Source organism: Rhynchophorus ferrugineus, unplaced genomic scaffold (assembly GCF_030347505.1).
Source record: "Rhynchophorus ferrugineus isolate W39M unplaced genomic scaffold, kcgeb_rfMv2 rfM3, whole genome shotgun sequence".
Lineage (NCBI taxonomy): Eukaryota > Metazoa > Arthropoda > Insecta > Coleoptera > Curculionidae > Rhynchophorus > Rhynchophorus ferrugineus.
Genome location: NW_027472582.1, coordinates 28,714,790 through 28,961,932, shown reverse-complemented (window position 1 = coordinate 28,961,932; position 247,143 = coordinate 28,714,790). Strand labels below are relative to the sequence as shown.

The 247,143-nt window shown below is 29.9% G+C and overlaps 7 protein-coding genes and 1 non-coding gene across 8 annotated transcripts; 6 read left to right on the top strand and 2 right to left on the bottom strand.

Annotated features, from left to right (window-relative positions):
• Nucleotides 1-4,810: 4,810 nt before the first annotated feature.
• LOC143193894 (putative ATP-dependent RNA helicase DDX23) lies at nucleotides 4,811-8,145 on the top strand. Its single transcript, XM_076400326.1, has 12 exons — nucleotides 4,811-5,167; nucleotides 5,244-5,423; nucleotides 5,490-5,734; nucleotides 5,793-5,919; nucleotides 5,982-6,243; nucleotides 6,299-6,463; nucleotides 6,530-6,730; nucleotides 6,788-6,946; nucleotides 7,081-7,249; nucleotides 7,305-7,507; nucleotides 7,583-7,774; nucleotides 7,865-8,145. Exons 1-12 carry the CDS (start codon nucleotides 4,910-4,912, stop codon nucleotides 8,080-8,082), a joined length of 2,379 nt encoding a protein of 792 aa, XP_076256441.1. The 5' UTR covers nucleotides 4,811-4,909; the 3' UTR covers nucleotides 8,083-8,145.
• Nucleotides 8,146-11,602: 3,457 nt separating this feature from the next.
• On the bottom strand, nucleotides 11,603-15,817 carry LOC143192715 (golgin subfamily A member 2). Its single transcript, XM_076398212.1, has 7 exons — nucleotides 15,577-15,817; nucleotides 14,702-15,428; nucleotides 13,917-14,644; nucleotides 13,652-13,865; nucleotides 13,205-13,455; nucleotides 12,891-13,112; nucleotides 11,603-12,819 (listed from the first exon to the last, which is right to left on the bottom strand). Exons 1-7 carry the CDS (start codon nucleotides 15,628-15,630, stop codon nucleotides 11,743-11,745), a joined length of 3,273 nt encoding a protein of 1,090 aa, XP_076254327.1. The 5' UTR covers nucleotides 15,631-15,817; the 3' UTR covers nucleotides 11,603-11,742.
• An 867-nt stretch (nucleotides 15,818-16,684) lies between these two features.
• On the top strand, nucleotides 16,685-24,856 carry IntS4 (integrator complex subunit 4). Its single transcript, XM_076400313.1, has 15 exons — nucleotides 16,685-17,193; nucleotides 17,249-17,448; nucleotides 17,497-17,749; nucleotides 17,801-18,096; nucleotides 18,152-18,350; nucleotides 18,406-18,574; nucleotides 18,630-18,824; nucleotides 18,937-19,090; nucleotides 19,145-19,260; nucleotides 19,331-19,574; nucleotides 19,628-19,775; nucleotides 21,215-21,395; nucleotides 21,451-21,674; nucleotides 21,734-21,956; nucleotides 24,602-24,856. Exons 1-15 carry the CDS (start codon nucleotides 17,137-17,139, stop codon nucleotides 24,820-24,822), a joined length of 2,880 nt encoding a protein of 959 aa, XP_076256428.1. The 5' UTR covers nucleotides 16,685-17,136; the 3' UTR covers nucleotides 24,823-24,856.
• A 1,624-nt stretch (nucleotides 24,857-26,480) lies between these two features.
• On the top strand, nucleotides 26,481-29,065 carry LOC143194166 (uncharacterized). Its single transcript, XM_076400754.1, has 3 exons — nucleotides 26,481-26,641; nucleotides 28,267-28,507; nucleotides 28,563-29,065. Exons 1-3 carry the CDS (start codon nucleotides 26,591-26,593, stop codon nucleotides 28,985-28,987), a joined length of 717 nt encoding a protein of 238 aa, XP_076256869.1. The 5' UTR covers nucleotides 26,481-26,590; the 3' UTR covers nucleotides 28,988-29,065.
• A 5,933-nt stretch (nucleotides 29,066-34,998) lies between these two features.
• LOC143193553 (uncharacterized) lies at nucleotides 34,999-37,882 on the top strand. Its single transcript, XM_076399822.1, has 3 exons — nucleotides 34,999-35,126; nucleotides 37,098-37,338; nucleotides 37,396-37,882. The coding sequence occupies exons 1-3, from the start codon at nucleotides 35,076-35,078 to the stop codon at nucleotides 37,818-37,820; spliced, it is 717 nt and encodes a 238-aa protein (XP_076255937.1). The 5' UTR covers nucleotides 34,999-35,075; the 3' UTR covers nucleotides 37,821-37,882.
• Nucleotides 37,883-39,271: 1,389 nt separating this feature from the next.
• Nucleotides 39,272-215,333, bottom strand: LOC143192714 (uncharacterized). Its single transcript, XM_076398210.1, has 3 exons — nucleotides 214,914-215,333; nucleotides 87,084-87,163; nucleotides 39,272-43,525 (listed from the first exon to the last, which is right to left on the bottom strand). The coding sequence occupies exon 3, from the start codon at nucleotides 43,454-43,456 to the stop codon at nucleotides 41,804-41,806; it is 1,653 nt and encodes a 550-aa protein (XP_076254325.1). The 5' UTR covers nucleotides 43,457-43,525; nucleotides 87,084-87,163; nucleotides 214,914-215,333; the 3' UTR covers nucleotides 39,272-41,803.
• Nucleotides 208,290-212,318, top strand: LOC143193645 (uncharacterized). Its single transcript, XM_076399972.1, has 3 exons — nucleotides 208,290-208,422; nucleotides 208,707-209,202; nucleotides 209,305-212,318. The coding sequence occupies exons 1-3, from the start codon at nucleotides 208,366-208,368 to the stop codon at nucleotides 211,245-211,247; spliced, it is 2,496 nt and encodes an 831-aa protein (XP_076256087.1). The 5' UTR covers nucleotides 208,290-208,365; the 3' UTR covers nucleotides 211,248-212,318.
• Nucleotides 215,334-216,378: 1,045 nt separating the features above from the next.
• On the top strand, nucleotides 216,379-216,451 carry TRNAT-UGU (transfer RNA threonine (anticodon UGU)). The gene has a single exon. It is a non-coding gene; the product is annotated as a tRNA-Thr (tRNA).
• The last annotated feature ends 30,692 nt before the right edge of the window (nucleotides 216,452-247,143 follow it).

Sequence of the window (247,143 nt, the reverse complement as noted above, 5' to 3'; positions counted from 1 at the left end):
AATGCATAACTTTAATCATTTTATAGAAAGAGAAATGCCATTGGAAATAATTTCTTATTTGTGGAAACTCACGATGAACAACCTAGTTCCAAGGGTAAACAAGCTTTTAAAAAATATTCTTTAGAATGTTTGTGATATAACATATTACAAACATTATTATTGAATGAAGATTTAAATAAAATAAAACAAACAAATTGTCGACATAATTGTTAAATATCGTTTGAGAAACAATGCTATAGGTTAATAGCGAAAGTGACTGATTAAAAAATATTCAAAATTAAACGAAAATGTTACTTATCATCTCAAATCCTTGTTAAAGTCAAGAACTGGAAAGGCGCATTCGTTTACATTAGAAGCAATAATTCTTATACAACGTTGCCAGATATTTATTTAATTAAACAATCTAAAACACAAATACAATATCAACAGGCAATTCACCCCTAACGCCCATGTACATTCTAAAAAATTACATAAATATCTATGTACATAAATATTTAATATTTTACAATATGATTTTCTACACCTATTCTATATTAATTATATATTCATTTTCAGATGTTTGTAATGTAATCACTCTGTTCACTCCGTTCACTATCAGAATCATTGTTGAAGTCAATTACCAAATTGTTAGTTCTTAATCTATCGAACATTTATTAACTATTCCACCATCTATAAATTTCTTTTTCTACGTGTCTGATGGAGTTTATCAAAAACGAAGGTGTTATTGTATCTTTTGTGTATCGTCTTCAGGCTTGTTTCTAAAAAAACTAAATTAGGTGAAACACAAACATTAACACACTAACTCAGATCCACGAATAAAGTGATGTCTATTTCTACCACGAACAATAAAATATTTGCAATGAATTATTAAAAAAAAAAAGATATAAATAAGTTTGCAGACATATGCAGACGGTATCTACCAGTACCCACACAAATCTAATCTTATAGACAGATTCGGTCAAATGTTCGATCACATCAGACTTCATTCTGTATCTTTTTAACTAGAGTAATGCTAATTAGTAAAATGAGATGGAAAAATCCGAACGAATTTTACATTTTTACAAACTGAATATGGCAAAACATTCGACGACAATGATGACGTGCATTGGCCGTCTTATTGGAAGGACCATATATATAATTTCTGAATCACGTCATGTTTAATTAACGTTCGTGAAGTTATAATTCACATTATAACCTATAAGACAGACAAGTTTGTTCTTATGTTAAATATGTTCTAACTAAATCCCAGCAAGTTGTAAGTACAAATGTCTTCAAAATGCATAAATTTTACACTTTAATGGAAAGAGAAATGCCATTGATAATCATTTCATAATTTTTAAAACTTACGATGAAAAAAACTAGAATACTTTATAATTCTTATATTCTTATATATTCTTATTGGATAAAAATCTAAATAAAATAAAACAAAAACAATTTGCAAACAAAATTATTAAATACCAGTCGAAACTATATACTATAGAATAAGAACGAGAATGACTGATTCAAAAATATAACTCAACAAGTTGAAAGACATATTCGATTAGATTAGTGGCAATAAATGTTATAAAATGTTGTCAGATATTTATTTAATTAAAATATCTGAAAACACAAACAATATTTTCTAAAAACATATGAATTTTTAGAAAAGGAGAATCATACAACATTATATTATGATAATTGACATGGTGTGAAACCAATCGGTGTATGTCATTTTTTTTTTGGAGATGGAATTAATTGAAATTTCAACAACAAACAAGATTATCCATCATTCCTCTAATTTTTTTACACCATTATTTGTAGAATTATTTTTATAATAGACTTCGACAATCACTTCTTTATTTGAGCTAACCTCATTCGCTGTAACATCACACTAAATTCTGCTTTATTCAGTGTATTAAGAATAACAAGTTATTTTACGGAAACCACTGTAACTTAAAAAGTTACGCTCGAATGCTCGATTGTCACAAAATTAGGGTTAGGAAAACTAGGTTAGATTTAGGAAGGTTAGGAGGTAGCATGATTTATTTGTCATGATAATACTATCCGACGACAGAACGGCTATAGCTGATCGTCAACAGTGGCGAGATTTTGTGAAGAATATCCAAGCAGAGCTAACAGTGAATACTGTCAAACTGTCTATCGATTGATGATGATAATGATGACTTTTACTTAAAAAGACAAACATTTTATATATATTATGCCATGAAAGCTAAAATTAATTCTCAACTTTTTGACAGATTTTCTTGCAATGGTTCTTTAACTAACTGGTGTTGACTAAGGTCGTTGCTGTTGCTTATAGTCATTGCTACCTGTTGATAATATTCTCTTTGATCGTCTTACATTTACTGTGGCTGTGACGCTAAAGTTTTCATAATAAATAAGTTAAGGAATATATAGCCCGTCCAATAAAATAGCCAATTCGCGTCATAGATGAAAGAAATTAAAAAAATATAGAATTCGTTCTAAACTCGGAACAGATTTTTCATTTTCGTTTTGTCCTAGTTAAAAATAGATAGAATACTTTCCCATGCATTCTAAAATGTAACTGAATCTGTAAAAAATCTGTAAAATTCTTTAATATATTAGTGACAATAATTAGAATTTATAATCCAATATATGTTAAGTTCAACTTGATGCGGCAAAATTGTGACGTGCATTGATTGTTTTATAAGACGGGCTATACTTAAAAGATTAAAAACTCCAATATGTATATATTATTTATTTTTAAAACCTTCAATATTGAAATAATGTACGGACCAAAATTCCAATTATTCTAATAAAGTACAGATTAGAGATTTTCGAAAAACTCAATGTTATGAAAATTCTATAATTTAAATTTTTTTGATTATTACTTTATATCAATATTGATTGAATATACTTTTATAATATATACATTTACCATCAAGAGCAGTTTAACAGTAGATTTGCCATGAAATATTTTTAAATGATCTATATTCTAGATAGAAATTCTGTGTTTCTTAAAACTGTATAACTAAGCAGAATTGGAAACATTTGTGGATTATTAAATATCGCTGTGATATATGCAAACATTTTTCAGATAAGCACTCTTGATTATTTCTATTGAGCAATATATTATTTAATTTAGTTATTTTATTTTAAGTGAAATATACCAAATCGGCCTCAGACGGCAATTTATATTTGCCACCTTTCAAAAATTATTTAATCATTATTATTTTTTGTAAATTGTGATACTACATCAACTATCGACCAATTGCGACGGTTAGAATTTGCAAAAGTGCCAGTTGACAGCTAATAAAATTAATAAGAATTAGAAGAATTAAGAAATCGTAATTTTTATTTGTTTGACAGGATCTGCATTTTCTAGAAGGAGCGGTAGTTACTTTATTTAGCTGAATATTCTCATAATATAACATGTTAATTCATACTATTAAAATAGTGCTTGTTCAGCTGTGTAATTTAAAAGACATTTACACCATTATAAAGGGCCTCCTATTATAATGTTACAATACAGTTATATTCCAATACTGTAACTTAGTGTTGTAGTATTAAATTAAGTAAGTATATAATATTACTTTAATTATAAATTCAGTGACTTCTTCTTCTTGTTTAATAATTTAAGCAAACATAAATATAAAATAAACAAACCAAATAATAGTTTACTGAACACAGTCAATTTATATTCATATTCATTCAATATTCCTAGAATTAAATAAATATATGAGTTGGGACCTTCTATGATAATTATTATAAAAATTATTATTAAAGTAAATATTATATTGATTCTAAAGAGGAAATTATATCAACCAAATATATATTTTCAAATTGAGTTATCAAATCGATAAATATGGATAATATGAATAAAGCATCATTCAAGAACAGAAAAGAAGCTCTAATCCCAAAATCAACTGTTCTTAGAGAAAATCTGTTCACAAATTTTGGTAAATTATTTTGATGACATTATTCATTATTTACATTATTCATTGATGATTAAATTATTGTGATACATCCGAAAAACAATTTAATCTACTAAATGATTTTTATTTTATTTAGTATAATTTTTCAAGAAGAATACGAGAAATTCATATTCAGTATACCATAAAATCTATCAACAACTATCAAGAATGGAAAATAGTGAATCTGCTTCATCTTATCAAAAAATTACTTGATCATAAAAGCTGTTCTAATAACTAAAACCCATCTCTCCTAAATATATGATTTCCTATAATCTAAATATATAATAATCAATAAATATAATGTTTATCGGATCGGGTTTTTCGTTGAACTTTAAATAAACAGGTTCTATAAAACACGTCTAAAACGTATTTAACGCGTATTTACCACACTGGCTACCACAACATTTTCACATTACATTACTGAAACCGATGAACTGCAAATTTTCACCCTCAAATTACTCCAAGTGGTATTCGCTTCTAACCGCCTTTAAAGGAAAGACCAAAATATAATATATATACTGAATATTTTTTAAATAAAAGTGATTTTTTTTAATCATAGTTAAAAATGACTAATTTAATTTATAATTAACTACTTCACATTGTCATATAATTTATTCCCAATATAGAAGTAATTGTATTAAAAGACTATCTTTATCATATTAATAAAAATTATTGAAAAAAATTAAGGTTTCTATTTAGTTTCTTATGCAACTAACAATACTGCAGAATATTAAATTTTAATTAAATGTATATTATGTAATATAAATTAATATATACATCAGTTTTCTACAGGTTTAGTTAAATTTGTGTTTAATTACGAATTTTAAATCCATATACAAGTTCATTTTATAGACTTGTCGAATATAAAATGAATAGTCAATTTGAAGAAGAAGATCATATTTAAGGTTATATTTGTATTCATGCCTATAATTAGTTTGTATTCTGTTATTTATTTACCTTAAGAAATATATACTATGGGAAATGACAAAAAACGTCGCTCGAGAAGTAAAGATCGTTTTGACAAGGAAAGGGATAAAAGAGTTCGAAGGTCTCGCTCGAAAAGCCCAGAAAGATCTCGTAAACGGCACAGGTCACGTTCAAGGGAAAGATATGAAAGGCGAGACCTCAAAGAAGAAAGATTAGATAGAAGAGAAGAGAAATCCGATAGAAAAGATGACAAACATGACAGCAAGTCTGAGAAAGATAAATATAAAACTGATCGAGACCGAAAGGTAATTGGTTTTTTTTCTGTTTTCAGAAAGTAAATCATATTAAATTATATGTATACAAACTTATTCTTCATTTAAGGATGATCGAGATCGTAGAGATGAAAAAGAGAAGAAAGCTAAAGATGAGAAGGCTTTACAAATAGAAGAAGATGTAAAAACTGATATAAAAGCTGGTGTTAAAGAAGAAATTAAAAAAGAACCTCTATCATTAGAAGAAATACTAGCTAAGAAGAAAGCAGAAGATATTGCAAAGAGTAAAGTAAGTTCTGAAACTAAAAAAATTAGAAAGCAAGAATGAATTTAAGTTATTGTTTCCAATATTTAGCCTGTGTTCTTGACAAAAGAACAGAGAGTAGCTGAAGCTTTAAAACGACGTCAAGAGGAAATTAGTAAGCAAAGGAAAATACAAGATGAAGAACGAAAAATTGTTCAGTCAATGCAAGTAGCAAGAACACAAGATGATAGAAAGGATGATAGGGATAGAGATAGAAGAGGAAGAGATAGAGAAAGAGATGAAGAAAAACAAAAGGACAAGGATAAAGAGAAAGAACAAGATGCCATTAAAGAAAGGTAAAATAAAATATTAGAACAGCTCTAGTTAATAATGATGATTATCTAAATTTTTTAGATATTTGGGTCTTATCAAAAAGAAAAGAAGAGTAAGAAGATTAAATGATAGAAAATTTGTGTTTGATTGGGATGCTGGTGAAGACACTTCATTAGATTATAATCCACTGTATAAAGAAAAACATCAGGTATTATCATAAGATTTTTTCATATTATGAGTATAATAAATAAAGGTAATAATTTTTATTAGGTACAATTTTTTGGACGTGGTAATTTAGCTGGAATAGATATAAAAGCCCAGAAGAGAGATCAAAGTAAATTTTATGGAGAACTTCTGGAAAAGAGAAGAACCGAGGCTGAGAAAGCTCAAGAAAAAGTAAGACTTAAAAAGGTCAGAAGAAAAGAGGAGAAGCAATTATGGGATGATAGGCACTGGTCCGAAAAAGAAAAAGAGGAAATGACTGAAAGAGATTGGCGAATATTTAGGGAAGATTATAATATAACTATTAAAGGTAATTAAAAGTAAATAGGATTTACTCTAACTCCATACATCATTCTTTACCGTAGGAGGAAAAATTCCTGAACCAATTCGTAATTGGAAAGAATCTGGTATTCAAAAAGAACTTTTGGAAATTGTTGATAAAATTGGTTATAAAGAACCAACTCCTATTCAGAGACAAGCTATTCCAATTGGCATGCAAAATCGTGACATCATTGGCGTTGCTGAAACAGGTATATATAGTTTTATAATTGATCTCTCAGAAATGAATTTGAGATAACTGCATTTAAAAATTTTAGGATCTGGTAAAACACTTGCTTTTCTTATTCCATTACTCTCCTGGATTCAGTCATTGCCTAAAATTGAAAGAAATGAAGTTGCTGATCAAGGACCTTATGCAATTATCTTGGCTCCTACCCGTGAGTTGGCTCAACAGATTGAAGAAGAAAGTGTGAAATTTGGACAACCGTTGGGTATTAGAACTGTTGTTGTTGTAGGAGGTAAATTAAATTATTAACATATTTCTAAGGTAAATATGCTTACAATATTTTTTTTAGGTTTGAGCAGAGAAGAACAAGGTTTTAGATTAAGAATGGGATGTGAGATTGTTATTGCTACTCCTGGTCGTCTCATTGATGTTTTAGAGAATAGATATCTAGTTCTGAATCAGTGTACTTATATTGTATTGGATGAAGCTGACAGAATGATAGATTTAGGTAAATTTATGTTTCTTTAAATATTTCAATACTGAGAACTGAGAAACATGAAAATAGTTCCATACTTTTATTAAAACTATGTCAATGCTAGAAATGAAAATTATCTTAGTAATTTTATATAATTTTCTCAATAGGTTTTGAGCCAGATGTACAAAAAATCTTGGAATATATGCCGGTCACAAATTTAAAGCCTGATAGTGAAGAAGCTGAAGATAGCAAAATTTTATTGGCTAACTATAATAGTAAAAAGAAATATAGGCAGACTGTGATGTTTACAGCTACTATGCCTCCAGCAGTTGAAAGGTAAATTTTTGTGCAATTGTGTTATACAGATCTTAAGATGATGAAATATTTACAGATTAGCAAGAACTTACTTAAGGCGCCCTGCGGTGGTTTATATTGGTTCAATTGGTAAACCAACTGAACGAGTAGAACAGATCGTTCATATTGTTGGTGAAAATGACAAAAGGCGTAAACTTATGGAATATCTGTCTAAGGGTATCGATCCTCCAATTATTATATTTGTTAATCAAAAGAAAGGGGCGGATGTCCTTGCTAAAGGTAAAAACACAGAATAACTTGTTAGTTTCAGTTTTTTAACAAGATCTAAGTTCTGTATTTCTAATATTATTTCAGGATTGGAAAAACTTGGTTATAATGCTTGTACACTTCATGGAGGTAAAGGACAAGAACAGAGAGAATATGCTTTGGCCAGCTTAAAATCTGGTGCAAAAGATATATTGGTTGCTACAGATGTTGCTGGAAGGGGTATCGACATTAAAGATGTCTCGGTGGTTATTAATTATGACATGGCTAAAACAATTGAAGGTAAACGCAATAATTGTATCATATCTAAATTTTTTAATGATAAACTCATACTGAAATCTCTTCAAATAATTATTTTTTTGTGTGTTTTAGATTATACCCATCGTATCGGTCGTACTGGTCGTGCCGGTAAAACTGGTATTGCTGTTAGTTTCTGCACAAATGAAGATTCCGCTTTGTTCTATGATTTGAAACAGATGTTACTGTCGTCGCCTGTATCAACTTGCCCACCAGAACTCATGAATCATCCTGAATGTCAATCTAAACCAAATCAACCCAAGCGTCGTAGGGACGAAATGATATTTGCTTAATGTAAAAAATGCATTGTATTTGCACATCAAATACTTTAAATATAGAAATATTTCTAAATAAAATTACTTATACTAATTCTACAATCAAACACCACTGGAGCCACTTGAGGACTTAAAATATCAATAATAATTAGAAACAGTAAGAGTTCAATGATATTGAAGAAATAGGAAAATGAAGGCTTAAAAGGAATAGACTTATTTTGTTAGTTTTATTTTATTTAACTTTCTAAGAGTGGGGCTCTTGTTACAGTTTAAAGTATTTTAAAAATTCTACATTCTAATTAGAGATTCTACAAGCTGTGTACAGTTGAGGAACAAATAAATCCAGGTACATAGATTACAATTATTTGAAGTTGTCAAATAATCAAGTCATTAATACACAAGTAAGGCGAGTACGGGATTAATACACCACACTTTCGAGGTCATCCTGCAGCGCTGCGTTAGTTATGTAGCGATAAGCATTGGCAATTAATCGTAGAACTTTGTTTTGGGTATGTGGGATTATTAGTTGGTTTAATGTTTTCATAAAACCCCATATGTCCAAATTAGCTTTTTCTCTTATTGATTGTTTGATAAACCAATCTGTTTAATTCTAGGTCAAGAGTATCCTCTGACTAACCAGTACAGTTACTTGACTTTGAGTCTAATCTGCTCTGTTTTTTGTCTAACATGATGCTTCCAATTTACCCTACCATTGAGATGTGCGTAGAAGGGTATGTCCACCAGTGAATATCAATCATTGTCAACTCCCCCAAGCAGAGCAAGTTAAATACCTTGGTATGCACTTAGATCGACAACTAACCTGGAAGAAGCTCATACTCTCTAAACGAAAACAACTTCGACTTAAAAAGTTGTATAAAAATTATATCAAATATATTGGCCCATCGGGCGCAAATCCAAGTTATCATTAGAGCTATCAAGCTGTTGCTGTGTGAGTCTATACTCAAGCCTATTTGGTCATATGGAATCCAACTATGGGGTACCGCTAGCAGATCTAATATATCCATCATTCAACGCTTCCGAAATAAATTGTTGCGTGCCATTGTTGATGCTCCATACTATATTTCAAATAAAGTGATACAACGCGATATAAGATAATATTTTATACAGGAGATCGCTTAATGAAGTAATTTTCTGCATGCCTTATATACATAACATAGACATAAGAAATAGGTACAGATTGTGGAATCACAAAGAGTAAAAAATTAAGCTGTTTTCCAGTGTCTGGTCCATTTGTAGATCTTGTTGACCGCTACCTCCACTTTTTTTACAGCCTTAGACAGACATATAATATCTTTTGCTATTATAATTGTGTCGTCAGCAAATGTTCCAAATATTGTTTCCTTTGTTGTTGGTATATAGAGCAGAGACTCAATCAAAAACATATAATTCCAGCAGTTGACAGTAATTCCGCTGTAGCAATCGCTCATTTTGTAGATTAGTCCCAAATGCCATACCGGGTCAAAAGCTTGTGAGACGTTTAGGAATATTGAGAGCAGTATTTCTTTTCTTCGAACGCCTTTTCAACAACCGCTGTTACTCTGTGCACTTGGTCGATTGTTAAGTGGTGATTTCGAAATCCAAACTGGAAATCTGGCATTTCTATAAATGGTTTAACAGGTTTTAATAGCAGTTTCTCAAATAATTTTAATATCACAGGTAGCAGCGAAATAGTCCTGTAAGATCCAACTTGTTCTATTGATTTGTTAGGTTCTTTAAGCATAATTTTTCGAGCAACCTTAAGACATTCCGGAACATGTTTCACTCTCAAACAGACATTCAATATATATGTCATCATGATTATTGCTTTTCGTTGTAGCTATTTCTATAACCCAGGTGAAATATCAATTCCATGAACCTTTTTAGGATTGAGGTTGTTGTCAATTTCCGTGGCAACTTCCAGAAAAATCATATTTACAGATACATCAGTCTGATAAACAGGATTTATATCTATTGTATCTTATAAAGATTCTATATTCATTTGGTTGAAATACGGTAACTAAATGGTCTGCAAATAATTAAGAGTTTTCATACTTGCTACGAACCTATACATCTCGATTATTTTTAATAGGCGGTATATACATTAATCATATAATATAAATAGTCTTTTAAATGTCCAAGTTGCTTTCCATAGTGAGTAATCTTTGTCCGCTTCCGAGCCTAATTCACTTACATATTTTTCTGGCAACTCTGTTTATATTCTTTAATCTCTTGATTTGCCTGATTACGAATTCTATTAAATATTGGTTTGTTTACAGCATCTCTGGTTCGGCGTCATACTATTCTAGCTTTTGCCCTTTCTTAGTGGTGGGTAATTTAACTCATATTCTGATTTCTCTCGTATGTAGGGATAGATTATTTTACAGCAGACTGAATTTGTTTAATTATGTTTCAGGTTTGCTGCTCAAGACTGTCTATAATTTTGAGTCTTACGTTTAAACTGATTTTATCCTGCATTATAAGTCTAAACGTGTCCCAGTTAGTAAGATTAGATTTAACTATAGTGGAGTGTGATCACATGATATTTCGCACAAGCTCTCGATTTGCTTTTGATTTGATGAGATGTCTTTCGAAATGTAAAAATCTAGTAGGTCTGGTACTTTATCACTGTCAGTGGGCCAGTAAGTGATGAGTTCATGCCCTGAACGATAGTTACAATTTATAATACTAATTGCTGCAAGTAAATAGTTTCCTTTTCCAGGTGTTAGTAATCGTGAACCCTAAGCTATGTGTTTAACATTAAAGTCCCCTCCAATAATAAACCTTGGGCCTAATTTTAAAAATAAGTATCTGTATTGTTGTGTTATTTTGTATCTTGGCGGACAGTATATAGCTCCTATACTTATTTCAGGGCAGTTCTTTTTTAAAACCATCGTAGCTTGTACTTCTTTTTTTTTATCTGGTATAGTTGGAAATACTGTATATTTTGTTTTATAATTAGAGCTATTCAGTTACTGTCCAGATGCATCATAACCCCGTATTTTAATGTAATTTTTTTAGGATAATGAGTCTCCGATATGAGATCTAAACATAGTTATAATAATGATTCTCAGAAATATTTATAGTTCCCGAACACGCTGATTTGACCCATTTGCTGACTGAAGTTGTGTCGCATTTCAGTCTAAAATTCACTGAATAATTTTAAAATGTCGACGATAATTGCCTCGGTTACAGTTTCCTGCTTTGTTATTTTGATTTGTTTATCGCTAAATTTTTTGCCGTGTCTTTAAGTTTTTTATTTTCAATGGCAGAAGGCTTTGCCGAGTTGTCTTAATAGTTGCAAGATATGAAGAATATTCTGTCGTGCGGGTTATACACGCTCCAATGGCCGATCTCGCGTTTAGGTAGTAAATGTTGAATAATCGGCAATCACGGCAATGAAGTAAAATAAGATAGTACATACGTTGCACTCTGTACTGAGAAGCACATCAATCCTACATATCATTATATACATCTGTAAACCCATTGTGTACATAAAATGGGTAAATAAATAGGGGAAATTTGTTATGAATTAATCACATGAAGTTAAAAAGTATATATTTTTTATTAAAAGTTTACAAGTTGCAATTTTACATAAAATACTTTAACAAGTCCAATTATTAACAAGGTATAACCCAGTACAAAATTCATTAATAAGAAACTGATCACATTTCACCAAATTTAAACTGTTATTAACTGACCAGAACACCATGGACAGTGATGGAAGCTATCAGGCTGTACCAAATTACTACTCTTAATTTCTGACAACAAAGAAATTATTTCATCTGCAGTCTGATTAGTAGTATCCTGATTTGTTGAAGTACTAATTTGTGTTTGAGCAATTTTATTTATCTCATTATTTATTAAAGTATGTTCCTCACACAAATTATCTACATGGTCTTTCATGCTCTCTTGGTGTTCAAGTAATTCTGTTGGCACTGTACCTTTTTCTACAATGAGTTTTTTAATAAGTTGATTTAATCTATCAAGCTTATTTTTAACATGTTCTCTATCAGTTTCTAACTGTTTCAATTGATGATCTTTTTCTAATGTCTTTTGTTTTAAAACCATTCTTTGATGCTGATAAAGTGCAACATATTCACCAATAGTTTCAGTTTCAGATTGAAGCTGAAGGACAATATGTTCAAGTCTTTGTTTTTCTTCAGTTAAATCAGCTATCTCTTGCATGGTTTTCTTGACTTTTTCTTCAAGGCATTTCATAGCATTTTCTTTGTCTAATATATTTTTATTATTATCACAATCTTCTTTCTCTTGGAGAGGTTTAGGGAGAGATTCTTCTTCAGTAAAACCTTTACTAACATCTTTATCACCATTCATTCGAAGCATATTAACATCATTATTTAAATGTATTATCTTTTGCTTTGCGTCTTGAAGCTCTTGATGCAACTTTTGCTCATTAGTGTTTCTAGTTCTCTCTTTTATAATTAATTCATTTAAATCTGATGTAAGCTGTGTAATTTTGTCTTGAGATTTTTGTAACTCATGTTGTAAAATATGAGCTGAATTATCATGTGCCTCATAATGCCTGAGTCTATCTTCCAATTGTTCTTGTTGCATTGTTTGTCTACTCATCTCCACTGTTGATTCTCTTAAATGTGTTAACTCTTGATCTTTTATTTCTATAGCGTTTGCTAATGACTGCAAAGACAGTTCTGTTTTTTGCAATTTTTCAAGTAAATCTCTATTAGTTTGCTGTTGTGCATTTAGATTTTCCGTAAGTTCTACTTTATCATCATCCTAAAAATTACACACAAATGATAAACAGAACAGTAAAACAGAAAATGTAATATAATTTATTTAAAACTCACCATTTTTTTAAAAACTTCGTGCATACTTTCTAATTTCTGTTTCAATTCTTTGTTTTGTTGGATTGCTCTTGAGGCAGCCACTTTATCACTTTCCATTGCTGCCAACAGCTTCACACTATCAGGTTGATTACCTCTCAACTGCTCTACCATACATTCCAATTGAGAAATAGAATCAGTTTTTGCTTGTAGTTCTTTTAGTAATAATTCCTTTTCATTGCTAACCTAAATAAAAAGTGATGAGAACCATAATATAAAAATAAAATATGTAGTACATAATGAAATTTTACTGAACTTATACATGCATATCAATTTACCTTAGTATAGTTTTCTTCTGAAGATACTTTTTCTACTTGCAATTGAACACACATTTCTCTAGTTTTCTCAAGTTCTTGGCGTAATTCATTGGTATTGGAAGTCGTAGAATAAGAAACACGTTCGTTTTGCAAATTCTGTAACTGTCTTTCAAGTTCTCCAATATGCTTTATACGATTTTGTTCCTGAAGGAGTAAAGTATCCTTTTCTTGTTGTAACTGCTCCAATTTGTTTGATAAATTAGTTAATTGGGCTAGAATTTATTTTGTTATTATATAATGTACTATTGAGCTGGAATTGATTTATACATGGATAATAAAAAATGGGATCAAATTATTTTATGACATAAAATATTTGGTCTTATCTTTATGATACAAGATTATTGTTGGCATAAACAATTTATGCAATATAATTTATATTGAAACAAATTTATATATAAAAAATCTAACCATTTAATTCATGCGCATAATGTTGATATTGTGTGGAGGATTCATCACGTTCCTTAAGGACTGATTTTAACATTTGATTCAAGTTTGTGATTTCATTTTCAAGTGCAAACTTCTCTTGGGTCAATTTATCTATTTGACTGTCAACATTTAAAGAGCCTAAAGATGTCAACTGTTGTATTTTTATATCGGCTAAAGATAATTTTCCTGTCAATTCCTAAAATATTTTTATGTAAAAAGAAAATTAGTTATATTCAATGAGATATACCTTATTTTCTTGCTGCAATTCTATATTTTTATCCGATATACACTTTAATTTTTCCCTAACTTCAAGCACATCCTGTGCTAATTCATCTTTTTGGTCCTTTAAGGCTTTATATTCTTTTTTAAAGCTTTCTAATGTTGCAATATATTGTTCTTCTGTATTATCAACTTTGTTTTTTTCAACCTTCAAATTATGAAGTTCTTTTTCTAATTCTGCCACCCTTGCCCTAGATGCTTTTAATCTTCCTTGAAGATCTTCACACTCGGAATTTTTTTGTTTATGACTTAATTCATATTGAGTTAAACTTGAAGAAAGCTCAGTTTTTTCAGCCACTAATAAACCAATTGTTTGTAGATGAGTTTGTAAATCACTTTTTAATTTGCCTATTTCTTGTGCACCCTGCATATTTATGTCACTTTGATTTTGTACTAATTGGGTTTCTAAATTTGATATTCTATTTTGCAGTTCAATGTTCATAACCCTTAATTGCTCAGAATTAATTTTTTCTTTCTCTAAACAAGCTGCTAATTCAATGTTTCGTTTTTCTAGGTCAGTTATGGAACTAGATGATGAATATTCATAACTTGGCTCAATCATTTGTGCTAACTGATCTGACAACTGTCTTAAACTCTCAACATTGGAATGCTGTATTTCCTTTTTTGTCAAATTTGTTGAATTATCAATTTCTTGATTAATATTAATATCTGTGTTTTCATTATTGGCTGGTGCACCTAAAATAACATAAGCATTATGAAATATTAATACCTTTAAAAATTAAATATACATACCTAAATAGTCTGCCAGCTTTTCTGTATAACTTGGTGAAAAACATTTTTCCAAACGATTTTGATAATATTGTGACGTAGGTTCTGAGTCAAACACCAGATTTTCAATACTTTTTCTTATCATCTCACTAATTTCATTCTGTTTTATTTCTGGATCATCCAAACTTACTGCATCCTCAGTTTTTGGATCATTTCTTTCATTACTATAGGCACCAGTTTCAGTTTCTTGTGGAAACAATTCATAATCTTGTTGGCCTTGTGTCGGAGTAAAACTGTCCCAAACATGAGAATTATGCCGGCTGTTATCAAAATATTTTGCCTTTCCTATATTTTCTACATTATCATTACACTCTTTAGGATCACTAAAGTATGATAGAAGTGAAGGATTGTTAGAATCTGTTTCTGTTTCCTTTTCTGGTGTATAATTTTCGAAAAATCCACTAGTAGATGGATAATTAGTTGTGTCAAAATAATCTGCAGCATGTGCTGAGATTAACTCATCATTTATTGTTTTAGTTAAATCATTTTCACTTTCAACAATTTTACTAGATTCATTAGAGTCTATATTTAAACTCAAGTTATCTTTAGGGGTAGATAGTTCACTATTTTCAATTAATGAACTTTTAAAAATTAATTCTTTATTTTCAGTAACATTTGTTTCAGCTGATGATGCAACTTTAACAGATTGACACTCTTCCCTTTTTCGTTTTAATTCTTGCAATTCCTTAAACTAAAAATTATATTATATATACATTTGTGACAGATGAATGATGATGTGGCCATTAATAATTATTTATGAAAAATCTATTATCACTAATATGTCATATCCAATAACATCAATTAATTAATATAGTAATATATATAGGCAGAATATTTACCCTTTTTCTCGAGTTTGCTAATTTCAACTTTTGTTCTTTTGCAGCATCAGCCATGGCTTTGTTTTGATTTATAAAATTGACACAAGACACAATGACAATTCTTCCTCTAAAGAAATATTACTTAGTGAAGCAAATGAAGTTGATATTCTTATTTTAATTTGAAGGCAAGGAAAGAAGAAACGACTATACATTAGGGGTAGGGGTGTTGCACCGCGAATAAATATCGATATTTCGTTATATCGATATTTAAAAAAAATTCGATATATCGTTTTTGATATTTATAAAAATATCGATATATCGTTATATCGGAGAAAAAAAAATATGGGTATATATTTTCCAACAAATATAAAAAATATCAATATTTTTAAGAAAATATAAAAATAGTGAAATATTAGCCTAAAAAAGAAATACTTATATTTTTGACGAACTTAATTTTTAAAGTTCACTAAATCTTTGAAATTAAGCAATAATTTTAAAGGTTTATTAAAAATATATTTAATTTATTTTTAAAACATATCGAAAAAAATGGACTAAAAAAATCGTTATATCGACCAAAAATATCGATATTTTTTGGGAAAATGACAATATAAGGTAATTTTGGTATTTTTCGTCATATATAATTAGTGGTGTTGACCGGCCAGAAAAATATATCGATACCGAAATACTCGACATTTTCTTTACCCTAATTGCAATAGTTTGAATAATCCTTTATAATGTAGTACCATTTATAACGTTTTTTATAATATTTAATATATATATATTTAATATAATTAATTTAATATAATTTATAATTTAATATATATATAATACAGATCAAAAAAATTTCAATATTTATTGAAAAATATCTATATATGGTTTTCGATTTTTTAAAAATATATCGCTATATTGGAGAAAAAATTATCGATATATTTTTGTATCAACTACGCAAAATAAAAAAATAGATATATGTATGTATCAAATTTTTTTAATTTTTAGATATATGGATTTCGATATTTTTTGAATAATATTGATATATCGGAGAAAAATATAAATTTTTTTGGAACACAAGGCTCTTATAAAAAAATACCTATATATATAAATAAGTGTTGATATATATGTTTCAAAAAGTAGTGATTTTAATTTTAAAGGTAAAAAATTAAGGTAAAAAAATATTGGCAAAAAATACCCATACTTTTTGGCATTCCTACTAAACCCTCTAACTAATATTGGGCATAATAAAAAAATCAATATTAATTCGATATAATCGATTTATTTAGGAATAATATTGAGAATATCGGTAAATTTCCATCCAATTAATATCTGTATAATATACATTTCATTCAAGAAGTCCTAGAACTTTTGAAATTGAAAGATAATAGTCGAGAAATATCGATAATAAAAGTAATAATCGAACAAAACTAACCTAACATTTTTTATGAACCTGACTTAACAGCTATCGGTTGTTTGTAAGCAGTTATTTTTTAATTTTGTGATGAAGTCACGAAATATGGAAATTACTACTTAATGTATTACTTATTCGGTGGATGCAATCGGGAATAAAGTTATCGTAAAACTTGAAAAATGGCTGCAGTTTTAAAGAAAAGGGCATTAGCTGAATATAGTCAAATAATCACGCAGGTCACTTAAATCTTAAATATAAGTAAACCCATATTATTTGCCAATTATATTTTAGGAGGCACCAACACAAGTACCAATTAAAAAATTAAAATTAGTAAAGAAACCTTTAACGGGTATAACAAATTCATTGGTTACAATAGTTGGTCATCTAGAAGATTGTAAGACCAGCAATGAAGCATTAAAACTTTTACTTGGAATATCTGAAAAAATTGAAATAGATGCAGCTGATATTTCAGAAGTTATCAAAAAATTAAGGTGTTAAATTAAATACATTATTTTAAATCTGCTAACAGTAATTTGTAGTGATTATTTTAAAAATGAATCTGAGTCTGCTGTAAGAGTTAAGATTTTAATGGTATTATCTGATATTGGTCAAGAACATTCATTAGAAAGTTCAAATATAATTGATGAGACTATCATATTATTAAAAAATGATCATTCCCATAAGGTTATTTCACAAGGGATGAAAACTATTTTAAAGTTAGGCAGATTTGTTTTTGATAATACAACAGTTTTCCATCAGAAGTTAGTTGAAGTTGCTAAACATTATTTGAAGGTAATTTTTAAAGGTAATGTTTCTTTTTAAGTTTGTAAATGAATATTTTAGGATGCAAATCATGCTGTTAAATGCCGTTGCCTAGAGATTATTGGATCTTATGTACCTTTATGTGCTGGTCAAGATGCTGAGGCATTATTCCATCTTATTAGTTCATACTTTAATAATGATGATGCTCGTGTAAGAAGTCAGGCATTTCAAACTGTAATTTTACTGTATGACAGAGGGTTTAAAGTTAACCCAAATATATATGTCTATGTATCTGATGCTTTAAAGGATGACTATGAAATTGTTAGAAGTGTTGCATTAAAACTTATATGGATATTAGGGAATACTTATTCAGAAAAGTATTAGTTATGGAGTATATGAATAACTATTGAAATTTTATTAACTTGTTTTTAGTGAAATTATAGTACCTGGAAGTGACCATGAAATTAGACTTATTGATGATGCATTTGGAAAAATTTGCAATGGTGTAACTGATTTATCAATGCATGTAAGAACTTTAGCAGCCAAATTATTGGGTACTATGAAACTTGTGAGTCCAAAATTCTTAAATCAAACATTGGATAAAAAGTTAATGTCAAATATGAGAAGGAAGGTAATTTATAGAAATATTTTACTTTACAATATATATTTAGCATATGTTATTATAGAGAACTGCACATGAATTGGCTTGGGAAAATGTAACTAGTGGGGAATGGGCCAGCGGTAAAAAATGGGCAGATGATGCACCAAAGGAAGTTTTAGATGCTGATAGTATTAGTTTAATGAGTAGTGGTGCATGTGGAGCATTTGTTCATGGTTTAGAAGATGAATTTTTAGGTAATATTATAATTAACACATATATCATATAATAAAATAATGCCTTGATGTGCAGAAGTGAGATCAGCTGCTGTAGAATCATTGTGTCAATTATCTATAAGTAATCCACAGTTTGCTAATATGGCTCTAGATTTTATGGTTGATATGTTTAATGATGAAATTGAAGATGTAAGGTTAAAAGCAATTGATAGTTTAAGATTGATATCTGAACATATTATTTTAAGAGATGATCAACTGGAAACTATATTAGGTAAGTTTATAACTTAGGTATTATATTTTAAGTAGATTTTATTTTATATTATAAAACTTAAGAGTATTTAAGTGTATATTTATATTTCAAAATTATTTCATTATTTCTTTAGGTGCATTGGAAGACTTTTCTAAAGATGTTAGAGAAGGATTACATAAGATGTTGGCTTCTTGTAAAATGTCCACTACAGCTGGTTTAAAAATGTGTGTAGAAAAATTACTAGACAATTTGAAGAAATACCCTCAAGATAAGAGGTCAACATATAGGTAGTATTTATATATTATTGTTAAGATAAAATTAACAAATATATTTATTTCAAGATGCCTACAGAGTGTAGGGGCTAAACACCCTGAACTTGTATTACCATTAGTGCCACATTTCTTAAATATACATCCATTTTTAGATACTGCTGAGCCTGATGTTGAAAATCCACATTGTATCCTTTTAAATTTACTTTTATTTTTTTATTATTTGAACTTATTATATACTTTCCTTAGAATATTTAGATATTTGTCTTTTAATTTTGATACTGAATGCTGCAAGATATTCTCTTAGTATAATACCACTTTTGGAACCACACACTTTAAGGCATTACTCTTATTTAAGAGATACTATGCCTCAATTTGTATCAGATTTAAGTTTACCAGATTCTACAGGAAACATGATATCTAGACCATTGTCAGTGCCTGAAAGTTTAGCTTTTTTAAATAATGTTATTGCTAATTTGGATATGGCAGAAAATATGTCAAGGTTTGTCTTATGATGAAATATTTTAAATAAAAATTAATTGATATTCATTTTAGAGTTCATATTTCTCTTCTACAAACTGCAAAAGAACATTTGATTAGTTTAAGTGACATGGATTCAACTGTGTCTGGTACAGCTCAGTTTACAGCACTTTATATTGGTGCTCAAATTCAAATTTTGCAAATATTGGACAAAGGATTTTGGGTATGTAATTTTATCAGTCGTTAGTTGCATTAAAATCTTGAATAATTCTTAAAACGAAATACGCGTCATTTTTTTGGTCAGTATATACAGTTGTATAAGCAAGTTTCAAGATCCTGTCAATCGTTTCATCTGCACATAATTTTCGTTACCATTTATATTGTATGTGTCACAAAATAGAGTTTACTTTTAGATAACATGTTTATTACTTATTGAAATACACATAAAAAATATTCTCCGAATATAAATCCTCCGCGGAACTCATTTCATTAAACAGTAAACTTTCTTATAGCGAATTAGCAACTAAACTGTGATAACTGCCATTTGCTGGTATTTTTTTTTTCAATTGGGCAATTAAAGTCGATTTATGCCAAAGTTAGTATACTATGTTTGATATACGTCTTACAGAAATTAATTGGAGGTCAATTTCAATATTATATAGGACGACAAAAGATATATAGGACGGGTGTAACATTGTTCTGTCGTGCTAAAACCAGGTTCTTTGATTATATGTAAAAAGAATTAGGCAAAATGAAGTCTAATATATCTACGTAGCACTCTGGATACATGCAATTCATTGTAATTGTACATTTTCCTTCATTTCCAAAAGTGAAGCTGATTGTTCCTCGTGTCTGTCTAAGTCGAAGCACATAAGGTCATTACAGTGTATATGTAATAGATTATATGCTCCATCTGAAAATAAAATTCCAAGGTCCACTTTTTTTGTGCAAAATGTGTGTAATGATAATCTGTGTACAATTAAAGCGCTTTGCTTCAGAATTGAATGGTTCTGATGGAATGACTGAATGGTAGACTTTGCTTATTTTCTACCATTTCTTCATCACCTAAATTTTGGTTTATCAAGTGTTGTAGTGGTCTTTCCGTACGTTTTGGTATATTTTCAAGTTAGAGAAATGCCTAGCGCATCATTTAGGTAGTGAAAACCTCGAATATTACGGAATCTTCTATTTGTTGCAGTAGCCCTATCATTGTTTTTTTTCATCAAATTCTTGGACGCACAACTAAACGCAAAAAGAGTCAGGCTACCGATTAACTATGGATCACGTTCACTTCAGAAAGTTCCTTTTTTATTATGTCGATTTCGTCTTAAAATTATTATTGTAATGTTGAAAGACGAATATCTCAAACTCTTGCATTAAATTCATACATTTAACATGGGTATTGAAGGAACGAAGATTTACAAGCAGAAACACGACAAAGTGATTCGTGAGAACTTACAGATATCTAAATGGGAAGTCGTACCTAATCTGTTTCTGTATTTACTAGCTAATATCTTATTAATGCTTAAGATACCCGAAAACAGGTTTATGGTTCGAAGCGTTAACGATATTTCAATGTTTGTTGTAACTTTTTTTAAAAATAAAAATAGCGAAACCATATTCAAGGCCCTAATATCAAACACTGATGTTTTTTTGTGTTAGGTCAATCCGGCGACATTAGCAACTCAACAATTAAATAATTTAAAAACCAATATTCACAATCTCCTAGAACATTGTCTTAAGCTGCAATTCTTTTTTGTTGGATTAAGTCCTGCAGAACAATGTGCAGTAAAGCAATTTCGATTACGAGCTTTAGCTTTGAACTTGGTATATATAGTTAAAGGTAATTGTTTATTTAATTTTTATTAAATATTAATCATAGTTTTATTTAATTTAAGGAAGTAATTCATCTGCGTTAGCACCATGTCATCATTTTTTAACAGCTGTAGAAGGCATGCAGAAAGATTTAGCTCACAGTAATCTTCAACCAGATAGTTTTACAGCTTTGGTTTTTAAAGAATTATCACAGCTAGAGGAACCAAAACCAGGAACAGTAGCGAGAATTTTAATTCCAATTTTATTAGAATCGAAACTAGGGCACATACCTACACCAAATATTAACGTAAGATATTAAATATCATGCATTTCATTGTATATAACATTTTTTTATACATATTTTAGATTCGAATGAGCTCTGCTACAATTATTGAACCTACCGGTCAAACAGACACTTCTCTTAAATTTACAGCTGGATTGATTATGTCAGTTCCATTTGAAGCTGAATTAAGATATCTGTTGGATCCAAGTAGAATTAGATTGAAAATTAAGTATCCCGATCAAAAGATGCATGTTATTTTACCGAAGTTTCAACATTTGAAACCTCTTTATTATGACAGCAATGAAGGTAATAATTTTTTCTTTAATTTATTAGGTGTGTTATTGTGTAATTATGTTTTGGTAAATTTTTACAGCCTTGAAGATAAAAGTATTTGTGTCAGCTACTTGAAACTTATTGTTTTAAATCCGGTCCTAAATAGAATCTTACTTCAATTATGTTACGTACTTGCATGTATTCTGAAAATTTTTCACATTAGAAAGAAAACATTGGCACTATATACATAAAAAATATTGCATCATCATTTTCTACAACTTTTACCATCTTCCTGTAAACATGGCGATACTACTATATCGAAAAAACGATGTTGGCTTGACAGCTATTCGATTATTGATGCATTTTCGCCTTTCTTCGACATTTTGAAACCGTTTGAAGCTATGCTACACGATCTGAACAAAGGGTTGTCATTGCCTTTTAACTTTTTTAGTCCTCTCCGTTCTTTGACATTGATATGAAATTACCACTTTCAAATCGCCGAAACCAAAATGATATTGGGGATATGACAGAGTAGCATCACCATAAGTTTCAGAAAATGTTTAGTGGGCTTCAATATCAGGTTTGTTCCAATTAAACGCCAAAAGTAATAAACGTCGATAATGCAATTTTAAGCATTCCATGATTGGTATGTGTATAGACTAAATAAGGTTGGATTGCGCTGTTTACATTGATTATTCGCATTATCACTAATAGATACCTCTAATCAAAATACATGCAATCATCTAATAACAAAAGTTTACTTTAAATTGTGACTGGTGGTAATTTTAAATGGTCTCAAATTGACATTAACTGCAAAAGTTAGGTTATTATGTTGGAATTGACGATGCATTTTGTAATATGAGCTTTTCAAATCTTAATGTTTGGACAGTCGAATAATAGAAATTAGCATTAAACCGAAAAATGTCCAAATATGCATCAAGAACACAACACTTCAAGCTGTGCAAAGTTTCAATCAATTTGTTTAGATGGTCTATCCTACCAGCTGTATTCACAAAACATTGGTTCTGTCGACTATAGCTTTGGTATAACCAATCTACACAATATTTAAAGTCCTATTATGATAACGAGGGTTATTTCTAAGATGTAAGATGTAAATTAAATAAATAAATAAATGTAAATCAATAAATAATGGCAATAAATGCCAAGTCCAATCCATCTGACTACAGGCCCATCAGCTTGATAGTTCACTCTCCAAACTTACTGAACAATTCTGTTTCCGTGCCAAAAATTCATGCCTCCATCAAGCTGCCCGCGTCGCAGCAACAATCCATCAGGAACTAATAAAAGGTCAAAAAACTGGAGCCATCTTTTTAGATGTCCCCAAAGCTTTCGATCAAGTATGGCACCATGAACTAATATTCAAAGCGAAACAGCTTGGTCTACCGAATGACCTTATATCCCTGCTAGATTCATACTTGGACGGTAGGTCCTTTCAAGTGAGGATCGGTGACGCAGTCTCCTCTCATAAACAGATTTCCGCAGGAGTCCCGCAAGGTGCTCCACTAGCCTCAGCCCTATTCAATCTTTATATGGCTGATTTCTCACTCCACAAACTTTCCCACACAGCATTTTATGCAGGTGATACCGCTTTTTTCACAACCGGTTATTGTCCCGACGCTATTTGTAACAGACTCCAAGTCCAGCTGAACCAAGCGATCGCGTGGTACAAATTCTGGTGGCTACAGATAAGCCCAAGCGAAACTCACGCTATTCTGTTCCACCGCAAGAAGGAGTTCCGCGCCTCCCTATCCCCTGGCTCCAGAAAGTTTCAGACCGCAGATTCCAATGGTCAGCCCAAATACAGCATGCTATTTGAAAATGAAATGGTGTGTACAGCCTACTATTTCCACTCAGAAAAAGTAAACTGCCAATCCCCCAGACAGCGACACTGTATAAAATGCTAGTCCGTCCAGTCTGCCCCAATGGAGCACAAGTGTGGTGCAGGTATGTCGCTGAGAGACAACTTGAACTACTACAAGTGTTCCAATCCAAAAAAGTCCGCGCGTTACTCAATGCCCCATGGTTTATGAGGAACGTCAACACTCACCCGTTTGTGAAGAATTTCATGAACATGCTCAGTGTAAGGTTCTCCATAGGCGCCTTAGAACACGACAACACCTTGATTAAATCCCTACCCATCCACAAACCTCGGTAGTAAACCAACTCCGACAATCCCAGTCGTAACCCAGGGTCTCTGTCGCCCGCAAAACATTCATACCCCGAAGCGAAATCAGCAGAAGACCATTTGGTTCTAGCTGGTCATCATGGAAAGAGAAAAAAAAAAGAAAACAATATTCAAAGCCGTGTTAGCCGCGCAATATAACACCTCTTACTTGAAGAACCGACTAAAGTGATATGGTCGCTTACATAGATTTGAGTTGTAAAACACTTGTGTGTGTATTAATTATACCTTTGTCCGCTAGTTTGTCTTTTATGATCTTCTGCCAACTTAATATTAAACATTGCAAGGATGTGATGATTTATAAGGATGTAACTTGTATCTGCTATTGTCTTATAGTTTATGCAATATTTTTGTCGGTATGATGTTATCAAAATTGAATTATAAGATGGTTTTATGATAAATTCTATTTTTATTATTGATTTATATTATTATATTTATATTGTTGATTTATTTTGTAATAATAAATTAATTTTAGAATCCCAGATTGGACATAATATAAGGCTCTTAAGTTCTGTTCTAATATCGCACCAAGTTTGGTCTGAAGCATGCAATGTGGAAATCAATGTTGCACTATATGTCCCTGAAGCAGACATTGGCAAGAGAAAAACCAACTTAGATGCAAATCCTACGCTTTTAGATCTTTGTCCGCCTGTAAAAGTCAGTGTAGCACCCAAGCCCATCAAAAAGGCTTTGTAAATTTTAATAGTATTAAAGATATATGTTTATTTAACCTTTGTGTTTTGTTTACATTATTCCTGTACCATCGTTCAGTTAATTAAAGGTATCTGTATGTTAGCAGTTGCGTTTTTAAAATAATAATATAGTATAATATAGTATAAAATGTTTTTGTTGATGAATGTTATAAAATGGTGCTATACTTAAACACCATTTTAAAATATTGTTAAATTAATAAAATAAATTCTAACGTTTTTTAAATAATATATATTTTATTTAGTTGTATTTTTTAAATCTTGTTCTTCTTTCAGCTCTACCTGGATATATACTTTTTGTTTCAAACATGCCGAAATTCGGATGTTCATTGCATTTGAATCAGTTCTATATCTAATCAGTTCTTTTGGAGCATAATTATCAATATCGATAAACATGTTATCCCAAGAATCAAATTTTTAGTAGCTTTAGATTTTAGACGTATCTTAAAAACGCATCAGATTGCAGAAACTATTAAGTATTAACAGTACAAAGGGTTTTTCAAGGTCTTATGTTATCATTTTTATGTTGCTTTGGCGGTTTAATTTTGTTTAATGATTTTAATTAATTTATTAGTCGGTTATAAATGTCAAGTTACACTTTCAAGTAGCACGTCCAAATGATTATTTGGATGTCAATTTTGACCTAGTAACCTTAATTTTAATCTTAATCAAGGTGTAAATGGTAACGTAATGCCAATGGTAAGGTGTAAATACGTCCTCAAAAAGTTACCTCTTTGGTTTGAATTATGGTCCTGTTGCTTTATTGGTTCAAAATTTTTCACTCCGTCAACGACGAACAGTACAGACCAATGAAACGATGAATATAGTTTGGGCCAAATGAGATATACCAAATTGAACGATATTAAATGTGATTTCAGAAATAGTCGACGCCACAAGGGATATTCTGCATCGCCAACTTGAAGGTTGCAACCTCTCGCAAATACTGTGAATTTGAGTGCTCTAGATTTCTTTTGTTTTTCTGAATTTGTAGGTCACTGACAATATGGGCCTATACAGTTGAATTTAACATAAATGTGTAATTGCGTGCAGAAGTGGGTCGTTGCTCAAATTTATCTGGCTTTTAGCTATGAGTCCTTGAAAGTTCAAGTATCTGTACCACCATGAGAAACATGTACATGTATCCGTAGAGATTACCGTATGCATAAACCTTTTAAATAAAAGTAGTTTAAGTGTAGTTGTAATGGCTTAAGGAACTGTACTAATTATGTTAATGTATATTTAATCTGATATTTCTATAATAGAAGAATAAGAATACAAACATAAAATTATACATATATATATATATATATATATATATATATATATATATATATATATATATATATATATATGTGTTCAGTATTGAGATCGATATTAATATTAGTTATTAAATATTTTACTCTCGTAGGGGGTCCAATATTCACACAAACAAAAGTGTTCAGTATATGGAAAGAAAGTCAAAGATAAAATCGCTATTATTAAATCTTAATTATAACTTAATTTTATAAATCAAAGTCAAAATATTTGTTTTACTAATTGGTACTTGAATCAAGTGGTTTAGCAAAATATTTTGTTTATTAAAATTTTAGAGTGTTATGGAAATTTGAACAACAGTTGTTTACCTGTCTGTTTCTATGAACGATATGTAGTGATAAAAGACTATTTTAAAAATAAAGTATTATCAGTATTATATAAATAAGGGTTTGTTAGTGTTGGTGTATTATTTTCTGTTAGAGCTTCGAATTATCAACAATATGTATAAGTTATATTTTTCAATATTTGCTTGTGCTTTGTTAATGCATCAGGTGAGTTAATTTTATTGTAAATGTAAAAACAATTATGAAATACAAAATTAAAAATTATACAAATATAAAGTGTTTTATTAACTGAATATATGTCACAATAAATTAGTTTGAACTTTTTCTATTAACTTTATTATTAATATTTTATTATTAACTAATTTCACTTTAACTATTTAACCAACTTTAATTCGCTTTAACTATTTCTTCACTTGGCTGGGAATTCCTGTTCTACGTTCCGTTTTCACCATACTTGACTGTCACTCGTTTTCATCGATACATTTGTATTTATTTTTCATGAAACACTTGAAAAGTTATAAATATGTCAAAAAATAGTTTTGATTATAACAGGTCAATTGACAGGTATCCGGCCTACCATAGTAAAACAAATTTTTTGGGCAAAATTAGTTTTTTTTTGTTCAACATAATTCATTTCAAGGGTGATAGTCTCTGGCTGGCCAGATCTGGAGAATACGGTGGATGAGGAAGCAATTCGAAGCCCCATTCATGGATTTTTGCCATTGTTTTAACTGATTTGTGACACGGGGCATTGTCTTGATGAAGCAGCTTCTTTTTCTTCAAATGCGGCCTTTTGTCAGCGATTTCGTCCAATAAAACAAACGGTCTCATAATGCTATGTAATAGTCGTTGTTGATGGTCCTTCCTTTTTCAAGATAGTCAATGAAAATTATTCTATGCGCATCCCAGAATATAAACACCATAACCTTGCCAGCCAGCCGTTGCGTTTTCCTACGCTTTGGAGCGGGTTGGTCGTGTGCACTCGGATGAATGTCGATTGGACTTCGGAGTGAAATGATGGAGCCATGATTCATCCACTGTTACATATCGACGAAAAAACTCAGGTTTATTACGCTTGATCATCTTCAAACACTTCTCCGAATCATCAACTTGTCGTTGTTTTTGGTCAAAAGTGAGCTTACGCGACACCCTCTTTGCACCGAGGTTTCTCATACCCAAATATTCATGAATGATATGATGTACACGTTCAGTTGATATCTTTAGAGTGTCTGCTATTTCATTCAATTTCAATTTACGGTCATTGAAAATCATTTTGTGGATTTTTTAAATGTTTTCGTCGGTAACAACCTCTTTTGAGCGTCCACTGCGTTCACCGCCTTCGGTGATCATTTCACCACGTCTAAACTTAGCATACCAATCCTTGATGGTTGATTTTCCTGGGGCAGTGTCCGGAAACTCGGCATCAAGCCAAGTTTTTGCTTCTACTGTATTTTTCCCTTCAAAAAGCAATATTTTATCAACTCGCGAAATTCATTTTTTTCACAATAACAAAAGTTGCTTCACTCAAAATGCTATAATTCACAAACTAATGATCCGACAAATTTATACACGCAACTTTTGAGGGTTAGGCCTAACTAAAAAACATATTTATTTAATTATAGTAGTCCCATCTCTGCGTCAGGCTGGGGACTATTCAATTGACCTGTTACCTCAAAAAATATAGAAAAATATAGAAGTTTTTCTGATTGTGTCAAAATGTTTGTATTGATTGTTTAAAATAGCTTCACTACACATTATTAACATTATTTTAATCATATAAAATTAAGAACCACTACAAATTTTATTTATGGTATTCTTTTTATTTAACATAGAGCCTTGCAACTGAGGGAGAGTTACAATCCAGCAAAGATGAGGCCAAAAAGGCTTTCCATAAGCTGATGGAGGCAATCGATAAAGCTCTCACAGAAGCAGAAGCTGCACTGGATAAAGCAATGGAAGAGGTACAAGCTAAGGCTACAGAATTAGAAGGAAAAGCTGTAGCTGAGTTGGATAAAACATTGGATCCTCTACGAGAAAAGCTGAACAACCTTATTGCAGAAGCTACCGAGAAAGGTATGTAAATTGCATATTAATTTTCGCTCTCCATGAATTATTTCAATAATTGTAGGTGTTGATATGTCGAAATGTCAAAGTTACGTGGATCAGTTTACAAACACTCCCGATCAACTTGTCGTTGACTTGATTGAGTGTATCAATACGCAAGTACAAAAAGCCCAAAGTTATGTTGATGATGCTTTGAATAATGCTAAAAAGATAGAAGAAGATATGAATTCTATTGACTCGGATATTGATAATTGCGATGGAAACAAATGGCATGAAATTAAATGTTATGCGGAGATTGTTGAAAAAATTGCCAAAGATACCAAAGAAGCTCCCCAACATATTGCGGAAGATGTTGCTAAAGCTACAGCATTAGTTACAGAGATTATACCAATTCTCGAAGATTGTTTCACATCTAAAATTAAAAAAGCCGGTGAGGATGCTTTAAAAGATGTGAAGGATTTTGCTGTTTGTGTTGCAATTCCATTTTAATGGTTACTTAATATACGAGTTGTCCTGAGATATATGTATACAGTTTAAGTATTATTTTAATAAAATAGATTAAGTTGCCTTTGTTTTTATTTTCTAATACAACAATTATCCTTTATAATAAAAATAATTTCAAGTTGTTTTTCGAAATAGAACGTTGTTAATTCCTATGTATTATAGAAATCAATTTCCACTCAAAAAGATAAGAAATATACTTATAACAAATACATAATAGATACAATGTGAACATATTCAGGATGTTGACATTTAAAGAATAGTACTCTACGCTAAGGAGCAATTGTTTATAGCTATATATTTATAAGTGACCTAATTAAGTCAATGAAAGTAATTCTTTGTATCAGGTTATTCAGTCCTGAACTCGATACGATGGAGATGGAGAATGCCATTCACTGAAGAAAGCATTATAATATTACTTTTTTTATATTTTTCTTTTAAATAGGAACAAACGGAAATTAAAATTAAAAACAAAACTCGTTGAACTGACGTTTTATTTTATATAAGATATTATTAAATTGGCAAAAAGTATTTACGGTACAACTTTGTAAATGACAATTAAGGGTAATTTTTAATAGAACTTCGATATTTATAATAACAAAAAGTATTCTGTTTTAGAATATTCCTTCGAATTGTTTTTGGTATACTTGATTGTTTCTGCTTCAATGCTTAGTTTAATACAATGAATTAATTATTGTTTATATGTTATTATTGACCATCGGTTGCAATATTATATTTAAATAGTTTATAAAATAAAATATTTTTAAAAGAAAAATTGAATCAATTTCAAAAAATAGATAAAGAACTCATTAAGAAGTAAAAAATAATCAAGCTTACATTTTTAATACAAAAAAAGTTTTAAAATAAAATATTTACATAATAATCGTTGTAATAATTAAATAAAAATAAACAAAAACTTTATTTAACTTATCTACTACACGTATTTTATATTCTACTATATACACACAATTTAGATCAATACCTACTTAAACCTATTTATCTATTTACAATACTATTTTAAATACTACCAACTGATCACTCTGAAGTCGGCTTTTACACTGAACTATTTCCGATTTTTCATCAGATCAGTTCAACAATAACATTATACCCAAATATCTGAATATTTTAGATAAAAAATATCTGAAAAAATGGTACGTAACTTTATGTGATACGAAATTTGTGGTTTTCCCTCAATTTCCCCCCATCAGATCGTGACTTGGTTCCTATCGAACTACCTCGGAAGTGCATTCTTTTCAATAAAAAAATAATTTTGAAAATCGGTCCTTTATTGACGGAGAAATCGGCGAACATTCATTAAAAAATATACAGTTGAACATAGAACCTCCTCCTTTTTTGAAGTCGGTTAACAAAAGATACTGTTATATATCTGGAAAAGAAATTTATAAGATACGACAATTCAATCTTTGGTGAGATATGCTGTATAAATCTTATAATGGATATGTTATTTTTCCATATAATTTTATATATTTAGGTATCAGATCATTCAGAAACGATTTCATCACCGGTCAAAATTTGGTGTAAGTATCGTTTTCTTTTTTGTCTCTGGAGAAATACAGGAAATGGGCAAAATAATATGAATATTATGTTATATCCTATGAAAGTAAAAAAGTATGCCCAGCTTCTTAGATGTAGTACAAGTCTTCGATAAGGTTTGGCATGAAGGCCTTGTTCATAGACTACAGAATTGCTACCAAAACAACACACCGAATCGTTAAATCATTAAAATTGTACATTGTTAAAATCATTAAAATCGTACATTACAACCAGAATGTTTAGAGTCAAACAAGAAGAAGCTTACTCTACAATAAAAGAAGCTAAAGCAGGTGTACCACAAGGAAGTGTACTGGGACCAATGCTTTATCTACTCTACACTTGTGATATACCACAAATGGAGAATATTACGATGGCTACATTTGCAAATGATACTGCGATTATAGCTGTCGGAGACAATAATGAAGAAGCCTCACGAAAATTACAACAGGCAAGTGACAATATAAATAATTGGGTACAAGCTTGGAAAATAAGAATTAATGAAAGTAAATCTGTACATGTGCAGTTCACCTATAAACAGACCGTACAAGCATCAATAACATTAAATAATACTATCATTCCATATAGCAACAGCGTTAAATATCTCGGAATGAATCTTGATGCAAAACTTCGCTGGAAGGAACATATAAAGAAGTAAAGAAAAGAACTGGAAGTAAAATATAGGAAAATATACTGGCTAATTGGAAGAAAATCACAATTATCAGTACATAATAAATTGCTATTATATAAGCAAATACTGAAACTGCAAAGAGTAGCATAAATAAAATACATATATTTCAGAACAAAGTTCTGAACAAAAGAGGTAGTGTGGGCGCACCCAAATACTATAGAAATCAAGAGAATTGCAAGGGGACATGAGGAAAGACTCCATTCTCGTGAGAATATTGAAATATTGCAGCTTTTGGATACCACCATAACAGGACACAGACTCAAAATAATCACACCATCTGATCTTGTGTAATCTTGTGTAGTGAGGTGCATATAATAAAAGATTCAGCAGTGACATGTATAAACATTATTTCACCAGAGACATAGTTAGGGCCGATGAGTCCTCCTAGTTATATACCTAGATTTAAGTTATCATAAAGACAAATTGTAGGTTAGACGGAAACGACTAGTAACAATGTAATAATTAAATAATAAAAAAAAAATATAGTACATCTTGTTGCATGTTATCGATACTGCTTTGTTGTTAATAATATCATGCATACGCTTACATACGTATTGCTCACTTTACATTAAGCTTAGGCTAAGCTGTGATCATAAAACCTGTGTATTTGAGGGTTGGAACGATGTGGTATGATTCACAACGATTGAGTGTTCTACAAATGACCAGGTTTTTGTATGGTGAATCCCAAAAAAACCCTATGATCCGGACTGTTTGCTTCCTACAGTCAAGCATAGGGGAGGTACCGTTATGATTTTGCTGGCAATATCGTGGAACCCAACAGATCCTCCCATTCACATCATTCGCCACATTAATATGAGGGAATATGTCAGCATACTAAATCATTGAAGTAATTGGCGGATGTTTAGGTATAAGGATGGGACAACATTCCAGTGGAAAATATTCAGATACTATTCCGTGAAGAATTGCAGTTGTTTAAAAGCAGATGATAGCTAAACACTTTATTAATACATAAATATTTTGTATATGCCAGGTCAGTTGTTCATATTATTTTTTTCATGTTGGAATGATCGATATATCTAATGTAATACATTATTAATTTCAATTATTTAATATTGTTTTATTTGTTATTTGTTTCTATTCTAAACGGGCTAACATATTGGGTTTACATCACTATTTTAATTAAAAAAATGTTTTCAAAAGTATTAACCAGCAGATAATTCATTCCTTTATAAAGTGAAACGCAGTGATAGGGATGTTTTTATTTGTTTCAGCTGCTACTTTGAGTAGTTAGAAAATATTGGGCCAGTTTATACCCAGGTCAATTTATAGAACAATTTATTTTACAAACAATTTATAGAACATTTTAGGTATAAAGGCATAAAAAGGTATAAAAAGTAGTGCGCTTTAGAGATAAATGTTTCAGAATTTGTCATATTTTAATTTTTTATCTCCTAAAATGGAAAAATGCGGAGTAGGCTTATTGAAAATGGTGTATTCTTTTATGGTGATAAGTCGTTTGTGGCGAAATTGGTTTGCCCATTCTCATTTCAGAAATTTGGAAGTTAAAACTGAATCGCATCCATGACGGTCAGTCTTTGAAAAAGGAAATGGAACGGAATTAAATGTCGACCGTACTGCTTGTATTGAACTATTTACATGGACCTGGATAACAAATGATTGTGGGGTGAAAAGTGGATTACGTACATGTGCAATGGTGTAAAGCTGGTTTTAAAAGAGGATTGTGAAAATCTATCTTTCACTCAGAAATCTCAGAGGTTAATAAAATTAGTTTGATATATCGTCTTAATCCGAATTAAAATAATTTAATAAAATATTGGATACTAAACAGGACGGGATAATAATATATTCAAATAATTTAGAGATTTTTAAATAAAGCATTGCCAAGGCCTTATGGAAATAGTATAAAACAGTTTCTACTGTAAAAGTAATTTTGCGAAGATTTGACATCGTCGTGTTAACTCCGTGGCTATCTTTGGATATATAGTCTATCCAAAGTTATTTTGTACGTACGTCATCAATATGTTTAATATATTGCCTGTCATATTTTACAAATTTCTTTTTAAAATCAGACAATATTTTCCTTTTCATTTTATTCTACCTAAAAAGAGATACAACGCTGTCTGATAAGTATGAACGTGTAATCGAACTAGTCGGCCAAAGTCGTACGGATGTCAAACGTATGCAAAATTCTTCAAAACAATAATGATAAGAGGTTATATACCGGCAAACATTTTAATGCTGTGCTTGTTTTGATAAATTTCACATCACTGCTTATTATTACTCTGATTGAAAGACAGTGAGTAGTTTTTTAATACAATTATTTCAAAGGAATCTGTTAGTCTGAAAAGCATGGAAGAGGTCTAATATGACCTCCGTATATTGCTTCTAAAAGAATACAATTTTTAAAATCATATAATAAAATGGAAGACTTATTAATTCAATTTATATATTTAGACAAGACATGGATATTTCAGAATGGGACCAATATATCCAATGGTCACTCATGGCAAGATGGTTAATAACCTTCGGTTAGGATGAACTCGATCATGCACATTGAAGAAATAATTGACAAATGATGGAATTGTGAATGAATGTTAGATAGATTGGAAATTAACAGCTTAGTTATTCATTTGAATGAAACTTTCTGAATATGATACGATTCAATGCTGCCAATTTCGAAGACAGGGTGATGAGAGTGGAATCAAGGAAAGGTGAGTATATAATTAATATATCATAACTGTTGGAAATGTTATTGTAGAGTGTAAAAGATTTATGTGCACATATATGAGTGTAATTGTTCAGAATTACATGAGCATTTGGTTAAAATGTGCAGGAGATAAAGAATAGTTTTAGAGAAATTCAGTGATTAAATCTTAGTTCTATCAAGAAATATGTATGCAGGTATCAACAGAACAAATTAAGAAGAAATATAATGATATCAAAAGGTCTTACATACGAAACACTGTACCGAAGAACACACAAGAACTAAGTGTATAATTTAAATATGCTCTCTAATGAAAGTAAAATATATTGCTTGGATATACCATTGTTAATTAGGTGGATTAGGACTCCAGGGGATACTACTACATAAAAAAACGCGCCTAGAACTCTAACTCATAGGTAGTATGGAAAAGAGTTCAATGTAAATATAATCAAATACAACCCTAACTTACAAATTATTATAACTATGTACTTAATTGTATTTTTAAGTTAAAAAGTTAGTTATGTTAAAATAAATGATATTTGATAACAGTATTTTTGTATTACAGTATTTAAATTAGAATTTTTTATATATTAAAGCCAAACTGAACTAAAACTCAGAGTTGATACAGCAACATTGCGAGGTTTTGACGACATAAATTTAGATGACGTATGGATAAAATAACTTTGGATAGATTATAGGTAGGGTTTGGGAATATAATAAATTACTAAAAATCCAACTAAAGTATGACAAACTAATAATTTTAAACTGATAAATATTAACTTTAATTTAATGAAAGAAATTAAATATCAACTTTGATTATACTTTATAACAATCAGCCTTTGATCATAAGCTATTTAGTTGCTAATCTGCATTAGGGTGTTTCCTTTTCTATAAAAATAGTACCTTTCAAGTAGTTCAAGTAAATATATTTATTGACTCTGAATGAAAATATATCAAAATTGGTAAATAGTTTATTTACAGAGAACAATATCGTTGTTGTTTTTTTGCTCCTATTATTAAGAACAATGTAAACTGATAAATGATTAACAGTCATACTAAGACTATTTATATAAACTGGATGTGTGATCTAAGCAGCAGATCAGACACAAAATACAATCTTAATTAATCAGGCTTTGTAAATCGATACAATGTTGAAATTATACCTTTTCACAATAGTTTGTATTTTACTAGTTCAGAAGGTAAGTTTTAAACGGTGATTGTTATTATATTAGAATGTATTTAATTTATTGCCATTTTTGCATAATGTATTTAGTCGGTTTTATTCCTAAAATTAACTCTTCGTTAACGTTAAGTTGAATAATGATATGCATTCTGTTGAAGAGCTCCATATATATATATAGATCTTCTCGTCTTTTGTATATGTACACATATTTTAATTGCATTTACTTTATGTACTATATTACTCCATCTCTAAAAAGAAGCTGATATTTCATAACGGGTTAATTGAAAAATCCCCGGCTTGCCACAGTAAACATCAATTTTTTTATTCAACATAATTCCCTTCAAGGGTGATATACTGATTATAGCGACCCTTCAACTTTTCGATACCATTTTTGTAGTACGATATGTCCTTTGCTTTAAAATAGGCCTCAGTTTCGTCGATTACCTCTTTATTCGACGAACATTTCTTCCCAGCGAGCATTCTTTTGAGATCTGAGACCAGAAAATAATCGCTGGGGGCCAGATCTGGAGAATACGGTGGATGAGGAAACAATTCGATGCCCAATTCATAGATGTTTGACACGGTGCATTGTCTTTGTGAAGTAGCACTTTCTTCATATGCGGCCGTTTTTCGGCTATTTCGTCCTTCAGACGGTTTTATAACGCTATGTAATGGTTGATGTTGATGGTCCATCCTTTTTCAAGGTAGTCATTGAAAATTATTCCATGCCCATCCCAAAATACAGACGCCATGACCTTGCCAGCCGACTGTTGCGTTTTCCCACGTTTTGGAGCGGGTTTATCGTGTGCAGTTCACTCGGATGACTGTCGATTGGACTTTGGAGTGAAATGATGGAGCCATGTTTCATCCATTGTTACATATCGATGCAAAAACTCTGGTTTATTACGCTTGATCATCTTCAAACATTGCTCCGAATTATCAACTCGTCGTTGCTTTTGGTAAAAAGTGAGCTCGCGCGGCACCCACTTTTCACAAAGCTTTCTCATACCCAAATATTCGGAATGATATTAGGTACACGTTTAGTTGATATCTTTAGAGTGTCTGCTATTTTATTCAGTTTCAATTTATGGCCATTCTAAATCATTTTGCGGATTTTTTTATTGTTTTCGTCGGTAACAACCTCTTTTGGGCGTCCACTGCGTTCACTGTCTCCGGTGCTCATTTCACCACGTCTAAACTTAGCATACCAATCCTTGATGGTTGATTTTCCTGGAGCAGTGTCCAGAAACTCGGCATCAAGCTAAGTTTTTGCTTCAACTGTATTTTTTCCCTTCAAAAAGCAATATTTTATCAACACGCGAAATTCCTTTTTATCTATTTTTTCACAATAACAAAGGTTGCTTTGCAAAACACACTCAAAATGCTGTAGTTCACAAACTAATGATCCGATAGCTGTCAAATTTATATACGCATCTTTTGAGGGTTAGGGCTAACTAAAAAACATATGGATTTAATTCTAGTACCTATTTGTCAGACCCGGGACTTTTTGTCAGACTCAATTGACCTGTTATATTATATATCTTTCTCTTTATCTCTCTGTCCTAAAATGTAACGAGAATATCGAAAAACAGGAGGCACTTTTTCCTACTTCTTCTTTAGATATTTCCTTTTTGCATTTGCATATTGCATATTGAGTCCATGTTACAAACAGACAAGTGTGGAATTAGTTAAATTGCTGAATAAAATGTATATTTTTATTTATAGGTATATAAAAATCAAGAATATAACCAGACCGATGGTCCTTTTTCATTATTTTAGTTGTTACGCGATAAAGCGATTTTTCCCACTTTATCAGAACCTGGATCTTTGAAGAAAAACATAAATATGACGCTTATTTTTATAAGATTAAATGAGCCTATTCATCGTTTATTAAGTTCAAAAATAATAAAAATAATTTAATAAATAATTTCAGTTAGTAAATATTTTTTATTAGCTTTATTTATTTTGTTAAGTTTATTATTCCCAGAATGCAGCTGATGACACCGAATTGACAGCAAGTAAAGATGAAGCCAAAAAAGCTTTTCATCATTTGATGGAAGCAATTGATAAAGCCCTTACAGAAGCACAGACAGCTTTAAATAAAGCAATGGATAAAGTACACGAAAAGGCAACTGAATTGGAAGGTAAGGCAAATGTAGAAATAGACAAGGTATTAAGCCCCTTACGCAAGAAACTGGACGATCTTGTTTCTAAAGCAAAACAAAAAGGTATGTACAATGTTCAAGTGTAAGTGCTATTCGATATACTATAACACTGCATTTTAGGCTTCGATGTAACCAAATGTCAGAGTTATGTTAATCATTTTTCGAACACTCCAGATCAACTTGCTCATGATTTAATCGAATGCATCAATAGTCAAGTACAGAAAGCGCAAGACAATATTAACGATGCTCTGAATAATGCTAAAAAGATTGAAGAGGACATGAATTCTATTGACGCAGAGATCGATAATTGTGGGGGAAATAAGTGGAAAAAGATTAAATGTTATGCAAAAATTATTGAGAAAATAGCGAAAGATACAAAAGATGCACCCGAAAAAATTATGGCAGATGTAACTAATACGACATTATTGGTTGCTAATATAATTCCAATTTTGGAAGATTGTTTCACGAAGAAAATAAAAGAAGCCGGAGACAATGCCCTAAAAGACGTGAAAGATTTTGCCGTTTGTGTTGCAATACCATTTTAGTCTAAATATCGAGACATCAATCTTTATTACTTTTATTAATTTCTAATATGTAAGTTTTATTAATAAACTTATGCATGTTATAAAACTCTATTATTTCAAATAAAATAATCTTGCAAAAATATAGATAAATATTAATTTGATCTTTTTAATTTGGTATATCATTCGTATCTGTGTAAATTAGCTTTTAAGGGAGATTTTTTGGGAGTATGTATGAAAGAAGCTTTGCATTCCATAAAGTATATATTACATCTAAAAGTGGTGGTGGTTTCTATTTACAGAAAGCACCAACCAGTTACTTATTTGTTTACATCTATTTCGTCCTATTATCTGGTCTAGGTGTTTTAGATCATAATTCTGAGTAGGATAGAAAACAAAATATTGATGTCTCAAGAGTCTTAATTGGTTATTAAAGCAGTAACACTTATTAAAGCTTATTATTAGCATTTCAGTTAAGAGAGTTACTCTAGATTTTCTAGAAGCAGTAGACATTCGCAGTTCACAACGGTCACTTCGAGCTTTAGTAGACGTTAAACGTCTAACATTAAATGTATTTGGATACAGTGCATGTATGTTAATTTTTTTTAGTTTTCGAAACAGTTGTTGAATTCTGAAAGGTCCTTTCCAAAAATGTGTATTACATCATTTATTAGAAAAGTATGATTTAAACTTAAAAGTCAATCTAATAATTCCTAATAAAATCCAAAAATGTATACAACATGTGGGAAAATTCAACATCAAAATATATTTCGACTGGAAGAGAGGTAATGTTTTCACTAATCAACAAGGAAATACTTCTTGGAACATTTCTTGGTGATACAATTATTATGGCCAATGATATATCTCTCTATCCAGAGCTACACTATAACTACTAAGTGGCAGTCAACAAAATCCACAAATGGATTAGTCCCTTTAGATGAATGTCTTTTTCAGTTTTGTATAGAGACAAAAACACAAGAACCTAATCATATTCTTGTGGGAAGAAAAATTCGTCAGCAGAATCACCGAAATACTTCGGCATGTCTCTTGATGACAGATGTTAGACAAAAATCTGAGTAGATTTACTAAAACTAAATTAAAAGTTTCAAACTTGAAGTACCATTTTGGTGAGTCAGAAGACACTTCTGACTTGACCTAAGATCAAGAAGATTATTTTGTCAGTTCATAATCAAGTCATTTTGGACTTATGGTGTGCAAAGATGTTATATTTTTAAAAAATATGTGAGAAAAAGACAACGGGTAAATAATATTTCACTCTAGGAACCCTTCACTTAGGATGCCTTCCTTCGCAATAGGTGGCATTTTTTGGTAATGGGGTATTTTTTTACTATTGTTATATTTGATAATGTTTGCTAATGTTAACTGAGGAATTTTTCTATTTCTTTTGATTTCAATCAGGACTGATAGGTCAGTTTATAATAGGGGTTTAGTGGGAAATAAAACAAGAACCAATATTTATATTAAATAATTGTATACGTTTATAAAACATTACATAATAAAAAAGTTACAAAATATAATAATGATTCTAGTGTATAAAAATACTTCGATAAAATCAATAATAAAATAAAAGACACATATAAAATCTGAAATATCTATACATAACGTTTACGGTGTAAAAAACATGTACTATGGCGGTAAAAATGGAAAAGAGTATATATTGGTAATGCTATAAAAATTATTAATCAAAATAAATGCCAAAGGGAATTTTTAGAAATAAAAATTTTTTGTTCGTAACAAAATCATAGACGCCATGGTGCTTTATTTTGATTAATAATTATATCGTTGAAAAATATTATTTTTCGGTTATAGCAAAGAGGACAATACCATTAAGCACAACTTTTTGATCTTAATATTACGTCTTTAAAAAGAACACAGTAAATGTAAGTTGGCAGTTACGCAAGAGATATTAAGCAAAACGAACTAGTAAACAAGTTATATGAGATCCAAAAAAAGAATAAAAAATCCCTATACACCCATGGCAATCTGTCATTTATAAAAATAAAATAGCCTACATTATTTTAAATAGACAAACAAAATAATCAACAAAAATACTGTTCCGTATTTCGAAATTATACATCTAGTGTCAAGATTTAACTAGAGACTAACACAATTATGAAGATTAAACAAATATAATCTAAAAATAAGTTGTTTGGTAGTGAATAAAAGAAAAAAAAATAATGGAAGACACGAAAGCTAATATAGTTCCTGTCAAGTTTCTTTCATTCATTTTCGGCTTTCACAAATGCGTTAGCGGGTTAGATTTTTTCTTACCGAGGTGCCCGATTTAATTTTATAGATTAATATTGGTATTCACGTGTAGAAGTAATGAAACTCTTAAAACAAACATTATAAATATCTATAAAATAAACAACAAATCAAGGCGATAAAATCTAATAAAACTAATCAAAAATTTTAACAATTTTTGCAAGCGATTTACGGCTTTTTGTACTCACCCTGTAACACTACAAACGAATTAAGTTTATCTATATAAAATTACAAATACGTCGTTACAATATACCAATAGTGAGTATTTCAAGGTAAAAGGTTACATTTATATTAAATCTACATTATGGTAAACTGTTGTCTTCTACATCAATATACAAAACTCGTTAAAATATAATATAAATAATAGCTACAGAACTATTTTACAGCTATATATCTAAATAGACAAGACAGCATAAATATGTATGTATAAGAAATATTGTCATTTCGTTGTTCTATACGTTGTATTTTATACAATTAAAACTAAAAAAATATAATATAATACAGGGCAGTATAATACTTTATATTAGGAAGTAGGTAAACTTAAAAATTAAAACCAAAATTATTAATAATTAATCTACCCTGTACTCAACAAACTTTATCTTAATATATGCTTTAACGAAAATAAATAAATGTAACTAAAATATATGCAAATAATAATACAGAAATGGCAAGAAAAATTTAGGCAGATTTTCACTAACTTATGTCTCTTTTTAAATTAATTTCACATTTCATAATCACAGCACATTATTTATTAAAATAATATAACAAAACAAAAGTAGCTTGTACCTGTAGGAACCAGAAAAAATTTATATTATATATAGTGTATATGTGTGTGTGTGTATGTGAATAACGGTGATTTGGAGCAAACTACACAGCAATACATTAAAGTCAAATCAATTATGGTTGAAGAATTTTGGCGTTTAGTCAGGGTGTGTTGATAAAACCTTGAAATACGCATTTTTACGAACTTGTTTTATCCAATTAATTATTATATAACAAATATTCAGTTGCATATATATATATATATATATATATATATATATATATATATATATATATATATATATATATATATATATAACAATGTTTAAATATTCGATTAAACTTGCTACATTAAAATGCCAAAATCAAGTTAGATTTACTGTGTAGAGTATTTCATCAAATAACAGAATAATCAAATGAACATTAACAAGAAAAGTTTTTGTGAAATAAATTAAATTTATCACATTTACATTTACATAAAATAAATTTTGACAATGTTCGTTGTATTATAGTAGGTAAAATTTAGATTCTGTTACTTATATATATAAAACTTATTTCATGTATTATTATTAAGATATCCTTGTCCATAGGACAAAACTGATTCATCATACCTAGAACAGTAGGTACATCTTTTTAGAACATATGAGAAACGTGTTCTGGATCTGCCATTAGAGTATTGTGATTATGGAAGCTAGAAAATATCAATGTAGTGACTCAATGCATGTTTGACAACATGAAATACCTTATCAGTGTTTAATATATTGTTTGTTATTAAATAATAGATTTTAAAAATTTTGTTAATAACTAGATCAATTTCGAAATGTTGATTTCTCTCTATCTTTGGTATTCAATATATGTTTTGGTACTGTAATATTTGACCAATGATTTCAATATATAAAAGTTGTACAAACATGCCTTGTTAAAACGTTGTATCTCTAGCTCGAATACTTGTTATCAAGCTACCTTGTTTTGGCTTTCGTTGAAGAAACATTACCAGCGGAAGCTGCGTTCTTTTGTGCTATGTGTGTTTGATAGTGTTTAGCCAGATGGGCTTTCTGCCTAAATGTTTTCCCACATAAACTACATGCAAACGGTTTCTCTCCTGTATGCGTCCTAATGTGAACATTAACCGAATATTTATCCTTGAAGCCCTTCGAGCAGATGCTACAGTAATGAAGCGATCTCTCCTTACGTACACCGTTACTTGTCGATGTTGCGTTCTGCAAATTGGCCTGGGACTTATTTCCACTATTTGATCGTTTGTATTTCTTGGTCGGTTTTGTGCTGGTCACCACCGGAGTTGTAATTTGAATGGGAGAACTGATATTGTATAAGATTCTTATCTGCTCCGAGTTTATGTTACTTTGTACAGTATTTTCCGTCGACGATGTGTCTAGACAATATTGATTCACCGATTCAGCCACCTCGTTCTCTATTCGTTTCAACTTCTCGAAATCCTCCGAGTACGGATTATCTAGTTGGCTTAGTAAAATATCATCTACGCTATGGGTACTTGTTGGATTGTCGGTATTTTCTATCGGCCGGTTTTGGATCTGTTCCTCGAACACCACCTTGCCATTGGCGTCGATACCAGCCACGATGGTTGGTATATGCTCGGTTTCATCTTTCGTGATGTATATGGTTTCCGTTTTGGTCGGTGACGCCGAAAGACAGCGCCTAAGTTCCACGTTGTTATCAGCTAATTTGGGCGTTTTCACTTCTCTATTGTAACGTACAAAAGCCTTACCTTGTAAGGCATTACGTAACAACGAATCCGAAGAACCGTTCTGTTGGGTGTTGTTGTTCATTAACTTCCAGTCATTGTTGTTGTTGTTAAAACTATCGTGGGCTTCCAGCAACGGGGTGTCTATGATCAGCGAATTTGCCAGTTCTTCTTTGTTATCGGCAAATCCACTGTCTTCATAGGTATACGTTTCCGATTTGATTAAACCATCCGTGTTAGGACTCATCGTTCCATCATTGTAAGTACTGTTAAAGGTATTGATATGTCCGGGCATGATACTTAAGATCGATTCGATGTCTAATCCAGCTTGGAGATGCTCCATTGATCCCGGACTAGACATCGAGACGTCTTCTTCTTTTATTGATATGGGCGGACGATACCAAGTGGGTGCTTGGTCTAAACCGTTCAGTACCGTGAGAGTGGTGTAGATTTGGCCGTCTGTACTACTGTTATTATTGTTATTATTATTACTGCTACTACTACTTGATTCTTGTTTTATTTGTAACACTCCGTTAGCGTCATCGTTGGCCCAGTACTTGTTCAAATCTTCCAAGATTGCCGTTTCTATTCGGACAGTATCTTTCTCGCTCCACAGGGTAGTGTCAAAGTTTGTTAAAGTGTCTGAGGTAGTAGTTGGTATTTCAGTAATTATCATGTTGTTGTTGTTCGTTTCTCTGTTTTCGTCTGTCACGCCGTTACCTAGGAATGCGTTCACGTTGCGCATTTGTTTCGTGAATTGTTGAATGGATTGTGTGTCGTTTGCGTCGGGGCTCACAACGAAATCGAAAAAATCCGTTTTGGTCATATCTTGTCCACTAGGTCGGAAAGATTCAGATACATCCATTATCACAGGTTCTTTAAGCTCCATAAATTTTGTAAATTTGTCCAGGTTAATATTGCATTATAGTTGTCTCAGGAAAATGCAGTAAACACTTATCTGAAAACAAAAAAAAAACAAAATATTAATCATGATATAGTGAATTAGTTAGAGAAATTATCGATATAAATAATTCTTAAATTATTTTATTAATTTGATCTGTAATTTTGGTCGACTTCATATGCAAGGACGCTCGTTAATGTAAACTTATTAAATCAAATTATAGTGTAGTTTACACTATCGAGCGTCATTTACGATTTAATGAAAGTTTTATTAAAATAAGCGATTAATACATATACATATATTTCTTAACAAGTTAAACAAATACTTCCACAGTGATAATTGTTTTTTAGTTAGAAGATAAACAATCTGAAATGTTACCGGAGTATTTTCATTTTTGATGAAGTTGAGGTGTTATAATACAAGAATTATATTTTTTAATGTGTGAGTTACAGATGGTTATCATACAATCAAGGGGAGTACTATGGCAAGCACGTACTTAGCTAATGGATCTCCGTTAATGAAGCTATTGGATTGAAAATGGTACTTTAAAGTATAGTTTCTCCTATAATTAATTGATTATTAAACAAGGATGGTGAATTAACTTTGACGGTTTGTTGTAAACTAAAATTTAAAAATAACTGTGATTTTCTGAAACCACTTCAGATATTTGGTAAAAGGGAAGTTTTAACCGATTTTATGGTCAGAATATGGGGCATTGAATGGACAAGTGAAAATCAGAAGCGGCTGGTGGGCCTTAAAGCCTTTGCACGTTACTTGTATGAAGCTGTTCAATGCTGAATTTTGAAAAATAATTTACAAATGCAATTAATAGCGATTTCCTATGATAGTTTTATTTTTTTACGCTTTTATTTCTTCAAGTTCCAGGTTTTTCAATTAATTAAGACGTATTTTGTTAATTGAAAACGCCATTTAAACTTATATCATATTTTTATTCTTTTTACGTATAAAAGTTTATAAAATTATAAACGTACTCATTGTAATAATAAGCATCTTATAAAGAAGGTAGATGAAAATACTTGGGTTCCAAATCAGTTAATAGTGAAAATTTTGATGGATCCAGTTTCGATTTATGACAATGCTGATGAAACAATTGATTACAGCCGATAACAATGCTTGAAAAAGATCGTAATCGACGGTCTTCACTCCTTCACAAACAGTCGCAAAGCCTGTATTGACGCCAAGGTAGAAATTATGTACCTTTGAGTGGCTTGTACTTGCATAAACCATTAATTCGAATCTATAATTTTAATTAGTATTACGTCTAATGCAGGATGTTAAAAGAAATGCCAGAACTGATTATTTGGAAAAGTGTTGTTTCCCCATCTAATAACAATTTGTCCCAGGATATACAAAATTCCCTTAATGGTATAAAGTTTGCTTCAAAAAAAAGTTTATGAAAATTACCTCCATCAGTTTTGTGCAGAAGTCTTAGAAGTTCCATAGTGGCGGATTAATAGTTTATCAGAAAAGTAGCGTAATACAATTGATCAAAATAACACATATATCATTGATTATTATTTGAAATTTTTATGAAGAAAAATGTTATTTGCGTACAGGTGAATTCATTTCATACATTGGGAACGAGTGTTTCAAGCAAATATCTTACTTGTTATCCCATAAAATTTATTTCAACACCAGTATTAAACTTGATTCCATTAGAGAGACAGTGCGTTGAAATTGGAAGGGATAAAAACGATCAAACCGCCTGGGGCATTAGAAAGCGACCGGTGCTCTATTATCGCAATAATGTTCGAACTGAAAATTAAATTTTTTATCTAATATCGTCAATACCGAACCCAAAGCAATGCCGTTAAAGTTGTCGGCCTTATTCCGTTGAAAATTTCAATGTCTTTGCTAAACCCATTGTTCATTGACGTCGCTTTTAATAAATAAACATTCCAATTAAAATCCATTCAGCGCAACTACTTAGCGGTTTTTCTAGGCCACAATACCGAAAATGAGATGGCCAATTAATTTGGCCTAACTAAATGGAAATTTCTTGTATAAAAATACATTGTATCTGAAGTTCCATTTCCCATCTTCCTTGAATGGGATTTTATCGCGAAGAAAAAAACCTACGGTGCAAATTGTTTTCGTTGAAACGAAATTTTCATATTTTAAGATAGGCTAAGAGTGATTATTTTTGCTGCTGTTGTTGATTGCTTGTTAAGATTTAAAGCGGATGAAATAAAAGATAATTAAGATTGTAAAAGCGGTAAATATAAACGGTTTTTCTTTTATAATATATACGTTTAAATTTGAATGTTATAGATTTTTATTTATACATTAAATAATACTTACTATTTATATTAATTGCTTTTCGGATAGGAAATGAAATTTCTTTGTTATCGGATTATAGTTATAATAGAAATAATTTGATTCGTACAATTTCATACGTTGTTCGTTGTTCTTAATAACAATTACCTTTATGAATATACTTTAATTGCAGTATATAACAGTTATTCTAGAGTATATACATGATTTTAATATTTCTATTTTGAACCATGAATTGGGACTAACAATGACAATAAATTTTAATTGATGTTTCCAAGCAACTAAAGAAGGTTATTAGTAATATTTCATACTAAATAATAATATTGAATTAACCAAAAGCTGAAATGTGTAAAATAAACAACTTTAAGCTTAACAAAACAGCTACGTCTTTTTTTAATTTCAAATTGATGTTTCAACTGATATTCCGAAGCAATTAAAGAAAAGTATTAGCAATATTTGACACTAAATAATGATATTGGATTAACTAAATTCTAAAATGAATCTCCTATACCATGTGTAAGGGAGAATATTACATTCATGCGACACCTGACGTGTTGCTTTTGAAAGTTGGTTCAAGTTATTTCGTTTACGTTCTACAGAATTACGATCACAATTTGTCACCTCTTATTCTGAAAACAATTTAATTCCAGTAATTTAAAAGTGCATGCTCATTTATATATAAATAACACTAATGTATGTTACTTTTCATCCTAACATCGTATAATTCATTTGGTGAAATACATTACTTTAAAATTATATTTTCACACATTTTAGCATGTTAAATAAAAGTGTCTATATTATTTTCACGTCCTATTATGGCATTTCTAGCAAAATATAATTAAAATTGTAATAGTAGTTTATAATTAATTATTTCACATAATTTTACTAAGTGGTTTCAACATTTCGTTAAAGCCACGCTGTGTTCAGCTATGCAAAATAATTAGAAAATAACTTGGATAAATATATTCATCTATTTAATTCTAAAAATAATTCTTCCGTGATTGTCAGGGCGACTAAACATACAGTAATAAAACTATTACCTTGTTTTTTTCGCAACAAAACTGTTTTATTTTTATGCTCCAAATAAATGAAAAGTTCAATTAAGGTTAATATCATACGTATGCAAAATAATTTGTTTCTTGTGTTTACTTTCTCTGATTTGTACTATAGATCATTTACTTCAAATAATATGGCAGGAAAGTTTATATTATTATCTACTGTTTTATTTTTTAAATTAGTAAACATGATAATAGTAACTTTAGGCCTTGTGAAGGTTAAGTAATGCCTAAGACCTAATGTCATTTAATTTTTATTTCTATCATGGTATATTCAAAATATTATTTATTAAATTTATGATCAGAATTAAAACCAAAAATCAGATAAATTTACGGGAAAACTTAGCAGCCATATCAATATCGAAATTACCAATATTTTATTTTATTTAGCTAGTTTTATTTCAATAGTAGGGGCTAATTTTCATCTCGGTCGGCATTCGGTAAACATCGGCAGATTCCGCCTAATTTTGCGACGTTGCCATTTACAAGCGATTAGGAGGTAGAATCCAACGAACTACGGCAGTCACTTTTGTTTTGACCTTATAGGAACTCTAGGATCACTTAATTGTTGGTATCGAGTATACGATGTTATTATATTGTATATATTATTATATTATACTTATTATCATGTTATATTTATATATTATACAATTTAATATCAAGTTAGCTCAAGTAATATATTGTTATGTAAGTAAGGAAAATACTTTTGTTGTTTATACTCTATTAAACATTAAAATTAAAAAACAACATTAAAATTGAACAAGAAGACTCATTTGAAGATTTTGAGGCGTGGAAAGATGTTATTGAAAGAACAGCTAAATCCTCTTTTATTACAATTGTGGGTTCCTATTTTGATAATAACATTTATGACTTCTAAATTCGAGTGTATTCAGGAATTTATAAGATTATCAAAGGAGGACAGCTATTTAAAACTCTACGGAAGTATTACAATAAATTCATATTGTTGAGCTGGTATACAACTGACACAAAAGAGAAATGAATGTGAGATATAATGCATTAAAATACATTTGGGGATGAAAATGACTTCACTAAGTTAATTCTATTAAAATCAGATAGAAATATGACTGCAGCCCAACTAGCAGTTAAAATTCCAATGAATGTTATGTCAGATGATATCGGAGATAATTAGTGTAGTGGCAATTTTGCAAGATTAGACTTATTGATTCGTAAAGATATTCAGCAAACAAATTGTTTGAATATTATTGTGAAAGGTACAAAGTATAAAAGTGAAGATACAAGTGTTGAAGCATGGGTAAATGAGGTCAAAAAGAAAATGAATGAGTTTTGACGGGGATAGGATTGCATTTTGATAGTTAACACTGTAAAGCATTCTTTTAATATGTTGTGTTTGAGTTGTGTGTAATTATATAGACATTCTATTGTGTGATTATAAAGATAAATTGATGACTAATTGATGAGCTTGAGTTTGGCAGAACATATTATGTATGTTTTTTTTGTTTTTTTGAACAAATTTTCTTTGTTCCTTTCAAAATTATTTTAAAATTAAATTGTTTTATAAAAAGTTCTTCATATTACATATCAGTGGAGATCAAAAATTGTACCAAAAATGGTTTCAAGAGAATTTTTACTTGTGAATTAAAGATAATTTATTCCATTTATATTACTGAAGAAAAATCAAACATATGTATAATTTGGAAGGACTGGCAACATCACAAATTTAAATTTTTCCTCCCATGCAAGGTTCCTCTAAGATTAGACTTTTGTTATAAAAATACTTCAAGAATTATCTAAAAATTTTGGGAGATGATCATCAACAGGTAGATCAATAGTAGGCAAATGCCAAAAAGCCTTGAAAACAATAAACGTATATTGAATACGCTATCATGCTTCCAACGCTTGTATACTATTGTACATGTAAAGCTTTAAAATATTTATGTTTTTAATCTCTTATTGACTTTTGTTTGTTTTTGTATTGGTTTGTGAATACTTATACAAACTAAGAAATACAACTTTTCGTTAAATATTACGTTTTTATGCGGCAAATTATTATGATCGTAAACCAAGATGACATTTTGAATACATTTGCATACCGTAAAGCTGCCAGAAAAGTTTAAGTTAGGCAGGGCCGAATTTTTAAAACCGTGCACTAATAATGCATCGAGCCGGACAAGTTTTTTAGAGAATAAATTCACCGTAAAAAATAAATAACGTTTTTCTGTATCGATATTTTAAATATTAATGGATATTAAATTTTTTTAGCTATTAGTGATTGACAGGGCCTAGTAGCGAATTATTATCTAACATAAATTATAATTGTATACGCTTTATTTTTGATTGATTCTAATACTCAGTGGTGTGTCATAACTAAATAGATGTATGGATACCGAGAGAATATTGATATTGGGGTTTAAAATAATTAAAATACATAAAAAATAAATTAATATTCACAGCGCCCAAGTGATAGCTTTTTATATTATTGAGTTTTTATCTTTTTTAATTTTTAGTTTCATTGTAATCGTATGATATTAAGAATTAAATGCTTGAAATTAGCAGTCCATCTATTATATAGTTTAGTATAAAATATTTTTATACAGGATAGTTAAAAATAACAGGGTACGTTTTCTATATCCGGTGTAAAAGAATAGTTAAAAAAATGGACATCGTTACAAATGTAATTCAAAAGATACCATTCGCATATTTTCAAAAGACTAACATTATTTATGATTCTTCATTTCCTTTCTGGTATAATAAATAGTATAATAGTCAAGATTTTTTTGCGAACGATTTTAGAGTAACACAACATGAGTAATATATCATCATGTCGAGTGAAGTTGGCACTTCTAAGTGATGGCATTTTGAAGAACCAAATTCAAATGAAAATAAAAAATTAACTCCTTTAATGTTACTCCTGTCATTGCCATTAATTTTCTTAATTTTTTTCCTTAATTTTTTAAGTCTGAGTTTTAAAATATAAACTCCCATATTTTAACTTGAATATGAACATGTATATCAATTTCATACATTGAGAATGACTATTTCAAGCAAATATCATACTTGTTATTTCATTAAATTTATTAAAAAAAAAAATTAAAGACAGTATGTTGAAATTGGAATGGTAAAAACAATCAAAGCGCCTGAAGATATTTAGAGTATCACAATATAAGAAATAGATAATGTCGAGGGAATAGAGTGTAATTATCAAAGGAGTTTTATTCTACTATGTTAAATAATTGTTATTTTGTCAATTATTTATAACACCAAATTTTTTTTAAAACAAATTGTTGAAAAATGTATTATATTACTGTAAAAGCAGTTAATTTTCAAGTATATTGTTAAATCTAATTACTGAAATAAGCACATTCAATTTCATAATGTTTATATTTAATAATAAAATATATTAGTAATGTATTTTAATTGTTATTTTTGCTCTGGAACGACAAAACTTATTAAACAACCTAGAATTATAATAGGGTAATTGAAAAAGGTCATTTGCTACGAAACCGTTAAATAATTTTAATCATTTGCCTATCAAGATCGAATTTGAATAAACTGCATAATTTCCCACATACAGTGTAAGTAACTTTTTTGTTGGTAATTTGGAGAAAGATATAAACTGGTTAAGAGAAACTACTTTTACCATTACGAGACCTTATAAATCTTTGTGTCAAGTTTGATATATTAGAGGGCTTTGCATTTTCTAATCTACTCTTCTTAATGCTTGTTAATCCGGAGAAATACATAAGGATTTCGTTGGAATATTTCTTGTTTAGATTAGGTCTGTCGTGTCGAACTTGATTTAGTTCAAACACCTTTACCGTTTTTTTTGGAAATATTTATTTATTGTTTTTTCCGAATTAACATGCATACGTTCTAAATTCACATAAAACATAAATAAGGTTAATATCAATTGAAATAACTAACAGTATTAGTTTTATCTTATTATGTTTTAGTGTGGCCTTACAATTCCTCAAGGTCAATATTCCGATGTGATATGTACAGTTTTGTAAGATTAAGATTAATATTTTGATTAATTCGTTATTCAACATTATCTCGTCACATTCACATCAACGTGATCTGATAAGAAAATCTCCGCGATACCTTGTATTTTAGTTAGCTTTATCATTGGAGTATCAGATTTGGGTCAAATAAATTTATGTTTATGGTCAGACTAAATATTTATTAATATCACGTATAGTTTTATGTTAATTAGATGCTTGCATGTATTCTAATCATTTTTCATCTTCATTTAAATAAAAAAGCATTTACGGAGAAAAATCGGAATCGGAAAAATCAGTACATATAGATATCCCCGATCACGTTAAATTTAAATGTTTAAATGAAATGTTAAGCTTAAGCATTTAATATTTTAATGACTATGTTTACCTTACTATTTTCTATGTAATTTGAGATTTTTTATCAGGATAAATATTCACAATCATCAATACGTCGTGGCATTGCAGTGATTATGGGTAAACTCTTAAAATACTTAACCTTTTCTTTCATCTGTTTTGAGCTGCCATTTTCCGATTTTCGAATTGTTTTATTTTCACATAGCGATTTTTATCAGCTCTATGGAAATTTCCATTTCTTAATCATCAAAGTCAATATTCGCAAAGTTTTAAAAATGCATCATGTTCATAGTAAATTTCTAATAGCACATTCATTATTTTGTATATATGATACAAAATTGTATTATTATTTTTGTATTGTTTGGGTTCGGCACCGACTTCAAATTGATCAGTTGGTAATAGTTAAGATAATATTGTAAATAGATAAATGGGTTTAGGTCAGTATTAAACTAAATTGTGTGTATATAACATAAAATACGTGTAGTATACAGGTTCAATAAGGTTTTGGTTTATTTTGATTCAGTTATTACAACGATTATTAGGTACATAAATTATTTTAAAACGTTTTTGTTTTGTGTTAAAAATGTAAGTTTAATTATTTTTTACTTTTAGTGATTTCTTTTTTGAGATATTTTTTTTAAATATTTTATTTTTATGTTTTTAGCGTTAGATATATACTCAATAAATGACTTAATTATTTTATTAAGTATTAGAATGAGTAGGCCAAGTAAAGGTGCAGCCCGTATGAGAAAAAATAAGAATAAAGAAACAACGATTGAAAATAAAAAACGCTTCAGGCCCCGGGGTCCGCTTTCTAGCTTAGGTGATTTGACAAATGTTCTAACCAAACTAGAGGAACAACAAAAGGTCGCTGCCTCTGCCTCGAATCGAACCCGCGACCCCTGCGTGTTAGCTGAACGCTCCAACTACTACTCCTTAGAGGCAGTTGTCTGTAATATTCCTACGGCTTCTCATTTGATATTGTTAGTGCTTCAAAAATACTAAAAAATATACATACAGTCGAGCATAGAATCTGCTCCTTTTTTGAAGTTGGTGAAAGGTAACATTTGGTTCTGTTGGTTTCTAAAACTCAATAAATCTCTGATCTAGCACACTAACAACAGTGTGTTTTTACTGTTGAAAAATACCTTATAATTAATATATTTAATAATATTTAATAAATTTTAAATAAACTCAAAAACATGTCACGAATTAAATACCTAATATTCCTTAGTCCTTAAGCCACCTTTTTCTGTATTTTGTTTTACATTTTCAACGATAATCTATTTTAAAATGTGTAATTTAACTTATACGATGTTTTAGAAGCGTCTTTCTTATATATTACATATTTGGTATATTCCTATTTAAATTTGTTAAATGCCATCATTAGTGAGATAATATCTATAGTGACACCATAAGCAAGAACTCGTTAAGGCAATGGCCTGTAAATAACCAATTGATGTTAAAATGAAGTGTTTTTCTCAGTTTTCTACCGAACATACGTAACCTGTTTGCGATTGTCACTGAAACTGGAAGCTCGAGAATGCAATAATAAATATATCAACACCAGGAAAGCTGAACGGCAATTATTCGTCAGGGAAACTTGCTGCGTATTGTAAATTAATAATTTTAATAACCGTTTTCCATTTTTCATCTGTTGAGTCAAACGGGTATTTTTCTTCGCTTCAGGAAAGTGATAACATTTGTTCTTTTAGCTTTCACTGTGGTATTGCTCGATTAATATATACCAATACATTAATAGTGAAATTATATCTAATCTAATTATAGTATTAGAATATATACAGTAGCGTTAAAACCCTTGGAAAAACCCTATCATTTGTTGATATAAACAAATACTGCAATAAATCTTTAAATATATTTTTTTACAACTATAATTATAACAGTAATCAACAAAAGTACTAGTTTCCTATCAATTGTTCCATATTTTGAAAAAAGGTCAAAAGGTTACTACACTTAGTTGTTTTGTTATTGTCATATTGAACAGACAAAACTTTTAAACATTGGTTTACAATTTCGAAACTATTAACCAAAATACAAATACATTAAAAGTCTTTTACTGTCTGCTAGCCTGTGAGGATACATAGTCGCGAAAAAACCGAAACGAACTAGTACTGATAAGAGAAATATAGTATGTAAATGCCCTATGAACGGATTAATCTAAATTTTACAGTTTTGGATAGAATTGTTATGTTTTCATGCCCCATCAAAAGGCGAACGGGCTTCAGAAACATGTACTGTATAGATGGTTAAGCATGATGGAGGTAGCGTGATGGTTTCGGTATGCTTCGGTAATAATAAGTCCAGCCATATGAGTAATATTTATGGGAAATTTAATAAAGAAGGCTATCTGAAAATATTTCAGGAAAATTTGATTGCTTTTGAAATGAATCTTATTGAGCCAAGTTTTGGTTTGTAACGTTAGTTAATAGAATATTTTGGACTTCGAATATTTAACAAGTTAATTAAAATAATAAAACTCGTGAAGCGGTAATTAAAAATAAAAGGGCAATTTCGATGAGGCCAACGTTTAACGAAAAATGTATTCACTTGTTTTATTTGTGTTAAATATACGAGTATAGCTTCAACTAATTGTTAGTATGAGGTTTGGCTAAGCTTTTAGTGTCCTAAAGCATAGGTTATCGTTTTTTTTGTCGTTTTTTTAATTACCTTATTATTTTTAAATTCTTCCACGTACTTGCAGTGTTATGAATCTATTCGTTTGTTTCGTAATTTAATATATGAGATCACTTTTAAAAGCCAAACCAAACTGATTATTTTTACGTTATAAATTTAAATGAATTAGATATAAAAATTGGAAAATTAGTTCCTTAGAGAAAGTATCCGTGTAAAAAAATAGAATCACACTTCACGCGTAGAATGCATATAATCAAAGGTCTGGCATCTGCTATACAGTTAGGAAATCGGTTTTCTTTGTATTATAAATGCTACTTTAGTTTCAATAAAACATGGTAATGAAATTGCCGCATCATTAAAACTTGAATTAACAGCCAGGTTATGACTTTAAGCCTGCAGAGGCTTTTAAAAAACACAGTAACTGGCTTAAGTAATGTGATTATTTTATATCGATTAGAATTAGAAAGCACCCAAATTATATTGTATGTTACATTCAAGTCCTCTTTTATTTGTAGCAAATCATTATCTTTTCAAATAAATACTGTATTTTATTTTAGTGGGATTACCTACCGCTCCGTATCTCTGTTCTCTTTTCTTGTCGACTATTTTGTTATGAAACTTGTACACAATAAACCTATTTTAGCAGTATGGCTGTAGTTTATGGATATTCGTACAAACCAACAACACAGTCTTCTTACAAATTTTAAAATTAGGATTAATTTAATAAATTAATTTTATAGGAAATCCTTCAGAAAAAAAAACTTTTGTTTATTTTAAGATTTAAATTCGTTATACCTAATGGAATCTAACAATAGGGTACTTTTAGCAAAACTAATATAGTCGTAATTTAACGGTTCTAAAACAAAGTGTTGCATGTTATAGCTAAATAGGAAGCATTCCTACTATGTTTCAACACAAATACAATTATAAATCATTAGTGTTAAGTACCTCGAAAGAGTGTCATTGCACCCCATTGGATATGCTAACCATCTCAATATGAGTGATAACAATGTGCGTAGACTAAAACGTTTACTGTTAATATTAAACCACTAACAGCAATGAAGAAAAATCATATGTTATCAGTATATAGGTAGAAAACAATGAAGTTGGGCATAAAAGCATCAAAATAATTTATTTTGAGTGCAAACACATGGGCTGAAATGTCCCTGGCGTAACACAGAAAACGCGTTTTTTTTAAATTGGCTTTATTCATCAATGTAATGTCCATCAAGAGCCACACAGTTATTCCAGCACCGCTCTAATATTTATAACATATACCAGTTTTCTAGAACGATTTATCTTTTGTCTCAAAATAGGCCTCTCTCCAGTTGCTGTCTACTCAGATGACGATCGTCTTGATTCCTGAGAAGCGATGTATTGTTAATTGTCATATATCGTCGCAAAAATTCTGGTTTGTTACGTTTAAACATGGCCAAACACTGCTCAGAATCATCAACACGTTCTTGCTTTTGGTTCACAGTGAGCAAACGTGGCACCCACTTTGAACAAAGTTTTCTCATAGTTAAATGCTCATGCAGTACGATTTTGGAGATTTTTTATGTTTTCTGATGTTACCACCTCATTTGGACGCCCACTGCGTTCTGTATCAGTGGTGTCTCGAATACCACTGTTGAAGTCAGCAAACCAACGTTTTATTGTTGTTTCTGATGGAGCGGAGTTTTATAATACTTTTCAAGCCATTGCTTCGCTTGAACCGTATTTTTTCCCTTCAAGAAGCAGTGTAAAATTAAAACACGAAATTGTTTTTGTTCCATCATTTTGAAAATAACAAAAGTAGTGTCCTCTTAGCATAACAACTCACAAACGTATGAATAGAATATCATGAAATTTTAACAGCTTTCTTTTGAAGGTTAATACACAGGACTCTTCAGCCCATGTGTTAGTTGTGTGTGTGGTCCTGTACAAATGCAGATATAAAAATTAAACGATCAAGAAAACCAAAAATTGTCGAACTTCGTACATCTTATTGCAAAATGTGTTTATATCAATAAAAAACGATAAAAAAAACTTTATGGTCTTGGTAAGCTGCCGTATGAAGAATATCATTATATCATTAATAATTCTATAATCAACAAAACTATATATATTTCATTTTATACATATAAATATTCTATCAGGAATTGGTTATATTAATTATTTAAAACGACCTTTACCATATATAAACCTCTAGATTATTTTAGAAACATCAGTTGACATTATAGCTTAATATCTACAGCGAGTTTATTTACATAAATAAAAACTGGTTTTTAAATATCATAAAATAACACTTTTGCTTCCTATGATCTCTTTATCTTCATTTTGATCACACGGGAGTTCTATATTTTATGAATTTTTGTTCGGTATTATTTAGTTTTAAGTGTTAGCTACGCCTTTTCATAAGATCTTCGTCATTATCGTATAGCATACATCTTCATACGAGTAATGTGTCTAAATATCACATCTATTTTTATACATTACGTAAATCGCTATTCTTTCTCTATTTTTTTTTAAACTAATAGTCGTTATTTATAGTTCCATCAGTTCCTCATAGTTATTGTACTGTTTTCTTTTCTTTTCCTTTTCTAATGGGCAAATGAAATTAAGATGTGGCGGAGAGGACAATTGAGGTGTAGGTATTTAATTAACTATTATATAGTTTGTCTAGATCATGTTTAAGTATTTTATGTTATGTATTTTTATTGACCGTGTTATGTTATACAAGGCTATACTTACTATGTTGAATTGAGAGTTTTACAATAAACATTTATTATTTATAATAAAAATGTTAAATGTTCAATGATGACATTTTATCTCTAAAAGTTGAAATAATCCATTATTGAACTGTTAATGAAGTGATAACCATAGAGGTCATAAAAATAATAATGATGGCTTAGAGGCGTACTCAAGAGGTAGGTAGATGGATTGTAAGCATCTAAATGATAGTTTTTACAACTTGTTAAGCATTTTGGAAGGAAAAGGCTTGAGAGGAAATATACTATATCTGATTTATTTCAATGGAAGGACAAGACCAACTGTCAATGCTAGATATCAACTAGATATTGGCTCAGAAAAATCAAACACTGATGAATATTCTCTTTGGGGCAATGAAAATATAACTAAAGTTTTTATTAGTCACTGAAAAACCCGTTTCTTCTATGGAACTTAATCTAAAATAAATTGAAGTTGTTTTATTAAAGTACGATTTCTTCGGGATATTTAAATGAACACATAAAAAGTCTCACAAAAATCAAAATAACGTCACATTAATTAATTTATGATGGAAAAAATATCTGATAATTAATACCCTGCCCTTTTGAAAAGTTAAAAATAACAAACAATATTTTTCCTGATGATGCTGGTAGCTTTGTCGGCAACATTTTATATCAAAACTGGTTAAACCGCCGATATTTCTGATCTTAAACTACCACATGCAAATATAAATGTTAAATTTGATTATTAGACCTTAGAACTGCTACGGTTATAGTCCGGTATTTCATAACTCATAATTGATTTATATGCACGGATCGATTTTTTTCTTTGTTGCTGCTAATGACAGGTGTTCTTGTTACTCAACTTTTGTATGGTAAATAGATTCAATTAGATAGAGAATAATATGTTTCCTTCAACCAAATATTAATCAATATTGCGTAAGTTGTCAATAACTACAATGAGCGATTCCGTGGCAATACACATTTGAGTTTTCGAATGGAGATATTAGGGCTGTCAAACTATTTCGCACCAGCAATCTATAAAAACCGTTCCCATAAACTGTATCTTATCGATGGTGACAGCGAATGTCGATACTGAAAATATAATGTTCATTACATAGACAGTTTGAAGCGGTTAAATATAATTTTTAATGCATAGAAGATAAAGTTATCAAATAACACTGTGCCTAATGTGTATGCGAACTGTGAAAACAACTGCTTTTACTTGAAGAACAGCAGGTTCGTCAATTTGATGTTGGCAAATAAACTAAGAGATGACACGTGATATTTTTAGAATCAAATTTTATATCAAAGTTATAATTTATAGTAAAATTAATAAGATAACGTTCTGATTACATTTTTTCGAAACTGTACATTTGTATCGTTGCTTTGTTTAATTAGTTAAAATGCCAGAATAATGTGAAAATACTAATATAATTGAGAGGAGCTTTATAGTCAAGTTTTTGAATATAATATTAAGGACAAATATATACAATTATCTTATAAGTTTTGGCACAGTGACTTAATTGTAGACATCTTAAAATATCCCCAATTTATGTAAGATTTCAATTATTAATCATAGAAAATAATAAATACGCAATAAAAAGGTAAAATAACTCTCTGTGGCTGTGGCTCACCGTGTATGTTATGAGTTTTTGATATTGAGATGACCAAATGGCGAGTGAGTAACTTAACTGGTCAACTGAAAAGTCTCCGGCCTAACACATAGATGGCGCTACTAGAATTAAATCCATATGTTTTTAGTGAGCCCTAAATTTGACAGCTGTCGGATCATTAGTTTGTGAATTATAGCATTTTGAGTGAAGCAACTTTTGTTATTGTGAAAAAAAATGGATAAAAATGAATTTCGCCTGTTGATAAAATATTGCTTTTTGAAGGGCAAAAATACAGTTGAAGCAAAATCTTGGGGGCTTGGTGCCGAGTTTCAGGACACTGCCCCAAGAAAATCAACCATCAAGGATTGGTAAAGTGGGTGTTGCGCGAGCTCACTTTTGACCAAAACAACGACGAGTTGATAATTCGGAGCAGTGTTTGAAGATGATCAAGCGTAATAAACCCGAGTTTTTGCATCAATATGTGACAATGGATGAAACATGTCTTTATCATTTCACTCCGAAATCCAATTGACAGTCATCCGAGTGGATTGCACACATGAAACCGCGATGTGCGACATGATAGCGTCTGTATTTTGGAATGGCATAGAATAATTTTCAGTGACTATCTTGAAAAAGGAAGGACCATTAACAACGACTATTCCATAGCATTATTAGACCGAAAAACGGCCGCATTTGAAGTAAAAGAAAGTGCTGCTTCATCAAGACAATGCACCGTGTCACAAGCCAGTGAAAACGATGGCAAAATTCATTAATTGGGCTTCGAATTGCTTCCTCATCCACCGTATTCTCCAGATCTGACTCCCAGCGATTATTTCCTATTCTCAGATCTCAAAAGAATGCCCCCTGGGAAGAAATTTTCGCCGAATGGAGTTGAAGGGTCGCTATAATCAGTGTAACATCCTTGAAGGGAATTATGTTGAATAAAAAAAACTAATTTTGGCAAAAAATGTGTTTATGGTAGGCCGGGGACTTATCAATTGACCTGTTACATACATAAATCAAAACCATAAATTATATCCATGGTATGGCGATATTGTAATACGTGATACTTACGGCAGTAGGATTGAAAGTGTAGTTTATTGAAAATAACAGTGAACTCACGTCATCATAATGTCGAATTTATGGCCTGTCGCAATTTGTAAATTCCTTTTAGAACTAGACAATATTTTCCTTCTCATTGTGTTCTAGTTAAAAATAGATACAATGCTTTCTGATAGGTTCAAACATGTAACCGAATCAACCTGCATATTTCCTCTGGTTGTCAAACGTCCGATAATTCTTCAAAAAATTGATGATAGTAATTATAGGTTATAAACTGGCAAGCAAGCAATCGCTGCTTATTGTTACTCTGATTGAAAATACTGAAGCTATTAAGATAGTCAGAGTCAGAAACAGATTGCATCTTTAACGAGTTACTTCGAACAGGAACGAGATAATATTTGCATTAGATGTACTATATAATGCAATTATATATAACATTACTTTTGTATTATTTCATTATTTTGTTATATGTCGAAGGCAAAATGTACTAAAACTCAAAGTTGATGCGGCAACATTACGATGTTTTGACGTCATAAATGTAGATAAGGTAAGATAAAACTGCGAAAACCATTCCATACAGGGTATATCATGGAAATTTGAGTAGAAATAGTGCTATTTAGAAGATCTAGAATGGCAAACTGGCGGACTAAGGCGCAGGCGATACTCGATACTAAAAATATTTTTACTGCAGCTATAAACTATCCGGACTGAAATTTTTTTTTATATTAACCTAGAAATATAAATAGCAACTTTGGTAGCGATATAATCCAATTTATAGAAGAACACCGTTGAAGATTAATATATATTCTAGTTTTAAAGATAGTATCTTTCATAATACACAGCCGATTCGTGAAATATACATATTCAGGCCTTCAAACTATTTCGCACCAATAATCTATAAAGATCATTCCTCAGATCTATGTATATATTATCAATGGTGACAGCGATTGTCGATATTAAAAATATAACGTCCATTACATAAACAGTTTGAAACTATTAAATATCGTTTCACATTGAAAAATCGATTTTTAAACGTCAGCAAACATTATTCGATCATTAAGACTAATCATTTTTCTGGTTTGAACTTTAGGGATTTGTCGAAATCTCTCTGAATCATACTCATTTGAATAGCGTAAAGACGTCCGAGTTCTTACTGTTTACGAAGATATGATGATTAATTATGCGATTAACTTTTAGACGAGAACCTTGAGCCGTAACCAACTATAACTTGTAGTCATTTTAAAGGTTGTGAGACTAATTTTTTAAAATAATTATCATGACATTTTCTATTGACTGATATTTTGTGTAGTACAATGTAATCATCAAAAACCGTTTGTAAAATTGATTTTAATAGAAAACTTTAATTAAATGCTTCGGCGATTAATTGTCTAATTTTCGGCAGTAGGTTTGTTTCTATGTTTAATAAACAATTTAACTAAAATTGGGCAATTCTGTTCAATGATTATTTAGATGTTTTACTTGTGTTTTTATAAAATATTTTTACAAAAAAAAAATTAATTGACTTCAAACCATAAATAAGGAACTCACTAAAATGTAAAAAATTATATAACTTAGATTATTAACACAAAAAAACCGTTTTAAAATAAAATATGTACGTAATAATCGTTGTAATAACTAAATAAAAATCAGTTTGAAGTCGGTACCGTGCCCAAACAGTTATATTAAATTGGATTTGTTTTGTTCCTTTTTAATTTTGTGTATATGACATGAAATTATATTATTATTTTTGTATTGTTTGAGGTAGTAGTAGTAATTAAGTTAAGTAAGTTAATTAATAATTAATAAAAATTAAGTTAATTGTATTCCAGCCCAAAGATGATCAAAAAAAAACTAAATATAATTAAAACTAAACTTAATATTTATAATCAGGCTTTTGGAATTTCGATGATCACATATTATAATAGAAGGAATCTATTAACAAATTTTAAAAACGGGTTATAGCTAAAGATGATATACAGAATTTCGTCATTTTGAAGCTCGGAGATACATGCACCGAAAATGCGATACAATTTGCGGATATTTCGACAACCCCTTCTCGATTGATTAATGCTTGTTTTTTATCGATTAACGATTAGTTGGCGACAATAAAGATCCAAATCAATCGTTTGACTGGGTGGCAGCAACACGTAATGGACAATTCCCTTTCTATCCCACCTAACAATCAGCACTATTTTATTTGACGTCAATCCGGGCCTTGTAATTGTTTGTGATCATTTACATTGTTTGGATCACGATATTTTTTTTTGAATAATATTATATCTTCATACTGAAACGATATTTCATAACGCTAATGAGTAGTTAGTGATGTCTTGACGTGATAAAGTGATTTTACAGAACATATGTTGTATGTTAGATTATTTAAAATAAGTGTGGAGTTAGATATGCAATTATAGGGTTCCAGGAATAAATATAATATTGACATAATCGAGCCTTACCAAAACAAAGTCCTCCGCAGCATTGTTAACGTCCGATTGTACATTAGAAATGAGAACACTCACAAAGATCTCTTAATAGGTTTGCGAAATAGTGATATTGCATGAGTAGTACAAGTATTACAACTGCTCGGCAACAGTGGACTTATCTGGAGGTTACTCTTTAACCTTTAATACAAACTCTTTGGACTAATATATTTTTGTGTGAAAACAGTGCCATGTTTTGAAACTATATGAAGCGTACTGGTAGGAGAATATTCATCAAATGTTTATTTACTTTACTTATTAAATTTTAGGTCTTGAAATATTTTAAGCTTAAACTTTAGGTCTTAAATCTGAGTTTTAAAAATAATGTGAAATAAAAACCATTAGATAGTTGCAGTTAAGGTAGTATGTGTGTTCTGTGCTTTTAAATTAAGTTAAGAATTAGATTAAGAATCATTAAAGTTAGTTAAGAAAATTGGGTACATCAAAACTCAAAAACTCATTACATATAGATAAGTAAATTTTCTTATAAACAATGCAATTCAGATCATCAATGGCAAACTGGTGGGCGAAGGTATATGTCAATTTATATACGTCAATTGAAATAAATTAAAAGTTGTTTTAAACCCAACACATTTGAAAACTTAAGCTGTTTTTCTTCGATTAAAATACATTTATATAATGATCACGAAAATAGTTAGTTTTAATAAAAGTGATTTAAAATCGAATACCCATTACAGTTTGTAGGTAAATGAAAAAAACTCGTTAATGTTCCCAAGTGCTTCTTCTCGCTATATTTAATTTACTTTTTGATTGATTGTAGGTCAGTAGGTAAATCAAGAATTAGTAATTTTAGAGAACTTAGTTTCACTCTCATAGTTCATAATTAGTCTATTACGCTGCATTCATATTAATCTGCAACAATATGAAATAATTAACATCAGCGTTAACCTAAATATCAGAGGCCGTAATTTACCAGCACTTATTGAATTTCTTAATGACACAAGAAAGATTTTGTAACTCACGTATATCCAGACGTAAAATTCAATACAGAATTGGTTTATTTACTGTTGGGCTTTGGCTCAGTTGACAAGATTTTCAATTTAAAAAAGCCGTGTTGCTGTATTTATAGGAGCAGAACAAAAGCCTAATATATTTTCGAGTGCATACAAATAGGTTTATTTATTAAACCAGGTCTTTAGGCCAGCTACAAATGAGATAATAAAACGTTAATCTCTTAAACTATTATATAAGAAATGCGCCTATTAGGTTTACCTATAAATGGAATAGTAGTCGATGTAAATGACCATGTTCAGAACGTAAAACGCCCGAAAAAACAAGCTCTGGTTGCTCGAATTTCACACTAAATACAGACAGAACCTGCTTATTGATAAGATCGTTTAATTTCAATTTTACACGTCTGGGTTTCGGGTTTATTGTTTCGCCTAGACAACGATAATAAACTTAACTCGCACCGACTAAGAATGTTCGAATTGACACTTTTAGAGATCATTAGACTTTAAAAGGTTTCCCAAGAAGGTATCGGCATGGATTTGAACAAGTGAAATTTTGTTATTTTATTTATTTATATTATCGTAACGAGCGGAGGTGTATAATCGATTTAAATTTACATACAAAAAAAAACACTACCGTTTCAAACACATTTAAAGGTCGAATATTTATATTCCATTTTGACGAATAATTTATAAATGTCATATATTTTGTTTTAAAGGCCATTGATTGGTCGTATAATTTTTATTGAGAATTGTTTTGACATCGACACTACCCACCGTTCAATTTATTTTTATCTGTAAAATCAAAAGGCTACTTTCTTGAATCATTAACATTTTAGTATATAATATATACTATTGTGTTCAAAAAATAGTAAGACTTAAAATTCTGGTGTTTCTCATTATGAATTCTTTCTACGGGACTAAATTTTTAATAAAAATATATTATATCAGCGTTTTTTATGTGAAGCTGTTGGTTTCCAGAAATCGTAGTTCTGGGTCTATGATTGACTTCCTCATCAAGATCTTGATATCCATAATATTCATCAATAATTAAACTCATATTATGCCACAACAGTTCTATTTACCTGATTTAATTCTGTCAGACTTCTAGTTATTTCCCTAACCTTTATTATCCTAGTGATCTGCTGTACAAAATTATAATCTAAATCTTATTTTGATAGTGGTATAACTTATCATAAAGCCTATCCTAATTTATTCTAAAGACTATTCTAACTTATTCTAGAGATTATTATATTTTACTCTACTATTAATCAGTTCGAATGCGTTTGAGCCTACGCACTTCACTGTCATTGCGCACATTTAACTGTTTGCCGAGTGCACTGGGATGCATTGACAGTCTTTCAGAGTATTTTGCACTAACACTTTGGAAGCTCTAAAGGATAGCTATGTTTTATTTGCTAGTAGTACCCCACAGTTCAACACCATAGGTCCAAATGGGCCTAAATATTGACTGATACTAACAGCCAATACATTTGGTTTAGTTTAAGCCTAAGCTATTTGCGTTTTGTCACTATATTTATTTTCCATGTTAAGCGTCGATCAAAATGCATTTATAGATATGTAACATTGTCTGCTTACGGGAGCTCTTAATTATTTATTTTTACTGGGGGAGAAGTCCTTCTACAAAGGGTGAATGTCACATGGTTAGATTTTGTCTCATTTGCTTTGATTACATTATGTTTTCAACCATAATTCATGATTTCAGTAGTTGAAAGTGCGTGTGGGGCAAAATATTTATGCAATTTTCCTACATATTTACATTATTTGAACAATAATCATTCAAACTATTTTACATATATTTTAATAATTTTAACAGTTTATATTTATTGATTTAAAAAATGTTTTAAAACTCAATAAACGCAGTTTCTGATCTATTTATCTACATAGGGCCAACAAGATATCATTCCAGTCTATCTGTTACCGTTTTATTCTATAACTAGTAGATTTGTTTTCAGAGCCTACCTTAATCTTAGTTTTAATATATTCAATATTACTTGCGTTGGGCACTTTCGACTGAAATTGACTTTGTACTATCGACTGTCTCAGTCGCTCTTTTCAGTTCGACTGATTTTATTACTATTTACTATCAACTGTTTCAGTCGTGTACTTTTAGTTACTATTTTCGGTTCTACTAGTTTCATTAGACTGATTTTTAAATATTTGGCTGTGTAGTCCTAGGCGTGACCTTGAAAATAATGCGCCGAATTTATGCTTACATAGATTTATATGTAATATACATGCTATTATGTTTTTTTTTATAGTTTGTTTGTAAATAACAATAGTAAATAATATAGCAGCATTTTGGAACGCTATTTTTCGAGAGAAAAAATCAAATAAAATAAAACAGTAATTTAAAAATATTTCAGTCCAAAAATTAACAAAACTGTTATTTAAAAAGGGTCCTGGCCCAGGGTAAAAAATTATTGTGCGATCATTTTTAGTTATGACATTGATTAAATTTTTCGATGATTAGATATACGTTTAGTTTTTATTTATTATTTATGGTTATTAAACATATTTAGTTTTGTACATACAGAGACTGTATTATATAATTCAAATATAAAAGTAATTCTACTTCCGTTAAAATGATATTATTCATTACATGTTATAGTAATCAGTAATTATTTTTTTCCTTTTCTTTTTAAAGTTAGTATGTGAAATAATTCCTACATCCTCGACTAACATCACGAATGAAAAAAAAACAGTCGAACCTTGCATTGACTGAAAATAGTAATTATTATTTTCAGTCGCTATTTTTTTGACTATCGACTGTTTCGACTGTTTTACGACTATCGATTGTTTTCAGTCGATAGTTCCCAACGTTATATATTACCATATTGGCTATTTTTTAATATGTATGGTGAATATTTTATGACGCGTACTTCTTCCTTCTCAGGAATGCAAACGATAATGTTTCGAATTTTAAGAAATTATAATTAATTTGTTACCAATTTGTTTCAAAGCACTGTAATAATGTTAAATAGACAGTTAGCATCTATTTTCTAAATATTATATATATATATATATATATATATATATATATATATATATATGTATATAGATTCCGTTATATAAATTGATATAGTAAAATAGCAGAGTTAGTTATGTGGCAAATGACGGAACCGACCAACTAAACGAGATAAAAAAACGTTGTTTATACGCCATGAATTATTTATTTGAAAATCATCATCGATCAGTTTGTTTTCTTTCTGGGCTGTATAATTTCCTTTTCATAAATTAGTTGGTATCAGTGGTGTAGAATAAATTTATTTTGTATAAAACACATTTACAATTTTCGTTATAAAAATCAATACGAAAATGGAAAGTTGTGATCTTATAACTAGTTTCCTCTGCGAACACATTACATTAGATTAAATAGTGATTAATTTTTCCCGACAGGATGTTGAATTTTGTGCTTTCCTTTTAGTCTATAGTACATATATTTTCTGAATTGAAATTTAGAAACCTCATATAATACCAAATATCCATTCGATTCTTTTAACTAATATTCGTTTTATTAATGCTTATTAATATGTAGTCAATAATTATTTAAAAAATTAAAATAATATATTGACTGTTAACTTAAAAAACATTTTTTTAACATATTTTAGTCTCTTTTTTACCACCGAAGGTCTATCTGAATTGGACCTACTGTTTAACGTGGGCTCTGAACAACGGTCGGTTTTACTTAACCTGCCTGTTTACTGGCGTGACTGGGATGGTTATTCCTTGTCAGATTTTCCACAGTTGCCTATAAAAACATTTACAATTTAGAACAATCAACATAAAGTACATCTATGCTCCAGAAGGATTCGAACCCGCGATTGTCGCAGCAGTACGAGAATCGTTCTGTCGCCTTAACCAGTACTCCACCAATCCGGCTTAAGAAACTTAAAATTTATGTATAAAGACGAAGGAAGATAAAATACAAGAATGAAACCCCTTGGATCAATGAATATCCATCTAGAAATTAAATGTTGATATGGAATTAATATTGATTTAGTTAGATGAATATTATATCAAGGTAGATATGTCACGTTAATTATTGTTAATCACTTTAATACTATATGGATATTTTTTTGGATTTTTTAGGTATATTTGGAGATTCGTAAATGGAGAAAATTGCTTTTAGTTTTTAAATAGCTTTTGTTCTTTAATTTTAATAGTTTATTTCATAATTGTACGAATTGATGTAAATGTACCGTTGGATTTTTTAATTTATATCAATATTAAAAGGCTTCAACAATTTAAAAACTTAGCAATCATTAAATCTGTATCGTAGACTTGTGATTATTCACTAATACACGTGAGTTACACGAGTAAACATAGGGGCCTGGTGAAACGATGGTATCAAAGTTATAACAAAATTTAACTACAACTAATTATGATGGAAAATGGGATCGAGTGAACTTTCCAATAAAAATAAAATTTAAAATATTTCACAATATGGTTGTTAATAAGTTCATGGTTCGCTACATAATGTGAATATTACTTCTTTTTGCTACTTCAAATTGAATTATATTACAGCAAGACTTTTGGATGTTACTGTTGGAGGTGCTTCCACTTTTCCCAATCCAGACCCAATCAGGACCATTGTGTTCAGATTATAAGCTCAACTCTCCACTAGTTGAGTACAAAATATGGGAAATTACCTTGAATGCGTTAAAATGTGTTAGTCAAGTATTATATTCTGCAATCAAGTGCAAAAAAGTTAAATTTAAATGTTTATTATATGTTGTACTTTAAAAAAATATAAAAATAATATATATTTTGGCCAATATATGGATATTTCTTAACTCCGACCACCCTATTAATTTATATTATAGTTAATCTATTCATACTTTATTTTATTTTTAATAAATATTTACAAAAACTATTATATAACTTCTTTGTTATGTAATAGAGTTCGTTAAATATTAGATAGTGAGTATCTGGTGTCAATCTGCAATAAGGCGACAAATTTATTAAATAAGCCTTTCCAATTCCTTTATTTTTTAACTTAATTTTTAAAGCTTGACGCTTGAAAAAGATCGTTTTGGTGGGAATATAGAATGATCCTTCAACACCTCCTTCAGACCTTGATTTAAGGAGAGATGTTTTATTAATTTTTGAAAATTTTTCAGCCTATATATTCGGTGGCACGAATATAATGTCATAAAAAGTTAATGAAATGTTACAAATCCGAATATATGTTCTAGTAAACTTGATATTTAATATTTGTTAATGACGGTAAACTATTTCAATATTGCCGTCAAATTGTGAAAATTATTTGAGCAATATTGAAATTGGTTCGTGTGGCATTGGTGCTCTTTATGCGAATGCCATTTAGATAGTGTCGGTGTGCGTTAAAATTGTATTTACCAACAGTGCTATAGCAAAAGTCGCTGCCTACATGCGGTTCACCGCGATATATATTCTACGGTGGGCGTTTGATGTCAATTAAATTTCACTCCTTATTTAGGCGAATTCTAAAACATTCTGATTATGTCTAAGAATGTGTAACAAGCTCTTGTACATGCCAGATAGTTCGTACACGCGCTCCTATTATGCTTTCCTGGATGTTTCTGGTCTGTAAGTTAATGGACGACGACTCGAATAACTTCGAATTATTTAAGAATGCGAACGCGAAACGACAGGTGTTACTATTACGCAATATCCTAATGATTTAAATATACAGTGCTGGCGCGCTGACTGGTAATTGCATTTATTTTAAGCTAAATCGCGCTGGGATAGTTAATTCTGATTAGCTAAATTGCAGCACCATTTTTTAAATGTCAATTCTATGCTGTATGGACTGTCCCAGAAATAAAACACACACCTATTCCTTAGTAAAGTAACGGTACTATAGAAAAAAACTTTAAGAAATGCATAAAAAAAGTAAAAAGGCATTTACATTTTTCACCTTATTGGCCGTTTCTCGGTCTGATCTTAAACTTTAGCTATATGTGGGTTTATTTTAATTCTGAACTTTAGACAAGAAAAAGTACGCATATACCAATTTCTATGTAGTTTTTGTAAGTATCGATTTTAGTAGTTAATGAGTTTAAAGAACGTTATGCAACACTTACACTTTTCACCTTATTAGCTGACTATTGGTCTAATTTTAAATTTTAGTAGATTGAAGTTTTATATTTATTTAACTATTGAATGATTGAAGTGAAATGAAATAATTAACACCACATTATTATTCCTTTTCCTTTTCTTCATTATTATGCCTTTTTGTGGATGTATATTATTATTAACGTTAATTATTGTTATCTTTATTCTCGTCTTTTCTATATTTATGCACATTATTCATAACATTTCGATAATGTCCTCCTGCTAAATTGTGAAATTATAACCTAATTCATATTTCTGTTCTTTCAGTTATAATTTTAAACAATTCGTTTCATTATTTGTTTATTCTTTAACTGATTTATTCTGTTCCATTTGCAGCAGACTTTATTCTCTGCCCTCCTACAGAATATTTATTGAAATGTAATGTACAATTATAAAATATAAAATTTTAGTTATTATTTATGCTTTAAGTACTTTTTTTATATATTTTTATTAATTACATCTTACATTAAATCTGCTTAATACAATCTTAATTCGCAAATTAATTACTAGTGTTCTGTTGTACTTGCATTAATACACAAGCAAGCAATACATTAATATGTATTTCCCAAATAAAAATTAAATTAAACTACTTAAGCTAAAGTTAAGAATACACTTATACACTAAACAATTTCGTGTGGTTTAGTGCGCTTCAATCTTCTGATTTGTATTGCCTCTACGTTGCTGTGAGTTAGCAACCTTACTTCATGTTTTAACGCGAAATCTTGGATTACTTCAGTCATCGTGCAACTCTTTGTTAGTTACGTAGCGATAAGCACTGGTAATTAATCGTAGAACTTTGTTTTGGGTGCGTTGGATTATTAGTTGGTTTAATGACAAATTGACTGACAAACCAATCTCCTTGATTTTAGGTCAAGTTGAGAGTGTCTTCCGACTAACCCGTACGGTAGGTTAAGTTTGAGTCTGATATGCTCTGTTTTTTGACCAAGATGATGTTTCCAATTTAACCTACCATCGAGATATATTCCGAGGTAGTTAGCTGATTCTGCTTGATATAATTAGGTCCCTCCCATTTCGTAGAAACGCAAAATTAACCTGGACAGAGAGCCTGGACCTTGGAGCTATTAAGCTGTATTTTACAGTCTCTAGTCCATTTGTAAATCTTGCTGATATATGTGTATAAATAGTACATATACCAAAAAATTTTTTTTATTAATAAAAACATTTTAAAATTTATATTAGTACATTATATGTAACTTTATTTATCACTTGTCTTGGTGGCCCTAGCATGATCTTTTTACAAACTACTTCCATTTTTTTGAAGTTACAAGAGATGAAAAGTTCTGATGTGGTTGAAGATAGAATTAAAAAGCCTCCGCTAAAGTTTTTACGTTGACCTAGATGTTAAAATCATTTCAATAGAAGTTAGCTGCAGCGGAAATATTTGAATATGACGTCTTCATCATGCTCATATATTATTGCCATATAATAATAATATTCAATAGCCTCAGTACTCTTCTGAAAAAATGACCTAATTTTACATTCTAATTTTTAATTGCTGTAAATATTACCTTTATAGAAACTTCTTAGAAATCTGGTATTTTTCAAATGAATTATATACCGTTAGAATATTAAGCTTTATTCATAACATCGTGCTATAAAAGTTAGCGATCGGTACAATATAATAAATAGAAGCTTAATCTCTTGATGCAAAAAAACGTAGACAAGAATGTAGTCCGAATATAAGGTTAAGCCACGACCAATTAATATCGATGAATGCGCCTGGGGTGAAATAAATAACAGATGAAGTTTTGTAATTAATAATATCAATTATTATATATACGCGCTTCATATTCTTTATGTTATGTTTTTCAGTATTTTTTCAACAAGAAATAAATTTATTATATTTATAATAGGTTGCTTTAGGAAATTCTATCTTGCGATGTAAATGTTCAATAGGGTTATACTAGATAGCACTAGAAGTCTTAATGAGAAGAGAGTCATGCCTTAATGACGTTTAGTTTTAATTTACACTTTTTTTCGATAAAAGAGAATCGTGATTATTATAGTTCTGATACTATAACAACCAATTAAGCGCAGTTTTGGCTTCGTCGATTTTGTTTCAGTAATTTCTATGTCATGGATATAACGTTTTCTGGAAGGGTGGAAAGGGTCGAGTCCGACCACCTTATAAGCACTGTTTCTATTTGCTCATACATTTCACAGAAAAAAAAACTGTTTGGAAGAATTTGGAAATAGTTGTATACAAAACGAAGCTGCTTGTTTGGGTTACATTTCTGAAAGAGATGAAGACCGGCGATCAAGGTTAAAGTGAGATGAGTTGGCGCAAACGATGATCAAGTCATTACTGACGGCCAGGAAAATGATCCTTTCTTTTTATAAAATGAAATTTTCATTTTCAAATAGTGTCATTAAGTAACTTTGTAAAATTGAGACAGTTTGCATACCCCTGTATCCCACTAGGACATCAGTAATAGTCTCATAGGTGAAAAAATGTTTTCATAAAGAAACCTTGTCTGATAGTGTCTTTAAGTATGATATAGATAATTCGCATACTCTTGCATACCACGAAGATATAAGTAATGAAGATTATAAAAGTCTAGTATGAAGTTTTGAAGCAAAAATTATAGAGCCTATAGTTATGATTAAACCTTTTTGGGGCAGTTGTGTTGTACTGAAAAAATTGAGAGACGCCTCATATTAAGAATTATCCACTGCATGATGAACCATGGGTTTATACTGAAGGATGAGATCGTTAAATACTTAGGATTAGTAACGGTTTCTTAAAAAAAACATTCATACAAGAATATTAATTTTTCACACTCATCTAGTATACGAAGAATTTAGATCACATGGCGTTTGTGTGTATTAAATCGAGTAAATTTGTAACCATCTACATGTCGAAGCCTTATTGACAGAAATTCGTTGCGTTGAAAATGTCTGAATTTGTAGCGAGTGAATCGCATTTCAAGGAAGTTTTACTTCTTATTTCAATTTAAAGAAAAAGGCGGCTGAAGATCATCGAATGCTGTGGGAAGCTTATGTCAATTAAGCTCGATCGATTTAAACATGTGAAAACTGGGTTCGACGTTTTAAAAGTCCTTAATTTGATTTAGAAGACAAATAGTGTTCTGGCCACTTGGTCTGGAGGTCTTGCTCGATGAAACCATCCATGGGGATCGCTATCAATTATAATTGGTGCGTTTGAACCGTGTAGTTCGTGAAATACTACCACAACAATGTTATTCTTCAGCATGACAACGCTCGATAACATGTTGTAAAATCGGTGAAAAAATACCAGCAAACGTTAAAATGGGATGTGCTACACTACCCACCGTATTCTTCAGATCTCGCTCCGTCTGATAACTATTTGTATCGACATATGGGTCGAGACCTCTCTGAGCAGTCTTTCATTCCCTATGAAGATACCAAAAAATGGTCGATTCGTAAATAGCCTCAGAACGTACATAGTTTTTTTGAGATGGAATTGGTAAATTGCTTGAAAGATGGGAAAAAGTAGCGGCTATTGACGCATAATACTTTTTAACCGACTTTGAAAAAGGAGAAGGTGCTATGTTCGGATATATATATATATATATATATATATATATATATATATATATATATATATATATATATATATATATATATATTTTATGTTGTATATATTTTCGTCGATTTCTCCGTCAATTGTGGGCCGATTTTCAAAATTATTTTTTTATTCGAAAGTGTGCACTTCCGAGTTGGTGATTGAAACCCAATCACGTTATGGAAAGGGGGGGAACCGAGGGAAATGCTTTATGATGTAGTATATAAGACCTAGTAGAAATATTATTGAAAGCTGCTTCTATGGGGTTATGGTTAAAGAGCTTAGCTTACAACTGGTGGTAGCGTGTTCGATTCCCGGCAGGGACAATAACCTTTTGTTGTTGTATAGTTAGAGCATTTGTCAAATCATCTAGGACCCCGGGGCCTGAAGAGTTCCTTATTTGCATTCATTATATCTTTATTCCTATTTTTCCTTATACCCGGCACCTTTATCTGACCCACCCATTGTAATATTAAATAAAATAGCTGCGTAATTTATTGAGTAAATATCTAACACTAAAAAGAAAAAATAAAATATTTTTAACAAAACAATTGAACCAACTTAAAAAATTAATAAGGAACTCCCTAAAATTAAAAAATTATCAAACTTAGATTTTTAAAACGAAATAAAAAAAATGTACATAATAATCTTTGTAGTAACTAAATAACAATAAACAAAAACCTTATTTAACCTATCTAGTTCACGTATTTTATATTCTATTATATACACACAATTTAGCTTAATACCTATCTAAGTTTGATTATTTTTTAACTTTTAGTTAGTTCCTTATTTATTTTTTGAAGTCATATACGTTTATAAGGTGTTATATATCTCGAGAATATTTATCAAAAATATTCTACATAAATGAACCTATCTGAAAAGGAATGTGTTGTCATTATTCTTCGTTCGGTAGATTAAACAAGAAGAAATCCGATCGAAACGCACCGAACTCTGTTCGCATTATTATAGTTTATGGTTTGGAAAATCTATCGGTACTCCTACATAGCGACTGCGAAAAAGCCTTGGTAACAGTACAATTAAACTGCTTATCGTCTATCTTCCCATTATGGTTCACTTCCAGGAATGACGGTGCACCGAACGCCAGAAAAAAAAGTGTGGGTTGTGTGAACTAGGGCGTGTCCAGGTGATGAAGATGAATCTCGCCGAAGAAACCTTTTTACATCTTCCGAAATCTCTACGTTTCGGAACAAATCACTTTTTTCCAGTTGGTTTCTTTGAATTTAAATCGTCCGTTTTTCTGAGTCTCGGTTCGACACCATTAGAACACAATGAATATTCAAAAAATCCGCTTGAAGAAAGCCAACACGTAAATCGAGAGAAGACGGCAACAAAATTGGTTTTAAATAAATATTTTCTTTTTTGTTAGCAATACGGTAATCAAGTACACCGTAAAATGTATTTTTGTAATTCTATAGTACTTGTTTCTGTACTAGTGCTCAAGAAATTTTGATAATAAAATGTTATCTTACTTTCATTTGAATAATCAACATAATTGTTTTGTGAAGAGGACCTTATTATATTAATATTTATCTGATTAATTATTGAAATAGTTTCTAATCTTGATATATTTTGATACTAATTATATATGAATATGTAAAAAGGTAAATAAACACATTAATTTTGATTTTAAATAGTATACGAAACGGTATAATTATTTTTTATTAACAACGGAATCGTTGCTAAGGCTAACGCAAAATCAAAACAGGTTTTAAAATAATTATAATATAAATCGTTTTAATTGGATAATTAATTGCATATTTTAGGATGGTTAGTTAATTTTTAAACCAAAAATCTAGTATTGAGTACTTGAATGATAATAAGATGCTTTTATGACCGAAATAGAATTAGTTATAAACAACTATTTACATCATTGTTATTACAATTAGGTTTTCCTGAATCTCACTAAATAAATAACTCATTATATTAAGGTTATCTCAGTGATGTGTGTAAAATCAAATACATGAATTTCAAATTAAATTTTCAATATAAGTTGCTTGAAGACTAGTTAGTAATGCTAATTATTTAGAAAAATAATGGTTTACATTAGCCTTTATGGCATTTGAATAACAAGAATTGTTTGAAGAAAAAGCTAAGTAAGTTATTATGAAGGGCTTAAATAAAATAAAAGCATCATGTGAGATTCTTATTGAGAAATAGATTTATTCAGAAAAACTAACTAGCCAACGCATTTAAGGAGAAATTTAATTAAATATGTTAATATATTATCACGTAAAATTATTAAACGGATACGAAATTAATCAGATTTAGATTTCAATTCGAATAGTTAAATGATCAATAACTTGTCTAAATTCTTGACATTGTAGTAACCATCCCCATAAAAAAGCCCATCTTGAGCATACTTTAAAAATCTCTAGGTCATTCAATAGTTTTATATTTATTCTATATTTCAATTTAACAGATTATTGAACGTTCAGATACTAAATTGGTTTTTACCAAAAAAATTTCGAAAATAGAACTGAACTTTCTCTTATCTTTTTCGTTCCATTTATCTGTTATTCGGTTGAGGAGAATTTTAAGAATAAAAATAGCTTTTACTGTTGATTTGATTTTGTTTTTGATTACCTAAACCATATGGTGTATGAACTGATAAATTAAAAAAACGCATTGTAATTCTGCAGTAATTTTATCATGAACAATAGAACTGCTATGTTCCTTAATAATAACAAATGTATTAGCATTATTTCAGTATTAAATATTATCGAAAATAGACGATGGAACACCTGGGCGCACTGTTTATTTTCTTTCATATTATTTAGCTTAATGACGACCTAATGGTCCAGGTATAATTGTTAACTGTAATATTGCTTATAATTGTCTTTCGTCTTAAATTGTTATTAATGAAAATCGTTTAAAATACGAAGAATAATTTCATAGCTTGCTTTGATTACAAATTAATAATAACAGACTTTATAATGTTTCATTCTATTCCCTTAAAATTACATTGGAAATAGTTTTTGCCTAACAATATATCGACTTTTTAACAATTATTAAGTATTTAACAACAGGGTGTCAACAATAACACATTAATTGAAAAGTCCCCGGCCTGACACATAGATGGCGCTACTAGAATTAAATCCATATATTTTTTAGTTAGCCCTAACCTTCGAAGTAACTTTTGTTTTTGTGAAAAAATGGATAAAAAGGAATTTCGCGTTTTGATAAAATATCGCTTTTTGAAAGGAAAAAATACAGTTGAAATAAAAACTTGGCATGATGTCGAGTTTCCGGACACTGCCACAGGAAAACCGGCTATTAAGGATTGGCATGCTAAGTTTAGACGTAGTAAATGAGCACCGAAGACGGTGAACGCAGTGGACGCCCAAAAGAGGTTGTTACAGACGAAAACATTTAAAAGATTCGCAAAATGATTTTTATTGTCCAAAAATTGAAACTGAATGAAATAGCAGACACTCTAAAGATATCAACGGAACGTGTACATCATATCATTCACGAATATCTGGGTATGAGAAAGCTCTGTGCAAAGTGGTTGGCGCGCGAGCTTACTTTTGACCAAAAACGCGACGAGTTGAAGATTTGGAGCAGTGTTTGAAGATGAGCAAGCGTAATAAACCCGATTTTTTTAGTCGATATGTGACAATGAATGAAACATGGCCCCATCATTTCACTTCGAAGTTCAATCGACAGTCATCCGAGTGCACTGCACAAGATGAATCCGTTCCAAAGTGCGGTAAAACGCAACAGTCGGCCGGCAAGTTTATGGCGTTTATATTTTGGGATGTGCATGGAATAACTTTCATTGACTACCTTGAAAAAGGAAGGACCATCAACAGCGACTATGCGCAACAGCGCTGGAAAGAAATTTTCGTCGAATGAAGGAGGTGATCGACGAAACTGAAGCCTATTTTGAAGCAAAGGACAAATCGTACAACAAAAATTGTATCAAAAAGTTGGAGGGTCGTTATAATCAGTATATCACCCTTGAAGTGAATTATGTTGAATAAAAAAAACAAATTTTGCCAAAAAAATGTGTTTTAATATGGTAGGCCGGGAACTTTTCAATTGACCTGTTATATGTGATGATACAGCACCAAAAATTATTACAAAAACTTAAAGGCTTAGACACCAAAAAAAAAAAAAAAACAAAATAATATAATTATTAGATGTAAATTAACTATCTCAACCCTCTAAATATTTCAACAAGATAATCAAGATATCTACCTGCATGAATTTAGTTAAATTTAAAATGAAGAAAATGATGTTTTATTAGGACACATTAATTATCGTGAACTATAGATCAAATTGTGCAAGTTTTTGATTAATTATGATAGATTGGAAGGATTTAATCACCTAAAATAAATTAGTATGAAGTAACTTGTATTAATATGTTAGATGAATCGACAAAACTTTATGTAAATATACTTACTTTAGTCTATTTTAAGTTAGGATATATGTTTAATTAATTGTATTATGGCTTTGATTCAGTTAAAACTAGCACAATCAATGAATTAACGCAAATATTTTTGTTTCAACCGGAACCGGAAGCTAGAAAAAAGGATTTTCTTAATTAGAATTACATGATTAGGCCTTCTAATAGCTGAGTCTAATTTTACTGAATAAACAGGATTAATAAGGATATTATTATTATTGTTAAAGCAAGAAAATAGAAATTAAATTTAATTTATTAAGAAAACGTCAATAATATTTGAAATTAAGTTGCAAGATTTCCATGATATTATTTATATACAAGGATATATGCACATTTTAGAATATATGTATGTACATATTAGTACTTGTGTACTGATATATTCTAAAATTGTTATTGATATTAGTAAATTCTTTCGCGAATAATATAAAAATATACCAGGTGATCGTTTACTAGACTTTGAAGGTCTGCATTAACAACGTAATTTGAAATTTAACAGACGTGAAATAAACGTTACAATGTTACACAAAGAATTAAAGAAAAAAAAACTCCAATGGCCTTGATATTGATATTACAAATTCCACCAAAGCAAGACTAATTAGGAAATGGTTTTATTCAAGGCAAAGAAACCAAGTAAAATAATTACAATGTCAATGAAATTTACCGCAATTTTACAAAAACCGCTTAAATAAAAATTTGTAGGATTTTATAATGAAGTTCTTTAAAACAAATACCGTTTTAATTTATATGAACTGCGTAATCTTAATCTAACCGTTCGCTATTTAAACAATTAATTTATAGTCAATTAATTAACAAATTTTTAAGGTTTCTGTTATTGAGCACAGTCGTTATACATTTTATAGTAAATTCATACGGTTAATTAGTATATAATTCAAAAGTAAAAGCTATTGTTTTAGTATCAACTATTACGCAAATAGATTAGATCATATGATTTTTATTGACAATTTGATTAGAAGTATTAATAGAATTTCGTGTAAATATAGTTGATGTCTATTTACTTGTTATAATTAATTTAAAATAATATAATTCTAACTTGTTAATTAAAAAAAACACTAAACTATTTTCTATTAACCTATTTCTGTATGTTATAGTGATTTTTTAATATTAAACCCTCGTTGGTAAAAAGTATATATATATATATATATATATATATATATATATATATATATATATATATATATATATATTTACTTCTATAAACATAACGTATATCTTACTATCTTACTAAGAAATATAATAATTGGGAAAAGTAATATTAAATAATGATAATATAATATAATACAATATAATAATGTAGGAAATCAGTTTAGTCGTAAGACTCAAAAGTATAGTAATTGATTGTATAGTATTGAATTGCTAATTGTGTAATAATTGAAAAAATTCGGTCAGCTGAAAAAGAAGTTACCCCAACATCAAGAGACAAATCAGAATATGCTGTAAATTACCCCTACCAAATTAAGGAACCGATAAAAGAAAAAAATCTGTAGATAAAACCATATTTAAGAGAATTGGTAATTCGACAAATCAAAAGATGAAAGAATATAAACAGAACTACTTCGAGAAATATGTAATTGAATTAATTCCAGAAGAATTGTTAGTCTAGAAAGTTGAGAGATGTAGAACATCCGTTCATACATTGTTGGATAATATAGGATTTAAGTGATGTAAAGATAACCCACGAAATTCCAGAGATTGCTTTTAAAAGAATACAATATTTAAAAACATATAACAAAATCAAGGAAGAAATATTTCAACTTATATATTTAAATGAGACATGAATATTTCAGAATGATACATTGGGTTGCTCATGGCAAGATGATAATAAATATTTTAAAGACAATGAAAGCTGATGGAAAAAGGTAAATGTTTAAATAACTATCGATTAGGTTTGATTATTCATAACATTTATTCATTGCAGACATGCTTCATGCTGTTACTCGGTAAATATAAATGAAATATTTAATTGTATTTTATGTAGTTTACTTTTTTAGAAATAAGCCCGAGAAAAGATACATAGTAGATTAGATTACTGAATGTTATGGCCACAGATTATTACGTCTTCCTTCCTATCACTGCATTTTTAATTTAATTGAGTTAATATGGGGTATTGCAAAGAATTATTACAATAGATATTCAGGTCGAAGAGGATATTCAAACCAGAACTGTTTGGATTTATGGAAAAAGGCATTGTTGAAAATAACTTCTTCGGTTGGTGTGAACTCAATCAGACACATTGACGAAGTAATTGACAAATGGTAGAATCTTGAGCAAATTTTTGATAGATTGGAAATAAACAGCTTAGTTATTCACTTGATTAGTGTTTCTGAAACTAAGAGTGATTGAATAAAACCTTATGATTGTTGGTTTATGGTTCAATGCTGACGATTACCAAGACAGGTTGATCAAAGAGTTACCTTACATTGTTACCACCTTATATTGTTAATAAATATCCAGTTTGGCGGTAGTAAAATCAGACAATTTTACATTACTTTACTAGTGATGCCCTCTTTTGATAAACGTTAGAAGTTTATTTGTGTACCTAATAATATTACAATAAATAAATTAAGAAACCATTTCTCAAGCGGTCATTGCAATCAGAGCGATTCGTGATCTAAGATTCGAGTTACTTGACCATATTTTGTATTTTCTAGATCTGATATCACGACCATAATAATTCTTCGTCATTTTACGGAAAAAAAGCATCAGAAATATTGCGAATGTTTGCCAGGCTTCGGAGCAGATTAATATCTAAATAAATGTATGGAACACTTTCTATTTTTTGCGTTGCTCATTTCGAATCAAAGGAAATTTATCAAATATCTATTGGAACCGTAAAAAAAAACTTCTGCACGGTCATAAATCTGTAACACGACCTAACCTTTAAATCAAACGTTTTGAATTTTCTGATCAGAATCTCTGTTGGTAAAAGTAAGAAATAGCCATTATTGCATTGTTGTTTTTTTCTCTAAGCTAATACTCATTTTAAATTCAATTAAAAAAACAATACTATAAATTTATAATTGGCATAATTAAGTTCAGCTTGTAGAATTAATTATATTAAAATAATCCTAACGAGGGTCATTTGTTTTGTTCGCTAACAAAAAATATCTTATATATCGTGTGACTCACTGTTTTAAGCGTGCATTTTTTTGGTATTGTATTTTGTCGAGTGTTGGTGCAATAATTAAAGTACTTTTATATAATTATGTGTTTTTTATTGTTTTGAACATTGAATTCAAATTATTCGACTTTGTTCACAGCGAAGCTTCTGGTTCGATAATATTTTGAAGAGCTTTTATTTACATTAATTGAAAAATAGACACCACTGTTGAAACGGAGGCTTTCAAATAATATTTGTTCCAGATACTTGAATTATTAAAATTTGGATATGCAACAACATTTTTTCAACAATAAATTTAATAAAAATGATTATTTGAATTGTTGAAGGCCAAGGCTGCTTGGTTGAAACCGCGAAGATAAGTTCATATAATATCATATTCATATTATGTATCGTTATAATAACACGTACACTGATTCTGAATTCTAATTGTAATTTTTATTTTTGTATTTATTTTAAAAAAGTATTGAGGAATACATATTGATGTACTTAACGTTACTCGTCTTGCTTGGGAATTAATCCAAGTACAAAGAAAAATGGTAATAAATTAATTTATAATTAAGTTTGTGCTAAGCATATCTAAAAAAGATGTTATCAAAAAAAATAAAAAATAAAAAAATTCCTACAACATATGATCCAAGTGTATAAGTAATTTTCTATTATAGGTTTGTTATATTTTGGAGTCTCCTTTTTACTAACTAGGATTCATCTGTACTGGAAAACAAAACTGCAGCTACAAACTGTAAACTACAAAGTATGGTTTTTCGGTATTAAGTTTACTCTTTTTGTTCACGAGTTTAGAAACTACCCCCGGAGATATTTGGTCTTACAGAATCTGGTCACTAACGTAAAGTCAGGAGAGGGTTAATACTGGAATTTGGATCTCGCTCGTAAACTCTGATTATTGAAGCAGGAGGGTTGTGCTGTAGTCTTGACACTGCTGCTCTTAATCCGCTATATCAGTATTAAAACTATGCTTAAATATATTGCATTACTAAAAGTACAAAGAAAAATATCTAACACGTAGATATAAAATGTTTTTTGTAAACGTTGATTGTTGGAGAGAAAACAATGTGCAAGTTAATGCACGAAGACCAGTTTGTTTATTTAAATGAAGAATATTAAAAATATATAAAATAAAAGATGTTAAATCGATAAGTAATGGTGAAAAGGGTTTTGAATTGGATGGAAATGACTTACTAATCGTCAGTTTGGTTTGACAGATTACGTCATGGCAATGAAAGGATGATTTCGACATATATGAATTCTATAGTTCTGATCATCTTTATCCTCTTACTTGAGTGTTTTTGATTATTTTCTTCTTACTCTTGACATTAGCCTGTTTTTGCTCTCGACACTTCTGAATTTTCTTGATTCTCGATTTTTACTCTTCCTCTTTTGTTCTGTTTATCACTCACAGACTAATTCTTCATTCGTACTGTTCTGCTTCTTTTACTCCTTACTTGCACGATCTCGGGCCTTCTGGAGTTTAATAGTTATTGCCACAAATAGGGATTTTCCTCAAAGGTCTCTCTTAGGTCAAATATCTTACACCTATCGTTTACCTCTGGTTCGCAACCCATTATCCGAAGCACCCGACAACGAGCCGATGTGACATGCTGTTTGTTAGTCATGTTTACGTGTTCCGCGGTACTTTTCAATAGTACCTACAATTACTTGGCCTAATATTGTATACAGTCTCAAATCATAATTCTTTACCCATGTCGTCAATATTACGAAAAACAGTTAATTGGTCTAATAAATCAGACCCCTAAATTATACAAACATAAAAGACATTATATTTTCGCTATACTTAAAACTAAACAATTTTCTTAAATATAAATAAATATAATATGTCGCAACATTGATAATTTGAAGGAATAATATTAAATTTCCTCTAAATTGAATTACTTGTGCATTATGTTGTTGTAAGAGTATGTTATTACCCAGTTAAAAGATCTCAGTAGGCTCAACTTTCACAAGAAACAATTCAGAATCATGCGATGTTTTTCAGGGGTTCATAATTCTCTGGAGTACATCTAGATAGAAAGGTTGCGTTGAGAGTAGCACTATACTGATACAATAAAATGGTCTAACTTCCGGTCTATGAAAGAAAGAAAAGGAAAAGATCAAAGGAAGAACCTAACCTAATTATTAAATTCGTTGTAACTGTTAAAGCAGTTTTCCATTTGGTCTTATTGAGCTATTCAGTGTATACAGACGCTAATTATAGAACTATTATGACAATCATACTTTATTGTTCAACTTGAAGAAATCTACTGCCGAAGCCTATAAAACATTTAGAAAATTATGATGATTTTGCTTTGTAGTATTTCAATTGTTATATTTGATTTCAATTATTTAAAATTGGTACATTTGATGATATTAACCTAGGCGCGGAAGGCAAACATCTTTCAAAGATAATAAGTTGCAAGATTTATTGGACGGAAACCCAGTGAAAACTCGATTGAAACGACGATTGAATTAGCTTAGCAGTTAACGTTATCTGTTTTTGTGTGAAATGTGAAAGATCTAAAGGGATAGAATTAACGAAAATGCCCATCACGAACCACGAATTGTCCACGATTTCGAACCATTTCAACAAAGGGTTTGATTGCTTGTCCAGTAAAAAGAGTTTCCTGGGATGTATTGAGTTTGGCGTTAAAGAAAAAGATTACTAAGATAATACCAAGCGCATAAAGTCCTGAGTCATCTCAGGAGAGCCGTTTATATTGACAACGTAGAGGAATAGTCACAGCCGTTATAAGTTTCATAACAAATTCATTCCATTAATTAGTATATAATTCAAAAGCAAGAAATTGTTTTAGTATTAATTATTACTCAAAATTAAAATCATGTGATTTTAATCGACAATCTGATTAGAAGTATATTAAAATAGGATTTCTTTAAATGATGACTAAATATATATGAAAAAGTAGCTTGTTTTCTATTATAAAATAATTCTAACTTAGTTAATAAATAAAATAGTGACCTATTCTCTATAAAGTGTAATTGTATAAATATAATTAAAGTTTTGAGATTTTTTTTATATTTGAAAGTTTTATTCAGATAAATTGATACAATGTATTTTATTCAACATATTCAGCGTTAGCTATCTCTCACAGATATCATATTGCATTGAAATCATTGCCCGATTTTTGAGGCTGAAGTAAGTTCGGCCAGACCAGACCAGGTCATAGAATGAAACAAATAATAGTCGGATGGAATGTATGGTGATTGCTAACCCCAAAAAAAAGTTTTTTGTAACGTACTGACTGGTGAAGCCTGGGTGCCACTGGAGCCCCATCCATATCGATATAGAATCGGAATAGTCATGGCCATAAAGTCTTACTGTGTATATGGCATAGTGGCATCAGCAAGTTATTACAAGCCGCCAATGTCAAATGAAATTATAACTGCAGATGTATACCTACCAAAAAGACCAGAAATAGTGAGTGATACAAAGTCAAGAGGACGACTTACATGTATGATAATACTCGACCACACATTGTAGAAGCTCTGAAGAATCCTTAGGATACATGTGAAGTTAGGAGAAAATTATGGAAAATATTTTCATTAATATATTTTGTATCAATTTTTCAATAAATTTGAATAAACGTTTTTTCAAAGTGAATAAATAATCACAATATATGCAGGTACCTAACATCTAGAGTGCGAAGTAGAAAAGATATGTATTATATGCTTCAGTAGATTTTCTCTGATTATTATCAGTTTAGCAAATGTTGCATATTAGACTACAAAAGATGCGAAGCTATAAAAATTCAGATCAATACAAACTCACTCATCGATTTCATGGTAATTTTGAAAATACGTATAATCACTGTTACAACATCGCTCGATCTATCATTATCTTCTAAATAAGCAAAATGTAATAGCCGTTCATTCTAATTCTCAAACCATCACAAACACCACTGAACACAACGGCTGGCTACTTTCTTTGTTATTAACAAAACCGGTAATTATAATGATTAGAAGATCTGTTCAGAGCTATCTGCTTGGTGTTATCTAGTAGTCACGTATTGTCTTACAAAATTGGTTCAGCGTTTTTCTTCGGTGGTTGTTTCAGCGCGATAAGGATTATTAAAAGATTTAATAAGAAGATTTCACGACGCCCGTAACACTTGCTATTCTATTATATCTATCGGAGATAGATGAGTAATGTGTGTTATATTTTTCAACCTACTTGCATTACATCGTTAATATCGTTAAAGCTCGCTTATTTGCGATGGAAATGAAAGACCTTATTGTTTGAAATTCTATGTTTTTCGCAACTAGTTTGCTAAACCTATTATTCATATATACGTATTCCGTGAGTAAATAGTATATGATTTGAATATAAAATGTTAACAAGAATATTAACAATGGAGTTCTCTTTAACTATAATTTTAATTTAAATATTTTATACTATATTTTCAGTGGAATTTTAGATAAGACATAGATAAGCATTCGTTAAACTAATATCAGGTTATACAGTTCCAGAATATATTGAGCTATTTATTTGCATTATTATGCATATTTGCAGTATTGTCATTTTAGTCTAGAGTTTATTTAATATTTTAAAGAATTCCCAGCGTTTTGTAAATGATGGCGTCAGAAATTCCTAACAGCATTTCGTAAAATAGTTATTAAGCGTTTATATCAGTACTTTTTATTTGGTTAAATGATTATGCGCGAATTACACTAATTTATATATTTTTGAGTAAATGTTTATATCAACTAACGATAGAAAAATAACCAAAAAGAAAACCAAACTCTGAAAACTATACGGAAGGAAATAAATCCATGAACATTGAAATGTGTTTTGATTTGTTACCTACTGACTTAACAACAGAAATAAGGAAAGGGTTTCTATAGTTTGTTTAGAGTTATTTTGTACACACGTCATCTAAATTTGTGACATCAAAACGTCGCAATGTTGCCGCATCAACTCTGTTTTATTTCAGTTTTGTTTCGACATACAACAAAATTCTAATCTAAATAAAATAACTGAACAAAAATGTTATCAAATATAATTTATATCTAATATATAATAATAAATGTATATAGTATAACATTATAGTACATCTAAAAACTACAGTTAATTTTACAGCTACAATAGTTTATAGGTTAGAGTTATAATCTCTTATCTCTATTGCTATCAAGAATTTTGCATGCGTCTGACAACCGGGCGACTTTGACCGGCTAATTCTTTTACGTCTTCCAACTAATCAGACAACATTGTGTCTCTTTTTAACTAGAATAAAATGAGAAGGAAAATATAGTCTGATTCTAAAACGAATTTACAAATAGCGACAGGCAACACAAACGTCTTGATGAGGTATGTACAAAAAAACTTTGAATGGACTATATATAGATTTACTTTGTATTATGTTTAAAGACTACTTTGCTTCTTAAAGGCTACTTTAAAAAATACGCTTTTGCTTTATATTTAAACAGTTATTATTATTTTTATTGGCCTGATGCTTTTTGATCAGTGACGTTGAAATTGCGAATTATTAATATATTAAACTGTTAGATAACCTAACTAAACTGTTAAATTCGATGCTTTTTGACATTTCTTTACGAAAAATACTAGTTTTTACTATTGGATTATTTGGTTGTTCGGTATATACAGATGCTAGAGGTGGAACGTTTAAACGCCAAAGCGCATACAACACTTAGAACTTTATGTTGATGCTACTCCTTGACTGGTCACATCCCAATTATGTGTTTTGGTTTTAAAGAATTTAAAAGTGGCAATTTTGATATTATTAACAAAGAACAGCCTGACAGGGATTACCAAAAAAGTTCCTAGAGTTTGGCTTGAATGATATTTATTTTGAAATATTTTGTTTAATATCGAACAAATGATTAGAATACATGCAAGCACCTAATATTTGGGGAGTTAGAATAAAGATATTTGTATATATAAAGACATTTTGTATTTTATTTAATTTCATATTTTCAAAAAGTATAAAATGTTGCGCTTTTCATGTCAAATACATAGTTATATTTCTTTCAGGCCAAGAGAAAGAAGATATTAATAGAGCATCAAGACACTTTGTTCTTGCCCTATCAGATTTGTAGCTATTATAAAACATTATATTTCTTATAGAGATTATAATATGTAGATTATAGATATATACCGACATAAATATGTAATTATACATTTTTACAATAACAGTGGGATATTTGGTTTTTAGGTTCAAAGCTCTAAGAGGTTAATCAATATAACACAATGAAATGGTTTTAACAGGATTAAAATATCTGTCACACATCCAGCGTCAGTATAGATGTCATTGGAAAATCTTTTCTAAAAAAGTGATTTCGAGAAGAGTTGACATTGAATGGTCGTCAGTATGGATCTGGGACCTCCACCTACTTTGACATTTGTCAAAAAGTGATAGTGATTTCCCGAGCAATTTGCAGGCTTGCGTACAATATCTAACGTTAATTAAATTATTTTTTGTTAACGACAAACAAAAATAATTATTGGGCTCTATTAAAACTATTTGATTTAATAGCAAATATTGTTAAAAGTTTTAGTTTTTTACCTCAATTTGAACCATTTTCCATTTATTTCAACATGTGAATACTAGTTTCACGTTTCAAAAGTGGTGATTTTGATACCGAAGACAATGGGTGTTCTGGATAGCCGAAAAAAAAACAAGGAACACGAGGATTTAAAAGAATTACTCGATGAAACCATCAATGGGGTTCGCTATAGACTACAATTAACGCGTTTGGACCGAACACTGCTTAAAAAACAGCCGGAATAAGAGCAAAGACAGGACAATGTTATTCAGCATGACACTGATTGATCACATTGAAAATTGGCTAAAATATACTTGGAAACATTAAAATGAGAAATTCTACCACAAGCGACGTATTATCAGGACTTTGACTTTTCTGATTATTACTTGCTCCCCCTGATATGACCCCTCTGAGCAGCGTTTCACTTCTCATGAAGATACCGAAAAATGGATCGATTCGTCCATAGCCTGAATAGATACACCGTTATTTCGAGATGGAATCCGCAAATTGCCTGAAAGATATGTTACCGATGAACAGTATTTTGAATAAAAACATTGTACCGATTTTTTACAATAACACTTAAATTATAAAAATCCTTTAAAATTAATTTATAGCCCTATATATTTAATAATAAAATTACGCCTAAGGTACTTACGTAATGATTTTAGAGACATCTATGTATAACCTGCAGAAACTATTCCATCTATGTATATCGGATTCTGACAGAGCTAAATTCTGAAACAAAATAAAATATTATAATAATGTAATTAATTTAGACCGAAATAATTGATAAATTTTGTGAAGTGAACCGAACGAGAGCATTATATTTCGTAATATACACTAATTAATTTAGAATATCGTGTATAAATTGATTGGGAATTTTCACTTTCTGTTTTTTTTTTGTTTAGTGAAACCGCCACACAATAAGCAGTGGCGGCGGCAACAGCGGCGTCAAACAAAAAAAAAATTGGTTTCGTGTCTCGTGCTTTCCCGCCGGCAAAGAACCGTGGGAGTCGTGACAGGCGTAACCGATATTTTCTGCATGTTTGTTGCCATTGTGACTGTTTTTGCTGCGCTCTTGTTAATTTATGGTTGGCAAACTGTATCTAAACGTTTTATCTCATCACATTTAGATTTTTTCTTCGAATCGACTTTTTTTCATTAATTGCTGAATTTCAGGTCGAAACATTTATCGACTGGCATGAACTGACTTTTTTCTTGCGAGCCGATACAAGAAAGTTCGCATATTTTAGTGCAGATATAAAAAGTTGATACATTTGCCGTGTTAGTGCTTCTAATTAAGTATTCGTTCACGTTTTTGCAATAAATAATGTATTATAAAGGTATTTAACATGTCTTTAATCTTCGTTACACGATCAGAGCTTCTTGAAAAACAATATAAATGAATTGACATAAAAAAGTATATATCTGTTCTCTTTGAATATAACTATCCAAGTCGACTGTTGCAAAAAAAAGTTATATGAAAATAAGAAAAATATCTAAGCATTTTTAATTTATTTAATTCATTTTTTAATTTACCTCGGAACTATTAAAGAAACATGAAGGGAAATTCTCAACACTTAAATCTATTTCGGCTTTAGTTCCACAGGGTGGTGTCTTGGGACCACACCTGTGTCTGCTATATCCTGCTAATATTCCAACAATTAAGGAAACAGTATTTAAAACATTTGCCGATTACACAGTTATCACGACAAAAGATGTATCATGTATGTAATACATCTTGATGGTAGATTAAATTGGAAATATTATGTTAGATGAAAGGCAGAGCAGATTAGACTCAAAGTCAAGCAACTATACTGGTTAGTGGGAAGACACTCCCAACTTGACCTAAAATTAAACAGATTGGTTTATTAGTTAGTCATAAAGCCGATTTGGACCTATTGGGTGTAAATATGGGGTTGCACGAAGACATAAAACCAACTAGTAGTTCCATGCACCCAAAACAAAATTCTACGATAAATTACCAATGCTTATTGCTACGTAACCAATGAAGGGCTGCACGATGACCTCGAAATCAAATGGATACACGAACTGATCCAAGATTTCGCATTAAAACATGAAATAAAGCTGCTAAATCAGAGCAACGTGGAAACATTACAGCTACTGGACAACACGCAGGTAGTCAGAAGATTGAAGCGAATCAAACCACTTGAAGTTGTTTAATGTAAAAGTCTATACTTAACGATAGCAAACGGAATATTTATGTCCATAGAGGCTTGCTATGGAAATGGTGGTATTACTAAGGTGTAAAATTCAATCAAAGTGTTACTGCAGAAAACTATCGATGTGTTACAGTTCTGAATGTCGTATTCGCCATACATATCCAGACGCAGTCCTCTGATTACCACTTCATTATGGTTATAAAACGTAGAAGAAGTACAAAAATGGACTTATGATTGCTTTCAAACCAACGTCGTTTTTCAATAAGGTATCGCTATGTGGTCAAAAAAATATAAGGGAAAATAATCTAGAAAATTATGGAATATAATTTGACATATGTATCAATTGTATCATTCTATCAATGCATCAATTGTTCTCAATAAATGTCTATTGCAAGTGAAATGTGGTGAGAATGTAGATAAGCATATAAGAATTCTTGCCATTGTTGGCATGAATGAATATTATATTTGTTATACCAACGTTTATGTATAATATCTATCTTAAATAATAATGTCAGTAAAACTATATACACCGTGTATTATTTATCTATGTAGTATTAATATTTATAATTATTAAGCATCACTTATTAGATTTTATGTTATTCAAGTTGTACATAATATTTACTTCACTTTAATTATATACTCATTTATATTATTTTACTATGTTTTAATTATATTTAATATAACAAAATACTAAACTTAATTAACAAATAGTTTATATTGTACCTGAGCGAGATCTAATTAATTTGCGTTTATGGTTTATCGGATAATCTAAAGGGAACATTCCTACCGCGGATAACAGAAACCATACTGTTAGATGCACTTAACATAGAACGCTTTTTCTAGCAGGTAACTTTAACCGTTAGATCAATTTATATTCTTAACGGTGGCATATTTGATTCTCTATGAAAATATCATTAGGACGAATATCCGAAAGAATTTAAATAATGATGAAGAATTAATTTGAATCGAAATTTTTAACGTTCTTAAAATTAAGGATATTCTTGAAATTATGTATGTTAAATAGAGTTTTTTATATATTTTTTAAAGTCCCCTTTTTACCAACTAGGGTTTATCTGGGCTGCATCTTCTGTTTAACGTGGTCTCCGAACAACAGTCCTTGGCACTAAGCCTACCGACTGTCGAGTGACCAACTTGGAAATCATCCCAGAAGACAACCGGCCTTACCCAGCCTGGTTACTGGTGTGACTGGTATCATTTTTCTTGTCGGATTTTACACTATTGCCTAGGATAATCACAAATATTAAACAATCACAAACATAAATTTACCACCATGCCTCAGCAGGATTCGAATCCGCGATTATCGTAACAGTACGGCGTTAAATAGAGTTATTTTTGGTTGTCTAACATATTTTATCTTGAAAAATTGTGCTTCCGAAATGTTTTGTTTGCCTTAAGAACTAGTAACGGGTTTGTAAAAACTAAAAGGCTTTCCTATTTTTTTATTATATTTATTATCGAGTTAACAGAAACTAAACAGTAGTTCGTGATATTTTGAAAGCAAAATACATACAGTAACGTATAAAATAATTGAATGGGGGGGTTTCTATTGACTGGTCCAGCCGAAAGGTCAGACAGTTCATTCATTTATTGAGATTTCTCTCGAGTTAATGGGTCCTTCCTCATCAATTTGTGCGCTAATGCACATGCTTGATCAATTATTTTAAAAATACATGTGATTCCGAAAATCCACTGTGATTTTATTAAGTTAACATAATTTTTATTAATTTAACTTGGATTAAAGTTAATTAAAATCATAAATAGAAAAACAAGAATAAAAAAACTTTGATAGACCCTGTACATATATTTGGGCAATTGTTCTGTTACCTAGTTTTTATGCATAATATATTAATTTATTTAAATTGTGCCTTGGCAATTTTGAGTTATATAATCATTATTTCTAATATGACAATGATTAATCGTTAATATATAATATTTTAAATAATTATGCGTGTAATACAAATACCTCAATCCATTGACATCGGGCAACATTGAAAACCAATAACTATTACTAACCTTTCCCATACATTTGCATTTTAAAATCTGATATTTAGTATTGGATACTTGAGTAATGTAATGTTTCAAAATCGTCCGAGCTAATATGTGATGTTATAAAATAAATGCATTATCACAGGTACAAACCAATTTATTTCCTTGACATTTGGGGTTATTTACCTTTTCATAATGTTTGCCTTTTAATAACGCTGGTCATCAAAATCATTGCCACCGAAAGCAGTTGCGTCGAGGTTAGGTAGCTCATGAAATAAGACAGAGAAAAAGCTGACCTCACTCTAATAATGGACTGAAATTTCGGTACATCCTGGTTAGCCGAAGATGCATTCGCCTTGTATAAGTCAGAATGATTAATGGCATAGAAGATAAAAGTTTTAGTAATATTTGTTGTATATATTATATATATTCTTGATAGATTATAAGTGTTCATTAAGTTCGGGTAAATTAAATCGATATTTTTGGAATCAAAAATATAAATAGTAAACCGTCAAAATTGCTTTATTTTTAACCGACCTCAAAAAAGGAGGAGGTTCTATGTTCAAGTCTATATTATATATATATATATATATATATATATATATATATATATATATATATATATATATATTCACCGATTTCTCCGTTAATTATGGACCGATTTTCAAAAGAGTGCACTTCCGATGTGGTCCCATTGGAGCCAAGTCAGAATCTGATTGTGAAATCCGGGGAAATCAATGCAAACCCTCAAATTCCAAAGGCACGTACAAAGTTTTCACATATTTTTTTATCTAAAATAATCAGATATTTGGTTATAATGTTATTTCTGAACTGATGTGACGGAAGACAGGAAGTCGGTCGATGTAAAAGCCGTTCAGTTTGTTTTTAAGCACTAATCATATCATATGTGAAACCATAGAAATATTGCATGCAACTACTACTATGGTATAGTGGCTACAGCGTTCAGCTCACGGGCGGGTTCGATTCCCGACCCGAACGACTTTTTGTTGTTGTCCTAGTTTGGTTAGAACATTTGTCAAATCACCTAGGCCTGAAGCGTTCCTTATTTTCTAACATTGTTTCTTTATTCCTATTTTTCCTCATATGGGTTGCACCTTTACTTGGCCTACCCATTCTAATACATAATAAAATAACTGCGTAATATATTGAGTAAATATCTAACACTAAAAAGAGAAAAATAAAATATTTTTAACAAAAAAATTGAACCGACTTCAAAAAATAAATAAGGAACTCTCTAAAAAGTAAAAAATAATCAAACTTAGATTTTTAACACAAAAGAAAAACGTTTTAAAACAAAATATGAACATAATAATCGTTGTAATAACTAAAGAAACATAAAAAAAATCCTTATTTAACCTATCTCCAAAACATATTTTATATTCTACTATATTCACATAATTTAGCTTAATACCTACCTAAACCTATTCAACTAATCAGTTTGAAGTTGGAGGCGAGTCCAAACAATACAAAAATAATAATATAAGTTTGGGATATGCCGGCTTGGTGTCGCAGTGTGAATGTTCTAGACAAGAGTGTAAAATCCAACAAGGAAAATGATCCCAGTCACGCCAGTAACCAGGCTGGGTAAGACCGGATGTCTTCTGGGATGATTTCTAAAGTTAGTCACTCGCCAATCGGTAGGCTTAATGCTGAGGATCGTGGTTCGGAGCCCACGCTAAATTTTAGGCCCAGTCCATATAAACCCATAGTTGGTAAAAGGAGATAATTTCGAAGTGGGAGTAGATGTGTTACTTTTATTGAAATTTGATTTTATTTTAAAATCTTATATTATAATAAATAATTTTTTCATCCATATTCCTGTCCAATTTTCGATTCAAATTTCGTTCAAAATTGACCCGAAATGTTAATGACAATTTTTAAATGACGATAATAATTATTTTTACATTGAAACAATTTCAAACATTTTGTTTTCTGGCTATTTCTGGACGCCAACTCGGTTTGAAATCAAAGAGTCGGGTTTTTACCATTTATTCTATTATTATATCCTGTTCTTGTTCTAATTCAGGATCATGGTGGTCCAAACCAACCAAACCTCATTCATAGCGAATAAATAAAAAAAACATTTAATGTGTTGGCCTATTATTACTTATGCGGCAGTTGTTGTGCTGACATATATTTTGCTGTGTAACATTTAAAACTAAATTTAAATTAATCATCGAATTCTAATTATGTTCTTAGGAAAGACGAAATATCGAAATAGCGACAAACTTTCGATACTACGCGGACTTATTGAACGACTTAGTACGTATTTTATATCTGGTATTGCGATCAATAAAAAATGTCGTATATTTATAGTAAGTATTTTTAAATAAACTGGTTTTTGGTTTGCAGAACACCTGCGGTTTCATATATTGTGGAATTACTGAGAATTTAAGTCATTCATGATATTAATAAGTGAAATTTTAAATGTAATATATATTTGCAATTGTTTTGCAACTCAGTGAACTCTTGATGCATATAATCCTGAAATCCAATAGGTGTTGAATTTAAGAAATAATTGTTATTGTGTCTTTACTTTTTATGAAGATATTGTGAAGAAATCCTGTAAGTTAAAACCATCAAAAATTAATTTTTTTCTTTATTTTGTTTCCCGTATTTCGGCATACAGAAGATTAATACCTTTTTTGGTCAAAAGAAGGATAATTATGATATTAAAACTATTTTGTTTCTCAAGGTAATTATAACATATTTCCCCAATACACTTTCGGGTTGATAACAAGACATTACAAATTTTTTGTTGACCTTGTGTGAAATTGTTGCAGTGGTATTTTTTAAATCTCATTCCTTTCGGATTATTATTATGTCAAAATAATAGATATAATTCCTGATAACTCATATGGTGCCAAATAGCTGAGAGGGGCTTAGTAAGTCTCAAAAAATGATTAATGTGTTTTTTACCATACAATCAACTTTAAAGTATTACATCGAATTGCAATGTAGGGACATAAAAAATTCTGTATAATAACGTTGTACGACAGTCTTTTCATAAATCCTTTGCGTGCAAGACCATCTATTATATACGTAGTATTTTGTTGACTTGACCTCGCAATTTATCATACTCCATCTTTAACATTTCACACGATGAGGAAAAAAATTGGTCACGGTCACAAAGAGAGAAAAAAAAACACACATATATATATTTACGTTTATTGGAACATCAATAATAATCATCTATAAGATAGGTGGAGATAACATGCTGCTCTTTCCATCATAAACGAGATAATTTGTTATAAATTCGACTGTTAACATCAGTATATCGCCCGGTTATTCTTCGCCATGCTGCCTTGAGAAAATCTAAAGAATTTATCGAGTCAAAAAACACGCTTCAAAGGTCGTAACATTAACTGGTATTTTTGGAGTTAAATTTTGATGTGGTTTTTTGTTTTTGTTGGAATTTGGACTTATCTAAAGGATATGTGAAATATTGTTGTCGTAGGACGGATAGAAATTAAAATGTCAAATGAATATATAAGAAATTTGTCTCTGGGCGATACAAGATGTTATTGATTTGTAAATTTCAGATATTTATAGCTAATTTATACAATTTAATATGCACTTCACGATAGCTTTCTGAATGTTTAAGTCATAAACTTTTAAATTTATTATTTAAAATTCGATAGACTTTTATTAGAAAACATTTGTAAGTATTATTATATGTTTTAAATTTTTATTGTGAATATTTTATATTGTTTTATATTATTTGTCATAATTGTAGTTATAAAGTTTACTAATATAGTTGCGATGATGTGTTTTATAGTAATATAATTCAATTTGAAAACTGTTTTGAACAATTATTAAAGGTGTTTATATTTTAGTAAATATGTTTAACAATATAACTGAATAAACACGTTTTATATCATTACTTGTTTTCAAATATTTGTGAACTAACTAGAACAAAAAACAGTCTATTTTTTGCAGCTGGTTTTATGCTGTTTTAATTTTTGTTTTCAATAAGACAATCAGTTTTCTTTGTTTAATAGATTGTTATTTTTGAACACATATACACAAACACAGTATTTGAGTAAAGTTTTTTGGTCTTATTATTTTTTTTGTGTTCAATATAATATACAGGCACACAAAGTGTAAAAGTGTAAGATGTATTGTATATTTTACCAGTAGTTAGTATGCTTAAGAAAATGTTAATGCAAATGAAAGACTACATTGTTAAATGTTTGTTGTACAATTTATTCTATCACTTTGTTTTATTTTTAAATATTTGCGACAATTTATGACGTGTTACATTAATCTCTCAGTACTACTGTACTGTGCTCAAAATATTGATCAATATAAGATATATAATAGCATGCGATGCTTACTATGAATTCTTTTGAACTAGCCAAACTATCAGTAATATTTTCTCCTAGTTCATTAATAGTTTATTACGTATTTTTCATCAAAAATTCAATTCATAATAGTTTACAATTGACCTATTTGCTTAATTAGGCCCACTGTACCTTTGTTTATTATTTGAACTCAAGAACTTGCTTCAGTGATTTCGTGGATATGGGAAATTAAACGAAAAAGTTTTTAAATGTTAGAAATTCGTTTTGACACTTGTTTCGAAGACTGGAAATATGTTGTTATAAATAGAATTTGAAAAATGAAAAACACGTTTGAGTTTTATTAAAGATTTTATTATTTTTATTTATAAAAGTGTACACTAAATTTTATTATGAATATGAAAAGATTTATATGAGAATTTTATTTTTTTTATAAATTATTACTGTTAAAGTTGCAGCATGTTGTAAGTTATTTTTTGATTTCATCACTTCTTCTGATAAGGATTTTCTTATGTTGGTGTTATCACAGTTTACAACACTAAAGTGTACATCTTTTGTAGTCTTTTGTTGTCAAAAAGATAAGAATGAAACTATTAGAATATTTGTGATGGGTAATTTTTAAACGTTTTATTTTTATTCGACTCTGTTAAAATAATTAGTGATTTCTTCTTCTCATTTACTTTGTTGTGGCAAACCAAAATAAATAATTTACTGACCTCGCTATATTAAAATGCAGAACCTGTCCAAAAATTGGAATAATCAAACTCTTTTAGTACATTCACCTTGAATGTTAAGAAACTTTGTATTGGAGGCTGAAGTGCAAAATCGTTTTCCCATGACCAAGAAATAAGCATTAGAATTTATTAATTTACATAAAACACACTTAAAATACGGGTTTGCCGTAATACTTGTTTTGAAGACATCTATTTTGTTGAAAAAATACATTTTATTAATGGCAGGTGGGATTATGATTTTAATGAAATTCTGAGGAAAAATTAATTAATTGTTGTTTTAATTACTATTATATGATAATCATTGCATACTAACATTTTAACTATGGACTATATGAACTCTTCCTGCACCTTGAGTGGCCTTGAGCTGTCATTACCATTTGGAATTTGATAAAATTTTTCTTAATTATGTTAATTTAAATAAGTTGGTTAGGCTCATAAGAATGCATTTTGAAAAATTAGCCTTGAAAAACCTTTATATTTTGTTGACTAATATTTATTGTCATCTATTCAACTCAAACTCTAATATAAATAATACTGTTAGAACTTGTTTTTATTTAAATATTTTGTTTTTACCTATAGTAAATATGTTTCTTAACTTATGGCTTGACAGTATGATATCTTGAATAGTAATACTCGTTTTTTATTTATATTTAATTTTACATTACAACTGGTTTCCTAGATAAAAAGTATAAATAGTAAATATATTTCTAGATTAATTTATGAATTTTTAGTTATTATGAATTATAGTTCATCCAGATCTTATTTTACACCCGTATTGGTTGCAATATGTGTTTGCACTAAACATTAAACCAAATAGTAATCCAATGCCTAAAAATCCTAGAACTTTGGATGAATTACCAATGCTTATTACTACGTAACCAATGAAGAGATGCACCATGACCTAGAAGTCAATAGGATATACGAAGTGATCGAAGATTTCACCTTAAAAATGAATCACATCAACGTGGAAGCAATACAGGTACTGGACACGAAGGAAATCAGAAGTTTGAATCGAACCAAACCGCACGAACATGTTTAGTGTATAAGTGTATTCTTAACTTTAGCTTAAGCAGTTTAATTTAATGCTTAATGCAAGTACAACAAAATAGTAATAAGATGTAATTCATTAAAAAAAATCTTGTTCTGGAATATTTTAATATTCCTTATATTGTTATCCGGGTTGCATCCCAACTATATTTCATATATTGGTCTTAGAGCTTGGCTGTAAATTATATCGTATCAGTCGTTAATTAGTAATATTCTCGAGGTTATTCCAAGAAGGTAATTATTTTCAGCTCGGCAAATTTCTTTTTAACATACTTCTTTTATTTGAACTTAATATCTAATTCCATATCTAAAAATATATTTTCAAACGGTAAGACTGTCATATTTAAGTTAAAGGTTGGTGGTTGTTTAGTATTTTCGTGGTAAAATTAATAGGTTTGCTTCCGTTAAGTTTTTTATACATATTTTCATGTTTCCTTTTTATCACGAGCTTTTATTGGTTTAATGTGGGTTTCGAACCACGGTCCTCGGCATTAGGCGTACCAACTGACAATTGACCAACTCAGAGACCATCCCAGAAAACATCCGGTCTTACCCAGCCTAGTTACTGGCGTGATTGGGATGGTTATTCCTTAACGGATTTTACGCTGCTGTCCATAAAGACATTTACATTTACAATCACAAACATAAAGTATATCTGAGCTCCAGCAGGATTCGAAACCGCGACTATCGCAACATTAGGAGGACCGTGCTGTCGCATTGACTACTGCGCTAACCATGCCGGCTCGTTTGGTTTTATTCGCCATTGTTGGTCTAATCTATTATTTTACTGCTATATATTAATATCATCCGCGAATACATAAGGAATGATTCTCAGGACGCACGATTCTGGGGCACTTATGTGCGCATTTGCTTCAATTTAGAATATTGACTCCCTTTTTTAACTTTGTTGTGTTTTGTGATAACAATATTATGTTATATGATGCTGATTGTGATATGATATCACTGATGAAAAACTTGTTAAATAGTTTTTTGTGCTATTACTTAAAACAACAATTTTTACGATACATATTTTTAAATATTTATATAAATAATTTAATATATTTATGATAATTATGATTACGGCATGAAAGTCTTGTTCATAGACTACAAATGGTACCAAAACAACACACCGAACTATTAAAATCGTACATTATAGCCAGAATGCTTAGTGTTAAAGACGAAGAAGCTTACTCTATAATAAAAGAAGCTAAAGCAGGTGTACTACGAGCCTAAGTGTACTGGGGCCAATGTTTTATCTACTCTAAACTTGTGACATACCACATATGGAGAATATTACGATGGCTACATTTGCTGATGATACTGCGATTATAGCTGTCGGAAACAATAGTGAAGAAGCCACACGAAAATTACAACAGGCAAGTGACAATATAAATAATTGGACACAAGCTTGGAAAATAAAAATTAATGAAAGTAAATCTGTGCATGTGCAGTTTACCTACAATCAGACCGTACAAGTACCAATAACATTATATAATAATATAATTCCATATAGCAACAACGCTAAATATCTCGGAATGAATCTTGATGCAAAACTTCGCTGGAAGGAACATATAAAGAAGAAAATAATAAAATTGAATTGATATTGACAATATATATATATATTGATGATATTCGATTGATAAAATGGAATTGTAATATAGGAAAATGTATTGGCTAATTGAAAGGAAATCACAATTATCAGTACATAATAAATTGTTATTATATTAGTAAATATTGAAAGCTATATGGACATACGGAGTTCAATTATGGGGATGCTCTGCAAAGAGTAACATAAACAAAATACAAATTTTTCAGAACAAAGTCCTGGGAGGTATTGTGGGCGCACCCAAATACTACAGGACTGACTGACTCCATTCTCATGAGAATATTGAAGTATTGTAACTTTTAGATACCACCAGAGCAGGACACAGACTCAAAATAATCAAACCATCAGATCTTGTGTAGTGTTGTGTATTGGGGTGCATATAATAAAAATACAGCAGTGGCATGTATAAACATTATTTCACCAGAGACTGAGATAGAGCTGATGTGTCGTCCTAGTTATATACCTAGATTTAAGTTATCTTATCATAAAGACAAATTGTAGGTTGGTCGGAAACGACTGGTAACAATGTAATAGTTAAATAGTAAAAAAAATCTACCCTTTTTATCTTATCAACAATAAGATATATCTGTAGATATTGAGCACTTTTGGTACAACACTGGTAAACTTGAAAAACATCTCCGGAATTGCGTACGTAGATCGACCAACCCACCACGTTTGCCCACTTATTAACGCTATAGTAATGCAGCAACAATTCTTTAATAATCAATAAATTGAATATCAATCATGCACTTCACCTCCAACTGTCACACGGAATAAAGGATGGTTGTATTTCTCTGTCGCTATCCGATTATGGTTTTTTTCTTTTCCGTTTGTCGTCGTTTTTTTCTCCTATCATCGGGAGCGGCTTGACGAAATAAAACGCAAAAAGGTCGAGGAGCTGCTATTTGGTGCGTGTTGCCTTAACGAAAATGGCATTACCTTTGCCGAGTCTAATAACCACGTCTGCCTTTATATAGAAGACATGTGATATGTTAATTTTGAAACGGCAACTTGAGAGATGGTAAGGCATTTGACATTTTACAAAATCGCAATCGTAAACGGCTGGACGGACAACATAAATATTTATATTTCAGTATATAAAACTAATAATTGCCCTAATTATATCTATTTTTAGAACACGAAATCGATATGTCATATATAATATATTCCTTTAGATATGAGGTATAATTTTCATAGAGTGATTTTTTGTTGTTACATTGCATTATTATATAAATCGAAATATTTAAATTAAATCGCAAATTTATGTTATCATAATTAATAAGACATAATTATCATAATCATAATTTGCTTAAGGATACTTAAAGATATGTTTATTAAGTTATTTAAAGATTTCAGAAATATTTAATCAAAATTCAACTAGAGTTGGCTAGGAATTTGACAAATAGCAGGTCAATTGAAAAATAAGTTCCCGGCCTACCATAGTAAAACACATTTTTTGGTAAAATTAGTTTTTTTTATTCAACATAATTCCCTTCAAGGGTGATACACTATTTATATCAATCCTCCAACTTTTCGATACCATTTTTGTAGTACGATTTGTCCTTTGCGTCAAAATGGCTTCAATTTCAGCGATCATCGTCATCCCAGCGGGCATTCTTTTGAGATCTGAGAGCAGGAAATAGTCGCTGGGGGCCAGATCTGGATGATACGGTGGATGAGGAAGCAATTTGAAGCCCAATTTACGGATTTTTGCAATCGTTTTCACTAACTTGTGACACGGTGCATTATCTTGGTGAAGCAGCACTTTCTTTTTCTTCAAATACGGCCGTTTTTCGGCGATTTAGCTCTTCCAAAGGTCGGATAACTCTATGTAATAGTGGCTGTTGATGGTCCTTCCTTTTTCAAGGTAGTCAATGAAAATTATTCCATGCGCCTCCCAAAATACAGACACCAAAAACTTGCCACCCGATTGTTGCGTTTTCCCACGCTTTGGAACGGGTTCACCCTGTGCAGTCTACTCGGAAGACTTTCGATCGAACTTCGGAGAGAAATGATGGAGCCATGTTTCATCCAATGTCACATATCGGCGCAAAAATTCGGGTTTATTACGCTTGATCATCTTCAAACACTTCTTCGAATCATCAACTCGTCGTTGTTTTTGGTCAAAAGTGAGCTCGCGCGGCATCCACTTTGCACAGAGCTTTCTCATGCCCAAATATTCGTGAATGATATGATGTACGCATTCAGTTGATATCTTTAGAGTGTCTTCATTCAATTTCAATTTATGGGCATTCAAAATCATTTTGTGGATTTTGTGTAACAACCTCTTTTGGGCGTCAACTGCGTTCACCGTCTTCGGTGCTCTGCTCATTTCACCACGTCTATACTTAGCATAGGAATCCTTGATGGTTGATTTTCCTGGGGTAGTGTCCGGAAACTCGGCATCAAGCCAAGTTTTTTCTTAAACTGTACGTTTTCCCTTCAAAATGAAATATTTTATCAAACGCGAAATTCCTTTTTATCCATTTTTTCACCTTAACAAAAGTTGTTTCACTCAAAATGTTATAATTCATAAACTAATGATCCGACAGTTGTCAAATTTATGCGCGCATCTTTTGAGGGTTAGGGCTAACTAAAAAATAAATGGATTTAATTCTAGTGGCGCCATCTATGTGCCAAGCCAGGGACTTTTCAATTGAACTGTTATTTATATTGATAACAGTACATATTTTAATTATTTCTTGAAAATATGATAGGTTAGGGAAAATTTAATTTTTCCATGTTCTAAAAGCTTATGTATTCATATAAATATCAAGCACTAATCAATAATATATGTGCCTTATTGAACGGTCATCAATTGTTTTTGTGAAGCACTTTTGATACTTTTATGTGAAAAACTGAACCAACCAAATTTTCACAAGCTTCTTTTTGAACCACCTTTACATAATTGTGATATTTTGGCAGAAACTGTCTCTAATGAAAGTTGAATGGATCAAGGTCCGGGTTGTGCATCAGAACGTCCTAACTAATTTCTCTTAAACTTTATCGGTTCACTAAATACATTTGGCGATTTGGTATTACTCTTAGCTAATCCGGCTGACATAGAGGTTGAATCAATTTTTTAATTCTGAGTTCATAATTTCATTGAACACTCCTTGCTGTCCATGTGGTTTTCACAGCCGTTTATGAGATCTCTTCGGGCTTTGACTACAGCTATTTTTACATTTTATTATCGTACTTATCGTAATCATTCGTTTCAAACTCAATTTTTATAAGGAATTCAGCGTGATCCTCATACATCATTTATTTGTTAACTCTTGGCCTATTTGGCGCGAATCTAGCATCATTAACATCAATATATACAACATAAGAGTGAACCAAATCAATTTTGCGCATTTACCGGCACACACGTAAGTACTCATGACTATAACTATCATACCATTTTCGAGTAGGTAAATACGCAAAATATGTTGAAAACTCTTAGCTTTTCAATATCCGACCATGATGTAAGTGAGTTACCTGGATTCAGTGATTTGTTACGTTTCTGGTGCGGTAAAATGTGGCTTCATTGAGTAATTATTACTAGAGTTATGCGATTCTAAAAGCAGTTATTAGGAAAAACTTAAATTACTTTTTCACCAAGCCTATATTAAAACACAAAATATGTTTATTAATATCATACTTGTGCTTATTCAATATTAGTACTGATATATTTATTATTATCAAAAATGAGCCATAATCAAAATCATTTTTGGTAATGATTTATTTCTGTATTTAATCTCTGAAACTTTTTTATAATATATATAACTTGTAGCAGCAAGAATTTTAATATTTTATTTTGTTAATATAACAATTAACAACTTCGTTCTAACTAAGAAAAGGTGGTGTAGTACTGGTGAATATTTCGATATCGAAGTGACGACATGAAGCTTCAACCGAAACTTATGCCTGCTGAAATTTTTCTGCAAAATTGTAACATACTGCATATATATTTAAGGCGTCATATAATTCCTGCTAATTTTAATGTTCTTCAAAAACAATACTATGTTTTTTTAAATATCCTATACCAATTACAGATTTTGAGCGATGAGAGCATTCAGTTTGAACTATTTTACTTTTTACGATTATGTTGAATCAGCGTATTTGTCGATAATAGTTGGTTGTAGTACTGCGTATACGTTTTTTATCAATTTTATTAAAAGTGTCCGTCCAAGCTAATATTTTATAATAATTTGTAAAATTGTTTTACTAAAACGATTATAATTTAAGCTGTTAAATAATAGTTGGAAAATATAAACTATATAAAATGTTTTTTGTTTCAATTAAACTTTTATATCTTATATTTAAAAAAATCAAGTGTAACTTGAAATAAACCGTCATATAACAAAATATACAAAATTACTATGTGTGAATACGGAAAATGCTAGCTTAATATATAGATATATTCCAGTAAGTAATTTAACAAAAACATGTTCTTGGCTGTTGTTATTTGAAATACATATGTTCGCCAGACTAATAAATTATGATTTTTAAAAACATGAATGTTAGAGGTGTATATAGCAGTTAGATAATAGAAACCTTGGAATTAGTTTCAATATTTCTGCTATATTTAGAAAACCGGAAAAGTTAAATAACAAGCACTTAATTATTAACCAGAGGGTTTCTGGTAGCCCGAATATTAGGTGGCAGCGGAGGTAATCTGACATTTCAAATGATCATTTTCCAAATTGGTTTTTGACCTTTGAAATATTTATATATTTTTTTGTGATATATTAATTGAAAAGAAGATAATCAATACATTTCAATAATAACAATTTTTAATGTTATCAAATATGGGGTTCTAGAATAAGTTTTTACATTTTGCCAATATATCATAGTCAGAGTTGCTGTAATTGTAATGTATTTAGTAAAAAGTTGTATACATAATGACTTATTTGTATAGTGTTAAATATTCTCAGTTCTGAAAACGAATAAATTCTACTGCACTATTTTATTAAAACAATTACCATGACTGATTATAAAATAAACATAATACAAATTTATAATTCTAATAATTTGATATTATGAAGAATATTATTGAAGAACAATGCCTATAGTTGCAGGTACTGATCGTTTGACAAAGAAAGTAAAACACACTTATAACATTTATGCACAATTTACTCATTATGCTCAATATTTAAACCTATTTTGGCTGGTGTCTCGCATAGAGTATCTTGGGTACACTCGTATATCTACTCCATACTGTTGATATGTCAACAGCAAAACAAACAGTACTTGGGACATTTGCCGACGGTACTGTCATTATGGAAAAATACACGTCTCGATTTAGGCAGAGCTGTTCAACAACTTTCATAAATGGACTGGGGTCTGGAATATATAGCTTAATAGTCCGAAAGTTATTCATGGATTTAGAATTGGGGTGAAAAGATAAAACCATAATTATATCACTCAAGGGATGCCCAATTCCTCAAGCAAAATCAGAAATAATTAAATTGGAAACATCAGGAAGTTGAGCAGATCAGAATCAAATTTAAATAATGGTACTGGTTAGTCGTAAAAATTTCCCAAATTTGAGCTAAGATCAAAAATTTGTAAAATTTGTAAAAAATCAGTAAATAATAAATCCTATTTGGACTTGTTGAAACCAAATATGGCGATGCATTAAAATATCAAACGTACTAGTAGTCCATCGTTAATTACATTAGTTACATTAATTATAAATGCATATAGTTAAAAAACAATGAAGGACTGCATAATGAGCTTGAAATCAAGTGGAACATATAAGACGGTTCCTAAATCACATTAATGTGGGAGCAATACAGATGCTGGACATATTGGTTGGAGAAAACAACGGGCATCCCAAAAAGACAAATCAAGATCCTAGACAACGATCTGAATAATCAAATGTTCACAGTGTTCAATGCTATCTCTTCTCGAAGGCCGGCTAAGCATTCACGAAACTCTTGAAAAACGACTCAGGAAGGCTTAACCTACCAATTATATTCATCAAATGTTACGAAAAATAATTGTTCCATTAATTGGACTATGATTTGTGTTTGTATAATAACCAAACATTATCTTGAACATTTATCATATTTATGTTTTCTTCATACCTCATAATTGCCACATCAATAGTATCAATTCCTTAATAAGGTGTGTAACATTTTAAATATTTCTTCTGTTGTATAAGGAGTTGCACCTGTTCATAATGTCATCTGTTTAAAATTAAATATTCATATTTGCCGTTGAAAACCACTACTAAATATATTTTATTTAAGAAATTAATGGGCATTTTAAAATGCTAATTTGACAGTATGACATTCGAGTTAAATTCGAGTTATTTTTGTTTTATAACTTTTATATGAAATTATGTAAACTTCATTAAAAATGACATGATTTTCTCCTGAACTAAATTTGAAACAGTCGGTTTATTTTAAAACGGAAATATATTTAGACAAGAAATTGTTTTAATTGTACTCTTGTGTCCTGACACATATCTGACACTCAGCCAAAGTTCTATAACGGATATAAATCGTTTGTAACATGTAATACTTCCCCAGCTAATTGTTTGTCGGCACACTGACTGCGCTAAAATGCTCGATGACCTATGCGGTCAAAAGAAAAAAGCGAAAGAATGAAAACTTAATAGTTTTTGACAGTGATCACTGCCAATCAATTATTTTCTTTCGACTTTCTAATGGAACATTGTAACTAACAATTTCTGTCCGTTCAAAATTGTCTTAAATTGCCGGGAACACATGTAGGCACAGGCGACTTGTTTTGTACCATTATCTAAATCTGGTATTTTTCTAGGCCACTGATAACCAGACCGTCAAATATTTTATGCAAATTCATCTAATTAACGTCTTGGCCTACACCAATCAACTCGGAGGAAAATAACAGAATCGACTAATTATAATGGTAATATATGTAAAAATTCTGGTATTTTTAAACATTATTCATGTCCAATCATACAGAAATAATTTCATCTCTGTAAATATATAAAAAAGTTAATATAGGATATAACGTATCATATGATAATTTCGATTAAATTCCAGAATCTATATTAATGAGTCATTAATATTTCGGCTGCTTTATTTCGCTTCGGTTCTAATTAATTTATTTGACTTGTAAAATAAGTTGTGTTTTTGTTTTATTTAATTATTACATTGTTACAAGTCGTTTCCGACTAACCTACCATTTGTCTTTATGTTAACTTAAATCTAGGTATATAACTAGGAGGACCCATCGGTCCTATCTCAGTCTCTGGTGAAATAATGTTTATACATGTCACTGCTGTATTTTTTATCATATGCACCTCACTACACAATACTACACATGATCAGATGGTTTAATTCTTATGGGTCTGTGTCCTGCTATGGCGGTATTACAGTAAGTTGCATTACATCAATATTCTCATGAGAATGGAGTCTTTCCTCATGCCTCATGAATGAAGGTCTCGATGTAAGTAGTCAGTCATGTAGTATTTGGGTGCATCCACAATATTTCTCAGCATTTGGTTCTGAAAAATTTGTATTTTGTTTATGTGACTCTTTGCAGAACATCCTCATAGTTAAACTCCGTATGTATGTCCATATAGGTTTTAATATTTGCTTATATAATAGCAATTTATTGTGTTCTGGTGATTTTTTTCCAATTAGCCATTACATTTTCTCATATTCAATTCAGTAATATAAAATAGTTTTTCTGTAATATTAAGCAGGATTTAATATTATTTAATGTGGCATACACACATATCTAGGTATTTTAGACAACTTTAGAATTGTTATTATTAGATGGTGGTGTGTATCTTGATTAGTGATATATATTGGTGTAAACGCAAAGTATCAATCTAAACAACTAATAAATAATCTAACCTGACCGTTAAATTCGATGATTTTGAATCAGTTGTCTGAAAATTACATTTCAAATTGCTGTAGCATTACTATTTCATTGCTTGTCAGGCTCAAAGTCGAAAAGTCGATTTACTACAACCTCAAGCGCAAAAGGTTAAGAATTAGTCCAGGAGGACCATCTATGTCGTCACCGAGGCGGAATATTCATGGTTTGTATATAGCAGGTCTAGTAGTATTAGCAAGGTGTAATGATGCATATATCTACCGATCGGTATGATATCGCCCTGTTCCCATAAATATTGCGAAAGGCTGAAGAAAATAATTTGGTCAGTAGATATTACACTAATTTGTTATCAATAATTAATTCCCCTTTTAATGTGAAAATATGATCAGAGTACATACAAGTATATTATGTATATAAGTACATTTTAGTCTCAGTAATTTCGTTTAAAAATTATTTTTATTTTTGCTTCATTAAATAGTGGTACTTTTTTATCTCTGAAATAATAATTATTGCAAAATTTAAAAGATATTACGTTTTATTATATTCCGTATTATTCGCTTCGTTAAGTTAATTTGACAATCCTATAAGTTTAATTCTATATAAATTTGTTGCAGAGTATTTCAATATAATTATATAAATTTATAGAAACAATAAAATATTTAAGTGAAATGTGAAGGCAATATCATCAAAAATGTTTATAGCAAAGTCATAGAATTGAATAGATTCTTTTCCAGGCACCTCTTTTCAAAGAAGTAATTTTTGTAATCTTGGCCTTTGCCTTTGCCTGAGTCAAGATTCTCAGAAATAAATAACATAATAGTACTTGGAAACCGGTTTAAGATTAATATATTTAATCATATTTATAGTGCTATAATTATAATTAAGTATTAATCTATAAAAGTCTGGTAATATTAATATAATCTATAAAAGTGTAGTAGAATAAGTAGAAGCCTGCTGCTTTTACTAGTATATATTTAGCTATTCACATTATCATTCGTCTTTTTATTATCTTTGATAGCGTTTATTATTATATGTCTATATCCAGAACTACACTGTGGGAATTAGAAATATTTTTTATAGAATTGGAAATTTATTTTCGTTTAGTTGGATGGAAGCGACGGACATTTTTTTTCATTAATTTTTTTAAGGTATTTGTCAATTTATAATTTTCGTTTATTAACATTTGCAACTAACGTATGCGTGTTTATATGGAATTTCTGTTATGCAATTACCTAGCCAATTTCAGCTCGTGCTAATAAAAATGTTTTAAGAAACCCTAAGGCTGACATATACAGAATGTTAGTCAAACGAATATTACTTTTAATATATGTCAAAACAAGTTTTAATTATGCTTGGGTGACTTTATTTACTTCACTTAGTTGCCAGCTACATATTATCGTCCTAGTTACTAATTAATAACTAGTTAAGAATGCGATCCTTTTAACATCATAACCATATAAGATTTCTCGATCTTGATTGATATATTGACAATAGTAAAGCGATATAAAAGCTAATCAGTTCTGAAAAAGGCGGATACAGTATCACACTTTAATGATAGCAGATGTTGACATACTCCCACTATTAACTAGCCAACTTGTTAACCGTAACCCCATTTTAAAATAAACTTAAAGCCTTGGCCCTCAAATCTTCCACCAAATTATCTTGTCTGAAAATTGATTTTCTCAAGAAAATTATATGATCGTGTAATATTTAAGGTGATTCTATAATTACATCTACATGTATTTTATGTCGGGATGTATGTCGTAAAAAGTAAAAATCATAAAAGCATGTTTTTGACTGCTATTGTAATATGATTGACATTGATTTTAAGTGCAAAATTTATAAACATGTTTTATTTATAATTCAAAATTGTTCATTAGAATAAATTAGTTAGAGCTGATTAACTATTTTAATAAAAAACAGTTAGCAAATTATTATAATAGAAGTTTCAAAAGTTAAAAGTTAAATGTGCTATTTTGAATGATAATATACGATAATTTAATTAATATTCTATATATTCAATATAAAATAATTGTTTATGGAAGATAAACATTAGTTAGTGCCAGATTAAGACTACTTAGAGCTTTTATAACTTGGCGATTTTAGTACAGCCTAGGGCATAAATTTGAGCACTCATTCCTGAATAAGCTGAAAGGTAAGGTATTACCTTTTGTATGATAATGCTTGGACATGCCTTGAACATTTTGTTAGAGATCCAAGAAACATTTTCGCTAGGATATGGCTCTTTACTCATTATATTCCTTAGACATCTGATGTTTCTTATCTAACCAAAGTTCTGATTCTTATAAAGAAGGTTAAGATCGAGGGCCTAAGTCTGTTACTCAGTTATTTTCCCCCATAACTTGGTACTTAAATATACCACCAGATTATTATGATAAAAATTCATGTATAAAGGTAAAGCAACATTAATTAATATGTTAATTTATATCTAGAGAGAAATTTTATATTATGGTTTTATAGTTATTTAGAATTTGTATGTCTATTACTTTTGACTGATTTTATTTCATGTCATTAGTTCAAAAATGTAGTAATGAGAGCTTGATATTTAATATTGCAGTTATTTATATCGAATTTTGGTGGTGGTACTAACAGTATGAAAGATATTTTGATCTGATTTTAATAACATTTTAGATTAGCAAAGCATTACATTGCAATTTGTTAACATAAATAACTCATTTATAATAACCTTGACTATTTCTTGTTATTTAAGATGTGTAATTTTTATAACGATAAATAATCAGCTGATTGTTATTTCGATGACCTAATTCGGTTAATAACGATATTGGAATTGATCTAAACAACTAAATAGCACCAGGTGAGGAATTACGAAACACCCCGACTGATACAAGGGTTGTGTGATAAGTAGATGAGAATACTTCCAAAATTTTAAAAAGCTCAAAAATCAATCATTATGATGATGATATAGTGGAAAATTTAAATTATGGTGACCAATGAACAATTTTATTAAACTAATATGGGAGTTTTTCGAATACAATTTATCATTATGTTAAATATTTTGTTTTGTGACTGAAAAAGTGCACAATTTTATGGTGCGACAGTATTATTAAGAAATTTTATATTTACATGACATTTAATATTTTCAAAGTTAGCGGCCCCATTACTTTTCTAATGCAGGTACTTATAATCATACAGCTCTTATAAGAGTCATATAAATAATAACGTGTACAAATCTTAGGCGTGTGATTCGATACGATGTTATTGCGGGATTATAATTTTACATACTCGCGTTACATTTTAAATTGAAAAAAATCTTGATTTCAAATCAAGCAAACAGAATGCAAATAGTCTCAATTATTCATATCTTAATTAATCTACATGTAACGTAACAAAGAAATACACAAACTATTAGTAATAATGTAATGAGTTGAGACACTGCTGTTGGTGCTACAGGACTTTGAATACTCTTCTCCCAATGGCTAGCCGTAGCTGTTCTGGCCTTGGACATGCTTTCCTATGTTTCAGATTGCTTTCTATGATCTTGATTCATATTTTTCTTTCGAATCTGTTCGCTGTCTCCTCCATACAAAGGATCGATTTCACTACAGAAGTCTGTGGGAGATTCGTTCACCTTTAGTTCGACAAGAATGTTCGAAACCATTTTAATCTGCGCCTATGAGTTTGTCCCTCAATTGTGCACTGATGTATCTTAAACGGATACCTTAATTTATAATAGCATCTCGGAAAGCAGCATGTACAATTTGCCTTGATTAAATTTGTATTTGAAATATTTGCAGATGTTAGACTGTAACAGTCTCCAGTCTAGGAACCACATAGAATGATTGGTAAGGTAGGCTTCTAAAAGAGACGGCTTTTAGTTGTAATTGTAAAATTCCTCTCTTTTACTCGCACCATCTTAGAAAAGACAAGCTCCTGTTCGATTTGAAGTAGATGCCATTTTCTTCCTGATCTGATTGTATCTTACTATATTCTACTCTTTCTCTACTCTTTCTCTACTCTTACTCTACGAAATCCGTTGAGATTTACAATAGTAAACGGTTCGTTGGTTGTCAATACTTTTTTTTGAAATATTAGATGTACAATTAGGTCTCCTAAGTTGTAAGTGTGGATATTTGTTAATACTTAAGCTTCAAGTACTGGCATTTTCTATCAGCGTCACATATTTTTGTATGTGAAAACATTGTATCCACAAATCATATTATAAGAATTGCTAGGGAATAATGAGTTTATACTTCATTATTTATTGATATTTTTTTATTTATAAATGTCCGTATAGTAGAGCCTTAAAAATTATTGTTACATATTCCTTCTAAATTAGTTTTTAGGCTGATTAATATAAATAATATTGATCGATTTTAATATCAAGAGCTCACCAGCAATATTCAGCAGTGTGTTGTATTTTTTAAAGTAGTTAAAACATTCTGAAACGAGACAAAGGGAATTCTATTTTTCTATGTAGAAAGTATCAGTAGTGTGGAACCTCGAAAATTTAAATTGTAAAATTTAAAAAGTAAAATTTGAATCTGAGTGATTGTTGTAAAATGCTGCAGTTTCAACAATGTTAAGTCATTAGTAACGCATTAAAAATATAGTTTGCATCTAATAGAAAGTAGCATTAAATAGAACATTTTAAATAGAATAAATAATAATACAAAACTCATTATTTCAAATTTACTTTTTTCTTTTCAAAGTACTCTCTCTCTCTCTCTCTCGGATACAGTTTGTTTCAGTCTCCAAAGTAGTTGATTGCAAATATTAGATGTACAATTAAGTCTGTGATGTTGTAAGATTGGATATTTGTTAACAACATAACCTTAAGTATTGGTATTTTCATCAGCGTCATATACTTTTTATTTTTTTTACTTGACTTTTAAGTTTTACATTATTAGAAGAAATATGTAAATGATACATATCGGTAGCTTCTAGTAGCGTATGGAAATGTTGAGAGATATTGAAGAAATGTGGATGTTGTAGAAATATAGATGCGATCAAGATATTTTATAACATGAAAACGCATTTAAAAAATCCTACATAAATTTGAACATTCTCACAACCCGTAGAAAATCCCGTATCCTGCGATGGAATGATATTGTGATTTTGATTATGAAATTGAGAAAGATTATTATTGCATAAATATTTATCGAACCTTAGCGCAAATCTCTTTAATGTTCATTTGAAAGCTACTTACATAAAAATTATAAATGACACTTTCCTGGTTTCTGTACCACATACAAATTAATTCATCTTGGAACCATAATTTCAGTGATTTAACTACACTTCGCACTCTTTCAGTGACCTTAATAGTTTTTAAATTGCATATAAACTGCTATTTTGACAGATATAACTGTTGTTAAGCCGTTTATGTTTTTTTTTCTTCTTCGAGATAAGAATTTTTGAGGTCGGCAAACGCTTTTTTAAATAATTATACGGTAATTTAAATTTGTACAGGAAAATATACGGGAAATAACTTTAAGTAATGTTGTTACATCATGTTGATACCTTCGGGTATGAAAAATGTATCTATAATTGGTAGATGAGAACAGAAACGTAACTTAATAATAGCTGGATCTATTGTAGATGTTAATGCCTATTTTTAATGGCTGTATTGTATTTTCGCTGTCATGGTGGTTATTCAGGGCAATATCTTCCTGCGCTATCTAAAAAAAATAACGCAGAGGTGTGGCTTGGCTTGGCGAATCAAAATGTGGCAATGGATTATGATTTAAAAAGAGGTCATCAACCATAGGCGTGCAAAGTGTTGCGCATAAAAATGCTAATATCCTATATCCGTTTATGCTTATAGAATTTCTGGGGTGAGGAACTTAAGTTTACAGTCCTCAATAATGCAGCAAACTGATAATTTATAAAGTTGCTTTTTTATTATTAACATAATAGGTATTTACATACAGGAAAATATAATTATTTTAAGTTACATTACTGAATGCTAGACATCTCATTAATCAGTGGTAGCAGTACTTCGGGTCTGGGGTTGTGTTCTCAAAATTTTAGATATAACATAATTTGAGTATTTTAGATATTAGTTTTAGTTGAATCACTATCGATGAGACTCGTTTTTATCACAGTGAATTGGAACCAAAAAAGAGCCTTTAAAGTGGTGTGATTGCCGTACTTTAGCTCCGAAGTGAGTTAGGTTTCCGAGATTTCTTTTTTGGAGTTCAAAATGTATACTTTTTTATGAATTAACTTACAAAATAATAAAGCAATTAATATAAAATGTTTTCTAAACATTGTTTGGATTTATTATATACAAATATTGAGGGAAGGTCTGTTATACAGAGGAACAAACAAGCATTTTTTTGATAAATCATGATTTACTAATCTGAATATTATGGGAAGGTATGATGATTTAACTTTCAACTAGGTACTAATAGTTGTAAATTTTTATTGCCATTAATTTAATGATATTGTTTAATTATTTAATATAATATATGATAGTTTAATTAAGTTTAGAAATTACAAATATTTCTAAAAATGGTAATCTGTATGTGAAAAAAATTGGATCCACAAATCCTATTATAAGAATTGCTCTACAATAATCAATTTATACTTCGTTATTTATTTATATTGATGCCGGGTGTATCGGAAAGTTATTACCGGTTTTTATAACAGATGTCGCTAAGGTATGTTATTATTTGACACATATGCCATTTTGTTCTATTGACATCAAACTTCATAGATTTATGATAGATACATAGCTCTTTGAACATGTTAAGTTTCGTGTCTGAAAATGTGCATTTGCGACACGCATTACTTTTCTTATATATTCTAAAGAAGAGTAAGTCATTGTTTGTTTGTGGAAACTTACATGGAAACTTTAGGTAAAAGGAAAATTGAAAAAGTAATTTCTGCATTGAATAGCGACGAGTGATGAAAAGCGGATTTATTTTGAAAACCCTAAGTGCAAAAAATCATGGTTATCACCTGGCGACGCCGGCCGATCGGCTCCAAAGCCAAATCGTCTTGGTCTCAAGACAATGCTTTGTGTTTGGTCGGACCAGAGTGGCGTGGTGTATTACGAACTGTTTAAACTTGGTGAAACATTTAATAGTGATTGTTACCGACAACAAGTAATCAATTGCATTAATCGAAGATCTTCCAGATTGGACCCGTTAAAGTGACTTTTCCTTTCCTTTCATATCAATGGGACATGCGCTTGCAGTGTAGAGCAGCACTTCGCCAATTTGGAAGAAGTTAGAAAATGGCTCAATAAATGGTTTTGCTCAAAGGACAAATAATTTTTGATTTGGGATGATATCTACAAATTGCCTGAAAGATACTTTGAATAAATAAAATTTTCAATTTTCTTGAAAAATTTTACGCTACTCCTGGTATATCTTCTCAACTAGTATTTAGGCTGATTGATATAAATAATAAATAAATGATTTTGATCGGATTTAATAACAAGAGCTCGCCAGCAATCTTTGTCATTTGTTTAGCAGTGTTCTTTGTATTTTTTGGGTATTTAAAACATTCTAAAACAAAACAAAATATCTTTTTTTATATAAAAATAATTAGTAGTTAACAACCTCAATCACATGAAAATTTAAATTTTAAAATGTCCGGACAATTCGGATTGTTTTAAATTGCTACAGTTTCAACAATATTTAGCCATTAGTCACGCATAAAAAATATGGTTTGTATTTAATATAAAGTTGTATTAAATAGAACATATTAAAATGAAAGAATAAGATTAGAAAAATTATTATTTCAAATGTATTTTCTTCTTTACAAAGTAACCATTATAATGCATTTATGTATGTCCACTTTGTTCTAGTCTTCGAAGCAGTTGATGAAAATATTAAATTTTAGTTTTGATTAACAAGTCGCCAAAAACTAAAACTAATGAACTACCTTAATAAATCAAGTCATAATTATAAACTAGGTTGATATTGTGATAGTGTGATTGAAGGAATTTATATTGAACAAGACCACGATTTTTACGTCTCACTATTTTTTGATTATATAAATGACAATAAGACCAGAATAAGAAAAATAAAAGCTTACGAAAAGCACTTGGAAAATCAATTACGCACCACCCATAAATTGCACTCTAGCTTATTGTAATATAATATCGCTATTAATATCATTAAAATAATTATAACAATTTCGAATTACATTTTAAAACTAATCTATTAGTAATATTATTTAAAAGCGAATTATTAAAATTAAAGTATTTTTGTGTGTATTAGTAACTCAAGAACAACGTTAATTGAACCGTTTCCTTGATATTACGATCGAACCCATTTCAGAACATTTATCTTAGTTGAAATGTTTAAAATTTCCTGAATCGTTTGGAAACACTGTAATTATTTAAATTTTCGAGCCGATTTCGCCTTATAATTAATGTTTGGAATTATACATGAACTACGTCATCTACGAAACCGAAATTGTACGTTGCACCAAAGGCGCCGTTTCATTTAAATTCATACGCGATTTAATTAACGTGCGGTAACCAAGGAGTTAGAACAAGACGTATGGAAATGCGTAATTTCGCTTGTAATCGAAAAACGCCGCACAAAAATTACTATTTTGTACATTCCCGTTAAGAGTTTATATCTATTTGGATTATTTATTGGCTTAAATTACGCTACAATATTTTTGGACTCATAATCAATAGCCTCCGTATATGGATAGTGCAACTTTAGGGATTATAAATTTTGCGGGTTTGTCGAGAGCCAGGAACACAGAATCCGCTGTAAAAAACTGAAATGATTTGATCGACTTTATATAACAAATTTTGAACGTAAATAGGAAGAAAAATGTTTGACTGACGTGGACTTTTTCTGCATTTGGTATTATGACAAGTTCTTTATCTATAGTCTATTCAAAACAGTAATGACGCACGTTATCAATATGTGCCTGTCGAAACTTGCAAATTTGTTTTACAGTCAGACAACATTTTTTTTCTCATTTTATTCTATAAACGAGATAAAATGCTGCTTGAGAAGTTTGAACATGTAACCGAATGAGTAAAAGTTGTCCGTTTGTCAAACGTCTGTAAAATTATTCAAAATATTATCATTTCGGGTTATAAACCGGAAAACGTTGTTTTTTCGGCGCTAAAATATCTCAAAAAATAACAAACAATATAATTTTAAATTCACCAAGAAGAATCCGTTCACCAAATACAAGCCTGCTACGAATTACAGTTGTGGAATATTTGCCTCATTCTGGTCGACAATCAATGTTTTCAACTGGAATTAAAAAGTCCCAATTCCTTGACTATAAAATGTTACAAACTAAGGTCAAATTCAGCAAGCTACTTCGAAATTTTGGGACGCATCGAGTGCACTGTTTCCTCACCTGTGTTGATTAAGTAAACTCTCAATTAAAATCCTTATACATATCGCTATGATACGTTCTGTTCTTTTATATAGTTCTCAAATATAATCTCATTTTTTCAATCCTATGTAGATAAAAGAAACTGTAAGTGCTTCAAAATAAGTCGTTGACAATTCTGAATGTTTATTATCTGAGTTCACAAACCTAAGTTCACCAGAGAGTTTGAGACAAAAGTTCATAAATGGAACTTCCGGAATCATTCCATTGGGCTTTTCGTTGTGTCATACCGATTAGTAATTAACCATCCTTAAGAAATTATCCGTCCTTAAGAAATTAAACACTATATCAATTCCAACCATTAAATTACATACTGCAAACAAATGGATCCAACATTCACTGAAAAGGTGATATTTGTATAAAGAAAACTTTTGGATTTCAATCACAATGGACCATCCTGCAAGATTATTATTGGGAACGAATTTTTAGGTAATTCAGTAAATAATATAGAATAATATAGAATAATATAGAAGTACAGTATTCATCTAATATAGCAGGTCGACTTTTTTCCCTTTTACAGCATCAATTTTCAGCCGAAGGAAGACGAAATAAGGTTATCCGTAAAAATTGACGTAGATTCCGGAAAATGTATTAAAAGATTTTTAAAAATTGAATTATTCCCTAGGTAGAACGTATATTGTTTTTATTATATACTTCGGCTAAAGTGAATATACTTATACACTAAATAGGTTCGTGTATTTTGGTTTCTAGTAGTTGTACATTGATGTGATTTAGTAACCTTCTTTCATGTTTTAAGGCGCTTGATTTCGAGGTTATCGTGAATAAGTTATGTAGCAATAATCATTGATAATTAATCGAAGAATTCTGTTTTTGCAGCGTTGGATGATTTGTTTAGCTTTTTATCTAACATGATGTTCTACCATCGAGATAGATCCCAATATATTTCGTTGATACAGTTTGATGTATAATATATCTCTTTAGTGCTATAATTAGGCTTTTGTATATTCACCTTAGCACAAGATTGAGATAGATATATTTCGAGCAATGCACATTATTGATTATTACTTGTATTTTTCTTATAGCTCTAGGGGAGATATATCTTTTACTATAATGGCTATGGCGTCAGCAAGTCGCAATGTTGCTGCACTAACGTAGGATTTTGCAACGAAGTATCAGACCGCATTCTGTATCTTTTTAACTAAACTATATTTGGAGGTATATTCGACGTCATTTATGACGTGTATTGGAAGGTCTATAGAGAATATATAGGAGTGGTCACCATTATACTGACGAACTTGAAACTAATTATAATAGATATTGAAGAATATTAAAAAAATAAGAAGATAAAATATTAATATGCCCTGTGAGCCGTTTTTAGTACATCGGAAATGATTTTTGAATAAAATTTAGTTAGAGGAAAACGGCCGGTATAGAATGCACGTCGTGGGTTTAAAGTTCAAAGTTGTACGATGGATCGTTTTAGAGTAAATTTAATAAACATGTCAGGTTTAGTAATATAATCTTTATTTCATGAAAGTATTTGATATGGCAAAGCATTGAAGCAATAAAAACTAAATATTTCGAATCGAGATATTTGTGGAAAACAACTTTAGAATAAATTATGTATTTAATATTTCTCATAATGCAACGTTACGACCAAGTTATGAATAATAATATAAGTCATATATCTTTTCAACAGCCATGTATTATGTACGAAGAAATAAACATCAGCTAATATCAGAAAACAACAAGCTTAACAATTAATTTTATTTTACTTTTTGTAATATTGAATTTGCTGCGTAATACAGTGATTGCTTAAGCATTTGTATGTAGTAAATATCGAAAGTTTCTCGAGATTTTTCACATTTTCGTGTTTTAAATTTAGTTCACATCAAATCCGTTCATTGAATAATGAGAAATTTCATCAATTTTGAAAAACGTACAATCCATTAGCTTATAAACTCTGTTACTTTTATAGAATTTTAAGTGATAGATTTTCAAAACTAATCGGTTGGATAATAATCTGGTTATTGGGTATTTTGTAATTATGTTTGTGCTGGTGTAACGTTAAATATGTCGGAATTTTTTAATTTTTTTATGTTATGTTGATCAAATTTTATCTCTGGAGCTTTTAATATAACGTGGGGCAAAACACGTGGTCCCGCTACCATTGACGCAATTTGCGCTGAGTGGCAATAATGGATACATAATAAATATTGTCACTATCTCTGCTCGTTCTTGTGGCGTATATTTATCCATAATAAAATTTGGACGTCTATACAACACAATGGTTAAAGCAAAACGGAGCTAAACGTCACATAATTAAGGTAGCGGGACTTTTGCCCCACGCTATATTTCGCTATTATATATTATTTTGTTGAGTTTAAACAATTTTGTTTTCTACACTCAACGTTGACCTTAAATTATGTTTTTATATGTGGGGACTAAAATAAGTTTGGAAACCAAATCTGAGCAGGTTTGGTTAGGCTTAAAGAAAGGTTAGGTTAATCGAAAAAATAACCAATTCATTACATCATTGATAGAAAAGTGAACCATTGCCTTAAGTGAAGTAACCTATTCATAACAATAGTCACTAAAAACATAACACAATTAAGTTTTAGTTTTCTAAAATTATACGAAAATATTAATTTTCAACTTTTAACTGAGATAGTACATTTTAAACAACTACAAATATGTTAAACTCTGACTGAAAGGCTAATTGCTATACAAAATGCTAGTTTGCTCTAAATAAGAATTAATTGATAAAATGATTTTCGTATGATCATTTTGTAATGTAAGTAATTGAGCAATAAATAATATGACAGGATAATAGAAGGTACTGGATCAGGAGAAAATGTTAAAGTATGGATATTGCAGAACCAAATTGTAAGAGTATTAAAACCATTATTAAAATGCAATAATAGTTTTACTATAAATAAGTGACATTGTTCGATTTGTCGACGCATTTATAAATATATTTCATTCATTTCATTACTTTATACTCGTATTACAATTAACAATTTGTGAATTTCATTGCCTAAAATTTTTTACCCAGTTGGAAGCGTCGATGACATTAATGCAATGAAGAAATTTCCCTTTATGGGTATGTCTAAATCTAGATCACTGTACATATTACTTATTCAAGAACAAAATGGTGCAATGAGAATGATTTTAATTGAAATGGTTGAATATATCATTATATCTAATATATCATTATAAATATGTCAAATTTTAGAATGAAGTAGAAACCGTTATAAATTTTATTGTACATTTATTTTCGATTTATATTAGTTACGATTAATTAAGGAATATAATCAGATTATGTCATATTAGCATAATGTTCCTATAGGTTACTTAATGAGAGATGTTAGTTAATCAGTCATTATACGAGGATCACTATTTATATTTCGGGAATTGGCAACACTGTTGTCATATGAGTTCATCTGACGGTTTCATCGTAAAGTTTCACGTTTATGACGATATACGTACTCAGAACATTTTGTCGCATGGACGATATTGGTTTATTTTATATTTAGTTGAAAGTTTTGTCTCGGAAAAAAATTGAACTGACTCGTGAACATTTTCGTACGATGATTTTTTACGATTTTCGACGTGGATTATCACAACAAGAGTGCATGAATCAACTTAATTGGACTTTTGGCGATGAAGTTCCATCAAAAAACACCGTGTATTGCTGGTTTAGTGAATTCAATCGTGGTCGCTGTCCGACGAGTTTTGTGAAGGTCGTCCAAAATCAGCTGTTGTGCCAAAAAACATCGATGCTGTGTGCGAAATGATTAAGTAAGATCGTCAGTCACCCATTGTGAGATTGAGGCATCCCTAAGTATTAGTTCTACCAGTATATGTGCGATTTTACATGAACACTTAGCTGTGCGAAAGTTATGTTCGCGTTGGATCCCGTACAATTTGACAATCGCTCAAAAAAAGGCTCGTGTCGAATGCTTAAGAAATCCAATCGCGGTGCTTCGACGTTTATAAAATCGTGACAGGTGACGAATCATGGATATATTCGTATGAGCCCGAATGTAAGCAGCAGTCGACTGTATGGGTGTTCCAAGATGAACCAAATTCAACAAAAGTTGTTCGCAGACGAAGCACTTCAAAGAAAATGGGTGCCTGTTTCTTCGGGAAAACTGGTTATAATGCTGCAGTGCCTCTAGAGGATCGTAGAACAGTAAATACTGATTGGTACACAACCATTTATTTGCCAGAAGTCTTCGATAAAATAAGGAAAACAAACAAGAGTCGCCGGATTGTTCTTCATCATAACAATGCGACCTCTCACACATCGGCTCAAACAAGAGACTATTTGAGCACTCAAAATATCGAATTGATGGGTCATGCACCGTCCAGCCCTGATTTGGCACCTAATGACTTCTTTTTGTTGCCATCCGTGAAGAATAAACTGTGTGGTCAACGATTTTCATCGCCCGAAGGAGTTATTAAAACATTCAAAAAACATGTTTTGAAGATACCTCATTCGGAATGGAATAAATTCTTTGAAAATTGGTTTAAGCATATGCAAAAGTGTATCGATCATAATGGTGAGTACTTTGAAAAACAATAAAAATATATTCGCAGCTTAATTATTTGTTTTTTTTTTATTCCCGAAATATAAATAGAGACCCTCGTGTACTTAAAGGTTCTGCCACGAGAAACTTTTCTAATTTGTTTTAGTCTTTATTTTTAGTCTTCATTTAGGCTATTATATTTCTTTATGTATGTATTAAATTTTTCTTTTTAATATATTTTATCATGAAACTAAAATTTCAGATAACGAAATTTAAAAATATTATTCTAATGACCCCTCATACTTATTCCAGTGATTTTTCAACCTTACATCTTAATCCCTATACCATTATAGTTATTTTCTAGGAAATCTGAATTATAGACTTCAACTTTGAAATAATTTTGGAATTCGTTTAAATTTATGAAATTTAGGGTATATTATGAAAAGTGAACTACTAAAAATGGCATCGAATTTATAGTTCTTTTATTTTTTTAATAATATGGTATATCGAATGTTTAATGGCTAAAGAAACAATTGTTATGAATTCTATACATTCAGCTACGACTATCATCACAAACCGGATAGTAATACCTTTAATACGATAGACATATGTTGTTTAAGTTTCGATGTATTATATCACAATAACGGCATAAACTAAGGATCAGCGGGTAGAACTATTCAAGAGATTGAACGATATCAGAGCACGTCAAACGTATAAAAATATATGGGGCACTTTTTCACTTGCCGTTACAGTCTCGATCGGCCGGTGTCGATATGAGGATATTGTTTTTCAACGACGACATACCGGAGATGGAGACTCTGTCGCATCAACTGACTTTTTTTTGCGTACGTACATTGTACACCAGGGACATAATGATGTATGGCGTATACACGTGGAACAACGAACAACTGCTGTGTGTTGAAATATCTTACTCCCGAGCAAGCTTATTTCTTCAATTTCCTAGTAAATATATTAATATCTTACGATTCTTGATATCAGAGAATAATCTGAACATAACCTTTATGTTTTATCGGTTTATCGGGATATTTATTAGCTTCGAGATATAGTAATCTGTCTAGCGAAAAGTGTAGTTTACTGTTCACAGGAAATTCAAAATAATTCAAAGCTTTAATTTTACGAAGTAAACGAATTTTGTACGCTGTGCATGTTTATACTCTCTTTTATTCTTTATGACAATATTTAAATTTTATGGCCAATTAGCTACATGCATTCGAAGCTACGTAAATATCCGAAAAAGCACTTTTTATATTATGTCTTAACGACATTACTCTTTAACTATAACTATAATAAACCTAACCTAACAATAATATATTACAAAATTGTCGAATTGAAAATATACAAATCCATAGGAATGCAGGACAATAGGCTTTTATGAATATCATATATTATCCAACAATTAAACTTAATAGTAATACTTAATACAAGTTCATGTGCTTTGTTTCACTTCAATCTTCTAGTTTCCTGTGCGTTGTCCAGTAGTATTGCTTTCACGTTACTGTGATTCAGTGAACTTTCTTCATATTTTATGGCGAAATATTGGCTCCACCTGGTTTAGAAACCAACATGTAACAGTGCTTCGTTCACTACATAGAGAGAAGCATTGCTAATTAATCGAAGAATCGGTTTAATAATTTAATGCAATTCTATACTTGCAAGCGAGAAGTCGAAATATGTTTTATTGTTGACTTATAAATCGATATTCTTGATCTTAGGTCAAGTTGGAAGTATCTTTCAAATAACCAGTTCGATTGGAAAAGTGCGAATATGAGTCGATGATTGGATCGCTGCCAAACCATCGATGTTTAGAGGAAGATAGACATTTAGTCGTGCGCTCCTCTAATTTTTGCGTAATCACGCAATCACTTATTCGTTTTAGTCAAGCCTCTTTTCCTGAAACTTTCTGTAGAGGTCTGTAAACATTAAAACATTAGTTACTTGGGGCCAGAACATGGAGACGGACTATATGGATTATGTCAACTTTTTACAAATTTTATTGAACTAAAACCAATGTGACCTCAACTATACGCCATATTGTTATGAAAATTTCACGCGTATGTATGTTGTATGAGTATTAAGGCTACAAGGCTAGGTTTAAGCTGGGGATTTATTGAATAAACTTTCTTGTGATATCAAATATAGTAGATAGGCGTTCGATTTTTTTAATAATATTTTCACATTTTCGTAATTTAATTTACATCAGCTTCATTCATAGAATAATGAGAAATTTCATCAATTTTGAAAAACATACAATCCATTATCTTGTGAACTCTGTTACTTTTATAGAATTTTAAGTGATATTTGGGAACTAAAATAAGTTTGGAAGCCAAATCTGAGTAGGTTTGGTTAAGTTTTACAATATCAGTTAAGAGAGGGTATTAAAATTAATTGAAAAAATAAGCGATTTACTAGATCCTTGATAAACTATCGTGAAGTGTTTATTTATTCTTTCTGAGAAACAAGTGGGACTATTGTGCTGAAGGATTCTAGAAAACCGCAAGGTATTTTCCGAGATATGGTGGACTGACATAATTTTTCATAAATTGTAAAAATAATTGGTTGAATATTTATGGAGTCAAACTTCCGGACTACAAGGTTAAAAAAAATATAATAGCAGCTAAAATGATGACATTTATGGTATATTGATTTGTTTTATTTATAGTCTAATATTACTTAAAAATATTTTAATAATTCTTACAAAACAATTTTAATAATTCGTTATCGTTTTACCTGTTATGAGGAATATTTACATCAAACTAATTAAGTAACACTGCATTGAAAATAAACAATAATTGACTAATAATGATCTATGTATACTAATAAATATGAATCATAATAAACGTGTCTTTTTGAAGGCTCAGTTGAATATTAGAAAGTCCTAATTTATTACAATTTGAACCTGATTCGTTGCATTGCCAGAAAATTGATAGTTAATTGAGTAGGCAGTTAATAGATTCTAGGAACGCAAAAATATTTAGTAAATTTAACCTCAAGACTTATTGAGCATTTTTTGCCGCTGAATTATCACATCTATTAAAACTTTCTACATGAAATCGTGCCTGACTTGGCCCTGCATTTTCCCGTACAAATTTTGTCCTAATTTGGTTAATAATTGATGGAAAATTAGAGAAAATAATTAACCGACGAAGACTATGGTAAATGAAACAATAAACTGTAATTTGTACGGAGGATACATTGCTATACTGTAATGGTAATTTGTATGTATCACGCCAACCCAGTGGTGTACTTGAATTTCAACGAGCCTTTTTGCGTTTTAACTTGGCAAATATTCCCGACTCCAACAACCAATACCAATTAGATATGTTTTTCACTTATTTATTATATCATTAATTGATTTACAAATTACCAATTTATCTTTAAATAGCTTGCTATAATGAGATATATTGGACCACACAATATGGTACTGATTAGAAGGCAGAAGTTAGATGAAGATATAACATCCGGATAATTAGCCATCTTAATTAATAGGTGCTGCCTTTACTTTGATCACCGATACCTATTGGTGATAATGTTAAATATTAATGTAAGCAACTAACCAAACTTTTAAATTCCAGTTTCCAGTTTTTCATTTAATGTTACTGAGTAATTCAATTTATATAAACGCTAATCATGGAGTTGCATTTTTCGCCATTCATTACTTTAGTAGTTTGATTTGATCTCCAGCCAATGAATGACTTAATAAAGAAGGTAATGATAATGATTTGCAAAAATTATTGAGGTAAAACCTAGCTCAAATCCTCAAAAACATTAATGGGATCGGATATTTGATGAATCTAGAATTGTTTCTTGACGTTTATATGCGGTGAAATATCAAAGAAAGGAACAAGGAATTGGTCAAAGATGTCTCAACATCACGTCATAACTTATCAGGTCAAAAAGAAGATATTTTTGTGGCGTATTGTGACTGACCATGAAGAATGGATATATTCCAACCCAGTGGACAATCCCAACCGTAAGAGGTCTTGGTCGAGGGTCGCTTTGTAGCGACTTGAATGATATATTGTTGCAAATAAAAGATAACTATTTTAAAGTGAAAATGGTCAGAATACATGCAAGCACCCAATAACTAAGACCACCATAATAGGTGCTATAATATACTAGATTCCTCGAATAAGATTGAGGAGTATGATCTATTTATCAATAATAAAAGTGAAAATAGCTTGCTATTTCCATATTCTATCTACTGTAATATTGCAATCAAAATATCGTGAATAAATTTAATTTGATTTCAATATTTTAATGACAGAGCAAGTTATGCGCAATGTGGATGCCGCATTCTTTAACAATGAAACAAAAGTACGTTCGGTGATTCTTCGGTCCACTATCATGACTTTGAATGAAAGCAGGAGACTAAGGTGCCAGTTTGTGTTCTGAAAGGAGCTAGGAAAGTGTTTGAGATATAGAAGTAAGTATAACAATAAAGTCAGACTGATTCATTCTTTTCGATGAATTCAATCGGAAAAATTATCTAAAAACACCTGACAATTAAAGTGTTACCTCTGGCATCGTTCCATGCATTATTTCATAAAAACTGATTTTTATCAAATGAAGTAATAAAAAACTACAGCGATGGTATCCATTCTGAAGTACAAATCCTTTTTTATTTTCCGTTTTCAGAAACCTCCTAATATAACTTGTGAATTAATTATTTAAATACTGATTGGTGGTTTGATTGAAGTTACCAATTAAATTTTAAAGCTATAAAACTATTACTATTTAAATCATAATCGATATTATGTATTCTAGGTTTTAGAAATATGATTATAAAAAATAAAAAGATCTGGTTAATAGGAACTGTTCGATATGTACATTTTTTGTTCATGAAGCCCATCAACTTTATTCAAGCGTGACAGATGGCAAATGCTTAGCTGCATAAATCTTGCCGGAAGATAATCTCTATACTATACAAAATATAGAAGCCAAATAAAACATTAGCTAACCGCAAACATGTATGCACATTATAATAAAAGCGTAGCCAGAGATGCGGATAGACTGAGGCAAATTAACCATCAGCGGGACGACGTAATGAAACTCGTTGCGTTATATCGTAAAAGCTCGCGAATATCTAACGACAATGTCGTGTTCGTGACCACTATCGCAACGGTCACAGAACGCAGCTTTAAAGCATGAAGCCCATTTCTCATTATGGAATAAATATTTAAGCATTATTTAACAACGCGTGTGATGATAAGACAGTGGCGCTCATTCAACAATTCCATATATCACCTACATTCGATATCCTTCTTAATCTATAATATTTTTCCTAAAAAATATAATATATATATTAGAAATGTTGCAATAAGTTGCACAGATTTTGAGTATATTTTTCAGGCAAGTACTGATTTAGCTCTGGTTTTTATGATTTTGGTGAATTTTATATTTAAAATATTAGGCTTATATATTAATTTTTAAGGATGTAGAATAGATGGTGCTACTGTATATTAAATAGCATGGGGTATATCTGTAATTTCATGTTGAAGCCTCTCTGACAGGCTTGAAGCGTGAACAAAATTATTTTTTATTTTTTTAATGTTTTAATTTGTACCGTGTAAATTACATTTGCGGGCAGTTTTTTATTAAAAGTTTGCAGAAAAGTGATGATTTTGACCTAGAAAAGAAAGAGCGTTCTAGACAGTCAAGAAATTTGAAGGCATTACTCAATGAAGCATGTGAGAACATTGAAGTATTATCAATGTGGATCGCTATCGAGTACGGAATACAAACAAAGACACAGCAATGTTATTCTTCAGCATGACAACGTTCGACTACATATTGCAAGGCCGGTGAAAACATACTTGAAGTGCTACCCCTCCCGCCATATTCTCCAGACCTTGCTCTTAAGGCCTGATTGTTGTATTTCATAATTTTATTAAGGTATTTGCAAAACATTTCCTAAGCTGACTATGGAGATACTAAAAGCTGGAATATTTGACGGTCATCAAATTTGGACCTTTATTTTATGACGGATTCTAAATGTTAATACAGGTTTTGTGTTGGTGATTTCTAGAAACTTTCTAGATAACTATAAAGAATCACGTCACAACAAATCAGATCCGATAAGAGATGCTGGCAATCTTGAATACTTTAGCAGGAAGCATGGACATAAAGTTATATTTTCTCTGCAGTCACCTGGACAGATTTCCTGAAAGCCTAGAAAATTATATTGAAGAATAGGGATGTTTCTTCTTCTATCAGTATAGGAGGACTTGTCGGCAGATTACTGCAGGTTTTTAATATAGATTTTTCTAAAAAAAAAAAAATTAAAAAAGAGCTTATAATATTTGTTTCTTTGATGTATAACATAATTTAAATTTTATGTACATTAATTAAACACTAAAAATATTTAACAATATACTTATTATATATTTCAGCTAGTTACTGCTTTTTCTAGCATAATATGAAAATGAAGATTTGACACTTTATTTTCAAATTCGTATAGTTTTTATTGGGCTAGAAATATATTTATTTAAAAATATATTAAAAAATGTTACACATTATTAAAAATATTGTTTTTTTTACTATTTAAATTTTTGCCATCTTTCGGGCACGAGACCAAGAATTGTCTTAATTGTCCTCTTTTGTCAATGAAATATCACAAATAAAACGCTCCTTTAATGTTGCTCGCTTCCACCAAATAATCATTCAATTATTTAGACAATTCTTGGAGAATTTGGTACAAATTGTCATCGAGCGATTTTTTTCAAAATTTTATTATATGTTTGCTTTTGTTTCTCTCCTTGCACATGATCTAACATATTTGATTTAGTATAAATTACTGTTACTTACTTTACAACTAAATAAAATGCACTCAAATCTAGACGACAAGTAAAGTTAACAAGCGTTCTCGGTTAATATTAAATTATACAAGTTTGTAAATTCGGGTGCACTTTTGGACCAGAGCAGATGAGAACGATTCTTATCGTTATTTGATGCCCTGAACTCAGATCTTCAATCCGTGTGTCAAGTTTGGTTCTGGGTTTTGAGTTCGCATGTTGGTAACATTGCGTTCTTATAACGGCAGTTAGGTGATGACACTACATTGAATATCATTTATCAAATTGTTTCTATGCTGTGATTTTGTTTCTGAGCTTGTCAAAATGCATAGACAACGTAATAATGTCGATTCAAAGTGTTTTTGTTGCATTTGTGGATGTAATATTCTCGATAAACGTGGAAAAATCATGACATATGCATTCAAAGATGAGTATTTGCAGTTTGGTTTTGCTCTAGTAAACACTGACAAGTCATGAATATCGGAATTCTTTTCTAATGTGTGCAGAATAACTGTTCACTGTACTATAGTCACTTAGTGGAAATGTATACTTTTCTTTTTCGCTGCTAACGTTATAGAGAGAACAGATTATGTAAAACGAGATCAAAAACATAAATATGTATAAATGTAAAAAAATAGCACAGCATATATGACCAGACATATCATCAGTTTCAAAGTCAATTTTATGTACAGGTACTGATCCATTGGTAATTGCTTGACCAACATGAACGACGAGCAAGGAAAACGGCTACACTAAAATATAGCGAAAATGTGATATGAGGGGCGATTACTGTTGGACATAAGTGCGTAAAACAGATCTCAAGCAGTGTAAAAGACTCAGTTCAATCTTTGTCTGATTTATACTTTTTAATTCAATAAATGGCCATTAGTAAAATAGTGATTTTATTAAATATTTCGAAAACAAGAACCAATTTTAAAGCGGACTGCTAAATTTGTATTCACTCTCCCAATTTACTCCTATTTCTGGTTGCTCCAAGATCAAAATCGTGCATACTAGTGTAAGAGATAATTCATTAATTCGAGTAGATATTAAATGAATAAAGTGAATAGACAATAAAATGACATTTCCCGTTACTTAAGTACATACCATATTTAAATAAAGTAAGTTTTAACTTACTCAACAGTTTTGTATTGTAATCTGAGCATTTAACATTAGAATAATATAACAACACATCGTACTCTTGGATTGTCGTTTGTTCACGCGATGCATTTGCCTCTCTGCAGGTGCCAAGTTTTCTCAAATTACCAAACGGTGTCCTATTAACATGAAATACATGATATAATGTATCAATAAAATATGCTCTAGTTCCCATCAGTCAATTTAATTCTGAAGTTTCATATAAATGTCTATATCCGGTGTAATGTTGCCTAGAATTAGGTTGGAAATATGATAACTAAACAATATTATTAACGCTGTATAAACGAAAAGAGAGAAACTAATATGAATTTTTATATGAAATTTAATGCACTTTTATATTATCTCTTTAAAAAAGAATAAATTTTAAACACACTATAAATCAATTATATTTTTATTATTCTATTTATCATTATTCGGTTTCTAATCGGCAGAGATGGTAAATTGTGTAAGGATTTTTCAAATAGCTACAACTCGAACGTTATTAACACGGTATTCATCGCTTGACTACTCATACAGAATTTCTTTTGAAAACTCTCTCCTTGAACAAAAAAAAACCGTGTTTATCAGACTTAATTCCTATACTGGTTTTACTGGGTGATTATAGTAGTTTGATATAAAATAAAACATTATTTCAATTTTATTTTCTAATTTTATATTTTATACTTTTCTGTTCAGTCGCTGTATTTGCAAAAGATCAAATTAACTGTCCCGTGTATATCAATAAAATTATGTTAAATATTATAAAATTATTATTGGACCATAAATTTAGAAAGATTTATTGGTCATTTGGAAAAAATTCTGTCCTGTCAATATAAAATAAAATACTACTGTATAAGTAAACACCAACCAATAGCAACAATTAAGAAAGTATAGATGAGCCAAGTTGGTTGGCGCAGTGGTAAAGTCGACAGGACGGTCCTATTGGGTCGTAAATTTATGTTTGTGATTGTCCTAGGCAAGAGTGCAAAATCCGACAAGGAAAATAATACCAGTCATGCCAGTAACCAGGCTGGGTAAGACCGGATCTCTTCTGGGATATTTTTTAAGTATTGATGAGTGTTGTTAGTACCCCGTGGTACCAGAGCACCAATGTACCAATAAAACCATTAAAACACTTGTTCAAAGGCATGTATAAAGATTTCTTCACCAATTTTGAGGCAGTGTTGCTGTTCAGTGTTGAGGATGAGACAAGTCGACTCAAGAAGACTAAGCCCTTTGAGCTGGTATAGTATGATTTTGGTGCAAAAGCAGAACATATTCTTAGTGACATTTTATTTTATCCTGATTATTTGCCGGCGTGATTCTTATGGTTGTTTTATGTGAATTTTGCATTATGTCTATAAATGATTCCAGTTACAAAACTTAATTCAAAATGCCATGGCTACTACAAATTGTTATATGTTTGCTCGTAAACTGTATGTTGAAAAATTTAAGTTTTTGGATATAGTAAAGTGAGAGCACTGAAGCTAAAAGCAAGATGTTGTCAGTATTGGAGAGTTGATAGGGTTTCTGAGTGTTTAGATAATAGTCAGTCAGCCACGTTGCATTTGAAGAAAGGTAATCAGAAGGTGCAATGCCTGGTGAGTACGATGTGAGCTACAGCAGTGTATCCTTCACAATATTTGTAATATGTTGCCATGGAGAAAGATGACTCGTGCATGTTACTCGTTATTTCTCGTTTTTTTTTGTAACAATGCATCCTAATATGGATGAGTGTCTTGGGCTAACCTATGACCTTTTGCATTTGCTATTATCATAGTAGATCTATTTTTCATCACCAATCACAATATGTTACCAAATTTTTTTTTTATGAATTTGTGTTTGTAATGTTCTTGTTGAGTTGAGAGTTTGAGCTGGATTTTTATCCAAAATGTCTTTCAGTTCATTGTATTCGAGCTTTTTTGGCCTGCCAGGTTGTTCTTTGCTATTGGCAGTAAAGTCGCAATGTTGAAACCAAAACTAAATAGTATCACCATAAGTTTCTAAAACTGTCGTACTATCTTTTTTTTAACGTAGAGTAACGCCAAAATTATCCAATTTAATAGTTAATTTAGATTGTTTAATTGTTGTTTATAATTAATATTTCATATTTTCACCGATATGTTTAGCTAATCAAAATACATCTAAGCAGGTAGTACTTAAATTCATTCTCGCCTTCTCTAAACAAAGAGGTTTTAGGATTTGGATTTACTTTAAATAAGAACATATTCATTTACGTATAAAAATTCAACTTAATAAATTATTATTTAAAGATTGGTTGAAATTAGAAACTAAAATTTATTGCTGATAACTACCAGTAATGATGTAAACACTTAGTAGTAGTTTCAAATTAATTAATAAAAGTAATTAATGGTTACAAAACAATTAGTAGACAATCAATTTCTAAATATTCATAAATTATATCCGTTGTTTTTTAAAATTTTAAAGGGACATAGAGTGAGTGGGATGTAACATCAATGATTGCAATCAAATATTTTTAACAGTTTCACTGAAAGGATTCTGTACGGATACATCAGAATAACAATCAGGAATATAATTTTCCACCTACAGTCTTTATTCGGATTACAATACTATTTAGCATAATAGCGGAATACTTGAAGATATATCTGTACTTTAAAAAGATTATTATCTGGAATATCTGTTCATATTTTTCAGTAATATAGTATATCAGTTAATTAATTTAAATGACCGAAGTTATAGATATTGCGAATAAAAAATAATAAATATTTTATTTTAATGAATACCAAAATATAGAATGTGTAATTCGAATAGTAATTAGTTGTTCTGATACTTAAAACTAGTTGTTTGCATGAATTTTGTTCGACGATACCTGTTGGTGAAAAGGCAAAGTATTAATGTAAACAACTGTGAAAGGATGGTTTTGATATATCTCTACAAAAATAACAGTTTACTGTTTAGTTTTAGTGATTCATTCTATACCGACATTGATTATGGAACGTCCAAATTGCGTTTTGGATAGCTTTCAACGCTCTAAAAGTGGTGATTTTGATCTCAATGACAAAGACCTGCCTGGAGGACCAAGAGCGTTTGAAGACAATAAACTGTAAGATTTATTGGAGGAAAATCCATCATAAACTGGGGGATAGATGGGATGGGATAGATTCAAACCATTTCAACATCGCTGTTTAGTTGCTTGCCAGGCAATAAAAGAGGAGTATTCTTTGGCGTACGACAATCCCGAATACAAGAAGTTGTGGATGAATCCAGGACATAATTTTATTGTGGATATGGTGGAATTAGCAATGTGTAGTGTATTAAGAGCTGCTAAAAATTAATGAAACTGTTACTGCGGATGTCTACCAATTCATCATCTTGCATGATCTACCCAACGTACCCAACAAGCATTGCATTAAGGCCCTTTTACAGTGAAAAAGTGAATAGAGAAATTTCCAAGTATTATAAGATTTGGAGGGGTCATTTCATATGGGTTTTTGCGTTAATTAGGGAATATAGATTCAAGTTATGATGAGAAAATATTACAATATTGCCAATCAGGTAGAAAAGAGAGATTTAAAAAGAGGGAAAATTGATACCGCACTAACTTTTTGGTATATAATTGTGATCGTTGAAAAATTTTAAATATAAATTAATAATATATTTGATAGTCCCAGCCCAGGAATTATATCTTATCAACTGTTGGTGTAACTATTAAAGTCAGCTGATATCATTAGTCATGTTGCTAAATATATTAAAGTAATATCGAAGGTCTTTGGTTGGGGTACATTCCCTTGTCATATTCATCAGTTATGAAGAAATTGGAAAATCTGTAGAATTTTAAATTGTTTCGAGGTATATTTATTTGATTTTAAATTTAATGTTAAATTTATTGTTCTAACTATTCTAAGAAATTACTAATAGCTTGTGAAGCAAGTCAAATTTTATTAGATTTGACAGTAATGAATGAAGGCTCATTAAAAAAACATTTTAGAGAGACGTGTTTCAGAATTAAACGTGTGCTAATTTTTTGCATGCACTTATCTCAAACTACAAATTAAGCATTTAAAATAGTTACGAAAAACTAACCGGAAGTTACATCCACGACAACAATGATAATTCTTGTTCGCGTCAATTTTATCGATTTCTAATCAGTAGCCGTTTCGTTGTACAAGTAAAACATGAAGGCCTATCCTTCTTAAAAATCGCCGGTGTCGTAAACTTTACGGCTTTGATCAATTTTGACTTGATTAAAACGTTAACATCGACTTTCGCCTCGAACGGAAGTGCTGTTAAATTAACATTGCTTTTAATAACTAGGACGTTACGATAGCTCTATATACCTTGAATATTTCTGAAGAAAGCAAAGCCAAATTTTAATATGGTAATATATTATATAATGCTGTATAAAAAATTGTCTGGTTTGAGTTAAATTAGAAGATTATTTAGTTCAAACCCATTTCTTTTATTCTTTTTTGATTTTTTACTACAATTATTGGTTTCTGTGAGCCTCGAAAATCTATCGATTGGAGAAAATTCATAACATATCCGGCCTTAAGTAGTCTCATTGCTGGCGTGACCGAGGTGGCTGATCCTTGTGATTTTTTATACTCTCACTTATACGTAATTATGAACAATAAAGAATACCCATACCCTAGTTTGGATTTAAATTGCATCAGTAAGAAGATCGTCTAGTCACTTGAACCACTGCACTGCCAAGTTATAACGCAAATCTTATAATAATTATCGAAGGAAAACAATGTTTTTTTCTTGATATAATTAAAATATACGATCCGGAAAATCGGAGGAACAATACTCCATTTTGTTGAAGAGACTTTACAGAATTAGAAAATGCTCAGTAGACAGCATCCATAAAAATATGTCTGGTACGTATATAGAACAATAGATCGTTCATGAATATTTATTTTTATTTTTTTTTTGTAATTCTATGCGTGAATATTGAACCGGTTCAGTTCATCGCGAATAGAAAATACACGTTCTCAGTGTATAAAGGAAATTTGAATTGAATGAAGGTATCTGCGGTCCAACAAACAGTCACTATTTCAAAACTAAACATCGTGTGTTCCTGCTAATAATAATTTATGATAGAAGTATCGTGTATCGTATTCTAATAGATGTACTTGTAGTATCTACTTGCAAATTGTAATCATTTGTTTTTGTTTTAATTAAAAATACATGTTAGGAATCAGTTATGGGTGACAATAATTTCTTTCATTTGTTTTTCTACAAAATAGTTTAACGTAACAACAAAATTTGCTACAGGTTTTAGTGATAGCAAAGTATCTTGTTTATCGATTTTTATGTGATGACTTGGTGTGTTTTTACATGAGTTACTTTTATTTAGTTTAGATTTATGTGTGGAATTATTTATATGCATTTAACAAACAACTACAATACATTTAACAATATAACAATAACAATGAAAACAAGACAACTTAAATATATTTATTTATTTTCAATAAAATAATTTATTTTTATTTCAGAAAGATTTTGAGTCCAAAAAGTGAGTGAGTCAGTTTTTACAAGTAAATTACTTGTAAAAACTAGCAAGAATGGAAAATAAAATAAATTATTACTAAAAATAATTTAATGAACTGAAAAAAGTACTGATTGTTTTTGAAAAACAAAGTAATTAAGATTTTATTATATATACCTAAGCGGGTACTATATTATCCATCTATATTATGCATTTAATAAATTGCCAATTTTGGTCAGCTGTCTTTAAAATTGCAAAGAAATCATTCATAGAAATAATATATGGGCAAAAAAGCCCCGGTGTAACAAAAAAAATCGGTATTCTTTTCTTCAAAATTGGCTTTATTCATCAATGTAATCTCCATCAAGAACCACACAATCTTTCCATCGCCATTCTAATATTTCAGTACCACTTTTGTAGAAGTTAGGCCTATCACCAGTTACTGTCCATTCAGATAACGATCGTTTTAATATCAGAGTGAAGTGATGGGTCCATGTTTCATCTATGGTCACATATCCACGCAAAAATTCCCGTTTGTTACGTTTAAATATGGCCAAACACTACTTAGAATCATCAAAACATTGTTGTTTTTGATCAACAGTGAGCAAACGCGGCACCCACTTTGAACAGCGCTCTCTCATATTCAAATGTTCATGCATTAATCGCTGTCTCTACGACCACTTTCGCAGCAGTGTAAAATTAAAACTAGAAATTGTTTTTGATCCAATGTTTTGAAAACAACAAAAGTAGTAGTGTCACCCTCAGCACAATAACTCACAAACTTTCTTTCTTTTGAAGGTTAGTACTAATTGCAAAAGTGGTGAATGCACTAAAACTAGCGCAATCTTACTCTAAGGCTCAGGATTTTTCGGGAATAATAAGACATGAAAATCATGGAGTTTTCAGTATGAATTTTGAAATTGTCATCAAATAATACTGTGTGTTATTCGACATTTGCGTGAAGTTATTCATCTGAAGAGGTCGGAATTATAGGTCTTGATTTATCACAAAAATGCGTTTTCTTACGTAGTCTTCTGACTTTTCGACAATTCGTATTTTATCACTCAATAATTAAACAAACCCATATTATTCAGAAAGCCCTCTACTCCGAAATTCAACAACAACAACAAATTTTTGAATATACAAATTCTAGAATTATTTAGAGCAGTTTAGTAAAGTTGAACTTTTAGATTAAATCAATAAGTCAATTTTGAAATTTGTTTATGTTAATTTATAGTGAGCTACATTAAATACTTACATCTTTTTAGTCCTTAACTATTTTTGGAAAACAAGTAATTCTATCCGTTCAAGGTTCCGAATACTGTTGCTGCAAAATGCATTATGGTTGTAGTGAGCTTATAGAATGAAAATATGCTCTAAATAGAGAAAATGGAGCAATTGAAGAATATAATGTTACTTAGGTATAAGAAAATGACTACTACGAGGTTCAGATTATGGGGAAAAGTCTGTAGTTTACGATTTAACAGCTATGAGCATGACTTAGACGATGATGTCACAACATATCAAAACCCTGTATAAATATGTTTTTCTATTTATGTATAAGTTCCTATAAGAACTGCTATAAAGTTAAAAAAAATTAGATTATAAATCATTGCTCAACATTTATTGTCAAAAAAGTCGTATACCATTTCCGCATATTTATTTAATTTTTGTATTAGTATTTTTGTGATGTTTTATGAGCAAACATAAATGATGTTTTATGCATTGACAATATTTTTTTCGTATTCAGTAAAACCAAAAATCTCGTTTAAGAGGTAAATTTTAGAAGAAAACCCCATAAATATTCCAAATTAGTTTATTCGTTTTACTAATCAAAAGTCGAGACCAGTTTCTGTTTTTCCGTCTACTGCTTTGCATTTAATAGCTTCAACGATGTCAGACTAAAAGCAAGTGATTTGTCGTGGTGAATCTTTATGAATATTAATTCGGCACCGAACATACGTTTATGTCACATCTTTAGAGAATACTTCCCGTACGTTTGTATGGCTTGAATAGCAATTAGGTCTCAGTGGGAATATCTCACTTGTATTACTTTAGTACTAATCCTTCTAAAACGTTTATAATTCCATGTCTCCAGTATAAATGAACTATTCTTATATTTATTTTAATTAATTACGAAATTCTTGTATCCTATATCAATAGTTCAATCAATAAGTATATATGATATTAATATATGTATATTTGATATATAGTATATATGAAATCAATTATCAATGAGCATCAACATATAGATAAACTACAATAAAATGAGTTATTAAAATCTTAAGTTAAAAACAGATTTAAAAGAATAGCATAACACTGGAAATACTGAAATATGTCTAACCAAGGCTTTAAGAACGGTATATAACGTAGAGAAAATTAATCAGCTTCAATCAAAAGCAAGTAAGTATTTTAAATAAGTATATATCATCATTAAGAATCTAAATCTGCATCCCTATAAAAGTTAATAGGTGTAGAGTTTTAGTTAAAAAATTGATTTTATAAACCAGAGAGAAACATACTCTTCCACATATTGATAAATAGTAAAGAAAAAACGTCTAAGATAGATATAAATGTTAAATCTGGTCAAAAATATGTCAAAATGAAAAAATGCCAGTGAGTATTGAATTCATGAACCATACATATAATTTTATATTATAAAGAATTCGAAATGCCTTAAAGGTATTTCGCGATTATAAAATTATAACAAATTTCAGAATAATGATTTATTAAAAATGTTAAAAATTTGGGACAATAAACTATTAATTTAATAACAAAGTAAACACAAAGATAAGAATAAGTGGTATGTATTTATAGAATTGTGGTGACCCCGACGTGATCTTTCGCAAAATTGGGTTTGGACTCGTGAATGGAGGGTACGTGCAACATGGTGTATTTTACGTGGCCGTTATGTTTTTTCTTTCAAAATTTTCAATATTTTTAATTCGATTCGTTTTCGATTTTACCTTCAATATTCTTTTTCATTTTATTCCTATTCTTTCTCAAATTCCTTCTATATTAGATTCATTCAAACATTTGTTCCTCATTGAATTTTATTTTAGTGCTGGAACAATGAAGCTTCAATTTCATTTCATTATTTCCAATTCATTTTTAAAAAATTTTTTTGTCAAAATTTTCTTTCACAATCTTTTGAACTCATAGATATTTTTACATCACTGCTTAATCATCAGCGTCTCGGCTTAACATTTCTTTCGGCGCTATGTTTAAATCATAATGTCTTCCTTCGCTCGCCGTCTCCGTCATAATGGCAGACATTTTTATTTGAAAGGCTTTGGGCAGCTTCGGTCGGATACCGTCGTTATTTGTTTTTTCTGAATTACCGTCACGTATGTGACTACGGATTAGTCACAGAGCAGCTCCAGAAGTTAGGTACCGATTGCAGTCACCGTATACTCGTCATGTCTTCGCCGGGGTACCAGAATTGCTAACGTCTCGTCGTCGGAGAAAATAAGCTACCACGTCGTCGAACAATCGATCCTCCCACAGCATCGATTACGGAAGCCCTGTCCGAAAAATAGCTCATTCTCGATGGACCACATTCAAGTGCCAAAGCAACGGTATCTGTAGGACTGGAAGATATCAACAGCCGTACCAGATCGCAACCGGAACAACCATAACCGTTTTGATTTATCATATTTTTCAAAGCTCTTTTCATACAGCACATTTTGTTTGGAGAGTATTGTAACGATCTTGAGGCATGTCGATTTTACATCGTTGAATAACGGTCTACAAAATACCCAGAAATATAATCCCAGATGTTGAACACGGGCCAACTAGAACCCGATAACGAATAGCTGGCAACCCCGAGGCGTTTATCTGGGATGTTATTGAAGGGTATTTCGATTCATTGAGTGCTCAACCATCGTTTGGTTTAGACGTGCCGCCATCGACTGCCCTAGGCTCGTCTCCAGGTAACACCGCTGCCATCCGTTTTATCTAATTGTATTTTTCACATTTTTTATATAGTCAATAAATAACGGTCACATAATGTAAACAGTACTGTTTCATTTCGTTTTACCTCCATTCACCGAGCCACATCATTTACTCTAAAGAATAGTTATAAATAAGTCATATATTTCTTTGTTGTAATTAACTTGATTATGTTTACAACCCGTTCTAAAACAGAAACTTCCGGAATATGGCCCCGCCCTATCTTTATATAATAGTGAAATTATTTTATTTAATGTTTTTGTTTTTTCTAAGGTGTATATATAAAGGAAATTATTTTTTTCGTAAAAATATATGGTTTATGTTTTAGTATAAAAACATTTTTAATATCCTGTCAGCATTATCAATAATTATGCGTTTGGTGTTAATATTACTTTAATAGTTCCCATAACTTGGTTTAATATTACAATTTTTCACGAAATTTGCATTCAATAACACCTTTGTCCTCGATGGTTTGTACATTTTTCATAAAGTTCTCATGGTAGTATTAATTACAGTAACGAGCATTTTCTCATAGAATATCTTTTTAATATCATTTAATATACATAATTTTTTATGGTTATATCAAAATATAAGATCAGATATTATAAAAATTATGGAAAGATATATCTGGTAATAAAGATATTAATATTCAACGTTAGTTATAAACAAATAGGAGCTGGAAAACTATATAAAGTGATGTGTGAATATTAGTAATATATCTAATTGTAATTATGTTGTTTAATTAAGTTATATGTCTTTTATATTACTTTTCAAAACACAAGATACTTTAACAATGCTAGTACTCGTAAGTATGAATATTTTTATTGAAAATTCCTGGTTTTCATTACCTCATGATATTTCTTCTATTTACTCTAATTTTCAACAACCTATTCTTAAAAACTTCCGTTCAACATCCATTCTTAATATCATGAATGAAAAAGGTAGTAGTCTTTAGACTATGTGAGTTCTTTAGCGTGTTGCAGCTGCTCTGAATATTACTATGGCCACTGTGACTAAAAACTCTCAAAAAATGAAAAATATACATGTGAGGCAGCCGAAGAATCAAGATCACCTTGATGTTAGCTCTATTCGAGATCAAATTCAATCAAAGACGATCTATTGATTAATGAAATGTATAGAAACATTAAGTACTAAACAATTATTTCGATATATTTCGAAGATTATTTATTTCAATTTGTGTATCTAGACAATACTTAGATATTTGTGGAAGGAAGATAGGGCGGCTCTTAGGTCCACAGTGGATCAGTTGACTGAATAAAATGGCTATAAAGTGTTATGCTTTATTATCGTTATATATCTTCCTCCTTATCACTGCATATTACAATGGGCATTGAGGTGAAAAGTGACAGTGATTGAATGAAACTTTCAGGATATGCGGTTATAATCCAATGCTGATATTTAACAAGACCAGCTGATGAGAGTGGCAACGAATAAAGGTATATACATAATTAATAGACGATAACTGTAGAATATCATATTGTAGAGTGTAAAACATTTATATGTATAGATATGAGTTTTATTGTTTAGAATTATGTTATACATGAGCGTTAGGCTAGAATGTATTAGAAGATGAACTACTAACAGTTATTAACAGAAGAAACTAAGGAGTAAACTAAGGAGGAAACAAGAACTAAACGTAAAATGGTATTAATTGGAATAATTAGACCTCTAGGGGATACCAAAAAGCGCTCAGAATTCTACCTCATAGGTGATGTGGAAAATAGTTCAATATAAAGATAATAAAATAATTCTACCCTACAAAGCATTGTCTGTATAACTAACAGAAATTTGAGCCCTTTGATAATATATGCATTAGATGTACTATAATGTTAAAATAAATTATAATTGATAACATTATTTTTTTTATTGGTCAAAGCTAATATAAAATTAAATTCTAAGTTGATGCGGTAAAGTTGCGACGTTTTAACGTCCTAGATGGAGATGAAGTGAGTTCACTGTTTTATTGGATATACTACTATAGAACAGTTTTTTAATAGTATAAAGTTATCTTGAATAGGAGTTTGGGTAAATCACTTGTTGTAGTTTTTTTGTCTAGAAATCCTAAAAGGTTTCCAATGGCGGAATTAGAATTTGACCAGTAAAATTCCATAAGTTCATCGATCAAAACGGCACTTACATCATAGATTACCATTTGAAATGTATTGGAAAACAAAGACAAAGAAACATAGCTACTTTGACTGTTTCAAGTTTGGAAAATAGTTTTGTAGTTGCAGTAAAATGTATTGTGGCGTTGTCTTGCTGAAATATTATATTTTTCTCTCGATTAAGACAACTAAAGGTAACAGACAATGCTGTAATAACTATTGATAATTGTATCCAAGCGATTGCTTCAAAAAGCTTGCTTTTTGGCACTAATATAGTTAAAATATACCTCTTACCATCACTGATATTGTTCTGATCAAATTTTTGGAGTATTTACCTGCAACAAACAATAATGATTATAAACTATTCCATATAACGGGTTTGATGAGATGAATTAAGGTATAATATCGCGACCTCAATCGTGTTTACAGATAACACTTGTAATTTACAATTAAGCAAAAGAGTTTTTGCTTGATAAACATGCATACTAAATTCCATAATACGTAATACTAAAAATTATGTTGCAAGTTTTTACTGAAAATATACGAATAATAAATGAACAATTTCTTATGAAAGTATCATTAATTGAAGTATAACTGTTAAAAAACGTTTTATTTAATTTCTCCGATTAGCATATTTAACACGTTTCCTGCGATGGAACTTTTAAATAATTCGCATTCTAAATGTTTTAGAATAAGTTAATGATTTACCAAGCCTTAGTAAGTTATATAGGAATTATTCGCTTCGCTAGAGTTTAATATCAAATATTTTTCATCTCTCAGGAATTCTTTACATTCTGCTTCAGACGCAGAAATTATATCTTCAAGGAAATGTTGAAATATTGTTGATTTAAACCACGCTTTATTGTTTATTATATGGCTGTAACATTTCTTTCCTTTTAATTGCAACGCAGTTAATTGGAATAAAATATTTTAGAAAAAGTTATAGACTTTTATATTATGAGATTTTAACATTATTAGTTACAAAAACAAAAATGATATCAATGTTTACCTTCTTCTTTTCCTTGTTTTTTATAGGATGGTAAATTTCTGTTAATTTTAATAATATAACATATATTATATTATGATTTATTATCATTTACTTATTATTGCTATTCTATATTTGTTATATAACTAACCGATACCCGTTCGCTTCGTTAAGTAAAACATAAAAGTTGATTTTGGAATCTAGGTGTAAAATATGAATAAAATCCTTAATTTCAAAACAATAATAACAATAAAATTAAAATTTGAATTGAATATACTGATTACATTTTATTATTTTTAATATGGCTGTACAGTATTACTACTGGAATCTATTTTGTTCCTAGCGATGTTACTTAAAAAAAAAATAGAAAACTACAAAAATCTTCTAAAAGCAGATCTTGAAGGATAAGGAGATAGTTCAAAGGTTCAGGGTACAGATCAATAATAGGAGTTTGATCGTAACAATTCTAAATATTGGTCTTTTCCATTTTAAATCAGGACACTAAATACAGGGTAACCGATTTTCTATACTTACCATTCTATAATTTAAATAGCTAATAATACTTCCATGTAGTTTAGGATGACTTTGACTATATTATATAAGACTTTGTCTATATAATTCATGGTGACTCTGAAGGGTGTGTCTTCTAGCGCCTTCAATAGAATCTTCAGTCTAACTTTGATATTTTGATAGCTTGTTTTAATTGTTGCTTTTGGCTCAATGTATTTAATTTAGTTGCACATATTCGTCTCTATTTAAACCAATTAAAAAATTTTCTATGTCAACATCTTTGTTTAAATCTAAACAACTTTTCTCTAAGCTTTTTGAATTCTTTTTATACAAATTTTGTCTTGATATAGAACGCGATAAAAAATTATTCAATTTGGTGCAGTGTTTCTGAAGTTATGTGCGTATAAATTTTAGCGATTTTTATTTATGCAGTTTATTGTTAATTTTATTAATGTGGATACTTAAGATAAAGAAAAATTATTATGAATAGCATTAAAGAATATCAATGCCTGCTATGTCGTTTCCCATCACACCTATATATATGTTTGATATAAGAAACAATCCGTGTTGATTTCCTTGAACTGCATCTTGATCACAGATATTTTTGTAGCAGTTTACATATTAAATTATAACGGAAATACATGCACAAATCTATAAAGTGCCGCTTAATTAGGAACGAACTTTTAATATTATTGTTATTATGTTTATCAATAAATTGATTTGTAATGAGGAATTTATTTAATATGTTATATTGAATGTCTCGAGAGTGAAAGTACAGAACTAGTAAAGAACTATAAAAAAAGTACAAAGCCATGCTCTATAATCTTACATCGGCTATTCATCTATCTTATTGTTGCCATAATAGATCGTACAGTTCATTTTAGTTCTATTTGTAGAAAGTACATGTGCGCAGTACGGTTTTTTATGACAAATAAAATCTGATATATTTTTTCTTTCTTATTATAGATATGATTTCTTTAATTACCGTTAATTAATAATGTTATTAATATATTGTTTTTTTTATATATTACATGTGTTTCAATGTTTAAATTCACTTATATATATATATATATTATAATAATATATTATAATATATATATATATATAATATATTATAATAATATAATATATATAAATTACAATATTATATTATTTATTTAATAGGTGTGTATAAATTATTTCTATTACTTATAAATAATACTATATAATAAGGAAGACTGATTGGTACTGAAATGTGATTATATAGTTATACTACTCAAAATCTAAAAAATGATTTCAAATGAGGCTATTGTAGAAATAAGAACGCATTTAACTTCACATGGAAATTTAGGTATTTTGAGTGAATAAAAGAGGAAAGAAATTTAATCAATTTAAAACGACTATAATATAGTTGTCCATTGTCCCACCAGGACAACCTACAGTTATACAATTTTTGTGAGTATTGATTTCTAAATATGTCTCTCTGGAATAGTTTCTAAAGTTTTGATATTTCCGTCCTTCAATAGTCTGCAACCGTGTAAATGAGCTAATCCAATTCACCTTTGATGACTCTACACATTGAATTATTAATATATAACATGAATTATTTATATCTTAATATCAAGTACATTAATAGTTTATATTAACTTCAGTATACCCTTGTTAGCCTTATACCCTTAACTGCAATCCTTGTGTAAGAAATTCATGGAGAGTGGAGGGATATTCCAACTCCAATAATTATACCATGGAATGTTTCGAATAACTGGAAATATTACCAATTCAACACCAGTCTATTTTCTTTTCTTGATTTCGCTTAATTTAATGAATTCAAAAGGTAACAGTTTTATGATCTCATCCGAATTCTACTAATTCGGTCGACGATGAAACGGATAGGATTACTTAATTTTACTATGACAGCTAGCTAGTAACTTTGATGGCAAAATTTAGTTTATTATGAGAACACAACTATTGATGAAACCCTCACTGATTCCAATCAATATTTTTAAAGCAAGCTTTAAAATAATAAATGTCATTTTATAAGTAGAGATCAAGTAAAACTGAAACCACTGAAAACTTATTTCTAAACTTCTCATTGATTCCGACTGATACTATTATATATCAAGGGACTCATTGTTATCTCTGCTTTCATGATTATATTTGTAAGTTGATTTAGTTGAGGCTCAAATATCACTACATACGTTTTTCCGTGTAGCCAGAACGATGACAAAAATTAGATACTATATAACAAGCAATGAACAATTTTTTTATTATTTATCATTTTATCACTCACATTAACCATTCATTAATATAGTTTTATAAAAGGTTATATTTAATACTGGTAAATGTTTCTTCTTCTCTGAAGTATTTATCCGATACCCAAGTTCGCTTAGGTTGTCTTTTGATTTTTCTCTTCTCCGTCCTTGTTTTTCATATTCTATTTACTTGTCTTGTTTCCTCAATGCGCCTTAAGTGACCCTACCAACTGAGTTGTGTCCTCTTTGTGAATTCTTGCACCGATTTTATATAGAGGTCTTTTCTTATTTCTTTATTTCCCACATTGTCCATCATTGTTGTAAGCTATTTCTTGTCCATTGCTTGTAGTTTATTTTATCCCAAATATCGCAATCAAAAGTTGGCCTGTAAATTGCTTTCTACACTTCTGTTTTATTATTGTTTGATATTTCTTCTTTATTTATGAATTTCTTGCATTCATTTCCATCGCTTAGTTTCTATTGCTTTCGATTTATCTAGATATTTAAATGTATTCACTAGTGTTATTTTTACACCCTCAATTTGGATATTTATAACTTCTGGTTCTCCTATTGCCATAAATATCGTTTTGTTTTTAATCATTATCATTCCATATATTCTATCTTTCTAAAAATGTATTTAAGTGTTCTGGGCCGTCAGCTATTATTATGACAACATCTAAAAAATTTTTTATGGAGATCTCTATTCTTTTCTTTCTTCATACCTTATACCTAGTCCTGTTTTGTCTATTTGGAATTTTCTCATTATTTCGCCTATATTATAAACAAGGTCAGGTTTAGACTTCCGCTACGTCTTAATTCTGTTTGGGCTTTAATGATTTTGACTTCATGTTGTCTTCCTTGCAGGTATTGGTTTTGTATTCTGTATATTTTTTGAATTATTCTTGCAATTTTATTATTTACAGCTCCTTGTTCTAATAAAATCTATAGTGTTTTTCTTCTTACTGTGTCCTTTAAAACCAATACAATTTGACTTTATCTATATTCCTCTTCAAAATTATGTATTAAATAATTTTTGCTAATTATCTGTTAGCATATGTTAAAGAGGAATGTTTTATTTTCAAACAACATATGTTATGCATTGTACAACACAAAATTTCATTAAAGCCGCTGTTAAGTGAAATGCCGTAAATAATAAAAATGTCGCACAAACGCAATGACTTGTAAAAATCGTGGCGTTTTCTCTAATACGAACGATCGATATTAATCCTAAATTGAACATTTTGAACCAATTAAACTAAGTCGGTCACATTCCACAATTACCATAAAAAAGCAAAATGTGAACACTACAAATATGCGTCTAACAATTTCTATCGCATTTTATTTATATTTATTGAAAATAGTTCCTCTCGGACGAAAAGAATAAATCAACTTAACCTCAATGTCGGATTCACAATTCCACTTTTCGTTTTGTTGTACAGCCATCTGTTAAGTATTCGCGTAATTTATAAACCGTATACGACGTGATTGTATTTATCAGCTTGATAAGGTAATAAGTAGATATTTTCTGTAGCTTTGTGTTTGTAGAAGAGGAAATATCTACCATAAACAACAGCAGTGCAAGAACATTTAAATTTATTGAAAATTATTCAGACCTCGGTTCGAGAATATTTTGACGAATTAAAATTCGACATAACCATCAGATCTTTTGCTTGATTAAGAATATGGCTATATAAACGGTTTCTTTTTACTTTTTCTCTGACAGAAAAGATGCGCCACTTTCATTTGCCGATGCACCTGTCACGATTTGCTTTTTATCGAACATTTAGTATAATTTCAGATCTTATATTGGGTGTGGGATATGGTGCGATTGAATCGAGAAGAGAAATCTACTCAACAAAATATTAAATAAATGAAATAATTTAAAACTGGAGAATCACACGATGTGCGTAGATTAATTAAATAAACAACGTTGTAGGCAGATTGTAAATTGAATTTACTAATATATTTTTTTAGATTTTTGGTGATTTGTGTTGATTTGAAATAAAAATTTGTTTATTTAATAGAAATAATATTATTCCAAGAATAATAAGTGGGTACATCTTGAATCCATCGAAGCTCTAACTGCTACAAGACTAATATTTTTAAAGCTAAAATCTTTAAAAATATGCCTTAAGATGATTTTTCAAAATTTATTTTAGGATATGTAAATGTTTAGTAACGCAGCATCTAAACCAGCTTGTAACTAGCCTGAAACATTGAGGATGCATTTTAGCCCAGAGTTTTGAAAAATTCGAATTTTCGTATTTTGAAAGCTTCAAGAATCTTAAGATTATTTTTGAAAATTTAAATTATTGTCGGAGATATACCCGTTTAAGTGAAGAGGCATCTAAACCACTTCTAAAGACATTTTAAACGCGTTTTTCTCGGAACTACTTTTTTGAGATGCTTGACATAATGTCTTAAGTTCTACCAAAGCAGTTCACTTGAATATTTCATATAAAATTTGATATCGTATTTTTTTTGAAATTAAGTTGTTACAGTTTCACTTTAAGATGAGTTTTACTTTAAATATTTGAAAAGCAACAGGTCTAAATACTTAATATTATAATTATGATAAGTATAAATATATGTGATCATGGAAAAACAAATCAAAATTGATTTCCATTTCTGAATATGAATAATCGTAAAGAAATTTATGAAATTGTGATTGTATTGAATTATATTTGTGATAAAGTGGTGTTGAGGTGTCCATTCTCATATGGATGTGTAACTAAGAGGATTCTCTTTTTAATCTCGGATTATTAGAGTTCTTACTGAAGACTGCGATTTTTTTCTAGCTACTGTTAACTAGCATGTTGTCCAATCACTAATATTTGTCTGTTTCTCACAATTTTTTAACGGTTTATTTATGTAAATCTAAATAATATATTACAACTTATTAATTGATATAATTTTAGTAAGTATACATATATTATACATGAATCATCATTTAATTAATTAATTATTTTCATGACTAATTTATTAGATATCTAATACCACCGATTTATACATTTATCTAATCTAGAATATGATGAAATAATCTTAGTGAATTGAGCTGTTACCAAGTTTATACCACCGTGTCACTAATAAAGCGAAAGAGTTACTTCTAGCCCAACCTAATAGATTTAAAGATCAATCAGTTACATCATCCCACGCTATCTGACGTAATATTTTAATTACACCTAAATATTTAATATCTCTTGCTATACAAATTGCTACCTAATTAGTTTGCAATAAATCATTGACTATACAGTTGAGATCATAATCCCTTCTTTTTCACTTCGATTGATATGGTATTTAATTATATAATTCTCTGGAATCCTTTTTATTGAGTGATTTAGCATTTAATAATATTTTTCAATAAATATGCAAAAACTAAAATTAAATTTTATTTTATTTCAAAAGCCGTACATAGAGAGGGTTTCTACCAAGATAACCTATAATATATATATTTTGTTAAAACAATTTTTTGCTATGGTGACGGTATATCAATATATCGATATTTTTATTTCCTAAACCATTAAAATTAGGTACAAAATTGAACAGTTTATAAAAAAATGGTTTTTTATAATGTTTAAGAAATATAATTATTTTTTTTGAAAAAATATCGATATTTAAAAAAAAAAACTCCTAGACTGAACCATTTCAAAAGATTTGCGATTTTTCCGGAAAAACATTTACGAATTATTAAGGAGTATATTAGTCATATAGTTATGACATAACATGACCTGGCATGACATCGTTTAGGAAAAAATTAGAGCTTTAAAATGGTTCAATTGCGCAAAAGCTTCTAAACAACTGATAGGGTACTTTTGATAAAGTTGCCATATTATATTATTAAGAGTAAAGAAGAAGAAATCTGATATTATCTATATATTCAAGAAAATTGTTCTCAGTATTAAGTTATTATTAAGTTTTTAAATTAGAAATCATTGTAATAAAATTGAATATCATGTTATGAAAGAATGTTTTAATAGAAGAAGGAAAAAGGCAATTCAACGTATCTCAAAATATGTTAAATACTATAATGGAGATATGCTAGATCAAAACTGCTTTTTTATTAAGAGCTGGTTCTAAAATAGCCAATAGCTGAACGTTTTTAACTAATCTGTTAGTATACTATATTAATAAAATATTTTTAACAAAGGAATTGAACTGGCTTCAAACAATAAATAAGGAACTCACTAAAAAATAAAAAATAATCAAACTTAGATTTTTATCATAAAAAAACGTTTTAAAATAAAATATGCACATAATAATCGTTGTATTAACTAAATAAACAAAACTTATTTAACTTATCTACTACACGTATTTTATATTCTGCTATATAGCCACAATTTAGCTTAATACCTACCTAAACCTATTTATCCATTTACAATAATATTTTTTATTTTAGATTAAAAATATGTGAAAACTTTGTGCGTGCTTTTGAAATTTGAGGGTTTCTCTTGATCCAACCCCCCCCCCCCGCAACAGATTCTGACTTGGTTTCAATGAAACAACCACGGAAGTGCATTCTTTCGATGAAAAAAATAATTTTGAAAATTGACCCATAATCGTCGGAGAAATCGGCGAACATACATTTAAAAAATTTATACAGCAGAGCATAGAAAATCCTCCTTCTTTGAAGTCGGTTTAAAATAACATGATTCATTTATAAAACACTAGGAGAAAAGAAGTTATATAAAATAAGCTACTTCAAATATATAATGGGAATTTCAATAACTACCAGACGGTTCCAATGTTAACATATGATGTCAGGTAATAGTGTTAATGATGCTATTCGAAAAAAGATCTCGTCTTCATTTAAATCGTTTCTGCGTGAATCTTTGGACCAGCATCTTGTTAATAGGGTATCGGTATATTTCTGCTAAATATATAATCACATTTACAAATCTTTCAAATACTTTTTGATTAATGATATTTCGGTCTGCTTAACTACATTTCTTACTGTGCTTATTGACTGACTAATTCGGTAATATTGAGGTCGATATAATTAGAAGGAAAACACTTAGTAGCATACAATTTTTCATTTTCGAAACAAATAATATTCGCTACGAATTTCAAAATAGTATTTCGAGAACGTCGAAGGTCTAATGATTCATTAATTTCTGACTAAAATGATCACTGCTATACTTAGGCCGAATTATTTGTTAATCATTTATAGGAAAAATATGATAAATGATTATTCTTTTACTAAATAGATTTATTATTTCTGGTTATTGCTATCGTTGAGGGAAGTGTATATAAATATATTACTTCTATATTTTATTTATCTTTATATTCGTATAATATTAAAACTAGTAAAATGTGATCACTAGATGTTTACATTAAATGGCATTAGAAAGCTGACAATTAAAGAAATATTTGAATATATGTGAGTTTTGTGCATGGTTGATTCAATTTTGTTTGAACTCAAGTTAATTATGCACACCAGAAACGAGAAAATATTTTATAATTTAGAGTATGAAACGTTGAAGACGTAAAATTTCTGGTTCAGGTACTGTAAATCTGCAAAAAGGTTGAAGTTATTAAATTTTTAGTTTGCTATATTCTGTTGGCTGAATTTCCATTTGCGAAAAGATACGTTACTCCTCAGTCATTTCCGGATTTGATGCATACGCATATTGAGCTCTATTTAATTTTAAAACTGAGAATAATACGAGAATAAAAAATTATTGAATAAAATGAAATAATAAAAATAATTTTTATATGCCTTTCTATTTTTATAAAAACACAATATTTAAATTAATTTACATATAAATAAACATTACCATAAAAAAGACCAGAATAGTTTAGGTCAAACCCAGCCAAAAAAAAACCAAATGAAAAAGCCTCTACTATATATGAAAATAGTAAAAATCTCCTAAAAATCTCCAAATATGATCAACGCTGATCGCTACTATTCTTGATCCACAAATCCCATTAATGAATTGACTACCTAGAGCTTTCGATTAACTTATTGTCATTTACTAGCTTAAAATGAATGGATTATTGTACTATTAAGGTGAAATAAATCTCAATCAATACATCATTAATTTTATTATACTCTTATATAATAGTGCATTGTATTTTCCTTGTCATTAGATCATTAAGGTGTCATTAATAGTTCTATATTTTGTTTATCTGATTCAGGTCTACTTTTGTTAGCAAATTTAATTATTTCATAATATCGCTGTACACTGTTTTTATATCTTAGCAAAATGCTGTCTAATTTCTTCTTCTCTGAATTTTACATTATTAGACTTGTAAGAAACAGATATAGAAATAATAAATTCTAGATACATTTTACCTATAAAATAAAATTTAAATCATTCCTAAATATATTATGTTTATTTAAATGTTTAATTATTACCAGTTACTACAATATTGCTACTATTCTTGATGGACAAAACTCATTAATGACTTGACTACTTCCAACACCACAAGAATCATTTTCTTGTCTGTTCTTGTTATCATTAAATTTTGACATATGTTGATACCTATTCGATGTCGTTGAAAATCATGTATTATAAATTTGGCAGCTAACATTCCCACTATAAATAAATGGATGCTTTTTGTATTTTATAACTTTTTAAAAATATGACCTTACTTTCTGCACTTACCCTCGTTCTTCCATCTTTTAAAACCAATGTATGTTAAACCACCAAGAATAATAAAACAAATGAATTATTATTGCTTTAGAATTATTAATGTAACACAAAATCTAAATATCCTAGATTTTTTTGTTGTTTCGTCTTGATCGACTGTACCGCTAGACTCGAAAAGAATGTACCGCTATTAGAAAAAAAAGACAATATGGTTTGTTCTTTTCTACAGTTTATTCTATGCTGGATAGTGTGCATGCGCCAAAACCGGGGATGACTGAGGAGTAACGTCCTATTTGTGAATAGCTGCTGGACGACGTTCCGTGTTTGAAGCGGATAATGACTAGCGGTAAAAATGGACTCAAATGAAAATGGTCGTGGTGCAAACCATGGTGGGCCGTTATACAAGCATAGAGAAATCAGGATTGAGAGAAAGGAAGGTTTTTCTGTGCGTTTGGAGTGATTGTCAAGCAGTTACTCTCTATAAGCTATCTTCATCCGATGAAATTCTTAATTCGAACCTATATTATGAACAAACGAAAACGATTGCTCAGAGGCAGCTAGCTTTGGCCACTAGGAAAGGAATTATGTCTCAGCAATATAATGCTAATTACACACATCAATAGTGACCCGCTAGAAGTTTTGAGACCTTGGTTGGGATATTCTTACACATCCACATTTTAATACTGACCTAGCGCCAAGTGATTATAGCCAGATCATGTTCATGGCGAATCATTTTGCTGGCGAAAAATTCGCCTCAAGAGAGGACAAACGACTCAGTTTTATAAACTGTCGGTTTTTGATATTAGGGCCAAGGGCCATAATATGCGAAAGAGGCGTAATGGAATTATGTCCAAAATGGCAACAAGTTATTAACAATTATATATTTATTAACATGCAGATACTGAAGTATGGTCATTATAAATTTATTAAATAAAATTTGCAAGTTCGCTCAAAATAATGGTTATTTTTTCACTATATATTTTTAGGATAATTTTTCAAAAAAAACTCGATGTATTTATTTCGCATTTTAATTTTTAAAGTACTTACTTTAATATGAACATCGTTCACTAAATCCTTAGAAATACAAAAAAAGACAAACATATTTTGGGTATATTTGTTCTTTCTGTAACATCATCTATCTTTAGCTATTTTAATATTATTTATATATATATATATATATATATATATATATATATATATATATATATATATATATATATATAATTTATGTTTAATATTTAGAACTTGCTTTACATGATTTAAGCTACCAAAATTATAACAACTAATGATATGACATTACGATATCGATTAGTTTTGAATGTTGACTAATGTCTAGTGAGTTAAGAGCGTAAACTACAGTTACTATCTTTCATACAAATTATAAATCAATCTTTATTCTATGTAATTAATATTTTCCGTATACAAATATTAGTCTCCTTATTGTGAGTAAATTAACTGACGTGACATTACAAAATCTATCAAGATAATTTAAATAGTGAACTTAAAACGAACGCCGCCTTAGCAAAATTTATTACCCGAATCAAGTACAACCAATAGAATGAAACTAGAAAGTCCGAATGATGTAGAAGCTATACAATGGACTATAACCTCAGAACGGATGAGAAAAACATCGAACATGAAATGAAATAGGAGGAAATTTGTACTAACAAGCTTTGCCTGTGCGGCTCACTCTTAATTATTTTTATCTATTCCTAATGCATCGTTAAATTAAATTTTACAAGCATACCTATTAAGTCAATTAACTCAACAAGTGGAAGTAATCTATTTAAATTCGACACTAACCATTTTATTTGAAACTTTTTAAAATCTACCCATGAAAATCGATGTAATTTCGTATTTTTATGATTTCCTATGGGATGGTGGTTTCGGCCCGCATTAAACAGTTGAATTACCGGATATATGGTGGTATTAAGTGTCGTTCTCTTAAAAAAAAAAAACATAAAGTATTCGATAAGTCTCACGGATGGATTTTATTTTAATTTTATTAGCTCTAGCTTTATTGGAAAGCGGTATTAAGATCCGGATTTTGTGAGAAATGATGAATAATAGTCGAAAGTGCGGAAAATAAATAAATGTACACAGTTTTAAATATCGACTAAGCGTGTTGGGTGAGATTAACAGCTGTAAATAAATTTCATTGGCAATTAACGTTTGTCATATTTCCAACACTTGACACTTACTCTAATTGTGTTTCCTTCAACTAAGTTTATTTGTTTCTATTTAATTGGTGTGCTTGTTTCTAATCAAAACAATAAGGAAAGGATATTCATTTAAATTTCAAATCAATATCTATTATATGGATGTGGGATCGATATATTCATATTTAAAATAATATATAGATATTTTCAAAATATGTTAGCGTGAATATAAAAAAGTCATAGGCTTTTAAAAAATATTGGTTTGTTGAAAATATATCGATTTGTTATACTCAGTAATTTAAAAACCAACGAATATTGTCTGTTATTTCATATATATGTTGCACTGGCGATCAAAAAAATAATTGCTTATATATCATATATCGTGTTGCTGAAAATATATCGTTTTAGTACTTTTCGATATTCATAAAAATACTTTCATATTAAACAATAGATATAATATAATTTTATAAAAAATATGTTAAATGTTATATTGTTTTAGTCTCGTTAGCTTTTTGGATTTTTTAGTGACTCGACCTACAACTTAACGTGGGTTCCGAACCACGGTTCTCGGCGTTAAGCCTGCCGACTGGCAAATTACCAACTTAGAAATCATCCCAGAAGATTGCCAGTAATATCTAAGGTTTTGAAAAACTCCTGTTGAAAAGAATCAAACCGAATAATACCGATCATGATACTGGGATTATAGCTGTCGGAGACAATAGTGAAGAAGCCTCACTAAAATTACAAAGCATGTGATAATATAAATAATTGGACACAAGCTTGAAAAATAAGAATTAATGAAAGTAAATCTGTACATATGCAGTTCACCTACAAACAGACCGTGCAAGCACCAATAACATTAAATAATACATCATTCCATATAGCAACAACCCTAAATATCTCGGAATGAATTTTGATGCAAAACTTCACTGGAAGGACAATATAAAGAAGAAAAGAAAAGAACTGGAATTGAAATATAGAAAAATGTACTGGTTAATTGGAAGAAAATCGCAATTATTAGTGAATAATAAATTGCTATTATATAAGCAAATACTGAAACCTATATGGACATACGGGGTTCAATTATGGGGATGTTCTGCAAAGAGTAACATAAATAAAATACAAATTTTTCAGAACAAAGTCCTGGGAGATATTGTGGGCGCACCCAAATAGTATAGGACTGATTACATACATCGAGACCTTCAGATACCCACAGTCAGTCAAGAAATCAAGAGAATTACAAGGGGACATGAGGAAAGACTCCATTCTCGTGAGAATATTGAAATATTGCAGCTTTTGGATACCACCATAACAGGACACAGACTCAAAATAATCACACCATCTGATCTTGTGTAGTGTTGTGTAGTGAAGTGCATATAATAAAAAATACAGCAGTCATATGTTTAAACATTATTTCACCAGATACTATGATAGGGCCGAAGGGTCCTCCTATTTATATAAATAGATTTTAGTTATAAATAAATAATTTAATCATAAAGACAAATTGTAAGTTAGACGGAAACGACTAGTAACAATGAAATAATTAAATAATTTAAAAAAATCCCAGAAGATTACCCAGTCTGGTTACTAAAGTGACTGGGATCACTTTTCTTGTCGCATTTTACATTTTTGCTTAGGACTATCACAAATATTAAACAATTACAAACACATACTTTACGACCATGTCTTACAAGGATTCGAATCCGCGACTATGGCAACAGTACCATCCTGTCGCCTTTACCACTGCATCACCAAGCCGGCTATTAATTTTATAGATTTTATGTTAAAATTTATACGGAGAATAAAAGAGAGATTTCTCAAATTTCCACCCAAATATAGTTCTTGATATATTTTCGATATGATCGACAAACGGCAACAAAAATGATCGATATCTCGGTGTATTATAGATCAACTACACTGGGAACTATTAACACTATTGAATAGAGATATTAACAATAACAATTTCAAACATAAAGTATATCAATGCCTTTGGGATTCGGACTCGTGACTATCGCAGCAGTAGGGCGAATGTCCAATTGCTTTAATCACTGTGGCTACCAAATCGCCCCACAGAGTTCTACTACGAAGTTAACCTTCAGGTTAAAAGAAACAACAATAAAACCCAAAAAGTCATGGATTAATATCTTGGAGACTAATCTAAATGGTGGAAGCTGAACAGTGTTCGAGGTCAGAATGATTGTAGTCAATCATCAGCAGTCGTGCTAAATTAATATATTAATTACGATGATGACGAATTTTATGATATATGAATTGAATATTGTATATATTACATATTTTATAATATTCTGTATTATTTCCCTTTAATAAGGATTATTTTACAGTTACGTATTTACGTATATGAATAGCCAGAAGTCAAAGGGGGTTAAGTGTGGTGAAAATATTTATCTGGTATTAATTTATTCATTTTCACTGCATTTTATTTTTGAGTTGAATGAGAGAGTCATTGATGACATTTATTAGAATATTATTAATTTTATGTAAATATTAGGGCCACGTCATATTGAAATGGAATAAACATATATATTTAATTTATAATAATTATTGATAATAAATTTATAATATTTTATGATTGGAGCTATTAACATACAATATATTTAATTTATTATTGCCCAATTTCAAACACATATGATTTATTATTATACTTCAATTAATTTTATATATATTTTAAATGTCAATTAACAGTTGAAGGTATAAAATTAATTAAAAATCTATGGTTCATAATTGCAGTTCACTATCTAGATTAGGGCGTTTTATTAGTGTAGTATATATCAAATTTATGTTTGTTAAAACAACTGAGTATTTTAACATCACAATATTAAATGGTACATCTTAACCATAAAAATAGATGAAACGATAAACTGCATTTCATATTAAGGAATTAAAAAAGAGTTTATATGTTAAATCTAGTTTGAAATGTTAACCTTTTAACTTACAAATCTTAATTTAATGACTGTGATTTATGTCGGCTTCATCTCCTCGCTACAGCTTCATCTAGTTTTTCTTTAATGACAATCGGTTATATTAGTAAATTCATCATTTTTAACCTAGAATTAGTTTGTTTCTGAGATACCTACTAACTTTCTACTCTTCAACAGCATTTGTATTTGTTGAATTACACTCTTGAATAAACTAATATATGTCATAACCTTTAAGTCTAAGCAAGTTTTCCCACAGAATATAATTGAATTAATTAGAAAGAGAAACAAGAGAATTTATTGTATTGCTTTAACTAATTGGGATTGATACATGCAGCGAAAAACTTTACATTTTATAAATGCGGTCGCAGAAAAAGAAACTGCCATCTGAATCAATGGTTTCCGTAGACGGCCTTACGGTATTTTCGGCGCGTTAGGCTTTAATTAAATAAACCGCGTTCTTCGCACCTCTTTACTGTTCTGGTCTCTATCTAATGCGTTTCCGAGTACGATGATTACGAACATCCTCTCAAACTAATGGCGATTTTCTTACTTTTTAAGAATCAAAAAAGTAAGATTGCAGGTGCGCGCTTGAAACGAGATATTATAGGAGTTTCTCCATAGTTGTTTAGTCAGTTAATAATGAGCTTAACTGCATCCTCCTGGGCTTAAGCGAATGTTTGTTCTTTCCTTTAGTTATATTCGTCTAATCTAATGTCGGTTTTTGTTGTGCGGCTAATGAATTTTAAAGATACACTACCGAGAGTGATTAAATAGTAATAGATAAAGATAATAGATATATTAATTACTCTTTTAGTGGTTAATTAAAATAAGTACATATATTTCATTTAATTTATCTAGAGAGGGTCTTTTCATGTTCTAATTTTTAATAAAATAAATCTTCAGATACGCTTTCAAAGCTATTTAAATATTTTCTGGAAGCTTCAGGTCATGTTTTTTTTAACATTTTTTAGTTTTTGGTTAGCTTAATTAGGCTAAAGAGAATTTAACAGTTAGGTTGGGTTATTTAACGGTTATATATATATTTATAATTTGCATTTTCACGAATATATATCGCTGATTAAAATACATACAATAACCTAATATTTGAAATAATATATATTAAAATGTTTCTACATCGAACATCGAGCTTGCGAAATATTTAAGTGAATTAGCTTAATTATTGGATATGACAGTATTTTAGTATTTTATCTCATGTTGTGATTCATTATTACCTTTGATATCTTTGTTATAAATACTCGTATACTTAAAAATGCACTATGAAGATATACTATATAATTATATATATATATTTAAAGCAATCTATATTAACTAATATTGCTAAATAAGCCAATATTAAGGTAGTTTAAGTTAATTTTGTTCTGCGGTTTCACCTTTATAAGTACCATTAGTAACTTTAATTGTAAAGCAGATTTCAAACATATGAAATTATAAATAATAATTGGCATAATTGGCCTTACGATCGTTTGCAATTCGCCAATATATTTTATACAGTAATGATGGTAATTTACCTTTACGAGAGAATTCAGTTATTAGATTCCGTATCGTTTGCTACTTGCTTACCAGATATTTTATTTTTATTTCATCAGTGACATTTGCGAACATCTGAAGTCTTTGAAATCCAATTTCTGTCTACGGATTTAGATACTAAGAGCCGAGAGAGATATCACAACTGGATACACTTACTTTTAACGGCCGATATTACCACACTGAATGTTGTAGTTACAGAATTCAATTATGTAGAAGAAGTAAATTGATGTCTGCGAAGTCAATGATTTTTTCTTTGATCTTGCGCAAGTATACAATTGAAACTGATGATAATTATAAATAATTATCTCTGACTGCGAAATATTATATAAAAATTAAAATGCACATTACAATTTATATAAATATTAGATGTGCAAGAGAGTAATTAAGTTTTTAAGCTTGCTGTATTCATGGCAATGAGATCATACATCGATGATAAGATATATCATTTGAATAAGATTATCCAATCTTTATATTATTATCTAATGGACCGAGTTATCATTGAGTGAAATCAATCAAATCATCTCTCATGAAATCAAACGAAAATGAGTACTTTTTAAAACGAGTAATAATTGGTAGTGAAAAGTGGATGAGGTTCGATAATAACTTTGCGGAAATGATCGTTGTCAGTGATCGAAGAAACCTACAACTTTAAAAGCGAAGACGTCGAAACGAAGCGAAGTCCACATTGAGACCAGAAATAGTGATGCTTTGTATTTTTAGAGATTTGGTAAAAATTGTAATTATGTACTATTTGAATATGGCCAAACAATGGTGATAGAAAAACGACCAGAGTTAATAACTAGTAGAGGCGTGACATCATGGAGCATGACTCAAAAAAAAGTTGAGAGAGATCCACAGTATAGCCCGAATCTTGGCCAACTATCATTTGTTATAGTTGCTAGAAAGCTCTATTAATGTATAAAGCTGATTTCAACACAGGTTTGTGAATATTGCTTGGTTTTTTGAAGTATAAAGTTATGTTTTTTTTCCATAAAAATGGCAAAGTGTCATCGATGAAAGCGACACATATATTCAATGGTGTTTTGAAATTTGCTACAAAAAATAATTTTCCCAACCAATTACATTTGCTATAATTACTAGTTTAAAAGTTTTTGCAACAATTGTATTAATAATTATAATCTTATTATAATAACTTTTGTATGACTATGATGTGATATAAACTTGTTAAAAATAAATTAATAAGAAATATAATATAAATAAATACAAAAAAAATTAATATCAATGGAATTATTCCTCCATTATTCTTTTTATTTTGATGTCTTTCTAATTAGAGCTAGATTTGAAGAAATTATTCTAAGCAACAAAAGTAAGTTTCTAAGAAAAATTTTTAAAATCCCTTTTAAAATAAAAACAACTTCCTAAGACTAAATGTTTTAAAGTTTATATATAATAAATAATTATATAATATCATTACATATTAATAATATATAATAGACTGCATTAAGTGAGACTTAGAAGTAAACATGTTTGACGAATATGACTGATAACTTATTTACAGTATACTAAGAGTTTTTTTATTTTTATTATATGTGGCGTGATTTTAACTGCTCCATTTGGTGGCCATTTTGAAAAGTTATAGATAACTATAAATCTGGCCAGCAGACATGCTTTGATTTAGTTGAAATGCAAATTACAAAATACTCTCTCGCATGTATTAAAAATATAACGAAATATTTTTAAGAAATATAAAATACAAAATACAATATTTCAATTATTTTTATTTAAAATTTAAAATAAAAAACTGTCAGGTTATGTAAATAAAATGTAAATAATCTAGTTCAGACTATTAATCGCTAAGAGAAGAATTTCCTTTCATGAACACTAAATGTTTGAACTGAACATACTAATATATTAGACGAAAAGGCTTTTGTTATGGAAATAATAAATCCTTCTAAAGGAAGCAATCTTTCCACAGACCGTAATTAGAACACATTTGTGTTATGTTCTATGTTCTATGTTCTAACACATCTTTTATATTTGGATAGCGTTAGAGAGTGGTGGTAAGCTTTTTACTATTTTTATTGTTTAGGAAGCTAATTAATTCAATTTCTTATGTATGTTCAATGTTCGCAAAAACAATAAAATCATTATTTTCTTTACTACTATTTTGAAATGTTTTGAAGCCATAAGAATTTGGAATACTAATTACAAAATGCCTCAGCGTCAAGTACTTAATATACCAAATTACAAATTTAGCTGAATTGTAACTGTACAAGTAACTGAATTGCCAAATATAATAATTACGTACCAAATGTGTATCTGTATTTCAATTACTTATTTTATTTACAAGTAATTGAAATACTGCCCAACCCTGGATAATCTATCTATTAGCCTGACTAATATTTAAATATCCAAATTGTTTTTGTTTTCGATCATAACCAGGATTTGAAGGAACCGATGGTTTTCAGTGGTTTTCTAGTGTAATGATTTTCAATGTTGACTTTTTAATATATAAAAAAGAAGCTTTACAATTTATAAACATTTTAACATAACGTTGATCGTAACCTGAAATATCACATCTAATAATTAATTTAAGCTAAGTTGTCAATAGTTCCTTCTTAGCAATATGTTACAACGTTATACAATACTGTATTAAATACTTACATCATTTTACTTTTGCACAGTTACTTCGGTGCATTTTATTTGCATGTGTTATTTATGATGCTTTGTTTTCAAAGTTAAGGTCAGCAAATATATTGCGAAAATAACTGCCACTCCTAAATTTCAATATGGATTATAAAAATGTATCTACGCTGAATATGATTTGTTGATAAATTATTATTGTAATGCATCTTGATGATTTATGTTATTTTAGTAAATTAATTCTGAGTCATAACAGTATTAACAAATCTATGTTGGCACCGTCATAGATAACCTAAATATATCTGTATAGATGATTTCAGAATAATTTTATCATTTCTGTCTATATAAAGTTAATATATTTTTAGCTACTGAAATAGGAATATTTTATTTCTTATATTGTTCAATATCTGAAGTTTAAATTTTGTGATTGATGTTAAAAAGATTATATAACTCTCGCCATTTTTAACTATTAACTACAATAAAAAAAGGAACAAAATGTAACTTTATTGCAAATTTTGTATTGTACAACATTATAAATGATTACATTAACAAAGGCAGTATATATTACAAAGTAAAATACGTTATATTGATAATGACTGACTAGGTGTATTATGGTGCGTTATGTAAAAACAACTTAATGCCTGTAGTTCCATTAATTTTAATGCGGATATATCATCTCTAAATGCATTATGGCATAAAAGGTGTCTTGGGATAAAAAGTACAATGATGATTAATAATCTATTATATTTTTAACGCTAATTTCTAAATAAGAAATGCAAATACAAAATTTGGCTTTATTAGTTTTTGCTTGTTCTTTTTCAACGTCTTCGTGACATACTTGTTCTTTCTCTTTCACTTCTTCTAAATGATAAGTTATTGCACACACACATTATTATTACAGACATTACTAATTTAGATATTTTATATTTATTACCTGATCACTCATCAATACTCGTCATGGCACTAACAGTTATGAAACTTGTAAGGTTTAAAGCTTAAATATCTTGAATTTATTTGAAAACTATTTATATTATTTTAATATTAACAAAATCGTTAATTCTAAATACTTCGTTTTTCACATCTCAAAGGAAGACATAAATACACCGTGTTTATCAGTGGCTCTATATAATACATAATATTTCTCCTATGGGATCAACAATTAGAAATGTAATAACACTGCTGGAGTTCAGTGACTAATTTCAATATGTATTTGAGATACTGGGAAATGTTGATAAATATTCCTAGGAAACATCATATATTTTTTTGTGTTTAATGATAACACAGGTCTGCGAAAAAAAAGTTGTGGTATGATTTTAACTGATTCCTAGATATTTTGGTATTCAGAAAATGAAAATATATAAAGAATTCCAGGATATATTTAAGATGCAATACGATACACCATAATGGCATATTTTTATAAATTCATCAAAAAGAAGCTTTAAGTCAGATTTGCTTTACAATGGCGGTCTTTGTCAAGAACTAAAATTTTTTGCATGTTACTCGGAAACCAACAGGGTTTGCTATTCCATTTCTTTTTGTGTATCTGGAATAGCTGGACCAAGCAAAGCACTGGACCAAAAAGAGTTGGCCGCCGAGGAAATTTGAAGCTGGAAAAAAGAACGTTTTCTACGAAACACAAAACCGCTTTATTACCATAAGCACATAAAGTTGAGATTGATTAAGCAATTTGTAAAACTCATCTTTCGGAGATGGAGATTGTTTCAACTATCTAGTTTTAAAGATTTCAAGTCTGCTAGAAGCAAAAGTGAAAGAAGGTATTTTCATCGGATACATATTAAACGGCTTTTGACTGACTCAAAATTCATCATGGCCATAACGGATCTTCAAAATGAAGGGGTATTACTTTTAAGAATTATTATTTAATTTTTTAAGTTATAGTGATATTTTCAGAAAGGAAAAACTCTGGAAAGTATCTTCATTATATTATATTATTGTTGGGCGCTTCGGAGAAACCTTTCAGATTTTTTCCACAAGTGTGCTAGTAGAAATATGTATTGTTAAAGAAAGTGTCCAATGACAAAAAGAGTCATTTTCGGATTCAGCACACTTAAAAACTTGATGATTACGCCACAAACCCTAAAAAACTCTGAGAATTTTTTTGCAAATCTATGTTTCTTTGATGCTTTCTTTTGCTTTTGTAATGTACTTGTAACCTACTGAACGCTAGATGTTCTCTATCTAGGTGTATGTCTCTAGAATAACACATATAATTTTAATTATATAATATTGGATTTATTGTCTGCACATTATATATCTAACTGTTTTTTTTTTCAAATATGAATTATTTATACTGATCATAACTAAAACATGGCCGAAACCACTAAATGACATGACTCAAATTAGTCTATATCAGTTCCTCATAGATGTTTTTTTAAAAATATCTTTTCATATTTTCTTTACCAAGGTTTATGTAAAGTGGGTGACTAATGAGTGACTGACGTAGAAATATCTCAGAAGATATCCTCAAGGGTTATTAGCATGACTAGTTTGGTTGGCTATTATTCGTTTTTGTACTCTTATTTATAAACAATTACAGAGAATCACAAACATAAATTAAATACAGCCATACCCTGGGATTCGAACCGTCAACTATCGCAGTATTAAAGGAACCATCCCGTTATTATTCTATTTATTACAAAACATTTATAATATCAGCAGAATCATAACATAACAATGATTAATATTTTAAGTTTCTATTTTAAACAGGAAATGCAAATAAGGACATTGTTCTAGTTTATTTTGTTTGTTGTTTTTCTGTTGTCCTCGTGATGTGCTTGTTAACTTCCAAACGCCACGTTGAGTCTAGATTAATATAATTCTGATTTCAAAACATCAGGTTTATCGCATGCTCACACATCACTACTCGTCATATCGTCGACTGCATCAATCTTGTTCTCCGACAGAAATAGGTAACTCTGGCAACGTATCTGTGTCAAGTATTAATTTAAAAATCATGTTCCGAAATTCATGGTACACATTAGGCCCGGTAGATAAGCCAGTATACGTTTTATCCATGTTTTTAACATTGTAGATCAATCCGAGATAAAGAAAGTGAAATAACGAACTAGAAAATTAATTGGACGTCAATGGTAAAAAGATACCGGTTGCTTTTTTTCTTGTTTATGTAGATTAAATTTAACAGTCAAAATTTAATTTTTGATTATGCGTTACTGGTTGGACTAATATTAGGAGGTTGCTTGACAGATATTTAATTATAGGGGATTATATTCATTATGCAAAATAATATGTTATAAATAAAAACGGAGCAAAATTTGCAGTTGTCTATTAAAAGTAATTTCGTATTTATTAATATTTTTTTTCAATGATATTATGCATGATATTTGATACCAGATATTAGGATATATTAAAGCCTTTTAATATAATATAATTATAAGTCATATTAAATTTTGTGGTATTCAATTTAAATATGATACTTGTGTAACATCTGTTAAAATATAATTTAGTTTTTATCTAATTTAGTAAAACATTATATTAGATAGTGTTTTAAAAACACTTTAAGATGTGCATTAACTTTTTATTGATACTTAATATTAATACTGTTCATCAAACAGCTTGCTTTTAATTATAAAACTATGTTAAATATCTGATACTGTATACTCTTAGTTCAATATTAAAACTGGACCTGCCAGTAGGACATTTCTGGATAGACCATGAGGCTCTGTACTTAATCTGAGCTTAAGGCTAACTACAATCTTAGGTCATCTTAGAAAGTTATCCAAGAATTTGATAATATTTAATTTCTAAAAAAGATCTAGTCTATTTAACAGATCACGTTCGACAAAAAGCAAAACACATTAGAACCAAAATAAAACAACTATACTGGTTAGTCGGAAGATACTCTCAACTTGATCTGAAATCAAAGAGGTTGATCTATAAGACAATTATAAAGCCAATTTGGACCTATGGGGTGTAAATATGGGGTTACACTAAACATTCAAATCAACTAGTCATACAACGCTGTCAAAACAAGGTTCCTCGATTGATTACCAATGCCTATCGCTACGTAATCAACGAAGAACTGCACGATAACCTGGAAATCAAATGAAATTGCGAAGTTATCCAAGATTTCATCTTGAAACTCGAAAGAAGATTACTAAATCATACTAACGTGGAAGCAATACAACTGCTAGACAGCGCGCAGGATGCCATGAGATTGAAGCGAACTAAACCATACGAACTTATATAAAGTGTATAACTTTAGTGTAAACTGTAGCTATAAGTTATTATAATTTTATAATTGGGGAATCCGTATTGATGTATTTTTTCGCACTCGTCCTGCTTGTAAATTAATCCATGTACAATCTTAATTATAAAATTAATAATAAGCGTATCTAATAAAAATGTTATAAAAAAATTAATGGATCATTTTTTTGATGTGCATGATAATAATTTTTATATTTTATTCATGTTATTCTTTTAATCATTAATATCCCAATAATGTTAACAGTAGTAGCAATCAATCCGCATACGGTTTATTAGGAATAATACTAAACTATTCTATTAATTTTAAATTCAAATACGACTAACTGTTGCTTCAAGTTTATGTATGGAAACTTTTAGAATGCTGTATACTATGACGGATGCTGTTTTTGATATAAATAGCTGAAGATTGGCTGCAGTAGAAATTAAGGATTTACTTTCTCTAATTATCACATTCTAATATGTTGGTATAAGGATTCCCAAAAGTTTTATTCGACATCTCTTAATGAGGCCAACGCAAACTTAATTTAACAAGTTTCTCTAATTATGAGAGTTTAGAACTCAATCATCTTGACACACATTAGGAAAGCTTCGCGAAGGAGATGGTGATTCCTTCAAAGGCTTTAATGATGAATTAGTCTATACCTTTATATTGAAATTATTATTTTAAAGAATGAGAAAGTGCTTTCGATATTTAAATACCAAGCAGAATAATGGAGAAAAAGAGTTTGTTAAATTATTTTTTTTATAGACCAAAAAGACCAAATCTCAGATATAATTTATTTGTTACTTTGATAAACGCAGTATAGCACCATTAACTTCAATATTAGTTCGAATAACATTATGCAAAGCTAACCCTTTAAGAATAACGGTAGTGATTTTTATAGAGTTGTTTGTTGTTTTGTAAAATATAATATTTCATCGTAAAAATTCAAATTCTTCACTTGATGCACACATGATTTGTCATATATATATCATTAAACTTAATTTCTAAAACTAGTATATTAGGATATCTCAGTCATTCTTTTGGTAATTATGATAAGGCTGCTGTTATTTTAGGTAAATCCATTATTCGCAATACATCTATCATCCAAGATATTTCTAGCGTTCGTGCTTCAGTCGGTCAAATCAACGTATGGATACGTCGTGTCGAACTATCTACATATGGCCAAAGTGAATTCCATTTCTTTATTAAATTTATATAAGTGGGATACGTCTCGCTTTCACGGCGTTAAAATTTATGTTAAAATACTTATGACGCTATGTAAAAGTAAATCAAATTTAAGATGAAATTCTAGGTGCGGAATTCCGCACAGCACAAATGTTTCGTAGTTATATATTGCTGTTGGAGTAGGTCTTACTTCTGGTAAGATTTTCATCTTATAATGCACTATTATTCGAAGAATGCAACACAATGCGCCGATCGATATGTTTGTGGCGAGTTATGAATACGTTGGGAGTATACCATTTACGTTGCTATAACGGACCACTAGCTATAATGGTGGTTAAAATACTTTTATGCCTGGTTAAAAAAAATTGAAATAGAATGGCATATTTTAAATACTATTATATTTATAGTTAGGGTGGGATTTATAATAATTTCAGCATCTAGGAGAAAGATAATAGTAAATGGTATTGTAAAAAATCGGTAAAATATATTTTATTCAAAGTATCATCCATAGGTAGCCACTACATTTTCCCATCAATTTTAACATATTTTATCTGGTACGTTGTATCTTTTAATGCCAGCCACGAATCGGCCTATTTTTTGGTGCCTTCAAGGAATGAAGCCTATTTCAGATAGGTCACGACTCATATGTTATCAAAAGTAGTAATCAAAAGAAGCACGGTCGGGAGAATACGTCGGGTGAGGTAGCACTTGCCATTTTTTTCTGTGGTCCCCATAATTTCATTAAATTTAAAAGCGATTTAATATACACCACGCAATGCACCATCTATTTTAAATCCTTTAAAATTAATTTATAAGACAATTTTTATAAATATTAGATAGAATCATGTTATTTATGACCATTGGTTTAGCCTTATTTCATCAGACTGGTTATTATTTATTCGCAAAGGAGACTTTGTTTAGTCTCAAGTGATTATAATTAGAACAGGTGGTGCAAAAGTTCCGCATCCATTTCATTGCGCACCATCATCTTATGTGACCTTTAGCTCAGTTTCGCTTTAACCATTCTGTTGGGTAAACGTCCAAATTTTATTATGAATAAATATACGCCACAAGAACGAGTAGAAATAGTCACATATTTATAGAAAATAATCGTTCCATTATTGCCACTAAGTGGAAATTGCGCCAAAAATATTCTATTCGCCCAGTGCTTTACAAAACCACAATTTATCGTTTACATGCGAGTTTTGACAGTACGGTACGACAGCGGATAGGCCTCGTTATGAAATACAACGGACGTCTCGTAACGTTGAAAATGTGATTCTGGTACGCGCTAGTGTTGAGTCTCCAGAAACATCAATTCGAACACGTGGTTCCCAGTTATATATCTCTACACGCAGTTTAAGACGAATTTTGAAAATGTTCCCGTACAAAGTTAAATTAGTCCAATAATTGCTACCGAGAGATCCTGATCAACGAGTTGAGTACAGTAATGCAATCCTAAGGCTGTCTGGTGAAATTGAAGATTTTTCGTCTAAATTGATAATGAGCGATAAACACCATTTTCTTCTCAGTGGCTATGCCAATAAACGGAACAGTCAGTTTTGGGGAGCACAGAATCCCCAATTAATTCATTACACATTATTTCATCCACTAAAAACAACTATATGGTGTGGTATTCATGCTGAAAACATCATCGAACAACCAATTTTTTTGAAAATGACCAAGGTGTTGCAGTTACTGTTTCTGCCAAACGGTACCAAAACATGATTCGAAATTTTTTTGTGCCTGAAAGGTAAGAGCAAGGACTAGAAGATATGCAGTTTCAGTAACATGGGGCCTCAGCACATACAGCTCGCTCAACAATTCAATTATTGGATGACGTTTTTCACGAAAACTAATTTCGCGAAGTGGCGATTGAGCATGGTCAGCCAGATCTCCGGATTTAACATCAGACTTTTTCTTATGGGGTTTTTACAATAAAAAGTTTATGTCAATAAGCCCCAAATTATTCAACACCTTAAAGACAATATTCGTCAGGAAATTGAAGAAATTCAGCCTGAGATGTTGCAGGATGTTATGAAAAATGCCTTAAAAAGAGCCGAAATATGCATAACGAATCGCGGTCACCATTTAGCCGATATATCTTTCACTTGCAACGAAAAAAAAGTAAGTACCAGTTAAACTTTTTGTGAAAACCAAACTTACTTATCTTTTCTTTGAGCAAAGTTATATGCATCAAAATGGTAGCGGGACTTTTACACCACGTTGTATTATAGATGAAATATGTTATATTCTTGATGCATTTCATTATATGTGAGGTATTATTGATAGGTATTAACATTATATGTTACGCTGAAGAAAATTCGCTGTTATTTATATTTACTGAATTGCTAATACAAGAGAAGAAAGTATCACGTTGATCAGTTATACTTATAGCTATGGCTACTGCATTTCTAATATAAGGAGTAAATTAATAAATAGTGTATTTTTCCAACAGCTCTCAATTAATTTAAATAATCTGAATAAAATATAATATAGAATAGATATTGTATCGTGCCACTGATATTGGTTAATCAAAAAAAAATCGGATATCAGTGTCCAGTTTAAAGTGTGATGAAATTGAATGTTAGAGCGCCTTATCCATATCGGTAATATACTTTGTGTGTCCGTCAAATAAATTCTAAATCGAATAAATCTAATAACAAATATTTTAAACTGCGATAAAAGTGTGTTTTTATTCTCACATGACATATCAAAACTCTTAATAGGGGAAATTGTAGTTGAGAATGACATAATTTTTATACTAGCGTATTGGTTTGCGATTAAAATAGATTGTTAGTTGAGTTTTAATTTGCGATTAAAATAGATTGTTAGTTGAGTTTTAACATATATAAAATTTAATATGAAAAAGGTATCATGGATAGAACAAGCAAAAAAACTCTGCCCTATTTAACTAAGAAATTATATTTTAATCATACTGAAATTTGGTCTAGATGTTTTCACGCATGATCGTCATTTCGTACACGTAAAGAAACTTTAAAATAGGTCAAAGCAAATTTTTATCTTATTCGTTTTTAATTGCCGCTCTACAGTAATTTCCATTTCGTGAGTGGGTAGCCCGCGTTCATGTTCATTGAAGGATTTCTATACGGAATGAATTAACATTTTTTACTTCGTTCGAAACGCGCTCTCAACTAAAACCACATAATGCATATTTTCCTTTATTTTCAGTTCTTTTATCGGCTGTGTTTCGTAAGGCATTTGAGGCGATATTATTTGCTTTTAAAGTCGAGCGAGAAGAATGCGGAACGATTCGATCTGGAATTATTGAAAATGAAATGGGGAAAAAAACGGCGGCTGTCATCTTCTAAAAAGGTTCATTGTAGTGTAGGTTTTAAGATTAATTGCTGTTTGTTCAATTAATTACCTCGTGAAAATATCGTCGGCTTGTTATATTTATAGAATCTATAGGTGTAGGTTTCTGATGTTCCGGTTTGGTAGAGAGTATATTTATCTTCTTTTTTATTACTGATGATCTTTAGTATTGTTATAGTTATTTGCTATCCATCTATAATATATATGTAGGTTATATAACAAGTCGAAAGAAGTGATAAGTGAGATGTTTGGACATAGGAGTTTGGGATTCATTAAAATATAATTGAAAGAGCAGTATTATTTTCTGCTCGCCATTCAAGTGATTGTCCTTTCTTTCCGTATAATAGAATAGTTTAGTTAATAAAATTAAAGGCTGTGTTGTATTAAACTCTTTACATTTCATAAGTTATCAAGTTTAAAAGATAATTTAAAAGGATTTACATCAGATGCGGTTACTGTGTAATAAATCGCTGCGGAAACATTTGCAACTAACTTCATGTTAAAGCTTCACTGAGAGGATTCACTTTTCAGTTTGTGTCATTCCGTCGTCGTGTGAAAAACATTTTTTCGGTGCGTTGAAAATATGAGATTTACTCGGTACAAGAAGTAAATCGCACTTGCGAAAACTTTTACTTCAATTTGAAGAAGACATCTGAGGGTTATGGAATGCTACGGAAAGTTTATAGCAACCATGCTGTATCAATTTCAACATGTGAAGACTGATTTCGACGTTTTAAAAGTGGTGATTTTGATGCCGAACACAAGTGCGTTCTGCTCAAGCAAAATATTTGTATGAAACCGTTAATGGGGATCGCGATCTATTGCAATTGATGCGTTTGAGACGAACACTGCGCGATAACTGCTGGAATACGAGCAAAGACACAACAATGTTATTCTTCGGTATGACATGGCTAGGCCACATGTTCTAAAACGGGTAAAAATAGACTTGGAAACAATAAAATGGGAAGTGTAATACGCCTGAGCAGCACTTTACTTCTTATGAAGATACTAAAAAAAATGGGTTGATTCGTGGATAGCCTCAAAATATCGCACCATCATCAACATTGTTCTTTCGAGATACAATACGTGAATCACCTGAATGATGGGAAAAGGTAGCGGCAATCTAAGGGACATATATTGAATAAAATACTATGTATTGATTTTTCACAGTAAAACTCCAAATTAAAAAGAATATCCATTGAAACTGATTATAGCCTAACATATCTAATTTTAGAAATGGATATGTAAGAAGCTTAAGAATCTTTTGCTATGCCTTGATGTAACTGGTGATATATTTACATTATAAGGGTTTGGTGTATATTATATTAGAAGTACCAGTAGCAGTTCAAGTTTTAAGGTGTACAAAGATAGATTTACACTTTAAGTCTATCCTTGAATGGAAAAATCTTAATCATTATGCTGCCTATCATCATTATAGTGTTCAATTCTGGAGAGACATTTTCTTATATTTTTAGCTATCAAGATTTTCATATATTTGAAAGTTTTAATAATTCCAGTGTCGATCAGAAATTGATAAAATTGATAATTGATCATTAATCATAAGTCATGAAATATCAAAGTGTTTAAAAGAAGAAAACTTTTAATTTATATTTAATACAATTTTATTTTATGGAAAGAAGATGCGACTTGTTAAACGGCGGTACAAAAAGAAACAGTTATTATCCCCTATCTCTACGTCGTCTATTTCAAACGTCTTATTCGATCTTAACATAAGCATTTGAATTTGCTGTGTAGTCCGTAGTCAAAAGTCGTATAGTTTAACACCTCCCTCCTAAAGAAACGACCAAAGGGTGAAAGTGGTTATTGTCCCACTTGCATAGCTTATAGCTGTAAAAATATTGAGTATAGCCTGTAGCTTCGTCAGCATTTTGTCTTCCTTGATCTTCTAAATGAGATTATTTACAATTTCATTGGTATGCCTATATATAATGGTTTCCCAAGTTTTGAAGCTCTAAATTCTCTCTAGCTGCAAGTTCTGTCTAAACTTAAGCAGACTACGTTAATTCATAGCAACTACAGTTTGCCTTTGATGGCCTGCATTGAGATGGTTGTGCTTTTAATCCCAAGACTAGGGATATTTTTCAAAACATGAATGTTTCTTACTTGTAATACCATCGTCAACCTATCTTCTTCTATTGATGATAAATATGATTCGAGTTAATTAAATAAATTCCAAAGAGAACGGTCTTATAATCTTCCCAGAACTCTACCGACTTCGCCAGCTATAAAATGTGAAGACTTTAAAATAACATAAGTATAAATTTACTGACAAACTACTTTAAAACTATTTTACTTTATGGAAAGAAGAGGCGACTTATTGAACGGCGGTATAAAACGGCACTGACGGTAGAAACAGGTAAAATCTCATATTTCGAAGATGTTTATTTTTAGACATTTCGTGTGTTGTACCATTCGATCTTAACACAAGCACTTATTCAAGTGTTTATGCAGTGTTTAATGTATAGTGTGCAGTGTAGCCCGTGGACAAAGGCATGATATAAAACATATATATGTTTTAAAGTCGTTTATGGTTCTATTAATTATTAATAATATCAGATAATTAATAATTTAAAAGCTTAATTGATAGTCGTATTCGTTTCAAATTGAGAAATATATTAGCTTAACTGTGCAATTAACTCCTAACACTGTTAAGTGATTGAAAAATAATGAATGTGTTGAAATCGCATCTTATATTTCAATCTTTTAATTACAAAACATTATTGGTCTTCTTACTAATAAATTCTCTTTGGATCTTTTATGTTGCTCTAAAATTGTTTCAACTGCGACAACAAATTTAATTCCAAGAAAGTAATATTAGTGGAATCAAGATTCCAACAATTCTCAAAGCTGTAATTATATCGAAATTTTGATAAATCTCCATTATTAATTATGTGCTTTTATGTGTCAGATAATTTTCTTTTAATAACGTCTATTTTATTTATGTCCTATAAATATTGAGAATTACGCGGCGGTATTTAATGATGGTTAGCTTTATGGTTAATTTTGTAAGAAAAGTGTTCTATTCTGAAACGAATCGCAAATAATATATTTTTTACCATAGGCTTCCCTCGAAAATTATTACCAAAGTAATTAAACTATAATTTAGTAACGCGATGACTTCACAAATTTTTTCAACGTTCTTTGTATATACAGCCTGACTGACTATTAACCAAGAATCTTGTCGTGAAAGTTAATTTCTTGATAGTGCTGTAAAGCCGTTAAAAAAGCAACATTGTAAACAAGTTTGACCAGAAGTAGGACAAAGCCGGACAGAAATGGGTCAGGAAAAAACCCGTTCTTCGAGAAATATATAGATCAGCGACCAGCTTAACAACTGAATCTGCTTCGCAAGAAATGCCACTGCATCTGACCACAGGAAACGGGTAATGACTTGGACTAATGTTAAATTGTAAGAAAAATCCAAAGGTCAGCAGTGGAGGTGCTTTCAAGGCTGCAATTATATAAAACGAACGATTTCTGTGGAAATTTTATAGTTAGGTATTTTTGCGCGTAATTTTTACAAAATACTTCACAAATATATCAAATAATTAAAAATAATTAAGACATTATAGTTCATGACAGTTACCTCTTCTCTGAAATAAGAATAATTCTCTCTCAGATATTTAAGTCCTGTGCAATGTTTGGATTAGTAATTGGTACCACAGTGTTTTATATGAAAACAGAATTACCAAGTGCTTGCAGATGTGATAATTTTCTACAACCTTTTTCCATTTTTTTGAGAAGATGGGGATATCGTTTCGAAAGAACAATGTTAGTTTGGCAGCAACTCACTCACCAATCCATGAAATGAAGCAATGAAACCATCATATTGAAGTCATTCAAATTACATTCAGTTCGCGTGAAAAAATTGGTTTATCAACTGATAAGCTTCTTAAATTTTTTTGAGAGTTTGTTTCTCGTTTTCGGCCAAGAAGTCTTGTAATTCACTTTCTTCGACCTTTGTTGGTCCTCCATGTTGTTTTCTGTCAAGGATATAAAAATCGCCACTATTACATCATTGACACCAAAATCGTTCTTAAGACATATTGATGAAACTTATCCTGCTACGAAGCTTACTGATGTTGGTAGCTGTGCATTGCTCAACAAACAATATCAGAATATTTTTAGAGCTTTAAAAGGCATTAAAGTACTTTTCGATTGAATAATTAAACCTATTTGATCTAAATGATCCAAGCAATCAGAAGAAATGTATTTTAACGTGGAATTAATTAAAAGCAATATTTGTTTTTATTAATTTCATTGTTCAATTGCCAAATGAATTGTTCCCGTTAAGGCCTATTTCATCTTTATGAGAAAATCATTTTAAAATTTAATGATACATTGCCTGGATTAATTTCATTCTGCTTTATGTTTTATAATTAGTTTTTGCCTTAACATAATTGAAGATCATTATAAGTAAAAAGCCATAATTTCGAAATCTCGAAACTGACCATCCAAACAATACTAAATCAACATCAAAAAATGGTATTTAAAAGTCTCTGTGTGTCTAGTCGTTACTGGCGTCGGCAAATATCTGTAGTAACGATTTAATTCGCTTCATTAGAAGTTCATAATACACTATACCTGATGTCAATATATATATAGCAAAAGGAGGAAATTCACTTTCATAGCATTTGGACACCCCAAAATACTCTTTTTTTTGGATGGCAAGCAAGTAATGAAACCATCATATTGAAGTCATTCAAATTACATTCAGTTCGCGTGAAAAAATTGGTTTATCAACTGATAAGCTTCTTAAAAGTTTTTTGAGAGTTTGGTTCGGGTTTTCGGCCAAGAAGTCTTGCAATTCACTTTTTTCGACCTTTGTTGGTACTCCATGTTGTTTTCTGTCAAGGATATAAAAATCGCCACTATTAAATCGTTGACATCAAAATCGTTCTTAAGACATATTGATGAAACTTATGCTGCTACGAAGTTTACTGATGTTGGTAACTGTGCATTGCTCAACAAATAATATCAGAATATTTTTAGATCTTTAAAAGGCATTAAAATACTTTTCGATTGAATAATTAAACCAATTTGATCTAAATGATCCAAGCAATCAGAACAAATGTATTTTAACATGGAATTAATTAAAAGCAATATTTGTTTTTATTAATTTCACTGTTCAGTTGCCAAATGAATTGTTCCCGTTAAGGTCTATTTCATTGCTATGAAAAAACCATTTTAAAATTTAATGATATATTGCCTGGATTAATTTCATTCTGCTTTATGTTTTATAATTAGTTTTTGCCTTAACATAATTGAAGATCATTATAAGTAAAAAGCCATAATTTCGAAATCTCGAAACTGACCATCCAAACAATACTAAATCAACATCAAAAAATGGTATTTAAAAGTCTCTGTGTGTCTAGTCGTTACTGGCGTCGGCAAATATCTGTAGTAACGATTTAATTCGCTTCATTAGAAGTTCATAATACACTATACCTGATGTCAATATATATATAGCAAAAGGAGGATATTCACTTTCATAGCATTTGGACACTGCAAAATACTCTTCTTTTTTGGATGGCAAGCAAGTAATGAAACCATCATATTGAAGTCATTCAAATTACATTCAGTTCGCGTGAAAAAATTGGTTTATCAACTGATAAGCTTCTTAAAAGTTTTTTGAGAGTTTGGTTCGGGTTTTCGGCCAAGAAGTCAAGGATATAAAAATCGCCACTATTAAATCGTTGACATCAAAATCGTTCTTAAGACATATTGATGAAACTTATGCCGCTACGAAGTATACTGATGTTGGTAACTGTGCATTGCTCAACAAATAATATCAGAATATTTTTAGATCTTTAAAAGGCATTAAAATACTTTTCGATTGAATAATTAAACCAATTTGATCTAAATGATCCAAGCAATCAGAACAAATGTATTTTAACATGGAATTAATTAAAAGCAATATTTGTTTTTATTAATTTCACTGTTCAGTTGCCAAATGAATTGTTCCCGTTAAGGTCTATTTCATTGCTATGAAAAAACCATTTTAAAATTTAATGATATATTGCCTGGATTAATTTCATTCTGCTTTATGTTTTATAATTAGTTTTTGCCTTAACATAATTGAAGATCATTATAATGTAAAAAGCCATAATTTCGAAATCTCGAAACTGACCATGCTTAAAGCCATAACACGTTTAATGACTACACTGTAAAATGCGCCATATAAACATTAAGCAAAATAGAAATAATGTAAATAGTTGCACCTCATTATTTTTTAGTGATTAAATTGCCATTACGACATATGTAAAGTCAAGAATTCGATTTAATTAGTAAGGTCTAAAAACTTGGTTTTATGTTGATTATTACTTGTGTTATTAAAATAAAATTTTAGCATACAACATTTCATTTCGCAGGCTAGGCTGGTGTACTGCGCAAATTAAATTAATATATCCACATAATTACAGTGTGCATATAAAAATATTTCATAATTCCCATTAAATGTATATACTCGATTTAAATTTAATATTTAATAGATATAATTTAGCTTTTGTGAATAACAGATTAATATCATGTTACGTGTAAATTAAACTTAAATATAACAATATTATTTGTTTTATTTATATAAATTTTTAATTAACAGCTCAATTGAAAAGTCCCCGGCCTACCATAGTAAAACACATTTTTTTGGTAAAATTAGTTTTTTTTCAATCAACATAATTCCCTTTAAGGGTGATACACTAATAATAGCGAACTTCCAACTTTTCGATACCATTTTTGTAGTACGAATTGTTCTTTGCTCCAAATTAGGCCTCAGTTTCGGCGATCACCTCTTCATTCGACGAAAATTTCTTCCCAACGAGCTGAGAACAGGAACTAGTCACTGGGGTCCAGATCTGGAGAATACGGTGGATGAGGAAGCAATTCGAAGCCCAATTGATGGACTTTTGCCATCGTTTTCACTGACTTGTCACACGGTGCATTGTCTTGGTGAAGGAGCACTTTCTTCTCCTTGAAATGCGACCGTTTTTCGGCGATTTCGTTCTTCAAACAGTGCAATAACGCTATTTAATAGTCGCTGTTGATGGTCCTTCTTTTTTCAAGGTAGTTAATGAAAGTTATTCCATGCGCATCCCAAAATACAGACGTCATAATCTTGCCATCTATTGTCACATATCGAGGCAAAAACTCGGGTTTATTACGCTTGATCAGCTTCAAGCACTGCTCCGAATCAACTCGTCGTTGTTTTTGGTCAAAAGTGAGCTCGCGCGGCACCCACTTTACATAGAGCTTTCTCATGCCCAAATATTCGTGAATGATATGATGTACACCTTCACTTGAGATCTTTAGAGTGTCTGCTATTTCATTCAATTTCAATTCACGGTCATTCAAAATCATTTTGTGGATTTTTTTAATGTTATCGTCGGTAACAGCCTCTTTTGGGCACCCACTGCGTTCACCGCCTTCGGTGCTCATTTTACCACGTCTAAACTTAGCATACCAATCCTTCATGGTTGATTTTCCTGGGACAGCGTTCAGAAATTGGGCATCAAGCCAAGTTTTTGCTTTAATTGTATGTTTTCCCTTCAAACGCAATATTTTATCAACACGAGAAATTCTTTTTTATCAATTTTTTTTCACAATAACAAAAGTTGCTTCATTCAAAATGCTATAATTCACAAACTAATGATCCGGCAGCTGTCAAATTTATACACGCATCTTCTGAGGGTTGGGGCTAACTAAAAAAACATATGGATTTATTTTTAGTATAGCCAGCTATGTGCAGGCCGGGAACTTTTCAATTGACCTGTTCTTCCATCGTAATCCGAATGGCAAGAAATTAATTCTGTGTTAACAATATTGAAAACACTTCGAAATAGTTCTTTCTCAAAACTGTTTCTTGTTCTTCCTTGAATTTGAGATTGTCCCGTAAAGAATCAAAAACTAAATATATTTGTTGAAAACGACCTTTAGAGGTAAAATATACTAGCGAAGCGCTTTTGATATGGACAGGGGCAGTAAAAAAGTATTACTCGCATTTCGTCGAATCATTAGCGACGTTGTAGTCGTATAACATAACTGTTAAGCTTAGGAGAAGTTACAGCGAAAATTAACGGACCAACAAAATTATTTAAAATAAAAATTTATACCATGGATCAATTACGGAGATCCTTATGGAAAAATGAGAGGAAATCTGTCGCACAAGGTGATTTTGCAAAATAACAAGGCTCGATTTTATCTTTTAAATCTATAAAAACCATAATCGAGCATACTGCTTTAAGGTTTCCATGAAACATTATCCCTTCCTTCGTGTAAAGTAGTTATATAATTATCTTTTTTGGCATGTTGAAGATACTTTCGCTTTAATGCTATCAATGATTACGTAGTTTTTCTTATATAAAGTTTTATTTATAGTTATTCTTTGGTTTACTCTTGAGCATTGATTACCACAAGGTATCAGTTTTTCTTAATTTATGAAACTTATCAATGTGGGCATGATTTCAAAATACCTTTGGACTTTAATTGGTTAAAGTGTCCTTTTAAGTGACCAATATTTATTTTTTGTCATAATTTGCACTTTTATGCTTAAACAATAACGAATGTTCATGTCTAGATGGGGATTCAAACCTGGGACGTGCTTGATAACCATATAAACAATTAGGTTGTGACTGGTCTGAACATATAAGGGTCTTATGATATGGTACTTTTATTATTCTTTATTTTTAAATCACTTTTCTGTCCTTCAAATGTTTTTTCTTTATAGTAAACTTGAATCCTGTATTAGCAATTGGTTTATAATCTAAATCTTCTAAATAACTATTTCTTAAAACAACTTATATCTATTGTCCGGTAGATGGATTCCGATTTACGATGAAACAAGGTTTGTGCCTCTAGTAACTGTTTTTAAGACATTTTTATTGTGATGTTATTTTAAATATGTTTTAGATAATCATGGACATGTTGGACAATGTTGAACAGGAACGTGTTCTAGGAACGTTATGTATTAAACACCTCTTATGTCGACTTGGTAGCCGCAGTACTTAAGGCAATTAATCCTGCTGCTGTGATAGTCGCGCGTTCGAATACCGCATAACCTGGATGTATTTTATGCGTATGATTCTAATTGTGAATGTCTCTAGGCAACAGTGTAAAATCTGACAAGTAATAAACAACCCAGCCACACCAATACCCAGGCTGGGTAAGACTGAATGTTTTCTGGGATGCTTTTTAAATTACTCACTGACCAGTCGGCTGAATATCGAAGACTGTGGTTCGAAGCCCAGGTTAGGCAGTAGGTCTAGTCTGGATAAACAGTCGTTGATAAAAAGGAAACTTTCAAATGTATTGAAAAACCCCATCAAACCTACAATTCATAAATATTAATTCGTATAATTTTTTAAACTTATATATACTCAAACATTACTTAAACATCGAAATATCCATCTGGTTCTATTAGATTTTATGAGATACTACATAACATGTAAAAAAATATTATTGTTGATGCTGCTTGTAAATATTGGAGATACAATAAAAGAAAACCTTGAACTTTAAATTTATTTAACTGTATAGATGCTAACATGTTTTTATTACCATAGAAATTACAAGCTTTACCAGTATATTTATTAACCTTTACAGAACAACTTCTAAGATAACAACAATAAATAAAAATGATGATTAATACGTGGGATATTTTAAATTCCAACCAAGTGATGGACGTTACAGTGACAGCAATTAGTTAAACAAAATTATTTAATGTTTAATAGAATGAGTTATACAAAAAAATTCTACCGTTTGACAAAACTGAGCGCTACCGATAAAGTTAAATTGATATCAAACGCCATATCGTAAGACTGGATATCTGTCAGCAAATTTATAGATACTCATAACATATATAGTTTCTTTTTTTATTCTATTCAAGTTTTGGAATGAATTCTCTGCAATGAGAGTTGATAATTATCAATATTTATTGGGCGGGTTGGGTGTTGGTTTGAGAAGGAGGTAAGTCCTTAAATACATTGTGAATACATTCGCTTTAATATAACATGCTTTCAACCACAAATAGATTTTGTTGAGATTAATTTGGAGCTCTCTTGTTGCTGATATTGGATCGTTTCGTATTTTAATCTCGTATGTTTGCCATCCATAGTTCTTGAGATCGGTAGATTAGATGAATACAAGGGATATATAATAATGGGCTGCACTGACCTGTAGTACACCTGAAGATATTGAATGTAGGTTAGTATATTCATCATCCTGGTTCATAATAAACTGTCTATTTGTGAAATTACGATTTTGGTGGGCCAGAAGCTTTTTCAGATTATCTTGCATTCCAGGGTGCAATACTTTATCAAAAGCTTGAAATGTAACGAGACACCAATATATTGTATCATTTAAGTTTGTATTTATTTGATTGACTCATCTGTGAACTTGTATTTTTCCGTGTTTGTTACGGAAACCAAATTTATACTCTGGAATAATAATTCTTCCTTTTGTTGTGATCTTGAGCCTCGTGAAATACTTAAAAACTTTGGATATCATAGATACCAGACTAACAGAATGATAGGGTTAAACACCTGTTCTGATTTTTTCCCTAGTTTGAGGACCACAATGATCGCGAGTTGTATGAGTTATGATGTGGCATATATAAATGTTATTAGCAAACTATACTCATATACCAGTTAATATGACGAGGAAGATAAAGCAGATAGCGGATGACAAGAACTATATGGAAGCACAGAGTTGGAGATCGTTCTAAATTGTAATTGAGACATTACAATCATGACTGAGAATGGTCTACCTACTATATTCTAATTTGGTGAATCTTATGATTGTTTTATACACACCTAAATACTTATTTAACTGATAATACTTTGAGTAACAGATTAGTGTACCCTCATAATAAAGATTCTATTCATGGAACGACAAAAATCTTGTTAATTAAAATTATATCATTTTACACATGCCCGATTCCTTAAGCAGAATCAGATAAATACCTCAGAATACATCTAAATGGTAGGTTACATTGAAAAGACCATGTTAGGCATAAAGTAAAGCAGATTAGACTCAATGTCAAACAACTGTACCGATTAGTCGGAAGATACTCTCAACTTGACTTAAAATCATAAATATAGATTTATCAGCAAATATAAAGCCAATTTGAACCTATAGTGAGCAAATTTGGGGTTGCATTAAATCATAAAGCATTTAGTAATTCGAGGCACCGAAAACAAAGTTCTATTATTAATTGCAAATGCTTATCACTACGTAACCAACAAGGAGCTGAACGATGACCTTGAAATCTAACGGATATACAACGTAATCCAAGATTTCGCCTTAAGACATGAAATAACTTTGCTATATCACAGCAAATGAAAGCAATACAGTTACTAGACAACACGCAGGAAATCACAAGATTGAAGCGAACTGAACCACATGAACTTCTTCAGTGTATAAGTGTATTCTTAACTTTAGCTTAAGTAAATACTTATGTATTAATTCTGTACTCGCCTTGCTTGTGTATTAAAGTAAGTATAACAGAAAAATAGTAACAAATGAATTTGTAAATAAAGATTGTACTAAGCATATCTAATGTAAGATGTAATTAATAAAAAAATTAACATAGTTTTATTAATTTCATGTTCATTTATAAATTAAGTAATACAAAATAACACTTGCACTAAAATTATCAAATAACACCATTACATATGGAAGTACTACAGCATTTAATATATAATGTGGATCTAAACTACTATTAGGTTGCTAATGGTAAGTAGAAATGTCAGCAAACTAAATATAACTTCCACGGGGAGATATAATTTACTGGTATGCTAACTAACCGGTTAACTATTGTATTTATATGAAAAATATTGTATTCGATTTTCATGTAAATGTGTGTTGTCGTGCAAGCGAGAACCGTAAAACCAGTAAACTTATCAAATTGTTCCGATGGATTAATCGGCGTATTTCTCAAGATAATTAAAGTAAATCTATTAGTTTTGTTTAGAGGGGAAAAGCTATTTAATGAATCTGAATTTAAGCGCGTTGTGAAATCTAGCAACCATCAATTATAAGGAATTCTATGGAAAATTGCTTTATAAATTTTCTATAATTATCATTGTTTAATAAAGTTCCTTAATTAAACAAATTCTAATTGCCTGTTGAAGTAAATTAGTGTATTGTAACTATGATACAAGTCATAATGATTCATTATCTGCACGATTTAGATTATATGTGTGTAATTTTTCCAAAGCTGAATTAATGTTAATTTTATATACAGATCAATAGTAGACATATTTGTTTAAAAACTTTTCTTTAAAAATGTACTGAAGCAAACATTAACTTTCTCTTAAGTATCAGAAATATATGCATATTGCTTTAAAGGTACTTATTTAGTTTGTACATCGAGCCTTTGTGTTAGACTTTGTCGAGTGTTTGGAAGTGAAATAATTGAAATACAGTTAATGATTATGTTCAACTAGGTACCCAAGTGAGTCCTAATTAGAACAAATTATTTTTTCTTAACAACGAAATAGTTGATGTGATACAAATTATCAAGAATAACTAGTATTTTCCATACATATATGTCATGCAATATATACAAATTTTACATAGATATGATTTGTACATCTTGACTTACAAACTGATTTATTACTATTGCTTTACAAGTTCGTGTGCTCTGGTTTGTTTCAATATTCTGACTTTCTGCGCGTTACTCTATAGTTATTAAGTATCACTTTAATGCAGAGTAGACAACAATAAGAATTTTTCTCAACTTTGGAGATATATCATCACGACGAACGAATTTTTTGCTTAGTTTAGAAAAAGATTCGTTCAGAGTCCGACTGTTTCCAGTACTTTGATAGTCTAAGGACTATGATGGAGCCTTTTGTTGTAGAGATTGTGCTCTTGGTTGGAAAACTTAAATAACAGGTCAATTGAATAGTCCCCGGCCTGACTTGATGATTCGGAGCAGTGTTTGAAGAAGATCAAGCGTAATAAACCAGAGTTTTTACATCTATTTGTGACAATGGATGAAACATGGCTCCATCATTTCACCCCGAAGTCCATTCGACAGTCATCCGAGTGGACTGCACACGATGAACCCTCTCCAAAACGTGGGAAAGCGCAGCAATCTGCTGGCAAGGTTATGACGTCTGTATTTTGGGATGCGCATAGAATAATTTTCATTAACTACCTTGAGAATGGAAGGAGACCATCAACAGCGACTATTACTTAGCGTTACTGGACCGTTTGAAGAATGAAATCACCGAAAATCGGCCTCATTTGAAGAAAAAAAAGTGCATACATCCATGAATTGGACTTCGAATTCCTCATCCACCGTCTTCGCCAGATCTGACTCCCAGTGACTATTTCCTGTTCTCAATAGAATCAGATCAGATCTCAAACGAATGCTCGCTGGGAAAAAAATTTCGTCGAATGATGAGGTGGTCGCCGAAACTGAGGCCTATTTTGAAGCAAAGGACAAATCGTACTACAAAAATGGTATCGAAAAGTTGGAGGGTCGCTATAATCAGTGTATCACCCTTGAAGGGAATTATGTTGAATAAAAAAAAACTAATTTTGCCGAAAAATGTGTTTTACTATGGTAGGCCGGGACTTTTCAATTGACCTGTTATGTACAGCCAAATATCATAAAAATACACAAATATTTTTATTTTGACATGACTTAGGTTTAATACTAGGTTTATTGTCTTAGGGTTACGACATTATGGTACCTAGTTTGGTTTGGGCATCAAAATGGCATCAATTTATCGGTAAAGTAGTGCAAACAGTACTTGGGATATATTAGAAATGAATAAAAAGTGAAGGATTTCCAACAAACAAGTTGATTGATGAACTGTATTTAGAAAAATAATATTAACCAATTTTGTACTATTACTATTAAAATTAATACACAATAAATTATATATATTACTGAGCCGGAATCATAGGGCATTAATAAATCATATATTAACAATGTTATTCCAAGAAATACCATTTTGAAGATTATATCATGGTGTCCCAAAAATAACGCAGACAATCGCACAATTAATAAATGTCTAATAAAACTGAATGGTTTTTTTTAAGAAGTCGATATCTTTGTGGGTGTGTTATAATTGGTATTGTTATGATGAAATGTTTAACTAATTGTTGCCTATCGAAATGAATTGGCATAAATAAAAAACGCATTTTTTATACATTTTTTTGACTTATCTCAGAACATTTCAATTCTCATTCAAAATAGGAGATAATACATTAATAAACTAATTATTACTATGTTATTACAGCTAATTGAAAAAAAATCTTTGAAAAGCTATGATTGAATATAGAGCTTGCGCTATAGGAAATATAATCGATAATAAAATATACTGCTGATTAATATAACAACAGTAATACAAATTTATCTGCTTTAATTAAAATAGCATTTATGTAATGGTTAAATAATACGATTACAATTGATGTATTAAATGATAAACAATTCCATTTAAAAATCCTGATCTACTTCCTTGTATCGTCATGATTCAACGCTGATATATTTTGTATGTATATTACTTGCTATCTCTAATATCTAATTTATATACTGTCGTTATAAATCGTGGGATCCAATAAGATACCTTTGAGATTATATCAACGATTGTTCAAGTGCAAGTATATCTGATGTGGATGGATATTGACGAAAGAGAAAATGTCAATGCTCATGTCTTTACTCGAATATTGCAGATTACAATAGTGCTTAGTTTTAATTATATATGCTTAGGTGATTGATATATGTTGAAGCTTCGTTATAACGTTACATTATAATAATGGTGTAGGATATAATCAATGATATAGTTCACTGATTATGCAATGTGTTTTTAATACACTAATTTAACATATTATTGCTTAATTATCGCTAAGATGGCATAGCTTGAGTTCAGTATGTTTGAATAATTTCTCTTCTTCTTTCTAAATATTGTAAAAAATAACGAAAAATACTTGGTTTACAAATTGGAAGTATTTTCTGATTAAATGATCAGATTTTAAAAAAAGATGTTTTTAACAGAATCTATCATCGAAATGCGCTCAAACGCATTTCGCTCATTATGCTTGAGGATTTGGGTATGTTTCATATTATATAATTTGGGTTTTATCTTTCTTCCTCAACGAAAATGGAATATTTTTGTTTTAATTTTCATTTTTATTTAATTTTTACTGGAGTAACCAGTTTTATAGTTACTACTGGTTGATAAATATGTATTGTATCCCTTGTACATTGTATGTGGTTAGATAGAAATAAATTAGCTAAATAGTACGACAGTAGGAATAATTTTGATTTTTCATCGATGTGTCTAAATTATTCGCAAGTTTTTCCATACTGAATCCTTTAGGCTGCTTGCGAAGTTCATTCACTAAAATATATTTCGAAACAATTCTATTTATTTTGGTTCGTCAAGCTCAAGATTCTATTAAATTCTCTTTAGTAACACTTTACTTTTGTACCATGTTCTGTGTCCCAGCTTTTCTTTTTCTTTGATTATATTCCTAGTTACGGTTTAAAATTATTTAACACCACCTTCTTCAAATCTCTTAATAAAATCTCTCCTGTACAAGATGCTGGTTCGATCAGTCTATACTGGTTCTGTACGGCTCCAGAGTCTATCTCAAATACGTCTCACCTAGTCAGGTGGAACGTTTTCAAGTTTTTCATAATAAAATTCTCAGGAGGATAATTAATGCCCCGTGGTTCGTCAGGAATATTCCAATTCATAGAGAAACAGACGTCCCCCAAGTTCACTATTTTATATCCGAGATCTATTCGAGATATTTCTCCACTCTTGGTCTCTCGGATAATAGATGTATTACCGATCTGACCAATGTTTTAGGCCAATAACTTATTTGGAACTTAGTGGCCTTGCTATATCGCAGCCGACACTGCCCGTCGGGCTCTATCTTCAAATTGTGGTGACCTTCTCCGGCGGCGAGCGATTAACTTAGGTGCCGCGAGTTACATGGTGTGATAACGATGCCATGTCGTTTGTGCCTATTAACGGTGTTACCGGTTATGGGCACCTTTCTTATTAATAGTAGAAAGTATCAATTAGGATCATAGGATCAGCTAATTGGGTAGGTCTCCACATAACTATTCCAACTCACGGGTCTCCTCGACCAGGTATCCGTAACAGGATTGCCCTTCCCGGTTTCAGACCAGATAAAAAAAACTTTCTTTAAATATACTTCTCTGTGACTTCTGGCGACTCTTGCATCTCAAAAAAAACATATACGCGAAAATCATCATCGTCGAGGAAACCATAACTGTGAAAAGTGAGTACTTATTTTGACAGTTTTCCGGATTTCCATCTAGAGCGTATATTGTATTGTATTTTCTTAATCTAGTTATGTACTTTTCGTAATTTTCCACAAGACCAGATGTTTTCTTATTTACTATAACGCCTCTCTAATGATGAATCCCTTTTTTTGTGCTCTATGTTTTACACTTTGAAGATAATTGTAATTGCTAAATATCATTTTCGGTCAATATATTCCTATTTTTATGTTATTATTATAGGAATTTAAAGTATAATGTTCCATAAAAACAATTTCGCAATATTCCTGGTAAAAATTGTGGAACATTTAAAGTTATCATTTAGATCTAATATTCAAGTAATAGTTTACATTTCTGTGTCAGTCAATAGCTAAATGATAATTAATATTTACGAGCTCGTTAGATTAACTATTAAGCCAGGTTAAACTTTTTAAACTTTAATGTTGGTACGCGTAAAGCCTCATATTTTAATGTTATAAGAAAACCAGTTTTTGTGATTACATTTATAACTCTTGGTAATGCTCAATAATAAGCGATGAGGTACTCTTAGCAATAAATTTTAATCTAAATACAGGTAGATAACAGGTTGTTCAAACTAGTTCGGTGATTTTTTATAATTACGCAATTCAAAATACCCACAAAACAGATATTTAACAGTTTTATTGGTTTCTTTCGCTTCAGTTAATATTCAGTGTATTAGGTAAAGTGTTAATTTTGAAAATTCATAAATTTCATGGTCTAGATAGCTGATACCAACAAACATTATTAACATAAAATATTAGTTCAATTATTTCTTAAATTAGTATTATCTAATATAATGTATTATAGTTATGTAACCTTCCATACAGGAATATCATCGATTATTTCTATTATGCTCTATTTTATTATAAATATAAGTCTAATAGAATTATAAAAGTTATTAATGATAATGGAATTAAAGGATGATTGATGATCCTGATAAAATCAATTACAGCAATAGTTGTTCTTAACTATTTGAAAAATATGTTGTCTAATTATTATACAAAGACTAATAAACATATATTTTAAAAATAATAATTTTAAAGTTTTTCAATGTTATGAAAATTATAACATATCTTTTATATGGTGTTGTAAAAATAATTCTCCAATAGAGATAAAAAAATGAAGTTCCACTATTTTGAATATTCTTAATTTTTTGTCTTTTCGAAGCGACTTCGACATAACAGAGAAAAAATGCTTCAAGGAGCTTTATGAACTTACTGGCTTGGCTGTCACAGGGACAATTTTTAACAAATAATTTTGAAATACAATGAAATATTGATAAGTGTTTTTTATTTCGTAATTACTAATTAATTCGTAGATGAATTGATTTGTTGATGTTGTTGAAACAGATGCAGATTGATCTTATCGAACAATAGTGTGAAATATGTACTTAAATCAGTCTTAAATTAAATGCTTAAATTAGTCTTTCTAGTCTGAAATGATTAGAAGAAACTTAGTTACTAACAATATCTAAGGCATAATATATAATATTAACGTGGGTTGAATAAATTAATATTATTAACATTATTGGCCATATGAATAATAAAAACCTTATTGCCTTCTAATTATTTATAGACAAGACTATAACATCTTCATCGGCAGGAGTAAATTTTGGTGTATTTTAGAATAGTTTCTACATTAAGTACCACTTCACGAAATTATCAAAATTCCAAAATATTATATACTTGAAAAATTACTATAGATTTTATGAAGATGTAGAGAAATATTTCAAACTAAAAATTATAAATTGATTTAACAATATAAAATTGTACTTAAAACTATATTTTTGCTTTATATGATTATTGTTTTTAGACTTTTTTGGGGCGTTAACCCGCGATTTCGGTTCACCAAATAATATACTGTTTTTTGAACTGTTTCTGGACTTTATTCACTTATTTTAATAACATATATTACGCTAGATGACATATTGTTTATATTTTATGTAAACTACTTTTTCCACGCTTATATTCTAACTTAACCTAACTTTTTATACATATCAAAGGTTACAACTACTTACGTCGAGGACATTCGAACTATTTTAAACATCGAAGAAATAACTATTGCCCATCGACGTTTAAATCATCTATAATATATGCGTCTTTACATATCAAGACGTAACAGCCTTTTTAATTAAATGTTCCTTTTTACTCAGTATTAAACTACTTTACTAATTCTAATGATTCACTTTTCCGAATTTAAAAAAGAAATTTCTCATATAGTAACAGGATTGCCAACACGTTTTTCTAAACTTGAAGTCTTATTGTTTCTTTTTCGTGATAATTATAAAACTATTAAACGTTATTTAACTTATTAACGATATAGCGTGAAGTCTCTATTTCACACGTTGTAATATTTAGGTTCCTTCGGTTTATAAAACAAATTCGATCTTGTCAAAAGCTTGTGGAAAAGGTTTCAATGCCAATATAGAATTGACACGCTGCACTAACTATGCCACGTCAATCAAATTTCAACCCGGATTTGAGTAAAAACGTCTATTGTTTAAAATTCAGACATAACCATCGCGCAAGATATTTTCGATCTTGAACACCTAACACGTTCAAATTATCGTTAAACAAAAGTTGCATTCATGTCGAAAGACTTTCTAAAATCCATTTTGATTCGCCCGTGTGTCGCGGATTGTTTTAATTGGGCGCGATAGTCAATCGCCTCTTTTTAAATATAAATCGAAACGATCGATTTCACGCGGCGGAAGAGTTCGAGATTAAAACAAACACTTTTTCGCAGTTTGTGTTATTCTTATTAATAAATGATGAAGTATGAAAAATTGGATGCGCGTCAAGACCCCATAGTAATGGGACGGCATTTTTCTGTGGTCATTATTTTAATTAAATGTTGTCCGATCTGTTCGCAGATGTCTCATTAAAAATTCCTTGGTGTATAAAATTAATTGGCTTATTTATTTAGTTCGACTCAACATTTTCGATTTTGTAACGAACTCTAATAAGTGCAACTAATGCGGTATTCTAATTTAATCCGTTAGATATTCTTGGTGCAAAATTTAATTTAACACTATATATATATATATATATATATATATATATATATATATATATATATATATATTGTATGAAAGGATATTAAATAGATAAGCCATTATTTTACTTAAAAACCTGTTTTATTTTATGGAGCGTATACTGGGCCCGATACTATATTTTATATACATAGCCGATCTACCCACCACAAAAATAACTATTACGGTAGTATATGCAGACGACACAGCAAGCTTAGCTTCTCTTGAAGATCCAGTCACATCATCAATGAACCTACAAACCCACCTGGAGAAAATGCAACAGTGGTTGAAGACATTGCTCATTAAAGCCTATGAAACAAAATCCACCCATATAACTTTTACCCCGCGTAGAAGAACATATCCACCAGTAAATATCAATCATGTGTTAACACCCCCAAGCAGAGGATGTTTAATATCTTGGTATGCATTTAGATCGACGCCTAACCTGGAAGAAGCACATACTCGTTAAACGAAAACAACTAGGACTTAACTTATATCAAATTTATTGTCTCATGGGCCGTAAATCCAAGTTATCATTAGATAACAAGGTATTGCTCTATGAGTCTATACTCAAGCCTATTTGGTCATATGGAATCCAACTATGGGGTATCGCTATCAAATCTAATGTATCCATCATTTAACGGTTCCAAAATAAAGTGTTGCGTGCCATTGTTGATGCTCCATACTATGTTTGAAATAAAGTGATACAACACGCAATTCCTATAGAACCCATAACTAGTGTTATTCAACATGTTTGTATGAAGTATTTTGGAAGAGTGTCAGTGCACGTTAATGTACTCGCTAATCAGCTAAATATGTGATGTGATAGTGAAGTGCATAGACTAAAGCCTTTAACACAATCTGATTTGATTATTGGACATATATAGACTTTAGAATAAGCTTTAGTATAAGACTAATTAATTAAGATAGTATTTTATACAGGAGATCACTTAATGAAGTGATTTTCTATATGCCATATATATATGTAATATAAACATAATAGATATTTATTGTCTATTGGGCAGATTGTGGAACCGCTAAGAGTAAACAAAAAATATGGAACAAGGTGACTTGTTGATCGGCGAATTAAGCAACACTGATTGTCTATTAGAAACAGACCAACCTTTCTCACTTCTTCACCATTCAGGTAGTTTTTTAACACAGAGGGCGAAATAGTTAGGACCATATTACATAACATCTTCCTCCTAACAAAACAGCCAAAGGGATGTACGTGGTCGTTATTTCGTCCGGACAACTTATACAACTTATAGTTAAAAAAATTGTTTTTGAGTATCGATTTTTTGTACCTTCATTTGGCAGCTTGCCTTTGAAGAACTTCGAAATGGCACTGTTTACACAAATTTTCATGGCACCCCTCTACGGAATGGATTTTCTAATTTTGGTGACACCATACGCTTTTGATGGTCTTACACCTTGAACTGTGATGAATGTGACGGGAATCCACGGACTGGGACGTTGTTCAAAACTTGAATATTTCTTATCTGGAATAGTTTATGGCCAGGAATCGTTGATCAAGTTCAATCCACCTTTTGTGACCTTACATATTCAATTGCAATACTTTTGTCCGAACTCCATTTAATTACACCGAGAAACACTTGTGGAACTATATATATAATTCTGTCTATCCCCTGTAGTACTAGTATACACAAAAACAGTCTTAATATTATGTTCTTTTTAATTATTCTAATGTATACTTTAATAGTTGATGCTATCTTATAATAACACCATTAAGTTTAAATTATTATTTAGAAGAATATTATAATAAAGTCAATGTATAGATTAAGAATGACATCAATTTTATCGAAGAAATTGAGAATTCCATTCTAAGACTGACGTCAAATCTGAATCATGCAATCATTTGTGATATTTTATCCTGTTTCGGTCAGAATTTTTTTGAATAATTATGTTGATGATCTTATGAATGTTTCATTTTTTGTCATTTATTCCATTTTGGTTTTTCAGCACATTTTATTTAAAAACATGTCACATCATTGGTTTTTGTTGAATAAACATCGAACTATTATTCAATAACAAAAATTATAATAAAAATCAATCAAAAAAATTAATTATAAATTAAAATTATATTAAACCTGTGTAATGATATTTCATTTAACCATAATTTAATATTATATATTTGGAGCAGTGAACTGCAACATTTAGGGTAATAAATAAACGGGTTAATAAATCATCTCAAAAAAATAAAAAATAACAAATATCCCATTGGGCTCCATTCCTTAAAGTTACTAGCTTAATTAATTTGGTCTTTTTCACTTTAACTCCAATATATCTAGAAAAAAAATACCCTGGAGAGTCTGGATAATATTTAAGAAGATTTTGTGATATAATAGTCTATTATTATATATATTGGAACTGCTAGACCAACGAATTAGATCTAGCTAGATTGATTCTGTCATTAATAAAATGAAAATAATTATATAGATAACAAAAAATAAGTTTGGGAAGAATCTATCATCAAGCTTTATTTTAATTTATTGGATTAATCTAAAACATCCGAAGCTAATAGTATCGTCCCTAAAACGTTATGAAATAGCAAGTTATTAAATATTACTCGATTGTTGGGTTACGATTCCATAGAATCTGATGAATAGATTAAAACAAATATTTTTCGAGTTTTATTGCGCAAACCATTAGATTATGTTGTTTTTGTTACAAATATAAATTATTGAAAATAGTGATGAGGAAAGGCTAAGATTAGAGATATCAATCTATCGTTTTAGAAACATTACGCAAACAGCTTACTATATATAAATGCTATCGGTAGTAAATGTGAGAAAACAGCTAATCATTTAGGTTGCCAAATATCCCATCATATACTGGTTGCAAATTTCGTCACCGATTTTACATCTTTTGAACAGAAACGTCTAGGAATCGTCTATGGCTATTGAAATCTTAAGAAATCTTTTTTTTACATCTAAGTAATGTTAATAGCTTTCTTCAGTGGCTAAAATATATTGGCTTTAATAAACCCGTTTCATTAAAATAATTGGTATTCTACATTTTGTTATTGCACATAATGATCACAGTATGTGCAATATTGCAGATATTTTATTATAAATATTTTCGTAAATACATTCTTGTCGATTTGGACATAAAGTGTAATATTTTAGTCATGTACCGGTATGCCTTATTTATTTTAAAATATATGTTAATGGTATGTCTTAAGTTGTAAATACTGTTGTCAAGAAACTGTAAGTTTTCGACCTTTAGGTTTTCATGGTTATTTGCGATTGTTTCAAATTGCTTGTTTGGCTGTGTCTATTGACAGTTCTCTATGAAGGCTTTAAGTAAGTAGTTTCGAACTTTTATCATGAATTCGATAAATACCATTGCAGAATCAAAAATAATCTATTTTTAAAAATAACATTGTATAGGTTATTGAAAGAAAATTGAATATATAAAATTATCCTTACTCACTAATTGCATAGTATTTATCGACTTCAGATAAGGGACTTGTAGTTGATTTTTTTCCGTTATTTAAGTGTTCTATTAACTTGGATCAACAATTAAAGGGAACTATGGTATTTATGGAAGATGCCTAAGATAAATTTTGCTTGCTTGTCTCTGAGATCGTATTAAAAAGTAGTTAATTTTACTAATACATAACAATCAATGGACAGTGTAGAAACTAATAAAAATAGCAAATTACAGTATTGTGAGTTGTTTAGACTGGCAATGTGCAATATATAGCCTGAAATCAGGACTGTGGTAAGGAATCCAAAGGATAGGGCAAGGGTGTTTTTTAATTTCTTCAAAAGTTATTTCGGAAAAGGTATCAGGATCTGTCTAATTTACCAATTTTTACACTGTGACATGTTATATAACAGAACGGCAGCAGACGGGAATGAATAGAATTAAGCTATTATTGAAGTCCTTTCGAACTTGTTGCTGAATGTGTCTTTGAATTCTGGCACCACTGTTCATCAGACGACAGAAAAAGAACCTTGACGCTAGCGCGAATTCGACAGAACTGCTCAAGTGCATTTATTCTAAACTAATTTTAAATATTTTATAGCTCTTAGTTCTTTAGAAGAGTTGTAGTTAGGAATTAATTATTAGGTTAATTGTATATTTGCAAAATTTTGTTGAGTTAATATAATTATTTATTATTTAATAGAGAACATTAGCAGTAGACAATGTGAAAATAAGTGGACAAGGTATGAATTATTAGTAAAATGTTTATATGCAAAGTTTCTATGTAACTAATATAATCTTAACAACCAATTTATTAAAAGCATGGTATAATTAGTAAACAGCTTAGAATCAGATTCGAGAAAAAAACCATTGTTTCCGCCTTCGGTTAACTGATTTCGCTAATAACCTTAAACTTGATTATATTTTTTGTCCGATTTATTTCTAAAGCTTTTCTGTTAAATAAATTGTTGCACAATAAAATTCCAGTAAATAAACGTCATTATTAGTGATCAGACAAACGACTTTTTCAATAGCTTTTTTGACAAAGTCTTTTAAATTTTAATTCGATCCGTGCGAAATTCCTTAATTTCAAATTAGTATTTTTTGTTCTTTTAAGGATTTTTGTTGGTTTAAAGTAACCACAGCAAATTGTATCTGAGAACGTCTTTGTCCTTTAATTTTTACGATTGTTTTCTATGTAACTATGAGTTTTTGAAGAATTTTATGTGTCCTAAAGTATTAAATAAATTTTGTTTTGTTTTGCAACCCGGATAATAAATGAATTCTAGTACATAACGAACAGCAATCACTTTCTATGTGGATATGGTTATTAATAAAACCAAAAGTTATTTTTGAGTTAAAATAATTTAATTGAAGTGACAGTTTGGTCCTATTTTCAGGTAGTATATATATATATATATATATATATATATATATATATATATATATATATATAGCCGCTTGTAAAATCCTCACTAACTGTTTAAATAGCATTATATTGCACTTAAGTATCCAAACTTTTGAGGAATTGCAAACGTACAGTCCATCAAACAAAAAAAGATACATTTAGTATGTTTGATTGTTGAATTGAAAGTACTCAACGAACAAAAAATAACAAAAAATAAATGGATGTTACTGAATAACGATTACTACCAGCAGTCTACAGCCAAACAACGACTCTGCGGTCACAAGAACAGCCTTTGATCATATAGTGCGGAATCTTCTTACCAGCAAATACCAGCCATTATAAATTTATTTAGCCTTTTTAGATTTAAAAACTTTATTTGTATTTCATACATCTTTCAAATGTATTCATTACTATTATATAGTTCAAACCATTCAAATCATAGAAAAAATAACTATTTTTACAGTTTGTACAGGAAAGAAATTTGCTTCTAAAGTATTTCTACATTATGGCGCTAGTTATGTTATTAATCTTTAATTTTACACACAAAATAGTTTTATAGCGGTAAGGATTTACGCTTCTTCTATATGCCATATGGTAGTTGAAGTTTATAATTGTTAAAATCTTTTGGAGGCGGTAAAGATGCAAAGGAAAGATTAATTTCGCATTTTAACAATATAGCAACGTTGGACATACCTAGCCAAACTTGTCAAGACTTCGTATGTTAAAAGTCATAAACCTTGATGTTTGAATAGTGTTAAATAATTAGAATTTTAATTAATTCTTGGCATATCATGTAATCAATGAATTTCATTTATATAACAAAATGCAAATATTTGTTTTAATATGTTAAGTCAGCAATTGAAAGCTAATTAGCATATGTTTATTTATATAAAATGTAATTGTGAATTGTGAATCATCATTAAATTTTATTAGTTCATAGAAGTTGAAATCCTTTAAATGCTCTACGGTCAAATTGTTGATATGTAATAAATAACACTTTAAATTTTGATCTTACATAAATATATTTCACATTTCAAAATAATTGTATGCCTCTTCATGATGAAAATTATTACGTGAATAATTATTGAAATTCTATTTATTTTTGATAGTATAGATTATGATATATTGACTTGTTTTCCGACTTATATTTATTATAATTATGTATGTCATCGTGTTTCACCATTACTTAGATTTAATTGCAGTATTCTTAAAATTAAAGTTGCCTTCATATTTCGAATTAAACAAGTAGATTATAGTAAAAAAATATATGTTAATGGTTATGCAAGGTAAATTGTCAAACTTTACACAGATGTCATTGTTTACACAACAAGTAAATATGAAAATAATTTGGAATAACGTCATCTTTGTTATATCATTTAACAAAAAAGTGAGATATATTGTAATGTAAAAAAGTATGTCGCAACAAGAGAAAGTATAAACGATGATACACATACTATCGTTTATAATTCACTTTATCACTGTCCTATGGAAAAACTTAAATATAGTCATCATTAACAGTAACTTCAGCATACAGGTGTTGAAAACTACCATTTAGTATATTTATAAAATTTATTTTATTGCTTTCATTGAATTTGCCTGCAATGTTCTTGCCATATTTATCGTTAATGCCAGCAAATATTCCTCAATTACTTTCTTTTCCAAACGGTCTGCCTAATGTCGGTTAATTGTGCAGCTTGTTTGGAATCCATTAACGATTGGCAACGCCATATGGCCACAAAACCTGAGCTCAAGAAAACAGCTCGAGCAGAACAAATAAAATTGTTTTTAGTTTGGTTGAATTAATCAATATTTTACTCATATATATATGGTGATATCATTGATTTCTTGTCGTAGACTAATTTTGATAGAATGAGGAGTTCGATTTGAGGGCATTTGGTTTGAATGAGACACAGTAGTTTATGTAAAATTTATTTCTTTGTTATTACATATACGTTTTAACTGGCGATGTTTAATAGTTATGTTTTATAAAATACAAGCATGTTTTATTGCGCTAGAATTATAAATTAGAAAAAATACATGTGATAAGAGTTTGTTTTTATTATTTAAGCATAAGAAAGGTATCGCGGACATGAATACTGAATTAAAATGCCGCCCAGATTAAGCTTTACATTTTACTTTAAACTTTACAAATTTTTCCAACAATATTATTCCTTACAATATTATTTTAACTACTGTCAACTGACCACTTTTTAGTAGGTACGAGCAACAAATTTTTTTTGTTAGTAGTTTAATTTTGTGTATATGTCACAAAATTATATTAAGTAGTAGTGAAAATAATATTGTAAATAAATAAATAGGTTTAGGTGGGTATTAGGCTAAATTGTGTGTATATAGTAGAATGAAATATACGTGTAATAGATAGGTTAAATAAGGTTTCTGTTTGTTTTTATTTAGTTACAATAGTACAACATTATAATTACTTTTTTGTTTTAGACGGTTCAATTTTTTTAAATATTTTGTTTCTTTCTTTTTAGTATTAGATATTTACTAAATAAATTACGCAGTTATTTTATTAAGTATTAAAATGGGTAGGACAAGTAAAGATGCAGCCCGTAATAAACAAAAATAGGGAAAAAAATAATGATTGATAATAAGGAACGCTTCAGGTCCCGGGGTCTGCTACCTAGTCTCACTTAGAATAGAAAAAATGTTCTAACGCAACTAGAACAGAAAGTTGTGCTTCCATCGAGAATCGAACCCGCGACTTGCGTATGTGAGCTGAGCGCTCTAACCATTACAGCATAGAAACAGCTACCTGTAATATTTCTACTCGTTCTCATATGATATGGTTAGTGCTTGAAAAGCAAACTGAATGGCTGTTACACTGAACTTTAATTTTACATTATATACAAATATCTGATTATTTTACATAATAAAATATGTGAACACTTTCTACATTCTTTTGAAATTTGAGGGTTTCCCTCGATTTCTCCGGATTCCGCCATCAGATACTGACTTGGTGCCAATGGAATGAAATGGAACCTCGAAAACGCACTCCATAATTGACGGAGAAATTGGTTACATATATTAAAAATATATATATACATTAAAAAGATACATAATTAAACCATGACATACATTGAATATTATATAGAGCCGAACATCAGATAAGAGACTAATTAAATTATGTGAGGTTATAGAGTTAATTGTATCTCTACATTATTAAATATTAATACTTATTATATTTATTAATAGTATATTAAAGAAATATTTAGTTTTTCGTTAAGTTCGACATATATTGAAGGATAAGATATTTATTTTTGTTAAGTTCACATGATAATGTAGCTGCTTAGAGGTTATTGGAAACCAATAATCGAGAAACAAGGAAGTACTTTTCTAACTTATACGCAAATTTCGAATTTATATAAGAAAAAAAAAGGATATAAACTACGATTTCCGCTAAAAAATTTCGCTGGAGTACTAAGGAAACAGGTATAGTTCACGAGATGTCTCATGGGAATCAGGTTAATTTCAGAGACTAACAACGTTTTGGATCCCTGTGCAATTTGCATATTAAAAAATAACGCGAAGTTAAGGTACTATTAGATTAATTAAAACTAATTTTATTTTTAATAAAACTCTCCGGTCGGGCGAAAACTTAAATTTTATTTGCCAAATTCCCAAGGAATTTTGCGCAGACCTGTTATACATGTATATTTATTACTTGTAAACTTGTCAGTAATTTTCTTGGCAAATACTTATTTAATTTGCATTATCACGAAATATATTTAACATATATTAAAATTGCTTTCTCGTCGGCTATGTGTACTTAAGAAACATTTTGTTCTAGTAATTACAGTAGTTAGGATAACGGACGCATTAAGTATTATATAAAATATGAAAATACAGGGGAAATTTCGCCGAGATCTTTTACTAATATTCGTGTACCGTTTCCAATAATATTAGTTAAAGTTTGATAAATTTATAAATGCGTTTAATTTGTTTCTTTATCTATTAATTCGTTTTGATTGTTGTGAAAAATAATTAACTTAACAAAAAATGCAAACTAACTATTAACTACAAGCTAAACTAAAATTCTACTCTTTACTCTGTGCTCTGAAGCTCCTTATAATAGTCTAATTATGTTGCAGTCTGGCAATTGTACTGGTCCTTGATGATGAATTTTGATGTTTCTCAAACTAATGCTGAACCTCTTTAGGGTGTTTTATAGCAGTAATGTCATCTTAGAATATGGCAGTGTTTAGCAGCAATATATCAGGCACAGTTTATACTTCAATGTCAAGATATTTATTCGTAGTTCATTCAGATAGTGATGTGAATGAGAGGACAAGCTGAATACCACGATATTACTGCCACATCAATAAAAACAGCTTTCCCATGCTTGAGTGTAGGGAGCACGGGTTCTCTGTACATAAACCAGGCTGTTTTTTGGAAAATATAAACCATGACTCATCTGGCCATACCACATTTTTCCAATCATCAAGTATCCAGGATTTATGATCGTTTCATCACTTATTTCGCTGATTAGCGTTTGGTATTATAAAGGTTTTTCGCAATTGTATAAATGTTACTTTATATTATAATATTACTTAAGTAAGTTTTTCCCTCACTTTTGCCGAAATAGTTTTATGTTGTTTGTAACTCTTTTAAAGGTTGTCAGTTTCTGATTGTTAACTTTGCTCTCTTCAGATAGCATTCTTTTCGCCAATGATGCTTTACCATGTTTTTGTATTCTGTCACTACCGTGGATACTGTCACTGATAAAACGTCTGAAAATGTATGAAATATCAAATATTTGACCGACGGCTTGTTTGAATCCTTCCAGAAGAAAGCGAATTATATAGCCTCCAAATCTTGGTATATAAACTGAGCAATACATCGCATTATTTACTCGGAAAAATGGTTGCCAACATGTAGCAATATATTTTATGGTAAATTATGTTCATATTATTTGTTCTTCTCTTTTTTTTGTTTTTCAAATTTTTGTGAATAATTATTTGGTATCAGTTTTTTGAGTGTATCATTTTATCACTACCTTTCCAACAAATTATTAGTTCGATGCAACTACTAACTGTATCATTTACTTATTACTGAGTTCAACCAGTGATGTCAATTTATAATGACCTGAAATTAAATGAGTGTAAATAAAGATATTCGGACCGTTAGGATTTTCATAAAGAACATTCTTGGCCACTTGTAATTTGTTTTTCTTAGTCACACTTTAATACAGTTAAACAGAAAACTATATATCCTATATATATATATATATATATATATATATATATATATATATATATATATATATATATATATATATATATATATATATATAGAGGATGACGAAGTTTAGATGTTTGCTCCAGAAGTAGAGATACTGCACCAATTGTAATAGGAACGCTGTTTTTGCCTGTTTAAAGATAATTTGTCTTTCAATTATCGACCTAACAGCATTACCAGCAATCTGTAAATGTCAATCTCCAATTTCGCATCTACAAACTCTTTCAGTTGATCATAGGTCATAAGTAATATTTTCCCTGTTAGTACTAATACGTTGGCACATTTCTGTACATCTTAGAAGCTTAAGTAATTTAATATTTGCACTTCTGCTAAATAAAACAAAGTCACGTCAACATTTTCGTCATGTTTTCAGTGAATATGAACATAATTTTATATATTTACTAGTATTAGTTAAAATTATTCCATCTTACATAAATCAAAATGAGACTTTCTGGTTAATTTGCAAATGGGTTGATAACTTTTTAATACAACCTGATAAATATGTAAATCGCATTATCCTATTTTATTTCTAAGTATTTGGGAATTTTATACAAGAAAGCTTTACATGTTAACAACTACTGCTGTGGGATTTTGAAGCTGTTAGACTTTGCTACAATAAAATTTTAAAATATTTTTTTTTAATAATATAAACTTAAGTAAATATATATACTTAAAATTTTACGTGCATAATTATATTTTCAATAATTTAATTTCTTAGTTGTACTGTTTTGAAATTTCAGGGTACTGTAGTAGAAGAATCAACTATGCCATTGTAAAATTTTCAGATCACATTTTATTTTGAGATTAAAACATATTTTAAACACAGAATAGACCTTAGATCAGAAAACCAAAAAAAAAAAATTATATTAATATTAAAATTATATTTATGCCTAGTAAAGTAATAAAATAATTTTTCCTATTTAAATGAGTCGCGCACTGAATACCGAATACAATATTCGTGAGGCAAGCTTATTTTAATAAGCTCATTTATATTTTCAGCTATTAGCCTTAGATACACATCTATAAAAACGTGTCCGTCCTGACTTAAATACTCAATTATATTGAATTAAAATGAATTTCTTCTGCATAATCATCATTGTGTTAACACATAATAAAATACCTTTATCTATTAGAATCAAATCGGTTTAAGTAAAGTTAATCGTTGTAATGCAACTGAACCAAAACGAACATTGTTTTGCGTTGACGAAAATAATGTTACACTTTATAATGTTTTAGTTATGCAGGTTTGAATGCACTGCTACAATTTAAATGGTCGGTATGTGACATCGGGAAGGTGTGTCCGGTTGAATTCAAGACATGTACAGAAACAGAAATATTTGAAGAAAAGGTTGAATGTTGAAATGTTATGTAAATGAATGTCGATTTGGAATCCGTCTTCGAGGACATGCTAATGTAGAAGACAATAGTCGAGTGTTTTACGAAAAAAGCACCTTTTGGTTTTATTCAGTATATAATTTCTCCAAATGATCTGAATTTTAACGTATAACTTGCACGGAATAGATGAAATGTAAGTTAAATTCTATAACGAACACTAAATCGATATCGTGTCTGGTGACGTGATGTTGCGAGAGATTACGGTGTTTATATTACAAGAGTTTAGTTTATTGGACTAGGAGACGTGTTAACAAGTCGCCAGTTCTTTCCGTTAAAATTAAAAATGGTATTCAAGCAAAAACAACATTTTTACGGAGATTATGTTGCTTTTTAATTTATTCCAGTAACCGCAATTAACCAGAAGCAAAGGGCACAGGTTGGCAATAATTCCGCAGGTTATTTAAAGCATTTCTTAGCATAGTTAAGTGGAGTTTGGTCAAAAGTAAATTGATTTATCGATTCTTGATACAAGCATAGCAGTTAATGGTGTACGGATACCAAAATCGTACTGAAGTTGCCGTGAATTAATATACTCTACTTGAACTTGGATAGAAGCTTCTAGTTCAGAAACGCCCAACCTTGGAAAACCTTTCCATAGAGGCTATATTATAGAAATTTGGATAAAAACAACTAAAAACAATACAATTTCACTACAACTTAAAGCTGCCTGCTTTAGTATTAAGCTGATCACGTACAGCCTTTTGGTTGCTTCTTCAGGAGGATTCTGTTATAAAGTGCAATTAATAAAGCATGAATATATCCATCTTGTTTTCGTCTTTGCGTTTTACTGTAGTAGCGGTAGTGTATGGTGAATTGTTTTTCTTACTATGTATACTTTAGTGCTTTCCTTTACTTCAAATTTTATTCTTTTTGTATGTAAATTCCCGTTTTTGTTTATTGGTATCAGTATAATTCTTAATATTACTCTTTTTGTTATTGTTGGTTTGTATTATCATTTTGCCTCGGTATTAAAATTGTTAGGTACCATACATTATTGTTGGTCTTTTGAATGTCTTATATATTCTTATTTTGGTACTTTTTGACTCTTATAAATCACTTCACTCCGCTTAGACTTCTACGTTTGTTATTACGGTTTTGCCTTTTATCTTTCCCTACCTCCATCTCCCGGTTCCGTAAGACCAAGATATTCAAACTTGTGTTCCTTTTAAAATTATATTTTCAATGTTTCCCTTATTGATATGTTTTAGTATTCCTGACACTAATTATTTTTAATTCCCCTTTAACCGACTTCGAAAAAGGAGGAGGTTCTATGTTCGGCTATATGTATATATATATATATATATAGATATATATATATATATATATATATATATATATATATATATATATATAGATATATATATATATATATATATATATATATATATATATATATATATATATATATAGATATATATATATATATATATATATATATATATATATATATATATATATATATATATATATAAATATATATATTTTTTTTTTTTGAATGTACGTACCGATTTCCAAAACTTTTTTGTTGTAAAGAGTGCTCTTTCGAGGTGGTTTAATTGGAAACAAATCAGGATCTGTTGACGGGGAAAGGAGAATATCGGAAGAAACGCTCAAATTTCAAAGGCACGTACAAAATTTTTACATCGTTTTTATCTAAAATTATCAGATATTTGGATATAATGTTATTGCTGCGTTAAGTGCAAAAGCAATTTAACTTGCTTTTTAAGCGCTAATTATAGCGCCTCGTGGAAATGTTGTGCAAATATGCTTCTATGGTGTAATGGTTAGAGTGTTTAGCTCCCAAACGGAGGTCACAGGTTCGACTCCCGGCGTGGACGATAACTTTCTGATATTTATTTAGAACATTTGTCAAATCATCTAGGCTAGGTAGCCGACCCCGGGGTCTGGAGCGCTCCTTATTTTCAATCATTATATCTTTATTCCTAATTTTCCTCATACTGCACCTTGACTTGATCTAATCGTTGTGATATTAAATTAAATAACTGCGTAGTTTATTGAGTAAATATCTAACACTAAAGACAAAAATAAAATACTTTTAACAAAAATTGAACCGACTTTAAAAAATAAATAAGGATCTCACAAAAAATAAAAAACAATCTAACTTAGATTTTTAACACAAAAAACATATCTTAAAATAAAATATGTACATTATAATCGTTGTAATAACTAAATAAAAATAAACAAAACCTTATTTAACTTATCTATACTACACGTATTTGATATTGTACTATATACACGCAATTTAGCTTAATACTTACCTAAGGCCGTGCCGAGCCAAAAAAATACAAAATTGATAATATAATTTTGTGACAGACACAAAAAATTAAAATACCGACAAAACAAACCTACAATTAATGCTATTGCTTGGATGCGGCAGCGACTTCAAAGTAATCACTTGGTAGTAGTTAAAATATTATTGTAATTAGATAAATAGGTTTTTACACAGTTTAAATAAGGATTGTGTTTATCTTTATTTAATTATTAGAACGATTATTATGTACATATATTATTTTAAAATGTTTTTTTTTGTATTAAAAGTTTAAGTTTGATTATTTTTTAATTTTTACTTAGTTCCTTATTTATTTTTTGAATTCGGGCCAATATTTTTCTTAAAAATATTTTATCGTCTTTTGGTCTTTTATATCAAATATTAAAGCCACAATTTATGATATAATAAGTTTGAGGGAATAAATAGTTTATCCAGAGAAAAACGAAAAAATATATAAATAAAACATGGCTATTAATAAACAATGCAATCACTATAACTACTAAAATTAGATTTTTGTTCTATTATATGAAGTTGGTGTTAATAACTAATAATCGAAGCAAAAGATACAATATAAATATTTTTTTCTAAGATGTCTCTGAATATTGACTGCTTTTCTTTGCAGGATTTAAGTGTTGGATTTTTTATGTTAACCTGGAAAATGAATTTGAACTTTGAACAGCAGACATAGATCAGTGTCTAGGTTATTAAAAAGTGTCAAATTATTTTAACCAGATAGGTCCATGATTTATTGGTTTCAATGATCATCTAATTATTTTAATTTCAATATTTATAATATTGCCAATTAAATTAATGATATGTATTTTATAACAAGTCTATAAGATATTTTATAATTATCCAGATTATTATGGTTACGAAGGAAAAAAATCTGAAATAAACTGGAAATCTGAAAAAAAATCAAACTAAATTATAACTTTGTCTACCTAGTCTGACCTGAATCTCGGTGGAATGTCGAAGAAATGCTTTTTTAATAACGGGCTGTTATTAAAAGACAAAACAGATGACCTAGCATTAAGGACGTGTCCGTATCTTGATGTATAATTAATTTGTACGGCAAGTTAGAAAGGGATCGGATCGTAACGAAATGAAAGGATGCCTTTTGGAGAAATGGGGTGATATACTTAAGCGACATTATTATCTGCAGGTGTGTTTTCAGCACTCGGAATTGCCTTGTCGAGGATTGCAACGATCAGATAATTTTTATTATTAATTTATCTATAACCTATAATTTATAATAATGCTGACGCTGTAAGTGTAGTACGTGCTGGGCACATTCCTAATACAGATGCAGAAATACAGTGGCGAAGATTTAATATTAATTTATTTATTATTCCTTTTAGTTAATATGTACGTTGATATATTAACTTATTACTTATTTTACACTTGTTTTAATATATTAAATTATATTACGCGTGTAAAGAGCTATTTATTATTCCGTTATTTATTGAAACGTGCGCCATTTCTGTTAATTTATACAGACTGTTATAAAATATTATCATTCAAGGAATCATGCATTTCCGATATCCATTACTTTTGTTGTTCGTTTTGACGAAATCTGTTGCCACACTTTTAGAAATTATGGGGATGTTGCTCCATCACTGGGTGGATTCGACGATTTAAAAGTGGCGATTTTGATTTTAATGACAAAAAAAGGTCTGCAGGACAAAATAAGTTTGTAGACAATAAATTGTAATACTTCTCGGATGAAAACTCTCCTTAAGCTCTTTAAAAACTGTCAGGCAGCTCAGAATCAACTATTTGCAGAATTTTACATGCGATGGAAAATTTTGAAAATGTGGGAAAGGAGGCATTTAAAAAAAATTTCAAACCCATTCGAATTTCGATTTCAAACCAATTTCGAGCCGATTCGAAACTGATATTGAAAAAAGTATTATGACAATCCCAAGTGCAACAAATCATGGATTCGTACAAGAGCGTATCTGCAACGATTCGGAATATTCATGAACATAGAAGTCTAGGCGTGAAGTAAAATGTTATAGATGGTGAAGTGTTAAAACTGATTGAAACTGTTACTGAATATTTCTACCGCTGTCATTTGAAAAAATTATATGTCGTATAGTTACAAAAAGACGAGCAATAGCAAGTTACAGTATCATCAGCAACACCAAATCATCCTTTGGCATGACAACGCTCGACCAACGGTGGAAAAGCTGTGAAAGATAAATCTTTGCAGCTGGAATGGGAAAATCTATAGCATAGAGCGTAATCACCAGATATAGCGCCTTCTGATTGTTAAAATCTATGCACCATGGCTTGGTTTGTATACGGATTCGAAATACAGAAGATATGCGCAAATGTATCGATATGTGGATCGCTACCAAACTAACTTCTTCCTATCGGCACGCTTTGTTGTCAGAAAAATTGGAAACAAAATGTTTAAAAATAATGAGTTTTTAAATGATATTTTAAAGTAAGAAAAGATCATACATGAATGTTCCTAATATAATGTTAACAACACGTCTTTTGAGGATATTTTGAAATTAGTTCATTTTAAGTTCTTTTAATAATTATCATCAAAATATCTATTTAATTAGATCTTCGGATGAGACAAGTTCTTATAAATTCTAAGAATAGTGGATCTATGAAATAATCACTGATCTATAATCAGAATGAGAAGTTCTACAACACACAGTATACTCACCAGGTATAGCGTCTTTTGATTGTTAAAAACGATGCAACATGGCGTAATATATTGATTCAAAACAGTGAATTAATACGTAAAAGTACAGAAGTTTTTCGACACTGTATATTGCCAAAAAGATTGGGAATCTATGACATAATCACTGATCTATAATCAGAATGAGAAGTTCTACAACACACAGTATACTCACCAGGTATAGCGTCTTTTGATTGTTAAAAACGATGCAACATGGCGTAATATATTGATTCAAAACAGTGAATAAATACGTAAAAGTACAGAAGTTTTTTCGACACGGTATATTGCCAAAAAGATTGGGAATGGTTTGTAATATATGATAAAAAATAGTTAGTTTAATTATAAAATACCTTTTTAAAGTAAGAAAATTAAATATGAAAATCCTTAATATAATAATATAATTTTCATAAAAGTAAGTGTTTAGTCAGACCTTCGAAATTCGAAGTTCTTATAAATTATACGAATAAAAAATGTATGGTTGTAATCCGCACTTTATGTTTCAAATTTTGACACAAAAAATCGACAGTAATCTATGAACTGTTATGATAAATATATGTATTGTTAAAAAACTATAATTAGCTGGTATACACAAAATGAGCTAACTAGTATAAGTACAGTAATAGTATTAGTAATAAAGTCTATTTGACAAGTCATAAAACTAGAAAATAAGTTATTTTTACCTACGAAAATAATATATCCCGGATGCTAGGTAATTTTATGTGGAAAACAAGCTAGAATATTAAGTATCACTAATATGTAATGAAATAAAAATACTAGCCCATTATATTCAGATATAACATACATAATAATCATATAATTTATAACCAATATTAAAAACAATAATTTGGATCAATAACTGGCTACCTACATACACCTACTCATATATCTGATTATAATAAAAACAAATTGTAAGTACTCTAAAATCTACGATATGTCTCGCAATCCATATTTGCTTTTATTTAATACATCGGACGTAATACATTATTTCCTTATATCCAAATATGTTCATTAAATATTGTTGTAAGCTTCTAAATAAGTTCAATAAACCTTAGACTAGTTTTTTATATTTTGAAATAGTAATTTTATCGGCATTCGCTCAACACGCCCACCATTTTAAAATACCAACATCATTAAATGTTCACTACTTAAACAATAAGCACCGATTCACAAATACTTTATTCTTGGTTGCAGATATAAAGGATGGTTGTTGCTTGCATACTGTTCAAGTTCATCAAGATAACTAAATGCCCGATCTCGATAAACCTTTTGTCTTAAATACCACAGCAGTAAAAGATTAACTGGTTAAACATTAGGAGCGATGAAGTTAGCAATTCGAAGAATGTTTCTATCATTTTAATTGTTTAATCGTTATTAAATTTATGTGTTACTTAATTAAACACTTCGGATTTAATTAAGTCATTTCAAGGTTTATTAAATTTATTCAGACTTGTTTACGGGATAAATATTTTATGTGTGAAAAAGTATTCCTCGTTCTATTTTAAATTTTATTTGACTGAAATAATTTTAAAATTTTTATTTCAAATTACGAGGGATTTTGTTCAAGGAACATGTTTTTCATTTCTTTCAACAAGATGAGGCAGCTAGACTTTTTGGTTCCGCCTATTTTAAAATGGTAGTGAAAATGGTGAGCTACGTTTTTGATGCCCATAGTTATTTTCGGACAAAACGACATTTTATTGGTACTTTTTGTTGAGAATCTTCAAGGCTAGGCCCTGCATTAAATTCTGATGCATGAGCATTTAAAAAAATGTTGAATACATTGGTTTTAAAACAATTGACTGGAGAAAACAAAAACATTTACACTTACAATGTTTGTTAATTATAATTAAAGAAAATAAGAATTAAATTAAACCTTTTATATCGCATTGTTATAAGCAATGAAAATTGGATTAACTCCAAAAGGTCTGGATAATAGGTAATATTAATATTGAAGTCTTAACACTGAAGATACTTACATTGAAAAATAAAAATGATATACTCAGATATTGCATTCTATATTACTGGACAAATATTAAGAACAATTAATTCACAAGCTTATCAAACGAGATTAAAAATTTCGATGGGCGATTACTTATTCAAAAAAGACGCATTAGTGGTATGTGAAAATATCTTTTCGATTGAAATGTTGGACCTTTTGAAGCATATATCGGACACTACAGATATTCCATTCAATTCTTATTTATTTCTGTTTCTGTTTAATATTTGACTAATCATTACTTAAATCTACAGAGACTTACATTTCTATTATTGTTGTAAATCATTAATTATGGAATACAAAGAATTTAAATAAAAATTCAAATATGTTATTTATTCTGAAAATGTATATATATATATATATATATATATATATATATATATATATATATATATATATATATATATATATATATATATATATATATATATATATATATATATATATATATATATATATATATATATATATATATATATATATATATATATATATATATTTATTTATTATATCCATGTATATTAAAATAACAAAAATGACGCATACAATCAATAATATAAGTGATTAATAATATTTATACAGTAATAATAACATGTTTCTATTAAAATATTGACATTTTTAAAGCATTAGTTACTGCCACACCTCCTTAAATATAGAAACAGGGAAATTATAATGTAAAACGATAATAAATTATAACTTTACTGACGAATATTTTAGATATGTTAATATAATTGCATTTAAATTAATTAATACATTGTTAGTAAGAGAACTAATGAAAATTGTTGAATATTAGTGCTTCAAACTGCAACTTTTGCGTCTGTACTTCTGACTACAACAAATTAAAATCGTTACCTAAGCCCCCTTGGCAATAAACGTCACTTAAAATTTGTATTTTTGTTTTTACTCCATGCTAAAATACGAAAGGTTAAGCTATAAAAACGGGAATATAATTTTAGATGAGATTATTGAATTATGCGACGGAGAATATTTTAACATTTTTAAAACTTTTTGTACGTTTTGTCGGATTTATTTATATTTTCAAAACAATTTTTGAGGTGTGTATAATTGAAATAAAAAATATATTAATGTTTTATACTTATGCTAATTTATGTTATATAGTTATATTATAAAGCTACAAGAATCAATTCTATTAGTTTTGTAGATGTGCCGATAATTTGTGGAACTTTATAAAATATACAAAGAAAAGTTGTGCTGAAACTTATTTAGTACTGATGGAAATTAAATTTTTAAAATTTTCAAAATTTCAGTTTTAGTGGCAGGATAAAAATTAATTTTTTCGCCTTTTATAGACTACGTAAAATATAGAATACGTCATTAAGGTAAGTTTTGTAGTTATTTTGAACATTCGTAATTTTGAGAGGGTTAGCTAAATACGCTTTTACGAATTTACATATTTTGAATATTGGATTTGACTGGACTAACTCGATCAAAATATTATTAGACATTGTAATTGTAAATTATTTACTAATTTATGTGTTTAATTTGATGCTCAACGCGAAAATTGTTATTTAAATCCTGTAATGTTTACCAGAAAATGCTCCTTAAGTTATATCCTTGAATCAAAATATTTATGGCAACATTCGAAAAAAAAAGGAGAAATAAAGGAGGTAGTGACTAGCATTATATATACTTCTCTGTCAGGTATTTTCTATACCATTTTTGATTAAAATACTTTAAAATAATAATGCCTGAGTTTCATAACAAGAAATGTGAACAAATAGTTTAAAATTGAAATTAATATTTGTGTACTCCAGATTTAATATAATGTTAAATTATTAAAGTATAAAATAATAACTAAGATATTTTATTAATGGCGCTTGATATCTTATATATAAAAATGAATCGCAAAATATGTTCCTAAGCGCATAACTCAACAACGCCTGGACCAATTTGGCCAAATCTTTTTTTAAAATGTTCGTTGAAGTTCAGGGATGGTTTTTACGGCGAGAAAAATTAGAATTATTGCTGGAAAAACCCTAAAAATAGCCCTTTTTGTTTGAATTTGTTTCGTGTATCAGTTGACAATTCATCTGTCATCTGTCAAAAGTCATCTGTAACAGACAACTTTTTTTTTTTAAATTTGATATGACTTGAACTCAAATCCTTTTAATCCGTACGAATTGTTTTATTTATTTAAAATTTTTTATTTGTTTAAAATTTAATTCAAATTTTAAATAAATAAAACAATTTGTACGGCTTAAAAGGATTTGAGTTCAAGTCATATCAAATTTAAAAAAAAAAGTTGTCTGTTACAGATGACTTTTGACAGATGACAGATGAATTGTCAAGTGATACACGAAACAAATTCGTATATCGTGTTTTGTGCAGAGTGTTTAGTTAGTTAGTGTTTGTTTAGTTCGTGATTAGTGAAAAAATAATTTATATTTGATTCGCGTGAAGCGCGAGCGCGACATTCAACTAATAATCGCGCAAGTTTGAATCCAGCTGCTTTCAGTTACGATGTGTCAATTGACTACAGTAACTACCAATGTGTTGTTATTGGTTCTATGAACTTGGTTTGCTCACACTGTAAGGCATTAAAATACAAAAACGAAGCCAATGGATTGTGTTGCGCAAATGGTAAAGTGAAATTGATACAATTGGATCCACCACCAGAACCATTGTACTCATTGGTTTCAGGAATAGGAACAGATTCTATACACTTTTTGACACATATTCAACAATATAACAATTGCTTTCAAATGACTTCATTTGGGGCAACAAATGCAGTTCGGGAAAATTTTATGCCAACTTTCAAGGTATGTATTATAGCAGTTACTCATAATTATTTTAGCGAACAAAATTTTCTGTCACCAAAGTTAAGATGTGTTACTAATCTTCAATTTCTTAATCATTACGAAATATATCACTTAGTCATCATATTATATGGTGATTCAGTTTCAGTGACACTTTTATTATATTTTATATTTGATAGATATTAGTTAAAACTAAATATATACTTTTTAAGATCAAATATTATTTAAGTTTGATCATTGACAATCCATTAATTTATACCACACCATAATATTTTTTTTATTTACAGATACAAGGGCAAATATATCACAGAGCAGGTTCACTGTTACCAGTGTCAGATAGCGACAACAAATTCCTGCAAATTTATTTTATGGGCAATTCACCACAAGAAATTGATCTGCGTTGTGCACATAACAATTTAGTAAAAAGGTCTATTGTAGAACAATTACAAACTTTATTTCATCAACACAATCAATTGATTATATTGTTTAAAACTGCCCTGGATCTGATGCCATCCGATAATCACAAAATTGTAATCAGAGCTGATAAAACACCTGCAGGTCTACATACAAGACGTTTTAATGCACCAACTATTGATGAAGTTGCTATCGTTGTAGTTGGAGAAAACTTGGAATCCCGTGATATTGTTTTACATCGTCGGAATTTTCAATTACAACCTATAAAGGAAACACACCGCTCATATGATGCACTGCAATATCCCATTATATTTTGGCAAGGTGAAGATGGCTACGATTTATCAATAAAAATGATAAATCCCATTACAGGTAACTAAAATATTAGTTTAGCTATGGCGATAATATCTCAGTCACTATATTATGTATTTTAATTTTATATTTGAATGTTATTAAAACAAAATCTGTTTACAGGTTCTGAAACCAACAAAAAAGTCAGTTCAATGAACTATTATTCATACCGCCTAATGATTCGGGAAAATGCAGATAATCGCATATTGAAATGTCGGCGATTATATCACAAATATGTTGATGACATGTATGTTAAAATTGAAACGGAGAGATTAACATTCATCAGGTTGAATCAAACCAAACTCCGATCTGAAGAGTATATTCACCTTCGAGATGCGATTAATACTGATGGAAATGCACAGAATGTCGGTCGGATGACTATTCTTCCAGCAACATACATCGGAAGCCCTCGGCATATGCACGAATATGCTCAAGATGCCATGTCGTATGTTCGTCATTATGGTACAGCAGATTTGTTCATCACATTTACATGCAATCCGCAATGGAAAGAAATTAAGCAGGAGTTATTACCTGGGAAATCATCCATTGATCGTCATGATATTACAGCCAGAGTCTTTAGACAAAAGTTGAAATCTTTAATGAATTTCATCGTAAAACATAATGTGTTTGGTGAGACACGCTGCTGGATGTATTCTGTGGAGTGGCAGAAACGAGGATTGCCACATGCATACATTTTGATTTGGTTGGTTGAAAAGATAAGGCCAAATGAAGTTGATGCAGTGATATCAGCTGAAATCCCTAATGTACAAGTAGATCCTGGATTGCATGAGGTAGTTATCAAAAACATGATACATGGTCCCTGTGGAACTCTTAATCAAAATTCACCGTGTATGATGGATGGTAAATGTTCAAAACGATATCCACGGACATTAATATCGGAAACAATTACTGGTAATGACGGTTATCCATTGTATCGTCGCAGATCGACAGCAGACAATGGAAAATCAACAATTGTCAAATTAAATCAACAAGATATTGAAATAGATAATCGTTGGATTGTTCCATATTCACCCATTTTATCAAAGACATTCAAAGCACACATCAACGTTGAATCTTGCCATTCAGTGAAATCGATTAAATACATTTGCAAATATGTAAGCAAAGGGAGTGATATGGCTGTGATTGAAATTGGTGCAGAGAATTCTAATGATGAAGTTACCCAATACCAAATGGGCCGCTATGTCAGTAGTAATGAAGCAGTTTGGCGAATATTTTCTTTTCCTATTCATGAGAGACACCCTTCTGTTGTTCACTTAGCTGTGCATTTAGAAAATGGACAAAGAGTGTATTTTACAGCACAGAACGCAGTACAAAGAGCTGCTCAGCCACCATCTACTACATTAACCAGTTTTTTTGAGACATGCCAAAACGATGATTTCGCACAAACATTGCTATATTCTGAAATGCCAAAATATTATACCTGGAATCAATCCTCAAGGAGATTTATACGACGGAAACAAGGAAAACCAGTTCCAGGATATACAGATGTATATTCCACCGATGCGATTGGCCGGATTTATTCAGTACATCCAAGCAATGATGAATGTTTTTATTTACGACTGCTATTAGTCAATGTACGTGGCCCAACATCATTCCAACAGTTACGAACTGTTGATGGTGAATTGTGTGGATCCTACAGAGAAGCCTGTCAACGTTTGCAATTGCTTGAAAATGACGCTCATTGGGATCAAACTCTCAATGATGCTGTAATATCATCACACACTCATCAAATACGAACATTGTTTTCTATAATCATATCTACATGCTTCCCATCAAACCCAATTGATTTGTGGATGAAGTACAAAGATTATATGTGTGATGATATTTTGTATCAAATACGGAATAGAATGGGAAATCCAAATATACAAATCAGTGAAGAAATTTACAATGAAGCATTGATTTCAATTGAGGACATGTGCTTGATAATGTCAAACAAACTATTAATTCAATTAGGCCTGACCGCGCCCAATCGTCCAATGCATGACGCTTTTAACCAAGAGTTGCATCGAGAAAGACTGTATGATCTCAACGCTTTGAAAGAATAAATTCAAACAAATCTTCCACTGTTAAATGAACAACAGAAGTATGTATTTGAAACTCTTATGAAAGTAACAAATGATGAAACTGGAGGGATTTATTTCTTAGATGCACCTGGTGGTACAGGAAAAACTTTTTTTATTTCATTAATATTAGCAACAATTCGCTCACAAAATAAAATTGCACTTGCACTCGCTTCGTCGGGAATCGCAGCAACTTTGCTTGAAGGTGGTCGAACAGCCCATTCAGCACTAAAATTGCCATTAAATATGCAAAGCAATGAAACTCCAACCTGCAACGTTTCGAAGAACTCTGCAATGGCAAAGGTTTTGCAGCAATGTAAATTGATTGTTTGGGATGAATGCACGATGGCACATAAAAAATCTTTGGAGGCTTTAGACAGAACCTTAAAAGATCTACGTAGCAATAATAACCGATTTGGTGGTGCAATGATTTTATTAGCAGGAGATTTTCGTCAAACATTGCCAGTGATTCCACGATCAACGCCAGCTGATGAACTCAATGCATGTCTAAAGTCCTCCAATTTGTGGAAACATGTTAAAGTACTTCATTTAAGCAAGAATATGCGTGTCGAGTTGCAAAATGACCAATCTGGAAACATATTCTCTAAACAACTCATTGACATTGGTAATGGCAAATTTCCTATAGACATGTTGACGGCTTGCTTTTGCTATGACTATAAACAAGTCCCAGGGGCAATCATTAAGTGTTTGTGGTATTAATCTAGAAAACCCATGTTTCTCACATGGTCAATTGTATGTTGCCTGTTCCCGTGTTGGAAAACCATCAGATTTGTTTATCTATGCGCCAGGTAATCAAACAAAAAACATCGTATACCACAAAGCAATATAATGATAATAATAATAATAATTATGATTCACATGATTAACAATAAAGCGATTACTTACTTTTCAATCCTTATATATGTTTTATTTAATTATTTTTTATTCACAACGCCCTATCACCAGGGTGATGGTTCTGTTCAGGAGAATTTTTTAAAATACGTAGGCACAAAAACTGCCACATTACAAATCTTTTTGACAGGACGAAGTCTGTCGGGTCAGCTAGTTGTGTAATAAATTACGTCAAAAACTTTGCTGGATGATTTATATACAGTAGATTATTTATACTGTACTTGTATATATAGTTTCATATAGCAAACACAATTATTTGCAATAATCTTAGCTCTATAATTATATAGATTAATGTATTAACAAAGAAATCAAATCAAATATAAGATGTTTTGTGTTTGATGATGATTTGTTACATATATAACGGTTCTAAAAAGGCATCGTTTTCCTTAAATTTTCTCTTTGGTTACTTAACGAGCAGGTTTAATGAGTCTTAAATGCCTTAATCATGTGACCTTGCTGTAACTGGTCAGGCTGGCAAATTAACATGTTCATAAATCATTAAGAACTACAATACATAAATAGACGTTTTGAGTTTCACAAAGTTTATGCCATGTATCGGTAAACCGATTGAAACTAGAGTTGAATCAAAGGCGATTTCAACCATTTATGATACTCGAACTATTATACATCACATGAACTGTAAATCAAGTGGTGAAATTCGTGCTTGCTTTGGATAAATGCGTTCGTGTACATGCGCTCATATGTAATAAAAGGAATGTTCCTAACAAATTCCGGTGTTTCGAAATCTTTAACCGGGACAATGTGACGCAAGGTAATATTCAAAATATATGACCGAATCTTATCTTTTCGGACATTTAGATAAGGAAAACTATTAAAATAATGACCAAAATAAAGCAAAAGCAAGTTTAGGAGATATATTTTAAATAATTCACTCGGAAACCGTTTCAGTGCATACGGCAAACGTCGAATTTAAATTTAATTGATTCACATAATATTTGAAACGATATAGGTTATAAAAATTGTACAAAAAATTTCACCGGAAAACATATAATTTTCATGAATATTCGACATATGAGTATTAGCAGCAAAAATTGTTACTTTTATTGCGAATAAATACACACAAATACTTTTGGATAACTCTTACAGGAAAATAATCGTTCAATTAAGTTATGCTTTTCTTGAATTACATATAATACACATAATTTATTACAATTAAATTTTGTGAAATGTGCTTAGTGAAATTTGCATACAAATATTTTGAAAATTTTTTTTGGAAAGATTGCAGTACATGAAACCATTTATGTTAAACTGGTTTTATAATAAATATTAAAATGAAAATTCTAGTAGAAGGAGTTTTGGTCACTATTCACGTAGTAAACTTTATATTATGCTCAGTGATATTAATACTCACATAGGAGACAAACCGACATTAATTCAGATGCATTCTTTGTGTATAATCATCAATAAAATATTTGTTGAAATAGAGGTTCATTAATTTGGTTAAATGGTATTATGTATTTTATTATAATTAAATAAAATAAAGTTGGTGCAATATACTTGAAATTTTAGTTCAAAAATCGAATTACACTTAATGAACCAGAGTGTTAAAATCATTTGTGAATATAGGCGTTTGGTAAATAATATTTCTATAAAAATTGTGCGGATAAGTACGGTTTACCTAATGATCTACGAAAGAGCGATATAAATTGAGCTGTTCAAAAGTATTAAGTGATAAGATATTGATTTGGTGAAAGATAAAGGTATATGTTAGGGATACACAAATATTTTTTACTTGATGCCGACAAATATTTGCAGTTAAGACATTGGCTTTGTAAAGGTCTATTTAAAATACAAATTATAAAGAAACTGAAGTTATTTTATCATTAGAGATGTGTATATTTTAGACGATAGATCACAGGAAAAAATGCTAATTATTAAGGATATATGACTTAACTAATTCAAGTTTTGCGATTTTTTATCACAACTTATATCTTTTCGTATCAAATGATTTCCTATATTTCAAGTATTTGATATCATGATCATAGGTATGATCATATGCGCTATAAAATATAGAAAATGATCAATTTCTGCTGTGCATAGTAATGAGAAAATTATTGTAACTACGGAATTTACAATTATACGCCTTCCTAATTTGGCGAACAACATTTATGTAACTAGCTATATGATATTTGGTATGTTGAGAGTTGATTCTTATGTCATATAATCATGATGTACGTAGTAGCTCTAGTATATTATGAATTAGGCTCTCTCATTAAATATCAGTATATTAACTACAAAACCTACGATTTTGTATTACTCTTTATATTTTTGTAGTTTTATATAAGCCAATGTAGATTAATGAATTCTAAGGTTTCGAACGGTATAACTCTTTATAAGCTTAAGCTAATAATAAATGATATCTGAGATCATTAAGATCGAAACAAGAAAAATATCACAAAGCAAGTAATCATTCTTTTTGATATAAGGAGAAAAATATGATTTATAACCCGAGACGGTAATTTATTGGACTCATTATCCGGAGATATATGATCATTTCGGAAACATTTTCTGTTTCATGTATTTAAATTGTAATTTTAGCTTATCATAATTTGTTTTATTTTTTATATATCATGTATTTTCACTTAAAATAAGTTTAATTATATTTTTTACAGGATGATTTATATAAAGTATGTTATTTGATTTATAGGAAAATTTTATTCATTATAAGACATTTATAGTTCGTTGTAAGTACTGTAACAAAAGCTTAAGAAGACTCACCTTATATTAAATAACAAATTGATATAATATCCAGATTAAATACATATATTTGACACGTCCACTAATAACATTTTCCTTGACCTGAACAAGAATTCGTCAGCCTTCGAGCACAGTTTGAACTTTTCCTTTATTTCCCTACAACTGTAATCACTAGCCGCCCTGATGTTTTCTTCAGATATATTTTCTTATAGAGAACGTCGATCTATTTCCCAAAACAGGCACCGACACACAACGACTATTTTTGCACTACAATTTCTTCTCATCAAGTACTACCGGTACGACGTGCTTCCATTCTTCAATATGTAATTTTATGCGGTACGTTTCGTTTACCGACGGCGTCCGACCAGATTAACCTAACTGAGAACGGCGGCGAGTACCTACACGAGATACCGATTTAGTAGCGATCCTCAGAGGTACTACGAAAGACTGGCTAAGAAGCCGAATAGGCGGCGAGAGGTGGGGAGCAGGTGTTTGGGTATCTAAATCTGACCCACACCGACGAAATTTCAAATGAGGTACTGGGTCTGTGGTACCACCGGATTCGCCGAGTGGCAGCTCCACTGTGGCTGCGACCGCAGTCGGTTCTCGGTTGGTACTTGGGTATGGTACTCTGTTTCCTTGATAGACGCACTTCAAGGTTGTAGCTTGGTTGTTCATATTTGCTGCAGCGTTATATATTTATCTAACTGTAAACCGTACTTGTCTATTGTAATTATGTATAATTTTTTATTCCACATGTTTTTTTTCACGATATAAAATTATCATTATACTCCGTTTCTTCTGCTTGACATTAACATAAAAACAGTTACGCTAGCATACAATATATAAATACATTTGTTCTTTATAAAACGAATTAATTAGTGTCCCTATAAACTAAACGACTATTCTCATTAGAAATTGCCATTGTGTGACGTGCTGATATTTCACAGATATTAGACGTTATTTACTTTACTAATTTACATTTCCAGATTCATTGAGACTTGGAGTTCCTAGAAGAATTAGCATATGTTTAAATAATCATAACAATAAAACTAAAGCCGGAACTAACTTTTTTATTGGAAGTATTAGATGTTTTATACCACTTATTGGTTACCTAGCCCCAGTGACATCAATTCTCGCATAGAGGACAAACCCATTTGTACTATTTGGTTTAAAATAAATTATTATGTATTTACAATTATTTTTATTAACCTAAAATATGTATTTCATTATTGAAATTTATTTAGCATCTCTATGTCAAGATAACATAAGCATATACATAAATAAGGTATAGATAAGCTGGCGATAGCAATGCTCACATAGAAGATGAATCTGAACATAAAATTTGTTTTAAAATCAACTAATATTTTATACTTATAGTTGGTTTAGATATTCATTTTACTAACCTGGTACCATTTTATTTATTGGTCCTATCTATAACTGTCCTATTTTTTTTTCTAATGGTATAAATAATTATTTTTACCACGCCTCCATAGCTCAGGGGCTAGAGCACTGGTCTTGTAAACCAGGGGTCGTGAGTTCGATTCTCACTGGGGGCAAATATTATATATTTTAATCTTATTTGCTTTTTGAGTAATTGAAAATGTAAAAATCTTTTTATTACGTGTAAATATGGATATTTAGAAGATTGTTTTGTGATTAATACATGAAATATATATATGATTAAAATATTTTAAAATTATTTTGTAATCTATTAATATTAACGTGCAATATAACGTAATATTAAACATATGTATCTTTTTTATTATATCATTATGAATGATATCATAATTTTATTACGATATTTAATTATACAGAAACGCCAATTCAGCTAAAATAAAAAGATGTTTTTCAATTATTAATAATTTTCCAGTAAAAAAATAACGGAGGAAAATAACTATGATTCCTAATATTCGACAGCGTAGAACATGTAACTGTAAAATACTCCCCTCTCTCATTATAGAACATTCCGGTTAGTTTTGTTAGGAACAATAATTATATAGTTCTTTGATATCCTCATCCTCATTACTCAAGGAAAAAACCTAACCAAGTTTTGTTGTATTTATTGAGAATGTTACCGAGTGTACCGAAAATAGTTTTTTTGATAACGGCTTTAATTATAATTAATTTAATTAAGGAACAAGATCATGTAGCTCTTTTTGTTCACTAATCAATGCCTATATAATTTTAATGTTTATTTTTTATAGGGTTTTAAATAAACTTTCAGATTACAATTATTTTTATTTATCCATATCAATATTTTTTTTTGTTGATAATTAATTCATATCTGTTTGCGTCATTGGAAAAATGGTATCACGTATAACTTTCTACTCAGTATCCTTAATTAATATACTTATTTTAAGCAATTAAAATCTAGATTAAAATTCCTTATAGAAATTAATTTAAAAAATAAAGCTAAAAAATTCTAAAGTACTACGTGACCTTATAATTAGTCAGTTTAATAAATTGTTGAATTTTGATAGTAAAATAACTTCAACGAGAATTCTTACAATTGAAGTGGGTAAGAGCAAAATATATTTTAATTTGTCTAAATTCAAAGTTTATTATCAAATGATTATTCCATGATATCAAGTGTAGTTTTAAATGCAGTAAATAGTTGTAGTAATAGCTGTAATACTTGGTTGATGAGATGTCGCAAATAATGGTTCAAATCTTTCTGGGGCATGGTCGTAAATTTATGTTTATAATTGTTTTACATTTTCAATTGTCATAATAGTGTAAAATCTGACAAGAAAAATTGTTCCAGTCATATCAGTAACCAGCGAAGGTGGCCGGAATGATCTCTTTGGCTTAATGCCGAAGACCATCTTTCGGAGCCCGCCTTAAGTAGTAAATCCAGTCAAAATAAACCTTAGTTGGTAATAAGCAGACTCTAAAATATGCATAAAATATTGTAGTAAAGTGTTTTAAATATAGTTTTTAATAAAAGAAACGTCTGTTGGAGAATGAATAAATTGTCTATCTGCTCACTTGGCTTGATCACCCTGTATTGTTGCTAGTCACAAAATATTAGATTAAATGAAGATAAATCACAATCATAAAGGCAATCTAGACAAAATAAAGAAGGCCTCTCAGCCGGCAGGAAATACTATTCTAGGAACTATCCTAGAACAGAAATATTTTATAATAAAGCATACATATGACGAATGAGACTAATTTGTTTGTTTGAATTGTGTTTAATGTATCAAACTTTATATTAACCAAGCAGCATTTGCGTTAGATTTTGTTTCTGTAAATTTTCTTTAAATTAGAATAAAAATTCCAATGAAACAGTTCCAATTCTTGTATGATAATGAATAGGCATGGGAAATCGTATAGATATTGCAAGATAAATAATGTTATACTCGATCAATTTTTACCATAGACTTTACCATTATCAGATATTAAGCCACTCAAAAGCGATAAAAGCTTATTTGGAAAAGCTCAGGTGATATAATCACTAGCCATAGTGCATTTTACTTTGAAAAAAATTTAATCACAAACAAATGTTTGCACTCAATATATAAAATATAACTAACTGAATAACTTGATCACCTCAGTATAATAATATCAGTCACTTAGGCACTAAGTTTTAACAGTCAACACATTTTGCGTAATAGGAATGTAATTATAACCAGTACCATCCTAAATATCAAATATATAACGGTAAGTTGCCTCTACGCATAGAACATAATTTGGCTAATTCTATTATATACAATAATTATATATTTCCTTGACATTTAATCCTAATACTATAGAAAAGATGTTAACACAAAGTAAACCACAGTAGGAGAAATGGTTTATTGCGGTTTAATGCCAATAATTAGGGGTTGCCATATGGTACGATTGATCTGTCTATTATTATTTAATTATTTTTCGATAATGAAACATTCTTTGAATGGATATCGTAGAGAATGTTTCGAATAATCTAATGACCGACATATATAAAGTAAGTCGTCAGATTATATTCCAAATTAATGGAGACTAATATACACATCCCATTTGTTTAAGACAGAAATGGTTCAACATTTAGTAATATGTAAATTTTACTCAAATGTTATACACATGTTTTAATTTGTTTAATTTCTATTAGTACATTTATTTTAAAACGTATCGGTCACAAGTTTTTTTAATTTATTTTTATCAATAACAAGAGTCCGTAGATAAACCTCCGAATAAAGACATTCAATACGAATTCACCAATTGGTGCCCTTAAACTGCAGTGGACTCTATTAAAATTTAATTAAATTGGAAATTATAACATGTATATATATAATAAAGAGAATAAGTACTAAGAATAAGTAAGAGTAGTTTATGGTATATCGTATAAATTAAAAAAAAATGTTTAGTTAAGATATTTGATTTTTTGTTACTAGAGTAGATGCCTGAAAGCAAATACAACTTACTTTATGAAATTATAGCTTTAACATTAGGACAACAAAAGAAACACTAATTATGGCTTATAATTAACATTGGAAACTATCGACTGAAAACAGTCTAAACAGTCGAGAATTAAAAAATTATTTTTAGTAATTACAAATTTCAGTCAAATGCACGGTTCGACTGTTTTGTTCAATTAGTGATGTCAGACGAAGATGACCGAACCCTTTATGGTGCAAGTTATGAAGGAGAAAAGGAAGGAGATAATTGCTCGGAACAGTTAATTTTATATGTTCTTATATTTTTCAACGGTAGTATAAACGAGACGGAGATGTACATATTTCTTCACGTACTAACTTTAAAGAAGAAAAGAAAAAAGTAATTATTGATTACAATTATCATGCAATTAATAATTTCGTTTTAAAGGAAGTAAAATTACTTTTATAATTGAATGTTCCGTGGATCTGTAAAAAAGAATGGAATTTTTCTATGGAATGGAATAATACCCCACAAATGTTTTATCGTATTTTAATATGTTAATTCCTATTTTCAAATAATTGACTATAATAAATATAGACAATACAATAGAACTTAAACAAAACCTAAAAATTAAGATGTACAATAACCACAAATATTAAATAAAAATTAAATATATACCTAATCATAGAAAAAAATTCATTAGATAATTTAAAATAATCGCGCAATAACTATTAGAGCTTTTTAAATGAAGTAAATGCTTTATTTATTATTGAACGGAAATACATTTTAACAAAAATCAAGAGAGTATTCGAAATATTACCTATTATTTAGATTTAGAAACAGTCAAAAGTATTTTACTATTTATCATTTACAATTTTAATCTTTTTACCTTATTGCATTAGCTATCTTGAAGAATGTCGTTCAAAAATGCTACTATATTAATATACAATACATAGTTATTTACAAGAAAACTACCAAAAAATCATAGAACTATATATATTACATATACATCTATCATTTTTATATATCATTTTTGGGTACACTTTTGTTAAGGTCGCGGCTAGGACGACAGAGGCAGAACGTTAAAAATCAGTCGAATGAAACTAGTAGAACTAGAAATAGTAACTAAAACTACACGACTGAAACAGTCGATAGTAAATAGTAACAAAATCAGTCGGACCGAAAATAGCGACTGAAAATCGTCGACTGAAACAGTCGATGGTAAAAAGTAATAAAATCAGTCAAACCAAAAATAGCGACTGAAACAGGCGATAGTAGAAAGTAGTTAACTACTAAACAGGCGATAGTTCCCAACACTACTTATAATGTTTCAAACGAAATATATTTCAATCTGGAAGGGAAAGTTGCAAGTATTGAAAAATAACCGCTATAGATAATATATTTGCTATATTTTTTATTTGATGCAGTATATGATGTTCCTTCTTGCTAGGTTAAACTTAATATTAAGGAATATTTTATTCATAAGAATTAATATTTCATATACTGTATGCTAGTTACTAGTAGTGAATTAGCCAGAAAGTGAAATAGTGAGTTAAACAAACTTAATCTATCTGAAAGCGTGATGTTATAACAATACTCAGTCCATGATAGTCAATGAAAATAATTTTTTTATGCAAATGTGTTGTTATATGAGACATGGAAGTAACTTTAAATTAAAATAAAAATCTAAGTTAGTAAGTCATATTCCTTTAACATTTTGGAAAAATATTAATCAAATAGTTAATATATAAAAAAAAATTTCTGTTTTGTTGCCAGTTTAAAGTGAATAGTAGTATGTTCATTGTATGTATATATACATTATATAAAATATGCATATACAAATTAAGCATTAATTTGCGGTTCGAACCGAATTACGGGTAGCTCTATTGTGGCTGTGACCGCAGTCGAGACTTTGTCAGTTCATGGGTACGGTATGATTTTTCCTTGATAGACGCACTTCAAGGCTGTAGCTGGGTTGATTTTATTTATGACAAAAAATGTTTGATTTATATATTGTTAGGTGTTTGCTCACTCATAGAAACCGGATATATAAATCTAACGGTCTCGATATAAAAAATTAATTACCATCTAAATTTAATGGTCTTCTATTTCGATATAGTACTATATTCAGAGGAGTTTAATTTACTTTGCAGTAATGTATAACTAATAATAATTATAATACAACTTATAAAAATGATAAAATGCCAATTGAACTGAATAAATAATTTATTTATTAATTAATTACTATTTTTATTAATTTAATATTTTTACATTTATATCCATGAATTTTTTTTTGAAAATATACAGATATTAAATTATACAGATATGAAATTAAATTTCACAAACTTAATATAATAATATAATATGTTATTTGATACGTGTTCTATGTAATTATAAAAACATTCGTATATAAAATTCAAGAAATAATTTTAGTATATGTCGTTAAACAATTTGGCTATAAGCACACTATTATTATTTAGCACTTTTATAAATTATTATTAGGTAGGTCGTATATTAATTTCATGAGGTTTATTTGTTATTAATAGTATAGCCTTTGCTCATTAAATATATTTATAGCAATGAAAATGGTTATTTATATTTCTAATACTTGTTACATCTTTGAATTAAAATTCTTGTTGTGTAATGTGTAATCATCATTCATTATCATTACACATTCTATTGAGTAGTTCATGAATAGGAGATTTCTGTACCCTTCATTGACATTTGCTCATTTATTTAGAACTTCTACACAAAAAAATAAGTATCTAAATTATTTTCATCTTATTGAGTCAAATAAATAATTAATGTACGTCTGTCGGAGAGTAAAATATATTTGGAATCTGAAATTAAATATGAAGAATTGTTAGAACTGATAGAAAACTGGATAAAGACTAACAAACACAAGCAACGTTACATCTAACGTTGGAGAAAAAGGAATTTCGGTGGTCCTAATAAATGGTTTTAAATTCGCACATATTTAGCAATAGTTATTCATCTATTTTGCTATATAGTATATTTAATTTTATATTACATATTACATAATATTACAATGGTAAAGATAAGTCTGTAGAATGCAACATCTTTGCTTCTGAAAGCGCTTTGAAAATGAAGATGTGGTTATTTTTCTAGTATTTTATTTTCAAAAATGGAAATATAGAACCCAAAGTCATCGGATATTTTGCGGCATTTATTTTAGGTTATAAATTGTTATAGATTTGTATTATTAGGATACAAAATAGAGATTGATACTTGGGTGCTATATAAATTAACAGTGAAAAATTTAATGGGTTTTGTTTCAATTTATAAATCGCTGCTGAAACCAAACGAAATCATGCTAATATTGAATTAAGTGTTTACGACTGTTGAAAATGAGCATCTACCCGAACTTGGATAAATCATTTACTCGACTTTCTACTATCAATAACTAATATAATTGAAGATGATTTTAAAAAAGATTGGTCAATAGGAAATACATTGCCTACTATCATAACAACGCCAATTCACAGATATGTTTAGTGACTCAACAATTATAAATTAAGAGAAACATATATATATATATATATATATATATATATATATATATATATATATATATATATGCAACCTGGGAGAGTTAGGTAGACACTTCCCCCAATCTCATAGATAATCCCCTTCCATTTATGCAAAAAATCAGGAGGATTATATCATATGCCACTGTTCGTTCTATAGGTCCTCAGTTCCTATTCTGACTTAAATTTATCAATATAGAAGTTATTATATACAAAATAGATTGTAACTATGGCTGTGTATATAACATTAAATAAAACTAGTAATTAAATTATTAATTTTGATCTGAATGTAGGATATATTTTTTTAAAAAGGTTAACTTTGTTAATAGAGTAAGAATGAATAACTAGTAGCTTTAATAATAATAATAATCTAGAATTGATCTAAGCCAATCCCTAGGAAATTAGAATTTCCAAAGCTGAAAGTGTATTAAAGCGTTTCATCGTTTTACATGAACGATATTTCTAAATGGCTGGGATACTGGTTCCGTTTTAGGTTTGTCACATTTATCGGCACACTCTAGTTAACATAAAAAATAACTTTCGAAGAAAAAAATTAAGTAGATAATCAAATTTGATATTCATTCAACCGAGCAAACATATTTGGGAGTGAATTAAATGCTAGGAAGACCTACAGCAAGTTCGTTGACCAATTCGAACGTGAAACGGATCATTACAGATTAGGAGTTTTAAAGAAAGCACCACAAATAACATTTCTTTAAATCTACCGATAGACTTTTTATCACATTGTTAAGTTCGAATTTAGGCAATCGATATAGACGAAGAAAGAACCTGATATAATTACAAATTAGGATGACAGTTTTCAATTGTTAATGCTGCGGCAATATAGATAGCACGGGGTGATTATAAAAATACGAATGATGAGGATTATCAGCATTATTATACGTATATCTCTAGATATTTTTAACTGTAAAAGCAACCATATTTCTCAGTGTTTTATGGAGCAGGTGTTCCTCGTTTCTCTTTTACTTTACCTTCTTTACTGTTAGACATGTAACAACTAATGAAGTAATAGTTACAGTAATTTTATATACTTACAATTATTGTACTTGGGCTATAAATAGATATACAACGATAAATAAATAGTGTATTGATAGTATCACAACTTCTTTTATGTAAATAGATCTCCTTCTCAATGATTATTTAAAAATCTGAAAAGTTTTGACGAATATTTTGAAATATATGACACCGAAATGTTACTTGCTGGTGATGTTTTTGTTCACAGATATCATAGTATTAGAAATTCTCTATTCTATAGTATTTATATACTCTATACTATCTAAAGATTTTAGCGATGTTACGATTACAGAATTAAAAGAGTTTGTTGGTATCTACATTTAGATTCGCGTTGGGAACTAACGACTGAATATAGTCGAAACAATCGATAGTTGCAAAACAGTAGATAAACAGTCTATAGTTAAAAAACTAGGGACTAAAAATAATAATTACTATAGGAATGGTATAATGATGCTCCAAATATTTTATCGTATTTTAATAATATGTTAATTGATATTTTTAAATAACATACTCTAATAAATATGGATAATACAATAGAACTTAACCAAAACCTAAAATCTAAAGATGTGCAATAACCATAAATACTAAATAAAAATTAAACATATACCTAATCATAAAAAAAAACTAATTCATAACATCTTTTCTCCCGTGATACCATTTCTTCGATCGTAAATAATTTGGCCAGATTTTGAAAACTCATTTCACGGGTATAACAGAATATTTTAAATATAACTGATATAATTCAAGTAATGTTATTTTATGAGCTGGCCAAAAATATCTAAAGGGTTTTCTGAAGGCTCAATAAGTGGCATTTATAAATACTGTTAAATTTGCAAAGTTATTGTAGTACCTGGTGTAATTATTTATTTCAATCTAGCTAAGTTTTTATTAAAATATCTTCAGATTGAATACATTTTTGGTCAGTATTTGTGTCTCGAGTTTTCAGTTGCAGAACTGTTTTTGTTTTTGAAGTTAGAATTGAACATATCTCTTTTATAATAATTTCTTCTATCGCCTCAGCATTATTTAGAGTACCAAATATGACATCTAATTGCAGATAACAGAAATTGAGAATTCTCTTTCAAAATAATCTCAAACCATAGAACGTTTCACTGAATGCATCATTCTATTGAAATGTTATAAAATAATAAAAATAGATTATAGAAAATATTTCTCTGTCTTACCTGCTGTTGAAATAATTCTTCACCAAAAATTGTCTCGATCATCGTTATTTTTTTGTATTTGTTAAAAGCCAAGAAAATAAAATGTTGAATATTAAAAAAGAATTTTCCTATCAAAAAATTTATTAGAAATATTTAGTATAAATTTTGAATATAGTTTTAAATTTAATTAATAATAATTAATTAAATTAATGAATATTTTTTTACAAAATATAACTGCTACTGTAAAAATTTCTTAAAATCGTTTGGAATCAAAATAATTTCTGGAATCTCCCGAATCTAAATGTCAAGAACTTAGAAAAGAAGTTTTGGTAATCAAAAGGCTTGAACAAAAATCGAGAGAGTTGCATCAGGACGAAAAGGTCGATCAATATTTCCTATTAATGCCTTAAAAACAGTTAAACATATTTTATTAATTATCATTCACAATTTTAATCTTTTTTTCCTATTACATTAATAATATTGTAAAATAGCATTCCAAAATGCTGCTATATTAATATACAATGTATTTTTGTTTATAATAAAACTACCAAAAAAATCATGAAACTCTGCATATTACATATAAATCTATATAAGGACAAATTCGACTTTTTTGTCAAGGTCGCGGCTATGACGATAGCCAGAATTTTAAAAATCAGTCGAATGAAACTAGTTCAACTGAAAATAGCGACTGAAACGGTCACTAGTAAAAAGTAGTAAAATCAGTCGAACCATAAATACCGACTGAAACAGTCGATAATCTATTTCAGTCGATAGTTCCCAATGTTCGTTTAAATACTAATATTAGTACTAAAATTATTGAATAACCTATAAATAAACTTCGATTATCTTCTTATGATCTGAAAAATGCGATGTGATTGATAGGACCCATTGCTGTAAACCCCATCACAGCGTTAGAATGCACATTAGTACAATAGTAGATCATATAATAAGTATTAGAACGGAGTATAGCTCAACTACAAAATACATTGTTTTGTACCAATATATTATCTATGATGTCTATTTGTTACTGCTACATGAAGGTACATTGTAAGATGCAAGATTGCAATAAATGCAAACATTATGGAAATGCTGGAACACGCGTCTTTTAATTTATTGCTTTTAAGTACACATATATTTTCATAGAGTAAAAATCATGTAATAGAGGTATAGTTTTTTCAAAACTCAAAAAAAGTTGTAAATTCGTTTTACAGTCAGACAATATTTTCCTTCTCATTTTATTCTGTTTAAAAGGAGATAGAATGCTCTTAGAGAAGTTCGAACATGTAGCCGAATGAGCCTATAAAAGTTGTTCGTTTGTCAAACGTCAAAATTCTTCAAAATATTATAATTACGGGTTATATACCGTCAAACGTTGTTTTTAGGCTTTGTTTTAATTAATTTAAAATCGCCGCGGTTTTTATATTTTTAATATTTTTTATTTTTTATTTTAGTAAATATAGTGTAAAGACAACAAAAGTTGATGGAAACACGTAAACCTTTGGAATAACTATCGACTAAGTTTTGTTAGTCATAATACTTATAGTTCTTCATGCTCGAAGCAGGAATGGTTTTATTCCTGGTACAGAATTAGTGTTTTCCTCTAAGTTGTTAACCCCAAGGTTGACTACCATGGAGAAATGCACCATAATATGTTTTTGCAGTAGTTTGAAAATCAGCTTTTAAGAACTTGGAGGAACCATCAGTTATTATTATATACCATATCATAGTACACTGGTGGAGAAAATCTCAACAAGTGGATCAACAAAGGCCGCAATTAAGGAATAGTTTCGAGAAAACGATGTTAAAAATGAACTGAAAATGAAATGAATTGAAATTTCAAATTGTTATTCGGTAAATATAAATGAAATATTTAATTGCATTTTATGTAATTTACTTTCTTAAATAATCCTGAGATATACATAATAAGGATACATGGTAGATCAGATTATGGAACGTTATGACCACAGCGTATAACATCTTCGTTCCTATCACTGCATATTTAATACAATTGAGTTGATATAGGGTATTACAAAGTATTATTACAATATTCATTCAGGTCGAGGAGGTATTATAGACACTGAAGGCTTTATGAGCATGGGTGTTATTATTTAGAATATACATGAACGCTTGGTTAAAATCTATGAGGAGAGAAATAATACTAACTGCTTTGCAGATATGGGAAATGCGTTAAGGAGAATGTAGTGATTAAATGTAGTTTTGCCAAGAAAGATATATACAGGTAGTAACACGACAAACTAAAGAGAAATATAATAATATCATAATGACAAGGAAACATTGCATCGAAAGAAAGAAGAACTAAGCTTAAAACATAAATATGCCCTCTAATGAAAGTAAAATAATTACTCAGACATACAATTGTTGATATAATTGTTAATTAATGTAGAACTCTATCTATACTGGTGTGAAAAAAAGATCAATGTATATATAATAAAACAACTCTAACCTATAAATTATTATGGCTATATAATTAATTGTAGTTTTAAATTCTTCGATAATATATGCACTAGATGTACTACAATGTTGAAATAAATTATAATACATAACATTTTTGTTTTATTATCTTATTTAGATTAGAATTTTTATATGTCAGAGCTAAAATGTACTACAACACAATGTGCAACATTGCGACGTTTTAACAGGTCACGTGTGTCACTACTGTTTTGAATAGACTATTTGTTATTAACGGTAAATCTGTTTCATTGCTTAAAATCTGCGGCCGTTGACGTGTGGTTCACATGTTGTAAACCAATTTTTTCTGATTAGTTTGCATTTAATAGCGATCTCCTGTGGTTGTTTCGATTAGCTTCAGCTTTTGGTTCCTCTTGTTTACTTTTTTAGTTAGTGGGAGTGACTCAAATGTAATTTATTAATGTTCAATACAGTACCCTATGATGTTAGGAATCTTCCTTAAAGATGAAGGGGAAACACGGGAACGTTTGGCAATTGTTTTCGACATCGACACTAATAGTCGATTATGTTTTGTGGTCTTAAAAATGACAAAATTTATATAGAAACTGGCATTTAAAAATAATTCTGCCCTAGTAACATAGACAGCTTTGAAATAATTCGAATATTTAATTAGATTTCGATTTAAATGCAAATAATTTTATGCACCAGCATTTCTGCAACCGTGTGATTACATAACTTCTGGTATAATGAATTATCATTACGACTTCTTTAAACAAGTTTCGGTTTTTTTCCAAAGTATCTAATAGTTTCATATGAATTATTGTCCTAAATATTTGCTATAGCGACTGCACGAAAATAGCTGTTTTAATTAGTATAATTAGTGGCCATAAACATATATTTTCAATAATAGACACTTTACATTACATAAATTATCTTTGCAATAAATATATGACCTCTCTTGTTTGAAATCGATATTGTTCCATAACAATCTGTTTTAAATTTATTGATAAAATTCTAATTTGTGTGAATAAGTAACAACTAATAAATTTAATATTAATCTGGTTTTATTGACTACACATATATCAATTAAAGTAATAAAAAATCACTCATTAGTCTCTGGTTAGAGTAAGAAAATCTTTTTGCAGCAATATTTAAAAAGAAAATCGACTATATAATTTTCTTTAGAGTGACATACTTATTTCAGCGCTCTAATATCTCATGTAATTTTAAGTACTTTTGACAGTCCAGAAGAGATATTGCTGTCCATTCAGCTGATGGTCTTTATGACGAGTTCTAAAATAATGCGTTCACTTGCCGACACTTTGTTGTATTTGTTCTGATGTAAATCACTTCGAAAGCAATTGATGTTTACATAAAATTTATTGTAATATTTCTATTGTAATTAAGGTGTCAGCTACCTCATGCTAACTCACTTTACGATTTTCCAGCCTTGGATTAATTTATGTTTCTTGGAACAATAATAACTAGTTTTGGAAAACTACATTAGGACAATTTTAAGTAATTATGGTATACGGGATATCTGTCTTCCTAATAACTTTATTTTTGTTTCAGTTAGTACTTATACTTGAAATCATATAATGGGTTTACTTTTACAAGTTTGCATGAAGTATATATTTCTACAAAACATAAATCTCAACCATGGGCTTGAGTAGTATTAACCACTACGTTAAAAATAATATGTTAAAAAAAAATGGAAATTATGAATTAAATATAATCTATTAATAAGTTTATTATCAACTATCTGGTTTGTTGTTCGATGAGTTACATTTATTTATGATTTATTATATTATATTAGGCTAAGTATAATTATTTATACATGTTTGGTTGAACAATATGTTTTTATAAAAATTTTACTTTCTGGTATGTATATATTAATCAGAGAGAATCTACAAATACTTCGAACAATACTTAAGTAGGTACGGTTTATTTCCCAAAAGATACGGAATAGGGAAGAAGTTAATTATGAAGAAAAGAAAACAGGTTGATATTGGATTGGTAATCGTTTCGCAGATACTCGAAGCATTCCTTGGTATAGTTAAGTGGAGTTCGGGAAGAAGTATCCCAGTTGAAGCTGTAACGTCACAAATGTAAATAGAAAGTGCTCAATAACCCCTAGCGATAAGATATTCCAAATAAGAAACTTTCAAGTTTTGAAAAATACTTTAATCCGTGGATTCCTGGCAGATACACCACAGTTTCTGAGAATTAACATAGTCTACTGGAATTGTAACAACTTAGTTTCTTAGCTATATAAAATTGGAATCAGTCACCAAAATTTAGAAGACCACTCCGTAGAGGGATACATTACCAATTAGGGTGGAGAGGGTGGCATTTCAAAGATTTTTAATTGCAAATTGGCCGATATAGGTATAATCGATACTTATAAACATATATACGACCATTTATATTCCTATGGCCGTTTCTTTAGAAGGCAGCTGATATATAAAGCAACAATTACGGATTTGACTATTGCGTTCATTTTAAGACTACTTGAATGGTGAACGAGTGAGATTGGTTTGGTTTATTTTCTAATATTTGAAAACCACCAGTGTCGTTTTGTATCGCCGTTCAATAAGTCGCTTTTTTCGATAATATATTTTTCCAAGTACATTAAGAGTTTTTGTGACTTCAACCCTTTCACACTTTATAACTTAGATAGAGTTTAACCCAATTGATTTTAGTGAAGTCAAGTAAAATAGGAGAAAATAAGCAAATACCTGGTTCAAGGATTTATTTTGGGAAGATAATTGGACAAATATTTTATCTTGGTACAATACTGGATATACTCTTTATATCCATAGAGCTACATAAAGTTTAAGAAACTCAAACAGCTATCACCAAATATAAAATTTTTAATCCTTTTGTGTGATATTTACTATCAATACAATTTACCTTTTAGTTGTCCTTTCAAACACATTCTGCAGCTTAAACTCATCGTCATAATTTTTTTTAGCAGAGTTGTCATCCATTTTTGGTGTCGTTGCAATTGTATAGAACACATAATACCGATAGTAGTGTTCTCACAGTTTCGAATTGTGACTGTGCTACCAGTGTTTTTAGCCGACACTAATCAATTTTCAGATAGTATTTTATACTTTTTTTCTAAATTCTACTACTTTTCACGGCTAGTGTGGCAGGAGTTCTCCATTATTAGTAGCATAAAAGTTATTTTTCGATTATTCTTTTTGAAATTATTTGCCAACATTAACTAAACTATGACGATATATTGATTGTGAAGATCTGCTATCAATATATATATATATATATATATATATATATATATATATATATATATATATATATATATTAATTGAACATAAAACATGTAATTTCATAATTATACATTGTGTCTTAACTATTAAATATAAGTAACATTTATTTGGAAGATTTAATATTTCGATATTCTCTCGAGCAATGTTAGTTACCGTTTGATGTAAATAACATAATGCAGTGACTAGTCGATTTTGGACAAATTTGGCTTATTCGCATTGATAAATTCCGGTTCCATTTTTTTCTTTGCTTTTCGTACTGTTAATAGCACAAAACGAACCGATTAAGTGTCATCAAATAAAATCGAAAAGCACCAAAAAATTTCAACGTATAGAAATGATGACTGAGAAAGAGTAAGTGGTGTCTATATTTCATAAAGCTTCTTAGTAGTTTTGATGTGGTGAATTTTTAAATATTGTGCTTTTATTTTCACTGAAATCTGAATAATTAAAACTTAACGTTTTGTTAGAATCGTCCTCTCGTATATTATTATAATAAGTAAATATGTTTGTAATTCATTTCTACTGTCCTTATGTCCATTGCCGATTTAGAGCTACTAAAAGGTTCGGCTTCAATAGTGTTCACAAAACCGCCTTTAAATTCGATCAATACTATTTTTCTTCATTACTGATCCCTAAGGCATTATAATACTTATCAAATAATTATTTGTATTAGAAGGAGATTTAAAGGGATTGATGAGACATAACATATATTTATTTGTTTATATCAAATGCTGGTTGTTTATTTTATATACATATTTCTTAAACGTTTAATAACCAAATCATTTAACGTTATAATGACTTTTGATAGCGCTAGATGATAGCTGCTTATTCTTTGATCATATTTTGCATAAAATATCGATTATACTTTTTTTTGTATCAAAGTAATGAATTCATAATTCCAATTAATGGAACAAATGAATGCGAAGATTCGTTTGACATGATTTACTACAGTGGTTGGTTAGGATATATCGGAGAATAAATTATGTTGACATTGAACGACTGATGGTAACTGTGCGGTTACACAAATATGAAGAGGTAATCGTAAATGTGTTTTTCAGCTTGCATATTCTTTTAGCATGCTTGTTAAAACAATATTACCTTTTGATTTATGTATTTGTAATGCTATTATATATCGGGTTTAAATGTGATTTTGTTTTTTCATTTGCTACTGCTATGATTTTCAATCATTTTTATATTCGAAAATGCATAGCATATAATGTAATTTCATGAAATTCGAAATCCGTAAATACTATTAGCTTAAATATCAAAACATGCGCATCAAATTGCTTCGAATAAACATATAAAATTGACTTATAAATATAAACATCCAATAATATTGTTATGGACTGTGGTTTTGTGTAAAAAAACAAATGGATTTTTTAATATCCTTCGATTAACATGAGGCCATTTTCATGAGTTTCTTTACGTTGCTGACTGGTTTTAGAAATTTTATTGTTCATATCTTTTTAGAAATATCGTAATTGGAGATTATTATATTATAATTGATTTATAATAGAAATTTTAGATTCAATAACAACAACAAATTGTTTTAGTCAGTCGCACATTATATTTAATTTTATTTATTTTTGAAAAAAAATCTTGTTTTGATTTGTTAAAAAATTCGATTTATAAATGTCGTAAAAAATTTTAATTAAGTGCACTAAATGGTAAAAGAAAATTAAAACTTGGAATAAAAAATATACTCAAAATTTACCCCATTTGATAACTTTCAGGAGAAACAACATATTTCTCAATAAATTCCCGGTTTAACTAAAGAAAACATGTTATTTGTCGGAAATCCGTCTTTATTCGTCAATTTGTTTTACTTGACAAGTAATACACTTATTACGACTAACTTTTCTTTAATTTTTCGTTTTTAAAGTTTTGTTTGCTGTTGTCCACTCAATTAAACATAATTGTAAACACCAAACTCTTTTTTCTATTTCCTGGGGAAACTGCCGATTTTGGGTGATCAGATCTTTTCGTATCTTTGCTGTTATTGGTTCTTTATTTTTACTATATTGGAACCACAATTTTAAGTTTGAAACTTATTAGAATTAGAATTTATTAATAGATTTTATTCCATCTACAATTTCTCAATTTCAATTTCAATTTCAATTTTTAGGATGTCGACTCCTATCTATAAATTTGGCATAACACCGGTTTCTTTATTTTTTTACATTTAATTAGATTAGATTATTTCAATATCTTCAGTGTATTATGATCACAGTCAAAGAAAGTTTTAAGGGCCATTCTAGAAATCGAATTCGAGAATTAAAAAATTAAGGAATAATTTGAAAATTAAATAACTAATTTGCTTTTTATTTCACCTTAGTAGGTTGGGTAATAGGATTTCATTTAGAATGGTCTCTAATCCACTTATCAGTCGATAAATATAGGATAGTGGGCCCAGGACTATAGTTCGGAGGCCATTTTAAGCAGTAGGCCCTGTACAAATATTTTTTAGTAGAAACGAGAGAAAGGAATTTAAAAGACAACACAAAGAAACTTACTTTTTCACGTAGGAAATAATTTCTACGTATTAAAATTTATTATCATTATACTACTTGTCTTAATTAATGTATAAAATTTTCAATTAGTCATACCGGTGTCTAATTTAAACTAGTTACCTTGTCAAAAATATTTAATAACTTGAACAACTCGCTGGAAGTTTGTTTTTTGTCCTTGTATAACTACCTTAATCGAAAATCGGCCTAGCAATAATATTCAGTTGGCAACTAAAATTACGGTTGATATTTTCCAAAGCCTATAATTATTCGGTCAAATAAAATTTCATGTTATTTTCTGAAATAGGCAGATATTTACTACTTCTGTTAATACTATTTAATGTTCGGTAGCAAGAAAAAACGAAATTAAAGAAAAAAATGGGTTTACTGCCTTTAATATTGAAATTCCTTAATTCAAGTTTGTGCTGAATAGTTGCTAAGGTCAGATTATTTCAAGTCGCCACTATTACTTTTAACATTCACACATGAAATAATTATTTAGTTCTTAATTTGTTATATAGGGGGCTGTTTGTTGTTACTATTGAAACTATATGGTTTCTAAAGTGTACCGCAGCTCAGTTGGTAATTGTCTTATTATTAATTAATATTTTACCTAATTGTGTATTATTTCAACCATGTTATTAAAACATTAACACACTACTAAATTATGTTTATTAATACAATACTAAATTATGAAGATGTTCAGGAAATATTATGGACATGCAATTTTATTTGGTTGTTAAAGCAAATTATAGGGCATATGATAATATAATGTTTCAAGTTGTCAATATCATATCATAATATAATTACTTAAATTGTGAGTTACAGAGTAAAAAGTTAGATTAATAAGTATGTGGCTAGAAGTTCAAAGAGCTTGCGAAGAAGCAGGTCGGATTTAGATCGAGTCGCCGTTGTTTAGGTAAGATTTTCGCACTCCGCCAGCTTATAGAGAAAAGTATTAGATGTGGAAAGAATGCGATTTTTGTCTTTAATGATTCTCGTTTTGCTTTCGACTGCATACATCGAAACTGGCTTAGGAGGCTGAACATAGATTGATAAAAAGATTAAATCTCTTACGATCTTAAAATTAATTAAACTTATCCTGAAGAAGGATAGCTCCTTTAGCTCCGTGCAAAATTATTTAAAACATCCATTTAATATCCGATCGCAAAAGAAACTAGTGCTTCTCAATATATTAGTGGATATAACTAAGTGAAAAATAGCTAAAAAGTGTGTTACACTTTGATGTTGGTTACGCTGAACTCGCTTATTTTGGGGCTTCGGTTCAATAATCTGTCCAACAGATACTTTTTTTTCTTTACTCAGCAGAAATATTTCTTATCATAATTATTATATAAATTATATGTAAAAAGTAAATAATAATTAAAAAATAAATAAATAATCATTAAAATATATAAAATGTTCAGAATCTTAAATTCCTAAATTAACTTAATATTTCCGTTGACACTCAAGTTAAAATTTTTTGGTCAATTAAATCATTCTAAAATAACTTTGAAGTGAAAATATACCGAGTTCAACAATACCTATTTATTTATCAATATATAAACACTACAATAACAATCCAAATATTTATATCTTGTAAATTATTCGTATATTAGAAGAGGATAATATATATTCTCGAATTCACCAGTTAACCTAAAATTTTTCTTTAAACTCAAGCTCAAATATAACTAAGTTTATTGGTACAATGTTCATCTTCTATAATATAATAAAGGTAATGTGAAGAACCATTTACAAACTTATTTAATTTTAAAAGGAATAAAAGAAAACATGTAACATAACAAATATAATTTATTTAATAAATTCTAGCAATAGACCATGGATGATACTTCTTTCTCTCTTAATTCATTCAATATAAGCAAGGAATGCATTTTAAACCTATATACGTTAAGTTTACGCATATACAATTATGGCTATATTATTTTATCATTTGCTATTATCTTTCATTCATTATGATTAATAAAATCTTCCTCCTAGTAGGGGTATGTATCTGAAAACCGAGATTGTGGTTTATATAACAAAACACATCTTGTATTTTTGACTTCACTTGCCTTCACTAACTTAGAATTAAAGCGGTTTGCTTGCTGTATATTAAATAAATATTTAAGGGTCAATAAATCTAGTCCTTCTAAATTAACACTGCTAAATTATCTCGGATTTCATCCAGTATAGTATCCACCGAAATGTTAGCAGTTAGTTTAGGTACTATAATATTTTTATATGATTTTAATAGAAATATCGTACCGAAGCCATTTTTATGTCCTGCATCTGTTTTAATGTACTATTTCACAGTCCCTTAATTTTTCTATCAATTTTAGCCAAGCCGGACAATGACAAATGATTTCAACATTTCTGAATGCCTCTCATCCTTGATGCACTTTTATGAATTCCTGATAAGCTGTGATTTTGATTAGAAATGCTCACAGAAAGCACATTGGGTCTTATTTATCGATATTATTACTTTCGCAGCGTTAACCTGCCTAAATTATAATGAATTTGGTAGGGAATCCAATTTGCAATATAAAAATAAAATTTGAATAAATATACACCTGGATGGATTGTTATCATTCTATTTTTAATAAAATTATGAATACTCTAAGAAAAAATAAACTATAAAAAAATCTTCAAGCCTCTTACTAATGGCAGGGTTAAATTCAAGATAGCCACTGTTGTTCGTTGGATTCTCGTTTGCTTGTAAAAGGCCATGTTGCAAAATCAGTAGGAAACTACCAAAGCTTTCCGTATACTGGCTACGATTCTTCAGAATTAGCCACTAGTATTGTTTTATAATATGGCTGTAGAAAATTAACGAGGAAAGAGTCAGATACGGACCCAGGTCTGTTATTTGTAAATAGCATCTTTTGGTATGATTCTAATATTTCAAAAATATCCTATGTGCTATAGTGATTCTAAATATTTTATAATAGTTGATAGCACTTAATTGCTGTGTTTTTTGTATAATCTATTGATCTTGATGAAATATTAGTCGAATGTGACTCAAAATTTAACAATTATATGTAATGCAATTTATTTAGTTAGATGTATAACAAACTTAGGATTTATTGCTTGTTTTGATTTATTTTACTGTTTATTTGGTTTAATTAAAATATAATAGGTACTCATAATATTTATTTATATATGAATATGAACTTCAACAAAAGTTGAAAAAATTTTTTCTCGGTTATGTTGTTTGATACTATTATTTATCCAAAGTCATATGTGACTAATATATATATGATTTTTTCCTTAGCATATTTCGAACAATTTGTGACTCAGCAAATTGCTGAAGATTTGGCTCTTTAATTCAGGCCAAGACAGCTTGGGTAGTCTTAAATTGAGAGAGAGAGGAAATGACACACACATCTATCCAACTTAAATAATTTGGAAAACGAAAGTTGATATTTTTGTTTTTGGTAAAAATATTGGCTGCGGTTATCAATAAAAAATCATTCAATTTCGAGAAACAATTATCTCGATAGCCATTCCTAAATGGTATCTATGACCATGACTTATTCAGTTTAACACTGTCTTTTTTTCGATTTGTGTTCTGTTGTTTGCGTTTGAAAACGTTCCAAAGGCGGATACAGGTATGGGTTAGTAACCTAAATCACGTTTCTAATAGTTTTATCTCAAAATGATCAAAAACTTTGCTCGATAATTTACCGCCAATTAAAGATATATAATATTTCTTGGTGTTAGATCTAATTTTAGATTTTAGCTATATAGATCGGTAAATGATAAAATTAAATATATATAGAAAAATAGTACCGGTGTATTGATATTTAATTAAAACATGATTTAGAAAAAAATTAATAATAAAAATTGATTTAATTAATTGGTTTTCAATAGTGTATGTTTATCATAAAGTTTATTTTACATATATTATTTATAGTTTAGATACATTTTTTATCTCACGTATTTTTGCAATTCACATGTTCTTACCACGTTAACTTTATATACTCTAATATTTATAAATACTTTATTTAAATCAATTTTTTATCTAGATTTTTCCATTACCAATTGAATTAATTGGGCACACTGTTTGAATTGAAAGTAATTATGAATTAACATTCATCAATAATAAATGTAATATTTATTTTAATATAAATAAGAGAAATAACTTAATTTCCGACCAACTGTTGACTTTTTAATATTAACAATAATTGATATTTAGCTAATGTAGTCATTATGAGTTAGAAGTATCTGTCTCAAGTCGATTTTAGCACCAATTAACATTTTAAACACCTTCAAACGATTTAACAACTCATTTTTGAATATGTATAACAAATTTTTTGTCTTTCATCAAGTTTATAATGATCCTCTGTAGACAGGATGGCTAGATTTAGACAGGTCATGAAATAATATATAATATATCAATGATGCTATCTTGAGACGAATATTTCAAAAAAAGGAGTTCAATATTTTTTGAAATAGTAATATGTGACACAACAATAGTTCAAAGATCTATCTAAGGCTTGTGGGAAATATTGATTGCGCCTTAATATCCTTAGTCTTGCATGTTAATTCAGTTAGTTTTTATTTTGTTCTAACCTTTCCTGGAGAAGCTCCTTCACACCTCTTGCAACTTGTAACCGAGATGTCCTTTTTGGAATAATACGTCGTTCAATATGTTGAATTGTTTGTCGATATTGTATCGATATCGACAATATTGTATTGACCTATTGTATTGACGTCGATATCTGTAATAACTGTCTTATTTGCTGTTTCATAACTGTTTTAGCAGTTCGTAACGTCATTATTCATAACGCCACTGAAACCGTTTCTCTTTTATTCATTTCAATTTACCATTTGGATCTTATCCATATTATATGAAATAATTTTGTATCTGTTGACAACTGTCTTGGTTGAGCTAGGTTATCGTCTTTTAACATTTTTGGCTCTCAATGCCGTTCTTGTTCATCTACATCAAAACCACCGATGAAAAATGTTGAAACTAAACCGATAATTGGAATATGACGGACCTGTATCGTTATCTGTTTCTAAAATCGTTTGATGGGTTTCGCCAGACTTCTTCATATCAGACAACAAAAGTTATTAATGTTGAAAATAAAATGTTCCATGATTATGATCTGTATTTGCTGAATAACTTAATAATAATAAAACTATTTTTTTTAAAATTATTATTATCTTAGCTTTCCAAGATCTTCCCAATGCGCAATAAGAATTTTATAGAATTTATATCATACAGTGACATGTAGAAGAGCATTTTAATAAATCATCTGTATAAACTACTATTGTATTTAATTTTATTACTTTTCTATGTTATTCTAAAAACTATCCTATGTCTATTAATCAAGTTCTATTATTCAAAGGTAATTTTGACTTACGCCCTACGAGCCAATTCCTTTGATTCATGTTTTTCCAAGTTAAGGATGAATACAGATATATTTCCAGATATTTAAGATTATCTGCTTGCGGAAGTTCATAATTATTAAGATTCAATTCAAGAATTAAGGACAACTTCTTTACACAGTATTAACATTTTGAAACGAATTTTGTTTCATTCGTTTTGATACGCCATTTTTTCAACCACAAATCAATTTTGCTGAAGTTTGACGTTCCTTGTGGCTGATATTGGATCCTCGCGAGCTGTACACAGGAGATATAACAATGGGCCAAGGGCGCTGCTCTGTAGATCACCTGAATATACTGGATGTAGTTCAGTTTATTCAGTCAAGCTGATTCACAATGAAATGTCTGTCTCTCAGATATAACTAAGTGGTCGAATGCGGATGGGGTAGAAGGTTTTTCAGTTTAACTTGAAGTCCAGTATTCCATACTTTATAAATACTTTGAGATATATCGTGGAATGAAGCCGAACAATATTTTTTAGTTTGATGTATGTCGAATATATTGTATAGTTTATTTATTTATTTGATTGATAAAAATGTGAAGTTGCTTTATTTTCTGAATAATACCAAATGGAAAGCTGATATCTTGTTCAGAAAAATGCCAAAATTCGGTCGGAATGTGTGGCTGTCGATGCCGTTGTTTGTCCGAACACTCACTACTATTTTGTGGAAGGAATTTACATGAGAACTGAAAACACTGGTTGAATAAAACTTGTTTATTTTAACTTTGAATGATGCATGTGGTCGACGAGGGAATGGACAGGATATTGGATTAAGGTAAAGAAAGTACGGTAGCGCTGTGGAAGTGTTGCTATTACAAGGGGTAGAGAAAGAAAAAGAGAGCGAAACGTCGTCTTTTATAGCCAGGAACCATATGGTACCAATCCACCAGCGTTGCCAACCTTTGAACTTGCTGTAGGTGAATTCGTGGTGGCCTAAAGGGCCGTAGCGGTCGCTACATAACCGTTTAAATAGGTTAGGCTGTTTAACAGTTGTTTGCATTGATACTTCTTTTCACCAATAAATATTGCTTATCAAAATACATGCCAGCACCTAATATTTATCTGGAAATGTTGCAAAAACAAAGCACCATCAAGACACCTTTAAACTCAAGTAAATATTTACATTGGTGTATTTTATTACGAAATATTAATTGGCAGTGGGGTACTATACATAATAAATATTAGAGAATACGGCATACGTTACCATGTTTAAATCTGATACTTCATTTGTTTCTGATACTTAACAGTTTGACTCAAATATAGATCCTTAAAGTCTTTTTCTTGTACCTCATTTTTTCTAAGCAGGATGTGAATTAATTTTTGTAACATCATCCAATTACATTGAATCATAAATAGTTAATGTATATCATGCAAATGCAGATTATTGATGAATATATTCAGTAAGCCGTAGGAAAATTTATTATTTGTAGTAAGCAACATTGCAAATTTGCTAATTAATAAATAAATCGTATTAACACGTAATATAAGTTCCAATGTGACCTTCATCGTGATGTTTATTAAGTCTTTGTCCTTATCTTTTTACAGTGAACAAGTTCAATTATCTATGCAACAAATACTGGTATAATCGTTACAAAACGCGTCGCAAGGTCGCTCTGCATTTAGTTAATTTTTTATTGCAGTGGATTGTGTGTTCCTGACAAACGTCAACTCAAATCAGCAGGTGTTTATGTAACGTCGTCGAATACCGTTACAGGAAACGGGAGGTTTGATGTAGTAGCCTTGTTGCAGCCAAAATATGGTATGGCTAATGTCGAGGTCGGTTTCAATACGTTATGTTTAAATATTTACTTTAAGTCATTATTATTTTGTAACAATCAAAAATCACTCATAATTTTATCACATATGTTTTATTATATGGTGGAACGAAGAGAGTGTATGGTGGAATGACAGAAGACTCTTTCTGCCACTAGATAGATACATCGCATTTCAATCTTGATATTTCACCATGTGCTCTGATTTGTTTAAGAAGGGTTATACACGAGGGCAATCTGAAAATTTGGTGCATTTTTGAATGCAAGATATTTTCCAGCAAAAAAGCGCTTTATTTCTCAACATAATCTATTTACCCGACATATTTAGTCCAGTGTGTTTCAAATTTTTTCACCCCTTCTAAATAATGGGCTTCTTCAAGGTTCTCCTAATAGACGTATGTTCCCTTGACGAATTAATTCGACGTAAATTTATGACCACCCAGCCATATTTTCAGGTTTAAAAAATCTGTCCGAAGGCTCTCAATAATATTCCATCCCTTTCAAGGTCATCCATGTGAATGATGCTGCGTTCACACCAAAAACTGAGGAGATGCCAATGATTTGATTATTCCTTGGTCTCTAATGATTTGTATCCATGTTTATAAATGGCGCAAAACTCGTTCGAATTTACTCATTTGAAGAGGCAGTATATTTGTGTTTATGGTCCTTTGTAATGGCGGCATCCATTGCGCGGATAACTTTTTCATATCTACATATTCATGTAAAATGTACCCGCTCCATTAAGATGCCTAGTTCCTTAGCCAACAACGTACTTTCGTTTATGACAATTAAACATCGTTTTGTGGATTTTATGCTTATATTTTTATTTTAGCCTTATATAATATTTATCCTCTTTTAATACGCGATTTTATCCATTGTCAATATCTGTCAAATATGACGAAAGGATCTAAACTAGGGGTATTGGCCACCGTAAAAAATATCGATATTTCAGTATATCGATATTTAAAAAAATATCGAATTATCGGAGGAAAAAAATATATCGATATTTGTATGAAAAAATAAAAATAGTGAAATATTAGCCTAAAAATATATATATTCTTTCCAGATCTCTAAAAAATTAGTTCAGCCTTTTATCATAATAGAGGGACATCTATCAGATTAAAATTACGATATAATTAGCCTGAAATTTGAATACATTCTGTATAAAGAGCATGTTTATTTTTATTTTGCAAATGAGCATTTTATATAGCATACAATAAATTCGGAAAATTTCGGTTTTGTTTCCAAATATATGTACTAATTCACTTACTGCAAGTTGCTTGAACAGCAAGTTGAATCATATTACATACTAATAAATTAAACGTTCAAAAATTATACTAATAATTCCTACAAGATGAAATCACTACAAGATCAATACACCGAGATGCTAGCAAGTGGTTGTATCAAATAGGAACAGAGCGGTTATATCTTTTCTACCTTGGCCGTTTCAAAAAGTTAGCAATTATTACTATTGATGCAGTATTACAGTATTATAATCTATTTTAAGTACTAAAGTAAAAAAAACCTGTTATCGCCATTACATATATTAAAGCATATTTTTGTTTATCGATATATATATAAATCGATATAACAAATTAATTCTCATTTTAATTTTCGTCATTTTTATAATAACATTTAGTTTAAAACCTAAACTAATTATTTATTCATGTTGGAATTTATTCATGTCTTAGACGTTTGGCCTAAAAGTTCTAAGAGTTTTAGTTTATTTGAATTCCATTTTGAAAAAATATCTCGATTTCCAGGAGATCGAAGCTAGGAACAAATTTTAAATATCTGTGAAAAAAGTGAACTAACTGGTAACCAAATTATGCTGTATTCATAAAAATAATCAGTAATCAGAAGAAGCAATTATTGGCGAATACAGTGTGATAAAATATCTTTCTTCAGATACCTATAATTTAAATTTAAATTACCTAGGGTATATATTTCTAATTATTTGCCTTCAGAATTTTTGGAGTTACAAATAATATTATATCGTCTTTTTAACACTAAAGTCACTCTTATTGAGGTGAAATACAATAATTGGAAGTATTAATGGAACATATAAACAATTTGTTGCTTGAATCTACATAATTCGTAATTATTTCATTTATCATTAACCATCAATCTTATTAACGTATAATAAATCTATTAACTAATATTCTTATCAACTTTGAAACTATCGAAATTTGCTAGCACTATGGAATATTCATTATAGTCATATTTGTCTTTTGTCGAACGGTCGAAATAATTTGTTTTCCTAAAATAAAGCCGATTTAAAAAATAAACTTTACTGAATGCTGTTTATTGAAAATTTCCATTTCGAAAACTTCAAATATCAACGTTCTGTATCACTTGCCTTTCATCTACAAGACGAAAATTTGCTACCATGGAAGTAATGTCAACTACTGAATTTATATTTTCTCTAAAGAAAATTTAGTCTAGCATGAAGGGGCATTCTCAACATTTAAACCTGTTTCGGCTGGAGTTTTTCGGGTCAATATTTTGAGGGCACTGCTCATACTCTAACAACAAGAGAAATAGTACTAAGAACATTTGATGAAAATATTAAGGTATATCTTCGTCTAAGGTTACAAATGGACTAGAGATTCGAAAATACTTGATGGTAGGTTATATTAGAAACATCATGTGAGAAAAAAGGCAGATCACATCAGGCTCAAAATTGGGCAACCGTCCTGGTTAATCGGAAGTATAGGTTCTGAAAAGATATTAGTTATTCATAAAGTTTGCGCCAAAACATTAAACAAACAAGTGATTGAATGCTGCAGAAACATAGTTCTACGATTAATTGCCAATGCTTATCATAGCTATTTAATCAACGAAGAACTGTATGATGACCTTAAAATCAAATGGATTTCAGACATCCAAGATTTCGCTTTAAAATGTGAAATAAGGCTATTAAATAAAAGCAATCTGTGAGCAATATAGCTACAGGACTGACAGCTACTGAAATCAGAAGTTTGAAACCAACCCAACCTTTTATAGTGTATATGTGTTACTCCTGACTGTAGCGTAAGTAGTTTACTTTATTTTAATATTGAAAATGTACACGGATGTATTTATCCTGTACTTGTTTTGCTTGTGTATTGATGCAAGTACCACATATAATAGTTTATTCTTATTATTATTTAATTAATACATTGTCACTAGTCGTTTCCGTCTAACCTACAATTTGTCTTTATAATAATTTAAATCTAGACATACAACTAGGAGGACCCATCGGCCCTATCTCAGTCTCTGGTGAAATAATGTTTATACATGTCACTGCTGAATTTTTTAATATATGCACCTCACTACACAACACTACACGAGATCAGATTGATTCTTTTGAGTCTGCGTCCTGTTCTGGTGGTGTCCAAAAGTTGCAATATTTCATTATTCTTATGAGAATGGAGTTTTTCCTCATGTCCCCTTGCAATTCTATTGATTTCTTGACTGTGGGTATCTAAAGGTCTCAATGTAGGTAATCAGTCCTATAGTATTTGGGTGCGCCCACAATACCTTTCAGGACTTTGTTCTGAAAAATTTGTGTCTTATTTATGTTACTCTTTGCAGAACATCCCCATAATTGAACTCCGTATGTCCATATAGATTCCAGTATTTGCTTATATAATAGCAATTTATTATGTACTGTTAATTGTGATTTTCTTCCAATTAGCCAGTACATTTTCCTATATATGTTCCTTCCAGTGAAGTTTTGTATCAAGATTCATTCCGAGATATTTAGCGTTGTTGCTATATGGAATGATAGTATTATTTAATGTTATTGATGCTTGTATGACCTGTTTATTCCTTTTATTAATTCTTATTTTCCAAGCTTGTGTCCAATTATTTATATTGTCACTTGCCTGTTGTAACTTTCGTGAGGCTTCTTCACTATTGTCTCCGACAGCTGTAATCGCAGTATTATCAGCAAATTTAGACTTCGAAATATTTTCCAATTCTGGTATATCACAAGTGTAGAGTAGATAAAGCATTGGTCACAATACACTTCCTTATGGTACACCTGCTTTAGCTTCTTTTATTGTACAGTAAGTACGCTTCTTCTTGTTTGACTCTAAACATTCTGGTTGTAATGTATGCTTTTAATAGTTCGGTGTGTTGTTTTGGGTAGCATTTTTTGTAGTTTATGAATAAGGCCTTCATCCCAAACCTTATCGAAGGCTTGTGCTACATCTAAGAATATAGCTGAGCATACTTTTTACTTTCATAGGCTTTTTCAATAACATCGGTTATTCTGTTGACCTGGTCAGTTGTTGAGTGGTTGTTAATAAACCTAACAGTGATTATCAATTAATTTCTAAATTAAGATTTTACCAAGCACATCTAATGTAAAATGTAATTGATAAAAATATTTTTTCGACAGTTCTCAATGTTTTGTTATTTTGTAATTTGTAATCTAAAAAAGCTTTTTGTTGTATACTTACTCTTTTATGATTTTAGTCAGACATAGTTTTGATATTAATATAATTGTATGAGTATCAGGACTAATCCTTCAAGTTTAATTCACAATGTTCTTTTTACACGATAGTAATTAATTCCAAGTCCGAATAAATATGCATTAATTCGACCAACAAGCATACTACCTGCACAGAAATGACTCATGGTGACTAAATCAAATGCAAAAAAAATCAACGTGTAGTAAATTAAATTGATCTGTTTAAGATAAATACAGATAATATTTATTTTCGCATTATCATAATATAACTCGAATAATATAAATGGTTGGAATTATAATATAAAGCAACACCCTAGCTTTTGTTTAAAAACAAATTAAGGCCATGGTTACTTAAACTGTATTGTTTATATCACTACGCGTTGTAAAAACCGTCGATAGATCTCTTAAACGGTGCTTTTTTTTTCAGTAAGCTGAAAAGTAATTGTGACAAATACGACAATTATCTATTGTTATCGATTAAAAGTCGATACATTTATGTAAATTGAAAAGCTTGCTTAGGTCACGACAGATAATAGGCGGATGTGGAATGCATTCAATGTTATCGTTTTGGTACTAATTTTGCATACTAATGATGATAATAATTGAAACATTATTATGATGTGAGGATTTAAATTGTTTCTTTTTTACAGGTATAAATTAAAATTATTAATAAATTGTGTAACAATTATATAAGACAAAATAATTGCTTTGATGACTAATAAATTATATATAATGACTGTAAAAATCTAATAATCATAGCATTAAATCTATTTTATCTGCTACTATCTTGTATATATGATATATAAAAATTGTTATTTTTAATCACAAACTATCTCCTGTAGAACATAGAATGGTGAAAAATATATAAGAAATACAACGAAATGGACTATTACTCAAATGGGTTAAAATACCCAGAGGAATGAAATCATTCAAAGTTGTTTTACCAAAACATCGTAGATAGGTATGCAAAAATCGAAGTAGATTGTTTGTTATTCATCTGTTTAAATCAGAACAAAATTTATATTGGTAGTATAAGTGGGGTTGGAAGACTAAATATTTTGCAACCAACCGTCATTTTCAGGATATTCATTATATTCATTTGCTGTCATTAAATTTGGATGGAAATGCAAATGCTTCTATTAACAAAATAATATTTATATCTGAATAGGCAATAGCATAAAAAATATTTAAAAACGACAGAGAACCAGGATTCTATACATCTATATAAATAAAGCTTGTGGTGTTAAAATATTTACATTTTTACATGTACCTCTCGATACGACTCTCGCAATTGATGACTCTCTATCCTCAATCTTATTTTGGTAGTTATTTAAAATCTCCTCATATTTCTATGCTATTATTTGATGATATTTCACTGTAGTAGGTAAATGTAGAACTAGCTTAGGCTGTAATAAAATAATATAAAAACATCAAAAATTACATCATCATTTCTCTTCTAAAGTGTTATTAAAATTTACGTAAATAACTAACGGTTAATTATAACAGGTCAATTGAAAAGTCACCGGTCTGACACATAGATGGCGCTACTATAATTAAATCCATATATTTTTTAGTTAACCCTAACCCTCAAAAGATGCGTGTATAAATTTGACAGCTGTCGGATAATTAGTTTGTGAATATAATATAGCATTTTGAGTGGAGCAACATTTGTTACTGTGAAAAAATGGATAAAACGGAATTTCGCGTGTTGTTAAAATATTGCTTTCTGAAGGGAAAAAATACAGTTGAAGCAAAAATTTGGCTTGATACCGAGCTTCCGGACACTGCACCAGAAAAATCAACTATCAAGGAATGGTGAACGCTGTGGACGCCCAGAAAAGGTTGTTAGCGACGAAAACATTTAAAAAATCCACAAAATGATTTTGAATGCCCGTAAATTGAAATTGAATGAAATAGCAGACACTCTAAGATATAAACTGAATGTGTACATCATATAATTCACTAATATTTGGGTATGAGAAAGCTCTGTGCAAAGTGGGTTCTGCGCGAGATCACTTTTAACAAAAAACAACGACGAGTTGATGATTCGGAGAAGTGTTCGAAGATAACCAAGCGTAATAAACCCGAGTTTTTACGTCGATATGTGACAATGGGTGAAACATGGCTCCATCATTTCCGAAGTCCAACCGACAGTTATCCGAGTGGACTGCACTCGATGAACGCGCTCCAAAGCATGGGAAAACTCAATAGGCATCTGGCAAAGTTATGGCGTCTGTATTTTTTGGGATGCGCATGGAATAATTGTCATGAAAAAATCTATGAATTGGGC

Excerpts from the sequence above, each read along its gene's own strand:
- LOC143193894 (XM_076400326.1), top strand. The coding sequence starts at position 4,910 with ATGGGAAATGACAAAAAACGTCGCTCGAGAAGTAAAGATCGTTTTGAC. Across the intron at positions 5,424-5,489 it reads AAGATATTGCAAAGAGTAAA|CCTGTGTTCTTGACAAAAGA; the intron begins GTAAGTTCTGAA and ends TCCAATATTTAG. Across the intron at positions 5,920-5,981 it reads TGTATAAAGAAAAACATCAG|GTACAATTTTTTGGACGTGG; the intron begins GTATTATCATAA and ends AATTTTTATTAG.
- LOC143192715 (XM_076398212.1), bottom strand. The coding sequence starts at position 15,630 with ATGGCTGATGCTGCAAAAGAACAAAAGTTGAAATTAGCAAACTCGAGA. Across the intron at positions 14,645-14,701 it reads AAAGCTGGCAGACTATTTAG|GTGCACCAGCCAATAATGAA; the intron begins GTATGTATATTT and ends ATGTTATTTTAG. Across the intron at positions 13,113-13,204 it reads CAGAAGAAAACTATACTAAG|GTTAGCAATGAAAAGGAATT; the intron begins GTAAATTGATAT and ends CTTTTTATTTAG.
- IntS4 (XM_076400313.1), top strand. The coding sequence starts at position 17,137 with ATGGCTGCAGTTTTAAAGAAAAGGGCATTAGCTGAATATAGTCAAATA. Across the intron at positions 17,750-17,800 it reads TTGCTAAACATTATTTGAAG|GATGCAAATCATGCTGTTAA; the intron begins GTAATTTTTAAA and ends TGAATATTTTAG. Across the intron at positions 18,097-18,151 it reads GGGAATACTTATTCAGAAAA|TGAAATTATAGTACCTGGAA; the intron begins GTATTAGTTATG and ends ACTTGTTTTTAG.
- LOC143194166 (XM_076400754.1), top strand. The coding sequence starts at position 26,591 with ATGTATAAGTTATATTTTTCAATATTTGCTTGTGCTTTGTTAATGCAT. Across the intron at positions 26,642-28,266 it reads GTGCTTTGTTAATGCATCAG|AGCCTTGCAACTGAGGGAGA; the intron begins GTGAGTTAATTT and ends TATTTAACATAG. Across the intron at positions 28,508-28,562 it reads TGCAGAAGCTACCGAGAAAG|GTGTTGATATGTCGAAATGT; the intron begins GTATGTAAATTG and ends CAATAATTGTAG.
- LOC143193553 (XM_076399822.1), top strand. The coding sequence starts at position 35,076 with ATGTTGAAATTATACCTTTTCACAATAGTTTGTATTTTACTAGTTCAG. Across the intron at positions 35,127-37,097 it reads GTATTTTACTAGTTCAGAAG|AATGCAGCTGATGACACCGA; the intron begins GTAAGTTTTAAA and ends TATTATTCCCAG. Across the intron at positions 37,339-37,395 it reads TTCTAAAGCAAAACAAAAAG|GCTTCGATGTAACCAAATGT; the intron begins GTATGTACAATG and ends ACTGCATTTTAG.
- LOC143192714 (XM_076398210.1), bottom strand. The coding sequence starts at position 43,456 with ATGGAGCTTAAAGAACCTGTGATAATGGATGTATCTGAATCTTTCCGA.
- LOC143193645 (XM_076399972.1), top strand. The coding sequence starts at position 208,366 with ATGACTTCATTTGGGGCAACAAATGCAGTTCGGGAAAATTTTATGCCA. Across the intron at positions 208,423-208,706 it reads ATTTTATGCCAACTTTCAAG|ATACAAGGGCAAATATATCA; the intron begins GTATGTATTATA and ends TTTTATTTACAG. Across the intron at positions 209,203-209,304 it reads AATGATAAATCCCATTACAG|GTTCTGAAACCAACAAAAAA; the intron begins GTAACTAAAATA and ends ATCTGTTTACAG.